The sequence below is a fragment of the Coccomyxa subellipsoidea genome (genome assembly GCF_000258705.1).
Source record: "Coccomyxa subellipsoidea C-169, whole genome shotgun sequence".
Classification (NCBI taxonomy): domain Eukaryota; kingdom Viridiplantae; phylum Chlorophyta; class Trebouxiophyceae; family Coccomyxaceae; genus Coccomyxa; species Coccomyxa subellipsoidea.
In genome coordinates, this window is record NW_005178042.1 from 1,522,027 (window position 1) to 1,792,544 (window position 270,518).

The 270,518-nt window shown below is 53.3% G+C and overlaps 48 protein-coding genes across 48 annotated transcripts in view; 19 read left to right on the plus strand and 29 right to left on the minus strand.

Moving 5' to 3' along the window:
* Window positions 1–2,096: 2,096 nt before the first annotated feature.
* COCSUDRAFT_34768 (hypothetical protein) lies at window positions 2,097–7,358 on the minus strand (the record flags this gene model as incomplete). Its single annotated transcript, XM_005651808.1, has 14 exons — window positions 2,097–2,350; window positions 2,575–2,728; window positions 2,956–3,159; window positions 3,441–3,671; window positions 3,939–4,103; window positions 4,295–4,545; window positions 4,726–4,868; window positions 5,012–5,229; window positions 5,611–5,793; window positions 5,934–6,089; window positions 6,275–6,490; window positions 6,649–6,747; window positions 6,881–7,030; window positions 7,227–7,358. The coding sequence occupies 14 exons, from the start codon at window positions 7,356–7,358 to the stop codon at window positions 2,097–2,099; spliced, it is 2,556 nt and encodes an 851-aa protein (XP_005651865.1).
* A 1,674-nt stretch (window positions 7,359–9,032) lies between these two features.
* On the plus strand, window positions 9,033–10,531 carry COCSUDRAFT_34769 (4-hydroxybenzoate polyprenyl transferase; the record flags this gene model as incomplete). Its single annotated transcript, XM_005651809.1, has 6 exons — window positions 9,033–9,075; window positions 9,187–9,414; window positions 9,545–9,675; window positions 9,816–9,965; window positions 10,123–10,240; window positions 10,347–10,531. The coding sequence occupies 6 exons, from the start codon at window positions 9,033–9,035 to the stop codon at window positions 10,529–10,531; spliced, it is 855 nt and encodes a 284-aa protein (XP_005651866.1).
* Window positions 10,532–10,726: 195 nt separating this feature from the next.
* Window positions 10,727–11,963, minus strand: COCSUDRAFT_11218 (hypothetical protein; the record flags this gene model as incomplete). The annotated part of the gene is made up of 7 exons (XM_005651810.1): window positions 10,727–10,797; window positions 10,915–11,015; window positions 11,115–11,235; window positions 11,392–11,452; window positions 11,531–11,644; window positions 11,738–11,809; window positions 11,919–11,963. Coding segments are annotated over 7 exons (585 nt in total), but the record flags the coding sequence as incomplete, so codon positions are not given.
* Window positions 11,964–14,490: 2,527 nt separating this feature from the next.
* On the minus strand, window positions 14,491–16,086 carry COCSUDRAFT_55339 (DNase I-like protein; the record flags this gene model as incomplete). Its single annotated transcript, XM_005651811.1, has 6 exons — window positions 14,491–14,507; window positions 14,680–14,854; window positions 15,010–15,160; window positions 15,439–15,524; window positions 15,755–15,902; window positions 16,028–16,086. 6 exons carry the CDS (start codon window positions 16,084–16,086, stop codon window positions 14,491–14,493), a joined length of 636 nt encoding a protein of 211 aa, XP_005651868.1.
* A 1,759-nt stretch (window positions 16,087–17,845) lies between these two features.
* COCSUDRAFT_55340 (hypothetical protein) lies at window positions 17,846–26,060 on the minus strand (the record flags this gene model as incomplete). The annotated part of the gene is made up of 14 exons (XM_005651812.1): window positions 17,846–18,058; window positions 18,474–18,677; window positions 18,968–19,057; window positions 19,209–19,448; window positions 19,600–19,678; window positions 19,810–19,901; window positions 20,018–20,140; window positions 20,340–20,697; window positions 20,852–20,999; window positions 21,216–22,716; window positions 22,874–23,113; window positions 23,316–24,748; window positions 24,912–25,886; window positions 26,042–26,060. 14 exons carry the CDS (start codon window positions 26,058–26,060, stop codon window positions 17,846–17,848), a joined length of 5,715 nt encoding a protein of 1,904 aa, XP_005651869.1.
* A 1,426-nt stretch (window positions 26,061–27,486) lies between these two features.
* On the plus strand, window positions 27,487–30,278 carry COCSUDRAFT_39032 (hypothetical protein; the record flags this gene model as incomplete). The annotated part of the gene is made up of 8 exons (XM_005651813.1): window positions 27,487–27,694; window positions 27,835–28,154; window positions 28,285–28,389; window positions 28,525–28,765; window positions 28,885–29,072; window positions 29,228–29,398; window positions 29,670–29,938; window positions 30,137–30,278. 8 exons carry the CDS (start codon window positions 27,487–27,489, stop codon window positions 30,276–30,278), a joined length of 1,644 nt encoding a protein of 547 aa, XP_005651870.1.
* Window positions 30,279–30,405: 127 nt separating this feature from the next.
* COCSUDRAFT_21325 (cation efflux protein) lies at window positions 30,406–33,289 on the minus strand. The gene is made up of 7 exons (XM_005651814.1): window positions 33,152–33,289; window positions 32,669–32,840; window positions 31,973–32,259; window positions 31,374–31,502; window positions 31,076–31,147; window positions 30,885–30,959; window positions 30,406–30,763 (listed from the first exon to the last, which is right to left on the minus strand). The coding sequence occupies exons 1-7, from the start codon at window positions 33,272–33,274 to the stop codon at window positions 30,629–30,631; spliced, it is 993 nt and encodes a 330-aa protein (XP_005651871.1). The 5' UTR covers window positions 33,275–33,289; the 3' UTR covers window positions 30,406–30,628.
* Window positions 33,290–34,418: 1,129 nt separating this feature from the next.
* COCSUDRAFT_31977 (hypothetical protein) lies at window positions 34,419–36,298 on the minus strand. Its single transcript, XM_005651815.1, has 5 exons — window positions 36,256–36,298; window positions 36,015–36,057; window positions 35,453–35,617; window positions 35,087–35,203; window positions 34,419–34,820 (listed from the first exon to the last, which is right to left on the minus strand). Exons 1-5 carry the CDS (start codon window positions 36,259–36,261, stop codon window positions 34,765–34,767), a joined length of 387 nt encoding a protein of 128 aa, XP_005651872.1. The 5' UTR covers window positions 36,262–36,298; the 3' UTR covers window positions 34,419–34,764.
* Window positions 36,299–36,550: 252 nt separating this feature from the next.
* COCSUDRAFT_64175 (ARM repeat-containing protein) lies at window positions 36,551–48,905 on the plus strand (the record flags this gene model as incomplete). The annotated part of the gene is made up of 21 exons (XM_005651816.1): window positions 36,551–36,835; window positions 36,960–37,066; window positions 37,194–37,317; window positions 41,009–41,227; window positions 41,358–41,429; window positions 41,551–41,644; window positions 42,014–42,273; window positions 42,517–42,749; window positions 43,046–43,220; window positions 43,528–43,768; window positions 43,961–44,115; window positions 44,396–44,539; window positions 44,790–45,026; window positions 45,348–45,530; window positions 45,724–45,905; window positions 46,265–46,490; window positions 46,786–46,908; window positions 47,131–47,308; window positions 47,741–47,949; window positions 48,289–48,408; window positions 48,630–48,905. The coding sequence occupies exons 1-21, from the start codon at window positions 36,749–36,751 to the stop codon at window positions 48,903–48,905; spliced, it is 3,645 nt and encodes a 1,214-aa protein (XP_005651873.1). The 5' UTR covers window positions 36,551–36,748.
* A 2,035-nt stretch (window positions 48,906–50,940) lies between these two features.
* Window positions 50,941–54,217, minus strand: COCSUDRAFT_39035 (hypothetical protein; the record flags this gene model as incomplete). The annotated part of the gene is made up of 7 exons (XM_005651817.1): window positions 50,941–51,234; window positions 51,567–51,809; window positions 52,089–52,331; window positions 52,563–52,783; window positions 52,945–53,179; window positions 53,509–53,640; window positions 54,137–54,217. The coding sequence occupies 7 exons, from the start codon at window positions 54,215–54,217 to the stop codon at window positions 50,941–50,943; spliced, it is 1,449 nt and encodes a 482-aa protein (XP_005651874.1).
* Window positions 54,218–55,383: 1,166 nt separating this feature from the next.
* On the plus strand, window positions 55,384–74,508 carry COCSUDRAFT_64176 (hypothetical protein; the record flags this gene model as incomplete). Its single annotated transcript, XM_005651818.1, has 48 exons — window positions 55,384–55,492; window positions 55,620–55,769; window positions 55,906–56,079; window positions 56,196–56,379; window positions 56,551–56,835; window positions 57,215–57,371; window positions 57,479–57,564; window positions 57,673–57,919; window positions 58,061–58,244; window positions 58,333–58,569; window positions 58,711–59,010; window positions 59,146–59,293; window positions 59,417–59,602; window positions 59,863–60,081; window positions 60,208–60,385; window positions 60,738–60,902; window positions 61,001–61,118; window positions 61,218–61,404; window positions 61,688–61,863; window positions 62,053–62,196; window positions 62,375–62,559; window positions 62,758–62,951; window positions 63,141–63,363; window positions 63,666–63,901; window positions 64,157–64,403; window positions 64,511–64,737; window positions 65,080–65,293; window positions 65,543–65,719; window positions 65,948–66,094; window positions 66,321–66,492; window positions 66,655–66,777; window positions 66,888–67,027; window positions 67,307–67,487; window positions 67,585–67,653; window positions 67,763–67,943; window positions 68,185–68,385; window positions 68,543–68,759; window positions 69,087–69,512; window positions 69,901–70,118; window positions 70,388–70,520; window positions 70,764–70,900; window positions 71,153–71,303; window positions 71,701–71,898; window positions 72,309–72,494; window positions 72,877–72,988; window positions 73,393–73,575; window positions 74,046–74,147; window positions 74,399–74,508. The coding sequence occupies 48 exons, from the start codon at window positions 55,384–55,386 to the stop codon at window positions 74,506–74,508; spliced, it is 8,724 nt and encodes a 2,907-aa protein (XP_005651875.1).
* Window positions 74,509–77,030: 2,522 nt separating this feature from the next.
* COCSUDRAFT_45818 (DUF1295-domain-containing protein) lies at window positions 77,031–79,179 on the plus strand (the record flags this gene model as incomplete). The annotated part of the gene is made up of 7 exons (XM_005651819.1): window positions 77,031–77,108; window positions 77,263–77,500; window positions 77,592–77,684; window positions 77,811–77,939; window positions 78,083–78,192; window positions 78,463–78,605; window positions 78,853–79,179. The coding sequence occupies 7 exons, from the start codon at window positions 77,031–77,033 to the stop codon at window positions 78,899–78,901; spliced, it is 840 nt and encodes a 279-aa protein (XP_005651876.1). The 3' UTR covers window positions 78,902–79,179.
* Window positions 79,180–79,471: 292 nt separating this feature from the next.
* Window positions 79,472–82,547, minus strand: COCSUDRAFT_55347 (hypothetical protein; the record flags this gene model as incomplete). The annotated part of the gene is made up of 9 exons (XM_005651820.1): window positions 79,472–79,572; window positions 79,841–79,948; window positions 80,184–80,443; window positions 80,666–80,888; window positions 81,093–81,273; window positions 81,386–81,622; window positions 81,805–81,984; window positions 82,150–82,364; window positions 82,463–82,547. The coding sequence occupies 9 exons, from the start codon at window positions 82,545–82,547 to the stop codon at window positions 79,472–79,474; spliced, it is 1,590 nt and encodes a 529-aa protein (XP_005651877.1).
* Window positions 82,548–84,266: 1,719 nt separating this feature from the next.
* Window positions 84,267–85,603, minus strand: COCSUDRAFT_52130 (putative transaldolase). Its single transcript, XM_005651821.1, has 5 exons — window positions 85,549–85,603; window positions 85,240–85,426; window positions 85,026–85,120; window positions 84,746–84,859; window positions 84,267–84,645 (listed from the first exon to the last, which is right to left on the minus strand). Exons 1-5 carry the CDS (start codon window positions 85,576–85,578, stop codon window positions 84,529–84,531), a joined length of 543 nt encoding a protein of 180 aa, XP_005651878.1. The 5' UTR covers window positions 85,579–85,603; the 3' UTR covers window positions 84,267–84,528.
* A 6,473-nt stretch (window positions 85,604–92,076) lies between these two features.
* Window positions 92,077–94,297, minus strand: COCSUDRAFT_5003 (hypothetical protein; the record flags this gene model as incomplete). The annotated part of the gene is made up of 6 exons (XM_005651822.1): window positions 92,077–92,194; window positions 92,525–92,726; window positions 92,957–93,154; window positions 93,285–93,383; window positions 93,717–93,796; window positions 94,140–94,297. Coding segments are annotated over 6 exons (855 nt in total), but the record flags the coding sequence as incomplete, so codon positions are not given.
* Window positions 94,298–97,061: 2,764 nt separating this feature from the next.
* COCSUDRAFT_45820 (hypothetical protein) lies at window positions 97,062–101,261 on the plus strand (the record flags this gene model as incomplete). The annotated part of the gene is made up of 8 exons (XM_005651823.1): window positions 97,062–97,093; window positions 97,579–97,705; window positions 98,108–98,304; window positions 98,631–98,820; window positions 99,054–99,355; window positions 99,620–99,833; window positions 100,495–100,617; window positions 100,924–101,261. Exons 2-8 carry the CDS (start codon window positions 97,687–97,689, stop codon window positions 101,259–101,261), a joined length of 1,383 nt encoding a protein of 460 aa, XP_005651880.1. The 5' UTR covers window positions 97,062–97,093; window positions 97,579–97,686.
* A 3,045-nt stretch (window positions 101,262–104,306) lies between these two features.
* On the minus strand, window positions 104,307–106,394 carry COCSUDRAFT_39040 (hypothetical protein; the record flags this gene model as incomplete). The annotated part of the gene is made up of 7 exons (XM_005651824.1): window positions 104,307–104,534; window positions 104,644–104,759; window positions 104,943–105,072; window positions 105,242–105,443; window positions 105,646–105,806; window positions 106,050–106,217; window positions 106,353–106,394. 7 exons carry the CDS (start codon window positions 106,392–106,394, stop codon window positions 104,307–104,309), a joined length of 1,047 nt encoding a protein of 348 aa, XP_005651881.1.
* A 1,467-nt stretch (window positions 106,395–107,861) lies between these two features.
* COCSUDRAFT_55351 (hypothetical protein) lies at window positions 107,862–114,434 on the plus strand (the record flags this gene model as incomplete). The annotated part of the gene is made up of 10 exons (XM_005651825.1): window positions 107,862–107,882; window positions 107,984–109,336; window positions 109,466–110,407; window positions 110,566–110,697; window positions 110,915–111,112; window positions 111,758–111,936; window positions 112,283–112,422; window positions 112,770–112,968; window positions 113,299–113,941; window positions 114,243–114,434. The coding sequence occupies 10 exons, from the start codon at window positions 107,862–107,864 to the stop codon at window positions 114,432–114,434; spliced, it is 3,999 nt and encodes a 1,332-aa protein (XP_005651882.1).
* A 1,721-nt stretch (window positions 114,435–116,155) lies between these two features.
* COCSUDRAFT_55352 (hypothetical protein) lies at window positions 116,156–119,267 on the minus strand (the record flags this gene model as incomplete). Its single annotated transcript, XM_005651826.1, has 9 exons — window positions 116,156–116,292; window positions 116,511–116,673; window positions 117,271–117,408; window positions 117,777–117,950; window positions 118,179–118,301; window positions 118,402–118,471; window positions 118,610–118,746; window positions 118,901–119,088; window positions 119,231–119,267. 9 exons carry the CDS (start codon window positions 119,265–119,267, stop codon window positions 116,156–116,158), a joined length of 1,167 nt encoding a protein of 388 aa, XP_005651883.1.
* A 732-nt stretch (window positions 119,268–119,999) lies between these two features.
* Window positions 120,000–123,573, minus strand: COCSUDRAFT_64181 (amidase signature enzyme; the record flags this gene model as incomplete). Its single annotated transcript, XM_005651827.1, has 10 exons — window positions 120,000–120,756; window positions 121,164–121,293; window positions 121,543–121,679; window positions 121,891–122,042; window positions 122,269–122,420; window positions 122,562–122,701; window positions 122,822–122,938; window positions 123,055–123,123; window positions 123,249–123,413; window positions 123,528–123,573. The coding sequence occupies 10 exons, from the start codon at window positions 123,571–123,573 to the stop codon at window positions 120,530–120,532; spliced, it is 1,335 nt and encodes a 444-aa protein (XP_005651884.1). The 3' UTR covers window positions 120,000–120,529.
* Window positions 123,574–124,785: 1,212 nt separating this feature from the next.
* Window positions 124,786–129,348, minus strand: COCSUDRAFT_11586 (hypothetical protein; the record flags this gene model as incomplete). The annotated part of the gene is made up of 12 exons (XM_005651828.1): window positions 124,786–125,001; window positions 125,339–125,461; window positions 125,874–126,041; window positions 126,304–126,451; window positions 126,816–127,043; window positions 127,240–127,280; window positions 127,417–127,671; window positions 128,046–128,314; window positions 128,587–128,693; window positions 128,825–128,904; window positions 129,014–129,146; window positions 129,296–129,348. Coding segments are annotated over 12 exons (1,821 nt in total), but the record flags the coding sequence as incomplete, so codon positions are not given.
* Window positions 129,349–142,315: 12,967 nt separating this feature from the next.
* On the minus strand, window positions 142,316–142,909 carry COCSUDRAFT_55357 (hypothetical protein; the record flags this gene model as incomplete). Its single annotated transcript, XM_005651829.1, has 1 exon — window positions 142,316–142,909. The coding sequence occupies one exon, from the start codon at window positions 142,907–142,909 to the stop codon at window positions 142,316–142,318; it is 594 nt and encodes a 197-aa protein (XP_005651886.1).
* A 2,263-nt stretch (window positions 142,910–145,172) lies between these two features.
* COCSUDRAFT_39044 (hypothetical protein) lies at window positions 145,173–150,087 on the minus strand (the record flags this gene model as incomplete). The annotated part of the gene is made up of 6 exons (XM_005651830.1): window positions 145,173–146,111; window positions 146,483–146,577; window positions 147,561–147,768; window positions 148,104–148,159; window positions 149,565–149,693; window positions 149,751–150,087. 6 exons carry the CDS (start codon window positions 150,085–150,087, stop codon window positions 145,173–145,175), a joined length of 1,764 nt encoding a protein of 587 aa, XP_005651887.1.
* A 5,122-nt stretch (window positions 150,088–155,209) lies between these two features.
* COCSUDRAFT_55360 (hypothetical protein) lies at window positions 155,210–156,604 on the minus strand (the record flags this gene model as incomplete). The annotated part of the gene is made up of 4 exons (XM_005651831.1): window positions 155,210–155,722; window positions 156,023–156,163; window positions 156,287–156,381; window positions 156,574–156,604. The coding sequence occupies 4 exons, from the start codon at window positions 156,602–156,604 to the stop codon at window positions 155,210–155,212; spliced, it is 780 nt and encodes a 259-aa protein (XP_005651888.1).
* A 2,743-nt stretch (window positions 156,605–159,347) lies between these two features.
* Window positions 159,348–162,530, minus strand: COCSUDRAFT_55361 (DNA polymerase delta small subunit like protein; the record flags this gene model as incomplete). The annotated part of the gene is made up of 8 exons (XM_005651832.1): window positions 159,348–159,475; window positions 159,850–160,118; window positions 160,449–160,610; window positions 161,017–161,126; window positions 161,425–161,610; window positions 161,921–162,100; window positions 162,263–162,366; window positions 162,479–162,530. 8 exons carry the CDS (start codon window positions 162,528–162,530, stop codon window positions 159,348–159,350), a joined length of 1,191 nt encoding a protein of 396 aa, XP_005651889.1.
* Window positions 162,531–163,326: 796 nt separating this feature from the next.
* Window positions 163,327–167,262, plus strand: COCSUDRAFT_45823 (hypothetical protein). The gene is made up of 11 exons (XM_005651833.1): window positions 163,327–163,570; window positions 163,732–163,868; window positions 164,002–164,120; window positions 164,232–164,347; window positions 164,459–164,694; window positions 164,798–164,886; window positions 164,992–165,241; window positions 165,398–165,680; window positions 165,883–165,946; window positions 166,149–166,317; window positions 166,509–167,262. Exons 1-11 carry the CDS (start codon window positions 163,447–163,449, stop codon window positions 166,743–166,745), a joined length of 1,824 nt encoding a protein of 607 aa, XP_005651890.1. The 5' UTR covers window positions 163,327–163,446; the 3' UTR covers window positions 166,746–167,262.
* A 312-nt stretch (window positions 167,263–167,574) lies between these two features.
* On the plus strand, window positions 167,575–170,445 carry COCSUDRAFT_64185 (chlorophyll a/b-binding protein). The gene is made up of 6 exons (XM_005651834.1): window positions 167,575–167,890; window positions 167,977–168,061; window positions 168,305–168,434; window positions 168,761–169,022; window positions 169,532–169,635; window positions 169,879–170,445. The coding sequence occupies exons 1-6, from the start codon at window positions 167,608–167,610 to the stop codon at window positions 170,005–170,007; spliced, it is 993 nt and encodes a 330-aa protein (XP_005651891.1). The 5' UTR covers window positions 167,575–167,607; the 3' UTR covers window positions 170,008–170,445.
* Window positions 170,446–170,993: 548 nt separating this feature from the next.
* Window positions 170,994–178,881, plus strand: COCSUDRAFT_55364 (hypothetical protein; the record flags this gene model as incomplete). The annotated part of the gene is made up of 16 exons (XM_005651835.1): window positions 170,994–171,052; window positions 171,339–171,402; window positions 171,608–171,850; window positions 171,990–172,196; window positions 172,398–172,576; window positions 172,705–172,915; window positions 173,190–173,752; window positions 173,860–173,975; window positions 174,210–174,327; window positions 174,477–174,665; window positions 175,045–175,243; window positions 175,633–176,058; window positions 176,189–176,278; window positions 176,393–176,668; window positions 176,834–177,049; window positions 177,262–178,881. The coding sequence occupies 16 exons, from the start codon at window positions 170,994–170,996 to the stop codon at window positions 178,879–178,881; spliced, it is 4,776 nt and encodes a 1,591-aa protein (XP_005651892.1).
* A 1,045-nt stretch (window positions 178,882–179,926) lies between these two features.
* COCSUDRAFT_55365 (hypothetical protein) lies at window positions 179,927–181,216 on the minus strand (the record flags this gene model as incomplete). The annotated part of the gene is made up of 6 exons (XM_005651836.1): window positions 179,927–180,004; window positions 180,188–180,223; window positions 180,521–180,569; window positions 180,655–180,776; window positions 180,924–180,980; window positions 181,172–181,216. 6 exons carry the CDS (start codon window positions 181,214–181,216, stop codon window positions 179,927–179,929), a joined length of 387 nt encoding a protein of 128 aa, XP_005651893.1.
* Window positions 181,217–181,862: 646 nt separating this feature from the next.
* Window positions 181,863–187,874, plus strand: COCSUDRAFT_55366 (ATP-dependent Clp protease ATPase subunit; the record flags this gene model as incomplete). The annotated part of the gene is made up of 16 exons (XM_005651837.1): window positions 181,863–181,877; window positions 182,251–182,466; window positions 182,611–182,708; window positions 182,817–182,907; window positions 183,013–183,102; window positions 183,236–183,374; window positions 183,652–183,817; window positions 184,108–184,354; window positions 184,588–184,848; window positions 185,174–185,383; window positions 185,691–185,837; window positions 186,053–186,204; window positions 186,327–186,402; window positions 186,663–186,863; window positions 187,182–187,373; window positions 187,641–187,874. The coding sequence occupies 16 exons, from the start codon at window positions 181,863–181,865 to the stop codon at window positions 187,872–187,874; spliced, it is 2,535 nt and encodes an 844-aa protein (XP_005651894.1).
* Window positions 187,875–189,151: 1,277 nt separating this feature from the next.
* COCSUDRAFT_26670 (DNA polymerase zeta) lies at window positions 189,152–194,069 on the minus strand (the record flags this gene model as incomplete). Its single annotated transcript, XM_005651838.1, has 11 exons — window positions 189,152–189,445; window positions 189,727–190,004; window positions 190,296–190,518; window positions 190,825–191,013; window positions 191,245–191,448; window positions 191,631–191,759; window positions 191,910–192,048; window positions 192,282–192,532; window positions 192,823–193,046; window positions 193,311–193,533; window positions 193,887–194,069. 11 exons carry the CDS (start codon window positions 194,067–194,069, stop codon window positions 189,152–189,154), a joined length of 2,337 nt encoding a protein of 778 aa, XP_005651895.1.
* Window positions 194,070–203,062: 8,993 nt separating this feature from the next.
* Window positions 203,063–204,547, plus strand: COCSUDRAFT_52134 (superoxide dismutase [Mn], mitochondrial). Its single transcript, XM_005651839.1, has 4 exons — window positions 203,063–203,301; window positions 203,544–203,793; window positions 203,903–203,970; window positions 204,114–204,547. The coding sequence occupies exons 1-4, from the start codon at window positions 203,075–203,077 to the stop codon at window positions 204,220–204,222; spliced, it is 654 nt and encodes a 217-aa protein (XP_005651896.1). The 5' UTR covers window positions 203,063–203,074; the 3' UTR covers window positions 204,223–204,547.
* A 304-nt stretch (window positions 204,548–204,851) lies between these two features.
* On the minus strand, window positions 204,852–206,354 carry COCSUDRAFT_11248 (NAD(P)-binding protein; the record flags this gene model as incomplete). The annotated part of the gene is made up of 8 exons (XM_005651840.1): window positions 204,852–204,940; window positions 205,076–205,190; window positions 205,304–205,377; window positions 205,486–205,597; window positions 205,674–205,780; window positions 205,882–205,972; window positions 206,054–206,131; window positions 206,229–206,354. The coding sequence occupies 8 exons, from the start codon at window positions 206,352–206,354 to the stop codon at window positions 204,852–204,854; spliced, it is 792 nt and encodes a 263-aa protein (XP_005651897.1).
* A 1,430-nt stretch (window positions 206,355–207,784) lies between these two features.
* COCSUDRAFT_11504 (kinase-like protein) lies at window positions 207,785–209,853 on the plus strand (the record flags this gene model as incomplete). The annotated part of the gene is made up of 5 exons (XM_005651841.1): window positions 207,785–207,989; window positions 208,158–208,253; window positions 208,599–208,788; window positions 209,091–209,259; window positions 209,662–209,853. The coding sequence occupies 5 exons, from the start codon at window positions 207,785–207,787 to the stop codon at window positions 209,851–209,853; spliced, it is 852 nt and encodes a 283-aa protein (XP_005651898.1).
* Window positions 209,854–213,942: 4,089 nt separating this feature from the next.
* COCSUDRAFT_52135 (hypothetical protein) lies at window positions 213,943–214,875 on the plus strand. The gene is made up of 2 exons (XM_005651842.1): window positions 213,943–214,192; window positions 214,453–214,875. Exons 1-2 carry the CDS (start codon window positions 213,987–213,989, stop codon window positions 214,688–214,690), a joined length of 444 nt encoding a protein of 147 aa, XP_005651899.1. The 5' UTR covers window positions 213,943–213,986; the 3' UTR covers window positions 214,691–214,875.
* Window positions 214,876–215,644: 769 nt separating this feature from the next.
* COCSUDRAFT_11577 (MGC81798 protein-like protein) lies at window positions 215,645–217,252 on the minus strand (the record flags this gene model as incomplete). The annotated part of the gene is made up of 6 exons (XM_005651843.1): window positions 215,645–215,792; window positions 215,975–216,113; window positions 216,293–216,499; window positions 216,596–216,716; window positions 216,792–216,905; window positions 217,022–217,252. The coding sequence occupies 6 exons, from the start codon at window positions 217,250–217,252 to the stop codon at window positions 215,645–215,647; spliced, it is 960 nt and encodes a 319-aa protein (XP_005651900.1).
* A 1,208-nt stretch (window positions 217,253–218,460) lies between these two features.
* COCSUDRAFT_64191 (Bin3-domain-containing protein) lies at window positions 218,461–220,428 on the plus strand (the record flags this gene model as incomplete). Its single annotated transcript, XM_005651844.1, has 5 exons — window positions 218,461–218,732; window positions 218,950–219,098; window positions 219,438–219,630; window positions 219,779–219,967; window positions 220,261–220,428. Exons 1-5 carry the CDS (start codon window positions 218,526–218,528, stop codon window positions 220,426–220,428), a joined length of 906 nt encoding a protein of 301 aa, XP_005651901.1. The 5' UTR covers window positions 218,461–218,525.
* A 317-nt stretch (window positions 220,429–220,745) lies between these two features.
* Window positions 220,746–222,929, minus strand: COCSUDRAFT_26680 (lipoic acid synthetase; the record flags this gene model as incomplete). Its single annotated transcript, XM_005651845.1, has 4 exons — window positions 220,746–221,379; window positions 221,666–221,840; window positions 222,135–222,362; window positions 222,621–222,929. 4 exons carry the CDS (start codon window positions 222,927–222,929, stop codon window positions 221,147–221,149), a joined length of 945 nt encoding a protein of 314 aa, XP_005651902.1. The 3' UTR covers window positions 220,746–221,146.
* A 1,079-nt stretch (window positions 222,930–224,008) lies between these two features.
* COCSUDRAFT_64193 (Cse1-domain-containing protein) lies at window positions 224,009–229,445 on the minus strand (the record flags this gene model as incomplete). The annotated part of the gene is made up of 19 exons (XM_005651846.1): window positions 229,261–229,445; window positions 229,106–229,180; window positions 228,882–228,959; window positions 228,755–228,799; window positions 228,339–228,635; window positions 228,112–228,231; window positions 227,788–228,030; window positions 227,596–227,688; window positions 227,277–227,450; window positions 226,988–227,179; window positions 226,661–226,867; window positions 226,370–226,525; window positions 226,047–226,253; window positions 225,730–225,936; window positions 225,470–225,592; window positions 224,903–225,139; window positions 224,411–224,572; window positions 224,144–224,260; window positions 224,009–224,032 (listed from the first exon to the last, which is right to left on the minus strand). The coding sequence occupies exons 1-19, from the start codon at window positions 229,321–229,323 to the stop codon at window positions 224,009–224,011; spliced, it is 2,820 nt and encodes a 939-aa protein (XP_005651903.1). The 5' UTR covers window positions 229,324–229,445.
* A 2,340-nt stretch (window positions 229,446–231,785) lies between these two features.
* Window positions 231,786–233,444, plus strand: COCSUDRAFT_31988 (hypothetical protein). The gene is made up of 5 exons (XM_005651847.1): window positions 231,786–231,983; window positions 232,089–232,241; window positions 232,408–232,687; window positions 232,825–232,941; window positions 233,130–233,444. The coding sequence occupies exons 1-5, from the start codon at window positions 231,817–231,819 to the stop codon at window positions 233,220–233,222; spliced, it is 810 nt and encodes a 269-aa protein (XP_005651904.1). The 5' UTR covers window positions 231,786–231,816; the 3' UTR covers window positions 233,223–233,444.
* Window positions 233,445–233,719: 275 nt separating this feature from the next.
* On the minus strand, window positions 233,720–245,050 carry COCSUDRAFT_39055 (hypothetical protein; the record flags this gene model as incomplete). The annotated part of the gene is made up of 13 exons (XM_005651848.1): window positions 233,720–234,108; window positions 234,227–234,392; window positions 234,987–235,011; window positions 236,846–236,933; window positions 237,088–237,112; window positions 237,894–238,018; window positions 238,058–238,246; window positions 240,265–240,457; window positions 240,664–241,102; window positions 241,308–241,504; window positions 243,311–244,165; window positions 244,441–244,553; window positions 244,942–245,050. 13 exons carry the CDS (start codon window positions 245,048–245,050, stop codon window positions 233,720–233,722), a joined length of 2,913 nt encoding a protein of 970 aa, XP_005651905.1.
* Window positions 245,051–247,222: 2,172 nt separating this feature from the next.
* COCSUDRAFT_55378 (hypothetical protein) lies at window positions 247,223–248,522 on the minus strand (the record flags this gene model as incomplete). The annotated part of the gene is made up of 3 exons (XM_005651849.1): window positions 247,223–247,480; window positions 247,774–247,914; window positions 248,196–248,522. 3 exons carry the CDS (start codon window positions 248,520–248,522, stop codon window positions 247,223–247,225), a joined length of 726 nt encoding a protein of 241 aa, XP_005651906.1.
* Window positions 248,523–250,464: 1,942 nt separating this feature from the next.
* COCSUDRAFT_83451 (hypothetical protein) lies at window positions 250,465–251,209 on the minus strand (the record flags this gene model as incomplete). Its single annotated transcript, XM_005652318.1, has 4 exons — window positions 250,465–250,569; window positions 250,759–250,810; window positions 250,899–250,971; window positions 251,158–251,209. 4 exons carry the CDS (start codon window positions 251,207–251,209, stop codon window positions 250,465–250,467), a joined length of 282 nt encoding a protein of 93 aa, XP_005652375.1.
* A 5,719-nt stretch (window positions 251,210–256,928) lies between these two features.
* Window positions 256,929–261,283, minus strand: COCSUDRAFT_26685 (ARM repeat-containing protein; the record flags this gene model as incomplete). Its single annotated transcript, XM_005651850.1, has 11 exons — window positions 256,929–257,181; window positions 257,564–257,823; window positions 258,138–258,314; window positions 258,707–258,844; window positions 259,205–259,416; window positions 259,696–259,882; window positions 259,986–260,048; window positions 260,161–260,268; window positions 260,416–260,633; window positions 260,761–260,866; window positions 260,993–261,283. 11 exons carry the CDS (start codon window positions 261,281–261,283, stop codon window positions 256,929–256,931), a joined length of 2,013 nt encoding a protein of 670 aa, XP_005651907.1.
* Window positions 261,284–261,928: 645 nt separating this feature from the next.
* Window positions 261,929–263,296, plus strand: COCSUDRAFT_11335 (ubiquinone/menaquinone biosynthesis methyltransferase; the record flags this gene model as incomplete). The annotated part of the gene is made up of 5 exons (XM_005651851.1): window positions 261,929–261,970; window positions 262,064–262,219; window positions 262,528–262,625; window positions 262,748–262,943; window positions 263,096–263,296. Coding segments are annotated over 5 exons (693 nt in total), but the record flags the coding sequence as incomplete, so codon positions are not given.
* Window positions 263,297–263,615: 319 nt separating this feature from the next.
* Window positions 263,616–265,672, minus strand: COCSUDRAFT_11011 (galactose oxidase; the record flags this gene model as incomplete). Its single annotated transcript, XM_005651852.1, has 8 exons — window positions 263,616–263,699; window positions 263,803–263,924; window positions 264,095–264,253; window positions 264,476–264,614; window positions 264,814–264,999; window positions 265,244–265,309; window positions 265,428–265,502; window positions 265,631–265,672. The coding sequence occupies 8 exons, from the start codon at window positions 265,670–265,672 to the stop codon at window positions 263,616–263,618; spliced, it is 873 nt and encodes a 290-aa protein (XP_005651909.1).
* A 1,133-nt stretch (window positions 265,673–266,805) lies between these two features.
* On the plus strand, window positions 266,806–268,091 carry COCSUDRAFT_11238 (ESCRT-1 complex, Vps28 subunit; the record flags this gene model as incomplete). Its single annotated transcript, XM_005651853.1, has 6 exons — window positions 266,806–266,884; window positions 266,992–267,131; window positions 267,278–267,407; window positions 267,501–267,580; window positions 267,747–267,788; window positions 267,912–268,091. The coding sequence occupies 6 exons, from the start codon at window positions 266,806–266,808 to the stop codon at window positions 268,089–268,091; spliced, it is 651 nt and encodes a 216-aa protein (XP_005651910.1).
* Window positions 268,092–269,226: 1,135 nt separating this feature from the next.
* Window positions 269,227–270,518, plus strand: part of COCSUDRAFT_64195 (hypothetical protein) — a gene marked incomplete at its 3' end in the record, with an annotated part of 2,853 nt that continues 1,561 nt past the window's right edge. Inside the window, exons 1-5 of the mRNA XM_005651854.1 lie at window positions 269,227–269,391; window positions 269,486–269,666; window positions 269,780–269,851; window positions 270,015–270,131; window positions 270,464–270,518. The exon at window positions 270,464–270,518 is cut by the window's right edge and continues 133 nt beyond it. Coding sequence (XP_005651911.1) covers window positions 269,342–269,391; window positions 269,486–269,666; window positions 269,780–269,851; window positions 270,015–270,131; window positions 270,464–270,518 — 475 coding nt within the window. The 5' untranslated portion in view covers window positions 269,227–269,341. The remainder of the gene's footprint in view (window positions 269,392–269,485; window positions 269,667–269,779; window positions 269,852–270,014; window positions 270,132–270,463) is intronic.

The window sequence follows — 270,518 nt, forward strand, 5'->3', positions numbered from 1 at the left end:
ACGGCCCACAGTCTGTGCGAAAATAAAGTGTGCAGTTGATATGCAGTCGATGCAGTAGGTCACAAAGCACCCACCGGCATCAAGTAGGCCCCTTGGCAGTGCTGTCTATTCGTTTGGAAAGTTCAGCCTCAGTGATTTTGCCATGCAGCCATAAGTTGAGGAGCTGGCCCTGCCGCTTACCTTCCTCCCGAAATTCCTTTTCTTGCTGCTTCCAGTTCTGGCAGAACACAGATGGTGTGAGTCAAGCAGACCAGAGACATGCAACTTAGGGATGCTTTTGTTCTGGATTCTGAACCTGGGGGGTCGATCAAGACATCCTGCGAATGGCCACTTGCCTTGTAATCCCTTGCGTCAAAGTTGAGTTCTGCTGTGGGGCCTCTCTTCTTGTACATGTGCAAATCGTAAGATCTTGCCGCCTCCTCCTCGTCCAGGTATGTTCCAATTTTCACTCGTTCACCTTCTGCATAACACATTGCATCACATCAGAGGCCAAAAAGGTACCAATAATAAAGCCAGATCCCAGATTCTTGTTCAGTGATGTTCTGCACGCCTTGAGATTATGGTTCTCACCATAACCGGGAAGGCTGTTATATTCAAAGGCACGCCACAGAATTCCTTCCTCCCTTTCATAAACTCCATAGACCCCGCGGTAGTCTGATTTGAAGTAACTTCTGCCTGTTACAAAACAGAATCTGGCTTCCTTGATCACTTAGAAATACTTGCTGTGATCGGGCGCGTGTCCCATTTTTTTTTGGCTAACATTAACAGCAGAAATTATTTTTCTAGCGAAATGTATGCATGATCTTACATATAACACATCTTATGCAATAACACCATGCAACCGATTAGATCAGTGAAGGCACTGAGTGTTTGCGGAAGGGTGTCGATATATACCACAGCCCGCCATATCTTTTTGACTTGCTATATATAAATATATATATACGTATATCTTTCAAGGAGTTCACGGACTGTCAACGGTGCTGGGGACAGCCTAAACGGAGTATTATGATGGATTCCGAAGCCACAACAGAAGACAGCTGCACTGTCACTGCCACAGCTGATCGGCACTGAGTCGCGGAACAGATAAAACTTGAGTGGGTAGCGTTGACTTGGCCCAGCGGATGGAAGAGCTGTCTGGCGCCATTTCAAACGGTTCCAGTTTAGGCCTGGGCCGAAAAGCAAGCTTTGCCAACTTTGCAAGTTGGAGCTCTTTCGCCATAGTGATTGCGGTTTACAGAAGAAACTCCGCTGAGGATAACGTAGACTTCTTTATATCTAGACTTGGGAAGGCCACCTGTCAAAAGCGACCATGCCATGTTCAGCTGGTTGAGCCAACCCGTAGCATATGCGAGCATATGGCAGGCAGGAAAGAGTTTTTTTTTCTAGCAATCAATGGGTTTCGACGTATGAATGCAAGCCTGATGGATGGTCATGAAACGGAAAGTGAAAATCAAGAGACACCGAACGACGCCAAATTGCTGAAGCATCTGAAATGAATATTTTCAGTACCACGGGTGTTCATTAAGCCGCCGTTCTAGGTATCACTCCAGGCACAGGCTCAGCTGGATTGTTGTTTCAAAGGGTCCGATCAGCAAGGCGTTGGCGTATGCTTACGACCGGAAGCAATCAAGACATGGAACAAAAAAAAAACATGCTTGCGTACGTGACGATTACGCCAGATAATCAATTACACATGAATACAACAGTTGAGATGATCTTTATGATTACTTAGAGGTGGCAGGACTTTGCAGCTGCAAATCATCTGAGAGAAGAGCAGTCTTACAAAACAAAACAGAGGGGTGCCAGATCAGGCTTTCGAAAGCCCATCGAGCAATGCAGTTGACGCACTTGTGTGCTTGGAACATATCCCTTCTAGAGTTGCAGGACAGTCCATGCCATCACTGTCTCATCATTAAAGCATATTTCAGTTTTGCCCAGCTCATCATTCAAATAGTGCTCATACTGAAACTCTCCCAGACCACTGTGTAGGCCCTATATCCGTCTGAGTGTCATCGTTTGGTGTCTTCCCTGTGCTCAAACGAGCACACTTGCCCCATGCCTCGGACATGCAGCTGGAAAGAATGAAGTACATGCGTTCACCGCTGGATGGGGCAGATGGCATCCAGCCAGTCGCGCAGCTTCCGCGCAGATGCCTGGCTGCCCATGACTTCCGCCAGCTTCTCCAGCGGCAGCTCTGCCAGGCCGGCCAGGCTCCCGGCAGCCGCCATGAGCGGCCGGAAGTTGGCCTCTGTCACTCCTGGCAGCCGCCGCAGCACATCGATTGCGGCTGTGTTCACCACCGACTCTGAGCCTCCCCCTGCTGGCAGCCCATCCGCGCCCACCGGCACCCCTGCAACGCGCCCAAGAACAACCCTCCCTCCATGATTTGTGCAGAGAGCACTGATTCATTCAAAGAGCACGAAATCCGACGGATTCACCGCGCTGCATCCATTGAACCAGTGAGCCTACAGCATCATGCTCAAGCAGGGCAGTGGATGCAAGGTGAGGGCTGCGGTGAAGAGGCATCTGGTTGCATAGAAAGTGGCTGTGAGAAAGCTAGGTGGGCAGGCTTACCCACAAGGGCGGCTACTGCAGCGTCGGGCTCGTCCTGGTTGGCCTTGAGGGAACGGAAGAGGTCGGCGGTGGCGTGCAGGGATCGGCTCCAGATTATGCGCAGGCGCGGGAAGTGCAGCGACAGCAGCACCAGCTTGCTGCCCAGAGTGTTGCTCTGCATGGCAGACGAGCATCTCAGCGACGGATTTGCCAAGTGATGGAGACACTTCATGCCTGCTGAAAGATCTCAGTCACACCAGATCTCAACAAATCCATAGTCTGTAAAGGACGCCCCAGAGGTTTCATTCCTGCACGGAAGCAATAATGCCGGGCGTGGGAGGCTCTGATTACTATAAGGTCAATAAGCACATTCCATTGCAGCAAGCAGGAACTAGAGCATACATTGATGTCACTGCCGATCTCAGAGGTGGCGTGCAGCGCAAAGGCCTTGTCGCGCTCGAACTCGATGAGCAGGATGGGCGTCTTGTAGTGCTTGGACATAGACTCCGCCTGATGGAATAGCCGCCCCGACAGGAATGACTGCCGCAGATCGGACAGCGACTTTCGCTCCACACACATCTCCGGCGACAGCACATAGTCCCCCACCTGCGCATGCATGACCTCAATCTTTGTCTTGTATTAGATACCAAGTTCAGGGTGCAAAAGTGCAGGAAAGTATCTTGTCCTGTAAATTGAGGCAAACCAGGCTCTGGCATGGATGCATGCAGCCTCCCTGAGTGCACGATCTGAGGCAAGTGGCCCCCTTGCTAACGCCTGCAATGCTTTATAGAGGACGCAACAATAATCAAGCAGAAATTTATAGGAGCCTCAGGGCTCTGCAAGGGACAAAGGAAGGAGCACCCAATGAATTAAATGGGCCGGCACACCTCGAGGGTAACTGGGATAACCTCCATGTGCTGCTGGTGCAGCACGGAGGGCAGCGAGCTCATGAACTCGCGCACATCCACAACCAGCTTGCGCGGCTGCCGGCTCTTGGGCTGCATCATGCCCCCGCGGCGCGTGATCGCGTTGGCAGCCGGCACCATGCCCGGGATGGCCTCCTCCACCCCCGGCTGCAGGACTCCCTCCCTCGGCTCCGCCCTCAACAGTGCCAGGTCCTGCACAGTGTGGACAAAGGCTCACACACAAGAAGTGACAAAAGTTTCCTGCTGCCTGCATGCAGTGCTCTGCAATAAAAGGTGCCCTTGTGCCTTTAGCCATTTGACTGCTAGTGCCCCACACTCTTAATGATGTGCCGATCTGCAAAGCAATCACAAAATAGTGCAGCCAGCCCGGAAATCTTATCCTCTATTCCAATGCTGGCTGATAAATGGATTGGCATAATCATGCCTAGAGCCAGCTGTGGCAGGGGCACATGGGCGCACCTGGCCGAGCTCTGGCAGGACCATGTGGCCCTTGGAGTGGATGAGGTCCTCGAAGACGCGCTGCTCCCGCTGCAGCGCCGCCATGTAGCGGTCCTGCTCAAAGCTGTCCTTGTAGCGCAGGTTGTACACCCGCAGCGGCGCCTTGCCCCTGCCTGCCGCATACACCTGCAGTCCCATACTCATTTGGTATACCGATCCCGAGCGCCTGTGCCTTGTGCAAGATGTTACTTCTATCTGAATGTCCATCTCTGCTTTGGATATGAGCTGCCTGTCTTTGGATATAGCTGTGCTGGTGTAACGCATGCAAGAGGGGTCAGGTGGGTGCGACAAGCGACAAAATGTGAAGGTTCTATCACCTCCAGCTGGCGTACAAAGGCCACATCAGAGTCCACCATGACCACGAAGGATGGCTGCACGTCCCAAAGCACGGCGTCATTCCTGCTCTCCAGCGCGTGGAACTTCACGCCCTGCAGCATCGGGCTGTCAGCTGCGCCCTGCCCAGGTGGCTGGCCTTGGTCGTCCTCTGAAGCTTGCTCTCTGTTGCCCTGGGCAGATTCGCCATCAGCAGCGCTGCCTGGGGCCGCCTGAGGTTGCGGAGATTCCCCACCTGTCACCCTGCAAGACGGAAGACAAGTTCAAACTGAAAACTTCTTGGCTGGGAGGTCGTAGGCGAGAGCAGACAGGCACGCAATGTTTTTGATTTCTGGTATGCCAGAAACACACCCTCTGCCACGGCTGCGAGCTGAGCCCTGCCCTCTGCCCCTCCCAGAGCCGCCTCCCAAGGGACGATAGCCATCCTTCCCTGCTGCTTCAGCATCGGCCGCCTTGTCCTTGGCGGCTGCCGTGGCCGCAAGCGCGCGCGCCTCGTCCAGCAGAGCCTGCTCCTCCTTCGGATTGTTTCTTGTGCGCGCCGCTCGCACCGCATCCAACCTGCATAACCATTACAGCGTTTACTCTACCGCAGATGATATTGCCCACGAAAGTGCATCATCCAGGATTATGCCATAAACACCCTATGTGTCACTTGTGGGAGTCTTACATGAAAGGAAGGTGTAAGAAAAATCAGCACTGACCTGTCGCTGCCTCTGCCACGCCCAAATCGGCCTTGACCCCTGCCGCCGCGGCCGCCGCCCCCGGCAGACGCAGATTCAGTGCCGCCGCCGCCGGACTTTCCTTTGCCGGCTGTCTTGCGTGCGTCCAGGCGCGTCAGCAGGTAGTCATTGAAGAGCTGCTGCATGACGGGCTGGACGTCTGACTGCAGCACGTCCCGCAGCTGCTGGCATGTCCGCGCCTGTGCACGCGACACACAGGCTCATTCCTGCTGCCACCAGGGCAAGGTGTGGCAGGCAATCTCTACTGCCTTAGAGTTGTTGAGAAATAAAATAGATCCAAAACTGCACCTCTTGCGCCACAATCAGGACTGGCGCCTGAGCAGTGCGTAGTGCAGCCTCTGCAGCAGCTATATCTTCCAATGCCTCCAACTTGCTAGCCAGATCAGCGGAAATGTCTAAAAGCCGCTGCCTTTCCTCCTGTATCTCCTGTACATCCACAAAAATGTCTGAAATACCTCGAGTCCAGAGGACTGAAGCTGTACCGGTATTACGGTATTGTCCCCGAGGTGAAAGCAGCTGCCAAAACTGATTGGTGTGCTGCTGAGACATGGCAGTCATACCTGCACGATCTCTTTGACAAGCTCCCATTTGGGCAAGGGCTCCAGCGTGGGCACCACTTCCACAGCTTCGCTGCTTGCGCCAGCATCAGCTATGTCTTTACTCACAGCCCTCTTGCGCTTGCCGTTCTTGGCCGCTGCTGCATTCCTGGATGCTTGCTGCAGCTCATATACTCGCTTCTTTGCCTGCACAGAAAGAAGCTCGTCAAAGGTATAAGCTTTTCCACGTATTCACAACCATAGAATTGACTGCTCGAATTCAGTGCCAGCATGCAAAGTCTTGCAGATGGTCCAGGATTTAGTGATACTTTTGACTCTTATCTTACTTGGTCAAAAATGGTGTGGGCTGCCTCTTGAAAGAGCCACACAGAGTTGACGCTCTCTCCCGCTCTCAGATTTTCAAGGTAAGACAGGAAGGTCACGGCGTCAAAGCACAGCAGGTACTCTGCCAGCGTCCGCAGTGTGCGAAGATTATTGACAACCTGCCCAAAGAGTCAAACCATTATCAGAGCAAATATGAAGCATTATGCTGTCAGGCTCTACCTTTGTGTTGGTTCTTCCTTCCATCAACTTCCTGAGGGCAAGCCAGTTGGCTGTCTCAAGTATGTGTGTAGTACATTTTTAGTCGTATAAGTATTTGTACGTGGAGGTCCAGCTTTGAACTGACCTGCTTTGTCTGAGGGGTGATGGTGTGCCAGACAGAGTCCAGCTGGCGGCGCACAATCTCGTCAAAGCTGCGGAAGAGACACTCCTCAAGGGAAAAGTCGCTTGTGTCAATCTTGTTGGACCGCTTCAGGTGCTTTATGCACACATCTAGCAGATCAGTGATGCTGTCATAAATAGCCACCATTGGAGGTGTCATCTCCTGTGCCAGCTCTATCACCTGTAAACAAATAAATGAAGCAACTAAGAATGCTGCGGCCATCCTGATTAGACACAAGCACTGAGGCATCCATTCCCATCCCATGCACTCTCAAAAGCCTGCGCAAAAGTTGCAACGCAATAGCTAAATTTGCGAGGCTGTTGCTGAGCCCTGCTTACCTCAATCGGCAGATCATTCAGAGTGTCCTTCACGTGGGCTTCAAAGCGTGGCCAGATGAAGAGTTTGCGCACATACAGAGCCTTCATAACCTTCTCCAGCTGCACGCACATGAACCATCCTATCAGAAAACCCCCAGAACAATTTTTGGGGTACGCTGTTCTGGAAGCCATGCTGGGTTCCACTAAAAATCATGCTGTGCATCCCAGTTTCAAAAGCCTTCAAGTGACACACCTTGCTGAAGCCTGCAGCAAAGGCATGCGGCTGGTCTGAAATGGCCCTGACAAAGCCACCCTGGTTGCCCTGCCGGAAGAGGCGCACGGCAAAGCCCTCCCCGGACATGTCAGTCACCGTGTGCGCATTCATTACCAGCAGGCCGGCCACCTGCAGAGATGTGAAACCTGGTCATGCTCTCTGAAGATATGCAGCCTTGGGACGCCTCAAACTTCAACACCACTGCACGTCGTCAGGTTGATCAGCATGCACATGTCATGCAGTGTCAAGAAAATACTTTTTCGTTTTGAGAACGCAACACCTCATGCAAGATCAGAAAAGGGAGGAAAGCAGTCAGTCACTGCACCTGATGAGCCTGCAGCCGGTTGGTGAGCAGGTCCACCACCAGGATGCGGGTTGTGATAAACAAGCAGCTCTGAGTCCTGTACAGCTCCGCCCTGGCTGCTGCCGGCATCTCATTGGTCACCTCCACTGGCATCTGCGCTGCAGAGCCATCGCTTCCACCTGGCGCCTCATCTTGTCCAGATCCTGTTGATTGCTGCTGGCCATCAGAGGTGCCATCCCTTGCCTCGCTGCACAGGAAGCACAAGACTCACTGGAAGCTCAGCGAGACATTTGCATTGTTTCTACCAGCCTATGCATGATCATCAGGTATGGTGGAACAGGATATGTTGTTGAGAGGATACAGTGAGGTTATACCAGCTCTGGAGTCCTGGATCCAAGCGCAGCAGCTCCTCTTTGAGCATGCTGCGCTGCCAGTCCCTGCAGCCCAGCACCAGCATGACACCGCGCTGGGCAGCATCCTTCCTGCGCTCCAACTGCAGGCGAACGAGAACTGCTGCAAGCCTCTGCCAGGTCAAGCCAGCAGCCATGACGCTGAGACCGTCGTCCTCCAGCAGCTCCTCCACCATCCGCCTCTGCACTCGAACCCACTCTTGAATATTTCTCTCGTTTTCTGTCAGAGACTTGCTGTTTTCAGTGATCTCAGTGCCTGCCTGCGACACCCTTGATCTGGTAAAAAATTGAGGCAGACCCAGCAAACACGGCGAATTTCGCCCGATGATACAGAAACGGAGAGAAAATGGATGCTTGAACATTACTGAGAAGTCGAAGGATGCGTTGACAAATCATCGCACACCTGAAAAGGAAGGAGATGCGCCATCAAGTCAGCCTGAACATCTTCAACGTCTGCCTCCATATGAGGCCCACTCATAGATATACAAGGACGGGCAGGTCGCACATTTTTACGACTTCTCGCTTTGATATAATTATTTGGCTCAAGCACAAGAATTGTCCCCCATGTATTGGAGAAGTCATGGGAAGTCAGCCTCTGATGACTCATCAGACAAGTCCAGGATTAAGATTTCCTCTTGCAGTTAATCTGCTGTGGCAACGTTGTGGGTACTGATTTAGAAGTTTAACGTGCAATATCGTTTCATATACTCTTGCCTGCTTAGCTTCGCACACAGATCTCTACCATCAGGTTGCGCAGATTTAGTGTTGTCTATTTTGCTTGCATGCTCGCGCCTGAACGTCATGTGGAGACGCGATAATTATTTAGAATTATTCTAGAAGCAAATGAGTCGCAGCTATTGCATAGGCTTCGAAGAAGTCTAGCTTTGATCCCTCCAAACTAAGAACTTCAGATAGCCTGGTCTCCATTGATCTCTCCCAATTGTGCTTTCTAGAGATATTTTAGCATGATTCATCTTCGATCCACAAGAAAGCTATGCAATAGCTTGAAGGAAGCCACTGGATTTTCACCCTTTGACCACCTGCACCGTGCTTGTACCAGTATACTCAGTTTGAACGATGCTTTGCCGGCATCATCTACCAACATTTCCGCAAGGTTCATGGCTTCTAGCGCGTACAAGCCTGAGTGGCCTCTGGAAGGAATCGAACACAGGAGGTTCGGACTGCCTCTAGCGGTGAGGCTTCCGGAGGTGCGCTTTTGTAGTAGTTGGTTTTGTAAAGACTCCTTTTCTAGAATGCATTCATCTCACAAGTTCCCATTGTGCAGGTGACATTCACCAGGCTGCTCAGCACTACTGCTGAGAAAGGGGCCGATGGCCTGCCAGTTCCCAAAGCAGTCATAGAAGAGAACACACAAAGCGAGAGGAGAAATCTACTTGAGAGGATACTGCCAAAATATATGCTTCCATATGCGCAGCTCATGCGTCTCCAAGCTCCCATCGGTGCATGCATCTGACCAACTGGTCCTGCTTGGCATGCACAGTGCTTCACCAATCGCGTTTTCTGGCAACTGAGGTCATTACAACCTGCTGACTAAATTCTGTTGCCAGCAGGGACTTGGCTTTTGGCCTGGCCATGTTTCTGGTCCATTGCTCTGGCAGCTCCTTCAGGAGCCCTTCCAGATGCCAAGCTTCTGGCACTATTTGGGGCAGGAGCGCTCCTGCTGCGAGGTGCTGGGTGCACCGTGAATGACCTGTGGGATAGGGACTTGGATGCCAAAGTGGAGCGCACCAAGAGTCGGCCATTGGCTGCTGGCACCATAACCCCTTTCCAAGCTGTGGGTGCGTGCACCGCCCTGCAGCCACATGCATGCCCATGAGGGCTTGTTGATGGACAATACCATGCGTTCTGTGCAGAGGCATCATGCATGTATGTTCAATTCACAAGTTGTGTGAAATGCAAGTGCTGCAGGCTTCCTTGGCGCGCAGCTACTGTTGGGCCTTGCAATATTGGTGCAGCTGAATCCGTACAGCATTCTCCTTGGGGCATCTTCTCTGGGCCTGGTTTTCACTTACCCCCTTTTCAAGCGCTTCACGCACTGGGTATGCACCTGGCTCACGAAGTGGCACCACCATCTCCCTGACTGAGTTGCAAGCTCATGGCATTGTCTCCAGCTTCTCCTGCAGTGAATATATGACGAATAAAAATATGGACGTATCATTTGTGTCCTTTGGTGTTGCAGCCGCAGGCATTCCTGGGGCTCACATTCAATTGGGGAGCGCTGCTGGGCTGGGCAGCGGTGCATGGTTCTTGTGACTGGGCCGTCGTCCTGCCCTTATATGCCAGTGGAGTTTGTTGGACCCTAGTCTATGACACCATCTACGCCCACCAGGTGAGTCATCGTAATACAACACCTTTTTAATTCTGGGGTTAGTTGATCTTTGCGAAGGCCATCCCACGCCACAACAGGAGTTGTTCTGCTTATAGGCAGCAGGACAGCACAATTTTGCAACTTGTTCGATTGATATTTGAAGTGCCTTGCGTTGCAGGACAAGACTGATGATGCCATAGCAGGGGTGAAGTCCACAGCGTTGCTGTTCGCTGACCGCACGAAACCGTGGCTTGCCATATTCGCTGCCAGCCAAATTGCGCTACTGTCGTTGACGGGTGAGAATCTTCTCACCTTATCATTTCCCCTCTGATGACTGCTTTTCGAGGTCGGACACACTCGACATGCAATCATCTGGTAATTTCTGCAATGACTGTTGCGCAGGTAGCATGACAGATGCAGGGCTGCCTTACTATGCAAGCCTGGCCGCCACTTCAGGACATCTAGCATGGCAAATCTCCAGTGTCAAGCTGGACGATAGAGGGGATTGCATGGCAAAATTTGTATCTAACAAATGGTTCGGTGCCATTCTTTTCAGTGGCATTGTTGTTGACAAGCTGTTACAATAGAACATACAGCCAGATTTTTGAAACATCAGGACACATTCTTTGTCCCTGATTTATGGGGATCTCATGTATGTAATAGCACAGTTTCACATAATATACTGCAGAGCATTCTGCAACTACCAAAAGGGCAAGAGCTATCAGGCAAGTAGAAATTCTTGTCAGGCGTAAATTCCAGCATTTGTGTGCAAGATGATAATGTTACAGCACTCCACAATCCGAAATGGTAACATCCTTCTTTGGCGTCCCATCATCCGAAGCAGCTTCTTCATCTGTACACCACCACATGCACAATGATGATCAGACAACGCCTCTGCCTGTTTGTGGTGCCGCGTGCTGATACCTTTCAAAACTCAGCAGAAGGGTGGTTCTTTCAGGAGATCAGTCACCAATTTTCTGCAAAATTTGGAGCCCTTCCACAATTCTTCCAAAGACAACATGCTTGCCATCGCACTGCGGTGCTGGGGCTAGGGTGAGGAAGAATTGACAGCTGCACACAGACACATCACTGCTGAGTCATAAATTGACAACAACAACGTAAAATATTGTTGAAAAGTAACCTTGCCTGATGCATCAAAGCTGGAGGCACCTGTTCGTGTTCTTCCCTGAATTGGCCATGCTCACAACGCCAGTCTCATGCTTCAGCTTCAGTCCAGGCTTCTCATCATTGAACTTGCCCCCATAGATGCTGTCACTTCCTGATCCATCTCCTGCAATCGGCACAAGGTAAACCAGGGGGGGTGTCAATCCGAAAATTGGGCCGCAAGCGAGCAAACCTTGGCAGTGGGTCAGAGACATTTTGACAATTTGAGCAACAAAAGTTCTGGTCCAGAACATCTCATGAGAGGCAGTCAAATATCCCCTACCTCGGACCACATCACCTCCTTGGCAGCAGAAGCCCTTCACAATTCTGTGGAATTTGCAACCCTGCCAGCATGCAGACAGTCTTTGATGGCTTCCCTGCTCATCAGGATATCCACTTCTCTGTCAATGCACCGGAGAGACAGAGCATATAGCTTGCTTTTTGCTTGCCTTATAGTGAAGCGGCTTCTTTGAGGCTTTCCCTAAGCCCTTGGAACCATCTATGAGACATTTAAAATTCTCAACAGTCTTGGGCACCTGCATGCATGAGAAGTCCAGATGATACGCAATGTTGGACAGCTTGCAATATCTACATGAATGATACACGAAACTCTCAGAGCGTATGTTCACCTCCTTGACAAACAACTCAATAATTAATCTTCCTGCTCGGATCTCTGCAGGAGCTTCAGCTCTAAAGTCGCCCTGCTCAGACAAATGACATATTTGAGATTCAGGTGTCATTCCACTACTGCCATCAGCCTGTGGGATCGGAATGTATATTTCAAAGCTTGAAAAAATAAGGAAAGCTAACCTTCTTGGACCAGGTGGGATCTGCAAGAAAGGCCTCCTTCAGCACTTCCGTGCTCTCTCTTTCGAGATCTACAAGAGATCCTGACAGCCCAAACTGCACCAGAAAAATCGTAAATCTTCCAATGCTGTCATCTTATATTCGACAGTAAGAAGGGGGGTTCTGCAAGCTACCTGAGGCCCAGCCTTTTCGTAGAAAGCAGATGTCAGTGTGAAAGCAGTCACTTGTTCAGCATAGACTGCTGCGTCTCCAATATCAATATCAAAAAATACTCTCATGATCATTTCCTGATCACCTCTTCCCCACGTTTCTCAACGACGGATCTCCTGATCTCACAGACGTCCAGGGATCTAGCTTCCTGAGCGAGGGAAGCTGCCCCACCCAGCATGCATGCCACTCAATCCCGCTCTTCGTTCCTGCATTGACAGAAATCCACTGGGTGTGCTCCATAATGTGTGAAAACGCAACCGAGTGAATGTTGCACGCGCCAATTTAGAGTCTTGTTTGTGTTGGGATGTGCATCGCTGTTTTCCGAAACTGAGAACAAGCTCAACTAAGTCGATAGTGAACATCTGTCCTCTACAAGAAGCTTTCTAAAAAAAGTAACATTCCATTCAATGTGCGTGGATGATTGCACTTCTTGTAATGCTCTTTGTGGACATGGGGGGCGAGTTGAGCCTTGATCAGAAAATTTAAGTAGAGAAATCGCTGAAGCCAACTATGGATCGCAACATCTCACCAAAGAGAGGTGAAAGTTTGGCAGTATAAAGAAATATCTAAGTCATTTTGTACTGCCCAGTGTTCCTGCCAGGACTGAGGCAGTGCTTGACCTGCAGGGCGAACTTGCAATGATGTCATCACAAGCAGATTATGCAGGCATGCTGGCGGCTGCACCAGCAGATCTTCCTTCAATTACGCTGAGCAGCCAGGCGGGCTATATTGCAGCAAGCACAAGCTCGAGGGGATGATTAATGTCCGAAACAAGCCTTGCGCTCATGCAGGCTGCAAAACACAGCCCTGCTTCAACACGTGAGGGTGCAACAGGCCTCTTAACACAGCAGTGTGGCTTGAAGGTTGTTGCTGCGGCGTCTATTGAGGCACAGAATGGCGTGAACTTTATGATTCTTGCAGACCAGGAGCAACTGTGGGCCTGTACTGTGGTGACCACCGGTTGCCAGGCTTTGTGAATGTGAAGCAGAAGCAGTGCCATCAGGCAGGCTGCAATGCGCGGCCATCCTTTGGTGTGCCGGGCTCTGGCCCAGGGCGTTACTGCAGCAAGCACAAGATGCCAGGTCTGACAGATGCCTCACTCACATTAATTCAATGTGCATCAGCAACCATATCATTGGAACATAACAATATGTGTCACGATCTTATGGTTCTCTGCTCAGCATCACGGGAGAAATGGCACTCTTTGGGACCCATTGCAGGCATGATGGATGTAAGGAACAGGCACTGTGCTCACAACGCCTGCAGCAAGTGCCCCAGTTTCAACACACCTGGCGAGGTTATACCTCTCTATTGCGGCACCCACAAGCAGGCGAACATGGTTGATGTGAAGCACAAAGCATCAGGTATGATGGTGTTTTACGATGGTGTTCTGTGGGACTGTCAAGTGCGCAGCCTCTGTCCCTATTCAGAAAGCATGGGTGTCAAAGCAAACTGCGCTCTCATTGGCTTAAGATTCACTGTGGGCACACTTGTATTGCAGGGAGCTTGGCAAAGCGATCTGGGGAGGCAGACACAGGGCTGGAGGAAGGGAAGAGAAAAAGGGGGCTGCCCAGTGATATGACCACTGGGGGCATGCAAGCAAGCTCAACTGGAGAGCCCTCTTGCATTATGCAGCAGCAGTCGTGTATGTTGGACTCACATGAGGCAACTGAAGAGGATCAGAGCGCTTATTCAATAGACAGGTGCACACATCTGGAATTCCAACTCTGCATGAACTCTCTGCAATGAATTTATTGTCACGTCCTGCAGCTCCATTTGTCCCAGACATTCAATGTAGTAATGTGGCTTTGGCAGGGTTGCTGAAAGGACATCCGCGCTCCCATGCTCTCAAACCCATGCACCGGATCAGGCAGGAATCAGCTCAGGAGTACAGCTGGTCGGTAGAGGTGCTTGCATGGGGTCAGAAGCCAACATGCCTGTGGGTGTTGGTGAAGCTGCTCAGGGACAGCCACAGGGAAGCTTCATGCAAATGCTGGTTGAAGGGGCTGCCCCGGGGTAGTGCCCGATCTAATAACTATTTCAATGCTTCTCCACACCGTACAGGAATGTCATCACTGTTCAGGCCGAAACAAGATGCGCAAAAGAATTTATTGCTTGTGCAGACATACTTTAAAAAGCTGGGGCTTGCTTGACACCACTAGTACTTCCAAGATGTAAACTTGTACTGAGGCATGTCAAAAATATACTGGTCTACTGGAATTGGCAATGCGGCATCCTGGACCTCAAGTCTTCAACTCAGCAGTCAGATGCAAAAGGCGTTCAAATATTGGTATGATATCAACTAAAGATGTCATCTAAAGACTCCCGTGGGGGAGTGTCAGACTGGCTGTTGACCTTTCGCCTCTTAGCTGGCGGCGCCCGCTGCATCCATGCAGTGATCTTCCCCTGCCGTTGACCTGCAGATGAAGGGCCCACATTACTATTCAGTCATTCTTCTCAGGGTGAGCCCTTGGTCTACAGCCTTTCACGCCCAGCTTACACACCAGGCTGCACAGCGAGCCCAACAAATTCAAGAAAGCTTCATAGTGCGCACCTGCGTTTGCACCTGTTCTCCTGTTGGCTAGGCTGAGGGGGGGAGGTCGCTCCCCCTTGCGGAAGCTGCCTGGCAGCTGCAGATCGGCCCACACCGGCGCATGGTCTGAGCCCTCAAAGGTGCTCCAGATGCGCACGTCTGTGAACAGGTCCTCAAAGGGCTCCCCTGCTAGTTCCTGTGTGTTTCCCAAGTTGCTCAAACTCTGAAAGAAACAACTGGGTTGTTGTGCCCCTCACAAGGATGTGGTTGGTGGGTTCAACTGCTCAAATGACTTGCGAGAGGCTGTTCTCCACATGAGTGTAAATTTGGGAAAGTAGCTGTGTGGATCACCTTCTCTTCTGGGGCTGCTGTATGGTCCTTCATGGCTGGATCAGGCCTGCCGGCCAGCAGGAAATCCACCCTGCTACCGTGATTACGCTTCCTGGCTAGCGTTGCCATGTTCCAGACAGTGTAGGCCTTCTGCTCACTCGGATGCATCTTCCTGCATAAGCAAGACGACGCTTGAATTTGCCCCAGCAGGTGTGTAGTCAGAGACTGGAAGGGCAATGCCCAAATCCTGCACATATCCAGGCAATGACAAATGCTTTAGTGCAGATGCTGTGCTGGATACACTCTCATCCCCACACTAACAGATCTTGCATGTTCTGGCACTACCAGTGGTAGGCTGATGATGGCTGTAGTGCAGACAACCAGCCAGCTTGTCACACTCAGCCTCCGCCAGACATTATTTTTGCTTTGGAGGTTATGCGAGCAGCGTACCTGAATAGATCCACCAGGGGGCCGCCCTCCTGGTGCAGCCATCGCCGAAACCATGCTCTGTCTGGCCGGTCTGTGAGCATGGTGGCCTGTATGTGGGCCGGCGCGCGCAAAAAGTCACAGTGGTCAATTGGATAAGGGGCAATGTTTAGATCCCCTGCAACAACTACTGGTCGACCAGCCTCTAACACCCCCTCTATCCTGTGCTGGAGCACCTGCAGCCAAGCTGAGTGTGATCAAGATTTGTAGCTATCTCTATGCTTGAAGCAAGCAGAAGATTGATCTCAAGAGTAGAACAGTACAGAGGAATGTCTATCACCTCATAGTACTGCATTTTGAATGCAAATCGGTCGCTCGTGATGTTTGTAACTGCTGGGCCGTAGCAGTTGAACAGCACGAATGCACCGTGGTCCGTGATGACACAGCGCCCCTGGTTGTCAACCATTTCCAAGTCCTCCCTCCTATACCTGCATGCATGCAAGGGAAGAGAGGTGACACATGTGCATGCAAGGTCATCGTACACCTGCATTTGAAGAATAACATTAAATGAAGGGACAATGTGCTGAGAGCGGTGCCCAAATGAAGGACAAACCTGTCCCAGAATTTGTCTGAAGGGTTGTAGTGTATCCTGGTCAGGCCTTCCTTGGCCATTTGATCATTTTGAGGGCCAACCGTCCCTGCAAGACCCTCTTCTGCAGCCACAGGAAGGGCACTGCCCGTCCTGCAAAAAGTTGCTACTCCAGAATAGCCCGAGCGGTAAGTGCAAAACGAGAAGAGTGAGGTCCTGCGTTTTACATGTGAGTAAAACATCTCATCAACCCACACGAACATGATATTGTTGTGCTGTGGTGGCTGTGGTGGGATTCAGGACAAGACAAGTAACTAGATCTACTTCCAAGGTTTTCAGTGCACTTTGACTCACCAGCCATCAGCAAGAGCAAAGCTGTGAAGCTCTTCCATGTCCTTCTTTGAGAGCTTGGTCTCTTGGATGCATATGATATCTGCATTTTCCAGACAGCAGAGCTCAGACTCGGGGTACCAATGCAGCAAAATTACAGGGCATTGCGAGTCGAGCCTCGAAGACCAGTCTTGCCCAGAATCAAATAGGCCGTGTACGCGCCGGCATCTAGAATTCCTAGCATCTTGGAGAGACTCTCGGATCTTCTTAGTAATACTGGCTTCAGGCCATCCACGTTCCAAGTCAGAATCCTCATTCGTCCTACCGTCAGCTACTTTCTCCCTCACAATCTTACTACAGCACCGGCAGATGACATCTATCGAAGAATACAGGATATCACGCTTTGAAACTTACATCTAGATCTCTAATTCAATCCTGTTCAAAGAGCATTTGCCAAGTTTAGAGGCAGCTTCCTCGAGCATGGAAGCTGGAGCCCCTAGCTTCTCCTCTCCATCCACAACCAGCCTTGCAGTCCTTTATGGCAATTGATACTTGTCTGCGTGCTACTGATGGTTTGAGATATGTGGGACGCTTAATCAGCCCTGTGTGGCTGGAGCCATATTACTGGAAAAGTTGTAATCTCTCTCTCTTTCTCTCTCTCTCTATAGGCCTGGCTCAGACAATTTGTGAGATGCAATGAGTTCAATTTGAAGATGCACCTGCTGAGGTCAGCAAGCATTTCCGTTGGTGTAGCATGCTAGTGATCATGTGACATCATGATCATCATGGGTGCATGCGTGCAGGATGCAAATGCACTCAAACTTTGCATTTTCATTTCATCGTCAAAAGTTTGACTGAAAAGCATCTTGCAAGAGCTGCCTTGCGATGCGCTGCTGATAACTGATGGTCCCTGATCCAGTGGAATAGCTTCCTAGCAGTACAAAAGATTTCTACAAACCCCCGTCCAGACTATCACGCAATCATGGCAGCAGATATCTTGCCTGCCAGACAGTGTCTTAACACACGTACTTATAAGTACTGAAGTGCCCCGGCTCTGCCCATCCTCACCCAAGATGACGGGTAGGTATGATAGTGTGACCAAATAAGACCTGAAAGGACCCTCTTGCAAAACTCTATCTAGGTCTTACTCGTCCTTACTCAAAAACTTTACTGCGCTCCAGAAGCATTTCTGTCACAGACCCCATGAGAATTGCTTCCCATGACGCAAGTCTCTTGAACAGAGGACGAATAATTCAGAGCGGACTTCCAAGAGGGTGAAATCCAAACCGCAGCACAAGGGACCACAACTTCCGATGAGTGTGCCATTCTGAATACCCGTCCTCTCGCAGCATGATCTGCATGCGCAATGGTTGCACGGGTACGCCCCAATACGCCGAGCACTAACTTGCTCTGAGTACGCCAATTTGCTACTACCACAACATCAGTACGTCCTCCCAGTACTGTAGTACTAAATCCTGAAAAGTGAAGTACCGGTGCAACCATGGCATCCGCTCACTTCTGGCGGGCCTGCTCGAGGTCGGTCATGAGGCCGTCGCAGAGCTTGCGCAGCTTGTGGCTCTCGCGTTTTTCCTCGGCCAGCTGCTCCTGCAGCGTCGCTTGCTCTGCGCGCAGCTGTGCCCTGACGCCGGCAAACTTGTCGTTCTCGGCCTTGAACGTGCGCAGCCGCCGCCGCAGCTCCTCCGCCTCCTCGTCCTTCGTGTACACCTGAGCAAAGGTATGCTGGTCAGACAATAATCCCATGCGCTGTGAGATCTCTTATATTAGATCTAGACAGTTGCATGCAATGTCTTGTGCACTCCAAGTGGCCACTGACAAGACAGCCTGCATTGGTGCATTTTGCAAATAAGCCCTGCAGCGCCTAGCAGCAGGGCGCACACAGCTGCACCCCGGCCTGGCGGTACCTGGGAATGCGGTACCTGGGAATAAAAAAGCAGGTGTCTCCCTCAAGGGTCATGCAGTGGTGCACAGCAGACTGGAAGGACGTGATACTACCATCCCTAACATAAAAAGGAAAAGAAAAGATGTCCCCTCACACCCTGCAATACAAGTTGCATGGCATGCCAGGGAACACACAGTAAATTGACAGCAATAAAACAAGGGCGTCCCGCAAGGGGCATACCTCTTTGGTGGCGCGATCGCGGGCGACCTGCGCGGCGGACACCTTGGTCTCGGCATCCTCCGCGGTCGCCTTGAGCGCCTCGCGCTCGGCCTGCAGCTCCTGCAGCTGCGCTTCAAGAGCGATGTTCTTGCGCGACGCCCTCAGCGCCTCTGCCTCTGCAGCCGCCAGCGCATCGGCCGCATGCTCGGCCTCCGCCCTGCAGCTCTGCATGGCAAAACGACCACTTATTAAAAAGCCAATGTCACAGAGCAATCCGCGCCTCCATGAGCCTCTTCAAGACGGCATTGGCCTGTGCAGAAATCTCAAATCAACAAGGCAGCAAGTTCCCTCATTGCAGCAATATCCCACGTCAGGGCCTGTTCAACAAATGCATTGAGGCGTGTACATGCAGTCCATTCATGGGTGCATCAGCCGATAGCACTCTCGTGCTCTGGTGATGTCAACAGATGCACCAACACAGAGAAGTACTGGGACAGCGTGGTGAGGCAGCTCACCTGCAGCTCGTCCAGGAGCTGCTCGATCTTGTGGGCGGCGTTGTCAGCGTCCAGGTCAGCCTTGCGCACCTGCAGCTGCGCCGTGGCCACCTGCAGCCACAAGAAACTCTCACTGCAAACACGATGCACCACATATGCGGTAGCTGTCTTTCCACACAACTACACGCCTGCTGTTCAGATGGAATGTGCTCAGCAGTGGTTGCCTCCTTTGAGTTACTCCTGCACGTGGCTAAATTCGCACTTCAACCAACTGCAAACTGGTCTGACTGCCAAAATAGGCCTTGCAAGACAAGGCCAGAAGGGGGCAGCAGAAACATGCCTGGGCGCGCCACTTCTCGTTGGCTTCCAGGGCGGCGGCGCGGCTGTCACGCAGGCGCGCCATCTCGCTGCTGCAGCGGTCGTGCTCCTCCTTCAGCGGCAGGTACTTGCTGCGGTAAAGGATCTTGAACTGCTGCTCCGTCAGCGCATGGTGCTCCTGCACCTGCAGCCACAAGCACACCAAGATTGCCACATTGACAATGAGATAAAAATAGATGTGCAGCGCAGTGCATGATAAACTGTCTTGCGCCGTGAAGGCATGTTTTTTTTATTGAAGGAGAATGTTCGGAAGTTTGCTGTTCTGCCTTGCTTACCTCCTTCTTGTCTGCCTCGGCCTTCTGCAGCATCAGTTGCAGCTCTTCCTGTTCCTTAGCCATGGCCTCAAACTCACCCCTGTGTGGAAGCCATAATGGTGGTGAAACCTTCCCTTCTGCACAGCTTAATGACACTCACCAAAATTACTTTGAGCGGGATGCAATGCAGTAAGAGATTGGCAAGCATGCAACTGAGGTCGGCTGGCACACCTCAGAAGCTGCTCAGACTTGTCCTGTTCCTCCAGGATGTGCTGCTGCTGCTCCAGATCCTCCAGCATGCCCTCCAGCACTGGCTTCAGCACCTGCACTTGGCAGCCCTACTACTATTACATACATACTCAGGACATTTAGATAGGCAGGATTAAAACAGATAATGTGAAGGAGTCAATCAGATTGGGGAGATGTGAAGCATGCGCACATTCACAAGGCGCTGGGTGTCAGTGCCCAGCAGGCCAGCCTCTGCAGCAGCTTCCTCCACCATTTCACACGCCCTCTGGCCGTTGGACATCGGCGCAAAGGCGGATACTGCTTGGTCCACCTCCTGTGAAAATTGACAAAATCTCTTAAGACAGTCAGTGGTGCCAACACTTGGGCTTCACAGTGTCTTGTGCCCATGAATCATGCCTCATGTCAGGGGAAAACCGCTACCGGTACACGGAAGAAACCCCAAAGTTGACAGGCGCCTAGCTTGTGAGTCATCTTTCAAGCTAAAGCAAGTGGAGGGGCAGCTTTGCCTCCACAGGAGGGTTGGCGATGTACGGAGCAGCATTGGGCCTAAGAGCAGTGGCAGGCGTGATGAGGCCGCCCAGAACGAGCTGCGCCTCCAGAGCGAACGAGTCATCAAATGCCGGGCTGTCTGGGTTGCCGGCATCCCCATCTGCCTCTGCACACTGTGGAGTGCTCATGTCAGCCAAGGGGCCGGCAGCCGCTGCCACAGGAGTGAGCTGGCTGCAGGGCTGGTGCTGCAGTGGTGGACTTGGCTGCGCCAGGGTGGCAGGGGAAGGCTTGGAGGGCCCGGAGCTGGGCTGAAGTTGCGGCGAGGATTCCAGGACTGACGCTGCCGACCTTGCAGACGAGGGATGCAGGGGAGGCGTGAACCTGTGAAAAGCAGAAAGATCTGGTAAAAGGAAATCCAGGCACTGCCATGGTCCTTTATTGTTCCCTGGCTCTATGGGGACAGTTGGGAAATCCCTGGAGGGCCCTGCATTGTTGTCATATTGCGTGCATGCATGAGCTTGTCATTAAAGCGCACCCTGTGCTGATGCGTCGAGTTGCCGGGGGTGAGAAGTCCTCGAGGTTGAATTTGGTCTCCAGGGGCGTGCGCTGCCCATCCTGGCCCTTGCTCTCACTGGTGCGGATGCGCAGGTTGGGCCTCTCGCTGGCCAGCGAAGCACTTGCCTCTGCATGAAGCAACATGCACACAGTCAGGTATTCAGGTATTCTGCATTCTGCTGAAGACTCTGACATGGCATTGAACTTATTCGGATGCAGCAAGCAGTTGCGAAGGTTACAGTCGAGCTTTCATGATGAAATGCACATGGAGGACTCCATGCTGCATTGCATGTGACAGCAGGATGCATGCATTAAGAGGCATTGTACCATTGCAGGGGGCGCACCAGAGAGGGCCTCAGCGGGTGTATCAGGGCTGAAGACCACGTTGTTGTTGCTGAGGAAGGGGGCGGGGTCGGCAACGCGCGGGGCGGTCGACGGCGTTGCCTCCTCCGCGCTCATCCCACCGGCGGTGTGGTCCCCAAAGCCCGGGAAGGGCACCACAGACGCCGGCGTCAACAGGTCGTCATCCGCATAATTGCGCGGCTCCATCTGCAGCGTGCGCAGGCCCCTGACCGGTGTTTCCATGTCCGGCCCACGCTGAGGCGCTGCGTTGACCGGCTCTGTTGCGGGCGGCTGCACCTCGGTTGCTGGTGGGGATAACTCTTCTGCTGGGACCGCGGCATGTGTAGCTGGAGTGTCTGGCAGCTGCTTGGCGGCTGCGAGGGCGGCTTCTGCCTCTGGTCCTGCTGCTGGGCTGGCCTGCCAATTGCCTTCGGTGGTCACCTCGGCTGCTACTTCTTGGGCCTCCTCCGGCGCATCCACGCTGGCGATTACCTCTGTTGCAGAGCCAGTCTGTGTCGGAGAGAGGGCTTCTGTGGCGGCAGCAGGCTCATAGACAAGCGGCTGGGCGTTGCCGTGGGGAGAGAGGGGGGTGCGCAGCACGCCGGCCGACTTGGGCGTGGCCGGCTTGGTGCCTGGAGAGCGCGCAGCAGGGCTCGGGGAGCGAGGCAGCGAGTGCACGCTGATCGCAGGCGACGCCGGTGCAGCGTTCTCATCGTTGGCGGCCAACGCTGTCTGCAGAGGTGATGGGCGCCGGCGCGGCGATGGAGACAGCGACTTGGACGTGGATCGCCACGGGACGGGCGTCTGCTGCGCGGGTGCACTACGCTCCAGAGCTGCCGGCTCCGGTGATGCCAAAACGTTGGCACCCACTGGTGCAGGGTCCTCAGCCTCCCCCTCGACGGCAGCAAAGTCTGCGCTGGTGTCGGGCGTCTCCTCTTGTGCAGCTTCCAGGGTATCCTCTGCGGCCGCCTCCACAACCACGGCTGCTTCCACAATGACGGCTGGGCTCGCAAGTTCTCCACTCACCGCTGCCGTGCTCGCCGGTGTTTCTGGCGGCGGTTCTGTCGCCGCGGCACTGCCCTCCCGCTGAGGGGCCTCCTGCGGCTTGTCATCAGCCTGCTGCACCGCCAGAGCCTCTGCCAGAGCGTCTGTGTGCGCGGCATCCGGTGCAGGATCCTGCCCGTCCATGTCCAGCCGGACAGGCGCGACGTCGGCTGCGCGCTGTTCCTTGGACGGTCCTGCAACCTTCTTGGCGGTGGACACTGGGACCTCCATTTGCTCAATGTCGCAGATGTGGGAGATGAGCTCGTCCACAGCTTCCTCCAGGGGGCTGTCCAGCTCCCCGGAAGCTGCCGAGCTGCCGGCGGACTTGGCCGAGCCGGGCCGCGGCGGCGTCGCCAGCGACCGGCGGCTCACTGGCGACAGGGAACGCCTCTGCACTGGCAGCGAAGGGCTCCTCACTCCTGGTGACTGCGCCGCCGGCCGGGGCGACTTGGGAGGGGTCTGCGCTTGCAAACATCAACCAAAATCAGAGGCCTACTTTCACAAATACATGATGGGCGAGTGGCCCCTGCACTGTGCATAGCATGAGAGCTTACACAAGAAACCTGCACGTTCTGTGCATTGCATGTTGGATGGCTTAGATGGCAGAGATGTGTACCTCTGTGAGGCGCCGAAGCTCTGGCGATGGCTGCAGCACCGGAACAGGAGGCCGGGCGGTCAGGACCGTGTCGTCCAGTGTCTCTTTGGCGGTGACACTGCTGACTTCGGAAGCGGTCTCTGACGAAGAATCCTTGATCAGAGAGAAGTGGGGCGAGTCGCCGCCCAACACCGCGGCTCCAGCCTCCTGCTTGTGCTGCATCTCCTGAAACAACTCATCGGCGATGGCCTGCACGCGTTCCTGCACACCACACAACACATGTCAAGATATTTGCAGTAGTCCTCTGCATGCAAGACTCCCAGAATCCATCAGACCTGTCTGACGATAGCTATGGAAATTCAGACATTGCATTCCAGTTGCCCAGGTCTAAATGGATGTACAGATAACCTCCTAGTGAGAAGAAGTGCACGAGCAGAGTACAGGCACGGATTAGATTGCATACCCAGAAGGCATGGATCTTCACCTGATCGGCGGGGTCGAGCGGCTTGGACATGACTTCCTGCAGCAGCACAAACTCGGCCTCGTCCAGGCTGCGCTCAGACACCAGCCGCTCCGCTCCGGGCGACGGCTCCGGATCCAATGCCCCAGCACTTGTGTCAGCGCTGATGTGGACGTCCACCGTCAGCACAGCCGGCGACGCGGCGGCTACTGGGGTCTGCTGACTGTCGCTGTCCTCACTGGCGTCCGCCGCTGCAAGGCTCAATTCATTTGCGCCGCCTGCCACGGCGTCGGGGGATTTGACGGCCTCCAGAGTCAGCGCTGGGAAGGATGCATGGGCCAGTGGGCTGCTGCTGACTGATGAGTCCAGCTTTGCAACCTGCGGCGTCTGTGCACCCTCTGCGGCGGCAAGAGATGGGAGATTCTTGGCTGCACTGGTGGGGGTGTCTGCGAAGGCCTCAGACTGGGCCTGCAGGCTGATGTGCGTGGGGCTGGGCTCCTCCAGGGTGGCCTGCAGCAGCGGGCTGTCGAGACTGTCCAGCTCCCTGGCTGGGCTTTCTGGCCCATAGAAGGGGCTGCTGCAGCGGACCCTTGCCTCTGGCACTGTGACTCTCAGCTGCTCCTGAGCGCCAGCTGAGATCTTACGCTCCTCTGGAAGAGCAAACTCAGCCTTCTGTTCTGCTGCGGGGTCTGCATCATCGTTCAGGCCCTCTCCCAGTGGTGCCACGGCCTCAGGGCTGAGAGAGACATGCTGATCCTCCTTGCCAGCGTTGCCTGCTGTCTCCTCTGCAGCCTTCTCTGGGACTGGCGTGCTTGAGTCTGCGGCAACTGCAAATTCCTGTGTGTCAGGGGAACCGCAGGTCTCTGCCACCTGCTGCGCCTGGGCTGCAGGTGCCTCTGGCCCAGAGGTGTCCTTTGCCTCATCCACAATTGCGCCATCCAGCTGGTCAGCTTCCACCAGATCCAACCTGCTGTCTAGCACATCTGCGCTTGAAGCTAAGGCACCAGACTCTGCTGCCGCCGAGTCACAGCCGCCGAGGGCACTCGTCTCTGATGTCTCTGAGGGCAGCTCGCTCTCATCTGCTCCTGCCAGCTCTCCTCCGGGCGACTCAACATCATCCTCACGTGCGTCTGGCTTGACTGATCCAGCGGCTGGCACATCCGGCGGGGAGCTCTCTGTGTTGGCTGCTTTTGGAGCGGCAAATGTCTCATCTGCGCTGCATGCATGCTGCGCCAGGATGTCCTCGAAGTCTGTCTTCTCGCGGATGGGACTGGTGACCTGCAGGGCGTCCTCTGAGGCCAGCTTGCGGCTGGCCCTGTGATGCGCGCCGGCTTGCGGGCTGTCAGGCAACTGCAGCGGCATCGGGACGTCATCCTGCGGCCCCTCCTCTGTGTCCTTGCTGGCCATTGTGTGGCTGCTGCCTCCAGCATCCTCACCTGGTCATTGGCAAACATGTCGGCGATCAGAAATGCTGCACTGTGCTGAGATGCATCCTCATGAGTACATGCAGACACTCAGAAAGAGCATCGAATAGAGCTGAGCACAGTGTGATATGCAGCGCCAGTGAACCACTGCTGGGTGGTCATCGGTGCCACGCACCTGATTGTTCGTAGGATCCAGCAGTGTAATCCAGGCTGTCGGCCACGGCCTGCGCCTTGCCGGTGTCATGCAGCGCGCCAACAGATGCCGCCTGCCTGGCGACCAGCTTCTGGATGGACACCAGCGTGGGGGACGGCTGCGCAGGTGACGCGACGGCCTCCGGGGTGGGCGGCTGCGGCTGCAACATTTCCCCCGAGCGCTGCGCGGCGGCCGCGCCGGCCGTGCTGCGCTTTGGGGAGCGCAGCAGCACCTTCTTGCGCTGGTGCGAGACGTCCTGCGCACCCAGAGTCATCGCGGTGGCGGCCGCTGAGCTGGCGAGGATGCCCTCTGTGGGCAGGCCGGGGGACTGTGGGCCCTTTGTGGGAGTCCGCGGCTGTGGGGAGGCTGGGGAGGGCGACTTGGATTTCCTTCGTGAGAGGGAGAATCGCCCCTTGCGCTGCGCCGTGCTGCCGGCAGCCTCAGTGGCCAGCTGAGATGCAAACAGCCTGCTGCCGGGGTTCACTGCTTTCTCCTCGTTGGCTCCAGCTGGCATGTCCGCAGTGGTTGGCTCTGCGCTGCCTGTTGTGGGCTTGTCTGTAGGCAGGCCGCCTCCCAGGGGAGAGAAGTTGTTGCAGCTGGCCTCTCCTGGCTCGGCTGCGGCTGTAGAGGGGCCGAGGTTGCTGCCGCCTGACCTCCGCAGGCCGCCGCTGAAGAGCTCCTGCACCTGCTTCAGGAAGGGGCTGCTGAGCGCTGCCTTGCCGCGCGGCGTCGATTCGCCCGAGCCACGCCGAGGAGTCAGTGCTTCCATCACACCTCTGCGGGGTGTGCCTGCTGACTCAGCATCCACTGCTGCAGGCTGTGGCACGCTCTGCTGGATCGCTGCCAGCGTTCGGTTCAGGGTGCCGCGTGTGGGTTCCGCCGGTGTCTGCTCATCCTGCTTCGGCTTCTTCCAAGGCTTGTTCCAGCTCCTCCTGAGGGGCTGCTGCTGAGCAGGACCTGCATACATGATATTTTTCTTGCACAGCCCATATTACATCGGACACAATCCTGTCAAGCTTCTTCAGAAAAATATCGCAATTTTCTGCTGTTAAGTGTACCTTGCTGCGGAGGGGAATACTTGTGGGGATTGCCCCCTTTGCAAAAAGGCTCACCTGTCTTGGGTTCCCACATCGCCAGCCTGTTCTTGACTTGTCCCATCTGGCTCAAAGCGGCCACAGACTCGCGCCGATGCTCGCTGGCCTGTTACACACCTCGAGCTCATGCCAGCCAAAGCAAATATTATGATTGCTCCACGTTTTTATATGGACCGTTGAAGGGCTTCGGACGGGCACTCTCCTATTCTCTGTGACATTTCTCCATTTCAAGGGCAAGTGGGAAGACTGTCTGGATTGCATCTGATCCCTTATTTGATATACTGAGCAGAAAGGAATGAGTGCTTACCTGGGATTGCGACTCTGAGTTTGAGGTGTCCAGCGGGATATGTAGTCCTCCTTCAGCAAAGGACGCGCCAGATTTCCATCCTGCGCTCAACGAAACCTGATATTCACATTCTCATTGACCTGGAGTGTCCATTCAAGCATAGGAAAAAAGTGAAGTACGTGCCTGCTTCTGCCTCCTCCGGCACGTCTTCCAAGCGCCGTTTCTGATGCATTGCCTTCATGTCAATCCTACTGTTCTCTTGGACACAAATTCTTCTTGCTCTCTCTTTCTTTTCTCTAAGTGTCTGTCGTTGAACATCTCAAAAGGGCTCAGGCCCGTATCGTGTTTACGGTAGGCCAACTGCAGAGCCCGTAGATCTCTGAAGGATCTCTCCTGCCCTTTCCGCCAATCCAGTTCTCAGTTTTGTTTGGGTGTCAATCCTAATACATTTGGTAGCGTAAGTGGCTGGATTCAGATGACCGATATTGTGCAAGGTCCAGGCTTCATCTGCTGTCATGTATAGTTTTTCACGTAAAAATTCTGTCAGAGACACGTTCTGCTGCCGTTGTCAATAAAGGTAATCAGAATTGATTTAGCACAACACTGCGGTGTCAGTCACACGTGTAAAGGACGCATTCAAGGCGTTTACGTCCCAAGAGTATATCGTGATGGGAAGGTGTGATGACATGGATTCAGAAGAATAGATATCTTCTCTCGGAGCTGTGATCAGGCCTTCGTCCAAATAAATCCACTTTGGTGAGTTTCTTGTCCGCCGAACGTCAAATTTTCCCTTCAGTAGCTCAAAGCATAAGCACCTACCGGGAGCTTCCTTGGCTGAAGTTTGTAAGGTTTTCGAATGAAGGTGGAAGCGCTAAGCACGAAAAGAAATGGAAGCCGTTTCTCAGAAGGAAACGGTTCCACACAATGGTGGAACCAGCGGCGATCGCTTGGTCATTCACCCCCACCTGCTGAAGCCAAGATTGAAGTCTTCGACAACCAGTGCTGACTTTCAATCGCAGCTGCGTCAGTATGCCAACGGCAAGCAAGGCAGGAATGCATCACAGGAGTATGCCGCTGCACTGGGTGAGGATGCAGAGCGAGCAGATCCTCGTCACTTCACTTCATGCACACGTCCAGACCTTTATGATACTTGTACGTCTGCAACAATGTTGTGATCATGACCACAGGGGCTGCCAGACAGGCGTTCTTAGCGAAGGCAGACACGCCTGGAACCTCAGATGTCGAGGCTGCGCTTGACCAGAAGGCCGAGGAGTACATTGCGCTGCTCCTCGGCCTGATAAATGCACTGCCAAAACCGGCTGCGAACACTGCCGCTGAGGGGAGCAAGGATCCCAGCAGTCTTGATGTACCCACTCATGCGGAGGGTGCGTTGCTTCCACACAGCAGCACAGGCCTGTCAGCATGTTGCACAGCGGCCCGTGAACTGCAAGAATCTGGCAGCACATTGCTTAAACTTGGGGGCGAGAACAATCACTGAAGAGAGTGTGTGACGCGGGCATGACAGGGGATGGGGCGGAGTCCGCCGAAGATGCAGCATCTGACTACAAAGACAAGCCTGCATCGGCGGGAGCAGAGAGCGGTAGGGGCCCCACCGCTGCAGCCTCAGGTCCCCCCATTGTGGGGGACTCAAAGCTGCGGCGGGGAGCGGTGGCGTTCTCTTGGAAGGACGTCATGCTGAGCAGCCCTGCTGGGGAGAGCACGGCACACGATGCCATCTTTGAGCTGGCTTCGGTGCTGGAGACGGTTGCGCTCTGGAAAATGGCCCGCGCCGCCAGCTTGTGCGCAGACACCCGCTATGGAGTCGGTGGTGACGCCGTTTCCAAGGTGAGTTTGCATTGCTACCCTGTACCGCTTCTCATGCACCAGTCAAATGTATGCACATGAGGCGAGTCAAGATGAGCTGGTAATGGGCTTTGTGACTTGCATCTCACTAGCATGCACTGGTGGCTTGCAGGCTTACAGACTCCTTCGTGCTGCGGCCGGTATCTTTGAGTTTGTCCGGGATCACTGCTCCACCTTCCTCATCAATGCCATAAGCTCGCCAGACTGCAATTTGCAGGTGCCCTCCTGGATCCTCTCTTGTGCTTCTGTATCTTACATAGACTCTCCTGTCAAAAGCAACATGCATTGGAGGTTCACGTTGCAGCACCCAGCTACTTCCTGTTCCTGTCGCTGAACCTGCCATGTGGCGCAGACTGCCCAGGCATTCGCTCTGTTGTGCATCGCCGAAGCCCAGTCCCTGACGGTGCTGCGAGCCATCCAAAAGGGCAATGCTCCCTCCCTCATAGCATCACTGGCGGTAGATGCTGCGGCCGCCTTTGACTCTGCAGCCGGCACGGCTCGGGGTGTGGCTGCTGCCAAGGCGGACAGCAAGTTCGCGCTGTATGCTGACTACCAGGCCGCTGTGCACCGGGCATATGGGCGGTGTTTTGCAGGTATTGAGCACCCACCTTCGTCAAGCCAATTACTACAGGTGCCATCATGTGTTGTCATTAGATAATTGGCAGCAAGAATGTTTTCAGATACTGACGTTGTCACTGTGCATTCTATGCAGGATTGGAGCAGCTGAAAGCGCAGCAGGCTGGCGCAGCACTGAGGCACCTGGGGGATGCAAAGGACCTTTTGGTGGCTGCACAAACTGCCAGCAGGGCATATGACCGTGCAGAGCCTGTCACCTCAGCGGTGGAGCATGAGTATGCTGACTTGGAGCTGAAGGATGCCATTGAAAAGCCCTTCGCAAGGGTGAGCAAACCTTGCATCGCTTACTTTTCCTGTCAAAACTCTGTACAGCAGACAGCTGCAAGGACATGTTTTTGGTCCCTGGGGCTTGAGTGTTTGATCGGTTGATGTTGCTGCACTTCTGGCCGCCTGAATGGATCCTGTGGTGCACGTTGCAGGCTAAGAAGGACAATGACTCAGTGTACTTTCAGCATATCCCTGCTGCAGACACGCTGCCGGCCATCGAGCCAAGGAGGCTGGTCACCTCGACGCCCTATGCCCTGCCAGCACCCGCTGCTCTGGTCACAGAGGCCCTGCTTGATGCCTTTGTTGAGGTGCCTGCTGAAAAGGTGTGTTTACATCGGGCAGTGTACCCTTGCAGTAGTTGAATTTGCAATCAGTATCATTCAAAAACTTACATTTATCCCAGTCCTAAGTATAAATCGTTCTTATTACGTGTTTTCCAGTCCTGAGTATTAAGCGTCGTCGTGCATGAGAAAATAGCAAATGTAATTGGATGACATGCTTTTGCCCAACGTCTGCTGTTTCATGCCTGCCTGACTCCAATGCAAGCAATGGCTGCTGAAGCATCCAAGACTGAAAATGCGTGTGCTGTTGCAGGCGGACAAGTTAGGTGGTGCTCTTGCTCCCACCACAGCAGCTGCAAGCAAGCCAGGCGCAGAGGAGAAGCCGGCTGATGGGAAAGCAGATGACAAGCCAGCGGCCAAGGGAGGCACTTGGTGGCAGTGGTTACTAGTCATCGTTGCCATGCCCCTGCTACTGATTGTATCCCTGGTGGGTGCTGTGGTGTGGGTGCTGCTGCTGCCACTCAAGTGCTTCTGCTGCCCCATCGGATGCGCCGCACAGCTGATATGGAACGTTGTGGAATGGTGAGAAAGCCCTACCCTTTCTGTGTACGGCAATGACATGTCTAGATCTCTTATGTCACAAGAGCAGCGGATGCATGTGAGGTTGTGTTTATGAGAAGAGTGTGCACTGCATTGGGAAGAAATGGGCAGATCTGACTTCTACTGGAGTGAGAAGAAGCTTTCTGGTGTGCTGAGATTGTGTGTTTGAATGATTGACAGGTGTCTGAAGGCGCCAATGCGTGGGATGCTGTGGGCCTCTGGGAAGCCCTGGCAGCCGCACAAAGAGGAGCCAGAGAAGGCAGATAAGGACAAGGAGAAGAACCAGCACAAAGCGGCAAAGGATAGAACGCCACCCGTATAAATTTTTCATGCAAGATCCCATGTCTGTGTTGGACTTGACATTGAATGAAAATGGATGGCTTATGATTGCTCGGAGAGCGATGCTCGCCGGAGAGGATGAATTGTGGTGTGAATTGCTGTGAATTTTTCATAAACAGTTGCTAAGTTACATGCGAAAATTGACAGGAACAAGCGATTGACTTGCTGTTCAAGTTAGCTCATCTGAGCATATACGCAAGAGAGCATTAATTAGTTTATACGTGTAAGCTTTCCTTCCAGTATCCTGGACCCAGAAAGGTGCACTTGAGGACTGAACAGGAATTGAACACAAATTGGGGCTGATATATTGATGCTGCCTTGGCGATGCGCCAGTCACTTTGACAATTTCTCCTCAAGAGCATTGTTCCTAGGAGACGGCAAGGCTCCCCCAGACCCCGACCCATGAAGAGTGCAGCTCTCATGTGGCTCAAAGAGGTTCATGGTGTTTCTTTGCAAGTTCCGATCCACCTGCATGCACACCGCGCAGAGACCCTCAATTGCTTGCCAGCAAGACTTATCCTTTCTCTCCGCAGGCATGTTTAAACTCATGGCAAGTACACACATTGGGCAATTTGTACGCAGCAATGACCTTGTGCTCTGGCTCGACTCTCCGCTCGTAGTCGACGTGCACAAAAGCCCTCTCCACCTCATCAAATCCCTCCACCTGGCGCATCCATTAAAAATGTTCAAGGGTGTAGCCAGCACAGCAACTTGAAGAAGTATGCTGCCTTTCAAACTTGCATGCTGCTCTTTAAAAGGAGGGTGCCACATCATCCGCACCCTGTGCTGCAGCTGCAAGGCGATGTCGTGTGACTCTCTCACACTCATGGTCGCTGGCATAATGACCTCAATCTGCAGCACAGTGTATCTGGCTCAGCTGAATAAATCATACATATTCCCATGCACACATGCCCAATAAAACACGCCACCACCAACCCACACATTTCCAGACTGTGACTCTCTGTCCCGCTCTCCAATGTTGCCGCTACAATGATAGAAGAAAAATAATATTCAAGTCTGCAGAAACGAGGAGATAGGATGGAGGAGATTGGATGGAGGAGGGATGGCTTGCCTCCACAATGAAGCGCGCGCCAAAGTGGTACGCACGAATGACGTCCACCTCCATGTTGGCGTCGTGTGCATTGGCCAACTCCTCCAGCGTTGTTACAAACTCCACCGGCGCCCCCAGCCCCACTATCTTGTTCACCTGCATGCGCAACATAATAACATCTCTACATGTCCACTTGCACAATTTTTGAGGCGCTTGATCCGCATGAACATCCACTAGGGATGCTCATAATCAGGATTCCTTTACATGTTCACTTGCCCATTTGTAGAGGCGCCTGGTGCGCATGGCATCTAAACAGCGGTGCTCACAATCTACTCCTCTGTTGTCTGCAGGAACCCCCTGCGGAATGGTGCCCAGGAGATACTGCCATTGCCCTTGATAACGTGCAAGCATCCTGGACCACATGGAAGCATATATACCACATCTGCCCATACGCCATTTGCAAGTAATTAGGAAAAAGGGGGAGGATGCCGCTTTTCTGGGGGCAGCGGCCCCGTGAGACATGGTAGGCCCAGCTGGCGAGAGGGAGAGGCCCACAGGCCTGGCAGCACCTGTTATTCTGCGACAGAATGTGTGATAGTTCCCCAGTTCGCATTCAAAGGTCGCACCTGCCCCTGCAGGATGCGCGCCCAGGACCAGATGATGTAGAGGGAGATGAGTATGGCGCCGACAGAGTCGACCCACCACACTTTTGGGCTGATGCTGGCAATGGCCCCGCATGCAATGGCGCCCAGGTTGCTGACAATGTCGTTGCTGTGGTCCTCGGCCAGCGCCAGCATGGAGTCCGACTGATTTTTGAGCGCGAAGCAGTAGATGAAAAGCACCACCTTGACCGCCGTGGCCGCCCCCAGAATGGCATACATCAGCCAGCCCATGTCCAGAGGCGGCAGCTGCCCTGCGCGCATGAGCCAGAGGTGATCAGAAAAGCGTTGGCTCATTGCAAGACAATTGCTCAGGGTGTCAGCACTGCGTCAAAAGGAGCGTGGTGCTAGGTGCTAGCATCAAGAGAGAGAGTTCCTGTGGCAGATAAGCAATGTTATTTTGCAAATGGGTACCAGTTCCAGAGTCGCCAGAACAGTGCAGGTGAGGTGTTTGCATCGAGAGCTGTAAGGTAGCAGGTGCCAGGTGAACAATGCTCTCTTCATCCAAAGCATCTGCTTTCATGCATTGGCTTCTTTGGTTTCACCAGCCCAGATCACGGGAAGATAGAGCAGTTGTCAGGCAGAGCAAGTCTTGAAGATCTGCACCGTGGGCAGCAAGGCCACATGCTGAGGAAGAGGTTGCAATATAGAGGGTGGGCGCACCGTGTAGGAAGCCGGCGAGGAGGTCTTGGGCGGCTGACTGGATGACCTCGATGGTGGCGATGGTCATGATGATGGCGCAGGCCACCACGCCCACGGTCTCCAGCCGCGTGCGTCCCACCGGAAACCGCGGATCCGCGCTGCGCATATACTTCTCGGCCACCGCTATTACCACCTGCACTTGACACTCCACCTTATTACACATGGACGATTGTGCGCTGATCAGTAGCTTGATCATCAGTATCGACATTAGCTATGTGACCGCCACCGCTTTTACCACCCTGCACCATTGTCTCATTCATGTCGACACCGTAAAGCTTTTTTGGCGCGCTGATTATCAGCATGATCATGTGCGGACATGGTCCAGGCTCCATTGCGAGAATTATAGTCACATGGGATGTCTTCCAGGTATCCTGAGATCTGCGCCCTGCTCAGCAGGAGCATGACTGGGTTGCAGGAAGGTCGAACAGTAGCGTGTGGAGTCACCTGGCTGGCGATGTCCACGAAGGAGTCTGCAGCGCTGGCCAGCACCGACTTGGACTGCGACAGGATGAATGCCACGATCTTCGCCACCAGCAGCATGACGTTCGCGATTAGGGAGGAGACCATCGCGAATTGGATCCTGCCCTGCACCTCTGCATAGTCCGCTACCTCGTACGACGGCGCGCCGTTGGGAACTAGCAGCGGCTCCTCCTGGGAAGCAAGGGGGAAACCATCTCCATGTCAGGCGCCATGCAAGCTCGTTGCACCAGGTTTGAACACAGCTAACTGTGCAGTCAGCTGTGCTACACTCCTGCTACTAAGCTGAGCCGATGCAGAGTTCACTACGCCGTGTGGCCATCTTAGGAGCCTCTGTCGGTGGCAATGCAAGCAGGGGTGCATCACCTCCGGGACCTGTGCAATCTCATGGCTGACACCCCTCTCAATGTCCTCCTCTGACAATCTCGGGGCTGCAGAGGTTCGCGAGATGGTGATGACAGCGCCCCGGCTGGCAATGTCATTGTTCTGCGCCCATGAGTACGTCCTCCTGTAAATCTGCGTGCAGCACACACAAGGATATGCAGCATTGGGTGTGACTAGTGCTGCTTGAGCTCTTGAAGATGACCCACACTGGCGAATTAAGAACAGGAGGGAGCATTATTGACCCTGCTCAAAGTTGGTCTTCCTTCAGAGAAGCTAGGTCAGGCAAGTCCTACAAAGTTCAGGAAGATGTGCATCCCCAAAGTTGATTGATGTCAAGGGCACTGCGAATGTGACTACGTACGGGTCGTAGATCTCCTGGAGATGATGCATGGAGCTCTGCGCTCGTGGTCAAGAATAGATCATCGGCCATCAGGAACGGTTTTAAAGACTGGAGCGCGCTCTCCTGATAGCCGCGGACTGCAACATCCTTTAAAATTTACCTCTATCGCAAGGTACTGTCTGATACTTTGCCAATATGTGGTATTTGACCGACTTAGTACTTTTTTTTGTTGGTCTATGTGCAGCTGATCAGGTGTATTCTTTATAGACAGTCATCTATTGGTACGCTACACAAATCGTCTGTCAACACGGATTGAACATCAGTCACTAAGGACAAGAACTTTGCAACTTGAGAGGCAAGCGGGAGAGTGACAGATGGTGAGTAATCAGGGCAGCACAGCTTCCAAATGATGGAAGTAGAGCCAAGGTGCTGCATTAAGAAGAGAGGATTCCATGGTTGACCAGAAATTGCCAAATCCACTGGTAGCCGAAGCACAAAGCTTTGCAAAGAGATCAAAACTGTGATTACAATCCACTGGTCAATCGCTTAGGAATGACTTGCATAGGAGTAGCTCGAAATGCGCATCTCAGGCATGTCTGTAACTCTTACCAAGTGCTGGTATCAAGGCTAGCAGGATTGCGAGCGCACAAAGACTGTCCTGGACAGCCGATCCACAGAGATGTCGTCTCAGGATTTTAATTGAACACCTCATGAATGTGGCAATATTGTCCAACGTGGCAATCATGGTGCTGTAACTTACTCATTTGAAATGGAGTCAGCATATGCTGCTGTAAAGAATGGTAAAACTTCAGGACTTCGTCAAAATACTTCAAGGCATCAGCGCTATTAATGGTTATCAAGCTGCTGGGGAGACAGTCCACTTCTGAATCTGGCCCTGGGCGCAATGTGTGCCTGAAATTTGCACACACAGAGATCCGGGTCAATTGCACCGTCACTGAGATATGGCACCACAGAACTCCCATTGTGCATGCTTCTACTGCTGCCTTGGACTCCACTGCAATACCAGGCATCACAGATATTCCATGAGAGCAATGTAGAGACTCTCTACTAGAGAGAACTGCATGCTTCCAGTAGTGCCTTCAAGGTATCGTTACATAGGAAGCATCAGAGACATTCCCTGGACCTCAAGGGTCTCTGAAAGGGATTTGAGGACGCACCCACGGGGCAGATCACGTAGAAAGTGCCTGGCGCAGTGAAGGTGACATTTGCAGCGCCGCTGGCTGAGTCAGCGCCACCAGGGATCTGCTGGAAGAGAGTCCTCGCAGTGCAGTCAGCTGCGACACCAATCACTATCTCATATCATTCAACATGGTCATGCCCGGCACTCAAGCCGTGCTACATAGGTTGCCTTTGCAAGTGGGGCCCTGAGTGCCCTGGGCTGCAAAAGAGCCAGGCATGCCTTTGCATTCCTCATTGACATTGCGATTTTCATAATTGCCTCCTAGAGGTCAGCTTTGTGCCTTCAAGTGCTGTGTTTCTCACAGATTGCAAGATGGTGATTAAGAGAAGCTGATAAGCCGCACGTGAACTTGACAGCACAACTCCATGGAACCTGGACCAGGTGTAGGTCACAGTGTCGCCAACAGCTGCGGTGCCAGCTTCATAGGGCGGGAGATTCGCCGCGAAGGGGATGACCCACGTGATCGGCCCAGCAGGCACCGCCGCTGGTGTAGCCAGAGGCAGGAAGCCTGCAAGAACGAGACGGGTGCATTCATTAGCAGGCGCTCAGCCGAAGTGTTGAGGCATCTGTGCTTGCAGTTGGTGGGCATGATGTGTTGATCAGCAGTGCTGTCCATGTATCAGCAGGAAATGAACTGCTCCTGAAAACCAATGTCGTGCACTGCACTGCTCTTGCTTTGTCGTAAGTGATAGCCAAAAAGAGAAAAGAATAGTAAACAAGAAAACGTAGAAAGAGAGAAACGGGAAAATGAGAAAACGAAAACTTAGAAAACGAAGTAAACAGTGCCCCTTCACAACCCTCTGCATCTAGCTGTAGAGCTGAATTTCTGCTTGGACAGGTGAGACTATACTGATCCTTGACACCATCAAAGGAATGCTGACCACTAGAAATGTAAATCGGCTCACCTGCGGCGCAAATCGCGAGAAGGATAGCGGCACAGATGGTGACCTGCGACAACGCGACGTCAGGGATCAGTCACGAATAATTCAGGTAAGGTCGCACTTGGCTTGATCGGGGATCACTAGAGCTCCTGATTTACAGAACGCAAATTTTGCACGCTTCCATCCTTTGAACATTCAAACAGTCTGTACCAGAAAGGGTTTTCCTTTTTTGTACCAGTCTTAACTGCGAGGAATTGTGAATTACCTTCATGTCAACGAACGTGTCCCTGGTTGCAACTTGCAAGAAACCCAAGAGTTTGGAGAATGTCTTGTTGAAAGTGCCCTCCTGGCGCGTTCAAAGAATCTCTTCGCTAGACACGATCGCAGCCGTTTCGGAACGTGAGTCGGAAGCTCCTGCGTGGCATTCCGTCCAGCGAAGGGTCAAACCTACAGGGCATTAAGGCAGGTTCCCCGTTTCCTGGATCCATGCAAGTGATGCATCTCCTTCCTCCTGCGTCTCATTTTCTAAAACAGTGGCTCTCTTCTCATAAAGATGTGTTCACACGTACATTTGTCAGCTGGTTCCCTTTCGCAGTCCTGCTCAAGCACTTTCCACACGTAAACTCTAGGGAGAGTGACACACCTGGTCCCTGGTTCATCGGCAGTAAACGGAATGCTTGCGCTCAGGAGCAATCGTGGCACACCCTTTGGCGTGCGAGCAGCGCCGTTCAAGCTGCCGGTTGGCTCTGTGGGGCTTCATGGCCTGCGCCCCTGCTTCCGCTACAAACTCCAACCTCCTGCTGCCGAGGGACGGCGTCCCGGTTACGGATGCCGATCAGGCGAAGGTGAGCCCGGCAGGGGTTGCAGCATCGATGACAATGCTGATCATGGGTCCAAAGGGTTCAGCGCAACAGGTGTGCAACCGCTGGAGGGTCCGTGACTCACTCAATTGTGGATGCGGCATGGCAGGAGAGACACCTTTCCGGCTCTACTTTCTGGGACGCCTGGCCGTTCCCGGCGATGTTCCTCTTCACTATGCTGGCAATTTACTCCTTGCGCTGGGACAAACAGGAGAGGTGAGCAGTCTCGAAGTAGCACTGTCAATAGCAACCAGCAGTTTTTCATGGACAGCACGCACCTTTGTGCTTGCTAACAAGTTGTGCTCACAGTAAGCCTGTAGCACACATCAACTTCTGGTTGCAGGCAGGGATCAAGCCATCACTGCCCACCGGAAGTTGCTGGAGGACTTACAGATGTGGCCTCCACTGTGGCAGTGCGCTTGACCGCTGTGTTGGCTGACACAGCTATGTTGGCTGTGTCGGACCGGGTAACTCTGATTGTAGGATTAGCTGCAATCTTTTTTGCACAAAACCCTGTGTTCCGCCGCAGCCAAGCCGCCGTTAACCGCAGCATGCTTGCGCAAGGCGGCATTGTTAAAGCAGTACGGTGCTCAGGCTGTCAAAGAGGCTGACAAGTAGTCAAGTGTGGTCATCATTTCAACGCTGTTGTACATTATGGTGTAAGAGCAACCATTGGTGCAACGCACTCGTTTGCGACGCACCTGCTGCGGTGGACTATGCCCAGACTGGCAGTGCATGCAATCTAGAGATCTCCAGCCTAGCTTAGGCTAGCAAGAAATGTCTGAGACATTGTAACACTGATGGCATCCCAAAAATTTGTTAAGAGAGGACAAGCCTGCGAAGGCCCACTGAGTGCATGAGCACAATGCCGCACCGCTGCGACACCGCTGCAGTATACTATAGTACCACAATCTCGTGATGTTATGATGCGTTATTACATGAGTCTCAATGTGTCTCTGGCCTCAATCTTGGACCAGCCGCAAGATTGGAGCGCATGCAATACCATCTAATATCAGCTCTGCGCATGGGCCGTGCCATATGGATGTGACATCAGCAAAGAATGAACAGATCCGTGCCGACCCTTGACACGTACCACTCTCGTCACAGCTCAGGAGCAATACATGAATATTCATTCGTGTACATTCGGCGATGCGGCCGCTCCTGAGACACCCGCATGTCGCTGTTGAAATCCGTCCCGAGGTTTTGAGCGGTTTGCTAGGGACGGCCCCTCAGCATTCGTGTAAGAAGGGGGTGTAGACCTGTCGGCTGCGAGGGTGCATTTGCGAGTTGACAAGGCTGCTAGCCTGTACAAATCGGCCCCGGGTTCCGGCTGCAGACGGACCTGTGTATGCCCTATGGCCCTCTGGGCTCTGGGTTCACCACTCATACAGAGTATTATCATTATTATTATTCACCTTGATGCAGATGCTGGCCAGCTCCTCTATCAGTCATCACACATTCACCCTGACATCAGCAGGGAATCTCAAGGCCTAGATTGCATCAGGGCAACACAAGTCAACTTGCGCAGCTGCATTAAGATTTCAGATCAAGCTGCCTGCATGTATTTACCAACATGTACGGAAGACGCGGTCTGATGATATCAAGTCTGCATATTGTCAAATCAGTGACATTCAAACTGAGGAACCCAGCTCATGGTCAGCAATACCACATTGGCAGCAACACACAATGAACTTTGGAAGTGGCCCCGCAATAGCCCTTCAGCACTTCCAAGAGAACCAAGAGAATCAGATGAACCCATGGGCCATAACAAACGGAAGCAAGGAGCTCAAAACTTTGCCTCACAAGGCATGGTATAGATAGCACAGCAGCTTGAATGGCTCAAGTTTATGTTTTCGGGTAGCAAACATAGCATAGTCTGATGTGCAGACAACAATACCAACATCAGTCGCGGTGAATTTCAAGCACATGACTCAAAGCACTCAGAGACTAGTCCCAGACCAGCCCAAATCCAAGATTCGAATAGCAATGCTGCAGGTGTGCTGCAAATGGAGCAACCAGTTGCATAGCCCAAATGGCACTCTGGGACACCCCTAGATTGTCAATGTCGTCTAACGTGGCATTCCCACCATGTTAGCAGATTCTGATCTCAAGAGCATTTGCTGTACTTACTGCTGGGACCCAATGGCATGTATTCTATCCACAATACTTCAGGACCATTGTCCAGCAGAGGGCAAATTGTGTAATGGAACTCCAACATTGTCGCCCAGTGGAAGGCAGTCAAGCTGCTAAGGACACGACCCACTTCTGGATCATGCCCTGTTCGCAATTGGTGCCTGAAATTGCAGAAACACGCTCAGGCTAACTTGGCTGCCTGAAATTGAACTTGCATGCACGCTGCTTCAGGACATAAGCCGCCAGCACGCTTTCATTGTTGCAAGCATGAAAACCGGGCTAAGAAGAGCGATAAACATTTCTGCTCTAGGAGTTGGATATCGAGGACGTACCCACGGTGTCCACAATATAATAGGTGGTTGCCTGTGAGAAGGTATGTTTTCGGAAGTTTTCATCGGCGCGACGTTTTCAGCCTGGAAGAGAGTGCTCAGGGCCGATATTAGTGTCGTTGCAATGAATTCTGCGGCGAAAGCCATTTCCCGGGCGTCTGTGCAGTTCGCTGCAAAGCCAAGGAGTGAAAAACTCAGCGTTGTACAGGTAGAAGGAAAAAAAGCAGTCATCCCTTGGAACTTCATGCAGGTAAGCCTTGGTAAGGTGCAAAAGATATTAGAGGGGATGGACCTTACATGTCGGGAATGGCATGGCAGTGTGGTTGCCTTTCCAGTTGTAAATCACACTGTCGCCGACCAACGCGGTGCCATCTTGATAGGGCAGTAGGTTGGCCAGAGTGGGGTTGTCCCAATTGATGGGCCCAGCAGGCGTTGCCATTGGTGCTGCCGCAGGCAGGAACCCTGCAGAAAAGTAGGTGCACCGGTTATCAGCAGGCCCAGGCTAGTTGACAGTCCTTGTAGTTGATGGGCATTACTGCTCCCCTCAGCAGTATGCTTATGCCCTTCAAAAGGCAAAGATAGTGGTCACGAAGCGCTGTTGCCTGCTGTAGACCACTTGTTCCATTCACGGAGATAGAACGCCACTTCAAACCCTTTGCACCCCCTGCACAGGCAAGTCGAGCTACACTGTGCTGAAGCGTCTTTCCCCTCTCAATCAAAACTAGATACGTGTATTCCAACGCGTAAGCTGCTCACCTGCAGCGCAGATGGCGAGAAAAACAGCTGAACGGACGGCGACCTGCGAGCATGAGTTGTATGTAAGTGACGAGGCAGACAGACTTATCAGGGTTAGTGGGGGATGATCCCCTGAAAAAGCTTATAATATTCATTGTACATTTTAAAACAGGCAAATAAGTGGTGCAGCGAAGGATGTTCTCTCTCTGAATTGGATCAGTTCGCCGAGGAAGTCAAACCCTTGCCTTCATGTCTACTTTCGACTCTGCGTGTTGGATGCAACACCAGAAGTCGAGTCTCTTGCCATAAGATCTCTTATGGCAAATTCTGTTGGGGTTAATCTTCAAAAGAGACGTCTTCCGAGGCATCCTGTTTCGAAATTGAAAACTTAAAGGGTCAAACCTATAGGTGTCTCAGGGTTTCCTCCTCAGTCCAGTTCATTGCTCGCGTATTTCCTGCATTATTATTTGATCAACGTGAAATTAAAGTGTCCAGTTCCTGGGAAAGCATTGTCTTCGTACATATCGTTTAAGTGAAGAACTGATGATGCAGTAAAGGCAAGACATTTGCCTTTTGTCGAAGACATGAAGTGCCATTTACAAGAAGTGCCTTTACTCCATCATGCTGGTCATTACGAAAAAATTCTTGTATTGATTTGACAACAACCTAGTGGCATGATCTCTGACTTCTAATATTGTAATTGAAGATCCTTAGATCAAATGGGATCGACTGAGGAAAGGTCGCCCTCTAGCACCTTGGATCTCGTAAAGGTACGAGAGGTTAATATGCAGACACATGCATGTCAAGATAATTTAGCCATGCTGTCAATATATTTCCAGATCATGTCTTTGACTACATTGCTCTTTCACGTCAACTGGACACTTCGCTAAAATCTGCTGTATATTCTTTCAAGACCTGGACACAATAGTGTTCGTTGTTCACAAAGCTGCAGCGCCTGCAGGCAGCCACGAGCTCATTCCATGAGGAGGTTCAGAGGCTCCAGGAGAGTCGCCAGATGCGTGACAGTAACCTGAATGCTCTACCGCTGACAGATGCAGACCTGCGCAAGCTGGACGCCAGTGTCAAGCGCAACACTGCCCTAATCAAGCGGTTGCGCAGTGTGAGCGAGGAGTCCAAAGCTGGCCTGCTCGAGGAAATCTCCCGGACCAACCAATCAAAGGTTGGCATGCCACCTGTGCAATCAGGCACTAGGATGTGCTTATACTGGTCGGCTGCTGAGAATTTGACAGCTGAATGGATACATATGTTTGCCAAAAAATGACCTGAGTGACCTGCATCTATGCGCGCAGTATGTCAGCGAGGCAGTCACTGCCATATCTGAGGCCAATGTGAAGACAAAGGACATTGCGGCTGCAGTCGAGGTAAGCAGCGTGACATTATTTCCAAGGGGGCGGCCTTCTTGTTGTGCATGCTGAGGGCAACACAACATCGGTGGTGCATGCCACGATGTCAAATTTTGTCCTTACAGTAATGCTTGCACAGGTCATCTCTCTGCTGCACCAGCGGTATGCTGAGTTCAGTGGGGAACTCATTGCCAAACTCTATGATGTCTTCATTCCTGCCACGCGGGATGCAGGTGCGATTGTGCAATATCACGATTTGGTGACTTCACTTAGCTGGTCTGGCACATGTTGGTAGAACTCAACAAAATAAGGAACGAGGAACACCATCAGCCGGCTTCCATAATCTATATATCAGTATGATCACTTAGTGTCAAATCCTCTGTGAATTGGAAGCAGATGACTAAAACATTTGTCTGCTGTTTCATTGCTTGTGCGCCGGAAGCAGTGGACGAAGTTTCGTTTTCACATGTGCTCTGCTATGGAAGTACATGATTAGAAGTCCCACTCATTTTGGTGGTCACTCATGTTCACTTGTATGTCTTCCGCTGCTTTTCTCACTTTCATAGGTTCTTAACACCTGTTCTTCTTGAACCACCATGCAGAGGACGAGAGGAGCAGCCTGGCACGGCGGCGCAGTGCGCTGCGGCTGCTGTGCGAGCTGCTGCTGGTGGGCGTGCACCACAACACGCTGCCGCTGGTGGCAGTCGCGCGGCGGCTGGCGGCCGCCGAGTTTGAGCGCGACCCGGCCGGCGCGCAGGCGGCGCTGTCGCTGCTGGCCGGCTTCGCCAAGTGGCACCGCGTGGAGTTCCTGGGGTTCCCCCGCCGGCCCCCCGCCGAGCTGCCGCCTGAAGCGTTACCCCAGGTAAAATTGCGCTCCTGCAGCTCATGAATTCACAGATGAAGTCATCAAGATGATCATACTGCCCTGTTCTGCTTCTATTTTTGTTTATATTTGGCTGTATTTGATATCTCTGCTGCTCCGGCACCCCCGGCTCGGACAGCACAGCACTGAAGCCATGGATTTTCTTAGACTCCGTTTGCACTTCAAGGAAATATAAAAAAGACTCCAACTGTCTGATATTGATCTGGCTTGAAATATGGTCAGGCGGACGGCGCGGAAGAGCCACAGGAGATGAGGGAGGCGCGGTCCCAGCAGGCAGTGGAGCAGGCAGCCTACGAGGAGCAGGCGGCGAGCGCTTTCATGCCTTCCAAGGACAGCCAGGAGCTCTTTATGGCTGCGATGACTCGCGCGTTCGACTGCGGCTGTGAGGCGCTGCTGCGAGACCACGCCGCGCTGGCCAGGACCGAGCACGACAACGAACGCGTGCTCAACAACAGGTGCGGCCCTGTGGTTCCTTCCTTTGCCGCCCAACTGCATGCATGCCCAGAAGGAAGACCCCGGGGCAGGCTTATAAATAGATTACATAGGTAGAGAGAGAGGGGGGGGATAGAGGGTTTATGATTTTCAGAGGCTGAAAGCTCTGTATTGGCGTGCTTGACGGTGCTGCATGCCAGGTGGACTTTTTTATTGCGAAGGGTTGTCACGGCTGGAGATGGCTAGTGTTGTCGGCCTTTTTAATGGTCTCCTGAATTTATGGTGTGATTCTTTGCTGTGAGGCCGGCTGTGACTGCAGGGGCGAGCTGCCAGAGGAAATGGCGGCGGCGTATGAGAAGCAGCACAAGAGCTTTGAGGCGCTCCAGCGGTCGCTGGCGTCCCTGGCAGAGTCCCTGGAACGGGACATGCCTGCGCTGCCAGAAACCACCACGCGCTTCACCGGCGAGGGCAGCGTCTCTGTCATCACCCGCCAGGTCAGCCTCTTTCCACCATCATAAATTTGACATGATCTCTCATTACTCACGTCAGCGTACTCACCTCTGCTGGGTGCATGCAAGGGATTGACAGTGGTTTTGCTGTCAGCAAGGGGCATTGCTACTGCAGCCCACTTGACGAAAGGGTGGCATGGTTTCCATGATCTCAACTCTTGTTGTGCAAGGTGTATTTGCGAGCATTTTGCCACCCCTGTGTCTATTGTCCAATGCCTCTTGGAATTCGGCTGATGAGGAATTTGGATTGAAGTGGTCTAGCATGCATTATGCTCTCACATGTTGAGTGCAGGAGGGTGAGGACTTCAGCACAGGGCCATTTGAGGACGAGGAGACGAGGGCGCTGTATGAGTCGCTGCCAGACATCCGCGCACTGGTGCCGGCACTTCTGCTCGGCACCGCAGAAGCGCAGCAGACAGCGGAGGAGGATGCTGCAGAACAACCAATGGAAGTTGAGGCTTCAGGGGCTGATCGAGCAGCTGATGCCGGCGCAGCTGACACCCAAAAAGAGGCCGCCCAGGAAACCACACCAGGTACCCAAATTCTACTTTGGCCGCTTCATTCTTGGAATGAAAGTCATTTCTCACTTGTCATGTGCACATCCTGCAATCGTGCTGTACGCCTGAATGAAGGCCTGTATCTTCTTGTTGGCACACATTTACCAGCTGGCATGGACCTGAACGCATCATCCTTCCCAGCAAAGTTGTGATGTGTGATGTGTGCAGCAGAGAGTAAGGGTGCGGAGGCGGCAGCACGGCCGGGGAGGGCAGAGGTGGAGGCAGTGGTGGCCTGCCTGCCCACGCTGTGCAGCCGAGAAGAGTGCGACGAGCTGGCCGTCAACTTCTGCTACGTCAACAGCAAGGGCGCCCGCAAACGCATGGTGCTCCCATGCACATCCTCTCTGCATGCAGAATCAAATATGTTGTCCCTGCCATGCATGCCTCGCATCCTTCGCACGATCAATCTCTGTCAAAATACTGTGAGGTATCCAGCCATACTCAAAGGAAGAGTGCACACGCTCAAAAAATCCGAAGCAATGGCACATCATGCCCAGGTATAGGATGGGGCACATATATGATTGGAGCATCGTTATTTTGGGGGGGGGGCTTTGGGCTTGGGGCTCTCTAGGGGGTTGTCAAACCATTGCGGTGCATGTGCAGGCGCGGGCGCTGTTTGATGCGCCGGAGGGGGCGCCGCATCTTCTGGGCTTCTACAGCCGCGTGGCCGCCTCCCTGGCGCAGGTCTTCCCTGATATGGCCGCCGCACTCCTGCGCTCCCTGGAGGAGGAGTTTGCCCTCCTGCAGGTGCCCGTGCCCACCAAACCAGGCAATGGCATGCTGCAACGCATCCCAAGAAGATAGCAATGCAATTTCTGATGGCATGGCGGAAGTTTCCCCAAAGATGGCACTTGGACTGCATGGTTATCGTGCCATAAATGCACGTAGAATTGTGTGCCATACATCCTGGTCGAGACGCGCCAGAGGAGCTGAGGCCAGACTAACAGCAGAGCCCGATTGCGCAACAAGGATGAAGCTCTATTTTTGCCCTTTGCAGGCGCGCAAGGACCCGACGCAGCGTTCGCTGGAGGCGCGGCTGCGAAATGCGCGCTACCTGGCAGAGCTGACCAAGTTCCGCCTGGCTCCCTTCGGCACCTTCTTCTCGCTGCTCAAGCAGCTGCTGGACGACTTTGCAGGCCACAACGTCGACGCGGCCGCCGCGCTCGTCGAGACGGCCGGCCGCTTCCTGTACCGCCTGCCCGAGACGCAGACGCGCATAGCCAACATGCTGGATGTGCGCGACCTATCCCTCAGAGAACTTAAAATGTGCACAGCTTGGAAGGGTCTGTGCATGCTTGCCTCGTCAGATTCTTCGTGCATGAGCATGGACCGTCACGGACTCAATCTGTGGCAGTCTTTCTGGTACAAATCAATCTTCCAGACTCTCGATGTTTTGGCTTCAGCTCAACGGAGGCAGCTCAAAAAGGTTGGGTCGTTTAGTGACATCCTTTTGCTGTGCAGGCACGACAAAAGCAGCTGTATCAGACGTATTTTGAGTGAACGTCAAGAAGGATCGCTTGAAGTGCGTTTTTAATCAGATGCAGCGGTGCGGCAGGTGATGATGAAGCTGAAGAACAGCCGCAACCTGGACGCGCGGCAGAGCATGCTGCTGGACAATGCGTACTATGCCGTGCGGCCACCTGAGCGCGTGGGCGCTCGCCGCAAGCGCCGGCCGCCCGTGCACGAATACGCACGCCACCTCATCCACGACCGCCTCGCCACCGAGCAAGTCAAGCCCGTGCGTCTCTGCTCACAGCTGTTCCTCTCGATTATGCTGATATCCTCATATTTGCTGTACTTCTCTCCAGCAAGCTGTGATGCATATCACACATGCGGTCCCTTGTCAGGCGGGTGTGGCCTTATAAAGTCTGTGCCGGATGTCTAAGAGTATGCATGTGCAAGTGATTGTCCAAGCGGAAGCTGCGCCGCAGGTGTTTCGGAAGCTGCGGCGGCTGGCATGGGCGGAGAATGAGGCGTATGTGGTGCGCTGCATGCTGGCGGCCGCCAAGGGGCGCTTTGATGACCTGCCGCTTGTTGCCAGCCTGGCTGCCGGCCTCTCGCGTTACCACCCCTCCCTTGCCATCGCCCTCCCAGACGCCCTGCTCGAGGAGGCGTGCCACTGCTTTACAGCTGCTTTGTGATCTTATACTGCTCACTCATAGCATGAGGCATGACACATGAGCTGCCACATGTCAAGCTTGTATGTATGCATCAGTCCGCCATGTCTGTAGGGCTGGGCGCAAGCCTTGTGTCTTGTGGCAATCCTGTTGATGTCCCAGCACCATGGCTCTGCCAGAGAGCCCAGGCAAATCAACCACACTGGACAGGGCCTTTTGCCAGGGGGATCCTGAAAGAATTGTGTTGGGGTCTTGCATGTACCGCTGGGTCGCGCAATGTTTTGCTGGCAAGGCAGCTGAATTACAGGATAGTGGACAAGTCAGGGAAGATCGTATCAGAAATGTCTGCATGCAGAAATACAAACCAATGGTGGCTGCAGGTGCGCGTGGGGCTGGAGGCGGGGGAGGAGGGAACGTCGTATCAGAAGCGCGTGGGCCACATGCGGCTGCTGGGCGAGCTGTACAACTACCGCATCATTGACAGTCGCACCGTGTTCGACACCCTCTACACCCTGCTCGCGTTCGGCCATGACTCTCCTGAGACCGCCGCTCTGCTCGACCCACCCACATCCTACTTCCGGGTGCGCTCCACTCTTCCACTGTAGGCCTCTGCACCAAATTCTTGTGCGTGTACACACAGAGCACCTAGGCTGCTTCCATCACAGGCCGGAGCAGGGAAACTGTGAACAGTTGGAGCGTGGAGTGTTGCGCTGTCATGACCTGCCTTATCTGATGCCTCGACCCGGTCTGAGTGCAAGTGGTCACTTTGGGACTAGCTTCATAAGCCCTTTGCTGACTTGTACATTGCATGGTGGTGACAGTTGTGTGATGGGTTCAAGCGCATCGCAGGTGCGGCTGGTTTGCATGCTGCTGCAGACGTGCGGCGGCTACTTCCACAAAGGCAGCGCTGCGCGCAAGCTGGACCGTTTCCTGGCCTACTTCCAGCGCTACATCCTCGCCAAGCCCCCACTGCCCCTCGACATTGACTTTGACGTCCAGGTATTGCTCTGCCTGCACCTGAGTTCCCTGCGTTCCTTTGGGCCTGCCCCCTTGCACCTGGATCTTTCTACCTGCCTCTAGGAATGGTGTACATAAATAACTGGCAAGCAAAGTAGGCAGCACACGTTTGGTGCTTCATCCCATGTAAGCTCAGTCCTCGACATTTACGGTGATAGAACATCTCAAGTGGATGGACGTGGTGAGAAATGTAGGCAAATGCAGGACCTGTTCGAGCATGTGCGGCCGAAGATGAAGCGCCACACAAGTTTCGAGGAGGCGTTTGAGGCGGTGGTGACCATCGAGGCCGAGGATGCGGCGGCGGCTGCGGCAGGAGTGCAGTCAGACAACTCAGACAGCGATGACGGCGGCTCCAGACCAGGCCTCGGCAGCGATGATGAAGGTGACGACCCTCTGCTGCTCAAACTACTTGTCTTGAGGATGCAAGATGGCGGTACCTTGATTTTAGCAGTAGGCATGGCCTTCATGGCTCCCAGTTATCATATTTATGCTCCCGAATGTAGCGCACATGGATTCCAGGGTCCAGAACTGGGCCTGGCCATGGTTTGCTTTGTAACCTGAAGGTGCCATTGACCTTCCATTAGACTTGATGCTTTTAATATGACCGCTGAACAAGGCCCTAATGTCTCCGTTTGTCATGTTCATGCTTCCTGATGGAGGGCACACAATTACCAGGGTCCAGTAATACGCCTGTCCATGGTTTGCTTTGTGGCCTCCAGGTGCCAGGGATCTTCCACATGATTGATATTCTTTTCCTGCAGAGTGTGCCTTCTTCTGCGCACAACAAACCGACATAAGCTTGGTTGGTGTGCAGGTGGGAAGGAGGCGGAGGCGGCGGCGACTGATCGCGATGACATGTCGGAGTCGGGGGTGTCCACAGCAGACGAGGACGAGGAGGTCCGGGTGCTCAATGCAGGGCAGCTGCGGGAGGAGGAATTGGACCCCGATTTTGAACGTGAGCTGGCTGCCCTTGTCAGCGAGCACCAGGGGCCCGGTGCAGCATTCAGTGCTGCCCAACCCCAGGTGATGCCAAGTCCACTCTCTTAGCACATGGCACTTATTCATCTTGCATCGACCTTGGCAACTTGCTGTGCAGAGGACACACAGCGTTGGGATGCACTTTGCCTGATGAAAGCTTGACGGCTACGGTCCCTTGCGCTGCTGATCATATGCAATTTTATCCTCACGTAAGCCTGTTCTGAATACTTGTCCTCTGGCAAGACACAGGGAGAGTCTGGCATGGCAGCAGAGCACATGACCTCACATCAGTCTTGTAAAGCAGGCTGGACCACGCACAGTGCAACTGATGTGATAACACTTTGTCATACCTTTATCGCTGACTATGGCGGCAAATTTGAACAGGCTGGGGAGACAGGGAGCAGCACAGCGACTGTCAGCAATAGAGTGGACCCTGGCGGCACGGTTGCCTTTAAGGTGATGCTGAGGAGAGGCGGCAAGGACGACAAGACGCGCTCCGTGCAGGTGTGCTTTCTGCGCCTAAACATCTCCCACACTCAATTCACGCCTCCAGAACCCTGTGGCTTTCAAGAGACAAGTTCTTCTCACATGCTTTACAGAACTGAGCACTGAGGGACGCACTGATCAAGCCTTGAAGACAGGCCATCAACTTGCCACTTCTTTCATGTCGTTCGATAGTCTTCAGATAATTCAATCTATCACTTTCGGGGACGCTTTGCATGCAGGTGCCTCTGAGCGCAGCCATGGCGGTGCAGCTGCGCAGCAAGGCGGCCAGCGAAGAAACCGAGCGCGCGGAGATCAAGCGCTTAGTACTGCGCGCGAATCAGAACCTCGATCTGGCTGGCCTCGCCAGCACGCCCCGGGGTGGCGCAGGCCGGCCGCCGGCTGTCGCCGCAAAAACCGGCGGTTATTACTCCCGTGGCGGCGGAGCGGCTGGCGGCGCCGGGCGCGGCCGAGGCCGGCGGTATAGCGCTCAGCACGGCAGGGATACACAGACCTGAGTATATTTGCAGCAGGCTTGTGGTACTCGTATGAATGTGATCAAATAATCAAGAATGGCAATACAAACTCAACTCGAGCAGGTGTTTTGGAACAAAAGCAACAGTGAAACAAAAGTTCTACAAGCCCTTGTAGAATGGATGTATGGAGATTCAGGTGCAAGAGGCTAAAGTTGTTCAATAAGAAGCATATGCATGTTGGCTATTCTTGCAGTTTGAAGGCTCCCTTGCGGCCCCATTGAGCCACCATCCTCATTGAATGATGAACTTGTTCTTCCTATAAGTCAAGGTCGTTGAGATCGCATTTGTCTTGTGTAACATGTCTTAGCCTGTGTCTCCAGGCAGAATTTCATGGCTTCCCTGCAAACTCCCTTGTCTTAGAGAAGGCAGGGTAACGTGCACAATGTCATGCGCACTGGCATTTACTCAAGCACTTTCACGGCCCCAAAGGTGGAACTTGGTCATGTTTTGATAAATCAGTCGTAGCATCCCTGGTTGAACAGGAGAGAATGTGAAGTTGTATTCTGTTGCAGTCATATGAAATGAAACAGACCCCAACATGGGTATGATACCGGTCTGAGGATCAACAGTCTCAGGCTGCCCCACATTGTCCTTCTCATGTGCTGCAGTAATTCCCTGGAAGAAAAATTTCTTCTTAATATCTGATGTCAGTATATCATGCCACGAGTGATCAGGTATCCATGCAATGCCATGTGATCATTACATTTCTTTGTAAAAGGTCAAGTCCCTTGAACTCCCAGCTTCCTTTTTCTCACGCACACGTGAAGAAGACACGCTGCCAAATAGATGATGCTACATGACTAGACTGAACAATTGTGGGCTCCCAAGGACCATACAAGGCAAAACACAGATCAGTCCAGACTGCATCACTCAATCTCTCTAGGAGAGAACTTCTGCCAGGCACAGTTGAGAGCAGCAAATCAGCAGTCAAGGTCAATTTAGCAGTCAAGATCAAATTAGCAGTCAAGATCAAATCAGCAGTCAAGATCATTATATGACGCAGATTTCTGAAGAAGGAGGCTGCAATCTCCAGTCTTCATCATCTTTGTGCAAGATGACAGGCACAAGATGCATCACGATCAACATGCCTAAAAAAGGTCTTCAGGGATCTTATTGACTTCACCATATGCTAGACTCGGATGCAAAGCTGCAACGGCAGCCCACTGCGTTGTTGCTTTGCATCACCCAACGTTTAATCTTTGCAGGCAATTGTTGACCTTATCAACGCTCATAAATTTTCACCTGTCACCCATTACCCCATGACATTGCCCCGAGTGAAGTATGCCCCGCAATCAATACCTGTGGAAGTCCGAAATGGGTAATTCATCCTCATACTTATTTTGCTCGAAAGCTTCCCCATGTGTGGGCTCTAATTCAGCGGCATCTGTGACTCATGGGCTTTTCGTCTGCGCACAACTGCGCACCGTTTCCTACAATGATGCCCAGTCACAGACTGTAGGCCTCAATCAAATGCACTGTGCGGCTTGCTGCTACACTATGGTGTCGCGCCAGCATAACTAAATAGTTAATGCGCCACCACAGACCGTTATTGCGCTGTTTGATCTTCATGAGCCTCTCGGCAGGCCAATATTTGCAGGCTGCCGTTCTCATACAGTGAGCTTGGCTTTGCCAGCCACAAAATGGGCATCTCTTCAACAAGGCACTTCGTGCCACAAAACTAGCATTGCTTATTTCTGCATGCGCCATTCCAGACCTTCCGCAAATGCAGCTTTGCTGGGCTGACAGAGCAGAGCCTAATTCTGGATCCTGTTTTATTCAGGGCCAATGAAAACAGAGCGGATCGAAAGTCACCTGCCTCAATAAAAAGGACACAATACTGTCTAATAAGCAAGATGAAGTGCCTTGCACGTGCCAGTCGACACATGCTGTTGCACTAATGAAATAGTCCGGCCTCTTCAAGGCAGCAGGGTAGCAACCTGCACACCTGCTCACCTGCTGGCCGTTATTTTTACCCGCGCTTTCTCCCCCTGCTGTTTCCTTCTGCCCCTTTATTCATTTATTTCTTGCCCTGCCAGGTCTTGGGCAGGTGCCGCATGTGCCACATGGCGTCCAGCACCGAGTTGGTGTGCTCCTTTAGCTCCGCATGCAGTGCATTTAGCTCGGCCGCCGCGCCGCTGCCGACATCGGCCAGAAGCGCGGGCGCGACCAGCCGCGCTGCGATTTTCAGCAGCGCCGACACGTCTATAAAGCCCCGTGATGTCTGAGCGTCCAAAACCTCCTCGGCCGCCGCCAGCAGCTTAGTTACTGGACTGCCGGTCCCGGCGTCGGCCGGCGGCGTAATGTTGTTTCCCTGCAGTGCAACCAGCAGTACACCACTCAGCTGCTGCTGTCACCTCAGGTGGATGTTAGCTATCCTTCAAGTGTTATGCTCGCTTCTTCTCAATTACCGTCAACTTTTATTGTACTCTTTGAAAGAAGCAGAGCTGCCACCAATCATCCCCAGAAGCTGGGCCAGCCGAGCCAGATCTGGATGTGAGTAAGAAAAGACACTAGACTGCCGGCACTCCCATGCTCTGATGCTTGCAAGGGGGAGACTCTTGTCTTCAAGCATTACTGTGAGAAAGGCACCGCTAGCATAGCAATGAGAATTCAAAAGGCGGGTGCCAAGGTCACAAGGCATACCTGTGCCTGGTCAATAGCGGGCGCCTGTCTGGCGGCGTTGTCTTTAGGAGGCTCGTCTGAATAGGACAGGTGTGCTCCAGCGTCCAGCTCAGCGGCGGAGGAGAGGAGAGCCATGCCACTGATGCAGCCCGAGTCGATCTCCCTGGCTCCTCCAGACCACTGATCCGCCTGAGCGGTGTGGCCCGCCAACCCATTCACCAGCGACGACCTCTGCCGCTTCGGGTGGTGCGGAGATACAACGCCCTGCAGCAAAGGCCAGGCAAGCCATCTGAAGTCAACATGCAATCCGAAGTCTGGCTGGAAGAAAATAACAGTCTCTGCTCCCCTAGAATGCTGCAAATAATGATGGAGCTTAGGACGAAGCTGAAAAGATGCCAGATTGGCAACCCTCAGTACACTCGGCATAACAATAACACCACAACCAGCATGCCTTCCAAGGGGCTGACTGATATGCTGAATATCTCTCCAGGCCAGGCCATACAACAGCAGCCAGGTGAGTATATGCAAGGCTGGGTGGCGCACCAGGCCCTTGGATTTGCGCGAGTAGGTGGGTGTGTAGGGCTGCATGTTGTCCTGCTCGTCCTCCGACCCTTCCTGCGCGCGCAGAGCGGTGCTGCGCTGCGGCCGACGGCTGCCGCTGTGATCGCCCTCCTTGGCCGCCTCCGCAAGCCGGTTTACCTCGGCAAATGCGCTGAACGCGCCAGCCACGAGGCCGGGACCCCTCGCCGCGGCGTCTACCGGCTGGCCGGCCCGCGCTGAAGTTGCCTGCAGCAACAATCCAATGATAATCTTGCCACTTGTACCTATCCGGTAAGCTCCTTGGGGAAATGTATGGAATAACAAATGCTTTCAGTGAAAAACGCCCAGATACTTGAATTTGTCGCTGACTAGGGCCTTGATTGAGACGTTGTTGCCCTATATATCTCTTATAGCCTAGCTGTGCACTCAGAAGCATTAGCGGTGTTTTCAGAAATTATGGCATGCTGTGCTCAAAACATTTGCCTGCAGCTGCTGCGCAAGTGCGCCGGACAGCGCCTGAAGCCCCTCGAACTTCACATGGTGCGCGATCGCGGCGCGTGGTGCGGCCGTGGCGTCCGGCCGCCGTTTGGCCGCCGGCGGCTGCGCGCGCGGCTCCGCACCAGAGCTCCAGGACGCGCCGCTGCCCGGCCGCTGCTCGCGCGGCTGCTCCGCGTCCGATGATGACGTGGCCGGCTCTCCTGCTGCAGCAAGCACATCGCTGTCAATGCGAGCACTTTGGGTAATGCGCCGCTTGTTGAAGTTCCATTTTGAAGGAGATGACATGAGGTCCCAGTGAAGAGGGAGGGGAGACTGACTATAGCAGATCTGACTTCTCGAACGAGTGTTGCGAAGGCTGCACCTGAGTTGTTCTGGCGCTTGGCGGTGCTGGCCATGTCCGGGAGGGCGGGGGACTCGGGGCCGGGGTCGGACGCGACGCGCTCTTTCAGCGCCGCGCGCTTGACAATGTCCGCGCGTATGCGGCGGCTATCCATCCCGGCAACAGCTCGATCTGCAGCCGGTCCCCGGTCTGCACGCTGTGCGACAGGGCAAAGGCTTTCCACCCCTGCAGCGTGTACTCGTACTTGTTCTTGTTCCTGCGCACGTACAGAAATGTAATTTTAAATGCTGCTCTCTGCTGTCACTGGCCACTCTGGGTTCAAGTTAATGAGCCACAAAAATTGTCTGTGCATGTCTGCTCGCTCTTGCATGCCAAGAAGAGCCAGCTTGCTCTGTGATCACGGTTGCTCCTTGACTTGGCAGCCTTTGAGCACAAGAAACGTGGTCCGGCCAGGAAAGCAAGAACAAAGCAAGCAAAGCTGCCGATTGGTCGCCGGTTGGACGGATGAAATGCCCCAATATGAGACAAAGGAACCATGCATTTATTGGGCAGGAATATTATCAACCTGCGGGGAAGCAGGGCGACCCTCCACACATCCTTGCCATCCTTGTCTGTCAGATCGAAGGACTGGTCGATGAGGTGCGCCAGGTTGGCGCTCACGAACTCGGACGGCAGTGTCAGCTTGTATGTGGGGGCCACGCTGGTCTGGGGCACTTTCTGCATTGCACACCAGTGAGAACCTTGTCACAGAGGAGGCTGAAAGTGGCACAGCTGGTGGACTTTCTGATGTGCCCCAATTGCAGATGGAATGGGAATAGGCAAAGTTTAGTGTTGCTTAAGCCAACAGGCAGGACATTGCGTCGACTTCAGACCAGCTGCCTTCCTGCTAGCCAGAATGTCCTTCTTCAAGTGGACGCCAGCTTTCTGCGCCAAAATTATGCGCCTCCTCTCAGCTGAAGAAAAAAGAGGGCATGCACCCACATGTGAGGGCGGCCAGCCCCGAAATCTGAGGGCGCTCAGCGCGTTCCTCTGGCGCAAGAACCATCATCCGATGCGAAATAAGCATTTGCGGGAAAGGCCTGTATCAAAGCCGGTGAGGGCGCTAGGCTCGATAGATCACAAAGGCTATCGATTTGCAGCTCCCGAGTTGCTATTTAGCATGGAAAGGTATGATCTGCGCCAGCTGTGGATGTACTGCGTTCACCGCGGTCACCTTGATGAATCTCCCATCGTCCACCTCCAAGATCCCCCGGTCGCTATGAGTGCGCTTCAGCACACGCCCCTCGCTGAGCATCAAGAGCTGTCGCGATTGCCCGCTGGGCGTTGCGGCCGCTTTCCGTCGGATGACGCACGCCGTCTGTCACTGCTGCTTCCCTCGGTGATCTGAACAGGCAGGGCCAGCTCCGCTGTGCCCAAAAAGTGTGCGCGACACTTCTGGTCACCCTGGAAGTGGCTGACCTGCTGCTCTGGAGCACAGGGAGGTCAACCTCGAGACGGAAGACCTACGAGGGATACCGGTATCGTGCCCTATCTAACCAGTGATGAGAATCGTGCAACGAGCATGTTCCAGCCTGCGTTCCTCAAGCGCAGCGGCATCTGCGTGAGCTAGTTGGAGCGCGTTCGCGGGGCGTGATCCCTCAGTCAGTGATAACCCGCAAAGCACTGGCATTGGAGCCCAGAAAAAGTGGGTTCATATCGCGCTCATCCGAGGAACCAACGAAGACCCCCCTACGCCGTGCCTTGCAATCACACGGCCTCTCTGATCTCCCCAATTCCCATCTCGGACGTTTTGATTGCTGATGTCATCCCAGTTACTACTCTACGTTGGCAGGACACTGTACTCATCACCTGATTGGACAGGGCTTTGGAAAAATGTTTCCCTTTGGCAAGGGGTTTGTCGGGGTTTGTTGAGCGTTTATGATGGCATGCCATTCATAGTCCAATTGATCTACAAGCGTAAAGTAGGTCACAACATAGACAAGTGCATGCGAAGCTAATCTTCACGCACATGAAAAGCACGTTCTACCGCGCATGCCGTATGTGCAGGAAAAAGGATGCATGGAAACTTATCAATGATCTGATTGACAGGCTGCGTCTTGGAGCGCTAAGTTCGGATCACTTTCGACTAATTTTTATTTTTTTTAATACTAAAGCAGTGCCATGCGATATTGTGAAGAAGGGATTGCCGCCTGTACTTCAATAAACAGTTTCCTTGGACTGGCAGGGACATCGGCGTTTGTAGAGGCAGAACCGTGTAGCTGCACAAGTTTCGGGACGTGATGCAAGGCTAATTTTTCCATCAATAATGACGGCGGGAATTGTGTGGCACAGCGAGCAACTTAAAGCACAGCTCCTCAGCGACAAGTTGACCCAACGCAAGGTGAGACAAGCTAGTTCGCTGTCAAGCTCTATCTGACAAGTCCCTGCGCCATCTGCAAATCTATTGCCTGAGCTGTGATAATGCAGGAGGGCTTCAAACATCTGAACCAGGTGTTGGACAGTGACGCTCTTCTGCGAGCACTGGATGAATCCACACTGCGGATACTGCCAACAGAGAAACACATCTCAGGTACTCGCCAAGTGTAATATCAAGCCATGAACGAGTTCAAGTTGCAGGGTGCTATTGGGTCAGGACTGCCATGCATGCAGCTGCTGGCCCTGGGGCCAGTGCTGAAGCCTCCTATGGACTGTTGCAGTGGACACATGGCCGGGCCTGTGCACCATCCTCATCCAGTGCGTTGGCAGAGAGCTTGGCACCACCTCTGGAAAGAAAAGGGGGCCAGAGGCGACGGTCTCGAAGACCTTCAGGCGTTTTGTGCAGACTGCCGATGACGAGCGCCGATCAGGTCACTGCACAATCCCATGATGTTCACAAGCAAGGACCTGCAGAGTGAATAACCGCACAAAAAGACAACATGCAAGTCATCTTTTGTCCATGTTCTTTGTGACTCTGCATTACACATCAATTTATTTGCTCTGCAGGCAGGACAGGCATGCTGGGGCGAAAGGCTGCCAAGCTTTTCACGCATGTCAAGGATGTGGTCAGCAGGGCTGGTCCGACATCGCCCTTTGGCGCAGACTACAGCAGCGTCCTGCGCTCCACCCTCCTTGTGAATGCGCAGTACTGCTCTTCAGTGCCTGCCAGCACATTCCAGGGTGGGTCATGATAGGAAGACCCCTGCAAAGGGTGCAATATGAACGTGTTTGATAATTTGGTTTCCAGTGCAAGACGCACACCTCTCCCAACACATATCGGATCTGTGCTGCTGCAGAGCTGCTTGACCTTTACATGAAGAGATTGGAGGAGTCCCCCCTGGACCGCAGCGAGGACACCTACAGGACAGTCTCCATGGTACACCTGCTCCTGCAGAGCTTCCAGGGGGACATGGACCAGCTTTTCAGGAGCGACATGGTTGTGTTCCTCTGCGACATGTTCCCCAAGCTACACGAGCTGAGGTAGAACAGTTTTCTCTTTGCCATGTCCACTGGAGCTTAACCCTGGTTGTTTGCATGCATGGTGCCCAGACATGCATTATATTTTTTCTCATGTGCAAAGCCATCGACAATGGACTTAAATGCTGCGCACACCACTCGATGCAAGAAATATGTAAGTGGAACTGTATGCAGGGAGGATTCGCGCATCAGCACAGCCTTTGTGGCGGCCACGAATACGTTCCTGCTGGGCAACGGCCTGGACGTGTGCAGCAAGGCAGCAGAGCTGCATGCAGCGGTGCACCCCTTTCTGACGCGCGCATGGCGAAACGCGCGAGACACGCGGCTGCGGGACAATCTCGTGCTCTACCTGCGCATTCAGCTGCTGCTGGGAGGCCTGGAGGGGCCGGGGGATGGCCACTTCCTGATCGAGGTGCAGGAGCTGCTGGCCCACAGCATGCAGCAGCCTGGGTTCAGCTGGTACGATAAAGTAGATGTGCACTTCCCATTGCATAAAATCATACAATGATTTACTCGCTTTTCTTGCCAACAGGCAAGGTGCTTCTGCAGACAAGCTGCAGTTGAAGGCTGCCAAAATCTTACTCCTTAATGGACACGCCAAATCCAAGCAAGACCCAATCAATTGTGGGCACGGTGCTCTGTACTTACACCGCCCCCCGCCAGCCGGGGCCAATGCAATACACACCAATGCGTATGGTATAATATATTAACAGAGCAGAGGGAGATTACAGTGATAGTCGGCTGTAGCTGCATTGTTGAACATGGCACAGGAAGCAACAAGATGTCTTGGTATGCAGATCATGGAATATGTTGGTGATTGTCTGATTGCATGGTACAGGAGTGATGATGCACGGGGCAGAGGCTGCCGCTCTTCGAGGCATCAGCTGTCTTTGCTGGAGCTTGCAAGCGCTGTCACGCTCAAGCTTACCCTCCAGCGCAAGACAGCAGCACCCCAGGCTTCTGATGTCAGAGAGAGCTCAGCCAAGCGCCGGAAGGTACGTTTACTCTGTTCCCACTACACATGTTATCAAATCAGCTGCATTGACCTGGCCTCATTTTCTAAATAATAATTTCTTGTCAGAACACTTGTGCATGCATGCAGGTCAGCGATCCTCAACAAGTGCTGCTTGAGCAGCTCATGGCATACCCTTCATTGTGGGCGCCAGTTCTGGCATTCCTCCTGCACCGGTGCGACACCCAGCATCTTTGCTGCACTCCTGCTGCCAATGTTCCAACATCGGTGTTGGTCCTTGCAGGTGCGATGGCTCTGTTGAAAACATGACTCTGCATGTTCAGGCATGGCAGCCAGGTGGATCAGCAGTGCCTTGAAACCTGGCTGCAGCTGCTCAGCGAGAACTTTGAGGTGACTTTCAAACGCCTCGTGGCTGGCAAAGCGCCTGAGCAGGCCGTCACATGGCTGCTGTGCTTCACAGCTGAGCTGGCGGCTGCTTGGCCAGACCACCGCCAGCAGACCTCCTCCACAGCTTCCCTGTCTGTCAGCAAAGCCACCAGCCTCACACCGGCTGTGCAAAGCCAATGGCAGGTGAGGAGACCCCTCTCTGCTCTTGACCTCCACACTATAGCTCTTGCACTCATGGCAGCCATTTGCAAGATCAGATATTGTTTCTGAGGACATGCTGGTGTCCAGGTGATTTGGGATGCGCTTGTGCGCTGGTTGTCACAGGGCGACGCCCCAAACTCCCCGGAGGCAGTCCCAGCGAAGGAGGCTGCTGTCATTGCCCTGGCTCTCATATCCAGGAAGGACCTGGCGCGCACCACTGCTTCAGGAACACCTCTCTTCAGGCTGCCTGTGATGCAGCAGATGCTGCCAGCTTCAATCCACCTCATCTGTTCCAGATTCTCTTCAGGTACGTTTGATGAACCTCATATCTTCGTCTTCAGATCCAAATTTAAACAACATCAACAGAGAATAGGAGCACAAATGTCATGATGCAGGCTACAGAGGAGGCGCAGAGGAAGCAGCAGTGAGGACAGGGCTCTTGGAAGTGATGTTGGGAGACAGAGCAGCTAGCATGCCGCCAAAGCTTCTCTGCTGCGGGGTGGCTGGGGCTTTGGGCGTGCAATCACATGCACCCTCGGCAGAGGCCCTCGATGCGGAGAGTCAGCACATGTGGTGGCAGCAGGAAGATCCTGACAAAGCAGTGGCTGAGCGGCTTCCTGTTCTCATGAGAGGTTTGGCCCCTTTTACTAATGGTTGCTATTTCATGACTTTCAATGAGATTTATGACTTTCATGACTTTCAATGACTTCAATGCTGTACAAATCTCAAATCTAGTATCGTGTGTACTAACCACTGAGGTGTACTTGTGATAGGTGAGGACTTTGTGCGGGAGAGGACACGGGCCATGCAGCCTGCGCCAGAGCCGTCTGGCAGTGGCAGCCATCACATGCCAGACAGCGTGGGGATGCGTCTGCAGAGTGTGGCAGGCACCCGCCTTGCAGCACAGCTGGGCAGGCTGACAGAGGAGGCAGATGCAGGGGGCGGATCACAGCTGCAGGCGCTCATGGGCATGTGCACAGTTGCCCTCAGTTGCAAAGCTGCGCTGCTTGACAGGGCTCAGGGGGATGAGGCGAAGCTGGAATGCTCCTGGAAGACCAATGGTGCTGTGTCAGGTAGGCCATGCATGACACAAAGCCAAGGGCATCCCAGGTGTGCTATGCATGGTAGCACGAGTATCGATGGTGTGCACCCTGTTCTGTCTGGACATTTATTTGTGGGGGCAATTTAGGGATAATCTGTGATTGCAGAGGCTGTGGGAGGGGCATTTGGGAAATGCAGTAGCCTCCTCGTTGCTATGGTGGACAGCAAGAGCTGTCTCACAAGCAGCACCTATAGTCTGCTGGAGGATTTGGTTGCTGTCCTTGTCGACACTCCAAAGAAGGAAGTCCTGGCAGGGTGAGTGTCCTGCACACTACCCTCCTCATGCATTCACCTGTACTGTTGCAACCACTGCCAGCATAGGCCTGCTGGACTGCAAACAGAAGACATGTTGATAGAAGGTGTCTGAATGCCATGCAGCCCTTGGCTGGGAGCAGTGCACGAGTTGGAGAGGCTCTTCAATGACGCCGATCAAGCATCCGCTGCCCAAGTTGCATCTCAGACGCAGCTGGCGTCGGGGAGCCCTGGCGCCGTCGACACCTCTGCATCAATGTTTGACGATGATCTGGACTTGCGGGCCACTGCTGTGGCTGCTGGAAATGACAGGTGCTCCACATCATGTATTCCTCCTTGGTCTGTATCTTGTCCGAATGGCTCAAGCATGCTCAAACTGGCGGGCCTGTGAAATCTCGTAATTATGGCGTTGAGGATGACCTGGAATCCATGGGATTGACATGCCATTGGTGGAGAAAGTGCCAAGACAGGGAAGGCTGGAGAGGAAGTATTGAGAGGATGCTGCAACGCACCTAGCCCTGTTTAGGCTGGAAGAAGCGTGCACCAGTATTAATGATTCTATCTGAATGTAGGCCTTCATCTGCCGGGCCATCTTCCTCAGCATCCCTTGTGGCGTCTTGCCGAGTCACCTGCGTGCGGCTGCTGGCAGTTCTCGGCAGCCTGCATGCAGAAGTCGTGGCCAACATTCTGGGAACCTACCTGCAACACTGTTTTGATGCGGAGATCTTACCTCCAGAAGGGCTGACTGAGCTCATTGCTGAGAAGCTCTGCACTGTCGCCGCCTCCAGCAGGTAACATTACACCTAAATAACCCATATTGAAGCCCGCCATGTTGGGACATTGCAAGCCAGGTGAGAACCCCTGTGCTGTCTGATGGAATGTCAGAGTGCCTCCTGATATGGTTCTGGTGTGACCAGGCTCCCAAAGCTCATGGTGATGGCTGCTGCTGGCTTGAATGCGCGCAGTGGCATTCTTGTGCCCAAGAAGTTCAACAATTCCACCATGTGCATGGTCTTGCAGCAGCTGGAATCCCTGATACACGCGTGTGGCAGCATGAGCTCAGACCTCAATCGAGAGGTCTCGTTCCCTTGGCCGGTGATGTCTTGCATGCACAACCTCAGGTGCTCAGGAGAAGTCTGTCCAGCATCAATGACTGAATTTTGGTTCTGCAATAATCAGGGAGAACAGTGCCTGGAAAGTTTTGTTTCAGTTTTGGACGCTGTGCTGGATCGAATGCCACAAGCAGACCAGCCCACTGCTGGCGCTCAGCCTAGCAGCGCCACACGCATTGCCCTGGCTGATGCGGTGCGCATGCTCTGCATATGTCCACTGTTCTGGAGTGAGGCTTGCAGACGAGTTGTATCCTGGCACATGTGATTCTTTATGTGGCAGGGCCAAGCATGTTCTAAGTGCATGCATGCGCATGTCTAGTGTATGTCTGGCGCAGGTTGTTGCTTTGCTGAGCACAGTGGAAGCATCAAAGCTGCAGCCTGAGTTGCTGGATGAGTGCTTGGAGCACTTGACAGATCTTCTGCAGGACCCTTGCTATGAAGCCAGGCGGCACGGCGCAAGACTCATCCCCTCTCTTTACGGGAACTGGTCTGACGTGCAGGTACTGTCAGATCTTATTCTCCTTTTGGCATGTCTGTTTTGATTGTGTTTACCCAGCAGCACATCTAACGTTTAGGTCCCAGCAAATGCTGTTTGCAGGCCAAGTTTGACGCTTTCAAGCCCAGGCTGTGCTTGCATAGCCTAACGACAGCTCATGGGCAGAAGTCAGAGGAGCGCAGATCAGAAGAGCGCATGGAGACCTCGGCTCTGTTCTTGGGTGGGTATCAGCAACAGCATGATGTGAAGGGGATTCTCTGCTGGACTTCGGTATCCTGGAAAGTTGCAAGTATGTCTGAGACTATAATGGTATGTGCAGCTGAGACGGCTGTGGCATGTGGAGCATTGGAGGCGGAGGTTTTGTTCCTGCTCTGTGCGCATGCAGCGCAATTTGCCCAGCACCAAGCTTTGGTGCAAGCCATACTGCAGAGTATCGCCTTCCGCCTCGGCTATACTTCCTTGCCAGCTTACATGATTAACCACATGGTCCAGCTTGCCTTCCTCTGGTGGGTGCCTCCCACAATCTCCTGCGCCATCAATTCATACTTACTCCAAGGCACTCGTGCTTTTGGGGATAAATTTGAAGCATGTCCCGTAACTGCACTGCTTTCTTTAGTAAAAATCTATTTGCGCGCTCTTCTCTGTGTCTTTAGCCTTTTGTTATTTTCTTGCAAACTTCTAATATACCTATTGGTGTCCCTACAGTTCCACTTTGGTTGCCTGGTGAGCCAACAGCTCAGAGTGTGTTGACCTTTACAATCGACTGATAATACATGTGTTTGCTTGCAGGTTTGGCAGCAAGTACAATCTGCAGCAGCTCTTGAATGTTCAAGAGCTAGTCAGGGTACAGGAGGGGGATGTGCTTGATCAGAAGGCGTTCCTTTTGTCATACGGGAGAGCAACTGTCCCTGCCATGCTGAAGGATAACAGAGAGGAAGAAATCAAGGAGATGGCTGCTCTGCTGGGTTTGTCCCCGGCCCTGCTCATATGCTGCTGCTGGAAACCTGATTCAGATTGATGTCATGCTTGCAGGGTGAGATGGTACATTCCTTATGTCAATCTTATTAGACAGCAAGCTCTTTGAAAGAATAGGACACTGATCTGGCGCATTCATCCATCACATTCAACATGTCTTACTTCCTGATGAAATGCAGACATGGAAGTGCGGAAACTGCTGGAGAGGAACTATGATGCGATCTTTGGAATCACTATTCCCCTCACAATAACGGGTGATGACAGCGGCAAGGCCTTGGCTAGGTCCATCCTTGAAGGCAATATCATGGCTGCCACTTTCACAGGTACTTCCTTCAAATTTCCCAATGGTGGAGCTTGCATGCTGCCAGAGTACCCTAAAAAGATTGCATGTGCATGACAGGGCTGCAAGCAGTAAATCCTGATGGGGAAATTTGTTTCACGGATTTGGTATCCAATGAAATGGCAGCTCTGGTGCTGACATAGTGAGTTCTTGTGCCATAGGAAAGGAGAGGGACAAGCTGTACAGCGACAAGATCAACCCCATCATGGGGCAGTGTCTGCTGCTGGTGAGGGAGTGTGCGCACCCACCAGCGCCATTTCTCACCGTTGCGCTCGGCATAGAGACCGTCTATGGACTGCCCATGCGCCCCTCCCGAGAGGAGTGCCTTCAGATTCTTTGGAGTCGGGTGCGCTCTGACTGAAGCGTCCAAAACAACCCACCTCTGTTTGGACAGCTGCTGTGTGCTGTGCCCCAGTCAGCTGTAGCAAGAAGCGCATTTCTCATTGTGCATGCTGACCAAATTGATGGAAAGCCACAATGAAAATGCATTCCGGGAAGAGTTTTGCAGAATAGCATAGCTTCACGTGTTGTTTGCACCATGCAGCTTATGTCACACGACGAGATAGCACGGCTGCTGGTGACGGTGCACGCAAACCTTCAAAAGGGTCGTTGCGCTCGCCACAAGCTGGAGGCTCTCGGCCCCTTGAAGGCGCTCCTGGTCATTCTGGATGGCCACGTGTGCACTCCACACACATTCCGCCATGTCATGCACATTCTGCTGCAGTGCCTCCGCGTCAGGTGATGTCCAGCATGCATCCTTCAAACAAAGATCTGACGTGTGGAATTTACAATATGTCGATGCGTGAACCTTCTGAGCCTCGCAGGAATCTCTTGCATTCAGTGGCCCCTTGCAGGACGCACCTTGCCTTTTGGCAGGAAAAGCGTCTAATAATAATATTGATAATGAGATTTGACTGATCGCCGCAGGGAGCTCCAGGACAAGTGCTGCAGGTTGCTGGAGGATGTGCTGGAACGCATCCAAGGGCGCACAGAGCTGCACCCCCTGCTGGGAGCCCTGCTTCCAACAATCATCTCAGGCTTAGTCACTGCGCTGGAGACCACCAAGGACCCGGCTGATGCGCACAGCAGCAAAAGGTCCTCTGCGCGTCCCAACAAGCTGGTGTCTCTCATCAACAGCTTGGTCTTGCAGGTACATGCCCAGCCTTGTGGCTGCACCCTTAGGAAGTATAAAGTTGAATGTATTGAGTACTGTATTTTACAGACTACCCGGCTGGCGGAGGCCGGTTTAAACACTGAGCACCGTGCCCAAGGCTGATTCGGTCTTTGCATCTGGCGAGTCCAAGAAGAGGTAGGATTGTGGCAGTCTTTAAGTGCAGCTTGTCTGCAGGCTGCACCTTTTTCCTTGGCAGAAAAGTGTGTGATAGTAATGTTATAAGTTATAATAATCCCTTCATTTTGACAGAGATGCTGTACATCTGGTGTTCTGTGCAGGCGCTACCAGGCCTGCACCCGTACCTGCAGCATGTGGAGCCTCTGCCAGACATGCCAGAGCTGGCCAGGGCCCAGCAGCTGCTGGACAAGCTCAGGGCAGGAGTGAGCCTGAGTGATGAGCTGACGCACTTTGTGGGGCGCGCTGCTTCGCTGCCCACTGTGCTCCTGCAGCGCGCCCTTGCCTCCCTGAACAGAGGCCTCAGCACTCGACAGAACGAGCTGGTGTCTGACAATGGGTGCGCTCTACAGTTCAATGGTCCTATCATTTCTTCGATTCAATGTGAACCTTGTTTCTTGCTATAATTGCATGGGTTGGAAAGGCATGATATTGATTGCAGGAGTTGCTTAAAGCTGTGCAATCTTGACTCCCTACAGTGTGTGAGAATTGAGCCTTGCCATGAAGATTGGTGTGGTATCCTTTTTTTTTTCCTGCTGCGCCTGCAGAACTTGTGGGGAAAAATGGCAAATGCAGGAAGCTTTCTGGTGTGCAGGGTGAGGCCATGCAAGCCTGAGGTGGAGGAAGCTGCATGGCGTCTGGTGTGGCTAGCCAGGGAGCTGGGGGACAATGACCTGGCAGCGTTCACCGGCAAGCTGCTGGCACTGGTTGGGCCGCTGGACCCCCATGTCATTGCCTTCAGCATCCCCACCTCGCTCTCCAGCTCCTCTGCAGCAGCTGAAAGGACGCCACCAGCGCAGCCTGCGCGCAGCAGCAAAGCAGGGTCTTATGCGGCAAACAAGGTAGCAGTCTGCGATCTCGCACTGCACGTGCCTTCCTTTCTTGTGCTTGATTAAACACACATGCAGTGCTGGGGGAGAGTGTGAGCCTTATTGTTCTCTCTATGCAGGAGGATAGCATGCGGGCACTCCTGGCACGGGCCCTGCAGCTGATGGTTGTCTACCTTGTGGATGAACACGTTCCTTTCATCAATCTGGTGCATGCCGCACTGCGGCAGCTGCTCCCTCAAAAAGAGGGCGAGGCCGCCATGCAGCAGTTGGACCCCCTGCAGCAGTCCTACCTGCAGGTCTTTGCCGGATCCAAGAGTGCGACCAGCGTAGCAGAGGCAGGAACAAGGTGCACTTGAACCTCCATGAATGCCCTCAACACCACCACTCATTTTAAGCTGAGGATCCTCCCTGAGCACTTGCAGTATAATACAATTCTCATATCCCCATTGGTATATTTTTGGCGGGTGCTTATTTCTACGGTCTTCTTGGTCATGTTGTCTACAAGATTTCGCACGGCGAAGGATGCGAGTAATTAAATGGTGGGAGGACATATACCTACTGTTGCTTTATGCCTTCCCAAGCCGCTTCCGCAACTCCTGCCACCGGGCATTAGAATACCTACAGCTACTCTCCCGGATGAAAACACACTAGAAGACGTTAAAGTACGGTATTGTTCGTTGCCCGACAGGACTGACCTGGAGGACGGGAAGCTATGGCAGCTGGAGGGTCAGACATATGACCAGTGGGTGTGCGGTCTGGCGGACGCTCTCTTGAGCCATGCCAGCAACCCTCTGCTGCGCATCCTGCAGCGCTGCGCGCGCAAGAAGCCGGCAATGGCCGAGCTGCTGCTGCCCCACATTTTCTCAGACCTGGCTGCCCATGATGCAGATGCCTCGCTTATGGTCACCATTTCAGAGCAGGCAAGCCAGCTCACTTGGGCTGCTAACATTCCAGATCACAGAATGTACAATCACCTCGTCCAACCACTTTTGTGAGCATTCTGTCACACGCAGTGAGACTGGCTCCAGTCACACTGCAACATTTGTGTGGAACCTATTAGCTTGTGAAGGTCCTGATTTATTATCAATCAGCGCGACATCACTGTTAAATGTTGATCGGTCAGCTCAACTACAGGTTGCTAAGTGCAATAGGTGTCAAAGCACATCATACGGGCCAAGGCAGCGGATGTGAAGGCGGTCCGCCTGATCCTGACGGTGCTGAATTCCTTGCGCGGAGAGCAGCAGGACTTCATTCTGTCTGGGAGGCTCCATCATGGCAAGTCCGGCCAGGCCGTCCCTGACACTGCAGATCCCACATCATGGAAGAAAGTGCGCCCTGCTTCATGATGATCATACAAGGAAATCTTCACATCCTCGGTGTGATTTGCGCTGGGACCAAACGTGGGTGCATGCACATTTCCGAGGGGCACAAAGGAATCTTGGCAACTGTGATTAGAGCGTTAGTGGCCTTTGGATTGGAGTATTGAGGGCACTGTTGTACCAAAAGCAAGAGCGTGTAATTTCCAGGGAAGGCTTGCAAGAAGTGTTGTGCTTCAGGTGTGCTGGCTGGATCTGGATTACTTGCAACTGGCACAGGCAGCGCTGCAGTGCTCTGCGGCCTTCACTGCGCTCCTGTATGTGGAGTACTGGTGCAAAGAGCACCATGGGCGGCTCACTCTGGGTGACCAAGATGTTCTCAGTGAGGTGAGCGCACCATAAACGCTGGATCTGCTTGTGTATGCTGCAGGAGGATACTCATGTGGTGTTGTCATTTGAATCATGTGTATATTGAAGCCCGAGATAGAGAAGGGTTGGAAGGCTGTCATAAAAACGCTGCTTCACCGGCTGATTCACCTAATACTCATGGATTGGACAGTCGGGTAATAAAAAAAGAAAATTGACAACTATTGATGCCGGTCTTCGTCTGCAGGGTGGGTTGTCAACAGTGGATCAGCTGCTCCTTGACATCTACTCACAGATTCAGGAGTCGGATGGCATCTATGCTGCTGCCAGGTCCCAAAAGGCAGCCTCTCAGCTGTGCCTCTTTGAGCACGAAGGCGCCTGGGACAAGGCCTTGGTTGGCTATGACCTGCTCCAGCGAGGTGGGACCAACTGATAACTCCTCTCTGTGAAACTAGGCGTCGATTGATTTGGTAGTGATCTGATAATCACAGGTTTGTCTCTCTAGATACTATGCATATAAATCTGCTCACAAACAGCTGAAGCATGCAAAATCAGTGTTCTTACATTGCCATTTGCACCAGGTGATCAATCTGCACAGCAGCCGTCAGACCACCACTTTGGGCTTCTCAACAGTCTCCAGCAACTGGGCTGCCAGCACACTATGGGCGCCTATTGGGCAAGCCTGCCTCAAAGCTTCCAGTCAGGTGAAACACCCTGCCTAGTATCCATTCCACCATCTGTCTATGTCTCCAAGCAGGACATTTCAAATTGTGTACAATTTCCTGCATGTGAATGAGCTCGTATTACCCTTCAGGGAGTGGAGCATTGTGGGAGAGGCGCTTTGAGATGGCGTGGAGGATGGGAGAATGGCAGGAAGCTGCAGAGCTGCAGCCTCCTTTTCCTGATGCTGGGGACAGCGCACCCTTTCACCAGGCCATCTGCTCAAGCCTCAAGGTGCGCAACCTGCAGTACTTTTATGCCAACCATGGACATCATGCGGTGCTACATCACCCCTTGCCTCTCTTTGTCCTAGCCTGCCTCTGAAAATCCTGGAGACCAAGCCAGATCATGAGCATGTCATTTGCCTCACAGTTTCCGGTGGGTTGGTGTTTTGAAGGATGTATTTTGCGTGTGACTTTGGCAGGCTATTACTCGTTTACACATCACTAGCATGAATATAAGAAAAAAATCCCATGCAGGTGCATCTATTAATGCACGTCTGCTTCAAAACAGGCGCTGAAAGACGGGGACCGTGACACACTGGCTTCGACGCTGCACATGGCGCGCGCGTCAGTGATCCAGGAACTGGCTACCATCTCCACCGAGAGTGCCGCCAGCATCAACCCTGCCCTGATGCGGCTGCAAATGCTGGAAAGGCTGGCAGAAGCCTCACATCTGCAGGGACAAATCCAAGGTGGCACGCTCTCACATCCCAGCTCTTTGCATTTGAGGAAGTTTTAAACGACAAGACGTTCTTATATCAAATATTACCTTGAAGTTGGTCTTTGCAGGAGCTCACAGCAGTGCCGCTGCGCTTGCCCTCCAACAGAGCTGGGCGCACAGAAACAACTCCCTCCTGAGTAAGTTGCACATGCCAAGCCACATGCATCACATTGGGATTAGATTAGACCTGTCTGCTGGTCAACTGCTGAAGCCCCAACATGCGTGAGAGTTGGGGACTGTGTGCAGGCACAAATAGCCGCTATGAGCTTCTGGAGCCGCTCCTGAGCCTGCAGAGGACGCTTGCCAGCGCGTTGGACATGCCAGACGCGGTCGCCAGTGTCTTGCTGCTGCGAGCATGCACCGCGCGCAAGAGCGGCCGCCTGACGCATGCCATGGGCTCCTTGCATGACCTGCAGACTGCATTGAGGTGTGATCGTCACCTCTACTTTGCATCTCAGTTCTTACCACTTCAAAATCCTCGAACACTTGCCTTTCTCGGGGCCCGGCTCAAACGCCTTCACCCCTTCGGTCAAGGGGTGCGCATGCGGCCATCTTCATGGTTTGCGATTAGTGTAAGCGATTGATAACTTTGTGCTAAGCCCATGCTTCCTAATCACTCACATATTAGCAGCAAAGGGAAGCATATGAAACTTTTGGGGCTGTTGCAGGGACTTGGGTGGCGGGCAAATTGGAGCAGCCATGAACTGGCGCATGGAGGAGGCGAAACTGCTGTGGGCGCAGGGGCAGCACAGCATGGCCATTCAGCTGGGCCAGGCTCTGCTCAACAAGATGAGGGCTGATGCACAGGGGGATGCTGAGCAGCTCACCCGCTTGCAGAGCCTCCTCGGCAAATGGCTCGCCTGGAACAGGTGCTTCTTCAGATCCTTGCTCAGCTTTACAAAAAAATAGCAAGCTTCATGGGCTCCAAACAGCTGTCATCTGTATGATGGGACCATAGCTAGAGTTCCGCCAAGTTTACAGGTTACCATAATGTGTATAACAAATATGTCAATTTTGTATGAACAGGTCTGAGAGCTCGGCGGCAGTGCTGGAGATGATGCAGCAGGCGCTGCAGAGGGTGAGCCAGAGCAGCTCGCAGCCGCTGCCGGAGGGCAAGGTGGCCTGCCGAGCAGCCTACCGCCTGGCGCACTACGCAGACACCATGTACTGCAGCGTGCAGAAGCAGCGCAACTCCCCCGAGTGGGCCACCGCCCAAGCCGTCATCCAGCAGAAGATGCAGCAGGTGCTTCCTCCACGCCAGTGCTTCCAAGCCAGATATTGTCATTATTATAGCACGCCTTATCTGCCAACAGGGAGGGTGCATCTGCAAATAAGGTGCAGTTAAGTCTGCCACAAACCTACTCCTTGCTGGACTCATTATATCCAAAAGCAAGACCCAATCAGCCGTGGGCACAGTGCTCACTTATTCAAACCGCCCCCGCCAGCCGGGGGAAAGCCAGATACATGCGACATGAATGGCTCCTTGCTAAAATTCAGGCTTATTTATGACTAATCACACATCAATATCAAGGCCAACGCAATCTGACAGTAAGCCTGTTGGTTGTGCCAGATGGCGCAGTGGCAGGCGCAATTTGACGACCGCCGGCGGAGGGGGGACATGAAGGTGGCAGCGGATGGGACTGTGCTGGACAAGGAGAGCCGGCAGCTGTGGCACCACATCAACAGCCTCAAGCGCCCCGTGGAGGCTGACAAGCAGGAGCAGGCCGTGCTCAGCGCCAGCGAGCTCCGATACAGAGAGATCGCGATGACCAACTACCGGAGGTGCCTGCTGGCCGGCAACGCGTACAACCTGCCCGTCGTGTTCAGGCTGTGCCAGCTGTGGTTCAGCCTGGGCGCGGAGAAGGCAGTGGCCCAGCAGATGGCGGCAGCTACCGCGCAGGTGCCCTCCTGGAAGTTCCTGCCGCTCGTGTACCAGCTCGCCTCGCGCCTCAGCTGCGGGGGCCGCAGCCGGCCCCTCGACGACAGCGGCTTCACGGTCAGCCCCCTCCTCCTGGCTTGGAATACTTCTGGTCCAGTCCCCCTCCTGATAGCATCTGTGATACTTGCGAGCATGTCATTACATCAGCTGACATACGAAAGCCTTCCTTAATTGCTGGAGGTGGAGCCGTCTCCATGATATAGGCTGCTGTTTTGTGGGTGTTTGTGTGTTGGCCGCTGCTGGGCTGGGGAGCGGCATGATTTCCGAGCATCGTGCCCATGATTGATTGGATCTTGCTTGGACCCTGGATCTAACAAGTGCATCAAGGGGTGGGGTGTGTAGTAAGTCTCCACCTGCAGCTTGTCTGCAGACGCACCTTGCCCATGACAGCAATAGCGGGTAGTAATGATTTTTGTTGTTTGCTGAGGGCAGTGCACTTGTGCAGGCGACTCTGACGGCGCTGATGCAGCGGCTGGCGGGCGAGCACCCGCACCACACACTGCACTGCCTCATGGCGCTCAAGAACGGCAACCGCGGCCGAGACGGCCGACGCGCCGACGCCGCCGGGCGCACCAGCCGCGACGCGCTCGTGCACTCCGTCGACTTTGACAAGGTCGCCGCTGCCGAAAGCGTGCTCAACGCCGTCGCCAACAAGCCCTCCCTGTGCGCACGTCCACCCTGACCGTTATTGCTCGACTTTATTGACAGGGAGGAATCTATGGAATTTCTGCTGGAATGCTTATAGCCTAGAATAGCTTGGAAAGCGTGCCGAAAGGCTAGGGGTATATCCACAGCATGGACGTTGTGGCTCTGGAGAAATACAGCAGTCATGATATGTCCATTTTTCAAGAAAAAAAGATTTGCTCTCTTCTCTAGTGAAGGACAGAGGCGGCAAGAGGTGTGATCATGAGAAGGAGAAGTGATGTGTGCAGGAGGGAGGTTGTGGCGCAGGTGGGGCAGATGGCTGAGGCCTACATTGAGCTGGCAGCTGTGCCTGCAGCGGACAAGGCCACTGAGATGCCCTTCCCTTCACCCATCAGGCGCTCCACCAAGGCACTCAACAAGGTGCCACATGCTCAGTGTTTATTTCCCGGTGTTCAGATGTCCTGCTGGGCGCTGTCCGAGCGTTCAGATGCCATGCTGCGTATTGACTGTGAGATTCAGAGTTGGGCATCGGATCAGCCCTAACTTGGCTGGGAGTGATGCAATTTGATGTAAAAAGTAATGCAGCAGTCGAATCGGCTCGCTCTTCCAGCTTCTGCTGCACCATGGAGACATCAGTGGTGATTTTTTTGATGCCATGCTCAGGTCCCTGTGGTGAGTGTCAGCATTCCAGTGGATCCCAGCTGCCGCTACAGCGGTCTGGCCTGCTTCTCGCACTTTGGGGAGGGCATCACCTTTGTTGGGGGCATCAACAAGCCAAAGCTTGTGCAGTGCTTTGACAGGTACTACTCCATTTTGTCACCACCCACATTCACCAGAATGCATGCCTTGCAATTTGCCCAGGGTCGTTTTGCTGCTTGGACCCATGCATGATGTGTTCCTGCATTTGAGAAAAACACAGAGATGCTGTGAGAGGAGGATTTTAATCTCAATAGTGGCACGCAAACTAAATGTCATGGTCTCTTGCGCTGCCGAATAGATGTAATTTGACCCTCGCCGGAGTCCTTCCTGAGCACCGGTCCTTGTGTGAGTAGTGTGGGAGTGCGGCACCGGCAGCTGGTGAAGTCCGGCAACGACGATCTGCGGCAGGATGCGGTCATGCAGCAATTCTTTTCGCTCATCAACGACCTGCTCGCGCAGAGCGTGGAGACGCGCAAGCGGTGCCTCAGCATCGTCACCTACAAGGTGATTGCTCCTTTGCTACCCAATCCCTGCAAATTCTTGATTCCCAGCCTCTGCATGAGTACTGCTACAACTGTATAGCTCAATGAAGAGCCTTGCTGGCTCAGCATTCAGAACATGCCATCATTGCTGCGATGCGGTCATGATACTTCGATCTACATTAGGTGCTTTCTCTAAAGAATATTCTTGCTGGCACAGCCATCAGAGCATATCAATATTGCTGCCGCTGTTACTGCAGTGCCAGTGCCACCATGAGAGACTGTGTTGTCAAGTGGTGTCTTATAAAACCGCGGCTGCGGCTGCTGCGATGCCAGCATGAGAGACTGTATGCTGAGGTGCTGCCTTTCTCTCCTGCGGCTGCTGCACTTGCAATGCAATGAAAAGAGACTTACATCTTCAGGTGGTGCCTTTCTCGCCCGCGGCTGGGCTGCTGGAGTGGGTGGAGGACACCGAGCCGCTGGGCACATACCTGACCGGCAAGGAGCGCACTTCCGGCGCGCATGCGCGATACGCGCGCCCCGGCGACTATTCCTTCTTCGACGCGTACAACGTCATCTCCAAGGCCAAGCCGCAGAACCTGCGCAGGGCCTACGACGACGTGAGCTTCTCTGATGACTCATTTCTGCCCTTGTCAAGCAGCATCCTCGCATTGTAGTAATTTCCGTCCTAAATTTGTTTCATTTCACATGCTTAGAAATGAGCAGCAGGAGCTTGCCTGACCACCTCATTGCCCTCATGAAGCAGCATTTGCGCATTTGTTTTTGAACGCTGACTCACCTTGTCTGGCTTGCTGAACCATGAGCAGCAGGACCTTGATGTGTCTGAAAGTTGCTGAACAGATACCTGCATTGGCGCTGTGGCCCTCTGCGCTCTGGGTGCGCCATCATGAAGGATTGTTATTGGGGATTGTGATTTTTTTATGAACGAAAGAGGAGGTCATTTGGACCATCAGCTGAGGACTCCAACGACGGGTTCTCCAACAATGGCCTGACCCAATTGTGCGTGCAGGTGTGTGCGCGCTTCACGCCGTGCCTGCACAATTTCTTCCTGGAGTCTTTCCGGCAGCCGGCGGCGTGGTTTGAGAAGCGGCTGGCGTACACGCGCGCGACAGCCGTCAACTCCATGGCCGGCTACCTCATCGGCCTGGGCGACCGCCACTTTCACAACATCCTCATTGACAAACGCTCCGCCGAGGTGCGCTGCCTTGTCTCCTCTCCCTGCAATCATTCAACGTCTTCAGTGTATCCACAAGGGGTGTCCCACACGGGAGTAGGATTGTGGCAGCCTTTGCATGCAGCTTCTCGGCATGCGCACCTTGCCTCTGGCAGGAAAAGTGTGTAATATGTAAATATTAGAAATATCCATGCAATGCCTTCTGAGGCGCACTGGGTAACTCTGGCAGAGGTCTGCAGCGGCTGCTGATTATGCAAAGAGTGCCTGTATCAGGAGATCGGGAGTTGTTGAATCAATTGCTGCGGCCAGACAGCTCTGCTCCAGGGATGCAGAGGGCTGCTGGTGCAACACCAATGTCCGAGTTTTTATCTAGAGCCTGAGATCTGCAAATTGGTGCGTGCAGGTGGTGCACATTGATCTGGGGGTGGCGTTTGAGCAGGGCCGGTTCCTGAACACGCCCGAGCTGGTGCCCTTCCGCCTCACCCGCGACGTCGTGGACGGAATGGGCGCCACAGGTCACCACTTTCACATCTTGCTTTTGGCTTTAGACCCTCATTGACCCTGTTGCAGGGAGTATAAAATCTACTGGGTGGTATTTGGTGCCCCCTGCCTGTTGCTGTCTCACTGTCTATGCACTTGCATTCGCCCTTGCAACCCCGTGATTTCCATGCCTCCTAGAGTGATGGATTTGCATGCATAAAGATGATTTGGCTGCATGGAAGTGCAGCGTGATTCTGCATATACTCCACCTAGGGTTTAGGGTTGATGAAGGGTGAACATACTGTCGTTGGAAGTTCAATCAAGCTGATGGACGCGCAAACGCAGGCGGTGGGATTCATTCAGGGTACAGGGTCGATGAAGGCTAAAATTGCTAATTTAGAAAGGGTTCATTAGGGCTGAAATGGGAGCACGGGTGCAGGGGTGGAGGGTGTGATGCGCGGGTGCTGCGAGGAGACGCTGCGGGTACTGCGCGTGCACAAGGAGTCGCTGCTGACCATCGTGGAGGTCTTCATCCACGACCCCCTCTACCGCTGGGCCCTCACCCCAGCCAATGCACACCAGCGCCAGGTCTCCTCCATGGCCGACCCCGCCGGCTTCCCAGGTGACCCCTCTCTTCCCAGCGCTGAGATCCCCATGGGAACAACCTTGATGTTGGTTGTCAAAAAAGATATTGTGAGGCGCGATGAGGATGCAGGATTGCGGGTGACCTCTTGCTGCATGCTGACATGGTGCCCCTTGCATTGTGGCGATGATCACTATCCGCACAGCTCTCTCTGAGTGCTCTTTTCGTCCCTTCACATGCCTCCCACACCCTCTCTTTCCCTCTTCTCTGAAGCTGACCAATAATTTCCTCTGACTGTGACGCCTTCTGTGAAGGGGCGACACATTCTTGCCATTCTATTTGTCTGGACATGGCAGGCATTGCTCTTGGCCAGCGATCAAGATAGGACCTTTTGAAATTTGCTTCAGCAAACAGGACAGCAACGTAGTGTGCAAAATGGGCCCTTGTGGATATGGGGGGTGCAGAGCTGCTAGATATAAAAAATAAAGCGTGATGGGTGGCCGCTGCAGAGCTGGAGCAGCCGCTGAACGGCGTGGGAGACGGCATTGCCAACGCGGACGCCAAGCGCACCCTGCTGCGCGTCAAGCAGAAGCTGGAAGGCCTGGACGGAGGTGAGTAATCATTCTGATCCTCATGCCTTTCAGTGTATTTGGGTATCTGCATGGTGGCACCCGAGCAAATCTGTCAAGGTTACTGATTGGATTGTCTGCAGGTCTGCCAAAAAGCCTTCATGGTGTGCTCCTGTCCCTTGTGCCATGTGTTGAATGAGTCCCTGGCAAAGCAGGTCATGAGTTGTTTGCTTGGAGCAAATGTGTTGAATGGACCCATAACACTCAGAGTTGTTTTTGTTGCCTGAGGACAGGTGAGGGGGAGGCCAAGAGTGTGGAGGGGCAGGTGCAGCAGCTGCTGCAGGAGGCTCAGGATCCGGACAGGCTCTGCCGCATGTTTGTCGGCTGGGCGCCCTGGCTCTGACGGCCCAAAATCCCCAACGACCCAGAATGCCCAGTAGCATCGATATCAAACATGCTGCTGCCGACTGTTGAGCCCGAACAACACTGTGTCGCTCCTATCTGTATGCGGAAACTCCTTGAGAACTCAACACCCATCATGCACAGATCTGATTTTAGAACACTAGGAATGCAATATCCTACGTTGAACCATTTGAATAATGGGGCCCTGAACCTTGAACTTTGAACAGAAGCATGCGTGTGCCGTGGGGTGGAATGCTGTGATATATATTCATGAATAATGATGTAGATCTAGATAATTGCAATCGAATATTCCTTTACACATATGGTAACGTTATAGCAAAGTTCATGACACTTCTTCGCTCGAGCTACTTCACACGGGCGTTCTTGTACAAGTACATGCACTCCAATCTTTTTGATCTACTGTCTCAAAGTTCATCCTACCATAAAGCACACGTGTCAATCTGACACTGTCAAGTACCTCTCTTTAGAAGATCCCAGTATCAGGCATTAAAGAAATTTCATTAAATTCAGAGGCTCAGCAGTAAGTGATTCAGGTGTTTGTATGTTCAAATGTCACATATTTGACTCAGTGAGTTCTGCAGCATTCCAAAAGTAGTAATCACCCAAATGCAATGACTTTGAGTTTAAGAGGTTTCATACAGCATAAACAAGTTTGATGCAGTTTCCTTTGTTTATAGATGGCTGCCGGCCAGTTTAGGGCACCTGTTGCCTCGCAAGGGCCTCCACCCGAAGCTCTTTTGTGGCCTCGGTGCAAGCTTGCACGCGCTGTTCCAGGACTGCAAGTTTTGATACAAGGTCCTCCACTGCATGGCAACACACTGTCAGCCCCAAATGGACCTGTCATGATTGCTCAGGACTCGATGGCATCAGCAAAGCGCTTCGTAACATAACACAATTACATGAAGAGACCACTCACCAATTCCAGCCTGCTTTGCAATGGCTGTTGTTGATGTGGCACACCTACAAGGAAGAGTGTAGTGAGCTGCATTACTGGCCTGCACAAAACACTGCAGTTGCACGAGAATCAAAATTCAGAAAGGACAGAGCTGCCACCTCGTCACATCTGTAAGAACTCTGCTGGAAGCACTCCGCGCCTCATCCATTCTATCTAGAACTTCTTCCTGCGAAGCAGAACGACTGGCTGGTCGAGGTAAGCAAAAGCTAAGCAACAGCTTAAGCAACAATTGCAGCACATTTGAGGCTTCACTATGTAGGCCTGCTTGTGAGGACAAGTAATGTGTTGGAGAGGTACCTGGCGCTGCACTGTTGCAACCGCATGCGCCTTGCACCAAGCCTAGACACACATGCCAATGCATCAGCCCATAGGAAGACAAGGATTTGGTGCAGGACACTGATGACCATGGTGTAAGTGCAACAACAGGGCGACCCTACCTGGTACCTTTCCAGCATTCGAAATATAGCTTGTGTGTCCAGGTCTACTGTCAGGGCACAGCAGCCCAAAGTACATTAGTACACCCAGACTGGCTGTAAGTTGGTCAGGTTGGTGCTGAAGAGAACAACTTGTTCAACACCTTGCTAGAGGGTAAAGTCTGGGATTTGATCCTGAAGGAGTTCAGCATGTCATTAATAGCGTACCAGCTTCTTTCAGATTCATGAGTCGCAGGTCTTGCTGCAGATCTTTCCATGCCGGATCTTTGCCCTCTTGCAAAATGGGAGGAACCTGGACAAAAAAAATTCAGTCTTCGCTGCTGAGCTACATGTATGATCATTGTTGAATTGCGTTGTGTACAGAGTGCAAGGATCCCACTGACCTGTTGCAATGACTTCAGTTGCATTAGAATCGGGTGTATTCGCTCGCTGCGTCTGTCGCCGCTGACGGTGACGATACCGTCATCTTCGCCCTGCACATGCAATTATAACTTTACAAATTACTAAACAACATCCTTCCCTATAAGTTGAATATGGCATCAGGATCGCACCTCTTTTCCGTAGCCTGCACCCATGGTGATGGGTGATCAGAACCAGCTCAGCATTCAAAATTAATTTATTGCAGCATCTTCATGATACTCATTGTTGCGAGCTCTGAAGCTTCTCTGTCTGGAAAGGCGAGAATTATTGTTGTGTAAAACCAAGTTGCAGGGTCCCGGCTTCCGATCTGGAAGAAGCTGTCCACGTGGACGTTACAAACGCTTACGTCTAAGATCATGAACCAACTGTTTCTTAAGAAATTGCAGTCCAATCGTGCGATCAGAGATCTTCTGAAATCTTTGCATCTGGCCACTAGCGCACCTCTTCCCACGGCTCGTGCCACAAGCGCAGCTATTTCATGGTTTTACCCTGCTTAGCGTTCTTCCGACACTAAAGAAACAAGTGGGGCGGACAAAAACTATATCTTGGACGACAAGTCAACTTGAGCAGGCTATTTTATACTTAAAAGGGAACCGGTGGAACAGTTTGTTACATCAGGAGCAGAAACACAGAGCTACACAACCTGTGCGACATTAACTGTGGCTAGTTTCGCAAGATCATCCTCGGCCCACAATGTGGACCATAGGCAGCCTCGATGTGCAGGAATCCGCTCTTGTGGGCGCGCTGATTGTGGACTTCGCTATTCAGTGGGTGAGTCACCTCCCAGCATGACCTCAACCACACATACACTATTCATGAGACATCCAAATCGATTGCAGAAACCCCACAGTACTGTTTTCTAACCATATAAAATTTATATAAAAGAGCCTCACTCATTCTCTTCTCACTCCTGGCTCTGTTGCAGGTGGGCTGGGCTGTGTCAGCAGCATTTAAGACAGAGAAGCTTTATGATGCACTCGGCAGTTCAGCCTTCGCAGCATGCGCGATCGGCACCTTGACATATGCAAAATACTATTATGCTCGCCAGATCGTGGCCACTGTCTTTGTGATGGTGTGGGCAGCCAGACTCGGCGGCTTCTTGTTCTTCAGGGTCCTCAAAACTGGCTCGGACAGCAGATTTGACGAAGTCAAAGAACAGCCATGTAAGCCTCCAGGTCCTTCTGTGGAAATTTGGAATTCTCGCAGTGCATGCTGCATGACTATGACTTAACACTTTGCGTTTGCTTGGCGCAGTAAAATTTTGGATTTACTGGACGCTGCAAGCGGTGTGGGTGTGGGTGACGCTCCTGCCTGTCATCATCTTGAATGGCAGCGATCACAATCCAGGTGCGAAGCCATCTGCAGTCACCTTCTAATCATATATTTGTGCACACATTGCGACTCTTTCATGTCAAAGGTGTGTTTTGTGCAGCCATCCATGTTTCAGATTCTGAGATTGCTGCCATTGAGCAGGCTTGTGGCCATCAGACATCATCGGTGGTCTGCTCTGGGTTGTGGGCTTTACTCTAGAGACAACGGCAGACTTTCAGAAGTATGCCTTCAAACAGAACCCGGCCAACAAGGGCCGGTTCATCAGCACAGGTATCCTCCCTGTCACAGCAAGCCTGCAGATTTCTGAATATCCTGCTTTTTTCTAACAAGCATATGCTCGGGAATATATCCGGAAGCTTTGATGCTGGGTACAGAGTTACTTTGTGAGTGCATATTCGCTGCGTGCTGTGCAGGCGTGTGGAAGTATGCTCGCTATCCAAACTACGGTGGGGAGATGCTGGTCTGGTGGGGCCTCTGGCTGCTGAGCATCCCAGTCCTGGACGGCGGTTACTGGGTCTGTGTGGTGCGTGGCCCAGCAGTGCACACCCCCTGGTCTTACCTTTGCACAAAACCCTCGCTCTATTCCAGATACTGCAATTCCTTCTTTGCGTGCCTCACAATCCCATAACGGGACCCGGTGACTTGCAAATTGATTGCATCATGTACTGTGATATTACTGAACTGCACTCCGACAGTCGAGGACTCCCGGACTGTACTTCCGGATTGTGATAGTTTGCAAGCGGATGAAATGGTACACGAGCATGTGCTTAACAGCTGCAATGTTGTGGTGCAGGTGTCGCCGCTGTTCCTGATGTTCCTGCTGCTCTTTGTGAGCGGCGTGCCGCTGCAGGAGAAGCAGGCCAAGGAGCGCTGGGGCAGTGAGAGCGCCTACCAGGCCTACCGCCGCTCCACCTTCCTGCTGTTTCCCATCCCAAAGTAAGCAAGTCCAGCCTATGCAATTACGGAGCAGTGAAGTGCGTGTGATTGTACTGTTGAGGTGTGTGACCTGCTGAGCAGTTGCCAATGTGATGTGTGTGCACTGCCAATGTCTTCATCTGGCCAAGGACATGCTGGGCAATAGGGATTGTCAACGATCATGATATTGTCTATACGCAACGTGTGTTGACCCTTCAGGCAGATCTTGAATCAGAGTTTCTCATGCAGACGCCCATGGTGCAAACAGGTTCTGGCGCAAGGAGAAGCCCGAGGTTGAGCAGGAGTTGCAGGCGTGACCTGATGCCTTGGATGAGGATGTGCTCATGCGGAATTCTGGATATCAGCCGGGAGCATCTCGCAATGCATGCACTTGGTAGCACCATTTTCCTAGCTTTGGAATTCTTTGCACCGCTTTTTAGAATTGTTTAAACATTCCGAAGAACTTGAGATAACAAGTCATTGTCAGGCCTTTGCCATCTGTCAATGCAGAACGGCTTGCTGATTGAAACAAATAAGCAGATAATTACACATTGCTTTGCAAGTATGAGTATGATTTGCAAGAACTGCTGCAAGCTCAAGATTGGTTTCCATTGAGCACATGTTCAGGCAATCCCACAAGTAGTACAAAACATGACATAGAAATGACGGCAATATCGCAATAAAATAATGCGTTTCCTGAAAGTCTTGGTCTCCACCTGGTCAGGCTGACATTTTACGGGTATACTGCAAATATCTTGAGGGTATCTTTCAGCATTGTCACAATACGGGAGACCCAATTCAACACATGCGCAACAATGTATTCCAGGTTGCTGAGGTGGGAAACTTCACAAGCAGATGTGCTGCAGCACATGGTGCCATGCCAGGCTTCACTTGGTCCTGGCCTTGGTCTTCTTCTCTTTGTAATCGCTGACAAATGTCCATGTGGGAGTGGTTGAGTACACCTCCAGATGGTCCACTGTGGGCAGACCTGCACCAGACAGCAGAGCTAACATGAAGATCCTTCCATTTTCTTTAGCATTTATTGTTGCATTGTTGCGAACATCTGGCATGCATTCTTTGCAAAGCAGCTTGTAGACCAGTAGCACCATCATGATCACTGCACGGTGTTCCTGCCAGAGGTGAGGTGCATGGGCTGACGAGGTGCAGGCAAAGCAGGACCAGTGACCCATGTAATGCCTTAATTAAGGCTTAGAAGTGCAAATGAGCCGAGTATTACAGGGAGATGAGGGGCGCACTGTGGAATTTGCGCTCGTAGACCTTGCGCTCGTTGCGCCACCACTCCAGCGGCTTGCAGCTCACCCGCGTGCTGCGCCGCCGCCCTGCGTCAGGCTGCAGCCCCACCCCTGCCCCCAAAAATTTACACCCTCTCACCTAACTCCACCCTCATTGCACGTACACCTCTCTCAGACCAGCAATCACACACACACCTGCACCCGCAAATGCTAAACACTGCCTCATGTGGGCATTGCCACAGTAATGCGGGCTCACTGACCGCAACCAGAGGAAGAGTCTGGACATTCGCATTCTACAGTTCACAGCTAAGATTGCTGAATGTGAATATGTGCGGTGGGACAGCACCTGCGAGGCTCTTGCGCGCGCGGAACTCGCGCTTGAGCCGCTTGTTGCAGCTGACGGGGATCCTGTCATGCACACGCGACGGGCCTGCAGCGGCGTCGCCTGCCTGCTCGCTGGCCTCGGCCTCCTCCTCCGGCGCAGGAGTGTGCTCATCACTGCCGGCCTCCTCCATCTCTGCATCCTCCTCTGGGCCCTCAGCGCCGCTCATGTGGTCCATTTCGGACGGCTCCCCTAGATCCCAGTCAGCACCTCCGCCGCCAAATCTGCGCATTTCAATTATCGCAGCTTCAATACCCTCTGCATAAGAATGCTTCCAAACTCTGGTGGCGCTCTTGAGCAAGGATACTGAGCTCAGGATCTCTTTGTGATGAGGAGTACTCATTCACATACACCGGCAACGATGTGAAAGGGCGAGAAGGCAGTTGAAGACAAGAGGGAAAGTATGCTGTGGGATGAAAAGCATGCAACAAGAAAGCACTGCGCACCCATCATCATCGTCGTCATCATAGTCCATGCCCAGATTCGGCTCGGCCGCAGGTGAGGGCTGCAGCGAACAGGCCACCACAGATTGGCCCAAAGACGAGCGCTTGGGCGCGCTGTGCAGAGAGGCCGGAGTTGCCGGTTGCGGAAATTGCACCTGTGGGGAGGGGTTGTAGTCGCGCAGATGCCAGGGGCTGGTCGGCGGCGCGCCGTCCAGAGAGTCAATGCCTGCACAGACCCGTTCAATTCTTATGACAACACAAAGAGCAATTTTCACTCACATTGAGACTCAGCCAGGCCATGGGGCTTGGCCGCTCGCCGCTCCCTTGTGTCAATGTTTCCATGGCAGCACAAGATGCTTCCCTTTTATTTCCTCCTTTGTTTAATGGCCACTCAATTGACAGGGCATAAGCAGCAGGGTTCTGAGCTCACCCTGTCTCCGGTGCAGCGCCTTGCCGCCGTCCGCGGCGAAGAAGCCCAGAGGGTCACCGCCGGCCTGCTCCATGCGCCCGCCGAGCTGCTGCGGCGCTGCCGGAATCCCCCCGGCCGCTCTCGAGAAGGCGAAGCTGCCGCTCGAGCTGCCTCCCCCGGGCGCTGCAGAAGCCTGCGCTGCCTGTGGGAGCACGCCGGCTTCAGTGCCACTCATATCTCGTGCAAATGTCAGCCTTACAGCCCAACTTGGCTTGTCCTCTTTGGGAGATCAAGGACTGGAAGCGGTGGATTACCTGTGCTCCGGCAGCAGTGTTTTGCTGCAGGAGGCCCTCCACAGGAGAGTCATGGTCGGGATCGCCCCCGGAGGCCAGCACGGCGGCGTCTCCCGGCGTGAACAGCCGACCGTCGGCAGCGGCGCTGCTGCGCGCTCGGCTTGGGCCGGGCGTCGTGGTGTGCAGCCGCCGCCGCGCGCACGTGGCCGGCAGCATCGGCCCCAGCCTCTCTAGCACGCCCTCCATCGGCGTGAATGCCTGCCGCAGCCCTTCCCAATTAAGCACGATGCCCGGCCAAGCGCTTGACATGACACGCAAGACAGAACGGCAGAGGGGTCTAGCTGTGGTTGGTTGAGCAGAGTGAATGCTCGTGACAGTAGCAGAGTGTCTTGTAAACGGCGTCTTCTTGGCAAAAAGGGTAACTGCGTGGGCAGGCACACCAGGGCGGGGGTCTTGGGCTGCAGCACAAAGCCGTGGCGCTCGAGGACGCCTTCCATTGGCGTGTCGAAGGAGGCACTCCTGCTGCGGCGGCTTAACGTGCTGCGCACATCCGACTGCGCTGCAGATGCACGCAGCGCTGTCCCCGGTGTGCGCGGCAGCGACGCAACCTCCATCGCAACCTGCGATTCCCAGCCACTCTCTCTGAGTCCCATATCCCACCCGCGCCAGGCCTACTTGTACATGCACCTTGTGTATGCCCTAAGAAGGGGAGTAATTGTTCAGAGGTGGAAGATTGAGAGGATAGAAATTGATCCAGAGAGCCCATGCAGTGTGGGAGGGGTCACCTCTGGGGTGGGGCAGTAGGGCGTGGGTGGTGGTGGCACCCTGTGGAATTCCACGTCGAGCGGCCTAGCTGTGGCCTGGCGCCCTGAGCCTCCCCTGTGCACGATTGCCGCCTGTCGCGCGCTCCTTGCCTCCTGGAGCAGCGCCAGCAGCACACTGCCTGCTAGGCGCTCCTGTCCTGGCTCCTGATGAGCTGCTTGCTGTTTCCTGACAACGCCTGGGCACAGCAGAGGACGACTTGTGTGATGCGGATATCAGTCAATGATCGCGTAGAGCATAACTTCGTAGGTACTGAAGACTTTTAGGCACTCGCACCTGGAGTGGATGTCTGCACATTCTCTGTGTCAGAGCAGTCCCTGGTAACTTGCTCTGGCAGCCTGTGGAACACACGCGAAGACATATGGTTGGTTTGTTGCTAATGCAAGAATTCCAGATGAAAGACTCCGTTCTCGGGCAATAACCAAAAACCCCCCTCACCTGAGTTGTAGCATGATACTTCTCTTGGATGTTGCCCTGCCACTGCCTCCTCGAGCTCGAAGGAGGGGTTTTCGCAAAGGAAACCACGACTCCAATGACCTTTTAGCTGCCGAATTAAGCTCTGGAGGTGGCAGAACTGCTGCAAGTTGGAGTGCTGCAGGGTCTGCCTTCTGAGCTTGCACATTTTTTGCAGTTGGCTCCCTGAACGGAGTGCGAAGCACACTATTCATGGTCTCCTGGAGTACTGCTGTCATCTTTATTATTCTGGGAGTTCCGGAGAACTTTTAAAGCTCCTCAAGAACTTTTGGATTGTTATGGGAAATTGCCACCGCCTAGCGAGTCATCAACAGACGCGTAGTTGAATTGAAAACTGGTCTGCTGCCTGTAGGATGTGATTACTACCTGAGCAGCAGTGGGGGTCCCATGATCGTGATGAAAAGCTGCTCGCATAGATTTCGTTTTTTTTGAAAATGACCGTTGAAAGAGAAGGTTCACCGTCGAACTGTTGATGTGACATATTAGTAATGTTCACGTGGCATGTGCACGTTCGACCGTTTTCGGAGAGAATGCTTCGCCTGTGGGCAAATTTCATCATAGAACACCATACATCAGTAGGGAAGAAGCAATCTCAGCTGGCAAGATTGAATGATCCAACGGAGCACGCCCATATCTGGGCTATGCTCAACGAGTGCACCCGTGCAAAATGGTTTCGGGTTCTGCAGACATACACATAGGGCTAGCAGATGTGCAACACTTGTAAATAGAGTACAACCCCACAACACCCCGACGCACATAAGGCAGATCTGCCTGGACAAAGCGATTCTTTGTAGGGCGGCATCTACAGGTCAGTTGTCTTCTTATAAGCAATCCTAGGCAAACGTATAGAGTGATGTTGTCAGCGATTTCTTTGAACACCAACTTGTAGATGTGGTGATTGAGATCTAGGCCCTTGTACGCAGAGGATGCAGAAACGGAGCTGGTGGGAGAGGATGCCCAGCGGTGGCAAAGCTCCCTGCAGCGAGTAAGTGCATTGGGATTCGACGATGAGGAAGCAGAGAAAATACTGCGAAAGGCCTTCGGATGGGCTTCGCAGGGGTACTGGCGAAAGAGTAAAGTGAAAGAGGTTCCTTCACAGGACCAGGTACTGCTGGTCACCCCTGGCAAGCTGTGATCCATGAACATGACAGCCAATAATTAATTGATTGTACCTCATGGGCAATGACCTGTTCTTTGGCCTGCCAGGTGGATGCAGCTGTGTCTTTTCTGACGGATAGCTTGCGCTTGAAGGAAGCTGATGTCAAGAAGGTGATGGCATCTCCTGCAACACGTGCTTAGAGAAAGACATGTCATCATGCAGAAAAGAGGGCAAAGGTTTCCGAGGCAGCGTTGCTGACTCCCAACTGTGTTTGCAGGCCGTGAAAAATTTCCCAGAGGTGCTTGGACTTGATGTTGAAAGCCAGATGCGGGCAAACGTGGAGAAATTGAAAAAGGACTGGAAGATGACGGACAAGGTCATCCCCAATGTTGTGAAACGTCAGCCCCAGGTCTTAGGCTACAATGTGGACTGCGAAGGGAATTGCTTGGGAGAGTGCAACAGATGCTGGATCAGGCTGTGATCTGTGTGTTTCTTCTTTGGTTTTTTCGTCTTAGTTACACGTGCTTAAGGATCCAGAACAAATAGACCGAATTACAGTGGCATCTCTGCTCCGTCCAGGATGACAGAACTTGCAAAGACCAACTGGAAGCATTCATACCTTGATCATGAGCAAGCAGCAATGATGCACAGCATCCAACTGATTGCTGGAAACTCACAGTTGTACACTACGTAGCCATGCCAGAAATTGGGGTGACCAGAATTGTTGACATCAGAGGTCCCTGCACTGCAGCCGACTCCTCTGACAGCCTCAAGAAGCTCCCAAGGAAGCAGCATCGCGCTCAAATTGCTGTGCGGCTTGCCATGTCATTGGTTCGCCGAAGAGTTGATCGGCGCATTGTGGGGAGATGGTGAAAGTGTCGCAGCCCTGCATGCTAGCTGTATTAATTGCTGCAAGCACTTGGAAACAATGGCGTCAAAGTCAAGTGTGCAAATTTGTAAGGAGCCAGAGGCTTTCTGGATGTCACCCGGGAGGCAAGTGCAACGATGTCTTCAGGCGATCTCACGCTGGCGACCAACAAGCGCATGCTGCTGCCCATTGCATCGATCATCTGCTGCATGCTCACAATCTCTCCACGGCCCTGCATGTGAGGGAAATTTACAGATAAGCACATGCCCACACATGACACATTCATCAGGAGGACCTCGTACTCTATTCGCCGCCATGGCCAACAGGATTCCAAGGGCACTGATCAGGATCATGATCTGCAATATTGGTAGCCTGATGAGTCATGAGTCATCACTCACGTTTTTGCCGGCATCATTCATCCTGCCAAGGTAAGGCGCCGCATAATCCGCCTTAGCGGCCATTGCCGTGAATGCTTGATGTGCTGTGTACACACCTGTAGCAGCGCAAGGCCTTTATCAGCATTGAGCATGCACGGTCACCACGTTGGCAGAGTGCATGTGTCCACACACTGGATCACACACAGTGACACAGCATGCAGAAATGAGCCTCCACCTGTCAGAGTGAGTCTGACGCCTTGAGATCTCAGGAGACCAGCTGCCTCCACCCCGGCATCTGTGATGGGCAGCTTGACCACAATGCGCGTGTCAAGGGCAGCCAAGTCCAGGCCCACAGAGTACAGCCTCCCGGCTGTGCCACCCCATGCTTGCAGCTGCAGCTCTTGCGCTCCCAAGCTGAAGGCCTGGAAGATGTAGATTACAGAAGTGATGATGCGGTCCAGCTTCTACCTGATGTGTCCTACATCCATGAGGGCCTGCAAGTATTCCCCTCAGTGCTCTACTGGACTGAGCAAGGTGAGCATACCTGCTGCGCCAGCACTTTTAACACTTTCATATTGCAGGCAGGGACCTGGTCTCTGAGTAGGATGGTTGGGTTGGTAGTGAAGCCTGCCCACACCCAGAGGAATTTGTCAACACTCTCCTTTCAGGCATGTCACAAAGCCAACGCAGACCGAACAATATGCTCATCGTTTTTCATTGCAAGATCAATTCCCACCGTAAAATAAGCGACTGTTAGACCACTGCTCCCACTTGAGCACTGATGCTGAATCCAGATACAGCTGTAATTTGCCGCTGTTTGACAGGGGTGTCGTGGTATTGCTGAATGTCTGCTTAGCTTCTGCTGTTCGCATAGAACACCTCACAGTCCGGAGTCTTCTCGTGGGAGCGATATTGCAAGCCAGATGGAGATCAGCACCATCTGATCTGTGCAGTGGGGAAGGTCTCATGGTGATGTGGGCTGCTCAAAATTGAGATTGCAAATATATTCTTAAAATTTTGGGGAACACCACATCGGTGATATAAGACGAATTTGATCAATTGTCTCTCATGCACAAGAGAGAAACCTTGGATTTGGGCATGTCACAATTTTCGACCATGAAGTCCCATACATGAAGAGAGAATGTCTTTCAAACAAATCCAGTCGACCATTTCTCACATCCAGAAACTAGATGACCTTCTTTTGAAGCAGTATCAACTTCTGTAACAAGACTCTCAATACACACTTTCAGACTGCTTCAAGCGCTGGCCTGTAAGACACAGGCAGCTGCTGCGACACCGTAGCAAGTGAGACAGGGATCTGCCCTAGTCGTCATCTCTACTTATTTCACTGCAATAAGCATCCTGGCACTCAAATTCAGCACCTGCTTGACAGATTAAAGTCCGCAGACAATTGATTTTCCAGTGTCTCGCATCCACACGCCTGTTCAACATCACGTTTCTGTTGGCATGTGCCGCCCTCCCGTCTGACCATTGGGGACTGGCATTGTCACCGGAGTTGTCAGTGGGGATGAAATGGGGTGTGACTCCACCCTCTCCCCTTCCGCTGCATCCTGCTCCTCCTCCTCCTCCTCCTCGATCTGGCCCTTAGTGGGAGTTAAAAAGATATCATCCCCATGTCCCCCCTCCGCGTCCTTGCTGGACCCTGCAGACACACAATTGAGCCCGTCTCAGCATCCAAACATTCATACTGACAGCTGCAGGCCCCTGCTCTGCTGTGCAACGGGCGGGATGCTGTCGCACCAGGCGCTGTCTTGGACGAGCCTGCAATGCCCGCCCGAGAGCTGTCAGCTCTTCCGTTGGTGTGAGCAGCATCACTGGTGCTCGCTGCATCGCGCTCGGCTGCCGGGCCGGCCTCATGCTGCAAGCCCCCATCTGCAGCCTGCTCACTCGCCGCACCCTTCCCATCCTGTAGCTCCCTCACATCTGCTGGTGCACCCTCCGCTGCAGCATCCTGCACGGAAGCAGCGGCGGTGGCCGGGTTGGCCGGCTGCGGCTGCGCGCTGAGGGCGTCAGGGTCGGCATCGGCTTGGGCAGCACTGGACTGGGTCTTCAGCGGGGACGGTGCTGGTGTGCGCTCAAAGTCCGTGCCGGAGCTGATGCGCCGGTGCCGCCTCCTGCTGCCAAGTGGACTTGCCTGCGCATGGTGCAGAAACATCACTATTGTGCCCTCATCTTTGACTTCAAAAGTCAGTGCAGGAGCCGTCACACCTATCGCTTGTTTCCTATGCGGGCCTCAGCACCAGGATGTCCAGCAGGATGCAGCAGCAGCAGCAGCGCCCTACAGGCTTGCAAATAGTGGTCTGAGCTGGGACATGAGCTCGTTGAAGTCCCTTCTAAGAACCTGCAATCAGCTGACTCACATGGAGCATGCCGCCTGGCACGCTGGGGTCGCTGGTGGCGGAGTTCTGGTGGCGCAGAGAGCTGGAAGTGCGGAAGGGGGAGCCAGCAGAACCCCTGTAGGGCGTCCCTGATGGAGTCTCTGTCGGCGTATTGTACTCTGAGTTGCCTGGTGTGCCTGCAAACCACCCATCGCACATCTTTCTATCAGTGCGCTGGCTACACACTACAGATATGCCACAAGAGGCTTTGATGCACTGATGTCAGGTATAAGGTGTAAATATCAGTGCTTCCACCTGCATGTCAAGGGGGTGCATTGTTGGAAGTTGTGTTGCTCTTACCAATAAGGCGCTGGAGGTACGCTGACGGGGACTTGGTCATGCGTGGGCCACTGCCGGCGTTGCCCTTTGCCACCTCAGACACCAGCGCCTCAGCCACCTATGCACACACCCTTCCCTGAAAGTCCAGCCTGCCAAAAATCCAGTCTATCTGCACGAGGAACAATGCAAGCACGCAGCACCCAAGAAAGACATCTGCCCTTTCACCGTTTGTGAAAATGCTTCGTGACAAGCTGTTCTCGGGTTGTCAGATCCTTGCTGGGCCCAACAAGACAGCGCAGTCCCCTGCTCCCGAGCAGCACGATAAGACTCAATGAAGACAGGACCGTAACAGGCCTTATAGATATTTCTAAGCAATTACCGCGGGGTCTTCGCAGAGGCGACGGAGGGCCTGGCGGGCCATCTGAGCGCCCTGCTTGCCCTCGGGTGCGGCCAGCCGCAGCAGCGCGCCCAGGCTGTCAGCCGACACCGCCGCCTCAGCCGCCGGCCCCTCCATCGACGCCAGGTGCCAGAACGCCCTCGCCGTGTGCCGCTGCACCACAACAGCACCCATCCATCAGTGAATGTCCTCTCTTTGTATCAGCTGCTGACACAGCACTGGCAATTAGAAACGCGCAAGAGAAATCCTGCATCTTCAATAATTGGGGCAATCATTGCCAGTCGCAATTGTTGCTCCATGAATGCATGCAATATGTTGTCAAAGCTCTGAAAAATACACCATGAAAATTTTGAAAATATGTCGGATAGGATCCTGCGCACAGCTGCTGCCACAAACTGCATGGGCCATCGTGGGGCGTGTTGGGTAGCAGAGAAGACGAACGTCAATGCAAGTGGACAGAGGGCAGTGGGCAGTCGGCGCAGCGGGGGCGTGCCTGGACATCTCGATCGGGCGAGTCGGCGAGTTGGATGAGCGCGGGCATGCCGCCGTTGGCAACCAGCTGCTCTGCCAGGGCCGCGTCGCTGCATAAGTTGGCCAGCGCAGCCGCCGCCGGCCGCTGCAGCTCCGCATCCGCTGTCGGCTCGCCGCTCGGATGCGCTGCAGCAGAGCAGAAAGGATATTTTTACATTTTTGTATGCTCAACAGGTATTCTCACAGTTGCGTTGCAGGGAAAATTTTATGTGCTGAGTGCAAAATCTGGGTGGCACTGTCTCGATACAGATGGCGGCTGCTCTTCAAGACCAAACACCAATCAAGCACCAATGCAACGTCAATCACGTCGCCTGCACAATGGTTCAAGACCTGGCAATTTGCCGGGCAAGGCAAGCTAGAACATCCGCTCTGGTGAAGGTAGGAAAGAATGGCACGCCACAACGTTCTGCTTCCCATATCCAGCATCTGTGTTCATGTGTCTATGTGTCTCGTGAGCAATGCTTGGCAGGGGACTTGGTCTAGAGTCCCCTATGCTTGGGGGGGACAAGGCAGTCACCGGCGGAGCAGAGCAGCGGGAGAGTGCCGGCTGCGGCAAGGCGGGGCTTGAGGGCGTCGGAGGTGGAGAGCAGCGCGAGGCAGCGCGTGGCGGCCGAGCGCAGGTCGCGCAGAACCACGTCCTCAGTCCGCGCCAGCTCCACCAGCACCGGCAGCCCTCCCCTCTCCGCCAGCTGTGCACCACAGTCACATCAATCGTCAAAAGCCTGAGTAATGTCTTAATTCGATTTGATGCCTTAGTAAGTCCTCTGCAGGCCCCGACTACGCTTCAGGACGTATGCCAAGAGCATGTATGCTTAGAAACCCTCGGTGGAGGTAACCCGCTCCGCCAGCTGCACACAACGGCCACCCCAGCCACCATCAAATAGCTGATGAATCTCTTGGAGTACTTCAAGATATTAGCGGGCCCCAACCGGGCTTCAGGATGTCTGCCAAGAGCCTTATTGGTTTTGGCCCCTTGAGGAAAGAATCCTGCTGTGATTTTTGCCCACAGCAGTTACCCCAGCCGAAGTTAAAAGTTATCATCACTTGTACTTCAAAGTGATAATCACAATTTTCCAAACCTTGAATATGTTCACCAAGTGCTTCAATATGTAATGATTCAAAGCATGCCCCAAGTGGGCCTCACAGGGCCGCCAAGAGCTTTTCACTCCAGCTACGACGGCTGCTGTGTCCCAGATATTGAGAGGCCAGAAGGGCGCGGGCAGTATAACAAGAGAGCGGCGCGCACCTCTTCCTTGCGCTTGTCGTCTTCCAGGAGGGTGACCAGGGCGGCGATGGCCTCGCGGCGCACGCTGGGTACCTCGTCATCCTGCTGCGCCACCGCCAGCAGCATCATGGGGCCCCCCAGGCCGCAGATGGTGTTCCTGCGCACGCACGATACAACCTCCGATATTTTTGCAGAGATGATGATAATGGTGCAGTAGAGACTGCATGTGGCAAGAGACCATATCGCTTGGCATCCTGCCCTACAATGTGTAGAAAGAGGAGGGATCTGGTGGTGATGCACAATAGAATACTGACTGCTGGTAGCCAAAATTCCAGCAAACGCCATGCAAGCAGTCCAATCTCCGCATGAGCTCACTCTGAGCGATATCAGGCTTGGCTTCAGCTCTGCATGTTCTTCAGCATGGCGCATGCTCGCAATCCAATGAACCAATTGCATTGATTTCTTAATGAAAGATGCATGGGATTGTATCGTGATTCAACAAGATGCAATTTGGCATAGGAAAGACGCCGTACCTGTTGGTCAGGGACTGGGACAGGTTGGCGATCGTGCTGGCAGCTGACATTCGCACGTCCGCGCCCGTGAGCTCAGACGCACTCCTGGCATCCGCCGGTGCCTGGTCACGGGGAGTGTTCCCTATGCTGGCGGGCAGCAGCGCCAGTATGTGCTCCACCGTGCGATCCGGCAACGACTTCAGCCGCTGATCGTCCTCCTGCAGTGAAAAGAGAAACATCAGCTGGTCAGGTAATTACATCCAGACAAGAGCAGAAATGTTTGCAGACAATCGCTGTTACATCTGCAATTGCTTTTATCTTAAGATTTTGCCCTGTAACTTGTGCACTTTTCAGTCTTCTGTCAAAAAATCGTGCCTTTGCTGCAGAGGTCACAGAGCAGGTGGCTTTTCCAGACAGTGGTCTCACCAAACACTTGCTCTGGAAGGGGATCAAACAACTGCTGTACTAGCAAGCAATAAGGAGCACAAGGAGCTATGGCACCCTCAAGCAGGACCGTGATGTCACAGAAAGCAGGTGGAATTAAGGGGCAAATCACCTTGGTGAGCAGGGCCATGACTGCGACGGCCTGGTGCGACAGTTCAGTATGATGGCCGGCCAGCATGTCGGCCAGCGGCTGCAGCCCGCCCGCGTCGAGGATGAGGGAGCAGTTGAGCGGGGCCACCGCCAGCGCCCGCAGCGTGCGTGCCAGCACCTCCTTCATCGCCATCCCCTGCCGCGCTTCACAAGTGAGCATCGGTTCACACAACAGTCGCCTTTGGACCTAATTTGGCAGTGTGCACGTACCTCACAGCAGTGCATTGCATGCTGCAGAACACACCATGCACCTGTGGAAAGAAAGTGCCACCTCCTCCATCACCGGGCCCTGCCGCTCCTGAACCCTGCTTCCAGAACCATCTCTTGCCACCCAGGAACATGACAAGCCTGCACCTAATAGACAAGCCTCTGCACTGCCATCGAGCGCGGTGACATTGTATTACATGCTAGCGTACGCTGCATTAAACTTCCAAAAGAAATTGGCCCTGCCGCGGATCACTGATGTTGATTGCCTGCAGAAGTTAGAAGTAGGTATATTGCGACCTGTGCATCGGGGCCCTGCGCGGCCTTGATGAGGGGCAGCAGCTCGGTGTGGGAGGAGAGCTGCATGTACTCGGGCTCGCGGTTGCGCGCGGCCGCCTCCAGCCACGCCAGCGTCGCCTCCCGCAGTGGCCGCTTGCGCGACACCAGCCGCTCCACCGCCTTGCTCACCGGGCTTGCCTTGCTGCTGGCACCCTGCTCAGCCAACACCCTAACCTTGAGAGTCGCCGCCACGAGACATTCACTGCCTTCAAGTTGATGCACAGCTTCTAGGATCCAGGCAAAGCTTCTAGTGTCCAGAGCGTGAGGCGCTACTGATCAAATAATAGCCCTCTTCGTGAGAGCCTGTCAACAAGCTCAGTCAGACTATTCGAGGAACAGCTGACTGCACCCTGCCCGAAGCTGGAACCATGCACTCGATCACGAATCCAGCTCACAATGTGCAGGGATCATATCCAAAATAAAAGCTGCCCGCTCTGATGTGGATCAATCAAAGGTGATGCGGCCCAGTCACCTGCACGAAGGTGGGGTGCAGGACGTTGGCGGGGCGGGCGGACGCTGATGCGGCGGCGGACCCCCCGAAGCAGCCGCCGCAGAAGGGGTTCAGCAGGGCCCCCCCGGTAGCGGCCACCCGACGCCGCGGGTGGGGCTTGGCGAAGAGCTGCTTGGGGGTGCGGCCAAACTCCATCATCTGCACTCGCAGCGCCTCGCGCATCACTGCGTCCATCTCCTCCTCCAGCTGCGCCAGCGCTCTGCCGTGCACACCACCTTATTACTACACTCTTTCCATGACCAAATGTTGTTAAAGAAATGCATTTGCACATCCTGGAAGCACTCATTACACTCTTCCATGAGTGATTGTTGGCAAAAGCATGCCTGGCCTTTGGATGAGGTGAACTCGCTTCTGGTGCGGGGTATGTGCAGGGATCTTGCTGGAAGTCGGACTGGGCAGGGGGCAAATTGACTGTAGACGGCACACCACAGGCACCTCTGTACAGGTGATGCGGATGTATGCATGTATTTCAAAACTGCTACAGAGTGTAACTTGAGAGCAAGAGGGAGAGAGAGGGGCAAAGGCGCACATGTCATCATATGTGAGGTGGTGGAAAACGTTGTCGGCCTTCTCGGCGGCGGCGCCGCGGCTCCTGCAGCCAAAGACGAGGTCGATCCACTGGTGCAGCCGCGCTGACACATGCGGCGACTCCAGCGCCTCCGCCAGCTTTGCCACAAAGTCTGCCGGGTCTGACGCCCACGGCGGCAGCGCCACATCATCCACAATGCTCCCTGCACATCCAATATATCCCCCTGACAATATCTGCTGAGTCCCTGTCGGTTGATTCAACAACTGAACAGGCCAGTACCCCACCATCAGACATGATGCACTCCATAGACAGGGCCCACGATCGTTTATAATAACTGTCCTCATGTCACGGGTTGTAGGCTGTGGGCAACCACCCAAACATGAGACTCAATTCAATGCTCCTGTGGTATATGACAAGCTGTGGGTATCCCACATGGCCAGATATGTGTGTGGCCAGCAGGGGGAGTGTTGAGGGATAGAGCAGTGCCTGCAGCTCGCTCGCCAAAGTTGAGCTTCTCGCTGTTGATGAGGAAGGAGGGGTCCGAGTAGAACTCCGGTATGAGCTCCTTCACGTCTGTGGGCAGTGTCATCACGCTGTTCCAGGTGTCCAGCACCGACCAGAACACACGATCTGCGCACCCCCAGAACCCCACAATTTAGCCCCCCTTTCATAACCCGTTAATATGGAAATTACTTGCCAAGGCCTGCAGCAGTTGCCAATTTTCTTGGGATGCTTCAGGAGCCACAGCAAGAAGTAATACCTGGTGCATCAAAGCGCCCGTTCTGAAGCCTGAGCATGAGCTGCGGCTGGCTGCGCATGAGGTAGAACACCACATAGCCCGGCGTTGAATAGTGGCAGCCTGTGACAGCACATCCACTGTCAGAATTAAAGCATCCCACACTGAACTTCACTTCAAACTTCCGATACCAAAGCTTCAGAAGAGCAGCAGTGCCGAAGTAGGGAAGGGCAAAGTGGAGTGACGAAGCCTGAGTCACACAGGAGCTCACCATACATGAAGGGTGGCGACTCCAGAGGCGGGAGCATGCCAGGTATCTTTGTGAATGTCCATTCGTTCATCGTCTGCAGCCATGCCGCACATGTCAGCCAACATTCTGTTGCTACACACCAGGCTGTGTGATTCCTTTCACCCCACGCACAACAGGCACAAAGTGCATGATTCAAATTTTCAGACTTGCCTTCTGCTCCCTGTAGCGCTCCATGAAGTCCCTGAAGCGCCTGGGGCTCAGCGCGCCAATGGGCTTGGACAGATCCCTGCACCACCACATACCCAATGCGTCATTCTAAGCAACATACACACCAGGAAAGGCAGCACACACAAAAGGGTGCCCAAGCCATCATGCGACAGTCCTCAACATGTCCACAGTTTCAACAATTCACATGTCCAACCAGGCATTGATTGACCTACAAACAATGCCTGGCAAAGCAGCAACCTAGCGCACTCCTCTAAACGCCGATTTTGACATGCACAGCCAACTGCTCGATGCATGCACAGCAGCCGGGAGGGATCCCTCGATCTCTGTCTGGACGGCACCGAGCCATTCTAGACATTCAAACCTCTAATCTAGCAATGAAAATGGTTCACAGTGCGCGGCACCTGAAGGTGTCGGGGTCGGAGAGGTCCAGGGTGGCGCTGGTGTAGTCGCGCACGACCCAGGGGAAGACGGGGTACTGGGTGAGGTCCATGAAGGAGCGGCCGGCCTCGCGGTTGAGGAACATGAGGTAATCAAAATTACTAACGCGGCCGCGCTGCCAGTCGCGCCGCCACGCCGCCCGGTCCTTCCGCCGCTGCAGCGTCAGGTCCGACTGCCGCTCCAGCAGATCTGGTGGATCCACCCAGCCACACATCAGGATGGATCGGGCATGAACTTCGGATCATGAGTTCCCAATGTCAACTCTGATTGGATCAACCTGTGTGTGGCAGTGAAGGCCTAACCCCATCTCCTAAGACCCTGCCATGCAAAACAAAACTTGTAGAATATTATCTAAGAGGTTACGGTGCGCCACTTCTACTGCCGGCATCGTCGGGCCTCCTTGTGGATCATATATTTGTGGCTGCCCTTCAAGATGCTGCAGGATAGGCACTGCCGACACCGGCCCAAGAATCACCTGCAAGCCTGTCGCGGGCCTCCGTGGACTTGAAGGTCAGGTAGAGGGAGTTGCGCCCAGAGAAGAATATCTCGAGTCCGATGTTCTGCAGGAGGTAGGTCCGTTTGATCAGTGACTGTGCCTGCAGCACCGCAGCCAACCGTCACGCACAATACTGTGGAGCCCAGCTGACACCAAATGTCCTGTAATTCTTGCCCGGTCTAGAAATAGAGCCATGCCTTGTTCAGGTGGTAGGTCTGGACTGGTGAGTTGGAGGCGACATTGAAGGGCTGGAAGTAGATGCGCGTAGCCGTCAGCGCCACACGGCCTGGCTGGCTGCAGAGCGGCGTTACACAGTTTCCCAGCAGCTCCAATAGTACCTTCTCATTTTCGTCCTCCAGCCAGCCAGGGTTGAATCGCTCGCTCCCCTCATGCGCCTGCAGAACAAGGGTTACCGAGTGTGATGCCCCTTTGCTGCCCTCTGTCCATATTTCTTGCATGCGAAAGGTGGCATGCAGGTTCTTTTATGAACAGTCTCTCCTTAAAGCAGACAAGGTGTAAAATGCTAAACTCTAGCAAAGCTACTCTGTATGACAGACCAGCTGAACCGCCACAGTTGAAGAAAGCTGTTGTCCTCTTTAAATGTCACAATACAGCAAAGCTGCTCTCCATAGCAGGCAAGCTGTGAACACCACAGTCGAATGAAGCTGTGCTCTCCAGCAGTGCAGCTGTGATTCGCCAAGTTCGAGCAAAGCTGCGCTTTCTAGCAGACAAGCTGGGCAACGCCACGGTTGAACAAAGGTACGGACAGCATGGAATCCCTCTGCACCTGAATGATGGCAGCTAGGCGCTGCTTCCCCAGCTGGTGGCTCTCTTTGCTGACGCTCTGCTGCGCCACGTCCCACAGCTCCTGAACTCTGGGCAGCACCTCATCCAGAGAAGTGTAGACCAGCTGAAAGCGGAACTCAAATAGACCCTGGGCCCCACAATGACTCAGCTGTCACTTGAGTGCATGCATTGCAGCTGTAAGTAGCTGTTATTACAATGACTGGTGCGACGTCAGCAACAATGAAGAGAGCAGAAGCCGAAGGGGAAAACAATGCCAGGGCACTTACTGTTGTGCGAGTGTAGGGCACGTTGTGATTGTTCTTCCTCATGTCAATACGCTCCGACGCAGTGATGTAAAAGATGTCGTCATTAATATAGTGGTCCTCGTTCCAGACTCTGCAGGGGCAAAGCAGCTCTGAGGCGTCTCTGCAGCACACCTGAGGAAACAACTGCGACAGATTAAAGAGCGCAAGCAGGCCTACCTCTCGATCAAGGTGGTTGATCTGTACGGTACTCTGAATATTGACTCTTGCACCGCTCTGGGCACGAAATACAGCGCAGCACTGCACACCTTCAGGTGCCCAGGGATCCTGCGTTGACACACTCTGTGAGAGCAGACAATTAGAAAAGGAAATGCAACATCACGCGCAAATCAATGCTAGCCATCAAAACGTATTCAATTGTCACTGATTGGTCGTACGACGTACCGGGTGTCTGCATCTTTAATATACAGGCAGCTATGGTCCCTGAAGTAATACTCATCTTCCTCCAGAAGAAGAAGAGAAAATCGTTCCTCACCATCCCAAGCACTCATTTGTGCTAGTTTTGTGCCAGACCAACGACAATGTTAAAAGGTAGCTAGCAACGCCCAGTGCCGGATGCAAGTCCGAGATCCAAACGCTCGAGCTTGTCGTCAAGAATTCTTATAATAGTTTGGTTGGACGATCATCCTCACTATTATTGATGTAAAGATCACTAATTAGATGCATGTCATTATGAAGCACATCGAGGCGTTGGCTGATTCTGGCGCCAGACATACCAGCATGCCTTCAATGAAGATTCAATGGTGTCATGATTGAGCCTTTGACGTTGCTCGTGGAAAAGTATCACAAAGTAGACTCCATCGGCAGTGTCGATGAATCCGATCACTGCATGCACGCATTTTAGCATGGGCTTCAATGAAAGTTTTTGTGCACCTCACATTGGCACCTTGACCCTTGTCCAGGGCTTGCACTTTCGGGGAATTCTCCTGCAGCTGGCTAGGGCTTTGGGAAGTGTCGGAACTCGACGACACGACTCCGCTTGTCCAGTTCTATTTCCCAGCAGTGCTCAACTACATCAAGACAGTGTTATTGAGCACATGATAAATACAGGATTGGAAAATTGGGGTCAGATCGAGAGGGACACGGGGACGATCCTGCATTGTGCTCGTAGAGGCTCCCAGCTGGCGCGCACCTGAACAGCGCTGCAAAACCTCGGACAAGAGTCATGCAGCAATGATGCATTCAAAGTAATTGCAGACCGCGTGGACAACGTCTTCGTACTTGATTTTGTTTCGAGGTTTATATTTCCGGCTGTTGCCAGCTTTCCACTGTACGGAGGGGCGCTCTACAGAGCGCAAGGCTGTCTATTTCGGTGAGTCCTCGATCTTGATTTCGGAATATAGTGTTATATTGATCTAATGGGGAATGTGATGTCCCCTGATTGCTCGGTGTATCAACGCCCCAAGCGTCCGTTTTCCATCCTTCATTGAACCAGCAAGTGCTGGATAATAAAAAAAGGTGATCAAGCAGTTGGCTTACATATAACATGATTGCAGACAACAATATTACTACCGTAGAGAAGGTTACATGTCTAGATCAGTGCATTTTCGAAGCAGTGCTAGAGACAATGTCCAGGACCAAAATCCCCCCTGAGCAGTACTGAAACGGCGAGCCAAACGCCTTTTGTGTAGCATCACTTAGCCCTCATGCATTTGTGACATTTCCATGACAAATTACCAAGCTCGCACGACGTTATACAACGCAAGCAGAGACTGTAGTACAGACTATCCCCTGGTGAGCTCACCTGGTTTCAACACACGCCCCAATGTCCTAACAGGCTTTCCTGCAGGTGTGCAGGCTCTTCAGAAGGCGTCTGCAATGAGGAAGGACCTGTAGTGGAGGCAGTTGGCACCCAGGCGCTGTCATGGGAGGCCGCCCTTAGAAGATATTGGCCTAGAGCCTTTGATGCAAGGGTCGGCATCAGGTGGCGCTCTGACTGCTTTGTTACACATTCTCATGCAGCCCTCGCCATTCATGCAGCAGTCCCACGTGCTCTTTCTGCGCATGTGTTCCCCACATAACAACCAACACATGCACTATCGCCACCAGCATGCGGCCCAATAGCAGTAGATGAGACCACATCACCATAGTGCAAAGCGGTGGCACATGTCCAGCCAGCTTGTGCATGAACGGGAGGGACTGCACATGCAGCACGAGACCACAGTGCCGCAGGCGTTAGGGGCAAAGCTGTGGCACATGTGAAGCTGAGTATGTGTGGACTTTTGGGATGGCATGGGCAGCAGACGAGACCATATTGCCACATGCGTTAAGGGCATATGTATGGCCCACTTGCAGCTGTCTAACACAGGGGCTGCTGGGATGGCAGGGTCACAGCATGCTGCAGCGGCTGGCGGCATCAGTGCGGCGGCGTACCCTCCGGCGCAGGCCAGCCACGATGCGGTGGTGGCGGACCGGCAGCTGTTCATGCGCACGCTGCGCGCTCTGCACGAGGCGTTGGGCACGCAGTTCCGCATCCCCATGGTCTCCGGCCGCGAGCTCGACCTGCACCTCCTCTACAAGCAGGTCCGCTGCCGCCCTCGGCTTGCGATTGAGCTCCTTGTGCTTACTGCCATTTGAAAGTCTGCTTTGGCGCCAGCATGTCTACTGTGCAGAGATGGCCAGATCACTAGGTCAGGGGAATATCCAGTTTAAATAATAAAGGCCCTTGACCGGCTCAGATTTCCTCGGGACCGTCCCAGAGGAACTCCCTGACCTCTTGTGTGGAAAGCTGAAGCTTGCATGGGAACACAAAACCTCCTGAAGGCACCATCGCATGCATAGGATCTCGAGCAGGACGTTGATTAAGGGGTGCCATGCATTGTGTGCAACTCATGAGCATGTGCCGGCAGGTGACGGCGCTGGGAGGCTTGGAGGCGGTAATAACGGCGAAGAAGTGGACGGAGGTGTCTCAGCCGTTCCAGTTCCCGCCCTCCTTCACCTCCAAGTCCTTCACGCTGCGCAAGATGTATTCGCGCCTCCTGCACGACTATGAGCAGGTCTACTACCACCACAACTCCGGGGCCCCAACCCTGCCTCCAGGTGCGGCTTCCTGAATCCCTCCATCTTGTGGCTCTCTCACAGCAAAGTCAAAGTCATTTGAAGAAGATCCCACTGTGCCCCCCCCCCCCCCATCCCCTATCGTGCCCTATTGTCCTGTTCTCATGATATGTTGGCAGGGCTGTAGTGAGATGCAAGCAAGCAAGAGTGTCAGGATGTTCATGATTGTGACCGGCATGGGTTCATGCTTAACGAGTCATGTGATGCCCGAGCAGGCGCTGACGGCACAAAGTTGGAGGGTGGTGCGGCGATGACGTCATCCAATCCGGTCTACAAGCGCCGCCGGCTCGACCTGGCAGCTGCGCAGCAGCTGCCGGCAGCCGCCGCCGCGCCGCGGACGCCGCCGGCTCTGACAGCTTTTCACGTCGGCGCAGCGGCCACGGCGGCTGGCGGGCAGGCGCAGCCGCCCGGGAGCCTGATGGACCTGCCCATCACGGGCAGCGTGGAGGGCCAGTTTGATGCCGGCTACTTTGTGAGCGTCGTTGCCGGCGGGCAGGAGTTCCGAGGCAAGCCCTATGTCACAATATTGCTCCCCTGCAACCAGTGTCCCTTACAACGCCCGCAGAATCATCTTGATAGAATGATTGTTCCAGGGAGAGCCGTTGGGGCGGAACCAGTGGCCACTATACCTGACCTTATGTTTGGTCGAGTTCTTACATAATGCCTGTAGGAAGCTTGTTCGAATTGCCTGAAAAATGTATTTTCATTAGGTGTGCTGTACACGCCGCCTATCCCCCTGTTTGGAGCAGCTGGGGGTGGGCCCGGTTTGGCGGCGGCAGAGGCGGCTGCGCTGCCGACGTCGCCCCGGGAGCCGGTGCATGCGGCGCTGCAGGCGGCCAGCGCGCAGCCGCGGCGTAGCCGGGCCGGGCGGCGCGACCCGCTGGAGCCGAAGCAGAACAAAACGCCATTCAACTTCTTCAGCATTGATGCGCGCTCCCGGGCCAAGGCAGAGCACCCGTCTGCCGACCAGAAGGCAAGCACAAGGAACTCGCTCGGTATCAAATTTTAAATGTAGCTTTCTTTGTAAATGTGAGGTACATGCTGCAGCATCTAGAACGGACTTTCTTGCAGGGCTGTCTGGTTCATAAGGTGGTCAATCAAAGCTACCTGTGGATGATGCAGGAGATCAGTAAGCTTGTCGGAGAGATGTGGCATCAAGCTACCCCGGAGGAGAAGGCACCTTATGTTGACCAGGTCAGAACCGGAGACCGGAGACAACTTTGATTTCTGGCTAATTCACTATGTGTTTTGCCTCTCTGCATCATCTGTGTGAAAATGTGAAACTAGCTGATGTTGTCGCCATGCCGGCCCACATAATCTCCCTGTGTGCCATCACAGGCGCGCATTGACAAGGCGAGGTACCAAGAGGCGCTAAATCGATATCAGCAGCGGCTGGCTGCAGAGGGTGCAGAGCAGGGGGCAGCGGAAGAGAGCACTGAGCAGAAACCTCATACTGGTGATACCACCCCTTCACAACACATGCACATATGAATTGTTGCAATCGCAGCATGCAAACCCTCATGACTGGGCTGACGGTGCATGCGCGGTTACCAAACACTGCAGGAGGGGTGCTAAACACTACATGCAATATACTTACCAAATCCTGATTAGCTACTTCCAAGGGGTAGTCACCTCAATAGCTGCTGGTGGGAGCAGGGATTGAGAGGGGCACTCCAGAGGCTGAGGGGCCCTCAACGCTCAGCCCAAGGCGATGGAGCCTGCCCACGCCAGCGCAGCAGCCTGCGCCCCTCAGATTACCTCCGCGCCCCATCGCCACCGGTGACAATCCCCCTGCCAGTCCCCCTAGCACCCAAACCCTTGCAGAGTCCAACCACACTGCAGACTGCACAGACTCCAGTATCATGCCAGCCGGCTCAAATTCTTCATTCTACTTCGATTAATTGCCCACAAACTGTTTTGTCTTGCTTGAACTTGTTGTATTCCAGCCGGAGCCAATAGCTTTGCAGCCTTTGCATGCATATGCTGCATGCACCTTGCCTCCTGGCAGGAAAGCATTAAACTCCAAGTTGTTATCTAATATGTACAATAGAAACCTTTATTGATACGTACAATGTGCGCTCACAGGGGGCCCGTCACTGGGCGACGTGATGTACGGAGTTCCCATGGATGCGGCCGTCAGCCCTAGAGAGCATGAGGCGGCGCAGCAGATGCAGCGGCTGCACCGCGGCGCCGGCAGCGGCGACCGGGACGTGTCAGCCACCCCTGAGCCCAGCAACCGCGCACCGTTCCCTCCCTCGGCCGGCCCCGGCCCCGGCCCCGGCCCCGGCCCCGGCCCCGGCCCCGGCGCCGCAGCCGCTGCCGGGCCGGCCGCCGGCTTCGCGGCGGCTGCCGAGCAGCTGGACACGGATGCAGAGAGGGAGGAATATGAAGATGAAGGTGTGGAAGGGGAAGGACTGCAATGATCTTCCTATCACTACCCTGCAGCACTGCAGGGCGGATATACAGCACACTGAAGCTGAGTGACACGCGCATGCTGATCTTTCACATGCGGATATGGAGCTGCTATTCTTAATGAGATGATCCAGTCACAAACAAACGATGCAGAGCCAAAGCTGTTGCACAATCTGGGAAGTGCCTGCGAAGGGCCTTCCAGTATGAGGTCTGGAGCAGTGGAGCGGTCTAGGTAGATCATTTGGGAATCTTGCTAGTTGCTGTACATTAAGGTTGCTAGTATCTGTGCACACTGATGTCCAGGTTGCTGGCTTCAGAAATTTTTTCTGAACCAAACCAGGTAAGGGCAGAATATGCACGAATTTGCAGTACTGCTAGGATCAAGATTTTCCAATCTCCAGGAGACGTTTTGACAGCTCTGGCCAGAAATTTTGAAGAAAGTTTTTGTTGCCTGTGAGAGGTTTGGTGATGTGGAACGCTCACAAAATTGTGCGATGCGTGATGCCCCTTCCATATTGGAAGGAGGATCAATGAACGAGATTCTCAAGGCTACTCGGAGAAGGCAGCAATCATATCGAAAGGCCAGGAATTTTCTGTGGTTTTGTAGGGACACTTCTAGTAGGCAAATTTGCTGGGGTAGAAATGCCTTCATGTTATACTGCTACAGTCACGGCTGAAGACGTCGCTTACTTATAATTCATTCATCACATTTACTCACATTGCAAAGTGTCATGTACATTCACCCGCCTCCTGTATTATGCCACCTTGCCTGCTGCCTGCTGTGCAGCCTTGAACTGTTAACAGTTAACATGTTGTGACTACTCTAGATGGGTGCCTTTTTCTTTCAGGTAGGGGCCACACATACTGTATCTATTTGCTACCTATTAAGTGGCATGCTTAGAGGTGGTGGTTATCAAGGTGATGCTCCAGGCACATCGCCAGGAACAAGATTTAGAATTGATTTTGAAACCTTTGTCATGTAACTCAACATCAACAATGACACTTGAGCTGCAGCTGACTGTTCTGGAGTTTCGCTTCAAGTCGTGCAGGCAAAACCTGCGCAACATCGATCTACATGCCATTGTGCCACCTAACAGATCAGCTGCTGGAGGTTTCAATCAGGCTGCCCCACGGGTCATTTTTGCTGTCAGAGAAGTCGCCATTGTACTCTGCATAAGCTGCCACCTTCTGCGCGACCTCTTGTCCGTTGTACTTGGCAACAAAAGCCAGTGCCATGTCAATCCCTGCATCAGGCTGCCACTCGTCAGTTTTGTCTGTCGACACAGCTCTCATAGATGCAGCGCCATTGTTACAAGCTGGCACAATCCTGTGCTGTCAATGCACTGCTCTTTCTAGACAGCAAGGCAATCCTTCCTCCCTGCTTATGCACTCTCGCTGACTTCCATGTTTGCAAGCTCTTCTTGCTGCATGTGGTAAGAAGATTGCAATTCACGTGTGGGAGCTGACCTGCAGAGACGCCTGCTGATGTCCACAGGCGGCCATCCTCCACCCACCGTGCAGTCTTCAGCCAAGTTGTGGTGTCATCTGATTGCGCTGTAGCCCATGCCCAGGCAGCCTGCTTGCAGGTTTTAGCGGGTTTGCTTCGGATTCCACTTGTTACAGTTTGCGAACACTTGCAGCAGCATGCGGAAGGAATCTGGTGGCCACCTTGTTTGTGGTGGCTTGCTTCCCTTTCAGAACGCCGGCCTTGGCCGCAAGGGCAGCGCCCGTGCACACTGTCAGAAGGAATGAGTGAATGAATGGCGAACGAGCGTGTCGTGTGATGAAGGCCAGCAGCTCTTCGTTGCCAACCTCCTTACGTGTGCCAAAGCCCCCTGCAATCAGATACTTGCCATCATTACGCGAAACCCTCCATCGCTCACTCTAGCCAGACTTTTCGCAATGTAATTTGGCTGAGGACAGTCGAAGGGGTAGGCATTGGCACGCTGATATGCATGCTAAAGGGCACCTCAAGAAATTAATCGTGCCATCTCAGGATCGCCAATCGCATAAATAGACTACACACGTGAATTTGAATCACCACATCACCTGGAACTACTAGGATGTCAAGAGGTTGACATGTCTGGAAGCTGGCGGAAGCCACAGTGGCGATCCCATTGGAACCCGCGACTGGTTCAGCAGTTGCAGCGACGGTGATGACCCTGTAAGCTGATTCAAGTTTAGGGGAAGAGAAAATGGACAAAGATCCATAGACATCAAGGACCTCGAATCCTGGAAACAACAAGAAGCCGATGGCTTTCACCATCTTGTTAATGACACACCGAATTCAGACAAGCACGTCGACTCGGACGCGACTGTGTCAACCTTCTCAAACCAAAGTTCTCGATACCATCCCGAGAGCAGCAGGCAATTTGCATGGCAGAAATCGTATCATCACTTCCACGTGCCAACACGCTCACCAATGCATGTGCACGAGGCATTCACCTCGAAAGGAAATCTGCATGCCCAAGAACTTTAATAGACTCAGAGCTGCCTTGAGCATCATGGAGTATATCAGCAAGTAGCTTGACCTCTTACATGATTGTGAACTACTGCTCCGCTTGGCAGCGCAGCAACCCGGCAGTTGCTGCTCACGAGGCAGGCACCCACCACTAGCAATTTTAACATGCTTGTATTTTTGCACTTGAGAACAAACAATGAGAAACGACGTCAACGAACTGCAAGTCCAACACATGCTGCATCAATGGCATCGACCCTGCCTCTTGATGTGTACTTTGAGAGCGCCTGGCATTGCAATTGGGAGGAATGGGCCGCGCCATCATCATTGTAACACATGTTCCTCAGTGCACTAGACCGCTTTGCTAGCCACATCATGACAAGTATGAGCCAGACAGGACCCCTCAATTGTTCTGCACACAAAACTGCAGCGCAGGCTTGACAATCAAAATCTCCGTGACGATGACCAAGTGCCTGGCCATGCCAACAACACATCTGCTCTTGAGCAATCATATGATATTGCCGCTGTCACCCTCTCCTACTCAATCACTGTCAAATTCTGCAGGGTGCCTCTCATATGTGTAAAATTATTGCTGCAATCAGCCAATCACTTGCTCAGCAGAGAAGAAGCGCTGCCTGAAGGCCTGCAGCGGCCTCCGCAGGTACAGGAGGCAGACTGCCAACACTCCAAGCAGAATGCGCCCCTGGATAAAGACTCCGAATGCCTGCCATCCTGCAGATGCGGGCACTGCCAGAAATGCAGCCGCAGCTGCCAGCCCACCTGCCGCCAACAGGGCAGCCAGTGCCTGATCCAGCCTCCTCACTGCCTGCGTGCACAAGCGCACATACATCAAAACAATGCAACGGGTCGTCATGATCTGAGGGTCATTGACAACTCTGTAAATGCAAAGCCACAGTGAGGCCGGTGGGAGGTACCTTCTGGCACGCTGGGCAGTATTTGGTGTGCCGCTCATAGTGATTCAACAACTCCTCATTGCTCTTCTGCGCGGGCAGGTCCGCGGAGACACCATCTGAGAAGCTGACATCACCCCCTGTATCCACCCATAGCACAGACTTAGCCCCAACATGTTTTCCTGCTCCACAGTCATTCAGCATGAGCATGAGCCAGTCTGCCTGGTATCGATGGGATACCATGGCGCTAGACAGTCAGCATCAAGCTGCTAAACAGGAAACCATGGCGCAAGCCAATTTGCCAGGATAGAAGACCGACTGACCTGCATGGGTGCTTAGCCAGCGCCAGAAGGCTGACACGCCAGTGTCTGACTGTGTGGCGAGGTAGTAATCGCGCCAGCCGCGCTGCTTCTGTGCAACCTTGCGCTCCTGACTGTGCAGGACATTCATGTCCTGCATTATGCATCAAAATTCAGTAATTCTGCAACATCCCAATCAACTTCCACCTTCAACGTCAGTGGACAAGACCATGGCCAGCTGTACCTTGTGAACAACAAATCACCCACACGGAAACATGTCGCCCACATCTAGCAGACGTTCAAGAAGTGTCAGAGAGACATACCTGGTCAATCAAGCCATGGCCAAAGGCATGGAAGAAGCCCGAAGACAACAGGTTCTTGGCCAGGAAGTTGAAGATCTTCTTGGAGGTGTTTGGGACCCCCTTGACCACCACCTTGTTGTAGGCCCTTGTCACACCGGGCGCCACAGGGACCAGGTACAAAGTTGTCATGTCCTCACGCCCAGATTCGTATGTATAGTGTGTTCTGCGCGGACAGGTGCACGTTTTTCAATCAGCATTCCCTCAGAAATCGTTGATCTATATTGAAAGCGACAAAGCTCATACAGGACTGCTGCTTTCTCAACACACGCCCCTTCTTTTTGTTGGAATGTAGAGCGGATATAATACCAGCCAGATTCACACACAAAGATTTTTGCGGTGGCAGCGCCTTAATATGGCGAACGTACCTGATTGTGCAGGGAGGAACGTAGTACCGCTTGGCCTTCATGTTGTTCTTTTGCTGGGATTTGCTGTAGCCGCCGTGCTCGAGCACAAACCCCTTCTGAGGATCTATATCGCTTGCCAGCTTCATCTGCATTGGTGCTGCATCTTCCCGCTTTGAGATGACCTGAATGCACAAAGATGTGAGACAATCTCAATCTTTGCAGGCACAAGTGGGAGAAACCTCCCATGTGTCAGCAAAATTGCTCACAAGATTTCCACACCAGAAGCGGGCTTTACCAAGTTGTGCACATACGATGCATGACTGGGATCCAAGGCGTTCTCCTGCACCACAACAAAGTGCTCATCAGCTTTTCTGAAGCCAGTACATAAGAGACCAAACTTTCTGGCAGATGGATGACTGTCGCACCAGCATAATGGCAAGTGAAGCGGGGTTCTCCATGAAGGCAAATCCGCCCTGTGATCCAGCATAGGATGGGTCCACCATCTCAGGCACAGTGTCTGGCGATGTTGCTGATGCCTCCAACCAGGCATCTGCACCGCTCTCCGGCCATATCCAAAGTAGCCCTTGCTGCACCTGCAGCAATAGATATGGAGTTTGCTGGACGGTGTGCATGCACAAATCAGGGCCGCCAACACACATACCTGATTCTCACTACAGTCATTGCTAAAATGGACCTTTCAAAAGGAAAGAGCACTTGCAGGAGCTCACCTGAGCAGGGTATGTCTGCAAGCATGAGCGGCTGCTCTGCATTGTGGTCAACTCTGCCTTGGGGCCATCAGCCTGGGGATTGGAGATGCACCGCCCCTCTTCGCCTCCCTCAAACCCCCAGCCATGATACCGGCAGAAAAGTTGGCCATCTTCCACTCGCCCAACGCTTAGGGGTGCAAATCTGTACAGCACAGATATTTGTATCACAGATACTCCTTGATGACCATATGCTCACGCTCAGAATTATCAGCTCCTTACTGTAACGATTGCAGTATGTGTGATTTGTAGCTTTGTAGCCTTCTCAAGTGCAGCTTGTCCCACCTGTGTGGACACTCGTCTTTGGCGACATTCCAGAGCCCTTTGTCTTGCCACACCACATAATCCCTTCCCAACAAAGTAACTTTGTTCGGCTTGTCCTTCAGCAAGCAGTCTTCCAACGAAACAGGATACCAGTGCTTCGACCACTGGAAAGATGGAGTGGCATCACGCTGTCTCTCTTCTTCCACCATGCCATGCACATGCTGCTCGGAGCCTAAGGCATCGTCGTTACAGTTCAATATCAAGTTGGACAACAGGCAAAACACAAAGAACTGCACGGCAGACGAAATTCCAGATAAATTTAGTGCTTACCGTGTGCACCATCTCTATCATCCGACTTGTAGGACACCGGCGATTTGGATTTTCTCGAATTAGAGAAGCGGTGAGAGTGCTTTGTCAACAGCCTGCCGCAGAATCGGGCGGGCAGGGACCTCGGCAACATTATTTGGCTTGTTGATGCCATGCTATGACTGTTCAATCTTCCTCCCATGACTTGCTGTATGTTTGCTGTCATATCCTCGTGATCTGACTTGATGGTCTTTTCAGAACAAGTTCTAAAAATTGTACTCGTCTCTACCAGGTGCGATTCTTTGAACAACTAAGGGAGTCTGAGATACAAATCTGTTTCGACAACTTGAGCGATTCGTGCTTTTCGGCACAATTCCCACGCAGAGACGTGTCTAGCAGTTTGCAACGTTGACGAGGATCCGCACGTGGGAAGATGCACGTGATATGTTCGCCTCGGAACGGTGGGTATCCTTTGGACGGACTGATGCTGGTAACATGCAGCTGTTACGCATGCGATCTATGCAGATGTCGGGGAAATATATGATGCTGAGCATTATGCGATGCGACAGTTGCTTCTCTAGTACCATTCAGTCGTCATGTCAGAGAAAAATGAACGCCTTGTAAGGCAACGATCGTTACACTGAAGCAGGCTCCTTGCCGTGTTGTTCCATGGCGAACGAGAGTTGGACCCCTACAAAGCGAAGCAGAAAGTCGGTGGAACGGTTTGTCGCGGAGCCGGCCTCTTACCGGACTGCGGGAGATTTTGTCAAACCTGACAAGGTCCAAACTCCTGCCAAAAGCACAGGCAAGAAGAGAGGAAGAAAGCCGCGGAACGAAGAGGCACCGATCCATTCCCAGCCACCAGACAATGATCTTGAGCGTTTGAAATGCCCGCCCGAAGATATGGTTGGCAAGAGGATCAAGGTGAGTTTTCTTTCCATCAGGCTCTGTTGACGTCTTCAGCTGCCACAGAATCCACAACCCTCTATTAAAAACTGCTTGCTGTAAATCCCTGCATTTTGCAGGTGTTTTGGGAGTGTGTGCAGCAGTACTACTATGGGAAAGTGGACTCCCATACGCCCAGCCTGCAACACCTTGCCTTCAACATCGTGTATGATGATGACGATATGGAGGATGGGATGCTCTACGAGGGAGTCTTCGTTAACGAAGAGGACATCAGGCGGCCATATCAGGTCCTCTCAGGACACACAACGCAGGAGAAGCCCACAGCAGCGCAGGAGACCCCAACTGCGCCAAAGCCCGCACTTGAGCTGCAGCCTGCTGTGCAGCAGAAACGAGCAGCTGTGCCAGAGTCTGCATTGGCGCGTGAGTCTGCAGCTGTGCAAAAGCCTGCAGAGCGTGCAGGGTCTCAGCCTAAGCCTGCACCAGCGCAGCAGCCCGCAGCCGGGCGCAGGCCTGCAGAGCATGCGGCTGTACCCGAAGCTAAGGATGCAGCAGCGCGACAGCAGCCTGCTATTGCGCACAGGCCTGCTGCGCTGCCCGCTCCTGTCAGCTTACCCAGCCGGAAGCCGGCACCGCAGGAGGTGCCTAAGCCACCGCCGATGACCGCCGAGGTGTTTGCCAAGTTCAACCAGAATCTGCAGAAGGCCATGAGTGCGACAGCGCAACCCAGCACGCCAGTCCACCTGGGGAGCGAGAGCAAGCAGCCTGGTGTGGTCATGGGCATTCCTGTGCCAGGACAGAGCAAGGCGGCCGGCGGCGCAATTCCTCAGGTGGGCCGGGGCCTGGGCCCCCCGCTGCGGCCCTCTCCGCCAGTCAGAAAATCACCGACCAGCCTCGAGACCTACATTCCAGACTGGGGTGCAAAGCCGGCGACGCTGCGAGCCAGCAAGACGCCTCAGCGTTCTGCGGTGCTGCCGCAGCCACGCTTTGCCAGCGCCGCCCCAGCCAGCAGGGAACCCTCGCAGCCCGTGGCCTCTGCCCCCCCACAGCCCGTCAGGAATGGCGAGTCTGCCAGCGGCGCGGCAATGCAGCGCGCGCAGCCTGCAGTGCCTCAATCGCCCAAGCAGCCGGCACCCCAGACAGGTCAGGCCCAGCAGTGTGGGGCTGATCAGCCTGTTGCTGCTCCTGCGGAGGCGCCGCCCAAGAGATTGCCAGATGACACAGCTGCCGCTTCGCCAGCAAATGCAGCCAAGAAGGAGGCGGTTGTTGGAGCAGCAGGGGATGCGGCCCCTGCTGTGGTATTGGCAGCCACGGAGGCTCCTGCAAAGCGCAAACGTGGCCGACCGCCAAAACCGAAGGATGTCACCGTGGAAGAGACCCCTCCGCCTGCAAAGAAGCCCCGGGGCAGGCCTCGTAAGACGGACGTAGAGAAAGCGCAGCATCAAAATGGCGCTGCCGTGGACACCAAATCACAGGTGCACATCCTCAGGCGTCCTCATCACACATGTGTTTGTCTCACATGACCGTGATCATGACGGGTCGTCCTCGTGTGCATAGAAGCGATGGAGAGCGTGCTGGAATTATATGCTTTTCTGATCATGTAGGCTCAGGATGTGGGCCAGCCTGCAGCAATGCATCCAGGTGATGTGCCGCCTGCTGCCAAGGCAGTCGCAGCGTCGGCGCCCGAAGACAACAGGGAGTCAAAAAACGGGCATGGGCTGCTGGGAGCAGACGCTGATGCGCACCCAGCACCAAGGCCCACCCATCAACAGCAGGACGGCGGCGCTGCCGAGGCGCCTCCTGCACCGGCCAACGCCGCCGCCGAGCCGGTGCGCCCAGCCGTGATGAACACATCCGGCACGTCCAACCCAGCAGAAATTCATCAGCGGCTGCTGACGGGCGGCCACGCCTCGACATCTTCCCCCGGGCCGTGCTTCGACGCGCGCGCAGCCGCGCAGCCGGTGCGCCGCGCAGGGAGCGCTTTCGTCAGCCGGGGAGCCAGCAGCGCGCCTAGCAAGCTGGGGCCAGTTGCCGCCCTTCCCAAGGGGCCATCCGCTGCCGCACAGGCAGAACCGTCCCCGGCGCGGCTGCCAAGCAGCCAGCCAGCGCAGGAAGACCTCGCGGCCACGCATGTGGGAGGGAAGCACGACCCGTGGCTGGGCTCCCCATCGGTTCCTGGGATCCAGGAGGGGCGGCTGCAGCAGGTCTCAGAAAACGGCGGCGCACTCGCGAGCCCGGTGCTGAGCTCGCCGGGGGTGTCCGGTCAGCAGTCGGCGAAGGCCGGCGCGCATCCGCAGGTGACCAAGCTCGTCACCATGCTGCCCAGCAGGCTGTCGCCGGCCTACACTCCCACGCTGAAGCCCCCCTCGCGCACGCCCCCTCAGAGGAGCTCCGCGCAGAGGAGCAGCTTTGGGGCCGCCGCCTCGCCCGCCCTGCAGCGCGCTGACAGCGATGGGAAGGTGCCTGAAGGCACACCCACGCAGGAGTCCAAGGAGGAGCAGGAGATTGCCAAGCGGCGCAAGGGGCAGGACTCCATCATGAAGAAGGTGCGCCTGCTGCTGTCTGTTTGCTGTCATCGGTGTTGCTTTTCCCTAGGCAGAAATGTTGCCTGCTGGTGAAGCAGGTGCAAAAGGAAGACGTGATGTGCGGAGATCACATATAAATGCAGCCGGAAGTCTTTTAATGTTTGATGTATTGGTTGCAGGTGGAGCATGCGGTGAAGGGGCTGACGCGCACCAAGGAAAGCATCAAGGCCGCCACTGTGCTGGCGGCTCAAGCCGCGCAGAGGGGCGCTGCCCCCCGCGTCATCCGCTACCTTATTGAACGCATTGACAAGGTGCAAACAGAGCTGTCATCCCTCAGTGCATCCGCAGTGGCAACCACTGTGTAGTTGTCCTGCCAACCATTACTGTGGAAGGGGCAACATTATCTGTCTGGGACCTGCTATTTCGTGCAGGATGATGGGAAATCGGATGCTCTTGCATGCATGCACACAGAGAGGGACAGCTAAGAAAAGCATGGGATTGTCATTGATGACTGTGAATTTCATACAGGAGTCGGCAGGCCCGAAGCGGGTGGACATCCTGTACCTGGCAGACAGCGTGCTGCAGAACTGCCGCAACCCCAAGTGCGCCGGGTGCGGCCCGGACAGCGCACCGGCTCAGGCGTACCCGCGCGTCATTGCGGCAGCGCTGCCGGCGCTCATCAAGGCCGTCTCCGAGGACTTCGAGGGCGCTCGCAAGGCCGACAAGGTGCGCCGTACATTGTGGACCTCTGGTCTCTCTTGGCATTACTGATACATGTCCTTCACGTGTGTGAGTGACAATATGGGAGACCAAGAAATCCATGTTCATGCTCAAGCAAGACCATACAGACATGGTGTCCCTGAAGAGAAATTTCCGCGAGACCGACAAGGTCAGATGATCCTTCTTTAGTAGCATGCTGCCGTAATGTTTGACTTCCCCTGCCCTAATGGAGAAGCATTTGCACTAGAATCCTAGTCTAGTCTTTTTTATCTTCCTCTTACAGGGTCGTTGGTGCTAGTGACGATCTGTATCAGGGTAGTAGGAATTGGACAAGGTTCCAGATGTGGAAGCTTCTTCATTGCAGCACTAACGATTGGGATGATGGACATCTAAAAGTGGCATCCGTGGGTTAAACTGCAGGGTTCAGACTGAATGTTTGAGACTCAATCCTTGAAATATTGAAGGGTTTGCTATCACCTAGCGCATGCCATGTTTCTTTGCAGAGGCGCAAGCCAATCATTAAGAGCGCAGGCATGGCATGAGGTGATGAGGGAAGTCATTAATGCTTCAGGGATTCGGAGGTGTGCCGTGAGGATGGTTCACGACGGCTAATAGGCTACCAATGCTGAGGGTGTGATTTCGTCATTGTAGGTGCTGAGCCTCTGGGCGAAGCGCGAAATGCTGCCCTTGGCTGCACTGCAGCCGGAGATCGATCGGCTCAAGGAGCGGTTGGCCCAGCATGACAGCGCGGCCTCCGCCAAGGCCGCCGCCCGCTCCCTGCAGAAGCAGGTCAGCGATGCGGCCAACAACAGCAGCGCAACGGCAGTCAGGTGTGTCCATGCGATAAGCTCTGTAATTACCTAAAAACTCCAAATTTCTTGCTCACGCCAGACAGCCTCATCATGCACGTCTTAACCAGATGCAATCTGTTCTGCCCATTCTTTGTCCACATTACCATGGGACAGAAGCACCCAGGGCATCATGTGTTGCGAGGTCAGCGGCAGGGACGGTTGTGGGTTTCATCTTCGTCTGCGGCAGAGCTTGCTCAGTGCAATGGTTGTTTATTGCAATTTGCTGATGTGGCAGTGCAATGGTATTTATTGCAATTTGCTGATGTGGCAGTGCAATGGTTGTTTATTGCAATTTGCTGATGTGGGCGCTGATGTGGCATGGCAGGATTGGATCGGAGACCGGGGGAGGTGCGCTGATGGAGCTGAAGCAGGAGGAGGACGATGACTGGGACGATGACGAGGCGGCCCCCCTGCCCACGCTGCCCCAGGCCCAGGAGGAGCAGCGGCCCCCCTGGCAGCGCACCGGTCAGCCTCCTACCCACTGTCATCACACCCACACCCCCTCTGTCATGACTTGCATCAAGTGCCCTTGAACCCCGCCAGTGGTGCGCGACTGCGCCTCCACAGTGTGAAGTTGAGTGCTTGTTGTTGTGGAGTTCTGTATCCCGCGTGGTTAGAGTACTGCAGTACTTTGTTTTGTCATTGTTAATTTTTGATGTGCTGCATGCACTCATGCAAGAGGCTCTAATGCAGGTATATGTCAACAGCCCAAGTTTGATGGAGCCACAACCTTACTCTGTGGCTGCATACTTGTAAAAGGAGCAAATTCCCCACAACCTTACCGGTGCTGAGATGGGGTTGTGGGGGAGCAGGTGGGACGGATGTGGGGATGGGCACAGAGCCGGGCAGCCCAGAGGGCAGCCCCTGGCATCAGGGCGTCTCACCTGCATCCTCCGGCTACGCACCCTGGTCCCCATCCCTGTCCTCTGGGGGGCAGCAGACCACGCCGCAGCATGTCCCTGCTGCCCTTGCAGCACCCTGGCACCAGCCTGCCGCAGCTCCCTCCCATGGGTGAGCAGCTTTTGCTTGACAGGCACTTATTCAGCTTATAAGTGGGGTTTGGTACTTAGACATAGACTGTGTCTCTCTGCCCGTCCTATTCTTGTGATTTGCCAGATCTCTTTTGGGGCTCGCTCAGACCCTTTTCCTCCCACTCCTTGGACATGTCCTCACAGCGGAGTGTTGGCTTTGCTGGTGGGATGTCTCTGAAGATTGGCAGGACCTTGGCCAGCATTGACTGCTCCTGAAGCCTGGCACTGACCATATTGTTGCAGAGCAGATGACATTACAGTCAGACATCTAAGGTTGATTCCTAATCGACATAACAACGTTTTTCAGCAGGCATGTGGGGAGTGCGCCCGGTCAGACTCTGCAGCATAGCGGCTACACTGCTGCGGGCGTACCGGCCCCGCGGCCGCCCCCGCACTCCTGGCCGGCGGCCAATACACCGCAGCACGCGCAGCCCCCGCCGCCCGCGCAGCCGCGGGTCCCGCTGCAGCAGCCGGCTCCGGCTGCGGCTCCCAGCAATGGCCACGCGGCCCCGCAGCAGATCGCGTGGGAACCCGAGGAGGCCTGGGACAGCGACGCAGATGTGGTGGTGCCCCCCGGCCTGGCCGACGTGCCGCCGCCGCAATCCGGGGGCGCGAAGGGAAACACGTGGCGGCCGCGCAGCCTCGAGCGGGTCAGCTCACCCGGGCTGTACCAGCAGAACAAGGGGAATGCTGCAGGGCCCTCGCGCCTGGCCGCCACCGAGCCTGCGCATCTGCTGGACGAGTTTGATGACCTGTACAGCGGCTTGGTCCAGCAGCAGCCGCAGCAGGCGGCCGGCTTCGCCGCGCCGGTGCTGCCGCCGCCACCGCCGCCGCTGAAGAACCAGTTCCCGGCGCTGCTGCCGCTCGCGCCCACGCCGCCTGCGCAGGCCTTCGCCCCTCCGCCCTACGGAGTGGCTGCGCAGCAGGACGAAGCACCGCCTCCTTTGCCAGCGGTGGGCACCCTTGCTAATTCAACTTTGCCATGGACACTTTATCTGGTTAGAGACAGAGATATGCAGACATCAAGGCAGTGCGAGTGCCAGAGATGAGAGGAAGGGCTGCTTTGCAAGTGACATTATGCAGCTACATATGACCTGTATGTAAAGTCCTTCTCCAACTGATGGCTTTGCGCTGCTGTGTGCTCTGGAGCTCCTATTCGTTCCTTGTCGAGGAAGCAGAGAATGAACCAGGCTGGATATTCTTGTGTGCGTGACTTACATACTGTCTGCGCTGAAATAATGTGCGGCGGTGCAGGATGAGCCGCCGCCGCTGCCTCCACCTGAGGATGAAGACGATGACAACTTCCAGCCCCCGCTGCCTGCTGGCCCGCCACCGCCAACGCCGCCGCCTCCCGAGGCCGCAGCCGGGCGGCACGGCGCGATCATGGATGTGGAGATGCAGGACGCTCTTCCCCCGGCCCCATCGCTGCCCAAGACCCGGCCGTAGCATTGACGGTGCGACACCGCTCCATGCAAGCGTTGCCAAATAAGCGACGTGAATCCTGTCGTATACCATTGCTGAAGTGATCTCTCTGAAGTGATCTCTGGATTTCAATGATGGCGTGTGCAGTGTCTTGTCATTGTTGTCCAAATCTGTGGAGTGCAGGGTGATGTCCTTGTTGACTGCGCTGCTGTGGTGAGGCGCATGTGATGCTCGTGCAGGTCGTCTATGGGGCAGACAGACGGTGTGCAAATAGCGCACGGATTGGTGGGTGGGTGCTTAGAAACAGATGTTCAGGAACACTGTTGATATCTGTATATACACAGATATGTTGGCTTGGGGTGAGAATATTGGTATCTCCAAGAAAAGAATGGTTAATCACTGTGGCAGACGCGGGGTTTGGGGTGAGATGAAATACGTGTTCAAGAGTTAAAAGCAAAAGGGTCTCATGATCCAGCAGAGGTGGTTGGGCAAGCAAAAATTGGATGCTTGTTCCTTAATGGTCTAGAATCTGACTCCACCGGGTTGACTTCATCCTGCATCAAGAGGAATCTTGAGCCAGCGCCTGGCAAAGATCTCTGACGTGAGAGGAGATTAGAGGAGAGGATTCGTGACATCGCTTGCTGAGGTACACCCTGCTCATTACACCCAAATCGCAATGCATGCTTCCAAGTCATTGACAAGGTCTTTGAGAATGCACAAGGCACGTGCACGGCCATCTGATTTGTTCCCAGCTCGGTCAGTCACAGATCTTGCATCCTTGGCAAGATGCAGAACATTGACATGCTAGCCATGCATCCTCAGATCCTGAGCCTCAGACCTTTGTAGGCTTAGACTGTTCAGTCGACTAAAGTTAGTCAGCTAGTCATGCATGTCCTGTCCTGTCTGGAGCCCACCATTCCGCTCCCAGTGGGAGCCTCTCATCCTTTGATTTCCACGTCCAGTCCACATAGAATCCTAGCAGTGTACCGCCAGAGCTCTAACTTCTTATCATATGACACTGTGAAGCATGCCCTTGTGCACCTGGAGTGTAGTACGATTGTCAAAGAGCTTCTAGAAAGAGCTTTGAGCCAACAAACCTTGGATCTTGTGAAGATGTCTTCTTTTTACGCATCTGTTCTGCCTGCAATGAACTCGTGAACAAAAAAAAATCTTAACTCCACTATACCCGCCTGCTTTCAGGCGGACTGTTCCGTTTGACTTTAAACGTCTCCATTTGATCCATGGCCACTACCATGGAAGGATGGGCAGGTGATCCAGAATGGCTCACAGATTCAAATTTATCTTTAAAACAAGTTATACATCTTCCGCTGAACTTCTATTGCTTTACAGGGTTGTATCCGTCAAAATGCCTCCGGCATGTGGGACTCAGACTGGTGCCAGCAACCTGGCGCTGCATTAGACAGTGGACGACTCGGAAGGGACAGCGTTCTGGATAGAAATTTGCAGATTCGTGAGTGGACGCGACGGTGCTCGCATTGGTCAATTACACGCAACCTTCTGCTACGACCCGAGGAGCTTGGGGCATGGATCACTCATCGGTGTTATTTGAACACCAGCAATTTCCGGAAAGTGAACGTTCCAGAATATCCCTGCAGGAAGATGCTCAAACACGGCCCTTGCAAGCTTGTAGCTTGTCATCACCAGAAGATATGCGCGTCTACAACCAAAGCAACCTTGTGAACAGCAGGGCTCCACTCCGGAGATCGATCCACAAATCAGGTCTGTCATGAAGTGCCTGCAGCAGGCTTCTCTACCACGATCTCCTTCACATCTGCTGCGTTCTTCGCGGGTAGCTCCTTCACTGGAGTGCTGCGCAGAGCAGCGCCGCGCTCCCTGGCCCATGCAACCCATCGCCGCACAGCTGCACCATTTGCCACATGATGTCAGGACGAGCCAATGCACACACCAGAATGCAATCTCTTGATGACGTCAACAGAGCGTGACGGTCTCACATGACATGCATCTGCTCTATATCTTGCAGCTACCGTCCAGAGAGATGCATGTTAGGCGAGCAAAAGCACCAGGCCACATCACACGGTGACAAAATTGCAGGCTTCAGGTTGTCATGGCGGGTCGCACCCCAGTAGGTGCGTTCGTGGAAGTACATGCCCTGGTCGTCTGCCAGGATCTCTCCGCTGGCGACCTGGGCCGCGCGGCTGCGCTGGGCCTGCGCCTCCGCCGCCTCCTCCGCCGCCTCGTCCACCTCATCCTCAGCCTCATACGTCTCCCGCATCGACAGCGCCTGCAGCCACAAGTATTGTATTATCTTCCTGCACTTGCACACACTTCGCCTCTTTCTGACTAACGGGTTGCAAGATTGTTTTGTGTCCTACAGCATTACTACAAAAGGCTCCTCACTATCAAGGTGCGCCTGCCTCGCCATCATGCGCCCTTCTGCGAGCTTGCCTGCTCATGGTCATAAATGCCATTCCTGTTACAGGGCTCAGACCAAATTGCCTTTCCAGAGTGGCGTGTTCAGAGCTGTCCTGAAGACTTCTGTCAGCCATAGCGATCTAAGGTGACAAATGCCACAACTAGCCGACCCAACATAATAAGTATTGTAATTATTACACGCGTCTCCTGCCAAAAGGCAAGGTACGTCCTGCAGACAAGCTGCAGTTAAAGGCTGCCACAATCCTACCATAACAATGAAAGCTTGCAAATGCACTCATGTGAGATTTCTTGGAGCTCAGGCCCCTGACACTGCTACTTAAAATTTTCCAACGCTGCAAGTGCCTTGGACACTTGCGTGGAGTCGGCATGCGCGCCGTCACCATACTAGCATGGGTTTCAAAGTTCATGGAGGCAACTCTGTAAGTGTAAAAGAGCAGGGGCGCACGTTGAGGAAGGGGTCTCGAAGCTCGCGCATGACGGAGCCGCGGTTGTAGATGCGCTCGTCACCCTCCAGATAGATGCGCTGCTCCGGCCCCGCCGCGCTCGGCACATCCACCGCTAGCAGCTTGAACACATACCGCCCCTGACGCACACCATATCATCTTCACATGCGCTCTGCTGTGTATTGACATCATCCAAGTGCGCAGTACGGGAGCCAGGGAGATACTTCCCAACCTAGCATGCACTGAACACGTTTTTCCAGGGTAAGCCCCCAGCTTAGCGGGAGAACCATGCTGACAAAGGTGTCTCTCTGACTGTCAAGTTCAGCCGTGCTGCATCTCGGACAGAGCTGCTTTGGCTATATCTAAGAGGTGGAGCCTGAAGCACGTTCAACCAAGATGCAACAGGGCGCAGTACTCAGGAAACAGCACCGCCAGCACATCAGAAGCCACACATGTCCATCCAAGGTGAGAAGTCCACTGGTGACATTCTGATGCATGCACACAGCACCTTGACTTTCTTGGCCTCCAGGGAGACGAGGCCGCGGCGCTCGGTGCCGGAGAGCGGGAAGATCATCTGCAGCCGCCTCGAGCGCAGCCGTGGCTTCAGGTGCTTTATGCGCAGGCCGCCCCCCGTCATCACATATGCACGCAGGTCCGACCCGGCCACCGGCGCTCCCATCACCTGGCCAAATTTAAAGCCACATCATGCTTTTACTATATGGTTACATCACTAGACATCACAAAGTTAGCTTGTGACCTCTCCGCACCCGTGAGAAGGTCCTTCGGGGTCATAGAAAATGTTGTCAATGGTATCAATGGCCTTCTGGCCGATGTGGTAGAGGCTACAGGGAGAGTTCACAGCCAGTGAAACCATGTGGGAATTAATAGCACGAGAGAGACTGCCGGTTACCTCGAGGATGCCGGGGTTGGTGTTGAGCTGCACGAGCGCTTTGCGGTAGACAGCGTCCGGCCGAATGGTGTAGAGGTAGCGGAAATACAGGAACACCCAGGCCACAACCGCCGCAGCGAGCGCCTGATCACCACATCGCACGTCAGAAACAGAACTGCCCTCCCGTTTCCTTAATGTGATTGAGTGAAGATTGGACGTTCAGAGGACCGGTGGTAGCGCTCACCAGGAAGCCAAACTCGGCCATAGCACCGGACAGGTTCACAAACACGGATGTGAGGTTGAATATGCTCCTCCTGCAAGGCAGTCATGGTGCCTCAGGAGCAACTTTCACTGCATGCAGCATTACACATGTGACACCCAGGGTCTCCCGTGGGTACGACCAAAGAACATGCAAGGGTGATCTGCATGCACCGGCGGTAGCTGGGACCCACCAGAGCATGTATAAGGCAAAGACGGCACCAGCGCCGATGACTTTGTTGCCGTGCCGCTGCCAGAAGGCTTCAAGCTGCAAGGACAGCACTCTCTGCATCGCCCCTGGCTTGGAAGCTGACTGCACCAGCTGCTTCGCCTGGAGCCAACAGGCTCACCCTTATACTTTCAACAACCAGCAATACATGCTATTTTGTGCTCGCCTTTGAGGAGAACCATGAGTAGTATGCATTCAGGGAGGAGCCACCACGATGCCATGTGATGTGCTGCTTGAAGGGACATGCTCTACTCACCGAGCCAGGCAGCAGCTTGTAGGCTGCGGCGCCAGCACCCTTCACAGACTGCTGGACTGTGCCCATCACGGTCTTTGTACTACCGGCATTCACCAAAGTACTCCCAGGGCCTCTTGCTGGCGGGCTGGACTGGCTGCCGCTGCTGAATGTGCGCCTGGCTGCGCCCCTCAGCTGCGCTAATTGCGGCCCTGCAACATGCTGTGTCCGTGGCACCAGATGAGGGCCATGTGCCCCTAGCTGGTGTGGCCGGCATGCGCTGTGCCATAGCCTGACTGGCGCCTGAATGAGCGGTTGGAGACTATGTCGCTGACCAGATCTCAGTAGACAGACCTGCATCAATCATGGTCCAGGTCAGGTGCAGGTACATGTACTGCTGCAGTGAAGCAGACCTATTCAGGTTGGAAATCGGCTGTGGACATACCAGGCCAGCTGATTGCCGCTGCGAGATACCACTGTGATTCAAAGACGTGTAATGGTGGTAATCGGCAGTGAACTTCTGAGAATAAGGCTGGCCCTTCCCGATCTGCTGTGTGCAGGATCTGATCGTTGAAAATGCCCTGTCAAGTGCTGCTCGTGATAGACTCAAATGACCACCAACCTGCGGTACATCAGAGCAATCTATGGCATTGGTCGAAATCAAGTAATATAATAATCCTTAGGCGATCCGATGGAGAGTTGCAGCACAGCAGATCAATAAGACTTGATACCCTAATTCTTGCTTGGGAAAATATTTATGCAATCAACATGTGTAATTAGGCAGCAAATAATACCTGAGAGGGTGTATTGTGAGGAAAGGCACTTCTGATCAAAGCTTGTGTAGGTGTCTGGTCAATGAGTAGGATCTGTTTGCACTTCGATAAAAATGTGAAAGCAGCAGCAGATCTCGTCATGTTAGCAGCTTCATAGCAAAGCAAAATATCACTTTACTTTGAGTAAAGCATGCTTGGCAATTTAGGACCCAACTGCGTGAATTCTCCGAAGGTTGCACGCATGTTGCCATAATAGGCTTCATGCATGTCTAGGCATGCCCAAGGACATGCAGGAAAGGTGAACCCCATGACTTTGCCCTTTGAGTGACATATCATTTGATCTTGCTACTGATTTGAACAGAGATTGCTTACAAGCATATGTCAGCGCGCAAGTAGGGCTGGCTTCAATTGATTGTCCTGCAGAGCAAGTTTGGTACCGATCTAAAGTCACTGATGTCTATAGCTTTTAAAGTTGTCACCTCGAAGACATGAGCATGCAATCCGATTCAAGTCAATCCCATTTCCAATTGCATTAAAACCAATGTGATCACCCGTCAAGATTGTCAAGTGGTACATGTACAAAGCTCAATCTGCATGCGCACACGTGCTGTACAGCATGGAACAGTTGAGGCGGAGTAGTAATCTATAGGCTAGAGAGTTCCGGGTACACTGGTGGTACAGAACCTTTCAGAAAATGTCATGCAGTGCATTGCCCTGCAGTGTACAAGCACCCTGACTCTGTGCAGTCCAGCCTCGCGTACACATCATGAAACTGTGAATTTCAATATTGAATTAATCAACTGCAGTACTTTCGCGTTGGGCACGCGCCGCTGGCACCCTGATTGCAGGCAGACGCTGTACTACACTACTGTAGTACACCCTAGGCAGCAGAGATGGCGCTCTTCAAGGCGCAGTCTCCTGCCAGCTCCAGAGTGTAAGCGCTGGTGGTGTCTGTCTCCAGAGGCGTCCCAACACCATTCCATGTCACGTTTACCACCTTCACAGATGGAGTGCACCCGCTGCATTGCTGCTCCTCTGCAGGGGGCGGCGTCACAGCAAACAGTGGCTCTATTGCCTCCCCAATTGACAACACATCCGCGTCAGCACCTGTGGACAGGCTCTGCTTCAGTGACCACCCACCTTTCAAGTGGAATGACAGTTGGTGGGCGTTTAATTAGAGCGAAGACGGTGGCATACATGTCCAGCACCTCCTTGCTGCATCCTGCTGCAGGGCAATGTGACAGTAGCAATGGTGCAATAATTCAGGTGTTGCTTGACGTACCTAGTCCTTCAGGACTGAAAAACGTGTAACAATAGTAATAATAATAATAATAATAATAATAATAATAATAATAATAATAATAATAATAATAATAATAAGAATAAGAATAACAATAACAATAATAATAATAATAATAATAATAATAATAATAATAATAATAATAATAATAATAATAATAATAATAATAATAATAATAATAATAATAATAATAATAATGGTGCAGAGGGGTCACCTGGGCGACCGTATAGCATGATGCCAATGGGCATGCCGTCTGCTGCAAGGCCCACGGGGATGCTCAGCCCTGGGATTCCCAGCGGGCAGTCTATCATGTTCATTCGCCCATAGATCTCCAGATTGTCCTCCTGTGCAGTATTTTAGTATCAAACCTCCGATCCTAAGAGGTTCTGAGCTTTATCACCAGGACTTGTCACTGCTTGGACATCCATTATGAGTTGCAGAGACCAGCTCACTCCGGCACTGTCAATTACCATTAGTGGGCTGACCACTTTGCAAGATATGCATGCAAGAACAGGTCCCATCCTCAGATTGTGAGGTAGCCAGTGAAAGGGACATTTTCTAGTGAAACGGTTAAATTGAAGCAGGCAATGCACCTTGCGGCCATTGATGCTGACATAAGGCTCCACGTCATCGATAGGCCGTGCAGTGATTGGCGTGGTGGGCACCAGAAGCACATCCACATCATAGATGTCATGGTAGGACTTCCACAGCGCCTTCAGCTGCGGCAGATCTGCCATCCATACGATCCAACTTCAAATCTTTGACCTTTCATCATCTGTAATGTAACAGGAATACCTCAGCACCAGGCTGCTGTGCCACTCTAAAATTCAGCAGATAACCCTCTTTATCACTGCCGTGCAGGCTCGCATGTACCGTACTTGGCTTCAGGCAATGTAGTGTGTTGCGTTACAGCATGTGCAAGCTTGGTAGCAGGTGCGCACATGTGTCGAGCGCCAGAGTGTAGTCAGCAGGGGTTGGGTAGCTGTCCAGCTTCTTGTAGGTGCGTTGAATCATTGCATCCTTCACCATGGGTGAGGCAATCTTATCCACTAATTCCACCAAAGAGATGTTGTAGCCATGCTGAAACAAGTACCTGCATAGATGCAGATTTCCTTCCTCAAGCCTACTGATGTCAAGCTCTGCAGTGCTTGTGATTTGGCTAGATAATTGCATCGATTGCAAATTGTACTGCCTGTGTTGAATGGCCCCATGTTTCGGTGGGCTAAAAATTGGGCTACCAATGACAGTGTTGACATTGGCTAGATAATCAACTGGAACAGCATGCATGCAATGGTGACAAAAGGGGTGCCTGATGGCACCTTGAGAGTTCCCTGGGCATCTCATAGGTGTAGAAGAGGACGTCAGGCAGCAGCTTGTTTCCAGCATCAACGAGAAGGCTCATGTCCATTTCCACCAGCTTCACGCCTGCTGCCTTCAGAGCCTCTATGGCTGCATCAAACGCTCCTGTGGTCTGAAATGCAAAGAGGAATCAAATGAATCCAAAGAAACCCAATGACCTTTTCTATTAACAAGCAGAGGTACGAAGCAGAGTCTCCGAAGCAGAGTCTCTTGGATGTCTGTCTAAGTACAAAAAGGATGTCAAAAGGCTCACCTCTTCGCCAATGTCTTCCCAGAAGTTCTTGGGGTAGCCAATCCGCAGGCCTTCAACTTTGACCGCCTTGTAGGATTTGTCACAGTCGCTGAAAATATCGTTGAACAATTTGACGTCAGAGACTGAGCGGGAATTCACACCTGCAGCACAAGCCATACCATTGGAAGTCCTCCTAACAGACATGAGAGTTTCAATATGCCAGAAGCTGTAGAATACGGCCTATTCTGACTGCAATGATCTCTTCACATATGAAGGCGTACCAACAGTGTCTCGGGTGACAGTCATGGGAACAATGCCATCTGCAGCAGGCCAGCAGCCGGTGCTGGGCCTGAAGCCTACAACCCCAGTCACACTGGCTGGGATCCGGCAGGAACCCCCTGTGCAAACATCCCAGCTTCATCCATAGGCATGATGTGTCACTTTCGCTTGCAAGACACGATATGGATTATGTCGGCATACAGTATCGGCGAGTTGCATATCCTGTAGGAGGTACCTGTGTCAGAGCAGAAGCCTCCTGCAGCCATGCGCATTGCTACCACTGCCGTGGTGCCCCCACTGCTCCCTGTGCAAGTCAGAGGCATTGACCAGCCACTGACAATCCTGAACATGAATCCTGCAGAAAGTCCAGTGTCCGATGGCAAGGAAAACAAACCAGCCGGCTAGCATTCTAGCATGACAGCAGCCCACCTCCGACATGCATTGTGTTGTTGTAGGGGTTCAGCACGGGGCCTCCATACACATTGATGGAGGTGACGCCCTCTGCCAGCTCATGCATGCGCGTTTTGCCGAGCACCACTCCGTGCGCCTCCACCAGACGAGTCACCAGCGTTGAGCTGTTGCATGGCATCCTCCCTGCGTTTGGGAGAGGCGCGCGTCATCAATCACAAGGGTACAGAAAGTCATCAAATAAGGAATTGTTCAATTGATCACACGTAGAGAGTTAGACAAATGTGTAGACCTTCCTACCTTCCAGGGCGGGCGTTCCACCTGCTGTGGGGTAGCTGCGTGGCATCAGAGGTAATGCATCAGTACTGGCACAATTGCACGCGATATTAGAGCATTGAAAGTTTCTAGCAAGATGAAGCGATGTGGTGGATGCACAGAACGCACCCAAGGACGTCAATATTGTCTTTGACAGCAAATGCCAACCCACACAGTGGCCTGACATCTTGTCCAGCTGCAAAGGCGTCATCCACCGCCTGTGCATCTTGAATAACCTGAGCACAAACAGCAAGCATAAAAGAGTAGTTAGTTGTGCAACTCCAATTCCCTAGACTTCTCCAAGCTTTTCAGATCACCCAGATCACCTAGGTTTTCAACGTGTTCCCGAGATTCACCTTCTCCGCATCCATGAAGGCAAATCCGTTAACACACTGGTACTGTTCAGCTCTAGACAGCAGCGCTTTGGCGTATTGCACGGCAGTAATCTTCCTCGAACAGAGGAGCTCGACGGCTTCCGATGCTGTCGCTTCTGCGATACCTCGTGCATCTACCTGAGTCTCCCCTGTAAGAAAAGTGGTAGATCACGATATGGTCATCATTTGAAAGTTTTGTTGCCCACAATATTGCCCTCATGGTTTACCCGAATACGACGCATGGCTGCAATCATCTGCAGCGATCCATAAACTAGTTTCGAGCTTAGCAACCTGAATTTGACCAGGAAAGCAGTTTTCGTACCTTTAAAAAGATTCCCAAAACCTGCAACAGGTGCGATCAGCACAATAAGAAAAACCGCAAGGGCATCCATCGCCGTGCCTTCCCTCACTGAAGCGCACGGGAGGTTCTGCCTCTGAGAAAGACAATAACAAATATGTTACATGTCCGGAGACTGCTTCGGTTGATCCTCCTTACTGCTGGAAATTTTTCGCGATGGAGGGCAGCGATGACGTACTTGCCCTTGCATCAGCAACTCCAAAGAATTGGAAGCTAAACCAATAGATGCTCTCAACCTTGACATGCATGCAGTCCTCAACACTCGACAAATTTCTACCAACATGTCCACTTATAATATAGTTAACCTCCTAATTCAGGCACCGGTTTTTGGGACTCATCTATCCCTGTTCGAAGTCCAAACGTTATTGGTACACAATATCTACAACAACAGGTCTGCTTAAAAAAACCTCGCCGCCACTGTGGGACGCCGAGCCATACCAATTGGCAATTTGCAAAAGCTAGTGGCGCACGGCAGGTAGCTCTTGGCCTGAGCGGTGGTTGCAGGCACGCTTCACGCAAATACGCTGGTCTCTGTGGTCGACACTGCATCTGTCTGCAGATTAGGTGGCAGCTCTTCTATGCGCCACCCTTTGCCGGTTTGCGTGCCGTCAAAGTGCACGATCATCTGATGGTACTTGCGCAGGGCGGGCCTGTGGCCGATGGAGAGCATGGTGATCCCCGCTTCCATGCATGCCTTGTAAAGCACCTCCTCCCCATCCGCTGACACCTGCGCAGAATGAAACCTAGCACGTCACCACTTGCTTGATCATATCTTATTCGCTAATCTTCATTCATCTGTGAGTCTCCCACTGTTTTTAGTTCCCCGGCCCTTTTGCTGCAGCTCAACTTGGATTATGGCATGCCATATCCTGAAGCCCTGACATTGGCGAGCGTCTCCCCAGTATTCGGCAGATTTGAAAGATTAACGTTGTGGGCATTCTGAAGCAATGCAGCATACTTGCGAGGCCTTACATGCACACATAGAAGCTTGCTTTGCTCTTCTTTCTTTTTGTCCTGCAGAGTAAAGACAAAGGAGCATGTCTGCAAGTGGATGGGAGACTCACCGCAGAGGTGCACTCGTCCAGGATGGCATAGACAGGGTTGTGGAAGAGCAGGCGAGCCATGGCCAGGCGCTGCTTCTCCCCACCGCTCAGCGTGTCATTCCAGTTCTGCACCTGATCCCACCCCTTCCCCCTGCATTGCATCACAGCACAACATTTAATGATCCATTCTCATGCCATCGTGGCTCCCACGGCACGCATCAGACGGCCATGCAAACACCCAACGGAACAACAACTGCCCTTTGCCACCACTGAACGGCGCAATTTCCTTTCCAATCGGCGAGGAACAAACCAGTAAGCTCCAATGGGCACAGAGCAAAACAACCTATTTCTGCAGCGTCTAGAGGTGCTAAGTATTCCTCTGGCCTTGAGCAACCAGCCGACCTCTAGGCAGGGCACCCTAGTAGCAGGGGGAGTAAGTAGAACAACTTCCATTCTGATATAAGACTATGTACCTGCCCAGCAGGTAGTCCAGCTCCACAGCCTCGATGGCGGCCTCAAGGCGCGCATCCCGGTCATCCTCGCTCATAATCGCAACCGGCATGCGCTCGAAATCGGCGCGCGCCGATGGCCGGGCGGCGGCCCACACGGCGGCGGGCGGGTGCGGGTAGAGGATCTGGTCGCGCAGGCTGCCCGACACAAGGTACGGCCGCTGCGACAGGTAGAATGTGGAAAACAGCGCGCTCGGCACTGTAATTTCTCCGCCCTGCGCCACAGCTCTGAGTACATCAGCTCGATAGTGACATGTAGCATCGTACATCTTTCGGGGTGCAAAACTCAGCAAACCATGCAAGTGAGCAGCATCTGCCGCCTGTGAACCTTCTGCGTTGCATGAGCACTGCAAATTAAGCAAGCGAGCCGTGTTGCTGCCTTAAGTCTCTAGAGGTGCTTGATGCCTCTTGATATAGGGATGAGGAGTAATTTAGCACATGTGCAAGTGTAGGGTGGTGTGAGGGTGGTGGGGTCACCTGGAGGGGCCACAAGCCAGAGAGGACTCTGAACAGGGACGACTTGCCGCTGCCGTTGGGGCCCATGACCAGCACCGAGCGGCCCGGCGGCACCTCAAACGTGAGCTCCCGCACCAGCGCCGTGCCGTCCGGTGCATTCAGCGCTAGGCTGTGCACCAACCACGTACACATCACTCATATTCCTCGTGATAAATGAATACCAAGGAGCTTGGGAGCTGAAGAATATGCAGAGCACCCTTGTGGGCTAGGCAAGAAGTTTGGAAGCCAAATGCCTGGTCCGCACTGCATTCCATACCTCTTGCTGCGTTCCACACGTCATGGTGCGAGACTCACTCTGTCACACATTTCACTTCCTCATGATAATGCCATGCACTGTATGCCAGCGCAGCCGGTGAAAGCCTGAGCAAGGTGCAAGGTGAGCCACATACATATCTCAATCTGATTTGTATCAATGCGAAGCAGACTAGATCTGCACTGGACCAGGAGTCATGAAGAGTGCAATATGCTCTCACCGGTGGAACTTGATGATGTCACCCTCATGGCGGCGGGGCTCAGGCAGAACCTCAGGCTCGGCCAACAAGGAGGAGGACGACACGTTGCGGTTGTACAGCGTGCGCGTGGTCTGCTCGGGGTTCCCTCCGCTCAGTCGCTGCACCTGCTCCAGCAGCTCTGCCACGCGCGACGTGTGCCCCGCCAGCCCAGTCACCCGCCGGTACACCAGCACCAAATCGCCCACCCCCCTGTGAACAACATTCATTGAATGGACCATGGTATATGGAGACCCTGCTGCTCGTGATGGGTAGGAAGGGTCTTGTCACCAAAAAGAATCCAATATAGCGGCAAGAGAGCAAGAAGTGTGTGGCTCTTAAAGTAATAAGGACAGGCAGCCTGGGGCACTGTCATTGGGTGCTTCTGCATATAGGAAGCCGGCATCACCTTGATGTGTTCTGCAGCAGGCGCATGGCGCGGATGTAGTCCTGCACAGCAACACATACATCTCATACAGACTCTACTGTAACATGCCAGTACATGCAGATCTGCATCAATTAATGTTGAGGGCATGCCCACAAATTATGACGGAGTGCACAACAATGCACTGTTATTGAGGCCCACCTGGGTGATTTCATCCTGGCTGCCGCGCATGGAGGGATCTCTGAAGTACAGCGGGGCAGCATAGAGCAGCAGGGCCACCGCGCTGGCCATGTACTTGACAGCAAAGCCGTCAAAGACCTGCTGCACGAACCGCTGGAGCGCCGACAGATGCGTGTGCTTGACCATGCGCTCCAGATGGTAGTTGAGCACCAGCTGCTCTGCCTTGCCCGAGGGCGGGTCGTTGAACGCTATCTCCTCTGCATTGCCCACCACTCGCTGCAAACACAGCCACCAGCACACCTCTGTCAGCTGCGCTGTGGACCAGTTTGTTTCCATTTCTGAGTGGGGTTTGCTTTTGGGCGCACGTGCACCTACAAACTGGGTAGAATTCTGGCTGGCTGGCGCTTGCCTCAAGGCACCCCAGAAGCATGAGATCCAGCTGGGATGCCCTGATTGAAGGAATGGCGCTATCTTCCCAATACCAAGCGCTCGCCTCTGAAATGTTGGTGCCAAGTCTCTCTACTGCCAAGCGCAAGCGACCTTCAGATATCATGTCTTGCAGGATGAAAGGCACTTCCACCCGTCCTTTTAGACCTAAATTGGGAGTGCCTTTTCTATCCAGTCACATGGCCAGCACAAATGTGCTGCACCTGGTGCGCGGATCTGAAGGCGCCTGCGAGGCCGGTCTCCTGGGCGGTCATGAGGGCGAGCGGGGGCGAGATCGAGCGCAGAACCGTGGCCGATAGCAGGTAGTAGGCGTACAGCGCCAGCTGCGTGCGGTAGCCCATGCTCTTGGCCAGCGAGCGCGTGAACAGCAGCACGTCCAGCAGCGGCTTGAAGGTGTACGAGTATAGGTCCGCCACCGCGAAACAGAACTTCTCCACGTCCTCCGTTATGCGCTGGTCCGCGTTTGTCAGGCCTGCCCGCACATGACGGATGACTAAGTTCATAATAATAAATTCAGGAGGAACAGTCATAGACTTTTAAAAACAACCCAGGAGGGAAGTCGCCCCAGAACTTTGAATCCGCTGGAAACCTGTTATTATTATTATTATAACACGCCTATCCAAGCCACAGTTGGCTTAGGTGCGTGGAAACCTGTACTGTGCAGAAAGAGCGCAGAAGAGGCACGATGCGATCACCGGGCGATGGAGGAGATGAGAACAGAGTAGGGGTCAGTGTTGGGCGCACCTCCGAGGACAGAGGCTGCGTAGTAGCTTCTGTTGGAGCAGTAGAGCTGGTGCAGGTGCTTGCTGAGCCGCATCATGAACGCCAACTGGATCTCCTTCTGGAAAAACCTGCATGCACCCAGTTTCCTCTTCCGCCCTGACCATGAGAAAACCGGTCCTTACAGTAAGCCCTGGTGCACTTTAAAAACCGAGTGAGCAATGCTCTCTAGACACAGGCAGGATTGATGTGATGTACACACCTCAGACCGGAGTTGACCACAGCTGCAGGTACAGACACCCCAAGGAACGCAGCCAAGCCCCTGACGAACCCAGGGAAGTTCTGCGAGAAGCAGTATATTCTCGTCAGCGCAAATCATGTGAAGTAAGTGCAGCACAGGCACTGTTGCATTTGCCACAGGCAGCGAGAGCTTGCACATGAAGAGCTTCACCTGGGCTATGAGGTGCCGTCCCGCTCGAGCCTCAATCCGAGATATGCGATCTGTGAGGAATGTCCTTGAAACAAGCAGCCCGCCTTGTAGAAGGATCAGCAAAGACTCCTTGGACAGCACCCTTGGCACACATCTGCATGCAAAACCCACATTCTTGAATTGATGGTCAAACAGCAGCGCAGGGTGCAGCATCCTCAGGCAGAGTGTGGCTGCACATGATACAAACGTTGAGGGCTTGAACACCAAAACGTTGGGAGCATCAAACATGCGAGAGCCACTTACATCTTCAGGATGCGCAGAAGCCTCTCATAGAAGACGCGGTCAACAGCCACTTTCTCTTTCTTCTTGCCTCTCCTGCGGGGATCCTCTACGTCTGCACATAAATTTGCCTGCTGTTTTTGGGCGTGGTGAACCTGCTTCTGTATCTGCCTGCCTCCAGCCACTCCACCAGCTATGAGGACGACCTAACAGCCCCAAACACATCTGAAAACTTCGCACCAAGGTCAAATCACGAAACTGTTGAACTGCCATCCAACAACTATTGAAATGAATTTGAAGCAGACTTCGATATTTAAAGACCATCCCAGATCACGCTCGCATGGGAACGCAGTGTTAGGAAACCATTCAGACTAGCTGACCAGTGAGTGCCAAGTGACTTGCGCGCAAAAGAAAACTCAGCATTCCGGAAAGTAGGGCAATTAGATAATGCAATAAGGAAGCGTACCGCGATAACGCGCTTCTCCATCACTCCAAGGCTGGCCATGACGCTTGGAGACGGATGTGTTATTGACTAGTAGACTTGGAAACAGAAAGCTTACAAGTCACATGACAGAGTCCAGATGCAGCAAACCACATTGTCTTTTGACCGTATCTGACGTATTCGTTGGCCTCTTTCCAGCACTTGTCCAAGGAATTACATTTTGGGTCTTGTCTTGTCCGACTTGGCAACTAACGCGATAGTTATGGTGAGTCACTAGTCAGTCATCCTGGTTTCTCGCTCGTCTTTAAGAGCACAGGCTGACAAAGCCTGCAGCGAAGATTTACATTTGATTCCCAATTTCGAGTGTGGCGCATTGTGTTTTGTACGGAGTTTGCGATGATCATAGCTGTGGCGAAGCAGTGGGTGGAGGGCTGCTGAGCTCCCCCAACAAGCGCCACCGCCCTGAGTCGGTGACTGCTCTAGTGAGCAAGGGTCAGCCCAGCGGCAGGGTGCAGAGGCCGGCGCAGCTGAGCGCTGGTGGCGGCACTTCGGCAGCCACCGCAGCAGACAGGACCCCACCCTCCCCCTCTCTTTCTGGTGAAAAGACTGCAGCCGCTTCCAGGGCAGTGGGGAGGGGCATCAGCGCCGTGCGTGCTGGTGGCCACAAGGAGCAGAATGCAGCGCCGGAGACACAGGAGCGCAGACGCGAGGAGCTCGAGCAGGGGTGGGAGCAGCTGATCGCCCAGAATGCGCAGCTGAAGAAGTCCAGGAGTGGCTCGGGGCAGCAGCACCAGGATGGAACCCTGCCCAGCTACGGAGCCCACTTCAGCGCTATTGGGGCTGTTGTTGAGGCTTGCGAGCATAACAGCAGCGCGAAGGCTCCCCTGCTGGGGCTGGTCTCTGTCCTCGTGCAGCATGGCAGTCACAGAATGTTATCTGCGGTCGCGGACGCCTGAAATTCTGCGCACATGACCAGGACTTCAGAGAAGTGCTGCTGTAGATGCTGCAGAGCGGGGTAGATAGGCTCTTTTGAGTGCTCCAACATGAGCGGTTTCCACGCTGGATTCTGCATGTGGGATCGCCTGTTAGATGAGCCCTGCTGGAGATCCGTAGACAGACAAGAAATGAAATCTCTTCCTACATTCCAGCGTTAGCAAGTGGACAGTGGGAGGAGTGCATGAGCAGACTCTTGACTCAAGTGGGGAAAGATGCGGCATCTGCCCAAGACAGGCGTCCAGGCTGCAGGCCTGTAGATGCATAGTGTGGGGTGACCATGAGAGGTGAGACCAGCAGTGGATGCGTTCGGCAGTCAAACCTTTGCGTCATGATTGGCGGCTAGCAGCTTGGCGGTCAATGCTGGTCTTTCAGGCAGAGACTGCTTGGCCTGAACCTTCACATTGTTTGCTATGTATGTACAGTTTTGAGTGTCACCCTGAGATTGCTCAGCCGTTGGTGGCGTGCAGACCGTTTCTGCTCACGGTGTAAGAGGTTCACTCTCCATTGATAGCAGATCCCAATAAGAAAAGGAGCTTTGCGCATGAGTTCCAGCCGCTCAAGGCTACTGCGGTGACAGCATTCAAGGACTTAAGCAGTCAATGGCCATGCATGCTATCCAATGACATAGGGTGCCACACTCCACATGTGCTTGGCACCTGCATGATCTCATTGTCTCCATCGATATCAGCGGTAGTGCAAATACAGCAGGAGGATCAACATGCATGTTTCTCTTTCCTTGAAGGACCGCGCAATTACAGATTCAATCAAAAGACAAGATGGTCCCAACAGTGCCAGCAATGCTCATATGATACACCACAGATCATCGACCACTGCAAGCGGTGCAAGAGCGCAGTGATCGCACAACGAAGCAGTAATTACCCTCTTATAAGGCACATGGGGTTCTGGCCTTGTGTCATTAGTACTCATCTTGGTTTCAGATGTCGAATTTTCAAATTGAATAGGCCAAGGGATATGAACCAGTGCCCTAGGCGAGGGCTTCGAAACGGTGTTCTGACGTGCACGTGGGAATCACGAAAGAGTGAGTCACTGCAAACATTCGGCTGCTTTGGCAACTCGCCGGGAAAGTCTTGGCCGATTTTTAAGCTTGACAGCGTCAATGGTAAACATATACCTAGAGTAAGTACAAAGAAAGTTTTGCACGGAATAAGTGATCTTTCTGTCCCAGGTTAGTTGCCTTACTCGGTTTCATCCACTATTCCTGAGCTGGACGTACGGCTGTCTATGCATTAGGAGGAAATTCATATATCAGAATGACGTCTTTAAAGCTTTGAAACAAGCTACACAGGCCGTCTGGGAACATATACGTGTCCAAGGAGGAACAGCAAGAGGCCAGATGGGTGTCCCAGCCTTCTACAGATGGCTAAGCCAGAAGTGAGGATACAAAATATAATCAAAATATCAATGTCTTCATTCAGCACTTATGACTAAATGTTTACATGTCGTCCTGCTTTATGGATGGCCCTCAGATCACTTTTCCTGCATGTGAAAATTGGGAGGATGTCATTGTATTATGTTCATTCTCTCCTGTGCAGGTACCCTCTGATCATTCAGGATTGTATCGAGGAATGGGCTCAAGAAGTTGGGGGTGTGGAAATTCCAGTCGACTTCTCACAGCCAAACCCCAATGGCTTGGAGTTTGACAACCTGTATCTGGTGCGTCCTTTGGTGCATGGCCAATAATCATTGCTTTCAGTCAGTTTCAGCTGCTCTCTGGGTCTTCAAAGTCGTCGCCTGGTCCTGACTACATGTCCTTGCTGCTCCTGCAGGATATGAATGGCATCATCCATCCTTGCTTCCATCCGGAGGACAGGGTGAGTGAAATTTAAGCCAACACTGAACACAGAAATGATGGCTTACTGCATGCGGTTGATCCTTCCGAAGCAAGGATCTTACTGACACCATTCATGCAACGCAGGCTCCACCAACCACCGAGACAGAGGTGTTCCTGGTGATGTTTGATTACATCGATCGCCTGTTTGGCATTGTGCGGCCGCGGAAGCTGCTCTACATGGCAATTGGTGACCACCTGCAACACTCTGTTTTAGATTTAGATTCATTTTGCAGCTGGTGTGCGTTAGTTCTAATGCCGCTTCTCCGCCAGAGCCAAATACCTAGAATGATGTTGCAGCTGCTGATGTTTTGTTCTGATCGTGAGGATTTGAGTGTGGTGTAGATGGTGTGGCGCCACGTGCAAAAATGAACCAGCAGCGGTCTCGGAGGTTCAGGGCTGCGCAGGATGCTGAGCTGAAGGAGAAGGAAGAGCAGGCCCTGCGGGAGGAGTTTGCAAAGCAGGTGCTATTCATTGGAAAAAAATTCAAGAATGCAGAAGGCTTGTTCTGTGGCGTGATGAGCGGATGTCATCATTCTGCGGTCACTTGAGCTGTGAGAGAGGACTGTCAGGGACAACAAGCTGCTCTGCTGGAACAAGACGAGAATGTTGCTGTGGCATTAGTGTGACATCACCTGACGTCCTTTCCATATCTATGCGCGCAGGGCATAAAGGTGCCCAAGCCGGACAAGAGTGAGACATGGGACAGCAACACGATCACCCCCGGCACGCCCTTCATGCACCGCCTGTCGCTTGCCCTACAGTACTACGTCCACCTGCGCCTCAACAGCGATCCTGGCTGGCGCGACATCACTGTGCGCCCTGCGTGTGTTTGATTTCAACTTGACCTGCAGGTCTCGTGCACATGTGCTCTCAGAGCACTTCATTGTACTGGGGGACATGAAATGCGCCAGGATCTGATCATGCTTTTGATTTGCTAATGCTTGATTATTATCATGGAAGGGGCGGGGGCTGGCATCTGAATTGTTAGCAGCAAGCATTCTTATGTTTCTGCATGCATGAGATGGGGAGGTGATCCTGTCTTGCAGATCATTGGTAATCACATGGACAACCGTGACTGTGCAGGTGATCCTGTCGGATGCGAATGTGCCGGGGGAGGGCGAGCACAAGATCATGGCATACATCCGGGAGCAGCGCGGCCGCCCCGGCTGGAACCCCGACACGCGCCACTGCCTCTACGGCCTCGACGCTGACCTCATCATGCTCGGTCTCGCCACGCACGAGCCCCGCTTTGTCATCCTGCGGGAGGCACGCCGTCCTCCCAAGCCTGGCACCCACCATCCCCTTCAATGTCATTTTCAAACCTTTAATTGAGAGCTTAGCGTGCCTCCAAGCATACTAGTACCGGCCTTGCTGCGCGCAGTATGTGGGCCTGGCTTGCCCATGCATTTGAATCCAAAGTTTAATGCATTTCCTGTCGTGAAAGAAATCTTGAATTCAATTTTGAGCGGTATGGGTCGGGGCGCAGGTGGTGTTCCAGCCGAAAAAGGAGGAGAACAAGCCCCTGCTGGAGCAGGTGCAGCGAGCGCAGATGCTCACGCGCAACGACCCGGCCGCCCCAACGCAGGATGATGCACCAGAGGAGCGCAAGGAGCAGATCGCGCGCAAGCCTTACCAGTTCCTTCTGGTGAATCGGCTGCGCGAGTACCTGGCGCTGGAGTTCAGAATGGACGCCCCTTTCCCCGTCGACACTGAGCGCATCTACGATGACTTTGGTGAGCCCCGCTAGGCCCGTTAGAATTCTTTTTTTATTGCTATATTCCTTTTGGCGGCGGAGCCACCCTTTCACGGCGGAGTGTGTTGTAATTGCTTTTTGCCTTTACGCAGTTCTTTTCTCAGCTGGTTGGAAATGCAAGTCGTGGATGTTATACGGGAGCGGTGCTGCATGCTGTGTGCCGTTGGTTGGTTGAAGATATTCTGGTTGATTGAAGACGAGAGATTGAGCGGTGGGGTGGCGTGCGCAGTGTTCATGTGCTTCTTTGTTGGCAACGATTTTCTGCCGCACATGCCGACGCTGGACATCCGCGAGGGCGCCATCGAGCTGCTCATGGCCACCTACAAGCAGGAGCTCCCGCGCATCGGCTACCTCACCAACAGCGCTGAGGTCTGCTGCCACCCTCTCCCGCAGTCTCCAACCACAGCAAATACTTGTCATATTTGCAGTGGTGGCTGTGCATGCTGCCTGTTGGCAAATAACATCACAATCAAACATATCTTACAGGACTTCTCAGCCTCTGCCGCAACATGCCAGTGGTCTTCTGATTGCAAGAACAGCTGCGGTGGCTGTACATGCCACCTCTTGGCAAGTGATGACCATGAACCCACAAATTTAGAGGACAATAGGCAGCCCATCACCTTGAGGGGACTGTGGTAGGATGACCAATGAAGGGTGGTGCATTTGCTGGTTAGTGGCTGGTAGGTTGGAGACCGGTGCAGGTGAACAGAGCGCCTCAATGTCATCAAGTTTACCTGAAGCGATGGTAGGATATAAGGGTGTGGCCGCTGCAGATTATAATTTAGTGGCTGAGAGGCTGGCGGCTGGTGCAGGTGAACCTGGCGGCGGTGGAGCAGTTCATCCGGGTGGTGGGCGAGAAGGAGGACGCCATCTTCCAGCGCCGCATGCGCATGCTGCAGCGCGACAAGCACCGCCGCGAGCGCGACAAGGTGCGCTCGACATTACCCTTTGCTCAAGCACAAACCCACATCTGCTATCAGACATCTCACCCTGTATCTTGATGTCAAAAGCTGCATGAGATCAGTGTACATTCTCACTTTTTCTCATGGTATATCCTTTAGAGAGAATTATTGAGTGAAAGAATTAGTGTACCGGGCACTTCGTCAGAGTCTATTTCCAGATCCATCGTGTGGGGCTTGACTAGGCAGTCCTGCTCCAGAGAATATGCTGTGAGGAGTTGACTGAAGGTGTCTGCACTGCGCGCAGTCGATGCCTGGCGGCGGCCGGGGCCGAGGCCGGGGCCGGGGCCCGGGCAAGTGGACGGCGGCCGCGCCGAGCGCCGACTTCCTGGCATCGCTGCAGCCGGTCAGCAGGGCGGACACTGCAGCCAACGGCAGGGCTCCGCCTCCCATCCTGGGCCCTGTTGCACCGCCACCAGTGCCCTTCCACCTTGCACCTGTTCCGCCGCCGCGGACTCCGCTGCCCCCGCAGCAGGCAGCGTTCCAGGACATCAAGCAGGAGCAGGCCAAGCCGGACGTACCCAGCAGCAACAAGAGCGCCGCCCAGATCCTTAAAGAGCGCATGCTTGCAGGTGAGCCGTTTTCCCCTGCCGGCAACTTGTCGTCTGGCAAGGGCTTGCTCCCGGTTGCTGCTTGCTTAATGCACATGTGCTTTCAAGAAAGGCTCTGTTTATTTGGATCCAAGGGGAGGCAGGGAATTGACAGGGATGACATGCTGCAGGCGGTAAGCGCTCAAGCCAAGACGATGAAGACAGGGAGAGCCCCAGCAAGAAGCAGCGGCTAGAGGCCTCAGCTGACAGCGCGGCTATGGCAGCGGAGGTGGTCAAAACGGAGGAGGCTGTCAGCGAGGTCAAGGTGGAGAGCAGCGGGACCGTCGTTGAGACTGTGGTTGAGACGAGCATGGAAGAGGTGAAAGTAGACCCTGTGGTTTTGATGGAGGCGGAGGCAGCAGGAGAGGGAGAGGGAGCGGCGCCCGACCCGGCCAAGTTCTGGGCCGAGCTACAGGGCCTGGCACCAGAGGCACAGGTGCGCAAATTTGTCAATCCCCCATTTTCTCAATACCACTTGCTGAGTGCAGCACGCTGATCTGTTGGGTGGAAGTTTGCAGAATCTTCATTCCATGGGACTGGCATGTTGCACATACTGTACTGTTCAGAGGTTAACTTGCTCGCTTGTTTTGTATCAATCCCCGGGATGCCAGGAAAAGGTTGGCAGGTTGTCTTCACAGAGTCAGGAGTAGTGTAAATCTCAGTCTCATCTGAGTAGTGCCTTGCTGCCAGTGCACCCTGAGCGCATATGTTGTTCCTCTGCAGGTGAAGGCAGAGGGTGCAGAGGATTTAGCAAAGCAGAACGGTGAGGCAGAGGCCACTGAGGCGGTAGCTGACGAGGCAGAGTTAGAAGATGACGAGGATGATGATGTTGCGGACGAGCCAGACATAGAAGAGGAAGAGGGTGCAGAGGCGCTGCTGGCGCCGGCGGCGGAGCAGACGGAGCAGTTCAACGAGCAGCTAAAGGACCGGCTGAAGGGGAACGTGGACCGGTTCGAGGAGATGGTGCAGCACGAGGAGGAGATCCGGCTTGGGGACGAGGGCTGGAAGGGACGCTACTACAAGGTGCCGCACTATTCTCTGGCAACCATTGCGATCATGTCTCATGTACATGATTTTCGTTCAGCAAAGTTTGGGGAAAAGGAGGCTTGCTGTAAAGCTACTCAAGCACAGTGCTCTGAGACTGGCGATTGCCTTCTGTGTTCTTTTGGCAGAAAATAGTTGATGATCCTGAATTTAATCCTGATCATGAGTCTGTAATGGAAATCCAACAGCGCTCTCAAGCTGGCTGCTGTCTTTTGCATTGTTTGCACAGTGAAATGCCTGCTGATCATGATCTCTTTGGGAATGCACCTGTTGTGCCGGCCTCAACCTGTCGTGAGATTGTACATGCAAGGTGCTTGAGCTTAAGCTTTTCCAATGCTTTCCATATATTTTCGCCCAGTTGTGAGACCACACATGCAAGATGCTTCAGCTGATGCGTTTCCAAGGATTTCATTTGTTTGGGGTGAGAACTTTCTAATAGATAAAAAAAATTCCGTGATGGGTTCTGCGCAGGCGAAGACGGGCGTGGAGGGGCCGGAGCAGGCGGAGATGGTGAGGGGGATGGTGCGTGAATATGTGCGCGGCCTCTGCTGGGTCATGCGCTACTACTACGACGGTGCGCCAGCACGCTGACTCATCCACTCACCTAACCCTTGCCACCACCTGGGAAATGCTGGAACATAGAGAGTTGGTGAACATGAAAAGACCCTGCCCAGCCATGTCAATCCCAATTCCAAGATGCCTGGGATTTTTCCAAGCTAGATGATGTATCTCCTGGCGGGCTGCATTGTTACTTGTCTCTGATGGCTCCTGGCCAAGAGATGCCCCATGCCAGATATGACTGCATCATTGCCCAGAAATCCTGGAACACTTATCACCCAGAACAACTTCTGTGATAAGAAGGAGGTGCTAACATCATCCAGGACATTTCCTAGGTAGGAGGAAGCTGCTGACGCAACAATGATGTGGCTGCCATGACAGGCGTGGCCTCGTGGACGTGGTTCTATCCGTACCACTACGCGCCGTTTGCGTCAGACCTGACAGACCTGTCCAGCATGGATGTGTCTTTCAGCGTTGGGACGCCGTTCAAGCCCTTCAATCAGCTGATGGGCGTGCTGCCCGCCGCCTCCCGCCACTGCCTCCCTGAGCGATACCAGGCACGCCCTCCAATGTATTCACCACGGCTCCCAGGAATGAGAAGTTGTGTTTCTGGCATGCCCCAGGCCAGTTGCATTGCCTCTTTCTCCCTGGTGCCCTCACCACCTGCCTTTCAAACCAAGTATGGTTAAGATTCAGGAGTGGGCTCTTTGGCTTCCTGCATTGTGGACAGTGACCTCCACATCTGTGCTATCATGGTGCCTATGCCCCTGCAGCTGCTGCCAAAGTGCAGCATGCCAGGGTCAGGATGATGCAAGCATGGTGTGAGCGAGTTGAGCTGATGTGTTGGCTCTGGCAGGAGCTGTTTGTAGATCCGGCGTCGCCCATCCTGGACTTCTACCCGAACGATTTCGCGGTGGACATGAACGGCAAGCGCTTTGCCTGGCAGGGTGTCGCCCTGCTGCCCTTCATCGACGAGGAGCGCCTGCTCGCCGCCGTGGTGCGCGCCTCACTCTCCACGCGCCTGCATCTTTTGCATGTGACGTGTGCCTGGCTTTTCCTGCCGTGTGGTACGTCTTAATTGTACCATCAGAGAACGGTCAGCTTAAGCCTGGATTTGTGCAGTGGGGTCTACACCTTATCTCAATCCTGCCTTTCTCTTGATGGTCCTCTCATGAGCCCTGGCAAGAAAGCACAGGGCTCATGAGAGCCAAGCTGGCTGTCATGTATACAAATGCGCTTTCTCCTTTGCTATACAAGCCACGAAGCCAGCTGGTCCTCCCTACCTGGCGCTCGCACTGCCCTGCACATTCCCTCTGAGACTTATAGTCAGCTTCGTTGGTTTTCATCCAGGCTGCGGTGGAGGGGAGCCTGACAGAGGAGGAGCAACGGCGCAACGGCCGGCGCATCGATTTGTTGTATGTGTCATCAGCGCACCCGATAGCGCCGGACATCTTTGAGCTGGCCGACCTGGCCGCCGCCGTGGCGAGCGCGCAGGAGCGCCGCAACATCCAGCGCATCATCGACCCCAAGCTAACCGGTCAGCCACCCATATCCTGCCTTTCTCATGGATTACTAATATTCCATTTGGGGTTTCGTTTAGGGGTTGCATTCCCTCAGGGGTTCCTGAAGACTACTATGCTACTACCCCCTGCTTTTCTTGGATGTGGTTGGCTCAGCGTTTTAGCGCTCGTCCATCTATGCATGGGTGTCTCAAGTCAGGGATTTAACTATTAATACCAGCACTACCAGGTTGTGCTATGTGCAAAGAAGTCTGCCCCACCAACATCTTCCAGCAGCCATTGCCAGATGAATTGTTGGGTCCGCCCTTGCCCAGTTGTATATGCGCTCGACCATATCTGACCATTACATAATACCGTGGGAAGAGCGTGAATTGTTTTCAATTTGTGTTGCGCGGCAGGAGGCATGAGCGGCGCGCTGGTGCCACCGGAGGGGGAGGTGTGTGCGGCGGTGGTGGCGTCCCCCTTCCGGACCCTGGGCGATGACATCACCTCCAACGCAACCTGCACCGCACTGTACGTCAACCCGCCCCACCAGCAGCATGTGGCGCGGCCCCTGGCAGACCAGGGCTTTGAGGTGCGCCTATCAGCCTCTCTCTGCTTCTCAGTGCATGCAGACGACACAGGTATTGCTTAGGCTGCGCATGAGGGTGGCCCCTGGGGATCAGCAGAGGAGGATGCTTTGGTGGCGGAGTGAGATAGAAGTGGGGAAGATACTGATGGTCTCGCTGAAAGACTGAGTGAGACGAGGCAAGATCTGTACAGTGAGCCAAGACGACTGCTGAGAATGTGCCTTGAGGCTTGCGCAAAGGTCAACAGGTAGTGGGCGAGGGCATGTTACTGGTAGCAACGTCTGGCTGATGCCTCTGATGTGTGTGCGCCAGGAGCCAGCGGTGACGGAGGCAGACTTACAACCACCAAAGCCGCTGTGGCACGAGGATACACGCGGGCGCGGCGGCGGGCGCGGCGGCGGCGGCGGCGGCCGCGGCCCGGGAGGCTACAATCCCCCGGCAGGGCCCATCTCCGATGCAGGCTACCGCATGCTCCATCACACCATGCAGGTGGCCAGCAGCTGTCCTCTCCTTGCCCTTGGTCAAGACTACCAATGGCAGGAGAATGTGGCTGGAGTGCTGTCTGCGTTGTGGACAGCATCCCGACAAGCCTGCGATTTGCATCATCAAAGGGTCATTAACAACGCAGCATCCTTAAGTATTTGATGGGAGCAATCAATGGCAGCCATTATATGTGCATGCTGACTTGTCAGCAGGTGCCTGTCAGAGCCCTTTTTAACGTTGTTACCATTGACAAAATCGTTGTTTTTGCTGACGTGCTCTGCTTGCTTGCAGGCTGGAGGGATGGGGATGCCCCCGCCTCAGCCCGGCCACTACCCAGCACCTGCAGGCCCCCCCAGCGGACCATACGGGCAGGCCTATGCGCCGGCCCCCGGCTATGCACCCACGCCCCATGCAAACGGCGCTTACGGGCAGCCCTACCAGCCTCCACCTTCCCATGGGTGCGTTCCTCCCTCCAAACTCAATTCTTCATTCCTTGAACTCGAGAAAGACTTCCCATTGCTGCTTCTAAGCAGCTGCTTGGAGCAAAGTCGTTGTTGTGACTTCAGCTGAAAAAAATTCAGTGCCTGCAGCGCTTGAGAGCACAAGAGTCCATCTTTGTCAGCGCAAAGCTGCTTAAAAGAAACTCTGGGGAAAGACAAACGCTCACTGAAGAGCATTGGTGTGTGCAGGCAAGGCAGAGGGCTGAACCCCTATGCGTCTAGCTACGCGCCGCCGCAGCAGCAGCCGCCGCCCCAGCAATACGCGCCGAGCCGGCCGCAGTACGGAGCGCCGCCCCCAATGCAGCCCTATGCAGCGCCCCCGCAGCAGTACGCAGCGCCCCCGCAGCAGTACAGGGGGCCACCACCGCAGCAGCAGCGCTACGGGGCCCCGAGGGTTCTACGGCCGCAGTACGCGGCCCCGTACGGGCAGCCGCCGGGGGCCGCCTCCTACCAGCCGATTGGCGGCGGTGGCGGCTATGCTGCGCCGGCCGGGCAGTACCAGCAGCAGCCGCCGCGGCCCTACGCCGCTGCTGCCCCACAAGGCGGCGCATACGCAGGTGCGAGCATGTGTTTTTGTTGTTGCATAACTTATGAGAAAGATACACAAGCTTGTGTTGAGAATTGATATTATTAATGCTTTATCTAAAATACTGCATAAATTCTACCGCGTGTCTGCGTTGCAAACTGCGCTGCAAACTTCTCCAGAAATTGTGGGGAGCAGCGGTTGTAATATGACTTTGTGTTGAGCATGATGGGGTTGCTGATGAGTTTGTGTGTTGGTGATCAGGTGCTCAGCAGTATCAGGCACCCGCACAGTACCCCGCGCAACAGCCGCAGCAGAATGCCTATGGCAATGTGCAGAGCGCCAACCCATTCGCCGTGCTGCAGCCGAGGCCGCGCAGAGACCCGCGCCAGAGATAGCTCGGCGTGAGACCAGGCTTGCGCAGTGGTAGTGACAAAGCATGACAGATGACTTTATTCTGCGCTGATCTTTGTCTTGTGAAACACAAACATATTGTCTTGGAGAGGTGCCCGAACTCCTTGGTGTTGCCTTCGGCAATGCACGAGAGTCTTGCGCTCTGGCAATGGAAAGATCAAATGCTTGATCGGGTGCACACCGCCACGAGGAGCTTGAGGCTTAGGGCTTCACACAATCAGGCCTCTGAATCACTTGTACTGCTTGTAAACTATCGAGCTCTCACCAATAATATCGCCTGAGTAACAACGCAGAAAACGAGGTCGTCATGAGCGTGCAAAATTAACACTGCTCTTCTGGGCTGAGCCCTAGGGAAGCGAGGTTTGTTAGCATCCACCAGATGACGAGGCACTCCTGCATGTACTTGGACGAATCGAAATCGTCCTCAGCGTCCCATTGTCAATTTGGTCACTAGCACTTAAATGTGCACATTACCGCAGGATCTAGATCTACATCTATGATGCATGCTTGGGATGAAGGGGTCAACAATTTTATTATTATTACATGCATGAAGGGTTCAAAACAGAACTTTGGCTTCCTAAGTCTGATGCACACTTCATGTGTGCACCCCGCACTGCGTGGCACGAGCTCATGCAGCTAGAAAACTTACTACTTGACTGACAGACATCTTCACAAATACAGACACAGCGTCGCCTGTCCGTGCTGCGCATACCATGCAATCACCAAATAAACAATTCTGGGTGCCGTCTGACACTTTCAATGTCCATTCATGGGTCCTCTTGCGCAGCGGCTTGCGACGGCCTGATCACCCACCCTCATTTGAGGCACACATGCATGCCAGTTAGTCCTTGCAAAGCAGCTGACCGATATCTAGCAGACGCTGCCTGTGGGCTGGGGACTTCTTCATGAGATCCAAAGCATGCACCAGAAGGGTGTCGTCTGACAGGGCTCCCACTGCAGCTGAGGATGCTTGAGCTTCCACCAGCGCCAATTCTAGCGCATCTGCCCTTGCTGCCTGCTCTTCCAGCCGTTTCTGCAGCTTCTCCGAGCCTCTTTGCCCCTCCTTTTGTGCCTTCTGTATCGCCTTGGCCACCAGCGCTTGCTGCTTCTCCTGAACGTCGCGCAGCTTTGCTTCCAGCTCGTCCTTTGCTGCCGAGTGCTCAAGTGCTGCGTCCTCCAAAGCAGCTACCTTGTCACGGTACTCGCTGAGCAATGTTCGCAGATCCTGCATCTCCCTGGACGGCTGCTGCGCATCACTCACACACTGCCCAGCTGTCTGCTGCGCCAGATGCACATTGTTTGCAATCACAATTGGTCCGCCTCCCTGAGCATGTTTGCGGATGCGCTCTGCCGCTGTTTGTTTTGCGGCTCTCTGCAGTTTTGCCCTGCCGATAGGTGCAGCACTTGCAGGCACCGTCTGCTGCTCTGATCTCATTTTGCTGGTTGCCCCTTCATTCTGAACTGCTTCCAAGGACTCCTGTATCTTGTCTCCTGTGCTGCTGCTCTGTGCTGCCATCCGGATCCTCTTACGCTCCTTGTAAGTAGGCACAAGCTGCAGGAGCTCCTTGATCTGAATCCTGGTCAGTGGCTTTTTGTCTGGGGGCAGATTATGCTCAATGGCCCAATCCTGCAAGTGCAACCATGCAGATCAGACAAGAATATAAAGCACATGTCTGCTTCGTCACTGCTCTGACATGTGCTGTCCATGCATGCCAAAGCACATGCAACTGCTGACAGGTCCCCATGCATACACTGCATTGCGCATTACCTTGGGGGGAGTGTACATATAATTGTACACCTCTCTCTGAAGACTCTTCCTCCGGGTTGCAACTGCTTTCCATCCCTTCACTGAGAAGTCAGGGGCGCCTGGCACAAGCAGCTTATTTCAGATGAATGGAGAGCATAGACAATATCTTTGAGTAAAGTTTTGATCATCTGCACGAACTCACAAGATCCTGAACATGCATGCTCTCCCGCTCACCTGATGCAATGAGATCTTTCTGCAAGTTCTTAAGGGCAGAATCAACATCTGGTGGAGCGTGCTCACAGCCAAGATCAGCCCCTGTGCGCCTTTGGACAGTGACAGTTTGACCCGTTTCAGATTTCCCTCTAGGCAACTGGCTTACAGTTTCTTCCTCCTCCTCCCCAGTTTCCTCCAGAGAGTCCTCTTCTGTATGCTGCTCTGTACAGTCCTTTCTGTACCGCCGTCTCTCTGCTGATCTGTTTCTGCAACCCAATTTCGAAGGAGGGTCCACCCAATCTACAATATTGGAAAGTCCAGACATTGTTGTGTGCCGCAATCTCATCGTATCCCTATTTATATTCTCCCTTGGCAGGTTGCACCTCACTCCCTGCTCAAGGAGCGCACACTTGGTTTTTGAGAGGCGCCTCGCAACAATGGAAAACATTGACTAAAGGAGACGTCTACATAACCCAATGGAAGGTCGCAGAACAGCATACCTGCGCCTCGGGACCTTCCTACTGTCCCGCAGCAGTCCAGCGTCCGTTCGTCAACTTCAGAATATGTAGTTGTAAGCTGTCTGCGTACAAACATTCGCGAATTATTGCAATTGAATCTGACTTCACCAGCGAAAGGCAGCAGTAACAAAGCCCATGCATTGACTGAGATGGCCCAGAACGGTGTCATAAGGCCATCTCCGCGAAACTGCAAAAGCCGAGCCTCAAACAAGGGTACCGAGATGAGTGTCCACAGACCTGAATTCTCTTCTGGGTCCTTTCCCTGCAGGCGCAATGTTTGATGGCTTTGAATCGACGCAACAAGGTTCGTACCACCAGATCCGTTGTTCCCATGATTATGGCATTGCATTGACCTACGTAGTATACTCATTACCACCAGCAATGATTGATGCTTACCCAATCGTAGTCAATATTGCATAACATGCATGCATGTGCGCATGCTCATGCGCATGTGATTTGAATGGGGGTATGGGGTCCGGCCCGGGCCGGTCCGTGAACAACTCATGAATTTAGATTCGGGCCGCTTCAACAATATCAGTATACCAAATTACACATAGTCTTCAAGTAAAGTTGGGAGTACTTTGACATTTGCACAGCGACCAACGTTGGCAACAAACTGCTAAAGCAATGCAGCAGTGCCTCAATTTGTAGGTCGTTCCCCGCACACTAGTATGCCAAGTGTCCATCAAGGAGTAGGATTTTGGCAGCCTGTCTGCAGGCGCACCTTGCTTCTGGCAGGAAAATTGTGTTATAATATGCCACGCCATAGATTCAAAAGATTCTCTGTGCAGCTTGGCGACAGAAATATATGGGAATCTGCAGATGTCTCAACCTACCAAATTGTTTGTACAGACTGAAAGTCATAGTGACTGCAGTCTAAACCTCTTTGTATTGAAGCAGGCTCCACCCTCCATTTGGACCTTTTCACCAGACGTTGAGCGGGCTTCCCTAGATAGCTGTAACGATAAAAGGGAAGATTCCTGTGCACACGTTACAATAGCTACATAGTTCTCAACGTGCACATTCACTGGCCACTTGCAGACAGCAGATCCTCCTTGAGGGATGAAGACTCGTTGAAGATGCCGCCAACCCTCAGCATGATGCGCACATCAGAACGGCCTTCATGGCCTGCAGGCGCCGCCTGCTGCAAGAACTAAAGAGCAATTACGCCAAACCCAAGATACTCATGTCCGCACACCTCTGTCGTTGCAGTTGGCACCTTACAGGTTCAGAGCGGACAGGAAATCCCCCTTGAGGGATGGGGACTCGTTGATGATCTTGATGGCCCTCAGCATGATGTGCAGGTCACACATCTCCCCATTGCCTGCAGCTGCCTGAGCCTCCTGCAGCGCTGACTGCAGTGCATCACCCCTCTCTGTTGCCTCCCTCAGCTGCTTCTGAAGAACTTCCCTGTCCCGATTCCACTGCCCCTCTGCCGCTTCATGCACCTCGCCAGCTCTTTCTGCCAGCACAGTCAGCCTGCTGCACTCTGCCTGAGCCCCCTGCAGCTGAGACTGCAGGTCCTGTTTCTCCAAATCCCACTGTCCCTCTGCCGCGCGCGCATCCTGCAGTGCCGACTGCAGCCCGTCTGCACTCTCTGCCTGCTCCTTGAGCTGCTCCTGCAGGCCCTTCAGCCTGCGTGTCCAGTCCCTCTCAGCCGCTGCACGCTGCTGGCTGAGCTCTTTGCTCACAGTGACAAACATGGTACACACGTCATCTGCATCCTCTTGCTGTGGCTGCTCCTCCTGCTGTGGCTGCAGCGCCCCTGGCAAGGATTCTGTTGGCATCTCTGGAGTGCCCGCTGCTTCAACTCCCTCTTCCAACTCAGTGCTGGGTGATGCGCATGCAGCTGCACTGTCCATGACCGGCGGCTCTGCTTCACATGCTAGTGCAGGCTCCATGGCGGGCTCCTCTGGGGGTTTTTCGCTGCTGTCAGGCTGCCTGGGCCTCTTGGATGGCTGCTCAGAAGCATGGCCATCAGCATCTGCATCTGCATCACTGGCAGTGGCATAGCTCTGTGCTGCTGTGCTGGCCTCATTGAAGTTGATGCGCTTCTTGGCAGGGTGTCTCCACGCGGGCTTGAAGGTGCACTTGAGACCTAGCAGGCGCTCGATCTCCACCATTCTCAGGGGACGGTCCACCTTGGCCACGTGCCAATCCTGCGCAACGCAGCCCACCAATAGTATGAATGAGATTCTTCCTTTCTTTTTTTTTTAAATGAACTTTTTTTCAGTCGAGTTTTTTCAGTACAGTAAGTCCAGAGTGAATGCAAGACACACAAGGCAGTGCGAGCACCAATGTAAGCAGAAAGGTCTGCATTGCAGTTTTCATGCAATGCGTTCAACACACAAGACACCTCCGGCCCAAGAGCGCGATAGACCACATTGCATACACGCAGTCCGTTGTGGCTGATCAATTAAGTAATGCATTGCCTCGGTTCTGCGAAGCAAAGGTGCTGATGAGGGCCTCAATTTGAAATGGCACATAGCTGGACCATGGGAGACGTCAGTTTAATGGGATGAAAAATCACCTGAGGGGGTTTGTACAGGTAGTTGAGCTTCTCAGGTTGCCCAGGCCGAGGTGTACCCACTGCCTTCCAACCATCCACAGGAAAACCCCCGCCTCCTGCAGCAACATGCCATTTCAAAAATCAGCACCCACATCAGCTGATCATACTGCAAACCCATGTTTCCTCATCCTGCCCGATTGTTGCATTCAGTCAGGACAGTGCGCACTCATCAACTGACCATCCTGCAATGCCATGTTACTTCATCCTGCCAGACAAGTGCCTCAGTCGGTCAGGGCAGTGAGCTCTTGCCTGAATTATAAATCCTTCTCTGCAGGCGCGCAAGGGCCCGGTCGTGTTCTACTGTGGATGCCTGACGGCCGAGGCAAAATTCTCCCTCACCTGCCAAAGAAATAGGCCTATTTAACACAACAGCTCAAGCAAGTGGGAATAGAAAAATACCAACCCAGCTCTGCTCTCACAGATACTACCCACCATGCCTCACACCCACGCTATAAAACCACCAGCACTCGAGAATACCTGCTTCGGGACAAACCCATGAAAGAGGAGCATAATAAGCAACGGTCAATCACTCTTCTTATTGCAGCGGCAACCCTCATGCAGGACTTGCATGCCTGATTCGATGCCCGGTCAGAAATGCAAAGCCCGCCATGCCCCTATCTTGAAGACATCTGCACTACTTCCTGGCAACGCATGCCCCTTTTCTCAGGCCAAGCAGCTCAGCAGAGCTTCATGACCGCATATCTGTGTGTTGTAAAACAAAGGACTACGACAAAATCCACTTGCATGCTGTTGTCATTGAACCACCGGTGCCAACACTGCTGTCATGCAGGTTTGCAGCAAAGCACCATTGGCATGCATGCATGCAGTTCTGTCCAAAAGCACAAACCTTCTTCTGTGGCGGGCTGTTGAAGCCATGGGAACCCTTCCTCCGGCACAGCGATCTGAGATTGCTGGCGGGACCTTGCAATTGGTGACGGCGGTCCAAGCTGGGCTGTCCCGCTGGGAAGCTGGTCATAGCCCTCTAGCTGCTGCTCCTTTCCATTACATAGCTCTTGTGGCGGCTCTGTGCTTTGCTCACCATCAGCGCCATTGCTGGTCCTGTCAACATCCTCACAGGAATTTGCAGCACTGATTGAGCTAGCTTTTGCGCTGCCCCTGGGTCTGCCAATGGGCCGCTTGAGCTTCTGGCTCTTCTTTGACTTTGCAGCCACCAGACCCAGCCGCTTGAAGATATCTTTTCGCAGCAGTTTCTTGCCAGCTTTCACGCCATGTTTGGCAGCCCAGTCCTGAGTTGCCAGAAATTGCAGAGGCTTCAGGGCAATAGGAGGGCCAGATTCAATTTGACACAGCTAGAAAGCATGCTCAAGATATGTGCTTTAGGTGTTATGCATTGCATTTTGCAACCATTCCAGGCAAGAATAGAGGCTCACATCTGGAGGCAGATATCTGTAGAGCCGCTGAGACCCATAGATTACCGTGTCTGCTTGCCAGCCGTGGGAACTGAAGCCCTCTCCACCTACAAGCAATGCTGCACATGTTGCTGTCTCCTTGGTGCTGCAGTTGGACCTAGATTGGAAGACAGAATTGGCCTAAATGAGGCTCTAGAAATGCAGAGCCTTACCTGCCGCTTGTACTCCCTTCTGTAGGCGTTCCAGTGCATGGTCAAGGTCCCCAACCCTGGCAGTGCGCAAGTCAGGCCTGCCGTCCTTTCTAAGCTTAAGCATGTCTTCAGCTAGATGAAGGCCTGATGTCCAGGAAAACATCACGAGTCAGCATGCAGCTGAAAGGGATTATCAAATCGTTCGATGGAACAAGGAAGTGCATATAGATTCGAAGACGTCACGAGCTCTGGTGAACTGGAAAAATATTTACCACATATAATACACAGATCTGCCATGATGTTACTGCGCTGAGTTTGAGGTATAAGTTAAGCATACGTTGTAAGCCCTAGGAAGATCTGAATCTTGAGCACCTGGGCAGGAGGACGAACAGTGCATCTATTGGCTGTCTGACTTAAAATTCTTAAATTATTTCGAATGGCAGAATAGACAATCTCCGTACTAAACACGCGCTTTGACAGTCGTACAGACGGAATGCAGAGTCTGAAGTCCCAAAGTCCTGATCAGATATATAGAGCCCCTTCGAGCCCTTGGACGGCCACAGTCCACAAGCTAATATTGTTGTTTGCTCACCAGTGTTCTCTTAATTGGATGCAAAAGCGGTCGCACCGACCTGATCATTGGTTAAGATTCGAAATACGTCATTACCTCATGTTGTGGAGTCCATCATGAATTCAATTTTGTAATCCACGAGATTTGTAAGACTCACCGAAAAAATGTATCAAAAAGAACAGACATGACCAGCTCAACTCACCATTATATACTGGCATTGTTGCAGCGTACCTTTTAAAGAACAGGCTCGTTGCAATTTGTTCTCTTTTGTCACCACGAGGTGAAGATGACTTGCTGCCGCAGCGGCAATCAGGCATGGCCGCACACTGTGGGCAGCAACGTGCATGAACTACTCTCACTATGTTTTCATGCTCACCAACAGCTGGAAGTCATATCTTGCGGATCAGTACGCCATGCATGTGCGCAAAGACACAAAAACCCTTATTGTATATCAGTGCTGTGACTACACGCCACGAAAACTCCTGCAAAAGATGTCAGACATCTTTCTGCCTTGTGGATCTCCACAATCTCAGAAATTTCAAGCCAGTGCTTCTTCTCATCATTGCACCATGCTGCTCTAGGGGTATTAAGAGAACAAACTTTGTTCTTTAACTACCCCTAGCTGCTCGCAGCCTCACATGTTCGCATAGTAATGTCTCTCTCTCTCAAAGCAGACCGCAGCAACTGCTTGAACCACGGAGACCTTTGGCGGATGCTGAAAGCACTCAGCACCGTGTGCAGATCTGAAAGCACTGCATGGGCTGCAACTGCTGGCTGATGCAATGCCGATGCCTGCACTGCAGCTGCTTGAGCCCTCTCCAGTGCAGCCTGGAGATTGTCGGCCCGCGCTCTCTGCTGCGCTAGCTCTTTGCCGGTTTCCTGCACATCTTGCAGCGCTGATTGCAGCTCACGGGTCTTCTCTGTTTGCTCATTCAGCAGCTTCTGCAGGTCCTGTTTCTCCTGTGCCCACTCTCGCTCTGCCGCTGCATGCTGAGCGCTCAGCTCATCCCTCATAGCTGCGGTCTTTCTGGCAGTTGCGTCTCTAGCACATGCAATCCTGTCCCGATATGCAGAACGCAGTTACTGCAGCTCCACACCTGCATCAGCGCCCTTCTGCTCCTCCTGCTGCTGCTCCTGCCCTGACAAGGAGGGCAGCCGCGCCTCTGTGATGGACGGCAGAAGGTCTCCTGATGGGATGTCTGTGATGTGAGGTGCGGCTAAAGCCTTGAGTGCCTCTTGCTGCACTCTCTGCCTTTGCCACGCTGTGGCTGCCTCGGCAAATTGCAGTGCCTTCTTGATGGCCTTCTTCTCTGTGTCAGTGCTGCCTGTCTTATTTTGAGCTGCTTCTGTAGTGCTGATGTGGCTCCGCTTGGCATGCCAGGTGTTGCCTCCAGCTGCAAATTTTTGCTGACACGTGTCCAATTGCGGCGCCATGGCCCAACGTTCCAGCCTGTGCATGCAGGCTGTGCAGGTCAGGAATACAGTGCCCTCATGAGAAGCATGATCTATGAAGAAGGAATTCAGTCACAATCTGCAACTCCATCATAAACACTGTCATGGAGGACTTGATACCTGACAGGGGGAGCCAGTCAGGGCGACGCTTGACCCCTCTGCAAGACCTGCACAGCAAAGCCTGGGTTGAGCATCACGCTGCAGAGTAATCAATCTTGATGTGCGGTTGTCGACAACTTGGCATCTAGGTACATGTCTCACCTTGCAGATTTGTCAGATCAGTTGCGCTTGCGCTTTGCTCAAGTGCCAATGACTGCTCTCTCGTTCCCATTCATATTTGATGCGAGCCAGGAAGTTTGCCTTGGTTGTAAAGGGCCTCTTGAAGGGCATTGAACTGTCTGCAATGGCCCTGAGTTTGGCCTCGTTTTGTGTCTCGCGCATGACTGTCCATGCAAAGGCCGGCGTCAATTTAAGGACCTCCCTTGGCATTGCCCTGTGTTCACCCTTTTGCGGGGGTCAAGCAGCCGATGCTGCTTTGCGCAGCTTGTCTAGGCCCTCAAAAATTTCCTTGGATGGTCCAAAGGCATCCTGTCGGCTACCTGCACTTCGGAGAGAGAAGCAATGGCTGAGACAAATGAATTGGGTGCAATTTCCATGACATCCAGTAAAACAAAAATAAACATAAACTCAAAGCAGCACGAGTAGAAAAAACTGCGTCCGTGCCTTCTAGCGCCCTGTCACAACTCAAGACCACAGGCAATTACATATAGCATGCAGAAGCTGAAAGCCTAGCACTTGCATCGGAGGCAATAGCTTTTCTGAGCAGATATAAGACTTGTGAGATGGTGCGCACCTTTTGTCCTGAGCTGATGCTTATAAGGTGCCTGCTGGTGTGCGGCCATGGGGGACGATTCAATCCCAAGACCCGGCTCCAAGCTCTTCTGCTGGGGCATGCTTTTGATGGCCATTCCATGGACCGCTTGATCATTTTTGGAAAGCACAGCTCTCTTGGGCTGTGGGCCAGTACCCCTTGGTTATCTGTGCCGGCTTCTGTTGTGATCCACCTTTCTGCGGCGCCTAGGCCTGTGGGTGCTTTACCGACTGTAATTGGTGCCATGCAGAGTCCATATAGTGCTGCGGCAGGAGTGACACGGGCGGTGCTGTTTCTGCATGCCTGTGCGCCCGCATCAAAATCTCTCACCATGGCTGCATGTTAATTTCAAGGCAGAATGCCGAGACAAAGGTCAGAAGGCACACCTGGACTTGATGAGCAGCGGAAGGAAAGCGTCTAGTCTGTGCTCCTGACTGGCGTTGCCCAAAGGTGAATTCCATTAGATGGCCCCTGTTCAATACAGCGTTGCTTGGAATCAATTCATTGTCTATCCTGGCCGGCATTCTGATGGATTATGCAAAGCAAGGAGATGCAATCTGTGCTTACCTATTGGAGAGGAAATTTGTCAGAGGTGCAAGACAACAGAACTTTTGTCATTGAGTGTGCACACATGACAAGCAGGTCGGGCCTTAGCTAATCATGAGTGCCCGGATGAGAAGGACAGAACCTACGTGTTGACATCAGGTATTATCGATCCGGACGACTTCTCTGCTTCTCAGCTTTCTCTTCCAAACATGACGATAGTGTAGCATATGGTTGCCACTGACCTGCTTAAGCGATATGTACTCTGTGACTCACCCTGCGCTGCTGCTCGTCTGGCTGTCGGCGAGACTTCCTCTTGGAGTCAAGATTTCCTTGAAGCTCTCTTGTCCCTTTCTATCGATCGGTAGTCATATCAAGGCAATTTACGCTGATAAAAGCACTCAAGGTTTCTCGACAAGCACAAATTCTCTTTTCCAGCTCCGTGAAAGCACTCTGATGTAATGGCGTTCAGGGCAGCGTCCAAGGAAGAGAGAAGTCATCAAAGAGCTCACAAGCATGCAAGCACTAGATGGGTCACAAGGTCAGCATCATTACATTAATACCAACAATAGTGCAATCATGCATGCACACTTTTCATGTATTTACACAAATGGTAAGATCAATTGAACACGCCGCCAGTCACAAGTCCATCATCAGCGTTGAGATCAGCATTCAACATGCGATACCATATGAAAGCAACTTAGCATGTTAATACCGGGCCCTGGCAGTCGGTGATGTAAGCACATGCATACTTGCAAGTCCAAAATATGACCACCATCGCATATGCTGCACTCGCTGGAGTTTTGCACTGCAGGCCACCAGGGGGCTGCAGCCCCAAGCTTCATAAGGAGCTGTTATTATCATTTTCCGACAGCACTTGGATATCTGCCAAACTTACTTGATTTGCTGCCCGTTATTGCAGCCACATGTGGTCTCGTGTGGCCTTATCAGTCCTCACTTGGAGAATGCACCGCCAATCTTCAGCAGCCGCTGCCTGTGGGCCGGTGACTTGTGCATCAGCTCGATGGCTGCCAGCACGATCTTGTCCTCTGACAGGGGCTGGGACTTAGATGAAGCTGCCTGAGCATCATTTTGCGCCACTTGCAGCGCAGCAGCCCTTGCCCTCTGCTCCTTCAGCTGCCGTTCCGCTTTCTGCAGCCTCCCCTCGGCTACCTGCACCTTCGCCTTCAGCTTCTCCGTCGCTGCAGCATGCTTCATGCCTGCATTCTCAAGGCCAGCAAGCCCGTCTCGGTATCTTCCGGGCAGCTGCTGCAGATCCTGCATCTCCTCTGTAGATGCCTGCTTCCTTGCAGCACATTCTTTGGGAATCTCTGCTTGCTCATCGCCCGCCTGCGCATCTGCATGGTCCACTGCTGCTGCTGCTGCTGCACTCTTCTTGGCGGCCCTTTCTGGAAGTTTCCTCTTGCGCTTCACCTGACCACACAGCATGCAAGACAGCTCAGAAGGGAATGCACCCTACAGTTTCTTTGTAGAGACACCTTCATAATACAGGACTCAATATTAAGTGCTCCGGCTGGCGGGGGCCGGTATAAATACTGAGCACCGTGCCCACGGTTGATCGGGTCTTGCTTGGATCTGGCGAGAGGGATTTGTTTGTGGCAGCCTTAAACTGCAGCTTCAAGCTGTCTGCAGGACGTGCCTTGCCTTTTGGCAGGAAAATGGTGTGATAACATTAATGATATGAAATGCGCAGCCACAGGCCAACTGACCTTGCTGAGAAGGCCTGGGTCTTCCAGAGGACTTCGGAGGAAACTTTGGCGTCTTTGCTGGCTTTTCCGCTGGTGGGGAGGCGGCACCAGCTTCAGGCACTCCTTGATCTGGATTCTGGTCAGGTCTGCGCCTGCGCGCACACTGTGCTCCGTGGCCCACTCCTGCACAGACAAAATTATGCACTTGAGAGATTCTTCTAACACCCAGAGTGTTCTACATAGCTCCGTTCTTTCAGCCCATCATAAGCTACTGTGCTGATCAGAACCAGGAGAGGATGCAAGGCAGACAAGCAAAGCCAAGCACAGACTCCGGCAATTGAAATGCATGCAAAGGTAAGAAGATATTGGGGTACTTGCATCCAATGAGAAGGCTCACCTGGGGTGGAAGGTATGTGAAAGCATAGTCTTTATTGCGGCTCACTACTGGTGTTGCGATGGCTTGCCAGCCGTCCATGGAGAAGTTGGGGGCACCTGCCAAAGTGCTGCAGATTTTCCTGAAGTGAATTTGCTTGTACAGACCACATGCAGAGCACATGGGCAGGCATGTAATGCTCAGAAGAAGGGCAGGATAAGACCCACCGTTTGCGTGCAGGTGGTTCCCGAGTCTGGCAAGGGCTGAGTCAAGGCCGCTTGTGACGTTTTGAGCATTTGCCGCTTGCATTGGAATGTCTTGAGGCATTGCGTCAAGGCCTGCGTATGCCTCCGCTCCAATCGCATCTGCACACAAACATGCATGTCTCTGCTCTGATGCACTGGTGGTACCAACACTGTAGTGTTACAGGATGAGCCCATGACAGTCAAGTAGTTCTGTGGTACATATGCTGCAGAAGCAAAAAATTTAATACACTGTCCAGCGCACCAGTCAGGGCCTTGGCCTTCCTAGCGAGAGGCACAGTGAAGGGTCCCTTTTTAACCTGCGCATCAGGCCCACATATTTTTCAGTAGGTATATTTTGGGAGAAACAATTGGTGAAAGGGTGACGCTGAAGCACTGTCGATCAAGACTGCTGGTAGTAAATTTAAATTGATTGCTGCGCCCAGCACCTGTCTTGGTGGGTCTGTCATTGCTGCGCTCCGAAGTTTGTCGCCGATGGTTCCTGCAATTGCAACTGTGTACAGGCTCCTTTAGATGAGGAAGCCCCGAAGAGGACTTGAGCTTGGCTTCGGCAGAAAGAAGACGGACACTAATGTTCTGTGTGCAGGCTCTAGCTCGCATTCAGCCTCAGCTCTGATACATTGCAGGTGCTTCTGTATTCCCATGAACCTGTCTGGAGTTGTCCTGTCGAACAGGACTGCTGGATATCCACAATGAGCCTCTGCTGGGGTGATGAGGTTCGAGATGCATGAGAAGCTTGAGGGGTAAAAATCGATGTGTCCAAGAAAATCCCCATGGGGAAGAGGCATGACAGAGCTCTCACCAATGCCATGATCAATTCCATTTGGAAACGAATACTGTACCACTAATGCTCCACATACCGTATTTCTATGCTTACATCCTGCAACGTTTAAGGGTCACTGGCGCTCTCAGCGCTTCCGTTTCAGCAATACTCACAAATAGATGCCGCAGCAGCAGCACACGCCATTCTAGGCACTGATCAAAACAATATCACCTTATCAGGTAACCCACCAAATATTGAGGATAAGCCAAAATAGCAGCACTAGCGTCAGTCAAGATTCCATCATCACCGTTCATGAACCTAGAATCCAGACATGATGCTGTATAATGAAGTCAAGGCAAATTAGCATTGGGCCATGGCATTCATTGACATAAATTCTCACACGCTTGCAAGTCCAATTCTGGGCAGCATAAATAGGCTGCAATCGTTTGATTGCGCCTCGCATTTCGTGGCCAGGCCAACAGAGGGGTGCAGCGTCAAGCCCCATAAACTACAGTAAGTATGTCTTTCCAAGGCAATCAATTGCCCGTCATTGCAGCAGCATCATGTTTTTCTTGTGAGCCCTCAATTGGAGAATGCACCGCCGATCTCCATCAGACGCTGCCTCTGGGCCGGGGACTTGTGCATCAGCTCGATGGCTGCCAGCATTATCTTATCGTCTGACAGGGGTTGGAAGCTGGCTGAAGCTGCCTCAGCCTCATCCAACTTCATTTGCAGCACAGCAGCCTTTGCCCTCTCCTCTTCCAGCTGCCTCTCACCTTCCTGCAGCTGCCCCTCGCCGTCCTGCAGCTTCCTCTCAATTTCCTGCAGCTTCGTCTCGGTTTCCTGCAGCTTTGCTTTGAGCTCGCGCTTTGCTTTTGCATCCTTCAGCCCTGCGTCCTCAAAGCCAGCAAACTTTTCTCGGTAGCTGCCGAGCAGCTGCTGCACATCCTGCATCTCCTCTGAAGATTTCTGCTGGGCACTTGTGTCATCCTTCAGTTTGGTAACTGCTGCTTCGGCGGCCTCCACATCTGCATGTCTGTGTCCTGCTACCCTCTTCATGGCAGCCCTTTCTGGAAGCTCCTTCCGGCGCTTCACCTGCAAAATAGCATGTGTTGCTGCCTTGTGGATCCTTGCTGCGCACTTTGTCATGTTATACGCTGTTTTTGCCAGCAGCCAAGGTGCATCTGTAGATAAGCTGCAAGTAAAAGAAGCCATAAACCTATCCTTTGATGGGCTGGACGGATCCAAGCAAGACCCAGTCAATCGTGGGCACGGTGCTCAGCATTTACACCGCCCGTCAGCTGGGCTCTGCACTGCCGATTCAAAATGGAGTGTGCACTGATCTCTCTGTTGTGCAGGACCCAGCTGCAGAACTCAAGTTCCAAGCACACTGACCTCGCCAAGTTGGTCTGCTGCAACCAAGTCTGAAGGCAGTCGGGCTCTGCTCTGACGAGGAGGTATCAGCCCCAGGATATCCTTGATCTGGACTCTGGTCAGGTCTGCGCCTTCGCGTACACCGTGCTCGGCGGCCCACTCCTGCACAGGAATGAAGTGGAAACGCTTCTGACCAATTCTAAGATCTCAAGCCGCCGATTTAGCACGTAACCCGCCTGCTCAGCACAGTTGGTTCACGAGTATGCATGCAGCATTCATGTTCACCTGGGGTGGAATGTACGAGAAGTTTCTGCCTGATTCACGGCCAGGTTTTGGTGTTGCAATCATTTGCCAGCCATCCACTGAAAAGTTGGCAGCACCTGTCACATCAACATTGCTTGAACGCGATCATGAACCTGGAAAATTTTGCAAGGGTGTCAGTTTGGCTGCACTGCACCCACCATTTTCGTGGAGGTCTTTCTGGAGTCTGGCAAGGACTGGTTCAGACTCAGCTGCTCCACAGTAAACACTGCCAGGCTTGTGAATGCCTTTTGGCATTCCCTCAAGCTCACCACTGCCTGCACCGGCCTCCTCTCCGATCATGTCTGCGCTTTGTAATAACGCGAGTTCTCATCTTAAATGCAAACAACTCTGGAGCAGGACGAGACTTTTACATCAAGAGTGTGTTGGGGTAATATACTGCTGCATGACTGCAATGATCAAAGTTCCGCACCATTCAAGGCCTTGAAATGGCTTGTAAGTGGCAACGTGAAGGGTCCTTCAAGAAGTTCTTGACCCTGCCCATCAGGCCCACATATTATTAAGATTTGTTTTTGCTGTGAAATGGTGATATCTTTGTGGTTATCAAAGCTTGCAGTGCCACTTTCAAGGATTAACGACGCATTGTCGAACACTAGCTCGGTGAAGTTGGGACTACACTGCTGCGCAGCGTAAGCAAGCACCTGTCTTGTGGGATCTGTTGACATTGCGCATCGTGCTCTATTGGCGATTGTTCTCAGCAAATCTGGGTCCTTCAGGCATCTAGGCCCGGGACTTCGAGAGGCATCTCGTAGCTGCTGGACGACAGAGGAGACTAAGGTTGCATATGCAATCGGATCCATCGCTCCATTGAGGCTACAGCTGGCGACCAATCTCGACTCTAGTACTGGTGCAAGATCTCTATAGCTTCCAATATTTTCACAATTCTCTCTGCAAAGACTGCACGACGTGATGAGCTACGGCTTCTACGTGTTCCTCGCAAGCTGAGGTGATGAGGTTCAAGATGCATGAGCAGGGTGAGGGGGATGACATCAATGATCAGTGATGTCGACTTGTCCAAGAAAAGAGTATGATCATGCAGGGCTGCATTATAGCACAGGGGAGTAACCGCATCTTAGGGCGATTGTAGGAGTGTGCCATGTTCTGCCTATTACTGTTTAATGGATTGCTCATCATCCCAGAATCTCTGGCATTGTTCCCATCTTAAAGCCTTTTTAAAAAGTTGCACTTCCCGTTCAACTTGAAGGCACAGATCTGTCTAGACAACGAGTGAAAAGCACCGCAAATTTTCCCCGCGAGCCCTCTCACACGTACATGCCAGTAGCACAGTACACAAGTGCCTCCTATTATGTTCTAATAGGCATCCTTATGCAAGCATTGCAGCCCATGCCTGCTGCAGAGAACTTTAGCGGAACTCAGCGCCTGTTTGGTGTTCAGCTGAACACTGCAGTAGAGATCATTTATAGAATGAAGCGGAGCCTCCAGCGCTGTCCTGCACATCCATGCAGCTGCAGCTCTCAGAGTTCAGCGCTTCTGCCAGTGGCATGTTTTACACAAATATGTCTGCATCACTCTAAGCAGGCAGATCCTCAATACGACGGAATCTAATCAAGCTACTAGAGAACGCCGACATCAAGATAGAGTGAGCGCCAAGGAAGGGAGGAAGGGCTGCCTCGCAGGTGTAACAGAATGTCATTCGCAGGGCATGGGGGTAAGAGGTCAAACCTACATCCTGTGAGTTATCCTCCAGCACTTCTTCGCAAGCCTCCAGTTTCCTGAAAGCCCTCTTCTGGAGAGCGTGGCGGAATGCGCGCACGAGGAACTCCTTCACATCTGCTGGGAGAGCTGTTTCTTACAGGCTACCACTTGAATCACCCAGCAACTCTGCAGGTGGCCAACTCCCAGATTAGCAGCTGGCAGTGGTTACAACAGTGGATATTTCTTGGAAAATTCGGGGCATTTCGATGAGAAGTGGGCAACGGTTGTGAGCAGGCGGTGCATCCTTTTGACGACAGAACTTTCTCATGATCATCCTGATGACTTGACTGCATCGTTCTTTGAGCCAAGCTGCTTCGTTGGCACATTCCTCCCTCATTTGCCCAATCTGGATCTCTTCTGCACCACATCCAATCGTCCAGGTAATTTGATTTCTCGAATCCTCTGGGGATGCATCAGACAAAAATGCGGGGTTGGCCATGGGAGCAGGAAAGATACCAGAATTCTTATGGCTGGGAAAATAAGAAGCGAACGAGTGTCCACCTTTATCAAGGCCATACTGAGCGTCGGGTGACCAGGGAAGCGACGCTGAAAGCATGTTGCAAAATCAAATAAATGATCGATTTTGCTCAATCTGACCCTGCCAGGAAATCCTTTGCGCTCGCCACACTCCAAAAGATACAGGATCTTGCACACTGGATGGTTGCACCCGCATGGTTTTGCTCCCGTGTTGCCGTCGAATCACCGGCTGGCCACGATGCTTTTGCTTTCAACTGTCCGATGGCTGTATCGAAGTAGGCGATCTGCTAGCACTCTCCCAAAACAGAGGCATCAGGTGCCTGTGATGCTCAGATTCCATTTTGAAAGATTCCACCAGGAAATTCGGATCCTGGGCAGCTGCGTGGTCTCAACCAGAGAAGCTCATCTGAAGATAAACATTGGTAGTACTTTCAATTCCTCAAGGTTTCCTGACGAAGGTCTTTCGTGAGTTTTATTGCAGAAATTCCATTGATTCACTAAAGAATGGCGCATGCGTGTCGCCATGGTGCATAAGGAAGCTAGGACTGATCATGCATGCATCATGCATCATATGAATTCGATCTGCAGAGCTGGGAGAACTCTAGTTCACGAACGTCATAATAACGATCTGGAAGTTACAAGTATTCGGCAAACTTACAATTGAAGATGTGTGTCTGAGCCTCACATCCACAGGTGCAGCAGATTTGTTTGCAATAGGTCACATATCCTTTCAATTTCATCTCCCTGCCTTTCTTTTCTGCCTTCTGCCTTCTGCATTGCATTTCATTCTGCCCTTCCATGTCTATTCCTTATTGGCAGCTCCGCTGACCCATCAGACGTCCATGCGGGTGTCAAAGGTGATCGGCTGCACCTTGAGAGTCCTCAGATTGACTAGCACCAGCGTGCCACTGCTGGAGAACTTGGGAATGCACACCACGCGTGTCTTCTGTCCCTCCAACCCTGAATCCATCACACAATGCCTCTTTCATGCTGACCCACCCCAAATTACCCTGCTACTCAGAATACCACAGATGTACCTCCCCAACATTAAAGCCATCGCATGCAGGTCTGACCTCCTGCCAATAAGGCCCTGACGTAAAGCAACGGGTGAGACGGTAATTCAGAACGGCATGTTATTTGGACAATGATGGTCCCCTGCGCTGCCGTTTAGATACACTTTCACCCTCACGGAAGCCCGATCTGATGTCGACATCAGCAAAACAGGTCGTGAAAAGCTTTGCCCGCTGCAACAGTGCAGTGCTTGCTGGACAAGGGTAGGGGTTGACTAACAACTGGGTAAAGCTGTGTTTTCAAGCACCGAAAAATGCACGCACCTTCAACGAGGCGGGTGGCGAAGGCGGGCTGGTTGCCGGCGAAGAGCACGTGGGGCGCGGCGTCAATAACAAAGGGGTCGCGGTCGGGGAAGGAATAGGCTGTTAGGGTGTCAGGGGCTGTGGGCACCAGATGGCCCCACTCCAGCAGGCGCTCCAATACAGGCAGCCGCTCAGTCTCTGTGGAGTAGCGGTCTATATCCTCCAGGTTCTGCCCGCTCGTGCCCAGGAATGTCACTCCGTCCACCTCAAACTCGTGCGGGTTCGTCACCCTGCACCCCAGCAGCACCTTGAGCTGCGCAGCCCCACAGATCAGAGCGGACCAGATTGGCTGTAAAACTTCCATCGAAGGAGAGGCCTGCACAAGCCCACTGCTCAGCTCTGCGGCTACCCAGACCAGATCCACCCAAACTGGCGGTGCAGGTGTATGCACAAGATTGAAGTATGAGAGGCAGGCGAGTGGTACTGCAACATCTGCGGGATCTTTCATCCGCAAGTCAGCTATGCACTACTGTTTCTACAGGACTTGATGGGAGCTGTTTGTCCAGACGTCTGAAGATGGCCGCTTAATTAAGAGATGGGTGATTCAGTTTGAGAAGCACAGCAGAGCTTGCCTGTGCAGGGTGGGGAAGGTGACGGCGCCCGGCAGCAGGCAGGGATGGAGCGCCTGTTGAGGCAGGGCATGGTTGGCAGGGTCCGTAGCCCCAGCCATCACATCCACATCCATGGCGCCTACCAGCTGTGTCAAGCACATGTCCATGTCCCTGCACAGTCACCATTCTCTCACCCCCCGCTTTTGCACACCCACACGTCTGCAGACACGCCAAGGAAGAACTCTTCTATTAGGCTTGGTAATTGTTAAGCTGGACAACTGAGCAGACACACCTCAGGGGTGCGACCGTAGAGCAGCAAGCATGCCTGCTGACAGTCACTACCAGCCTGTTGTGCATGGCTTATGCAGACTTGTAAATAGGTATAACCAGCTGTGTTCTCTCAGCTGGGATTAGGCAAGCACAATGCCTGCTAATGCCTAAGCAAGATATTTCTCGTTCTTGTTGAAATTGATACTCTTGCCGCTCACTGCACACCCACGCATCTGCAGAGCTGCCAAGGAAGGGCTCACTGGACGAGCTAATGTAGCGTTGACATGTTGCTGGGATGTGGGCTTACTTGATGGGGACAAGGGCGGCTGTCTGCTGGCGCTGCTTGGCCTGGGGAGCAGCCTGCACCAGGGCCTCCATGCTCTGCAGCAGGCCGCCTGCTATCACAGTCCGCACCACCTGCAACCACACGACTGGACCAGTTTGAAAGAAAACTTCCTCTGGAAAAATGTGAAAAGGACACATTCCTTTGGCCAGCAAGCAACGTAGATGGGTGTCACTCATCCCATGCCTCTTGGTTGGCAACGCAGCAACGAGAAGCAAACGCCTCAATAGACGCCATGTTGGAAGGCAAGCAAAGCCACACCAGAATGAAGTCACTCGTCCAGGGCCCATCAAGCGCGTACAACATGCGTGAAGTACAAGGACTCTCGAAAGCAATCGTGTTCAAGCACTTCAGTAATAAAGATGAGCACACCTTCGCGACCTGCTCCTGCTCTGGAAGGCCACCCAGGAGGCCGGCGAGGTAGTCCACAAGGAGCGCCACGCGCGCAGGCTCCCCGGCCTCGCCCCCCACGCTCAGGCCGCTGACAAGCGCCACATACTTGTCGCCGGTCGCCTCGGGCAGCGGCTGCTGCGGCTGCGGCCCTATGAACAGCATGTCCTGCGCCGCACACTACGCCTTGCGATCGCAGCTCTTCCTCCATTGCGCATGTATTCACATCGCGTACGTCGGCCATGCAGGGGTGCCGTTGGTGCAATCAGTGAACACAGTTCTCCCACCGCAGCAACTTCAAGAGTCGCCAAGAAGGAGAAAGTTGTTCTACTGGCAAAGACGCAAACCTTGACTATACAAGCTGTAACGCGGTTGCAGCAGTGTCGTCAACTAGTGCTTGGACTATAGTTTGGACCACAATGTCTCCTACGCTCATGCATCAAATTCAGGGCCCCTGCAGGAGGGACAAGCTGCGCACCTTGACATGGAACTCGCCGTTGGCCGCTGAGACACCGCGCACGGCGGCAATCACGCCGGTGACGAGCGGGCCGGCATCGATGCCACGCAGCGCCATGCGTGCGCTCTCATCCTCCAACACCAAGCTGTCATCATCGCTGACAAAGCCTGTATGCCCTGTCAGCGTCTCTATCCCCCGCTCCTGCACCACATTCAGTTGATGAAAGGTGATTTGAGCTGTGAGGATTTCAGATTTACCACTCTAAACTTTAAACATTTCACAGGAGACCTGCAGAGCATAACGGTGGCTGCACAGGTAGGGACCAAATTCCACATGATTGAGGAGGTATAGAACAAGAGGCACCTTGTTGTATTCGTTTAGGATTGAAGGCTTCAGCTTCATTTCCTTGTAGAGCGTCCCAAGGACAGCAACCTCTTGGTTCTCAGGCAAGTCCAGGATTTTGGTGACTGCGAGGCACATAAACAAGTTCATGATAAGATTGGATAGAGGATTGTTCGCATGACTGTTCCACCTTTCAGGAAAGACACTATGAAGACTACTCTCCGGACAGGTGCCCACCTGGAACTCCTGGCCACTGCTGTTCCACTCGTTGCTTCAGCCTGGGTGCCATTTTCAGCAAGCGGCAGTAGTACAGCTGGGCGTATTGATTGTCGTAAGTTCGCTTCTCGATCCTGAATCTCTCATCCTGTGAACATTTGTCAAATCACTGGTGTAAGTGGACTGACGTAGTTCTATAAACATTGGCAGTTGGCAGTGTGACCAGCAGCGTCTTCCATCACTGAGGATCCACCTTGTTGATGTAAGTTGCAGTTGCTCGTTGCAATCGAACGCTTCCATCATCATCGCTTGTTCCCAACATCATGTCATCAAGGGCTACAGCTTGCCTGCACATGAGAAAGGCTTTTCACTGCTTGCTCCTTTCAGTGCTTACTACCATTCGCGATGACGCAGTGAACCAATTGATTGTCCAAGAAGGTTAGTGATAATTGTAAGTGGCCGTGAATTGCATACCTTAAGGGCCCTTCCAAGTCCATCGCTGTCGTCATATGATAAGTTACCTACCTTTCTTAGCGAGACAGGATGCGAGTACTCCCTAAGATGCAGTTTCTATCTTGCTGAAGGACCTCTTCTTTCAGAATGGTACAGTTACCCTCATCTCATTGACATCAAGGTGGTGATCCTGATTCAAGGCTTTAGGCTATAACCCTTCCTAGAACTTCCCCACAGAAGAAGAGACAGTTACGATCCTTCTCATCAAGACAAAGCAAATGTGCTTACGTATCGATACAGGCCAGGACTTGTCCATCATTCGCGAGTTTGTACCTGCAGCAGGGTGTTTGGTGTATTGGAGGCGAAGCACAGCACGGCATGCGTTCCAAATTGCAATGCAAACGGAGCCGTTCTTTCACGTAGACACATTGAGGAAGCATGACTTAAATGCATGCTGTAACGGACAAGACGCGCTGGACACAGCGGTATTTTCGGAACCTTTACAACTGTTTGAGTGATTGACATTCTTTCGGAAGATGTTTTACTCGACACAGATTCTGGCCAAGAAGGGGCCTTTGGGAACCATTTGGATTGCTTCCCATCTTGACCGGAGATTGAAGCGCAATCAAGTCTTCGATACAAACATCGCGGTGACAGTAGGTATGTAACAACAACTCATTTGAGGATGTTACGACTGTTGGAGTCATTTCTGATACTTTGAGATTCAACAGAAGACTCGCTGAATGTGTCTTAATAATGTTGGGGAACACTTTTCTTGAATATTGGAATGCCCTTGTGCCTTATATTGTGGTTAACCGCAGACTCCATCATCAATCCTGAGGCCCCTTTAGCACTGCGCCTGTCGGGACAGCTACTTCTTGGTGTGGTCAAAGTGCACCAGAAGAAGGTTGGCTACCTTTTCCAGGACTGCAATGATGCTCTCGTCAAGATCAAACTGGTAAGCTCTCACAGCTGCTGCTACCTTGCAACTGACAAAGTGAAGTCTGTTCACTTCCTTACCATGTACTGGAAGCATCCAGTGGTTGCTGCCCATATTGTCACAATCTAACCCTTTCTTTGGTATTGTGCAGGCATTCAAGCCTGGTGATGTAGACTTGCCGAATGATGGCATTGTGGCGCCTCACAACGCCATCACGCTGCCAGACAACTACAATGACATTGAGTTTCTGGGAGATTCCTTCAACGATGAGTAAGCACTGGCACTACACATGGCACTTGCAGCAAAGCATGCATGCTGTTACTGCTCCATATCTTTTCAATATGCTGCCAGAAGTGGTTGATGCCCCCTGTCTGCTTGCAGGTCATACTCTATCGATTCGGATCGTTCCTCATCATTTACGCTGGGCAAGCGTGAATCTTTTCTCCTTGCGGACGATATCTCCATGCTGTTGGGTTCACAGACATCCCTAGATGGAGGTATTGGTCTGGCCTCTTGCACTCCATCTTGATAAAGCTGCTCAACTCCTACTTATTACTGTAATGGAAATATGGTTCCAATTGTGACTTCACTTATTTTGTCTGGTGCAGAGGAACGCTTCGAGGTGTCTGGAGATGAGATGGAGCGCCACATGTCCCTCTCCCTGGACGAGCCAGAGTTGTTGCGGAGAGAGATGCCTGCCGCGGATGCAGCGGGCTTTGCCGGGGACGAGACCCCTGGCAGCTATGATGCGAATGCTGACGAGCGCATGGAGCCACCCCCTGACGGCATGTTTGACAACATGGCAACCATGCCGGACTTTGATGCAGCCCCGCCTTCCAGAGAGGTATGCTGAAACCTAGTCCTCCGGTTTATCATGCTATGATCACGCAGCGCACTCCTCTGGCGGCCCACAATGATTAATTGCACTAGTGTTGTCTGCCATGCAGGACTTCAACGACCAGCCTCCTACTCCTGAACACATGAACGATGGTCTGGCAGAGCTGGACATGCTACCAGTGCCCGAGGATGACTTCATGTGAGCCCTCTCACCCTTGCGCTTGGCTCCTCTTTCATGTTCTTCTTAAATTATCCCGCCTGGTCAACAAATTTCTCCCTAAGTAAAGCCGCTGCTGTGCTGCAGCCCTGACCTGGGAGGTGCTGCGGAGACCCCGGTCCCTGCGCCACAGCGGGCGGCTGGCGGCGGCCAGAGGGAGAAGAAGCGTAGGGCGCAGCTGGACATCAACGCCTCTGCACAGCCGGCTACCCAGCTGGACGGGCCGGCCATTCGCGCGCTGCTGGTCAACCGCGCTCCGCTGCTGCGGCCGCGGCGCGCCCTGGCGGAGCAGCCTCTTCCCGTCGCTCACGACACCTTCCATGTGGTAGGCTCCACAGTGCGCTCTATATGGACTGCGAGGCTTAGGCCAATAGCATGCACTCTATAAGCGCAACTAATGCGAACAAGGAGGTGTGATGCTTTACTGGTGTGAAGCGCTGATGGTAGACATTATAAGGCTGTCTGGCTGATCCAAGAGTGATTGTTCTTGCAGGCTCAGTACAATGAGGAGGGTGCGGAGAATGCCCTGCTGCGGCCAGCGCTGTCCATGGCCATGGCTCGCCCGCTGTACGAGGTATACTCGCGCCGTTTTGCCACCGGCGCGACCGAGGCCGGCGTTGGCCGTGCGCGGCGGCGGAGGCGCGCTGGCGTGCAGAAAGATGTAGAGGAAGCTGCCCCGGCCCAGGAAGCTGCCGCGGCGGAAGAAGCTGCCGACGCGCCGCCTCAGAGCCCAATGGGAGATGCAGCGCCTGCTGACTTTCATCAACCGCCAATGGGTATGCTGCAGCTGCCAGTTGCATTCCACGAATCGTGCATTTGTAAAGGGAATCACCTGAATTTTTCTGCAACATGATCGCCATGTGGGCGGGTAAAAGGCTGCAGGCATGGTAACGCACAACTGAACTCTCTTGTGCCTATCAGATGAGGAGCCAATGCACTTTGAGGAGGAAAGGGGATACGATGCAGCAATGGGCGCAGATGTCATGCCGGAGCATGATGACGCTCTGCAGCAGGCCACCTCTCCATCCCGCGCTTCTCGCAGGTGCGCTTCAACTCTTCTCACGCCCACTTATTGACGCTTTTTTTAATTTCCTACACACAGTAATGGAGCGGTTCTCTTACGAATTTGTTGGCTGCCTTCATTCCCAGCGGAGATGTGAGTCGCTACATGGACATGAAACAAACGTTCTCAAAGACTTGAAAAAGACGAGACTTAAGAAAATGGGGGTTCTATTTTTTGCCAGGTTGACCATGGATGGGGACCAGGGCTTCGGCAACTCTCCCAGCACAATTGGGAAGGCCAGCTTGGACAGCCTGGACACCCTTGGCGACTTGGAAGGGGGCGAGGATGAGCCCGATATCGACAAGACGTCCTTCACCGCCCGCACCCAGCATGTAGCTGCTCGCCTCAAGGTGCGCACCCTCTTCAAGCTGCAGCCCTGAACACTCCATTTTTCGCAGCTTCAACGTCTTGCTACAAGGCTCTCTGACAGTATGTCAGGCATCAATGATCACCTGCTATGGCATTGCTGGCAACAGAGCCGAGTCTGGGTGCAGATCAGGACCACATGAACCTGTGGTGAGTGTATCTTCACTGTGCCCAGGCGGAGCTGTCGGGAGCGGCAGGGAAGAAGAAGAGGCGGCTGGCGAGCGGCGCGGCGGCGGCCACCGGTGGGCAGGTCATGCTGGATGATCTGGTGGACGGGCACAGCCGCCTGGACGCCTGCCGCTGGTTCTTTGAGCTGCTCGTGCTCAAAACTCGCAACTATGTTGACATGGAGCAGCCCGCGCCCTACGGCAACATCAGCATTACGGCCCGCCCCAAACTGCTCGCCTCCTGATGAGGCTCCTTTCAAGGCTGCCCTGTTGGCTGGTACATGCCTGTAGGCGCCAAGTCTGTGCAACCCTGGGGGCTTCGCGAGTAAGGTCAGCTGCAAGTGGCGCTGCCAATGCACAGCTTGGTGCCTGACTCAAGAGCTGCCCTGCTGCAGAAGCATCTGGATGTGTATATAAATGGGCGATGTCCTGCTACTCCACGACTGTCAGCACAGCGTGCATGGCCTGCTCATTACCATTCAAAGCAACTCGATGATCCAATTAAGCTTGTGGCTTCTGTTGCTGAGTTGCAAGGCAATAAATGAATTTCGCTTGTGACCTAATATTTAAAACAGACGCCCTTCATTGGCTGCCTGAGTTGCCGTTGCATAATTGTACAGAACTCTGCAAGCTGCCCTGTTGTGAGGTTGACTTGGAGCTCTCAGAGGCTTCAAATTGCTGACATTGTGAAATTTGTTGTTGACTAAGTCACTCGGTGTCCGTGTACTGCTCATGAGCTTAATCGGATACTAATAGTATTCCATGCAGGACTTACAAGCAATTGCTTGATGCTGTACCCCTCGTATTTAAGCATTTCATCTTGGCATTGCACTGCAATACTTGGGACCTGTGTATGCCCTATGGCCCTCTGGGCTCTGGGTTCGCCACTCGTGATGATTATTATTATTGCAGCATCTGCAGCATGCACACAGCTTCCACAGCTTCCACCAGCATGAACGTTTGTTGGAGGGTCGACCCCTATTCTTGCGAACCTCAGGGTCGATAACCCTAGAATCGTATCATCATCTTATCCCAGCTGAGGTGCTGCTCCTTGTTGTCTTTCAATCGGTCTCTGCACCACATTAGTGTTCTGCACCTCCTGTCAAGATGGCGAACGCCCTGCGCAGCGAGTTTCTGGGTGCTACCCTGAAGCGCACGGAGATCAGCCAGACCAAGGGCGCAGAGAGGGTGCAGGTTCAGGCCTTTTTCAACAAGAAGACCGCGAAGAAGGTCGAGAAGAAGGTCGAGAAGAAGGTCGCCAAGGTTCAAAAGACTGCCAGCAAGACCGCGAGCAAGGCTACCAAGCAGGTGAAGAAGGCAGCCAGTGGCAAGCGCACCAAGGGATGGTTCGGCGAGGCAGGAGGTGCCCAGGGCCTCGACAAGTGGTACGGTGAGTTGTCTCACGATCCGTCAAGCACCTCTTTGCAATAATTTTATTAATAAAATGGTGAATTACATCACTCGTCCGGCGTGCAGGCCCTTCACGCGCCCTGTTCCTCCCGGGCGGCCTTCTCGACCCATCTGATGTGCCCACCTACCTGAACGGTACCCTGGCTGGAGAGTGAGTCCCCTCCGCCTGATCCCTAATCATGCATAGTACTGGTTCATGATTTTTATGTCTTAGAGCTTAGCTTCTGAGATCAGTGTATTCTCCAGATCGATGTGGTGGCATGGGATGCTTTTCTGCAGCGACTTTATTGGTTTTGGATAATCTTGCATTATAACTTGGCTTTCGACCCCTGCATTCCTGCATCCATTTGGCTGTAGGATGTAATTCACCCACTGACAGCTCATGCTGGTGCAGCTACGGCTATGACCCTCTGGGTCTGGGCAAGGACACCGCCACCGTGGAGAAGTACCGCGCATACGAGCTCATCCACGCCAGGTGGGCTATGCTGGCCGCTGCCGGCATCATCATCCCCGAGGGCCTCCAGGTGCGCTAGCCTGCCATCCCCCACAGATCCTCCTTTGTCTGCACCTCCTGCGCCTCCAACTGCGCTCCACTGCATGTCCCTGAGATGTAAACAGTGCATTTGGTACTCCCTGCAGCATGCAACATCACACACTGCACGCGGAGATCCGCATGAGGTCAACCATGCAGTGCATGCACCCCCAAACGGTGTTTGACACTTGGCGCTCGAATGGTCATCTGGTGTTTCGCTCGAAGTGTGTGAGGCATGCGCTTGTGTGCCATCTGTGCTGGTGATGATCAAAATGGTGTGAGGCATGCGCCTGACTGCTCCATTCCCTACTGCTGCAGGCCAACGGCGCAGCGATCAAGGGCGGGACCTGGTTCGAGACGGGCGCGGAGATGCTGAACGGCGGCACGCTGAACTACTTTGCGGTCCCCTGGGGCATCATCAACAACCCCCTGCCCCTTTTCCTGGTGGTGGTCATTGAGGTGGCACTGCTGGGAGCTGTGGAGCGCTACAGGCAGTCCGGCGAGGGCCCCCCGGGCTACTCCCCCGGCGTCGGCAAGTTCGACTCCTCCATATTCAGCGGCCTCGACAACCTCTACCCCGGTGCGTGCACCATCCGTCCTCCCTCTTGCAGAGCACATTCTTAATGGGGCTGCGACAATTCTATAGCAGCCCGATATCGTATCGCTTCTATCAACAGCTTCTCAGCTTGATCATTGAAGACATTGTTGGCTCAAGTGTCTCAGCAAAAAGTGGCCTTAGCGTTGAATCGGGCACAATGTATGCCAACACATCTCAGAAGGTTTCTTCATAGAGATCAGCAGCTATTTAGATAAACCAGCGAATACTTGCACGGGCGAAGCTCATGAATTTGACCATTCGGCTCCATGGCCCGGGCATGCTGTCCTTATATTCAGCCTTGCAGTAGCGTTCAATCAATTGCGTAAAGTTCAACCTGAAAAGTGCATATGAAATATCCTTGATGTTCACCTGAAGGCTCATGCTTGGAGGCACTGAGGTCTTCTCTGCTGTATGCTGGCAGTCACCTGCATGTGCTCAGTCCTTTATATCCTGTGCTGGGGGGCTTTCTGATTTGTGTTACTGGAGTGCAGGCGGTCCCTTCGACCCCCTGGGTCTGGCTGACGACCCAGAGACCTTCGCTGAGCTCAAGGTCAAGGAGATCAAGAACGGCCGCCTCGCCCTCATCTCAGTCCTGGTACCACTCTCCTCTCCCTTCCAGGAATCCAGGAAGCACTTCACTTGTTCCACCCTTTGAATAATCACATCCAATCATGCGGTGGAAGCCTGCACCCTGGCTTTCCTGCAGCCCTGTAGCCTGTTGCTAGAAAGAAAAGGCCAAAGTTTCACTCCATGTCATGCTAAAGGGAAGCCGAGTGAAAGAATACGGGGCATGTTGGATCTGTGCAAGGCGCTAATGAAGGGAACACTGTTTGCGCAGGGCTTTGCCGTGCAGAGCTACGTGACGGGCGAGGGCCCGTACGCCAACTGGAGCAAGCACGTGGCCGACCCATTCGGCTACAACCTGCTCACCATCATCGGCGCAGAGGACCGCGTGCCCACCCTCTAGATCTACCCACTGTGATGTCTCCAGGACAAGCCAGCCGCTTCTGCGCACATCTATGTGTGGCGCAGTGCTGCTGATCACGCCTGAGACTGCATCGCTGGTCAGGAGCTGCCCTCTCCCTCTTCGGAAGTGCAAGCGGGCCAGCGGCAACAGGTCCTTGCCGAGATTTATATTCTGGGAGGGCTGTTTTGGTTGCTGCAACAATGAGTGATCGAAGGTTGAAAATTTGGACCGCCATTGATTGATGCAATCTGGTGTTGAACAGCACTGAACAGGGTCAATGTTGAGAAGACTAAAGTGAACGTCTGGCTCTGGGGCATTCTGCCTGTCTGGATCTGAGTGGGGTGCACATGTTGGTGCCGCTTTCTAGGAAGCTCGGCTTGTTGTGCAATTGGCCTATTGACAGGCACTTCGAGCCACGAGTTGTAATAGGCTGCATGCGAAGAAGTAGTGTGGCGCTGAACCTGTCCTACATGTCTGCAACCTCTGGCCACATGCCGAGTGGTTGACTTTGCACTCGAAAAAGAAATAATTGTACGCATGCAGTCTGGCATTTCTACTGCGCAGTGACTGCCGTGACCACAAATCCACAGCAGAGTGCTGAAAGACTGCATTGTGCCAATCTGTTCAGCATGAACATCGTCAATTGTTTCCTGAATCCCAAAAGCAGAATGCTCTTGAAGTGTCATCATTGATGTCACCGTTGAGGTTTTGTTGTGAGGCGTTGCCTCCCGCTGCTTTGCTTTGAAACCTGCATGAAGTTGTTGAAGACAACCTGTCGTGCCCGTCAGCTGCGCTGAAGACTCTGCTGAGAGTGTTCTACTGTCTTGCTGGCATCGAAGTACGGTGACGGATCCGCCATCGCGACCGTTGCTTATTACCTGAAGCATCTTAAAAGCTGTCCAGGGCTGTCCTTGCGTGGTGAAGAAAGACAATCAAATCGGTACACTTATGGTGCCTGCAAAGCATCTCTCCGTCAAGGTGGTTTGATGGGTGCTGAAGAAGGGGATCCTGTAGCTTCAGGGGCGGAAGGAACTGATGCTGTCAGGTACATCACTATCTGCCAACCTGACATGCATGTGCTTTCCTGCTCTACCTCTGATTCCTCACTCAGGATGTTCTCTTTTCATTCTTCAAGAAAGAGCACCAAGGCAGCAGGAAAAGGGGCTCCTTTGCAGAACCGTCGAGCTGACGTCAAGACGAGAACAAGACCATCCATTTTAGCCTCACACGTCCAGAATGCGTAGACTGCATTTTTTTATGCACCTGACTGCATGTGTGCGCTGCACAAACGCAAGCTCTACCAATTTTTACAAAGACCTTGTTTCCTGTAGGCCTGTCTCCAACACGGATGCAGCAGAGTTGGCTACGCCTGCAGAACCAGACGATGAGCAGATGGTGACGGCCACAGACAACCCTGCTACAGGACAAGTTTCGATTTTAGAAGTTGAAAAGGTGGACATCTCTCCCCTGTTTGCTTCTTGTCAATCCTCTGTATCAAGGATGTCACCCAACGTACAGGACGATAAGATAATCTTGGAAGCACCGGTAAAGTCACATGAGGCTGTCAATTCTCCTCTTATCACATTATGCTGTTGAACAGGCGGACGCAGCAGCAGAGGCAGCTCAACAGTCAAAGAAGGAAGGTGCTGAGCAGCACACCAGTGACCATGAGAAAGCAGCTCAGGTCGATCAAGAGGGTGACACGGCAGATGCACCAGAGCAGGCTGGAGCTGGACCTGCAGACCAGCCTCTGGAAGTGGCCATTGGTGGTGCAGACTTCATCAAAGCTGCGGACTCTCAGCGGGTTGTATGGGCGCGAGTGAAAGGCTTCCCTCACTGGCCGGTGAGAAACTTGTCCAGACTGTATGCGACAGACACTTCACATCCTACTTAGCAGCAATGGAAACGCACAGTAACTCTGTGTTCAGTTGAAAGGGACAGTGATATTGGTCAATATCTGAGGGAAGCCCGCCCTGCCACAGGCCCAGATCATGACAGAAAAGGAGGCGGCTGTGAGGATGGAGCATGTCTTTCGGCCGAGCCCCCTTTCCCTGCCGGTCATGTTCTTTGGCACCCTCGAGATAGCTTGGATGGCACCCGCTGAGGTGGTGTCTTGGGCAGAGGGTGTCGAGGCCAACTTTCTGAAGAAGAACAAGGCTCGCAGGAAGTTCCTCAAATCTGTGGAAGAGGTTTGTTCCGTCCTGAACACATCCTCTCCTGTTGGTCCATTGAGTGCATTCCGATTTGTTGCTTTGCAAGCCAAAGTGCTTCTCTGTGTGTTTTTCTGTCGCCTTGTCAGCTGGGGGTTTTGTAATTACTGCTTGAAGATGACTTTGTCATTGACAGCACTGCGTCGGCAGAGAAGTGATCCTCCTTATTTGCTCTTGCAGGTGCACTTGTTCCTGGCTCCTGGACCGCAGCGGCGCAAGGCACCAGAAGGCTGGTGGAAGAAAGCCATTAATCCCCCCAAGCCCAAATCAAAAGAGACGGTCCTCGAGATAGGTGCAGCTGCCAACCACACACAGGCGGCAAAGGCAGGCGCCACCAAGGGCGCAAAGGGGGCCAGCAAGTGCGTGCCAGCAATGCCTCCATGAAGACTTCCACCTCCTTCTTTCCGTAACCTGTGCCGGGAACCTGCAGTGTTCCAATGTTAATATCCAGCAAACCACTCTGTCATGAAACTTCTGTCCATTGCAGGGCTGGGAATGGCCTGGGAGTGCACACCAACAGCAAAGTGGTCAAGCGCGTCCAGCGGCCGGTGAAGAGGATTGATGGAGCTGACGAGGATGATCTCAAGGAGCTGCTGGGAGATGAGGGCGAGGCAGACCTGGCAGCTGCCCCCAAGCGGAAGCCCTCGGCAGGCAGGCGGCCGGACTTCTCAGCGCCCAAGCCACCGCACTATGAAGCGGTTGGACACCTTTCTTTATTGCCCTCACCCATTCCTCAATAACGTAATATGAAAACACGGACACCTTTCTTTATTGCCCTCACCCATTCCTCAATAACGTAATATGAAAACACAAGCTCAGAATAGCCCTGCAATATGACCCTGGCTTATCTGTGTTTCTGTATGTTTCATGCCATGTAATAGCACTTGAGCGCATCTGGATTCCAGGCTCCAGAGAAAGGAGTTTTGGTTCGGCCAGGCAGGGCTGTATCTGAGTTGATAAGTCTTGTCGCAGGTACGGCGCAATCTGTGGACGTCCCGTTCGCGGCCGAAGCGGCTGCCAAAGGACGACATCCCGGTGTGCGGTTGCACGCCGCCGCCGCGGCCACCGGCAGCAGCCGCCCCGCAGCTTCCGCCCAGCTCCTCAGCCGCTCCACCCGCTGTATTGCCTCTCCAGCATCAGCCCGGCGACGCAGCCCCCGCGCCTGCTGATGCCGGCGTGCCCGGCAGCACACCGCCAGCAGAGCTCGCAACGGCGCCGCATGGAGACGCAGATGAGCATGCGGATGCGCCCGCCTCTGGGGACGCGGATGCACCCATGACTTTCCGAGCGCTGCAGCCGTTGGCCAACGGCGTTGCAGCGCTGGCCGGGGCCGAGGAGGCGCTTGCCGCAGAGGCGCATGCGCCGATAGCGGTGCCGAGGCCGTCAGCCATGCTCGTGCCGCCGGCAGCCGTGGCGAACGCAGCCAAGGCGGCCATGCCCGAGCGCACTGGGTGTGGGGAGAACTGCCTGAACAGGCTCTCGTACATCCACTGCGATCCCAAGCAGTGCCCCTGCGGCGACTACTGCAGCAACAGGTCTGTCATACTTTCCCTGTCACAATCATACTCTGCTGGGGGTTCTGTTGACCGGATTGACAGTGAGATGCTTGGCAGCCAAGGCTGAGCGCATCTGTCTTGTGCAGGCCGTTCCATCTGCTGCCCCAGCCCAAGACGGAGCTGTTCTTGACAGAGGACCGGGGCTGGGGTGTCAAGGCGACAGAGCACATACCCAGGGGTACCTTCATCGTAGAGTATGCAGGTGACCACTGCCTGACCAGCTAGCTTTCACACTGAAGACGTGCATGCATGCAAGGGTGTCATGGGGCATACTGTACTTTCCAATGAGTATGTGCAACTGCAGCTTGTCTGCAGGACGCACCTTGCCTCTTGGCAATGAAAGCGTAATGTACTACTACTACTACTACTACCACTACTACTACTACTACTAACTACTGATGATTGTGCAAATGTTGATACGATCGGTGTGCTGCAGGCGAGGTCATAGAGGAGCATGAGTGCCGGCGGAGGATGGCACAGGCCAAGGTGACTGGCCTGCAGCACTTCTACATGATGGAGTTGGCTCCTGGCCTCATCATCGATGCGCGTGTCAAGTGCGTGCATCTGCCTACCTCCTGTCTTGCATGCAGCAAGTAGGCAGAGGCCAGTGTGATATCCATGCTTGCATGTTGGCAAGGTAAGCTTCTTTGGCAGTTGGTGATCTGCGCATTGTGGGACGCCGAAATGCATCTGCTGGGTGCAGGGGCAACATGGCGAGATTCATCAATTCATCCTGCGCGCCCAACTGCGAGTCGCAGAAATGGCATGACGCCGCGACGGGCGAGATCCGCATCGGGATCTTCGCTGCTGACGACATTGAGCCCGGCACTGAGCTGGCTTATGACTACCAATTCCAGCATGCTGGCCTGGCCCAGGATGCTGGTGCCTACAGGTGAGCCCCATGCCACATTCCGGTTCCTGCCCTGTGCTCTTGAAGCAACTCTCTCTTCTTCTCCTGGAGCACCTTTTCTGTGCTATTCAAGGTTCCTGTGGTTTTTGTCATGCCCTCTGCTGTCATTTAAGGTGTCATGACGGCTGCTGCTGGCTTGCTCATTCAGGCCAGTGCTTTACCATTTGTCATGGGACGGGCTGGCCAACTTGTTGTTGCGTGGATGCAGGAGCAGCAGTTTCTACTGGTGCTTTGAGGGATGCCCCACTGCTGTCAGTTTTAAGCAGGATAAAAGCAAGGGCCAGCCCTGGCATCTAGGAGAAGAGGTATTGTTCCTCTAGGAGAGATAAGAGGACTAAAGACACGGGGCGTCGCGGCGCAGGTGCATGTGCGGGGCGCCAAACTGCCGGGGCACGATGGACACGCAGCCGGAGCGCTTCAAGGACTTTGGCAAGCGCGTGGAGGTGTTCTGGGACGGGGACAGCGTCTTCTACCGCGGCACCGTCACCGCCTACTCCACAACCAGCGGCAAGCACACCATCCTCTACGACGACAACGACGTCGAGCGCGTCTGCCTCAAGGTGCGCGCCAAACCTGTGTTCATGCCATCGCCGCTCGCCTTATGCCTGGCAACGTCAGTGCACCATCCTCGATTATCCCACACATGCGTATGTGTGTGTCATTCCTGCTTTGATGATTCCGCATGCACATGCACATGCATGTGCCATTCCTGCTTTGCATGACAAATAAGAGGATGCCTCACCTGGAGGTCATCTGAAGCCTGGGGGTCCACAGGAATGCATGTCCAGCTTAGCAAATGCTCGAGACCCCCATTTTGCCCCGGTTGCAAAAGCACTTTACGACCTCTTCATGCATTCATTTGACTCGCCGGAGGGTCAGACTTCCTTCTTCTTCAAAAAGGCTTTGAGAGAATAAAGGAGACTGACATCGCTGGTTGCTGCGCCTGCAGACGGTGAAGCACAGGTGGCTGGACGAGAGCGCGCCAATGAAGATGTCGCCGCTGCATGCCGCGCTGGTCGCGCAGAGCGGCCTGCTGGGCCCCGAGCCCCTGGACCTCAACGCCGGCCCCGAACCAGAGATTCCCCAGGCCGCGATGGAAGAGCCACAGCCCAAGGCGGCGGCACAGGTGCAGCCTGAGATCCCCCAGGCCGCGGCGGAAGAGGCACAGCCCATGGAGGTAGCACAAGTGCAGCCTGAGGTGGAGGCACAGATTCCTGCAGAACCACCAGCAGTGGAGGAGGCTGCACTGGCTGTTGCGTTTGTGGTGCCACCGCCTGCAGCTAATGGGGAGTTGAGTACGGCAGCTGCCGCGCCTGCAAGGCCGGTTAGGAAGAGCAGGGCTGCGTCCGCCGGGCGCGGCCTCAAGAGGAAACAGGTGCGCACTGAAGCTTTCGTGGCTGCTGTCTATTTTTTGACAAATGCAGTGATCTCCACCACGTCTAAGCCTCAAGTGGTTTGGAAATGGTCAGTCGTGCTGAGCCCTTTGTCTGGTTGCCATGATGCAGGCCGAAGGGGCCACGGAGGAAGAGATTGCAGAGGCTCTCAAAGACGACGAGGATGCCTTGGCCGCTCAGGCACGCCCACAGACTGCTTTGGTATTGGTTTGCTGATTGAGCTCTGCTGTGTGGTTCTTGAGAATTTTGTCAGTTAATTTTTGAAGACTGACATTTGCTTGCTGCAGCACTGATATTTTCGCTATCTTTTTGCAGGGTGCGCATGTGCCGAAGCACAAGATGTGGCTCAAGCGCTGCCAGCGCGACTCTCAGGAGCAGGAGGCACCTCCAGCCGGGCCTGCATTACAGCCACAGCTGGCGCCTGCTGCCCTGAGCTGGGCCGTGCCAGACCCGGCAGCTGCCGCGCAGCTGACAGCGAACGCTGGGGCCCCTCCGCAGCTGCCAGCGCCCTTCAACGCCCCTCCCTTCGCCATGCCTCCCTTCCCCCTGCCGTCCATGCCCCCCGGCCTGCCAGGCCAAAACGCCCTCCAGGTGCGGATTTCCTTCCCCAAATTTTGTTCCTTCTGTCCAATGTGAAAGGGTTGCTCACAGAGCTCTGGGAGGGAAGTAGAGCTTCTGGCATTGCCTCATTTGGCATGGCTTCAGCTGACCCTGTGAAGTTGGGCTTACACCTGAGTTGTAGCGGTTGTGCTGCAGGTGGCCATGTACCAGATGCTGCTGATGAGCAACCCGCAGCTGGCGCAGGCCCACAAGACTCTCGGGGGCAGCCTGCCTTCGCCCCACATGCCCATGGCATCCCTGCACCAGATGTTCGCCACCTTTGCCAATGCCGCCGCGGCAGCCTCTGCACCGGCCCTGGTGCCTCCTCTGGCTCCCTGGCTCCCAGGTCAGAGCGGCACCCTCCTCTCTGCGGTACACATTGTCATCTGCAAGTCGTGCATGAATATATCTCACTAAAGTTGCATCAATTTGAACCTCACATCTGCTACAATACCTCATCATGTCGCAGCTGCACTGTAAAGTGACGTAGTGAAGATAAGTGTTTTATGTAGGGGATATTGCTGTCCTTTTCAGGTACAAGATCCGAACAGGTGATTTTTCTTTGTTCAGGTGTTGCTGGACAGGTCCCGCCAGGATCCCAGATGCTGCCACAGGTGGCTCCGCTGCAGCTGGGGCCGCTGACGCCGGCCGGCGCTGCCAGCGGGCCGGCGCAGCCGCCATCGGTCCCCATGACCCCCAACCTCTGGGGCGCCATGCCCCCCGGCTATGCACCGCAGATGCCCCCCGCGTGGCCGCCCGTGAGCGACTCAGCTGGCCCGAGTGCTGCGCCGCTGCCGCAGTCCGCTGCAGTCGCTCCTGCATCAGTCGGCGCGCGCGCGCAGCTGCCGAACGGCGATGCAAAAGAGGTCACAGCACCCGCTACGGCGTTAGAACATGCTGGCGGCTCCACAGTGGCAGCGTCGGAGCCAGCAGAGCAGAGCAGTCTGGACGGTGCAGCGTCGGCTGCTGCACTGGAGGCAGAGCAAGACGCCCTCTTTGCCGCAGCGGTGGCCGCGGCGGCAGCCAAGCATCAGTTTTCTAGCGAAGGCGCAGCGCCAGAAGCGGCTGGGCCCGCAAAGGAACCAGATGTAGCAGATGCGCCAGCAGCAGCCCCAGTGGATCCATCGCCGCAGGCTGATAGCGCTCCGTCACCTGCCGCAGAGCAGCCAGCTGTACAGGAGCCAGCCAGCGCTACCGAGGCGGAAGGCCTACATGACTCATCAGAGGCGTCGGCAGCAGAGGCAGCCATGGCGGAGCAAGCCTCTGCTGTGGAGGAGGAGCAGCCAAAGCATGCAGAGTCTCAGGAGGACACCAGCGCAGACGGCCATGCTGTGCTTATGGCTGTCGATGACTGCGCTGCGGCCCCCTCGCAGGCTGACACAGGCTCAGCCGTGCCAACTGCCGAGCCAGCCACAGACGCTGCAACCGCTGCAGACAGCGAGGCGCCGGCACAGGCGGCTGCAGATGCGGATGCACCGCATGACATACCGCCTGCGCTACCAGGTGAGGAAGAAGTGCAGAAGAGTCCTGACAACCAGTCCCAGCTTGCAGCGGAGGCCGGCGCGGCCCTGATAGGCAGCGTGAGGGAGGAGGCAACTGGCACTCCCGGCAACGCCGCCTTGGAGGAGAGCAAGGAGCAGTCGCAGCTCGCCGCAGATGCCGGCGCCGCGCTTGTCGGCAACGTCCAGCAGGCCACCACAGGCGGCGAGGAGCCTCCACAAGCACCTACCGTGGATGCAGATACATATGTTCTGCCCTCCAAGGCAGCAGACGCCGGTGCTGCCGAGGCAGACGCAGGCGGGCAGCCTTCCAGCAGCGCAGCAACTGAGGCTGAGCGGAGCAGCGAGCCGCCTGCCGTCCGGCCGCTCGCGGATGCATCGCCACCGCTGCTGCAGAGGCCCAAGGCGCAGCAGCGCCTCTTCGACCCCACAACAGCCCTCAGCAACGGCCATATTTCCCCGGCCAATGGCACTCCCAAGGCGGCGCCGCAGGGCCTGATCGACCCTGTGTCCGTCGGCCCCGCCGCGGCCGCTGTCGCGCCGGCTGCCGCGCCTGAAGCGGAGGCGGATGAGGCAGAGCTGTGGGGCAGCCTGCTGGTGGACTCGCCGTCCCCCTGCAAAGCCCCCAAGGCTGCATGGGCTCAGGACCCCAGCCTGTGGCGTGCGAATGGCCCTGGGCCGGCGCGGCCGCCTCTCGGCCAGTGAGCGTCCGTGTGCATATCAATGCGTCTCTGGACTTTGACCGGGAGTCCTCATGTGAACAGTATAAGAGGGATGCTCAGCTGTGAATGTGCGCTGGGCAGGAGGCTGTTTCTTCACAACCGACTGTGTGTGAACTCTGAAGTGAACTTGAACTAAGCACAGAGGGTGTATCTGGCTGAATCTTTTTTGCCTGGACGTCTGCTGCGTTACTGCTGTTGTGTGACTGGCGGCGTGTCATTTGCTTCAAAGCGACAAATTGTGCTTACCTCAGATTTACTCTAGTGTGTTATGCCGCGCTGAGACCATGATTGCTTGGTATTCAAAGATTTCCTAGCTTGAAAATGCATGCCATAGCTTCTTTTGGAAGTGCTCAAACTGAAATGAGATGAGCACTGAGGAGTCAGGAAATCTTTTATAAGGCGCGAGGCGCTTCTTGTGTGTATGCTTTTCAATTGCGCGATTGCATGCCAAATCAGTGCCTGTTTACTGAATCCAGGTATTGGCCAAAGTTAGGCCCATCTATATGGCCTCAGGGAATGGGAGCCAGAACTTTGTGTAAATTACCACCACTGCCTCTGCCATCACACTTTTAGAGAATGTTTTGACAGAGCATTCATATTCAAACTCCGCCACATACACATACTGCCCACCTCATATTAGACTGCATGAATACAACAGATGCCTAAAGAGCTAAAACTCAATCAAATGATAGCATACACACATAAAATACGCACCATCATTCCATGTAACATTCGGAGCCATCATTCTTCCTATGCAGATCTGGCGACCTGCACTTCCAAGTCACAGCTATGCTACTTTCGGACAGATCCCTCACAACGTCATCAAGGCACGATACTGGTCACCAGTAACGTGTATATTTGGTGTGGCCTAGCAATATCCTGACCTTGTGCTCACAGAGTAACCGCCGATGCCGCCATAGTCACCAAAATTGCATTCGACTTGTACCTTTGAGGAAATATAGTAAAGTATAGTAAAGATGACCTTTCCACAAGCACACTCGTGACTGATGCTGGGAGCGCCAGGAGTGCTAGTCAGAATCGTCATGAGCATCATGGTATTTGATCTCACACACGTGCTCCTTCTTCACTGCCACGCGCTGACCCTCCTGCAACAAAACACAAGGGTCATCATGAGTGCAATCAGGCAGCTGCAGATTCCATGGTGTAGTCAAGAAGAGCAAGGAATGCATACAACACAGAATGCATGGTAAATTAGACCACCAGATACTGGACCCAAAGTATCAGTGCTTCCTCGTAGAGATGCAAAGAGAGACCTCAGCAATCATCACCTGCAGTTCATGTGCCCTCTTTACTCGCTGCGCTACCTGCAGGCCAGACAGTCAACTGAGACCAACTTCTGCACTCTGCACCTCGGCTGAATCTCTTGATTCGATCACAGCTCCAACCTATGGCTGCACAATCTCTGGCTAATTCACTCTCCTGCCTCTTCCTGATTCAGGCAAGTTCCTTGTACAGTGCCCCTCGAATAGTGCCCTTGTATTCAGATATAATGAGGTCGCATGGGTTTTACCCACTTGATTATATAGGCTAGCAGACTGAGACAGTAAGAATGGCATCATTGATCATCCTGTTACAGAAGAGGAGTTGGAAGCGCATGTCACCTTGGCATAGATGATGTCAGTGTCCTCTTCCACCCTTTCCACAAACAGCCTGTGCAAGGAAGATGTGTCAGTCTGCTGCTCTGTGCATCGACATCAAGGGATGACAGGCAGAGGCAGCGTGTTATCATGCCCACCAGATGTCCTCTCTGTTGATGAGTGCAATTTTGATCAGATCGTCCTCGCCCAGCAGATCCAGCTCGGAGTGATCAGGAATTGCGCTATAGAGATACGGGTTGTGTTTGCTCAGGTCCTCAGCCTGATCGCACACAAGATATTTTATTTTCTGAAGAATCAATCCAGGAGCTTTTCACCCTTGACGAGAAGCTCTGCAGGGTTCAAGAGGCAATCAGTGCTGCGCTTGAATGGGTGTGCTATGAGAGGTGCAAGATCGAGAAAAGCTGACCAGTGTCGGCTCGATGGTCTTGTACTTCGTCGGTTTTCCTTGCCGCGTGTTCAGAGTCTGCAGCAGCCATTCAGCGATATCAGCTGAGGCTTCTGAATTTTGCCATGATACATGTGTACGCAGGGAAAGGTTTGATCCACAATGCCCAAGTCCAGCGGCCACTTAAAAAACACTGCAAGAACATAAAACAGTGGTATTTCGTCCAAATTTCATGCAAATGTGTATTCCCAGGGACAAAAGCACTTCACCTGGATGGCCAAATTTTCCTTGCCTTGGTTGTCTTGGACTTCCATACTGGTGGCGGCAGGAATTCAGGCCAGCAAAAGAGAGGTGATGTCAGTAAAGATGATATTGCTGTGATTGAATTTCTCTGTGAATTGCTGCATTTGCTGGGCCAAGCCAGCGGCAAATAAGACCAAATTAGGCGTGTTCTGTCTAAGGCGGCGAAACATTCCGAGCGCGCCTTCTTTGTGTCGAAAAAACTGACGAGAGGGAAGAGGAGTTGCGCTGCAAGAGTGGAAACCGTAGAGATGCACATCTAGAATAGTCCTTCAATTAAATATCACAACTTTCTAGGAAGTCTCAAAGGACAGTGGAAGACGTGCCCTCCACAATCACTCTTTTGCTGACGTGAGCCTGATGGTATTAAATACAAAGCTGCGCAGCACGGGCCTGTCGGCCCACGCTGCAGTGCTACCTTCACACGCTTTTAGCAGAAGTTTGGCACGAATCGAAGCACGCAGCCAATTGCCTAGCTCATTGTGGGCACGCGTCCGAGTAAGCGAGAGTTTCACAACGCCTGCACAGTCACTCAGGATATCCCGCCTTGGACGAAGGAGGAAGAGCAGGACTTCTGTTGGAATTGTGGCTGGCATCTTTGAAAAATTCACAGAGAAGGCAATCAAGGCCGTGATGCGAGCGCAGAACTTTGCAACACGTATGCATGCTAGTGAGGTGAGCTAATTGCACCGTACTTTCATCTCCCGAGGCATGTCAAGTGGTGCGCTGCGCCAATGTTGCGTTACATGCAGAGTTTTTCAAGCAAAATGTCGCTCTTGGGGCCAAGTGGTCCTTGGAATTCTGAACGGAAGCTGATTTGCCCTAGTGAGTTGGTGTGCGTCAGCCCTTGCATGTCACTGTCTTTGCAGAAAATTGTTCGATTTGACATTCTTGATAAGTTCCTACAGCTTTTAGCGTCTGTTGCTGTTGCCATCCACTTCCATCAAACAGTCTGGGATGGTTCCAGCAACCCCAAGGGCAATTTTTGTTAACACCCACACGTGCAATTTGATTGAAAGCATCCCCACCAAGTTCGTAATGTGTGCAGGTTTCCACCGAGTTCTTGCTCATGGGACTCATTTCTGAGGAGCCAGCCTCCAAGACGGGCTTCTACAACTCTGGCATTACCATCGACAGGGCCCGCACTGCTGTAGAAGCTCTGCAGGAGCGCAGCCGGCAGGCAGATGGCTCTAGCCTGTCATCGCCTGCCCCAGAGCTGCCCTTCAGCCGGGACGCCAAGCGCGTCTTTGAAACCGCTGCAGAGGTGCCGTGCCCTGGCATTCTTTGTGCCTTGAAGAATAGATGTTGGTACATGTTGCATCCCAGAGTCAAATGCAATAGCTTATTGGCAAGCAAAGGTAGACAATACACGGGAAGCATGCCGAGGAATCTTGCATGTGATGTTCAGGAAGCACGGAAGCTGGGCCATAACTACATCAGCCCAGAGCATGTGGTGCTGGCGCTCTTCTCAGTTGGCAATGTGGGCGCCAAGCAGGTCATTGAGAAGTGAGAGCACTGCCACATCCATAAATATTCTAACTGGTCATACTTCTGCTTGAATATCAGCCACATGAAGTGTGAGAGACCATATCCATGACGGCCTTCCTGATGCAGGCTGGGGCTGACGGACGGGGGCAAGGCCATCAAAGACAATGCGCGTGAGCGGCTCAAGGGTGAGGGAGAGGTAAAGGAGCAGCGCAAGAAGGTCACAGTGAGTCACTGGCCCCCCTCTCATGCTATAACTGCATGCGCAATCGCTTACCCTCCATTGCTGTTCTGTTCATGCTGAAGTACATCTTTTGTTGCGCAGACGGTGTCTGGAAAGGAGGTGACCACCAAGGCGCTGGACGAGTTCTGCAGGGACCTCTGCGAGCAGGCTCGCAAGAAGGGCATGGATCCGGTGCGATTCCTTTCAACCTGACTCCTGCCTTTCTTCCTTTGACATGTAAACAAGTGGTGTTTGGCTAGGGCTGCAGCTGCTGCATGCATCACTTGCAGAATGGCGTCATTTCAAGTTTGTGTGGGCCGAGCAGGTGATTGGGAGGGACAAGGAGGTTGCGCGCGTGGTGCAAGTGCTGGCCAGGAAGAGGAAGAACAACCCCGTCCTGCTGGGGGAGCCCGGCGTCGGCAAGACCGCCATCGCCGAGGGCCTCGCCCGCGCCATCGTCTCTGGTGAAAATCCTCCCTCACCATGCACTCTCTGCTGCAATGGCATCCTGTGACAATGCTTGCATCCACTTAGACATCAGTCCATTCGATCTCTAGAAGGTGGTGAATGGGGCTCTGTGTGGTGGGGGTGGACGATCCCATCTGCTGCCATTGCTGCCATGCGCAGTAAGGTCCCAACATGTGGCCTAAGGGAGATGCGGAGTTTGCTGCAGGGACAGAGCAGGGTGTCCTGTAAGTCAGAATAAGGCTGAACCCTAAAAAGATTGATACCTGTGTGCAGGCTCTCTGCCGGACGGTAGCGCGCTGCCGGCGTTTCTGGAGGGCAAGCGTGTGATGGCGCTGGACCTGGGCCTGCTCATTGCCGGCGCCAAGGAGCGCGGCGAGCTTGAGTCGCGCGTCACCAACATCATCGCAGAGATCCGCGCCGCCGGCAACATTGTCCTCATGTCAGTCCCCATCTTCCTCTGATTCTCGCTCTTATGGGCCTTAGAACCTGATGTTCTACAGTGACAAGCTGATGGTGATCCTGGGTGACACTGCCCTCAAGCGTGCAGTCCAGCGCACATTTTGTGTCGCCAGATGGGCCCAGGGAGTGCAACAGTTGGGTGCAATATGATTCAGCGATCGACACAGACGTTGCCAGTCTGTAGTGCTCTGTGGAATCTCGCTAACGCTTTGCGTTCTGCGGTGGCAATGCATGCAGAGGTGTGAGTGATGTTCATTGGGTTCTGTGCAGGATCGACGAGGTGCACATGCTGGTGGGCGCGGGGTCAGTCAGCCGCTCAGGCGGCAGCGGCCTGGATATCAGCAACCTGCTCAAGCCGCCCCTGGCGCGTGGGGAGCTGCAGTGCATCGGCGCGACCACCCTCGACGACCACCGCAAGTACATTGAGCGCGACGCCGCCCTTGAGCGCCGATTCCAGCCCGTCCATGTGGCCGAGCCCACCGTCACCGAAGCCCTCCAGATCCTGCACGGCCTCCAGGTCAGCATTCCCTCGATTTGCCCCTTCCACATGACCAGCTTGCTTATGTTAACTTCTGTAGAGAAAAGCCTATTGCATTTGTGCATCTGGAAGTTGGTGGTTGAGCATCACGGTGTCGCAAGGTACCTTACGTTGCTGTCGTGGTGTGACAAGCAAAGTTTGTCAAGGCAAGTGCAGTTCAACGGGATTAGTTTTGTCTCGCTATCTTACAACTATTTATGTTTGCTGAGCAGGATTCGTACGAGAAGCACCACCACTGCCTGTACACGCCGGACGCAGTGGAGGCGGCAGTGACGCTGTCGGCGCGCTACATAGCGGACAGGCAGCTGCCGGACAAGGCCATCGATCTGCTGGACGAGGCCGGCAGCCGTGCGCGCATCGCCGCCCATGTGGCGCGCCGCGACGCCCTCTCCGGCGGCCGCCCAGTTGCCGACATCGTCGCTCCCTGGCTGGAGCTGCAGCAGGTCCTTGAGGCCAAGGACGAGGCCATCAAGGTGTGTGCCCAAAAGCAGAGGACCTCTTCCTCAAATTGAGCTGCAGAAATTCCCTCCTTTGCTTTCTCTGTCTTCCTTTTGTCTTCCGGATCATCCTCTTGTGCCTCAGCCTACGAGCGGCACAAGATGGAAACTGCAAATCTTGCACCAATAACAGTGCCTGCAGAGCCTTGCTGATGGTCTCCTCTGGGCAAATGACAGAACAGTTGTATACTGGGATAAAGCAGAATGCGATAACGTCTCCAAATTCTTCTAGGCAGATGGGAGAAAAGTTGTACAGTAGGATGAAGCAGAAAGTATAAAAGAAAATGCTGCTGGTGCGCAGGAGGGCCTGTTTGAGGAGGCGGGGCTGCTGCGGGAGCGCGAGGTGGACATGAAGGTGCGGCTGTCGGGCCTGCCGGAGGAGGCGCCCACCGTCGTAACCGTCACCACCGCTGACGTGGAGGCGGTGGTGTCTGCGTGGACCGGCATTCCCGTGCAGCGCATGACCCAGGACGACCGCGAGCGTTTGTCCCGCATGGAGCCCGCCCTCAAGGTGCCCTGCCTCGCCTGAATCTGTCCATGAGCCCAGTCCCTCAGTGTGAGCATCGTTGCATTTCGAGCAGAAGTAGGCCAGACTGTTCTCTCAAGCTGGGGCTCACAATTTCTGCTGGTCGTGTGATGTCTGGACCTCATCAGGGCATTACTTGGTCGCTTGTGCTCACAGGTGTGGCGCCGATTACTCTGAATGACTGAATACGCTTGCTACATATGGAAGTTCAGGTCAAATCTATCTTGAAGAAACGAAGCCCAGATGCTCTCGCTGCTAGAATATTGAATGTTTGGGAACGTGTGTCGCGCAGGAGAAGGTGATTGGGCAGGCGGATGCAGTGGGCGCAGTGGCGCGCGCGATGCGGCGGGCACGCTCCGGCCTCAAGGACCCTGCGCGCCCCATTGCGGCCATGCTCTTCGCGGGCCCCACCGGTGTCGGCAAGACCGAGCTCACCAAAGTGCGCCCACACCACCCTTTTCACCTTCATTCCTTCCTATTGCTCTGCCTTTTTTGTCATGGCCTTCAACCTCCTGTCCGTCAACCGCTCTGAAAAAGCAACTGCTGCTCTCGGAGGGTGTGTGAGGCTGGGTTCATGGGTTGAGGGGTCGATGGCTGGTGGCTGCTGTCAAATTACACATGCAAGGCTGAGCAGACATCAATGGGTGCGCGCAGGTGTTGGCGGACCAGTACTTTGGGGACGAGGCGGCGATGATCCGGCTGGACATGAGCGAGTACATGGAGCGCCACACGGTGGCCAAGCTCATCGGCGCGCCCCCCGGCTACGTCGGGTACAGCGAGGGCGGCAAGCTCACCGAAGCCGTCAGGTGGGGCTGCTACCTCCGTTTGGACAGGGTTACCTTGATAGCCACTACTCTTGTGCTCCCACAGATAAATAGGCATTGCGAGGAAGCGTCTAAATTGTAAATGCAGATGTGTTGTTCTGCAGGCGGCGGCCGTTCTCAGTGGTGCTGATGGATGAGATTGAGAAGGCGCACCCAGATGTCTTCAACATCCTCCTGCAGGTGCCCTTCTTTTACCTGCGCTGTCATGCTCATCCCTAGCAGTCACCGCAGACCATAGGCGATCCGCTGCATGTGGCACCCAGCACATGCATTTGAACAGTGCTAGGATTGCCGAATCTTTCATGAAATGCAGGCACATCAGATACTGGTGATACGAAGATGGGCAGTGAGAGACTGCTTACAGAATCAAAGTGGCTCCCGACAGGTCTTTTAATGTAGTAACGAGTATAAAATTAATGAAGCGTTTAGCATGGGTGCAGATATTGGAGGACGGGCGGCTAAGCGACAGCAGCGGGCGGGTGGTTTCGTTTAAGAACACGCTGATCGTGATGACCTCCAACGTGGGCAGCAGCGTCATCGCCAAGGGCGGCGGCCAGCTCGGCTTTGCGCTGCCCAGCGAGGACGGCGCCGAGGCCGACCGCTACGCCCGTATCCGCACCCTCGTCCTCGAAGAGCTCAAGGTGCGCCGCTCTTACTACATTCACACTGCCAGAAAAGGCAGATGGCGCTTTCCCTGGAAACATAGAACCAAAATAAAGCATTGCTTAGGCCTGCCCGCCCAGCACAGATGACACTGCATGAGCATGCAATGAGAGTGGTGCAATGGATCAAACGGGCAGTCTCATCTGTGGTCCAGGCTGGCATCGCAGTCATACTTGCTTGGTGCCTCCTTCACTGTGCATGTCTGGATGTCTTCATGTGTCAAGGCATGGGGCGATCAGAGATTGTTCAGAAGGTTGGGAGGATTGTGTGTCATTTTCTGGTTGGGTTGCGCGCAGGCGTACTTCCGGCCGGAGCTGCTGAACAGGCTGGACGAGATTGTGGTGTTCAAACAGCTGAGCACGCGCGACGCGCGCACCATCGCGGAGCTGCTGCTCAACGAGACGCGCCAGCGCATGGCGACCCGCGGCATCGGGCTGCAGGTCACCGCGCCCCTCATGCGCCTCATCTGCCAGGAGGGCTATAATCAGGTCTGCCTCCCCCTCCCATGCCCTCTCCAACTGTCCGGAGGTCTTTGACAAATCATGCCTCTTGTGGCAGACACTGACTTCAGATGAAGAGCTTGCCGTCCCTTCTGCCAAGCAGAGCAAAGCATGACTGCCGCCTGAGAACCAAGGCATGATTGGCTTTCAGCACGGGGCAACCTCACAACCACAGCGGTGACTGTCACAGCTTTGTGCATGCATTTTTCAGAGCGTCTGCTCAAGTTTTGCTGATAGCGGGCCGCTGTGGTGCAGGAGTATGGTGCGCGGCCGCTGCGGCGCGCGATAACGCGGCTGGTGGACGATGCGTTGTCGGACGCCATCCTGGGCGGCCAGCTGGCGGAGGGTGACGTGGCATGCATGGACGTGGACGCGGCCGGCGCCGTCACCGTGTCGGCCGCGCAGCCGGGCGACGTGCGCATCCTCAAGAGCGAGATCGTCGACTCCAGCCTGCTCAAGAAGAGGGCCGACATCATCATCAATGCCTGACGGCCAGGCAGCGCGAATATCAAATGGTGAAACAGGGAAGGGGAGTTGGGCATTTAGACTTTTTCAGGGGGAAGCAAGCTTCCTGGGAGCGGCTAAATGTAGATTGTACCAAGAGCAATACGAGGAGCCTGTTGTTGATTGACAAAGTCTGGGAGAGAGAACTGCTGTAAATCACTGTGACATGTTCCTGGTCCTCAATGTACACCTTGTTGTAGGAATGTAGAGCAGACAAAGATTTGCACATCTGGGCTGTGACTCACGACGATGTACCATCGCTGTTGGTGTTGTAGTACAGCTGTTGGGCCAGAATGGTGTCTGGTTGGTAACTTCGGGGGGGTCTTTAAGATCCAGAGTTGAGGTAGATTGTGTGTGTGGCAGCCCGTACACTAGTTTGGCGCCCGTTTTCTGATTTATCACATGCTTTCTGAGCTCTTTTAGTAGTTCTGCAGCGTACTTTGGCACTTGGAACAACGTCGATTGTTTGAGGAGACGATGGGAGGGTAAATGCACGCTTTTGTACACATAAGAAGGTTGCCACCTGTGTATGTACAACATGATGGCCCGGTGGCAAAGGCCTGTAAGATAGGTGTGTATGCTGATGTGAAATTGTTTTGTATTGCACGCTTCATTGGGTGGTAGGCAGCTGCAGGGGTTTTAGGCAGAAGGTCAGGATCAGGTTGGGAACAACAAACGCATGCAAGGTATACTTGTGTAGGATTTCTGATTTCTTTTCACCCTGGGCTCATTGCAGATTATCCTTGGAGGTCCCTATGACGAGTAGGTACCTAGATTGAAGCAAGAAGGACGAGAAGGATTCGAAGGATATCACGTTTACTTCTTTGTACATACTCATTTAATGGTGACTTGCTTGTAACAGCAAGATATTCCCCAATTCTGTCAGCATGCTGCGAGTCAGCTACGCACAAGTACACGTTTCAGCTCAATGCCCCCATGTTTCCAATACACCAAGATGCATATACATCTCTGCAGTCATCTAACACACAAATGTCAGGGAATACAGTACCAAGCAGGGTGCTGTGCACACGGTGGATTCAGCAGCATTGGCTAGCTGGTCAAATTCTTACAGTCAATCCTATCGTGTCTAGTGTACAACAGTGCTTCAAAACAACAAATAATCAGGACTGTATCCCTACACGTACAACGCAGAACGTCAATCGGCGATTCTAATGCAGGGCGCCTATGTATTCTCTAGAAGGCTGTACTGCACTTATAAAGTGCCGACTGTGCAAAAGCTGTCAAGATTCAACGCTTTCCCATCACTCAAAGTCCTGCAGCGCCAGGTCGCACAGGACGCGCGCAGCGGCGGCCTCTCCGGTGGCTTTTTTGCGCTCGAAGAAGACGCCGCAGTCGAGCGAGTCACACACGATGCCGGCCTCCAAGGTGCCCCTGCGGCCGCCGCCGCCGCCGCACTGCAGGCACACGCGCACCAGCAGCGCCTGCGCCTCGGTCAGCCGCGCCGCACGCGCCGAAAGAACCACCGCCGCCCCCTGCGGCTCCCCCCGGCACTCCTCGCAGATCGGCCTCTGCGCATGCGTCAGCCCATCGCACACCTGCACGCCCATTTTGACCTTTGTATGGCACTCTGAGCTCTCAACACCCCAGAAGGTTCTCACTTTGCAAATACAGAGCGAGTGCTGAGGGTGGGCAGCTCTCAGATTGCTGTCAGTGTGACCAGGAAGCAGCTCCCTAAAGCTGCACAATGCAAGGCAGAATTTGCTGACAGTGTGGAGGTGAGTAACGAACAGCGTTGGGGAAAGGGAAAGAAACATTGCTGGCAATACAAAGGGGACTGAGATACTGCGTAGGGACAGGGGGAGAAAGGGGCGCATACCGCGCAGTGGCGGGAGAGGTAGTAGGCGTCGATGGTGCCGGCGGCGGATCCGCGGCCGCCCAGGCCGAGCGCGGCGGCGGGGCGCTTCTGCGGCAGCAGGCGCTGCGGGCGCGGCAGGGCGGCGTACCAGCCTCGCACGTCGACTCCCAGCAGGCTGAAAACGCGCTCCAGCGCCGGCACGATCTGCTTGATGATGTAGTAGTGCGCGTGCAGCCGCAGCCTGCCGCCCGACTCTATAAGCGCGTGCGGCGCCACCGCCATGTCCACCAGCCGCGCCCCTGCAAACCAGTAAATCATGCACAAAAATCAACAATCATTGCAATGCATTTGACGTCATACATTCTGAAGCCCAGGATCTCTCTGCACCCAACTGACAGCTGCCTTCACCTCTGCATACCTGGAATCCTTGGCATCTCCTGACAGGGCAGATAATCCTCTATCTGGATTGCCGACATGCCAGTTCCGTGCGCCGCAGAAAAAGCGTAGAATCAGCCAAGCAATGTCTGTGACCAAGACCGACATGATTGAGTAAGGTGGGTGCGGTAGCAGAGGAGCTGGAGACTGCGCACCGGGCTCGCCGTGGACGACAACATAGGGGACCCGTTCCCCGTAGCGGGGCTCTGCGCGGGGGTCAGTGGCCATCGCCCGGCTGGCGACCTGCGCGGCCGGGGGAACCAGGCCATGGGCCGCTCGGTACGTGCCCAGGCGCACCTCCTTGGCAAACACGAAATCCGCCAGCGACACCCGCCCCGACAGAATTTTCGTCCACTGCCGCTCCACATACTCCTTCACCTGAACACCCCATTGCGCTCTCTAAGCGGCGGCCCATGCTGAACACACTGTGAAATTAGATTTGATCGTGCAGGAAAGCCCTGCGGGAACCTTTTAAAGGCCTCACATGTTGTTGAAGTGCGGGGTTTACCTAACCACTACGGTACAGCAGAGTCACTGGCTTCTGGGCCAGTTTTTAACCACACAAGGGGCAAAGCCCCAGCAGAGAGCCCTGCTACTTCTTCACCAGATGCTCCTTCAGGTGGGGCAGCACCTCCTAAGTATTTTTAGGCACGGTGCAAAAGGGGAGGTCGAGGGTAGAGATACCTGGGAGACGTCCTTGGAGGAAAAGAGGATGCGCAGGCTGCGCTCAAGCATCTTGGCGACGGCGCTGCAGGTGTCGCGTCGCACCGTCTCAATGCCCTTGGCGTCAAACACCGGGGCCGCCTGCTTGGGAGTCTCATACATGTACCCCACGTAGCGCTTCTTTGTCAGCAGCACGCACGGGTGGTACACCTGGGCCAGACACACACATGCATCTCTCTCCTGTAACTCTACATGCATGCCACTACTTGATGCAATTTTGGAACAGCGTCGAGTATCTCTAATTAGGCATTTGCCGCACTAGAGCTCACTGTCACAGCACATGTCTTCTGATGAGGGTCAGGGTCTTGCAATCTAGACATGCCAAGAAGACGCCGTGCTGTTTATGCTAGAGATGTGCTTAAGGAGGAGGAGGCGCTGCACCTTCTCCATTTTTAGGGTGACGGGGGGCGGGTTGGCGGCGGTGGCTGCAGCGGCAATCTCCGCGCCGATCCGGAAGGCCTCGTTGCGCGAGCGGCCCTCCAGCAGCACGAAGAGGGAATCCGTGTCCCCATAGACCACCCGCGCCCGCCACTCCGGGTGCGCCTCCACCATTCGAATCGTGTTCTCCAGTGTCTCGCGCCCAGACTGCGTTCACAGTCACAGCAGCACTCACCAATTGATTCACTGTAACATCCTGATGCAGCTCTTCAAAATGCCTTAAGTATTACAGAGTCCCCTGCATCCCCCGAATCAAAACATGCACAGTTGCTAGTGTAGGATAGTGGCTTTCTGGACGCCAGAGTATAGGCAAAGTAATTAGAGCTTACCTGGACGATGGAGTCTGCTAGCTCAGCGCAGGGCATGCGGCCAGAGAAGCCCGCCGCCGTGTATCCGTAGGTCACGTTGGCTATCAGCTTCAGACTGAACTGCCTTGCGTTCAGGATGCGCTGCAGCACCTGCACCAACAAGAAACCTCTTTCTCCAATTTGTTCCCTGCAGGGAGTACGGCATGCGCGGTACGTGGCACGGCGTCAAGGGATACCAGCAGATGCTGCAGTGCGAGGTGTTTTGAGTGGCAAATGATGCTAGTTGCAAGCAAGGGTCACCTTGGCAGTCTTGGGTGCGCGCTTCATGGCGGCCTTGACCATGATGCGCGTGGCCAAGATCTCGTTCAGCAGCCGCGGCAGCACGCCCTGCCTCGCCTCGGGCGGCGCGTACGCCACCCCATTCGGTGCCACTATCAGCCTGCACATAACCAAATTATAAAAACTGTTGTACTGCAGACAACTTCCCATAAAGACTTGCCGTTAGCCATTGTAGAACACTTAGCCATAAACCATTGCAGGAGCACTCAGCATCTAGATGATGCATTACTGCATTCATATCTAGATTGAATCTGCTGCTCACACAGCATAATGAATCTCCTAGTTTTGCGGTGGTAGACCACAGACAGAGAGAGGAGACGAGAGAATGCACACTTGTCGGGGGCGACGGCGCCGGAGAGGGAGCCCTTGGGGAGGCCGAAGACTTGCGCGCCGAGGCGGAGGGGAGTGGCGGCGGCGGCAGCGTGGGCGGGGCGGCCGAGGCAGGTGGAGAAGCAGAGGTTGTAGGCGATGATCTGGCTGGGGTAGAGCGACTGGAAGTCCAGCACGACGACCGGATCCACGTACAGGCGCGACTCGGGCTCCATCACCAGTGGAATCGCCTCCATCGCCGGCTGGTTCTTCGTCTGCGCATCGCACCACATCACATCACTTAAAAGGTACAGATGCCATCCATGCAAGGAGGAAAACGTTTCATCCATGATGTAGTATTCAAATCAATGACAATTGACAAATCCATGGACCACCCAGCAGACATCACCAGACCTCCAGCGTGCCACATGCAGAATTCTGATTTGTATAGATCCAGGCAATGCCGGCTTGTCAATATTGGCAAGCTTGCTTCTTATCAGATTGCAAGAAACAGAACTTCTCAAAGACTTTCTAGAAACAGTAAACGGCATGTTAGGGCGGCGACCTGCTCGGTGGAGGGCGCGGGGAGGAGGTAGTTTTGGGTGTGGGCGAGGCGGGCCATCATGGCCTCGACGCGATACTGCGACCCGCGCGTGAGCACGGAGAAGAAGTCGATGCCGAACGTGCGCGCCATCTCCCCCGTGCGCCCCGTGATGTCCAGCTGCTCCATCATTGCCAGGCTCAGCCGCGCGCGCCGCACAATATACTGTACGCACCGCCACCGGCCACCTGCAGCATACAAGGGGGGATCTGAGAATGTTGACTAATCAGGATATAATCTCAGTAATCTTATTTACTATCCAAGTGCGGCAACTGGCAGCACATCTTGCCCTGGCATGGGGCAATCGCCCATAATCTTTCGATAGTCTTGATCTCTTGCAAAAGACATGGAGTGCGTTTTCTTGGGAGGATTGTTATTCTAAAAGTGATGGCTAAGCAGTGTGCACATGAGCACGAGAACTGCAGCAGGTGAACTAGGCTAGGCTGCCTCACCCCCAGGGCCGCCCTGGAACCATTGGGAGAGGACCCATGCGGGGATGTGGGGCGTGCGCAGCTGCAGAACGGCGGCCACGCACGCCTCAAAGGTGTAGATGCGCAGCTTCAGCTCCGAGCGCAGCAGCCGCCACAGGTTGAGCACGATGCGGCCGGCCACGTGGATGCCCGACGCGTGCAGCACTCCGTACTCGTCATTCCTCCGCTCCACCATGCTCGACACCTGCGCCCATCTCACAAGTACAGCTTCAGCTGACACTGCTGGACCATTGCTGATTACTAATAGTACCCTGCAATACTGCAAAAGCAGCAGGCAGCTTCCGCTTAGGTGCGAAGTTGCTCATGGAGCAGGAGAGACCCACTCTTGTCTTGCCCAGCAAAGCCGTGATCCGATGCCTAAAAGTGCATCCAGATCAGCAGGCATGAAATCCTAGCAACATCGCTTCCTTGGTTCAAAACGCCATCAAATATCAGTGACAGTGCTTTGAGAGGACCCAAAAGCCATGCATCAGCCAAGAGCACTGCATGCACGCAAATTGCCATCATGAAGTAGCAGATATTTGGGGGCGCAGTCACCGTGGGCGTGCGCGACAGCTGGCGCAGGAGGGGCTCGGGGCGTGCGAGGGTGGTGGCGCGGTCGTTGAGGTAGCCCAGCGACCCCTGCTGCACCTCGTAGCCCACCAGGATGTCCGGGTCCAGCGCCCGCACCGCGCCCACCAGCGCATCCAGCAGGGCCTCCTCGCTCCCATGCACCTCCATCTGCGCATACGCAGAACCCCTCTCACAGTGCGCGCATGATTTGGACTGTGAGAGTATCGGAAGATTGCGGTCCGGATAGGCTCTCAACATTAGACTTAGACTGTATAAGAAATTTGCATGATCGCGGTTGGAGTAGGCTCTCCCCACTAACACTAGCTTAAGAAGGGCTCAGGAGGCCACAATTTGAGTGAAAATCAAGGTAGCTTTGACTGTGCTCTGGAGGAAAGGCCTGCCATTCCAAAGGTACTCTATAGTGATGGATGCTTACATGATTGACAGGGCAGCTGCCTGCTGAGAAAGCGAGAGTCTACCAGAGGGATGGGAATGAAGAGAAGGGGTTTCACATTAGGATTGCCACATGGTAGGGATGGAGAGGAGGGGCTGCAGCGCTTGCCTGCACGTTTGAGAGGCCATCCATGGCCCCACGGCCCTTGTCGTCCAGGAGCAGCACGCGCGTGGCGCATGTGCCGCTCGACATGTCCTCCGCGTCATCGGCCGCCGCCAGCACGATGCACCGCACCGCGTCGTAGCGGGGATCCGGCAGCAACGTTCCCCTGTCCCACACATTGCCAGGTGACTCCACAAATTGCCACTTTGTCCGCCATTCAACTGTTCTCACCCTCTCTCAGCCTCTGCATGCCAGTATAATGCGAGACAGCCACAGCTCAGTCGCGGCAGCCTGTACTACTGTATGACAAGCAAGCCGAATCTTCACACCCATGACAGTGTGTGAAGTGTGATACACATGCAAACCTGGTGTCTGCATGAACCTCGATGCTGAGCAGCGTCAGGTTCTGCCCCTTCCCGGCCACGAGGCGCCGGAAGCCGGCCTGGCTCAGTGGCGTGGCGCCCGCCGAACCGGCTGCGGGTGACGGTGCAGTGATCTGGGACGTCCACGGGTTCACAGCACGCCCCTTCTGCCCTTGGAACGGTTCCTTGACACCCGCCGCCTGAGACAGCATGCACGCTTGTGTCAGGATTGGCAGCAATAAGCTGCGCAATGACATGGCAAGACAGTGCATGTGAGAGAGACACACGAGTGCTGCAAACACAAAAATTATTAGAATTGGTGGCTGCAGGACCTCGGCAGGGTTGGCGACAGCAGGCGCCATCGGAGGTTGTGCATCTGGGATCAGTGGCCGGATGTCAGTGGCTGGTAAGGCGGCTGCACGGTGAGATGCGCTGTCTGCGCTGCCTGGCGCCGGCCCAGGGATAGGCGCTCTCGTCCCGCTGAAGTCAGGCGGCGGCATCAGGGTGCGCCTGATGTTGGCTGCCGGGGTTGCCGGTGTGTCGGGAACCTGCTGCCTGCATTGCAGCAACAGAGACTTCGTTATTTTACACCGCTTTCTGGACAATACAAAGAACCACCATTGTTGTCAAAGGATGCTTCACAATATTTGTAGGAATACTGCGAGTGGTGCGGGGACATGCCTGGGATGGATGGCAGGGCTAGCAGCAGAAGCAGCGCCTGAGGGGCTGGCGGCTAGCTGGGGATGGGGCAGCAGGAGAGGGGTCGCCCATGGTGTTGTGGACTGCGGGAAGGCCGGCCTCGCAGGGTTGAGCTTGGGAGTGGTGTAGAAGAACGAGCGCTCGTCATATTTGGGCGACGCTGGCCGTATCTCCTCCTGGCATTGCCCCACACAACTGCATCAGGCTGTGAATGGAGTCATTAGTTTCCACTACTCTTCTAGGTCTTGGCTAGGTGCATTGGACATCCCTCTATGAATGCCAAAAGCCTAATTTTCTCACACACTGCACTGCTTGAAATACTAGCAAGAAATAGAGACAAGCACTGAGACGTCATGGTATCTGAGTACCTCCTGTTCTTCGCCAGCAGCATCCGTGGATTGCTGTGTGGCGATGCGCAGGCGGGACGGCCCATGGGCGCGCCGGTTCTGGCTGGGCATGCTGCACAGAGCAGGCGTCTCCAGCAAGTCGCTGCCGCCGCTCTCCTGGCTGCCGCTGCCGCCCGGGCCCCCAGGCAGCAGCCGGCCGGTGTTGGCATCCATTCCAAACGCCCTGCCTGCCTGCTCCTTGTTAGAACCCGCCGAACCTGTCCAGTCCTTGTCTGGTCAGCCTTATCAAATCCCTGTCCAACATTGATACAAATAAAGAGTAGTGTGGGCATGTTGCCGTTTGCAACAATGAAGCCCTCGATTTTTAAAATTTTCCTTTCCTGAGCAAAAGGCACAGATGCACAACGATACTCTTGCAATGCCTCGACAAGACTGGAATATTGTAGGACGTGGTATGCATGCGTGCCTGATTTGCCCTTTGAAGCTGACCCATGGCTGTGCTGGGATGCCAGCAGAGCCTCCCTCTCCTCGGCTAGCCATTCATCCGTCTCCGCGCGAGTGGGCGGCAGCTGCACGGGTGTCATGCCATACATGCGCGAGGGCTGCTGCCTCTTGTGGAGCTTGGCAATCGCCGCCGATTGGCCTGTTTGACGGCTGCCCGCTCTGAATGGCGGCAGCGCACTGGTTGCGCCTGACGGCACTCTGAACTCCAGCCCGGCCCAGACTGCAGCAAGAGACACTAACATCCTTAAAACACTGTTCTACTTTATTATTCTGTGACATGGGCGAACGCTGGTTGCTGATTGCTCCCAAAGGTTGTTCACTGCTCTCAACGAGACAGATCCAACTGCAATGGAACAAAAGGAATGCACTTCTAAGGCAAACAGCGGCATGCCTGTCGGGCGGTGGGGGACGTCTTCAGGCTTGCCATAGAAAGCAGGCTGATGCACGACGGCCGGCACACCCAGAGGCAGCATGCTCTCCTCCAACTCTTGCTGAGAGGGCGGCCGCACTCGAGGCCGCATGGCCATCACATCCAATGGCGTGCTCTGAGACTGCTGCCAAAGGCCGCCCCGGTCCTGTCTGACATTCACCTGACTCCCGGCATGGTCATCTGGAGATTGGTGTGCAGACGGCGGTCGTTCGGGGCTCTGCGGCGCATTGGCTGACGCGAAGAGGTCTTGGGGCTGCAGGCTGGCGCTGGCATCAGTGTGCTTGGATCCAAGAGACAGGTCCAGACATAGCTGCAGCTCTGGCGTGCCGCCAGAGTCATGGGTGCTCCTGCCTTCTGCTTGGCTGTTGGAGACGCCCGGCTGTGCAATTTGGCCTTGCTCCTCTGCGCCCTCAGCAGAGGCTGTCTGCGACGGCTTGGTGACCGTGTCAGGATCGCCTCTGGCTTCTCGCCCCTCACCTTCCCTTTGCAAGGACTGGCTCCCAAAGTCAATCTCAATGTCTTCTTGGCCGCTCTGCGACTGACTGACTTCCTCTGCAGCCGCTGCATCCTTTGCTGACACATGCAGATCCAAGCCGGTAGGATGGGACGACTCAGTGTCAGCAGGCGGAGCTGCTAGAAGTGCCAACCTGTGCTGGCTAGTCATCTCCTGGCTGCCAATTCCCACAACGTCGATGCTCTTGTCGGTGGTAGAGGACGGCGGGTCTGCGTCAAAGCACCAGTGTGCCTCTTGCAGCGCATACCATGCTGCCAGAGGGCCGTCTGACTGCTCCTGTTCGGCGTCTGCATTCTTGTCATCCCTCGCCACTTCCACTCTGTCAGTGGCTGCATCCTCCCCCATCGCAAGACCTGCTCCCCCTTCCCCACTCATTGCCAGGCCACCGCCCCCAACAATGCTCCCAAAAGGCTGCAAAGAAGATATTCCTGCAGCAGCATCCAGCGCTGGGGCTGCCTCCAAAGATCCAAGAGCCTGAGCAGTGCTGGCTTGAGCACGACCAGGGGTGACCTGAGGTGTCGGTTCGGGGCAGACATCCTCTTCAGACGAGCTGGACTGCGCCAGAGCCTCCCGCAAGCTAGCGGACTGCTGCGCCACCTGCATCAGCCACTCGCGCGACTCTCGCCGCTTTGTGGCTGGACTGATGACTCCCTCAGACTCATGGCTCCCTACGCCCCCTCTCCCCGGCATTGCGGCTGCTCCAACTGCTGATGCAGGCTGAAGCGCTCCCAAAGGCTGCCTGCTGCCGACCAGGTCTGCTGGGGACAAGGCATGGGGCTCTGCCGGCTCAGTGTGAGGGGACTGCGGCGTCTGGTCGCTGGAAGAAGTGCTGCCCAGGATGGCGCGCTGAATCCCGGCTGACTCATGGGCCACCCGCATCAACCACTCCCTGGAATCTCGCCGCCTGCTCTCGCGTTCCGCCGCGGTGCCATCTGCGCTGCTGACTGCTGCGCCCAGGTGATTGCCGCCTGCACTTGGCTGTGGCTCACTTGCTGCTGCTGGGGCGCTGGACGCCACTGCAGGAAGTGAGGGGTGTGTGGCTGCTGGGTGCGACAGCGGCTGAGAGACGTTGTCAGCCGGTTGTGTGCTGCTTGAACCCGCATGATGCAGTGGTGCGGCGGCCATACTTGCTATCGGCCTGCGCCTGGCACGCATCGCCACCGCTTTCCTCTGCGGCAGCACCGCGGCACGGCCTCTGCCAGCGCTGGCACCAGCTACAGAATTCTCGGCTGACGCTGCTTCCTCCCCTGGCTCGTCCAACACGTCAAGGCTGGCTTGAGAGCCCGCCAGCATGTGATCGGAATCCTTCCTCCTATGAGAAGCATGGAGCAGCGCCTCATGTGGCTCAGGAACCTGCGGCTGGACGCCGGCTGCTGCAGGGTGGGCTGCCCCAGGAGCTGCCTGTCCAAGGCCGCGCGGCACGACGGCCAGCCGGCCCGAGGCGGTGGCTGCAGCTGCGTTGGGAAAGCCCGGCATGGGCGCGGGCTCGTCCAAGCGGCGAGGCGGTCGAAAGGGCGCACGGGAGGTGCCTGCATCGGCTCCAAGCGGCTGCCGGTAAGCCCCCGGCCTGAAAGCCGCGCTGCCGCCGCGCCGGGCGCTGTGCTTGGAGGCGTCCAGCTGCAGCGACCTGGCCGCCCGCGGTGCGGTGCTGCGCTCCTGTGCTGACCCGGTAGCCACGCTGCGGCTGCGGCTGGTGAGCCGCCTCCCTGCACATGGCGGCATTATGCATGCACATCAGATGCCTTTGCTATTGCATACCAATCAAGAGGTGGGTGAGGCACAGATAAGAAGCGGTCTCAAGAGCACTGGGACGAGGTTAAGAGGGATACAATATATGATATGTAAAGAGATATTACATGAAGCGGCACCTCTGCTGTTATTGGCGTGTGAAGAAGTGGGCACCGCGGCAGGAGCGCTGGCAGTGGACGGCGAGGCTCTGAGCAGGGGAATGAAGCCGTAGCGCTGGGAGCTGCCCTGGGAACCAGAGGCTCCTGCTCTCTGCCTCGGCTGCATGTGCTCCTGGGAGGTGGCTGCGAGCTCGCTGGCATGCTGCCCCAGGGAGACTGTAGGCTGCATCTCCTGCTCCTCATCTGACGACACATCATCTGCTCCATCCACCTGAGGCAGGTATGGCGGCCCTTCCTGCAGATCTGGCTCAGACCCCGAGTCCATCACCACATCCTCTGTGGCTGCACCGCCGGGCAGCACATCTGGTGTTCGGTAAATGTCTCCACCATGCTGTGTAAGGCTGTTAGCACCTCCCCTAGGCACGCTGCTGATAGCTCCCCAGTCAAAATTGCTCTCCTGGCTGATGCCCGCAAACACCCCCAGCTGGCCGCCGGGCGTGCCAATGTCCGCATAGCGCTCCGGGGACGCACGATACAATCCCCTGGCTGCCACCGCAGTCCCCCCAGCCGCCACTAAAGGCCCCCCGCCATCCCACACTGCACTTCGGCCGTGGTAGGGGCCCATGGGGCCGTGGGGATTGCCCCCCAGGTCCTCCATGTCAGCCATCCTCCAGCCGTGGCCTGTCTCCCTGTCCTCATCACCCAACCGCTGCCGCTTGCCTGGCAGCAGGCCCTCATTGGCGGCCCCAGGGGAGTCGCTGCGAGTGGTAAGAGGTCTTGGGGGAGTGTCAGCGCACTCCAATATGCCCTCCACCTCCTCCTGTGCCTGGGAGGCTGCGCGCTCTGCCCTGGGAGTACCCTCCTGATTGCAAGCAACAATAAAGTCACATCATAGTTCAAAGACGTCAGCAGCGGACACTTGACATTCCATTCCTGTCAATCATTGTTGTGTTTGATTTGCAAGAGGTACGAAAGTCCGGGGTGAAAGGCGCACCATCTGGCTGAGAGCTTCAGACAGGCGCGCATGTGCATTAGGTTGTGATGCCACTGCAGCTGCCAGCTCCATCAGCCTTGAATGGCCGTCCCCCTCCTCATCGCTGCAGCTCTCCTCTCCTTGCAGCATGTGCAACAGCTCTCGCAAGTCTGCATCGCCATCCTGCACATATAAATAATTACGTCTTCTTTTGCATCCTAGGCAGCTCAAACAGAAATTAGTAATTGCAATGCTATAAAGGTAGATTGTTATGACCTGATATCAAAGATGAATTTACTAGGGGGAGACTGGGCATCACAGTGGTGTTGGCTTCTCCGCCCAGAGCCTCTGGGAGCCCGGGAAATGAAGCTGCCGCGTTGCCAAAACTCTGCGGAGCAGGCCCTGGACCGAAGTCTGAGCCTGGGCTATTTGACCCCTCCACAGGAAGGATGCGGTTAGCTGCCTGCGTCTGGCGCAGCAGGCTGTCCTGCGAAGAAGGGCCAGCGCTGCAAACTCTGGCATCTGCTGAAGGCTGCTTCTCAGGAGAAGGCTGTGATGGAAGAGGAGGCTGTGCGCTGCTTCTGGGGGCTGCCTGCGAGTCTTGAGAGTGCGCGTCTGCAATGGCCTGTTGCATACACAATGCTCGACTGAGACCCTGCCGTCCTTCAACATGTAGCACCACAACTCCTTTGCAGCATTTTGCATTGGTGAGCATGAAAGCAGTGGCCGAGAGAAATGTGGTAGAGTGGCATGCCTGAAACTCTGCCCTGATGGCAGCCACGGTGGGGCATAGCTCCTGAGGGTCTCGAGGGGGGTCTGGTGGGGGAGGTGGTGGCCCAGTTCCCCCACAGCGCTGCCGCTCCTCCTCCCACATGGGCGCCAGAGACTCTACCATCCGTTTGTCCGGCCCTACGCTCTCCAGGTTCTCCCTCACCAGCTGCAGCACGCAAGAAGTCTTGTTTTCACATCAAATCTCACTGGTGGCCTCAATGATGTGATCTGCATGCATGCCACCAGCCTCATACTCACCCAGCTTGATACTTGGTGCATGCAATCATGAACACTTCCCATGAACGTCTCACACTTCACACAGGTCCGAGACCCATTTCTAGTTTGAGCAGTAGTGCCACTTCTCTGAATTGATGTACCTCGTTCCGATTGAGGACATGCTCCACACAGGCATCCACCTCCAGCTCGCAGCAGCTCCTCTTCTCAAGAGTTCTCGACACCACGCCATGCGTGACTGGCGGCACCATCCACTGCGTGGGCATGCTCGCCGATGTCCACACCTTATCCTGGGACCCATGCGTATCGCCGGACGCTGCTGATGTGTCACCTGCAGTGACGGCTCAGACCTTTGAACCTTCCAAAGGCCCTCTTGGCGCAGCGCTTTGCATGCCGAAAAGCAGAATGAGCGTATGGGGATCAATTACCTGGGACCTCTTGCTCGTATTGGACTAGTGTGGGGGTGTCACGCCAGCCAGAGCGCCGGCCTGTGTGTCGATCTGGCAGGGGGACTCGGCAGTGCACTTGAGACAAGCGCAGCCACCCCATGCCGGCCAGATTCATATCAATCTTTATCTGCAGCAGGAACGGCAGGTGTGCCTCATAGGGCTGCATCCGCCTCCCTGACACCACACCACCCTGCAACAGAGCACAATCATCACCCTGTGGATCTCTACTGCGACGATTATGCAAACATGTTGCCATTTGCACACCTGCATGAGCTGCGCTGCCTTCTTCACATCTATTGGATTGTACCTGCATGTCACCCAAAAATTTGAGAAAAAATAGGCCTCATTTATAAAATGGCAAGCAACATGACAATCATTTCAATGTGCGCAAAGAATCAGCACGATGACGCCACACGTTGAAGCAATGCTGGGCAGATGTACACCCACATTATGACCTTCATGAACAGGCGCTCCCCGGGGTGGTATCCATAGAATGGACAGCCGCGCACAAGCTGTACAGAGAACACACGCTGGTGGCGCTGTGCCCCTGACTCCTGGCCAGCATGCATTGCTGCCTCCAGCGTGCGCGCAATGTGCCGCAGAAAGGCTTGGGCTGTGGGCAGCACCGGCAGGATCATTCTTAGGCAAATAGTTCACAGTCTCAATGGACACCAGTCCACAGAAGCATGTTACTGTATCATTGTTCAGCAGGACAGTGAGGTATTCTGGACGTAAGGGAATGTTTTTGCACAAGTGGCTTGCGCACCTTCTGCAGGTTCACAGGGGAATGCGTCTTCATAGGGCACATAGAAGTACGGAAAAGCCTGTATCACACTTAGTCATGAGCAATGCTTGGTTGAATTGCGCATGTGAGTTAGATCGAGAAGCTCACAACCAGAAAGCCTTGGCACTCTCGTCCCACCTTGTGCAGGTGCAAGCACGTCTTCTGCCCGCCTGGCGTGGCCCCGTGTATTTGCACAACAGGGACACGTTCTATCGCCGTGCCTTCGAGCTGAGAGTGACACATGTCCAAGCCAGGGATCGGCTTGGCCATGTAATAATCCAAGCTCACAATTCTTACAACGAAGGTCTCTTCTTGATCTCCGCTGGACATTTGTGGCTGATTTTCCAGGTGAATTCTGTTCCATGCTGATTCCATGACGAACTGTTTTTAGCATCATACTGATCAGAGTATATCTAGACACAGTATTGGATCTCAAAAACCATACTTCATTCCCAGAATGCGAAGTTGCAACAAAATTTCCGATGTTAATATACGTCCAAACACCTATAATCCATAATCTGGTGTCGAGCTTGCCGATTTCCGACACAAAGTGTCGAAAGTGGGACAAAGCAGGGCGCAGCAGGGGCAGACCCCCTCGGTAGCCCCAATCTGCCGAGGATCATCACGTAAAAATCATCGAGGTCTCCAAAATTCTCCTGAAACTTGCCAGATCTGAAACGCTCATACATTCCCAACTTCCACCATGTCTCTCACCGAGCTGCCCCCGCTGCCCTATGACTACAGTGCGTTGGAGCCGTACATAGATGCGGAGACGATGACCATTCATCACACCAAGCACCATGCGACCTACGTGAACAACGTCAAGGGTGCATTGGAGAAGTTCCCTGAGCTCAAGGACCTGGGACTGGTGGATCTGAACAAGGCTGTGGGCACCGAGAAGATCCCCAAGGAAGTTGCCACCGTGATCCGGTAATTCCACTGGCGAGTGGCACTGTGATCTCTTAGGCGCCCAATGTAAAAATGACCGTCTTGCTAGACACTTTACTATCACGAATTCCAAATTCGTTCTTTAAAGATGAGATCTTGCATGTATGAGAAGTTTCTGAAAGTGGGAGTGGAAAGGCTAGATACTTCGATCTGCTTTTTCCAGTACGTGTATTCTCAAAGTCAAGATGGCTTTCTGAACATTGTTGTGTCTTTGACGTCTGTAGCAACAATGGTGGCGGTCACTACAACCACAGCTTCTTTTGGAAGGTCATGGGCAAGCCGGGCGACAACAACGGCCCTTCTGCTGACCTCAAGGCTGCCATCGACAGCTCCTTTGGGTCCCTGGACGAGATGAAGAGCAAGTTCAATGCAGCGGCTGCCGGGCGCTTTGGCAGCGGATGGGCCTGGCTCATCTCCAAGAATGGCGGTGGCCTGGAGATCACATCCACTGCCAACCAGGACAACCCTTTGCAGGTCAGCACTGGCCTATACTCAAGAAGAGATTTTGTGTGATGTGATATTATTGTGCCACAGAGAACGTGACAGCAGCAGCGGCTAACGATTGCAGTGCGAGCTTGTGCAGGCAATTGTGGAGGACAAGGGCATCCCAATCCTGGGCCTTGATGTCTGGGAGCATGCATACTACCTCAAGTGAGAACTTCTGCACATCTAAGGCTTTTGATGTGATGACTGCGGCTCTGAATCCCTTATAGCATGTTGTGGACAAAGGCAATCAGCAGCATGTCCTGCGCATTGTCTCGTGCCAGTAATGATTCCCATGTGCATGTGGACAGGTACCGCAATCTGAGGCCTGCTTACATCTCTGCATGGTGGAACGTTGTCAACTGGGAGCAGGTCAATGCCAACTTTGAGGCGGCAAAAAAGGGGGCAGTGCCAATCTAAGCAGACTGTAGCTTCATGGGGTCATGCTTCATGGGTGGTGGTTAATCGATGGGCCTTGCATTTGGCATTGATCGTCATTTTAAGTGCACTCACATGAGGAGAAAATTGCAATGTGGAGATTTTGACTTAGCATACACGTCCTGGTGCTAGTGTTCAAACCCCAGCAACAAAATATCCTGATGTCAACAGAATGCTTTGAAGCATTGCTTCGAATTTGTTGTAACAGAGGCAGTGCTTAATTTCTCTGGTTCTGTTACGTGACCATGTAATACTCATCAGTGTGTCTGATGCTCAGACAAGAAGTCAAATGTAACCTGTCCTTTTCAAAACTTGAAATTCAGCTTTGGCAGATGATCTGTTCCATCTCTTATAAAATTATCAGGTGTCTTAACGAGTCATTATATGTAGTACAGTGCACTGCTCTCACGGTCTAGGAGAGTCTCCTCGCCAAACCAATTGTCGCTTCAATACCACCTGCAGAGACGATCAGCCGAACTCTTCAGCATTATTTTCCCATGTTCTTGGTGTGTGAGCACCACTTGCACACCCCAATGCATAGTGCTCACATGTGCACATGCAGAGCTGAGGATATGTGCGCAGTCGATGAAGTTTTAGCTATAAAGTGGACCTCACCCCATGACGCTGAAGCCGCCGTCTACAGCAATGCACTGTCCTGTAATGTAGCTAGCAGCAGGGCTGCAGAGGAACGCAACAAGACCTGCACATCATGGCAGACGTGAGCATTTAGCTCAGTACCCCCCTGTTCACCACACTAGGCTGTGCTTTAATCTAGCATTTGTTGAACAGACTAACTTCACCGTCTCTTATTTGTTGAAGACAAGGGGATTATCACCTGAAACTTCCTCTGGTTGCCCGACGCGCTTCATGGGAGTTCTCGATTCAACTTCGGCGAGTTTGACTGGGTCATTGATTACAGGCGCTGCCAATGGAGTGTCTATATACCAGGGCTGCAGGGCAACAAATTCTGAACCGCTGAAATGCAGTGTGAACCTTACGCAGAGTGAACCACAGTGACCCATCTTTCAAACTATGGCTCAAGGCTTGGACACTGCACACTTACCTTGACACTATTGATACGGATGCCATCTGATGCCCATTCGCATGACAAGTTCCTGCTCAGCTGATCCATAGCAGCTGCAAGGCATGAAGGGATCATCCCCATGTATTTCCGCCCTAGTAGATACTTAGTGCACAAATTCGCCATGATAACCCACACAGTTCGTCCGGACACAGCTTGCACACCTTTGGTCATAGCGTAGATGGTGCCACTCTGAACCGTGGTCGGCCCTCCTGCTACTGAAGACATCATGATCACAGAGGACCGGCCTGCTGCTTTCAAGAGCGGATGGGCGAGCTGCACTTGCAAACCACTTTCAAAAAGGCCTGCTGCAATGCAAACCATATTGACAAAAATGTGAAAGGGCCATCACCTGTGTAAGATTGTAGGCCGACTCCAGATTTGTCTTTGTGATATAAGAGAAATCATCAGATGAGTATTCTACCGTGGGTTTGCGGACATTGCAGCCTACATTGTTCACTGCATGACCACAGAACCGGTCATGCACAGCATGCTTACTGCAAGAATTCCCAAGAGAACCACATGTATAAGGGGCCAGCAAGGTGGACAGAATTGTCGACCTAGTATGTGGAGAGAGCCTCCAAACAAATTGTTGACATCCTCTATTAGCTTCTGTCTGCCATCAGCAGATGATAGGTCAGCTTGAACGCCCTGCACAGATGCTTGTGATCTTTATATCTGTGACAAACAAATTCTGACTATATTTTCTATCCACAGCACGAATGACAGTACCTGAGCTTTCCAGCCTTTATCCTGCCATGCCCTCGTTGCTTGCTCAATGTCACTCGCATTTCTCGCGCATGTGAGTACCTGAGAAGCAGCATCCCACTTCGACGCCATCCAGGTTTGCATGCATCACTCACTAAGCAATAATCACGACTGATCAGGTCGGAGTTGGTGTCAACACCTCAGCACCGAGACTTGCTAATTCTTCCACTATCGCCTTGCCAATACCCTTCGTTCCTCCTGTTACAAGAGCTTTCTGACCTTGCAGTCCAAATCTCCTATCAATGGCTGCGTTGCTCAATGACATCCCCAGATCCTCGATAATTCTGGAGACAAAGAAAGGGTGGTCCTGTCTGGGAAATCACAGAAAACTGAATATATGTATTGCGACGACAAGATTTGCTCCTTCCAGGCACAAGGCTCTCTGACTGGCTTCCATGACATGCTGGAATATACACCCTTGCACAGTCATCACCATCTACTTTGGAACTGGAGTCGATGCAGATCTCTGTGAGGCATTTATACTGCATTGCAAAATTGCACGATCAGCACATCTTGGTTAATTTTCCGGCCAATGCTGCCAGATCCTGCTTTAATTATGTGCATCAACGAGGATCAGAAGAAAATCTACACTGCTACTTTACTTGCCATTTCAAATTTACACGAGTACAAGCTATAGAGATATCAATTTCCGACGTTCTGGCTTTGCATCGAATAGTGATCCATTGTGCCTTGACTAGCGTTCCCGCCCAACGCTAGTTTGGGGCGATGCCCAGTCGCAACTAGCGCCACTCGATCAGTGGGGGCATTAAGATAGCTCGTTTCATTGGTTTTCAGAGATATTCATACCTTGCGATAGAGTAGGGATCGCCTTGCTATGGAGGCGTTTACCAAAAGACTGCAGAGACAGTCTGCCAGGTTTGTGAGACAGCCAGATCCACCTCCAGCTGCCCCGCCCCCTCCTCCCCTCACCCTGGACCAGAAGAAGTTACTGACCAAGTACGCCCTCAGCTCCTGCAAATGACCAATTGTTGATAACATCCTAGCATGCCTAAATTCTTCAGGCACAGCACAAACGAGCCTTCTGTCTGTCGGTGACACGCAGTAGCCCTGACATCTGAATCTTGAGCAGGATCGAAGAGTTGACAATACAGCTCCAGACCTCCCACGAAGTAAATCGCCACTTGAATGGGGAGGTTGAGTCCCTCGTCCTGCAAGTGGATGAGCTCCAGAAGGAAAATGAAGCCCACAAAAGGCACACTGATGAACTCACTGAGAGACTAACAAATGAAAAGCGTAAAGGGGCCAGTGCAGCATCTGAGGTGAGCATCTCTTTCCACTCTCTTGATGCCTGCGTATTTATGCATCACCAGTGTTTTGATCGGCCCTTGTGAGCAGGTGAACCTTGAAAACGGGCATGAACAGCTTCCTCTGAACAGCTTGGACAATGGCTGCACACCAGAAGATATAGGTGCGCGCCACCTGACTGGCTGAAGCGTCTTGGCCATGAGCACCAGCCTGTGCCTGCTGCTGATAATGTTCTCTGGGTCTTTCCACAGAAGACGGAGTCTCCAATGGGAACTACTTGGCGGATGAGAGATGGGCATCACTATGCAGAATAGGACAGTCGGCTGGCTGGCTCGTCGACCCCAGAGAGGTGTGTCTCTGAAGCTTCCAATCCCGCCAATACTTGCAGTGGCCACTGTCTCAGTGCAACACATGAGGATTCAACGTGAGATGAGGTCCGACCTGCATTACCAGGTGTCTCTGGGGCAGCTTCTGGGGGAGGGAATGTTTGGGAGGACCTTTCTGGGGATGTGGAGAGGGGGCGATGTTGCGGTGAAGACTGTGCGCGTGGGCAAGGAGAGCGAGGCCTCCTCCTTCCTGCGCGAAGTCGCCAGCCTGGCTGCCATCCGGCATCCTAATGTCATGCAATTCTTTGGTGAGGCTTTCTTTCTCTGCACCATGAATGTGAGCGCTGCAGAGCTGTCAAATAATTCTTTGTCAGGTAGATTGGCTGACAAGAGTCGGTGGATTGAAATGTTTGAAGAGTGTTGCCGAAATCAATATATGAGGAGGCATGGCTGAGGTGGTGGGGGTGTGCCTGCAGGGGCGTGCCTGCAGCCGCCGGAGCAGTGCTGGCTTCTGTGCGAGTACCTGCCCGGCGGCAACCTCACCCAGTGGCTGCACGGTGACCGCAAGCAGGGTGGCAGGTGCGGATTGTTCTCCCTCTCCTTGTCAGCAAACTAATCCAATGCACCGCGGGTTTTCTGCAATTAATATCCCAATACTTCACATTGAAATATCCTTGTGAAAGAGCACTGCATGGGTGGACAATTTCGAAGGGAAATGGTATCAACAGGCAAAAGCAAATGCAGAGTTGCCGGGGCTGCTGTACTGACTGAAACCTCCTGTGCACAAAGTTGTGTTAGTATGCCCAACCACTGTCTTCGCTGCATCCACCGTCCGTAGGTCGTTGGCCCATCATGCCACGCGAAAGAGAGGCATACTAAGTGACACTGAAAGGGGTGCGTTTGTGGTCCAAGCAGAGGCCAGGTGCGGCGCAGCCTGGAGGAGAGGGTGCGAATGGCGCTGGGAGTGGCTCAGGGGATGCAGGCGCTGGAGGCAGCGGAGCCGCCAATCCTGCACCGCGACCTCAAGCCCTCCAACGTGTTCCTGGACGTCTCCGGCCGCCCCTGCGTCGCCGACATGGGCCTCGCGCGCCGCCTCACGCCCGCCAGGTGACACCCCAGATCCACCCCATCCCCAATAGGGAGAGCATGCAAGTGGTGTCCCAACACAGGTAGCCATGCTGAAATTCAGAGATATATGTGCTCCTCATTGCCAAGATTTATGTTGTCCCAAAAAATTGTGAAGGTTGGATTGTGCTCTTATGGTGCCCATTTTTTTTGGTGGCAGTCTTCCTCAAGACGCCAATCTTTTCCAGACTTCCTTTGCGCAGGAAATGGCAGGCACGGTATTGCCACGTCTTTAAGAGCCATGGTTGACACTTTGCTGAAGTGGGTGTTGTCTTTTGCTGCAGCGCGGCGTGCCTGACAGGGGAGACAGGCACATATGTGTACATGGCGCCCGAGATGATCCGGCACGAGCTGTACACCAGCAAGGCGGATGTGTTCAGCTGGGGCGTGCTGCTGGCAGAGGTCCTCTCTCAGCGGCCGCCCTATGAGGGCCTCTACATGACCCCTGTGCAGGTGTGCCATTGCTCCTCTTATTCAGGCACCCCTCAATTTATTGTAAGATTTGCATCTGCAGCGAATTAAGGGGTCTGCAGGTCCTCCCGTGCTCCTCCAGCATATGCGCACTTCGTAATTTTTCCAGAATTCGCTTTTGCAAGCAGCCAAGGGCGTACAAGCGGGCATGCCTATTTACATGCTGAGGAACTGCTTAACAGCAAGCGTCTGACGTGCTTCCTCTGCCAGCGGCCTTGATTGGTCTTCTGGTCTGAAGAAGTGAGGCCCCAGTGCTGTTGGCGTGATTCTGGATATGCACAGTAGCGAGGAGCAGCGTGAGATTGTGCTTCCGAGCCATTCCATTGCATGTTCTAGGAGCCTGCTCTGCCTAAATCCCTGCGCTATGGCTTGCAATGGGTGCAGGTGGCTTTGGCGGTCGGGGACAATGAGCTGCGGCCGACGCTGCCCTCAGACACGCCAGAGCCGCTTCTGAATGTTGCCCTGGCCTGCTACAACCCCGAGCCTGAGAACCGGCCCTCCTTTGCCCTCATCGTGCACCACATGCGAAAGGTGAGCAGCGCAGGCCTTCCATATGTTACCATATCTTCCTTCTGAGCATTGCAGATGTGCAGTGTTTGGCAATATTGATGGAAGGAAGAGGGCATTGTTGACCCACTTCCAAGCACGGTTAAAGGTAGCGGATTTCTGCAATTTTCAAAATCTTCCCAATCTGACCATCCCCAGTCGTGCGAGTGTAAGGGCTTGTTTACAGGATTCTTCTCGACCTGCAAAGGTGTGCCCATGCAGATTCTTGCAGAGGTGGTGGCGGCGCAGCAAGCTCAGGCGCAGCAGGAGAGCACGCTCAGCCGCTTCTTCAAGCAGGCCCGGCCGCAGGCCACTCTTCAGAATGCCACGACAGCCCCTGCTGTACACTGAGTCGCGAAGTCGGAGTATAGATGAGCAGCATTCAGTGCTTGCATGTTGCCACCTGAGAGGACACCGGAGTGTGAGAACTGGGGAATAAACAGCGTTTTTACTTGTCCAGAACAATGGCATGCAAGACTGCCGGTAATGTATGAAACAAACATGCAGCTGGCATTGCACATCAAAGAGAGGCTGTGAGTTTCATTGGCGTCTTTAAGTACATAATATACCGTATATATGGTGATGAAACTGGCAATGATCACGAGAGATATACATGCGCGGCGCCACGTGGCGCTGGGCACCCGCGGGCTGGCCGGCATCAGCGACTGCAGTGAATTACAAGTATATATGGACGCGCTTGGTCATCACTAGAATTGTGACCACTGTAAACCGCTGCAGCGCACACATGCATAATGATTTGGTCATTCCTTCTGTCAAGAAGTTTGTACTTTCCATAGCTTTCTTAACTCCCCTCGTTACAAGGGATACGCCTAACCTATGAAGTACGCTCGCTCCTGGTGGCGCATCTTGTGCTCATGTTCTGAAACTGCGACGCATTTGATCCAGCGATCTTGCATAAGAGGTGGACTTCCTTGATTTGAATGAATTGCACACAATGTGTGTGCATTTATTTGCATGCTCGGTTGAAGCTTTCAGCGGGTCGATTGCAATCGACGTTAGCCCGCCCTTCAGAAGGGCACGGTGGATAGCATCGTGACGTATATTATTGCCTGGAAGGAAATTATGGGTGCAAGCTCTTACATTAGGTCTGTGAGCGCGAAGGGTCGTGCGGTGTCAGACGTAAAGACTTATCTGTAGTACAGAGTGCACCTCATGCAAGAGGGTGGCAGTGGGAAACTACAAGAAAGCGCCAAAGGGGCCATACCTGCGCTTTTAACGCAAATGCCGGGTAATGAAGGCGTTTTGGAGACACCCACGCCCTCAAACAGCCGAGAAAAGTGGGTTTGAGTAAATTTGCCACCATGATCTATCTTGAAATTTGCAATACTAAGAACTCGGGGGCTTCACCCTCAATGTTCTGGACGTATCCCTGGTGTTATTGACACAGAAATAGCTTCTCAGTATTGGTTTTATTGTCCTTGCGGTGAGCGACTGCATTTCATATCAGAGCTTGGAAGTACCCCTCTGTGCAGCCAGACAAGGTCACCTGGGACTCACAGCATTCAGTGCTGTTTGTACTGCAGGCCGAGACCCCCTCTTAGCGAGTCAGCTGACAGCCGAGCCACCTCACTAGGAATGCAGGACACCTCAAACGTCCGTCTTGAAAATGACGCGCTGGACAAGCTGCTGTTTGGCGCTATTTACTCCTTGACAAGGGGCTCGCGGCAAGGTGACTACCAGCCTTAATCTCCATCCATTATCCTCTGTTTGAGGCAATCTGAAACATGCATGTTGCCGTCTTCTATACGGTACTGGCATGAGTGCAGTGATGGAGGGAATTGTGCCCACAGGTGCCAGCGGAGATGCCATGCACGAGGTGTCACAGCTTGTGTCGATGGCCTCGCAGCTCAGAGTTGTCAACCCGCACCTGGCGCATGAGTGCGCGCCCTTCACAGCCCATGATCGCTCTCTGTGCTGCACATGCTCGCTCTATTGACGGCCACCAACTCGCTGCCAATGCCCAGAAGTGGTCGTCAGCATATTTTGCACCTTGTCGGTGCAGGGCACAAAAGGAGCTGCAGGAACGCTGTCAGAGGCTGGTGGCAAGGCTGCCGACAGTGCCCTCGGATCCACTTTCCTCCGGCTCGGAGGAGACCCACAGCCAGGGCACAGGCCCCAGCGAGCTCTCCCCCGCACACTCGCGCCCCGGCAGCGGACCGGCCGCGATCTCCCGCCTCAGCCTGGACTCGCGGCTCAGCACGCGAGTGGTGGTGCCCAGGCATGCGCAGGCACAGCAGCAGCCGCTGCCGCAGCAGCGGACCGGCTCCGGCGGCCGGCAGAGCAGCCGGCGGCCGCCAAGCCTCAATCCCTTCGACCTGGCGCGCAGCGAGGACGGAATGAGCGTTGAGGCCATTGAGGAGGACGAGATGGAGTTCATGGTTGAGGAGGTGACCACTCCGGGGGGCACCGTCAGGGAGGTCGTGGTGCACGAAAGCAGCAGCGAGGCGCCATTTGCCGCCGCCATGCCGCCGGCGCTGAAAGCTCGCGCGCGCTCCGAGGAGATCGCCGATCAGGCAATGCTGGCGGGAGCGGCCGCTGATGACGAGGCTCCCGGCGCGGAACTGGAGTTCAGGGTGGCCTCGGTGAACGACGGCGGCGAGGCCGGAGCCGCGCCAAACCCGTTTGCGGCCGCACGCGCCACCGACGCGGTGGCTGCCACATCGATCGCGCGGCCGCTGCCGGCCAAACGGCGGCAGGGCAGCCTGGGCATGGCGCGGGAGGACCTGCTCTCGCACGTCGGCGACGCGGCGGATCTGGCGTCGGCCGCGCAGGGCACCGTGTTCCTGGACGCGATGGGGTCCGGTGACGGCAGCAGCCTGGCGGGCTCGGAGCCCAGCAGCAGCGGCAGAGCGGTGGAGGGCGGGAGGCGCTCGCAGGAGGTGCAGGAGCGGTTTTCAGGGACGCCTGCACGGGCGCCGGCGGCGCCTGCGGAGAGCGGCGGGCCGGCATATCTGCAGGAGGAGGGGAGGAGGGCCAGCAGGGACTCGAGGCGGAGCTCTGGGGAGTCTGCAACGGTGAGCAACGCTGCGCCACTGCAACCGAGGCTGAGGAAGTGTTTGTTGAGCGCTTGTCATGGCAAAAAAAAATTATATGCAAGACATCCACCTGAAAGGCTGCACACGTCTGAGCTGCTTGACTTCCCATGGATACCACAAGCTTGTTATCCACAATGTCTGGCAGAGGTTAAATTTCCTGGCAAGGCGCATAACCGTACCAGGCATGTCCAACAGATCGAGAGGTTCATCACCGGAGCATGTCAGTCCTTTGCGGCAGGTCTGGGGTCTTTCTTGAGAGTTTGTGGCAGCCAAAACGGATCAGTCTTTTTGGGATCAGTTTGAGCATGGAAGCTGATGAAGGGAATTCTCCGGGTTTGCAGGCGTCAAGGGAAAAGAGGCATAAAGGAACAAGTGATCCGACCCGAAAATCATCGAGGACTGGGTCATCGTCAGAGAAGGCGTCCTCAGCGACATCTGATGTGGCAGATAAGATCAGAAAGAGGAGTTCAGAACGCAACCAGCAGAATGAAGGCGGGAAAGACAACAGGTAACCTTTCTAATCAATCTCACTGCTGCAAGACCAACCTCTTGACTATTCCATCCTTTCCTTTTGCAGCCTCCTGTACACAAAACAACTCCCTGTGGTTCACACATGTCTAAACTGTTTTCAAAGGCCTCTCTTCGGAAATGGAACACAGTACATTGAGTTGTGATGCTCTTACCAGCAGGAAGCAGTCAGAAACAGCCCCGAAACTCAAGTCACGGACGTCATCATCATCCGGCAAACGGCTCCTGAAGGGCGCCGCCGCGCCAGCACAGATCACAAGCCTGCAGATCAGCCATGATTATGGCAAGTTCAACCCATTCAGCAACCAAAAGGTGAGCAGTGTGGTAGCGCGCAGTTCACCCTGGCATTTTAGTTGTTGACTAAATGCTCTTGGACTCTTTTGGGTTGTGTCTGCAGACTTGCATGTGTACATGGCGTGGCATGTTGACTAATGGCAACCCTTGCCGCACAGAAGCGTACAACGAGTGCACCTTTCAGGCTGAACGATTTGACACTTAGAGGTTCAATGGAGATTGACGAGATGCTCTACTGGCCAGGGATGGAAGATAGACTTTTGCTGCTGCCCAACCAGCGCACCCATGCCGCTGGGGGGGATTGACAGCATGACCTACCCCACCTTCCATGAAGCTGCGGAGGAGCTGAGCCGGCAGGCCACGATCCGGGCGGCTGGCGCGCAAGGACAGGGGCAGCAGGCCGGCAATGAAGGCATGAGGAACGCGCCCATGCTGCCGGCCGACTCCGGCGCTTCAGCAATCGACAAAGAATTCCTGTCGCTGGCCTCAGGGTGAGTCGTTGCCCTCGACCCCTTGCTATTGACGATGCCTAGTATACAGCGGCGTGCCCTGACCCAAAATGATCTCCTCGTACAGGCTGTATATGCGCTGCATTGCCGCAGCATTGTTAACCTACTATCTTCCAATCCTCAAATTGAACTGCAATCTCAAGGCATTACATGTGGCTCCGGGACAAGCTCTTGTGGGTGTTGGGAATGCTGGGCTGGGCCCATCAATGATGCAACTGTTGATTCCTCAGAGTGGTGCGCAGGGCAGCTGGCGGCACAATGTACAGCGAGTTTGTGCCGCGCCGGGCGCAAGAGAAGGTGTTCTCTCCCTCAGCGACCGCGCTGCCAACGGTCCGCTCATCAGCCATAGGGTCCAGTGCCTCAACAGGCACAGCCACCACCAGCCATGCCGTGCCCATGGAGCAGAGCAGTTCTGTGGTGTCTCCAAAGGATCACGAAGACAAAGCACAGGGCTGTGGATGCTGGCCCTTTGGCCGCTAGCTAATGAAAATGCGTGATAGCTGCGTGAACAGATTTTTGGGCCGGGATCTTGGCCCCTACCAATTTGAGAGTCGGTACTGCCATAATTCTTCCGTTTGGTCTTTGATGGCGCCCAAATTACAGAATACACCTTGAGCATGCACTGAATTGAAGCGTGAAGTGCTTGTTGGCTGATGGGGCCACACCTCAGGATTACTACAATTGGCATTTGCAATTAGTTGACCCCATGAATGTATAGGCAGGGGGCCCATAAATAAACATCCTACAGCATTTTGCAGAGCAGTTTGCATCTTCACATGAAGTGAGGCTTCACTCAGCCAAAGTATGGTTGGTGCACCGTCATCGATGCAACATGAAACTGGCATTCCTCGTCTTTCTGTCTTTTCCTTTCCATGGCCTATGGCTGAGCTTGCACTTTGTGCAAGTAGCCTAGGCGCCTTTCGGGTAGACTTGGCGTGATACCAAAGGGACCACGAACCTTAAGACCTGCATGGCTATCGGCTGTGTCAGCTTCCCACATGTTTTATGTCTAGTTGTCTGCACTTGAAGTGCATGCGCCCTGGATAGTGTAGGTCTGTCAAAGGACAGTTTGGGCAGGTTTATAGGCAGTCAAGGAGAGTCGAGAGGACTCTGCAGACTGGGTAAGATCTGGATTCTTAAGCATCTGGTCAACAATGGGTGCTCCCAGTTTCTCTGGCTAGGTTTATAGAACGCCAATGATGAAGTGGAAACTTGAAGCATGCATTCCTTGATTACAGATTGTGTGCTCAATCATGATTGTTTGGCTACTGTTGCGCCCCTTGTACAAGAATGTCCATGTGTGTGCCAAGCGCCTCGACATTTTGCCATAACATTGGCAGTAGCAACGTGCTGGGTGTATTAGAGCCAGCCCATATGCAGGTGCTCATGTAATGCTTGGAATTTGATGGCCTATGAATACATCTTGCTGTTTGATCAGTCCATGCTCTTCAATTCATTGGCAATGTACCGCTCCCATTTCTTGTGTTTCAGTGACGCCAAGCTCTCCAGGCTGGCAATTTTCAGAAGATAGATCTTTAGATACACCAGCTCCCGATCAGTGCTGCGATTCAAGTGCGCCCTCCTGCAGCAGAGGCAAGGAATCACTAATCCGTGGTTCGTGCTGCCATGCTAGATGAACAAGACCCTCAGATTTGGCAGCATGCAAGCCAACATACCCCTTAGACTGTACAGTGCACACGGAGAATCCGGCATGGCAAAGCTGGATAGTCAATTTTCCCACAATCAGGATCAGGAGGGCCTCACTTGTACGGCCTGATGACCAGACCATTCTGTGGGTTGAAGGCATAATTTCTGCGGAGGTCGTCGAACATAATGGTGTTCTCAGGCGTGTACTCTGGCATCTTTGCCCACAGCACAGGCAGAGGTTTGCAGTCAAAGACTCCTGCAAACGACACATTGAAGATGAAGTTTGCCTGCAGCTGGCAGGCACAGCTCAGCCAAGACTTCCCTAGGTACATAATAAGCAACTGTGCCAGCAAAGAGCAACCGAGTCATGCACGAAAGAAGACGATGCCAAGGATCGTCTGAGAAGGGGAGCTCAAACTGTCCTGTGCAACTCACCGTATTTGGCTGTCTGGATGGTGACCATGCTCTTGTGGTCCATGAAGGCTGTGAGCTTGTAGGCAGGGTTGGTAGACACCCCAAGCTCCCGCATCTTCACCTCAATCCACTTCATGCCCGTCGCACTCCAGATGATCAGGTCATAGTGCTCGTACACTGCTGTCATGAACTCATGCAGATGCGGCCTCGCGAGCTCCTCTGGCCTCTCTGTCAAAGCACAGCCGTGCTGATGCTTGGGACATGTTCTTTTCTGATCATGAGAACAAATGAAGCATTGCGGCAGTGGGAAGTGGTGAATGTTACCTGCCGTGGAATTCAGGTCAAAGATCGTGTAGTCAATGTCCAATACTAAGCATTTCTTGCCAGGCCGCGGTGGGTTTAGCACCTTGATTGGTGCATTTGCTATCCGCCTATGCAGCTTTTCCTGCAGGGCAGATGTTGCGTTGAAGCCTGCACGCTCGTCATGGTTCCTCCAGAGGCTTGCGTGGATTTGGATTACCTGGAAATCAGGATTGTCCTTCACATCGAGCTCTTGCAGCACCCCTTCCTCCAAATCAAAGTCATCCTGGACATGTGGGGCGACATCGGCTTGAGCGTCCAGCTCGTTTGTCACCTCCTCAGGTGTCCTGCACGTTCCTATAATTTATTACACAGATCCATCCCGAAGAAGTGACCCATATAGAGTTCTTTCGTTGTCACCCACCAAAGCAAGTGATGTGGAATGGGAACGTGCCCGATCAACATGATCTTCTGTCCCGGCTTCAAAGCCAGGTCTGTGAGCATCATGTCATCGGTTGCAAGTTTTCCCCCCTTTGCTTTGAGACCTAATAGTTTTTGTCTTTTTGGTTGCACCCTTGTCTCCTCCTCGATCTTCCTTTTCAAGCATCCCACCGTTTCGCTGTCATTTATTTTGAACATCATCTCTTTTGAGCTCCACTTTATTATCACTTCCCCAGACATTGTGGTCTGCTCTAGGATTCCACAGCGCAACTACCAGATTTACTATCCAGCAAGTAATAAGGTAGTGATAAGCTGTCCTGATGATTGTTGCTCATGAGACGTGACAAAGTGACATCTTGTAGGTCATAGAAGAACAGGTCAAATTGGCTTTCTTTCGGCTCAGCTGTCAGTTGCAGCTCTCTGCAGCTTCCAAGTCCACGAAGTCCTGAATAGGCTGGGCCCCAAACAAGCCATGCAAGAGCCTCGATGGTCGCTGTGAATTGGAATTGCAAAATATGGATGCAGTTAAGGTCAAATTAGAAAGAGATTGCATGGTGAGAGGCACGCACCAGCGACTATGAGCGGCGCTGCAAAGGAGGAGTGCTCTGTGACTGCGCCCAACATCGATAGCAAAGAAGGCTTGATTGCAAACAAATCATTAACCGAAAACCAGAAAAAGAAGCTCAGACAAAAGCGTGCAAAGAAGAAAAGACTGCTGCAGGTAAATTTCGTATGAACGTGAACAAGCACAAAACGTGCTGTTGCTGCTAGTTCCTCCATTTTCTGGAAAGATGTTAATATTGCGTCTGAAGCGCAGATTTGTCTTACTAAGACGCAAAGAAGTGCTTTCTCACCTGAACCGAGGGGAACAAGGGCAGATAATTCGGGGTCTTCTGCTCTTGAACAGGTAGCAAGAGGGCGAGACAGGGCAGGCCTACAAGCCCATGGGGCGGAGGAGTCCTCATTAATGACAGCAGAATCTGACAGATCGTCCATCTCGAACATGCAAGTCTGCACAGCACCGCAGTCACAGCAGCCTCTGCAGCACTTCTCAGCATCACTTGGACATCAGGGTGCTCGACCTCCAAAGCGCCAGCGCATCGATCCCTATCCAACAGCCATCCTGCAGACTGATGCATTGTCAGCTGAACACTCGGAGCTGCAGCCTCTGCCACAGAGATCTACAGTCCAGGCTGGTGCTGTTGACTTGCCAGCAGCATCGTCCGATTCTCAGTGCCAAGACACGGCAGTGGAGCCTTGCCACATGTCTGGGCGCAGCAGTGTCCCAAGTGCTGCTGCACCAAAATCGTGCGCTGCAGCATTTGCAGACAAGCTGGCACCATCAGGTGTCACACATTCCAAAGGCAGCGATCTGGCAGCGCACCCGTCCCACACTCGGCGGAAAGGCACTGCCAATAGCAGTCATAGAGCAGAGGAGCCTGGCAGTGCACCTGTGACAGGTACTGAGGAAAGCAGCTTGCACGATGCAGCCAATATTTCACTGCGCACAGACATGTCCCAGGCAGCCGCAGTCATCAGCTCAGTGCTGCCGGGGGGATTCAAGGGCAGCCCAGCGGGGCAGCAGGGGCCAGGAGAGGCAGCAAATTCGGTGAGCAAGCGCGAGATAAAGCGCCAGCAATTTGTGCCGGTGCACGGCAACTACCGCCGCTACTATGGGTACCGCATTGGTCAAGCCTTCGAAGAGGACCCTCGCCTCAAGGTGAGCTGCAATCCACCTGCACTCAATAGCCCCTCTGTCTGCCCACATCTACCTCTGCCACATATCTGTCATGACAAGCAAGGGATACACCATTGCCCTTAATATATCTGCTGGTCACTTTTCAGATCCCAGTATCGGTGTCTTTTAAGCCTCTGAGTGTGAGATGGTGCCGTTCTGAGGTTTGCAGCGGTCTTGTGAAGTGATGGCTGGTGCGCAGGTGATGGAGAAGCCCTGGTTCCAGAATAGGAAGTGTTTGGACGTGGGGTGCAACGAGGGCATGGTCACGCTGGGCTTAGTCACGCGCTTTGGCACCGGCAGCATGCTGGGCGTGGACATCGACCACGTCCTTATCAGCAAAGCCTGCAGGTCAGCCCTGCATCCTCTGCTGCCCTCTACAAAGACGCACTTTTTACCTGAGCCAGACCTGCCTTTCCCGCAGCCCTGCTATGCATGCTGTGATAGGGTGGAGGTCATCTGGGTAGGAATGACCAGAGCAATACATGTGTGCCCCCCGCTGCCTTGTCCTTTGTCCATTACACACACAGGTTTGGACCCCTCTGCCTCTTCCCACGCAAGAGAGTCCAAGGAATGAGCTGTGAGTAATCCTGCATAATCCGTGCATGGCACAAATGAGTCACCCCTCCAGAGACAATTCACAATTTTTTAATGCTCACACATGCTCATTACTGGACCGGCTTGCTGCAGGAGCTTGAGGGAGGAGCACACAAGGGCCACAGCGGAGTTGGCGCGGCTGTCCCACACGCGCAGGCACGTCCTGAGCGCCGCGCCGGATGCCGAGAGCGCGCAGACGTCCCACAACGCCGAGCGCAAAGCCGCCAGCGCCGCGCTCCAGGGCCTCATCGGCACCCGCTTCCAACAGGGAAACTTCCTAGAGCTGGTGAGCCTGGCAGCACCCCCCCCCCCTTCACCGCATTGCTCCTCTATCTTTGCTCACCTTGATGCAAGCTGACAGTCACAGCGAGGCAATAAAGAGAATTGGTATTGAGCTTGCAGAAGAAGAATGAGCATGCTTGCACATGGCGCAGGAGGAGTTGCAGCGAGGCACGTACGACACAATACTGTGCCTCAGCGTGACCAAGTGGGTGCACTTGAACGGCGGCGATGCTGCGCTGCATGCGTTGCTGAAGCGCATCTGTGAGCTGCTCGTGCCCGGCGGCCGCCTTATCCTGGAGCCTCAGGCCTGGAGCTCCTACCAGGCGGCCGTCCACAAGCCGGTGCGCACCCGTAAGTCCGCACAAGTACCTTGCTGCGTGAGGGCATGCTGTGTGCCTGTTCTGTTTAGCCACGGAGTGATTGCTGTGGCAAGTGTGGGAACTCTTGCGATGCTTGTTTTGCTGAGTGGTGCATGGGACCAGAATGGTGCTGTCAGTCACAAGGGAGTCGTGTCAGAATGACTCCATGCCAGGCTGCTTCCACTGTCCTGTTCCCATAAATTTCTATGACTCTGTCCCAAGATGCACACTCTTCTTCTGCAAAACAAATGATCGGTGGAGTGGTGTTGGTGCAGGGGATGCGGGAGCGGCTGCACCCCCTGAGCAGCCTCTATCTGCGGCCGGAAGACTTGCCCCACTACGCCACGCAGCAGTTCAAGTTCTCGTTTGTTCGGCAGCTGCGAGCGCCAGAGAACGCCAAGGGCTTTGACCGGCCCATATACCTGTTCCAAAAGATTGGTTGAAATCCTTGGAAATCCTTCGAGGAGTCTGTGTAAGAGCTTGCATGCAAGAGTGCAATGTTGCAGCCTGTCAGGGGTGCAATTGCAAGCCAAAAGGCTTTCTTGGCCTACCAGCACACCATCGTTACTGCCATTGATTGTTTGAGAAGAAGATGAATAGAGAGAATACATGTTTGTAATGGATCCTTCAAACGCATGCTGATTATAGAGAGAGGTTTCTTCAGTGACCTGATTGGCAGCCCTGCTAGAATGTTAGATCAAATGCCCATTTGCACGCCAGGGCAACATGTAAGCATTTGTCGATCGAGCAACTGTAGCTTGAGCTCAGGATGGTGCTGGCACCATCCTCTGAATTACAGACTCTGTACGCATGCATGCAAAAGGGCCATGGTCGCTCATTTGAGAATAACTTCTGCAGGAAAAATCTAAAAAGAAATTTGCAATTGCAATGGTTAGGATCCTCACTGAATGATCTAAAACAGCATCCATGCACTGTGACACCAGCAGTTTGCAGCCAAAGTCTCCAATCATCGTGATCTTCCCTACGGTACAGTACCCAACCCAGTATGGCCGATTGAAAACTCAACAGCCAAATGTCGCTATTTCAAATTCAATGATTGTGCACATCTTGCAACGCACATCTGCCAGGTGCATCTTTGCCCAGCCCACAGTTCCTAAAGTGCGTGGCACCAGAAAGTAAGCGACTGATAGTTCACAAAGATCACACAGAAGCGGCCTCCTTCGCATCAGCTTGTTCTCGCAGCACATTTGTCAGGTAGAACTCGCCGGCGCGGTACGACGACCGCACCATGGGCCCTGCAGCAACGTACATGAAGCCCATGTTCTTGGCGGCCGTCTCAAAACCCGCGAATGCCTCTGGCGTCACATACTCGGCCACAGCCATGTGGCGCTTGGTTGGACGCATGTACTGCCCCAAAGTCACCACATCCACCCCTGCAGCAGCACCCACTGACGTATGAGTCCCTTGTTACAGAATCAGATAATTGGAAAGATTGGGTCCCAGATGTCCGTTTTTCCGCCGGATTCCAATCCTCTGCACCGGTCCTTTGACAATCGGGACTGCACAGATGCTGGAGCTGGACTATGCTGCAAAGAAAGACTTTGTCACTGCCAAATCAACAGCTAGGAGGGGGACCATGCAATGATGCTGTTCATGAGGAGCTTGAATGCCAGACTGGCGGGGTGAGTCACCCCTGACAAAGCAAAAGGGGCAACGCACCGTTGTCGCGCAGCTCCTGGAGGGCGTCCACGACTTCGGCGGGCTGCTCGCCGCAGCCGAGCATGATGGAGGTCTTCGTGATGCGCGCGCCGGCCGCCTTGGCCGCTCGCAGCGTCGCCAGACTCTGCGCCCAGTTCGCGCGCCGGTCGCGCACCACTCCCTGCAGCCGCTCTACCTGCACCGCCATATAAAGTATGTCGACCTTGATCAATTGTGTCTCTAGCCCCGTCTGAGCGCCAATCCTCTCTTCCACCCAACTTGTCCTTCTTGAAGGATTCCAAGCAAGACAATCAAGATACTGAGCCAGCCAGGGCCAGTCTCCTCGCACGTCCTCTCTTCCACAAGAAATATTGCACCTTAGGTAACGACACGTGCAGCCAATTTCTGGCATTTCACAGCTGCTAAAATTAGACTCCGGTGTTATATTTGTTGCAGGGGAAGCTGAAGTGGCAGGAGGGGGAGGACTCACCGTCTCGACGTTGTGGGCGTAGACATCAAGGCCGGATTGCGCCACCATGCTGACGCTGTCGAGGTCGCCCTGGAAGTCGGGCACAAGGGCCTCTACCAGCAGCCGCCCTTGCGTCTTCTCCTTGAGGCCTCGGATGGTCGCCGTGATGTGCGCTGCGCCCCCGTCCGGCAGATCATCTCTGTCCACGCTCGTCAGGACGACGTAGTCGATGCCCCACGCCGCCACAGCCTGAGACACACGATGCGGCAGCCCTGTCAACGCCGCCACTTGCGAAAGACCACATAAAACACATTAAACAAACATTGCACCAGCGCTGGTAGCAGCAGCTTGTGCATGCTTCGCTTTATCTCCTGTGTTCTTCCGGTAGCACTGAAAGAGCTGAGATGCTGTGCTGCAGGACAGTCTGCACCTAGTATGATGTACCGTAGTACAAAATGTGATATTGAGCAACCCCTGTGCAGAGGTGTAGGCCCAGAAATGCCCCACCTTGGCGGTATTCTCTGGCTCGTCTGGGTCGAGGGGCGGAGGCGCCTTGGAGGTTTTCACGGCGCAGAAGCGGCAGCCGCGGGTGCAGGTGTCCCCCATCAGCATGATGGTGGCCGTCGCTGTGTGGCCGTCGCCGCCGCCCCAGCACTCGCCGATGTTGGGGCAGCGCGCCTCCTCGCACACCGTGTGCAGCTTGAGCTCACGCAGCTTTGCCTTGATCTCTGTGTACTTGTCCCCGCCCGGCACGGTCCGCTTCAGCCAGTCTGGCTTGCGTGCCTTCTCCTGTGCACCATCCAAGAACTCTTGCATCAAGCGAATTTACGATTTGCAGCTCTATTGCGCAACAGGATGTCTAGGGTAAAGGGGTGCATATGCCCTTCTGAACGAATTCGGAGCACACCTTCCAGTGGGGTGCATTGACGGAGTAGTCAATGGTGGAAAGATCGCCGTTGCTGCTGATGAACTCTCCAAGATCGGGACCTGGGGCACACATATGAAGATGTTGTTGCTTGTACAGCAGGAGCACGGCCAACAAGCACCACTACGGACTTGCCCATTTTGGCAGTCTCGTCACGAAAGGTAGTTTTGATCGTTTCTACTTCACAGAGACAGATCCGTGAAGTTGAAAAATTACGAGGAGTCAGAGGTGACCATCATAAGGGTGTCTGTACCTGCCGCAAGCTTCTGGCGCAAAGCTTCGACGGCCTTTCCAGAGAAATTTCTTCCATTTTCACTCACATTTGAAGGATGGGCTGTGCTTGCGGAGCTGTTAGAAAGGAGTCTTGCGAGTTGCAAAGCCTGCTGCAATGAGCGACGACCGGTGCCCTGCATTGTTATGCGTCCCACCGCCTGGAACAGTAACACCAAAGAACCCCTGATATTTGCACAATTGTTCCTTTGCACTGGATGAATATTGTTTTGGGGATAGTCAGAGACGATGAGAGCCATGGAAAGGACACGGGATCATGGATTAGTAACCTTGGCATCATGCATGCACTACTTTCCAAGATTGATGCAATCATTCCCCAGCGTTGCATATAGCAATTTTCTACCAACATGACAATTAATGTACTTTTTGCATCGTGTAACTTCCCTAAAAGTCATGTGTGCAACGTGCACGGTGCGTGAACTGCTCAAGATCGTAGACTAGTACTACATTTGAGGGTTTGTGCAAGCCACACAATTACTCTGAGAGTGTGCAGCACAAACCACACAATATTGAGACTTCCAGTCATGCAGTCTCTAAAAGCATCGGCCACGCTTGCAAGGACACTCAAAGTCCGCAAAGTACAAACTTGAAGTCTAAAAGGCACCACAGGTATCATGTAATAACTACTCCAGCGCTTTGGCAATAGTGCTGCAATCTCTGCTGCAATTCTGCCGATAGGCTAGTCTGCAGTAATGGCGCTATCCTGCCAGGTTGCACCTGCGTACAGAGGACCAGATCATCAGGTTGATCTTGCTGCTGTCTCTCAGAAGTGCAACCAACTTCCATGGAGATGCAGACAGAGAACCAGGTTCACCTGGGAGAGCCGTGACAGTGAGGCTGCTAAGTTTGTTTTGGCGTCTGCCACATCCGACACTGGATCGCGCTCAACTGGGGCAGCGTTGTGGAGCTGTGCAAAAGATGCCGCATAGCCCTGAGCGCAATAACATGTCCATCAGAAAGAGCGAAAACAGGAAAGCAGCATACTTCTGTGAGCAGAATTTTTGCAATCCGTCAAGCAAAAATTGGCGATTGCCGCAGTAGGTCCAGGCATGCATGAGCACAACAGAAAAATGCAAATGACCTGGTTCTCCTCGGCTACGTCCTCGTGGTTTTCAGGTGCCTCGCCCACCCCATTCTCCTGCTCCAGTCTCCGCTGCTCCAGAGCCTTCAGCAGGCCGCCTAGCAGCTGGCCCCACAGCGCAGCACCCTCCGCCGTCTGTAGGGCTGGCAACTCGCACACGAGCTGCATTTCCAGATACACATGAAGTGAACACCCATCCTTACTTGTTTAACATTACTTCACGATCGCAAGCATTCCCGTCATGCCCTCAGCTATCTAGCATTGAAATTGGGTCGCCCAGTGCAGTCCAAGGACACAGTCACACATGACAAAGCACACTGCAGCCTGCGCATCTGGGTGGGCCCCTGTATGCGGTAATCAGTGGAACAACATGGTTTAATATTATTCCATCATTCTATCACGTAACACCAATACCCTGCAGGGCGCCAGTTACTGAGCAGGGGTAAGTAAAGAAGCTGGCAAGGGCAGAGGTGTCATCATCAAGAGTCACACCTTGGTGGTGGCGACGGCCATGAGCTTCTCCTCGGTCTCGCCGCGCACGGAGGCCATGTTGGGCAGCCACACCTGCTGCAGCAGCACCAGCAGGATGCCCGGCTGCACCGCGTCCACGCTGGCGGCCAGCGCGCCCGGGCCCCGCTGCACGATGTAGTGCGACAGGAAAACCAAAAAGCCCCGCACAAAGCGCGACGTCTTGGCCGCCTGCAGCCGCTGGAACAGCAACGACCACACCTGCCCACACAGCACGCCACACTTCCTTTACGGCTTCCTCAAAATAAGTAAGGGGGGTAAAATCAAAATCTTAAACAGCCTGATTTGGACTTAATTGGTAAATCTCTGTTCCATAAGAAAACGATTTTTTCCCTACCCCCTTTGATCCCCACGCTTTTGCACCTCAGCGTCAGTGCGGTCAGAGAGTTCTCTAACGATTCCAAGTTAGAGAGCTGGGCAGGGGTTTAGACAGGATTAGGGCTCACAATGGAGGCAGAGAGGGTGGTGTGCAAAAGGACAATAAGGTGTTCAGGGGAATCTTGGGGTATGTCTGTAGTGAGAGGAGTGCACCGTGGGCATGTACTGCTGCAGGCTCTCCGGGGGCATGTGCGTGATGAGCCCCTCCAGGATCCTGAACCCTTCCTGGTCATGCGCCTTGCTGGCCACCAGCTTCTGGAAGATCCCCAGCACCCCCTGCATGACATCCAGTGCTCACGTGCAGTGTAAATAGACGCCAACAAAATACTCAAAAATAGCAACAGCACATGTCTTTTGTTGAGTGTTTTATGTGCGTCTATGTTCTGGGAGCATTCAACAAGGTATGGGCATACCTGCAGCAAGCCCTGTTGCGCGATCTGGGCCCCAGCCTTGACCAGGTAGGCCTGCAGCAGCCGCGTGAGCGCAGGCACGTTGCCTGGCCGCTCCCAGAACAGAGGGGCCAGCAGCGGCTTGAAGATGGTCATGTAGAGCTCCGGCAGAGGCGCTGTGCGCAGCTCTATCAGCTGCGCAAAGATCTGGAAGACATAGGGGTGGAACTCCTGCAATGCATGCGCAGAATCTCTAAATTCTGGATGTATAATCGCAGAATTTCCAACTGTAAGAAAAAATGTGTGGTTGGGATGAAAGGAGGAAGAGAGCTTGCCTGCACATCTTGCTGGAGGACAACATTGAAAGCTGGGAACAGGTTGCTTTCCAGGTCAGCCACTTTGCTGATGTCTGCAGCAGCTGAGTACCGGATAAGCGCTGCCACGGACTCAAAGAGGTAATGATTAAAGCCTGGCTGCGTTGGATTCTGGCACACTTGCAGCAGCATTGCGGCTATCCGCTCTAAGCACAGCGCAGCCACTGGAGCAATCTGCACAGCTCCCACAAAACCCAATCAATTCTAAATATCAATACTAAAATCACATTGTTGTGGTATAAAGCTGTGTTGCACATTTTTGAATCTGGGAGAGTTGAGAGATCAAGCACCTCTGGACCCACAAACGTGATGACACGCATGACGGTCTTCATGAGATACTCGTTCTCGCCAGATTCGGGCTTTTGGAAGGCCCCAAAGAGGTTGTTCAGCAAGGGCATCAGCTGCGCTTGCAGGTCGCTGACCGAGAAACGCTGGCGGCCATTCTCCTGAGGTGCAGCCACACAAAATCAGAAACTGATTTTGCATTGCATGTGCAGTGCCTCAGCTGTTGCATTGAAATGGTGATGGCATCTCTCTATTTGAATGACGGGAAGTGAATGCAAGATCACAAAAGGACCTACCTTCGATGCCAAGAGCCTCTCAATAGCGATGGCTGCGTATGAGTGCACGACATTAGAGTCCGACCCCAGCAGCGCAACCAGATTGCCAAAGGCTGCCATGATCACTGGAGTTGGCAGCTGGCCTCGCAGGATGGTCAAGAACTTCAGGGCATCTGCCTTCAGGATCGTCAGATCATCCACAGCCGAGGATGTCAGCTCGGGTGCAATCTGGCAGGCCAAGACAAAGGCTGAGTCAGACTTGTAATATTTGGCGCTCTCACAAATAAATTGAATACTGGGTTGTCCCCTATCTTAATCAGTTTTAGGAATGAGTCCAAAGCTGCACACCTGCTGGCTATAGAAGTCTCCGATGTTCACAAGCTGGTTAGTGGTGGTGGCACCCTGGGCAGCAGTGCGGCCGCGCACTGTCAGGGCCACTACCAAGTAGATGGCGCAGTCTTTGGCCTTCCAATTGGCGGTGGGATTCTGCGCATGCTCTGCCAGAAGAGCCCCCACGTATCCAGTAAACAGCTCCGTCACCTGCATGTCATCAGCCTCACATGCATGCATTTGAAATTTCGTACCGCTTTGCTGCATATTGACTTTTCTTTTCTAAGGAGGTGAGAGAACTATTTGCCTTGGCTTCAAACTTGGATGTCAGAGCCTTGACGAGGTCAGTGGCTGCGCGCCGCCTGGTGTCCATGTCACTGCCTTCGGTGTCCCTCCTCACATACTCCACCCAGTTCATGTCAAACATCTCCTCCAGGTCATCCCGCAGCCGGATGTTGGGAATCACTATCTGCTCGCACACCTGCACGCACCCACATGGCCCTCAGTGATTGCTCACTGTTTGGATTCATACAATAACATTTATGTCCCGCAATCAAGCTGGACACCCTGCAGAAACTTTCAGGAAGTTGGGGCGTTCTTTGAATGGGATTGGGTGGAAGCCACGCCTGCTGGAGGACCTTCTCATCCTGGAAGAGGCCATGATGGACTCCCTTGACCAGCGTGGTCAGGAACCTGATAGCGCTCATGGCCAAATTGTCCTGCATGGGTGCAAAATTCGCAATCAAATAAGATTAGATGAGTACGAATACCAGAATAACATCAGCAAGAGCGTCCAGCAGAGAAATTGAACAGCAGACCTGTCCAGGGTTGAGAGTCATTCGGGTGAGCTGCGTCCAGACATCCTGGGCGAATGTGCCGAGGTACTTTGCAAACTCCTCCTCATTCATCTCCATGAACAGGTTGATGTTCTGGCAGACAGCCGCCTTGACAGCGTCCACAATGCTCTCCTTGTCGGGGTCTTTCTCGGCAAGAGCTGGGTTATCATAGGTGAGAAAGAAGTGAAACTCCTCCATCCAAGTGTCCAAGACGTTCTCAAAGTCCTGCAGGGCCACCGCATTGTCATTGTACGAGCTGAGGAAAAAGGTGTATAATAATAGATGCGTACTCAGGTTCTTCCTTACCTCCGTCAAGCCAGGTGAGTTCAGAGAGAAGAAGATTCGCAGCACAAGACGTGCACTAGACAGCGCCAGCCGAAGCTGCTCCAGGTCACCTGATGACGCCTTGATCTGAGCTGAGATGCCCTGCAATGCACAAAAACCTCCTAGAGCGCAGCTTCGGCTGCTGAAAGTTGCAGTGCATGCACAACAAAAAGCTGGTATTTTGTAATATCCAGGCATGCAGGCGTCACCTGGAAGCTTTTCAAAAGGGGCTGCACAAACTGCTGCGAGTAACTGAGCTCATCCGACAGGGCAGTGCTCATGAACTGGTTGCGGTATCGTTTGTAGATGGAGTTGGCTGTCTCAAGGACTCCATGGACAGTGCTGGCATTCCCAGAGTCCAGCCTGCTTATGAGCTCCGGTAGCAGCGTTGGCCACTTGGCCGGGAACTCAAAGCTTGAGATGACTGACAGCGCCTCGCTCAGCTGTGCTCGCACCAACGGCGGGGTGGACACCATCAAGCCTGTCAGCAGGCTCTTGATCTGCTCCTGTTGCATTGAAAGATTACAACAATATCTGTTAGTGTTCATCAATACATTGCATGTTTTAAAGCAAGAGCTGAGGCCTCACAACAGGATTGGCACAGCATGAAGAGAAGCCCGCTTACCTTTTCTGCGTCTTTCATGAGTTGTTGTACCGATTCTGTTGGTGCCTGTGCGTGGCAAGAATTCTGGTCAGCGTGAGTCGATCGGATGATGCTATATATTCGATGGGAAGGGAAAACTCGTCCTCACCCATCTGTACTTGACAAAGTTCTTGAAGTTGACAGCCGCCGCCTGACGTATCTCTATCGGCGCATCGGTGGAAACGACCTGCATGCATTTTTAACAAGCATGTTTCTCTCAAATGCTGTCGTCAATTGCTGCGATTTGCACGCTGTCTGATGATGCGTCCACAAAAAAGCTGCAATACATGACAAAAGAGAACACAAATGTATATGTTCATGCGTTAGACACACCTGTAAGACTGCAAGAGCAAATCCATCTTGTGTCGAGGCTGTCTTGATGTTTTCTTCCGCTTTCTTCCTGACGTCCTGGAATTGTCATCAGGGCCATTTAGATACACATCGATGCCGAAAGCTGCAAAATTTGAATGTGATGAGTCTACAAATACCTGTTGGCTGCTCAAGGTTTGAAGGAACGCCTCGCTGAGGCCTCGGACAGCAGAATTGTCCATTGATCTCTTGAGGGGATCGTAATATTTCAGGCAATCAGAGTGAGGGTCCTAACATGCATCTTCAGCGCATTATGGAGTCTCAGTATATCCGGCATGTTCAGGAAAGACGCAAGCAGTTTCTTTCAAACACTCTCACAAGAAATTCCACATTTTGACAGTGTGGCATGTTTGCCCTAGATTTGGGCAGGCGGGCAGGCCAAACGGATTCGCGAAGCGAAGCTAAAATTATACTCAGGGTCAGATGGTCCCATGTCGTCATATCTCAAACAATTAAAAAAATTTCTGAGACGTTTGATGTGCTATTTGTTGCTATTGAGATGCTTTCGTTCGCCTACGACTTTTCCGTTTTGAGATGCCGTTGAAACCTTCTCTGATCACAAGGACTTGTTCGTGGCGTTATACCTCCACAATAAGCGCACAAGATGCATGAGAAATCTTTAAATCATCATGGATTCAGTGATCAACATGAATGCACTCATTAAGGCCTTCTCGAGCATCTCGAGTCTGGACCTCTTTGCAAACCAACTGTGTCTGAAAATGAATGGGGGATTTGGTATTAAATTATAAGACTAGACATAGGTAGCCCATTAAGATTAACACTGGTCCTAAAGTCCCATATAGAGCAGCAGCATAGATCACCATGACGAGCCCTGTCAGGTGTGAGAGCGCCCATCACTTGAACAATCAGCTCTCACCAGCTTCAGATCTCTGCTCTCAACAAGGGCAGAGTCAGTCACCGATAAGAGCTGGCGCAGATGCGATCGCTTTCTTCAGGCAGTGCGGAGGCACCAGTTCCACACACTTCTTTCAGTGCAATAGGTAGGCCTTCGACGCTTCGTAAAGCTTTCCAGGATATTCCCCATAAGCACAGACCTGTCTTGTGTCATGTCTGACATGGTGAGGGGAAATTTGGTGTCCTGGCTGGACAGGGCCCATGCCTCTAAGAGCTATAGGCCATATGACCTCATTGTGGCTGATGATGGGGATCTGGACCGTCACGAGCACTTCCATATATCAGAATTAGGTGTCACCCACATCCTTGCCGGACGCTGGTCAGACCACGTGCCGCTTGATGTCTGGGACAGAGAAAGCAAGCAGTTTGACAGGCTCTGCCAGCTTGGCTTCTTCCGCAACTTCGTTCTTGGCAGATCCTTGCAGAAATGGCGCAAAGTGAGCCTTCCATTAGCTCTTTGGGTATCTGAGGACGCTGATATTCAGCAACTGTTTGTTCACGCATGGCGTGCTCCCCATGCATTTGGCAGTTGTTTGACCTGTCTCTGTGGAGGCGAAGCGCAGGCAATTCGAAGACTGAAGTTTGAGCAATTGAGGCGCCGCATTGCAGAGCGGGCGTTCGTCAGCAAGCCAGAGTATTTGAGGGGACTCCAAAACATTGCAGAAGCTTCAATGAAACTCCAGGTGTAGCTCCCTGCCAAGCTGTTGCCTTGGAGCACTCCTGACCCCGTCCGTATAATTGGTCTGTCCCTTTGCTTCTGAAAAGATTGTGTGCTCGGACAGGCAGTACCATTGATAACATTGCCAAGTCTAGGCAAGCAGTACGAGGTGGATCGTTGGGCAGACCTTCAGATCTCCAGCCGTGAGCAGCATGTGAAACCGGCTCTGGATGCTGTCATTGATACCGCACAACAGGTACATGCACGGCACCCTTTTTCAACAATCCAATGACAGCCCTTCGTCACAGCAATGGCGCTGACTTTGCTTTGCTCTCTCTACTTTGGAAGGGAATTTGGAAGTGATGGCTTGTGCAACTGTTGGCGCCACACCATCACATGCGCGTCTGCTGCAGTCAGCCTGAGCAATTTCAAGGAGTGGCATCAAATTGAAAATGATTTCCAGGAGGTGGAGGGTATCTGCAGAGTGATTGGGAAGAGGGCGAAGGAGTGGGCTCAAAGTGTGCGCAGCATGGCTGAGCTGGCGGATGACACTGGGGTGGATGTTCTCAGGGGCAGTCTTCGGGCCATGGTCACAATCAAAGCAGAAAAACAGGAAAGAGCAAGGTAGCATCCTTTCCTATGTACATGCATGCAGGTTGAAACCTGCTGCATCTTGTGCCAATCCAGCGGTGCAGGATATTGATGGCCCTTGGTGCGCATGCAACAGGATAGGGTGCATGCTAAAAGTATGGCGTGATGCCTTTGCAGGTCGTTCAAGCGTGTCATGGATGAGGCGGGACTGATGGGGAACTTTGTGCGGCTGGCAGACATGATGCTTGCCGAGGCATTGCTTTTGCATGTTGTAGACACAGTCAAAGAGCTCCTGGAAGTGCTGCAGGCATCTGACAATGTGCCAGTAGATGCTGCCAAGGTAGCTGCTTGCATCGGCCATGAGCATGATGGCATGCATCTATCGTTCTCAAAGGCAGTGCTGCAGTTCTCCTTGATGAGCAGAAATGTCAAGTTATCTCACTCTAATTGAGGCATGCGCTGTTTGCAGGGGATGTTTATCACGACTGTATCTTTTGCACCTGACAAGGGCATGCGATGCAGCCCTGACGGCTTCAGCGTCTCTGACACAATCATGACAAATGCTGTGGAGGGCGCCATTGCGCTGATTGCCAGCTGTCCTCGCTTACTAATGACACGTAGCTTCGTCCCCTTTTATGACATGCAACCAAGCCTACTCAGTGTCTCCCATGTCATCAGGTGACATTTCTTTTTGGCCGCGCAAAATATACCTCTTACCTCTTCCATTTGTCGAATGTTTCAGTGTCTGCATGGCTGACATGATCTTTTCGGCGCGCTTCCTAGGGACATGCCAGAGTATAAAGGAGCTTGTCTCAGCATTGAGGGAGTCATATCAAGGGACTTTGCAGCAGCGCTTGAATGCGCAGCATCACTTGAGGACAAAAGAACGATCTTTGATACCTGCTGTGCTATTGATGAGGAACTGAGAACGATCAGGTATCCTGCTGCAATCTTTAGGATTGAAATTGGGTCTGGCACGGTGATCAACAGAAATTAAGGTGATCATGTTATGAGACGATCTTGCAGTCACAGAGGAGCCAGGACTTCTTGAGTGTCGACCTTTCATTCATGGCAACCATGCCAAAGCATGATTGTGCTGCAGGACAAGAGATGATGTACACAACCAACTGCAGCGACTCGTTGGCTGGCATAGAGGCTTTTCAGGGCTCAGCGAGGGTTTTGGAGCAGGTTGCCTGTTTGTTGACATAGCGCCCATGAAGGCATTAGTCATGCCTGCTGTAACAAGGGCAATAGAGGCAGTGAAAGCACATGCAGTTGTGCTGGCTCACTCAGCATGTGTTGAGAGCCTCTCAGAGATCCGTACCAGGACTACCCGCCTTTTGGCCAGGCCTGAGGATACAGATTCGTTTGGTTCTTTCCAGGTATAGCGACCGTGCACCTCAGACTCTACATCACCCTGGCAGCAGCATCATAACAGCATCCTATGACAAGGCAATGCTCTCTTATCATGCATGCAGAACCTGCTGCTCGCTAAATTTATGTGTGTTGCTACCAACAGGAGGTGTGCAGATTGCAGCAAGAGGAGTATGCTGCTGTTCTGATCCAGGCTGTACATGTTGATGAGCTCTACAGCTTGTTGGCAGAGCATGAGCAGAGAGCGCCAATGGCAGACCAGGTGACACTTCCTGACCATGTGCTGGCACCGATATGCAAGCGTAGAACTTTGAAACTTAAATGCCTCTGATCAGAAATGCCTGCATGCCTGCAATAGTAGTAGCACGGCAGTGAGAGGATTGCGGGGGTAATTGCAGCAAAATGGCTGACAACATGCTCACTTGTGCCACTTTGCCTGTCATGACGCAGGTCCGACATGATGACTTGAAGGAGGCGAGAATAACGTTTGCCAAGGCCCTTGAAGATGCTGAGGCATATCTTCTTAAGAAAATGCCGTCGTGACAAATGTGCATCAAGATGCCCTTGACTGACTGGCGGAACATCACATGCCAGAATGGGTAGCACTCGTGAGCCCGAGCCCTTGTAAGACGGAGATAAAAATAGGCTTCCTGCGGGTGGTTGTGGGCGCCATTCCTCTGGTTTACTTATAAGCAATCACCAGCACCTGATAAGGCTACAGTACCTTTTTGTTGCTGTTTACATGTATGAAAGCCAATTCGAGCCTTGTGTGCAAAAAGAGCAGCCATGATTTCCCACATTTGAAGATCAGACATTTGACATTGCCCAGTGGAACCCACCGCAAATTGTCAAAGCTCCATCATCTTCATCGTATGGTACTGTCCATCGTGCATGTCTGTGGTCATCATGTAATCAGACACAATCAAGACATGCTGCCGCCTCTTGAAAAAAATCTTCTCTGAAAGAGCACCATCACTAGAATCTTAGTTTTTCTTATTTACGCTGACTGCACCTGTCTTCGCATCCCGCTCAGTTCTGCATCAGGGTGCTGCTGCACGCCCAGACACCCTCTCCCTGACCAGCATGCTCATGGCTGTCAGCTGTGTCTCCTTGTCAGCCACCTGAGCCTTGGCTGCAGCCAGCTCGGCCTTTGCTGCGGCGAGCTCTGCTTCCAGGCCTTCAATCCTCGCCTGTGCAAACTCAAGAACTGCTGCTGTGTCTGCTACAGCCCCTCCAACATCACCCTGGCTGGTCTCTGCTTCAAAGCTGCTGGGCAGTGGAATCAGCTGAGGCTGGCCGGTGCCCCACTCCGGTGATGCATGCACAGGTGAGATGTGCTGGAATGCTGCAGGTTCAAACTGTTGCTGCGCTCGTTTGCGCCTGCGCTTGCGCTGTCCACGTCCAAGCTGCGGAGGAGCCAGGCCATCTCCTGCAACATGTCAAACGAAATGATCATCACCTACGGTGCACAGAAACAGCGTGGACAATTGGAAATTGGATAGCATCGGCATGCGGGCTGTATTGGAGTGTGGGAGACAGCAGGTCACCTGTGTCTAGGTTGTCCTGCTGTCCTTCTCCTGTGTTTGGGATGGCAGCATCTCGAGCCCGCCCCCAGCTGCCACGCCCACCCATCACTGTCAAGCCCAGCGCTCGTGCAACATTAACCAGACCGGTGATCACTGTGTGCTGGATCCCATCAGCTGACTGGAAGCCCTGCAGAGCACAGCTTGGTGCTGACCTTGGTGCTGCTGATTCATGTGTCTGCATGTTTGTACATGTGCTCAACAGCACCGGGCTCCACATAGGAATATACACCTCTGGAGGAATGGCCTTGTAGATTGTCCCATTGTCATATTTCACGAGTATGCAGCTCCAGCCAGGCCCCAGGTCACCCCCTGCTGGCGCACTAAAGATCTCAACTTTTTTCATTCAGATTCAAATACATACTTAATACTCAAGATATTTGGAAACCAGGTCCAAAATGCAGAGAACGCTCGGGCACATACCTACAGATTGGATGTATTCTTGCAGCCTAGGCAACCCATCGCCAGTATACCGGACAAACCGTCCGGATCCTGCAGCAGCTCTTGACATCGATATTGTGGGCTCTGCACTGCCCGTGTCTGCTGACGTCTCCGTCTCTGTGGTTCTCTGCACGCATGCAAGCAGTGCAATCATCGTCCTCCTTCAAGGTACATCTTACTCATCGCATATACCAATATGCAAGCTCGCTGGTGATCACTTCGGCTCGTCATAACAAGCAGAACCAGACCAAGAAACGACTCGCTGCCAGAACTGGCGGCGCACCTCCCAGGACCCCAATATCATGCGCCTGTCCCCCACAGACATCAGCAAGGTCTTTCTCAAACGATTAATCGGCAGGGCAATGATCATATTGTGTATGCACGACGTTTTGGGAGATCTGGTGTCAATGCACGTGGCTTCTATAATCTCATAGTCAATGATTCCATTTTGGATCAATTTTCATCCTTCAACATAGAATTTCTCAGCTTCCTGGCATCCTGATGGTCCTCATTCGAATTGCAATTGACTTGTAGACTTGTTGATGTGCACAGCCAATCGGTGTTCTGGTTGAAAGGGAGGCATGCTACCATGCGCATGCTAGCCTCTATATCACCGTTGCTCCGCAGCATTCCTCCAACCATGAGAAACTGTTTCCATGGCGCATGATATTAGGTATTTGCACACACAGGCATTCATCATGCCGCACACAGGCACAAACTCAAAGCATCTGGACATCCCTAGAGAGCCCTGCCTCCTCTTACCCAATATCTTTCTACATGCAAATTGTACAGTGATGATGTATGTGGCCCATTTGACATTGGCCAGTGCAACCCACTCCAAACAGTTCACAGCCCCCTAGTCTTCTTGGATGGTAACATTCATGTTGTATGCCAATGGCAGACACCTGTATTGCATCAGAGACGATAAAAACATCTTTGTGTTGGCAGAAGATCTCTCCGGCAATGCCGCGTCATGAGCTCCTCAGTCACCCTTATCCAAGGTGACTGCACGTGTCTTTGCATCCCGTTCAAATTTGCATCAATGTGCTGCCAATTGTTCAAGGAGTCTCTTTCTGCAAAAGCATAGCACCATCACTAAAATCTCAGCCTCTCTTATCCACGCTGACTGCACCTGTCTCCGCATCCCGCTCAGTTCTGCATCAGGGTGCTGCTGCACGCCCAGACACCCTCTCCCTGACCAGCATGCTAATGGCTGTCAGCTGTGTCTCCTTGTCAGCCACCTGAGCCTTGGCTGCAGCCAGCTCGGCCTTTGCTGCGGCGAGCTCTGCTTCCAGGCCCTGAATCCTTTCCACTGCGAGCTGAAGTGCTGCTGTGTCTTGGTCCTGGCTGGTATCTGCTTCAAAGCTGCTTGGCAGTGCAGCTGCCTGAGGCTGATTGATCCCCCAATCCAATGCTGCATGCGCCTGTGAGGCTGAGTGCAATGCCACAGGTTCGTGCTGCCGCTTTGTGTACTTGCGTTTGCGCTGTGCAGGTGCATGCTGCACAGTGGGCAGGCCAGCTTCTGCATAGAGTCAAATGAAAACACTATCATCTGGGGTGCACAGAAACAGCAGACCAAAGTTTGGGAATTGGATAGCATCGGCATGCGAGCTGCGTGGGAGAGTGGGAGACAGCAGGTCCCCTGTGTCCAAGTTGTCCTGCTGTCCTTCTCCTGTGCTTGGGATGGTGGCATTACGAGATCGATTCCAAGCGCCACGCCCATCCACCACTTTCAGGCCCAATGCCCGTCCAACATTGATCAGACCCATTATTTTTGTGGGCTGCTTCCCATCAGCTGACACGAAGCCCTGCAGGGCACAGCTTGGCGCTGCTGATTCGTGCGTGTGAGTATGTACACAGCTGTTGACATCAACAAGCTACAGGCCGATGAGCACTTACCTCTGGAGGAATGGACCTGTAGGTCGTCCCATGAGCAGATTTCACAGCCGTGCAGCTCCAGCCAGGCCCCAAGTCACCACCTGCTGGTGCTCTAGAGATCTTGAAAATCCCCTTTCGATATCATAGCTCTCAAAAATAAAATTAGATACGTGTAGGCCTAGGAGGTGACCCCAAAAATGCAGAGGACGACCAGGTTTTTACCAATGGATTGGATGTATTCCTGCAGTCTCGGCAATCCCTCACGAGTAGTGCTTCCGGATCCTGCAGCAACTGTCAAATGCATAGGCTCTGAACCGCTCGTGTCTGCTGACGTATCCGTCTCCGTGGTTCTCTGCACGCATGCACGCATATGACTTCATCCTTGTCCACTACGCAACATGCTCGGTGTAAATACATCATGACTGATCGCCGATGATCAGCTTGCCTTGCTTTGACAAGCAGACTCAGCTGCTAGAAACGACCCGCTGTCAAAACTGACGGCTCACCTCCCAGGACGCCAATTTCATGCGCCTGTCATCCAAAGACATCAGAAAGATCGTTCTCAAACACTTTTTGACAGGACAATTATCAAATTGCGTATGCACGATGTTTTTGGGAGATCTGATGTCAAGGCACGTGCCCTCTACAATCTCATAGTCACAGGGTCCTTTGGAAGGCCCAAGCTGATGCAAACCTTCGAAATTTCTCTTTTAAGCCACAAAATACTGTCATGCTGATGGTCCATGCTTCTGGGTTGGCTTGAAGGCTTCTCGATGTGCTCAGCCAATCGGTATTCTGGTTGAAAAAACTTCCATGCTAGCATATGCATGCATGCGCAAGCTAGCCCCAGTATCGCCGTTTTTGATCGACTTTGATTCCATCATGGCCATCATGATGATGGCCAGAGACATGCAGCTTGACTAGTACCACGCAATGCAGATGATGAGGTTTCGACAGCTTGCTTTTTGTTGCCCTGGCCACTGGTCAAACAGGCCACATTGCTGAGCTCTGAACGTGGTACACCATGGTTGTACTATTTGAATATAGAGGGAGGTTGGGTAATATGGGGCAGGGCTCTCTAGGGGTGTCCAGACGCTTTGTATTGTAGCCGGGGCCTACGTGCGCCATGACGAATGCCTGTGCGTGTGTGTGTAATTAATATTCATATGCGACATTCTTGCCGGCTGTTCAAGGAGTCCCTCTTTGCAAAAGCATCATCACTGAAACCTCCGTCTCTCTTATTTAAGCTGACTGCACCTGTCTCCGCATCCCGCTCAATTCTGCATCAGGGTGCTGCTGCACGCCCAGACACCCTCTCCCTGACCAGCATGCTCATGGCTGTCAGCTGCGTCTCCTTGTCAGCCAGCTGAGCCTTGGCTGCAGCCAGCTCGGCCTTTGCTGCGGCAAGCTCTGCTTCCAGGCCCTGGATCCTTTCCACTGCAAGTTGAAGTGCTGCTGTGTCTAGCGCAGACCCACCCACATGGTCCTGGCTGGTCTCTTCTTCAACGCTGCTTGGCAGCGCAGCCGCCTGCGGCTGACTGATCCCCCAGTCTGGTGATGCATGCACCGGTGTCGTTTGCTGGTATGCCACAGTTTCGTGCTGCCGCTTTGTGTATTTGCGTTTGCGCCGTGCAGGTGCATGCTGCACAGTGGGCACGCCAGCTCCTGAAAAGGTCAAAAACAATTCTTAAGCATGTAACAACAGATGTCAAATTGAATACCGGACAGCATCAGCTAGCTCACTGGTGTGGGAGGCAATTATTGTCACCTGTGTCCAAATTCTCCTGCCTACCTTCTCCTGTGCTTGGCATTGGTTTGGTTCGAGATTGCCAACCGCCACGACCACCCTCTACTTCCAAGCCCAGTGCTCGTGCAACATTGATCAGACCCATAATGACTGAAGGCTGCTTTCCATCAGCTGATATGAAGCCCTGCAGGCACAACATGTGGTACTGTTGATTCTGCGCAGCACGCATGCTGTGCCTCCTTTATTTCAAAGCAATGGGCTCCACAATCTCTGTGAAAGAAGACATACCTCTGGAGGAATGGCCCTGTAGATCGTTCCTCTTGAAGATCTTGTGACTGTGCAGCTCCAACCAGGCCCCAAGTCACCCCCTGCAGATGCTCCAGAGCTCACGAAAGCATTCAAGCTCTTCCGAATGCACCTGATGATTCTGTGGGAGGTGACCTGACAGGTCAGAATATGACCAGGCTTACCCACAGATTGGATGTATTCCTGCAGCCTAGGCAACGCATCGCCAGTAGTGCTCTTGGAATCTGCAGCCGCTGTCAAGAATGACATTGTATACGTAGGCTTTGCACTGCTCGTGTCTGCTGACGTCTCCGTATCCGTGGTTCTCTGCACGCGTGCAAGCGATTATATTATCTAATTTCTTTGGCACGCACCCTACTCCTCGCAAAAACCCATTACGCAAACTCGCTGAACAGTGTCTTGGCTTGTCATGACAAGCACGAGCAGCAGCAACAAACAGGTGGCTGTCGGAACCGCAGACGCACCTCACAGGATCCCAAGAATATGCGCCTGTCATCCAGAGACATCAGGAACCACTTCCTCGATCGTATCCACAGAATGGCCAATGTTTCGTGTGTGCAAGACGGATCTTATGGATGCGATCTGGTGTCGACACACATGGTCTTTTTGTTTCATGACCCCTCCGGGAGTAGACACTGAAGCTGCTGGTACAAATTTTATTTAGGGAGTGCCTTCTGATGTGCTTGGAAGATCCTGCTAGAAACTTCCATTAATTTAGTACACACGTCTGGCTTGAATGATAAAATTGTTGCAAAGTGGAGCAGGCATTCAAGCCTAGGCTAGCCGATAGGTCAGCTCCATATACAGGCTAGCTGCGCTGCTTCAATTGCATGCATGAGAAGTCCTCCTGAAGTGTTGGAACAGTAAATTACACACAAAGGCACTCGTCATGCAGTATATCGTCTTCGGGCACAAGTCAATGCCTCTGGGCATCTCTAGAGCCCAGGCCCCTTCTTTACCTCCTTTTCCCTAGGCCTATGCAATTCAGTCCAAGATTAAGCAGCACAGGCAACGCTTGTTTATCACCAGTCACGTCTAAGCATTGTTGGTGATTACAAATCTTATACATTTCTATGTTCTGGTGCTTGGGGAAAGACGAACCGGCTGTGCGCCAGCAATACATGCAGCACTCAAACAAAATCCACACCAAATACAGCCACAGTGGCACTGTGACACTCACAGCTGAGAATTAGACACAAAATCGTAATTCTTCAAGTTGGTATGACACTTGTAGGTAGGCCGGCACATGATTAATCATGCCGAGCATTATGAATTAGGAAGATAGCAGACATCTGCAAGTTTGTCGCATATTTGTGGCGTCAGGCCTGCGCTTTGCTTATGTGCTGCTAGTCAAAGCCTTTCCTGCTGGAACCCCAAAGACTGCCCAAATTCATTGCGCAGTACTCTTCCTGAGAGATGATGGTGACAGAAAGAGAAAGGACGCATGCAGGTCCGACTACGCTAGCGGCAGATGCGTCTGTTCACTGCCAGTAGCGTCCCATTGGAAAAATTGCTAGGTGGCGTGAAGGAGCCTGGGCCCGTGGCTGCTTCCCACTTTGCTCGTCGTCCAGGCTTCATGATCACACAACGACCCCTTACAGATCACTCCACTGCCTGGCAGAAACGGGACCAGACGCCGGCTGAGGAGATATCATTTCAGGCTCGGACACAGCGGGCTGCGCAGGATGATCAGGCGCCAGGCAGCCGCTGGCCAGCAGAGACTCCGCCTGTGTGCTCATGCTGCCGGCCAGTCCGTAGCCTTCAAGGTCGCCGCAGATATCCAAGTCATCATCGCTGCTGGACTCCTCCTCTGCCGCATACCCCTGCATGCCAAGCGCTTCTAGTAAATTGCTGAATGAATGCGGGAAGTAATTAACGAATCATCCATGAGCAGCCGAGTGGCTAGATGCGGAGTTTCAACGGCTGGCGACAGCCGTGCTTTTTACAAGCCTAATGTAAGGGGCTCAAGCTTGATTGGTTGACCCTAGTGCAAATTATGCGCGGCAGAGTCTGTACAGATCGGGCCTACCGCACAGTGCGCCACAACGCTGGGCTGCACTTCCTGCTGCTGCAGGGGGCTTTGGCTCTTCTGCTTGCGACGGTCCCGCCGCTTCGGCCGTGGCTCAGGCGGCTCCCCATCGCTCTCTGAGGACTCCTCCCCGTCGTCGTGCCCCTTGGAGTCTGCTGCCTGCTGGCCTGCCTCGCTGAGATGCATGGTCAGCTGGCGCCATGTGCTGATGCTCTTGGGCTTGGGTGCGACGTCAGGCACCTGAGAGTATTGCGTTGCTTTTGTTCGAGCATTCTTCCGCCGCTTTGGCTCCTGTCCATTGGCGGGCTGGCCGCCCCTTTTGACGCCAGACACCGAGTCTGCTTCTGCCTTGTGCGGCCGTCTGCGCTGCTTCTTTGCAGGATTCCCGGCATCCTCTTGCACTGAGTCCTCGCTGAGAATGTCAGCAAGCCGTTTGTGCCTGCATACCATACCAACATTAGCTGTTCTAAGGGCCGTGCTGTGATGATTAGAAGCCCCGCTGCATGTCATGCTGGCCAAGCATCTGGAAGCCTGCCTGGTGGACCTTGACAGTGACAAACTCATGTATCCAGCGTTGCTCACATGCATGGAAGGAAGATTTTTCCTGGCGGCAAACGGGGTAGATGAAATGTGCCGGGCCACACCTGGGCGCTCGGCCGCGCTTCTGCCTGGGGACATTCAGGAAGGGCATCTGGTCTGGAGATGACCATTCGGCCGCTTCTTTTGCTTTTTCTGGCGGTGATGGTGTTTCGCAGGTCTTGACATCCAGGCCATGCGCTCGCAGCACTCCTGCGATCGACCGGTAGGAGCTCTGTGGCTGTCCGGAAGCAGGCACAAACCCCTGCAACGCAACATGTCATCACATGCATGTGAAGGTTGTTCCCAGAAGACAAGGGGCCCTCACGGGCAGCTTGAAATCCTACTGCCGTGTTTATTGTGTAGCCAGTAAAATCTGTAGTGCGATGTCCTGCTGTGGGGCTGTTTGTCAGGTGGATGGGGGAAGCAAGCTCACATTTGGAGGGTAGTACTTCTTATCCCAGGCTTTGCCATTGCTGCGCTGTCTGCCAACACACTTCCATCCAGCTGCCAGGTGAAGCCCTGCAAGATTGCAGACTTGCCTGCACTTATGCAAAGTTGGACACAAGGGTGGCTTCTTGGAGCCGATCAATCAGAAGCACTGTAGTCAAATTTCCTGGGATCCTACTCAATGCGATCGCACCAGCTTTCTTGAGCTCTTCGTGAATACTCAGCAGCTTTGCGTTGGGGTTGAATATTGTTCCCCGTTGTCCGCCTGGTATTGCAGGCGAGTGCTGCAGCTCGCTTGCCATCGCCCAACCTTTCCTCTTGCGATGTCACATCATTCCTGACGAAGCCGTCTTGGATCCTAATGATAGTATCGAAACTCTCAACAGGCTATTGGGGACCTTGATTTCTATTAGAAAATAGCTGCGATGCCAGCAGACGGATTCTAATCAATGGCTTTTGTGTGAGATCCTGCCCTGGGATGCACTAGGTTGCTTATCGCTGTAAAGAACCCAACAAGTGCAGCGCACCTTTGGAGATTCCTTCAGAGCATGCAGAGGTGTTGAAGTGCTCAGTGAATAAGCCGATATAATGCTAATTGGCTTTGCGCTTTCCCGACCGTGCGCTCCAGCCCAAATGAGTCTGTCCGAGCTTCAAGCCGTTTGAGAAGAGGAAGGGAGACGGTGTGCCAAATTTGGAGTCGCCTGCCACATTTCAGATTCAAACTCTCAGGATGCATGCATGCCATGCTGTACACCTTTGACATATTTAATATCTTTTTATAACGACACACTGGCTCGAGCTCAACGTTTAGTGCACGAAGCTCACCGCTCACAAGAGCTTTATGTGCGGCAAGCATTCCATGGATGGTTGCCATTGATGGCCACCACACGGCCACCATGCATGCAAACAGTTGCAAGCTGTCTCCTACCTCATGCTGGTACATTGACAAGGTTACCTGTCTGGTAAACTCTGCCAGAAGGCAGGCGTGACTGCATTAACATTACAGTCCAGCAAATGCAGGGTCGTATTTAGAATCAAGGCAATCATGCAACCAGCTGCACATCTTTCAAGAATTGGGCACATGCCACTGCAAGAACAAAGCATCAATTTCCTGCAAAAGTCATGCCTTTTACCACTTCTAAGGGATGGTAAGGGTTGGTGGGCACGCTTGTTGCTTCATCCCAGTACACAGAAGGCAATAAACTTGAAAGCAAAGTGGCAATGCCACCAACACAAACATTGCATGTAGAATAACGAGGTTTGCAGCACGCTTAAAAAAGCTGGCAAGTGGGAAGATGATCTTGCTGTTCGGTGCTTCTCATACCAAGGAGTTCATATCCTGTAACGCAAGCTCACAGGATATGATCATGATCCCAAGGTGCACACATGTTGGGGTTCGCCTGATATTTTTATTTGCGAGTTCAATGTTCACCAGAGGGCAAACAGGTCTCACATGTGACGAGGAACAGATGTCTGGCATATCTGAAACAATGTGTGTCTCCTGGTGCAGACAGAGCAGCTAAGAGCACTCTGGTAGCTTTGAACTCACATCCCTGAGCTGGCTCCTGTACTCCTCTAGATCTCTCGCCATTCCCTCAGTCACCCTTGTGAGGAACCCTACCTGCTCCCTCAGAGCCTCCTGGTTGTGCTTCTCACTGTCATCCAGGGCTGCTGGCATGCCAAAGAACCTGCGGCGGGGATCTCTGGGGCTCAGCACTGCATGCTTCCCGCTGCTCTGCATGTGCTTGCTGTCTGTTGCAAGGTCGCTGTGCACTCCATTCTGCTGCAGAGCGGAGCTGGACAGACTGGATGGTTTAGTTTCTGGACTGCCAAGCTGGCACTCGTTGGCTGGCATGTCTTTGTCAAGAATGTGCGCCTGCTCAATCTCTTGCTCTGAGTCAGACAGCAGACTGACGATCTCCGCTGCTGGCACTGCATCTGGATCAACTGGCTGTGCATACTGTTTCTCTGGTGCAGCAGAAGTGACGAGATCTATGACCGCTAGTTCTGCGCTAGCTTCTGCATCCTTGGAATCCTGCTGCCCAGTCTGAGCCTCTGCAGCAGCTTCTTGCTTCAGGGCACCTGCATCTGCATTCTCTGAGGGCTCCAGCTTGACTCCAGCAGCCTGATCAGGCTGCTCAGCCACCCCGCTTCCCTGGCCCAGGGCCTGATCAGGCTGCTCAGCGGCCCTGCCCTCCTCTCCAAAGGTGCCACGTCCGCAGCTCATGTCATCGTTAGTCACGAGGACATGAGATGTCCAGGGAGTGCTCCGCTCGCAGCGGCCGGCTGAGCGGCGTTTGGAGCGGTCCCAATTGGGCAGGGGAGGCGCTGCATAGACTGAGCTGCAGCGGCGCTTTGCCTGGACGGTTCTGGCCGGCAGCTCGGGCGCATCATCATGTTTTTCCAGGCCGTACGCGCGCGCGACCTCTTTCAGTGACCTGTACCTGCCCTGGTACTTGCCCACGGCCACAAATTCCTGCAAAGGGAATGTCATGACTCAGCGACCATTGGACACATATTGCCGGCATCAAGCTCAATTTGATAGCGGGGCAGGGAAAGTACTGAGCGCCTTGCCCCTGGTTGATTGATTCTTGCTTGGATCTGGCAGGTCCATCAAGGATAGGTGGCAGCCTGTACCTGCTGTTTGCCTGCAGACGCATCTTGCCTCTGGCAGGAAAACCGTGCACTACTTATGATTAGAACAGATGATGTCTGTGCAAGCAAGTTGGAAGGAGATGGTGGGAAGCACACCTCCGGGGGATTGTAGTAGTAGTCGTACTGCACAGCGGTCTTGCCTGAAGTGCGCTGGGTGCGGCTCACTTTCCAGCCGGGCTCTAGCACCACAGCCTCACCAGCTTCTTCTCCTGCTCATTCCAGTAATGAGTTTATTGTAGTTTCATTTCAGAGACATGTGAGAGCCACCTGAGGCTCACTTGTCTTGTAGGCAGTCTGTCACTGCCCATCTTCATGTCACAAATTTCTCATGTGTCTGCATTCCATCAAAGAATTGGCAATCAGTATACTGTTCTGGCCCAGAAATGCATAGAAACAAGGTGGTGCAGAACCAAAATAGCTCTGAGCACTTTCTGGTAATCGTCATAATTTGGGGGCAGACAAACACGAAGTGGTCTTCATCTTCAACTTATCTGCTTAATGTATTAGGCTTGATGGTCAGCATCCATCAACACACTCAAGCACCCAAGACAGAAAGGAAGGATGTTGGATCTCTGCTTGGGAAGGTCGGTGCAGCACCCTTCTTCTGAATGTACTGCTGCAGCTTGACAAGCTGCGCCTCTTCGGACAGTGCAGTGGGCTTTCCCTTCTTGTCCCCTGGAGGAACTTTGCCAGGACTGCCAAGCATTGGATCATCCTCAAGCATGCCTGCATCTGTCAAAACACCGTTTGGTTGGACCTCTTTATAAGTAAGGCCATGATGTGTAACCCTCCGTACATGGGCCACAGCCTGCAATGCAGGATCTTCAAAGTCATGTCGAATAACAGAGATGAAGGAGAAGACCATATGTTCACCTGCCGACTTGTCCTTGACAATATCTGAAATCCTGCGCTGCAGAGTGGGCGCTGTGGCAGTGATCTGCTGAAGGTCAAGTCCCAGTGCCTTGGCAATATCAGCCTTTGCAAATCCCATTGCACGCGCAACGTCACCCCTGGTCAGGTAATACGACGCAGAGGGCTGTCCACTTGGTGAAATGAATTCCTGAAAAAGCGAGACAACGACTCAGCACAAAGTAGCCAGCAGTTTAGGAAGCGTATCTCGTTCCATGCCTTAAAAAATGTAGGCGCATTTTCTCATAATGCATGCATGCATGCATATGCATAGTAGTGTTACCTTGGGAGGGACAAAGCAATGTCCGTTTGGCAGTCTCTGCTTATCCCTAACCCAACCATCCGCGAGCTGACCACCTGCGCCGGAGTAGGGATGTCTGTAAACTTCCTGACTAATTTTCCAGAGGACACGGCTCTTCAGATGCAGATGAAGGTGCCTGGGTAGCCATAAGGGCTACAATCGAAAAGTAAGCTCAATATTTGTGTGTTGATGCATGCAGCACATTTCTAAGGGAAGTAGGTGACACACCAAGCCCTTTGATAAAGTCATTCAGTTTCTCCAGGCTGCTGCGACGCTTTCTGCCTGAAGACAGCTGCCCTGCTGCTGGCACAGATTGCCGAAGGAGGTCCGGAGGAGACATTATCCAAAGCTTATTTGTGGGTGAGCTTTGAATAACTGCTAAAATCTTGCCTGCAATGGCATTGACGAAGCAGCACCTGAGACATTTGCTGAAAATTGGAGGCCAACGCGTTGGGTAAATTGTGAAATCGCTAACCTTTTGTTCAGTCGAGGCAACGAAACCCACGAATCCACGAATCATAGATTTTGTGTTTTTTCTAGACGATGTTTGATGGCAAGATAGGTGCTATTAGAAGGTCGGGAGAACGTACAAGCTCAAGCGGGTTGCCTTTCCGAATTTAGAACGTGATCTCGGATTGAGTTTTTATTGTCAAACAGGACAGGATCCCTTGCATCGTGTAGGAGCAGAATAGATATCTCGATGCATTGATGCAAGTACCCTTTTTCTTGGACCACTCCAGGGCCTTATCAGGCCCTCACATAATTTCCATCAAAGCGTCAGTCATGCCAGATATTCGGGTGTCTGGAAGGAACTAGAGAGCATGCACTCACATACTGGCTTGCCTTACCTAGCCTTAAGGCAGTGCAAGCGTCAAAAAAAAAGGGATTGCCTTGCAGACCCCACATTGCATGCACTGACGTCAACGTGGTTCAAGCGTCCTCAATTCAGCACTATCATATGCATGTTGAGTTGCTAAAAGTGCCGTTCATGCCATTACAGAAGTGCACAAACAATGATCATGGTCCTCATTTCAATGAAGCATACATCAATCTTACCAGCGGCATACTGGGCCAGATGTGCAGGTCCATCTCTAAGAATCTTCCAAGCAGTCCTTGGAGGTACGCTCAAGGACCTTGTTCCAATCTCAGACTAGGCCTTGAAAATGCTTCAGCGCAAATCCTAGGCTAGTTCCAAACAGGCTGCAATTGAAACAACTAGGCAGGAAAATCTAGGGCTTGCTCAATCCCAACTGCCCTCAATTTAGTATGGAGGGATAAAGTACAAGGAAACGAGGTTTCCTCGCGCACAAGTATTTGCTACCTGATGAGCTGATCAAACAGGAAATTCCAGAAGGTAATGTAGAAGCACAGCCGTATTGGCAATGCAGCTACAAGTCGACCATCTCATCTGCTGGAGCTCTCGCAATGAATCAAATTACACGTACTGGAACCATCAAAGGTGTGCAGCAGCAGAAGCACTTGGAGGAAATTGTTCTTGCTCTGCACTCTCACAACTCCCCTGCCTCCTTGATGCCTGTCCGCGGCTGCAGAACATTACTTGCCCTTTTTTCTTGCAGATGCTCACCGTACAAATCCTATCCTGCATGCTGGACAGAGGCTTCCCTGCGCTCCCCTTTTCTGGTACCAGTAAACTACCGATAGTAGTGATTACAAGGCCAGGGCGCTCATCAGCGTGTCCTTCAGCTGGGGCGCCTTCTTGACTGATGCACTGATGACCCTAAACACTGCTGCCAGCATTTCACTCTCCTCATCTTGCGCATTGCACTTGGCTGCTGCCTGCTCCTCCATGTCATTCAGCTTGGCTCGCAGTTGCTCATTTTCGGCTTGCAGCTTGCCATTCTCTGATTTCAAGTCCATATCCTCTGCCTGCAGCTGCACTTTCTCTGCCGTGCGCGCCTCACCCTCCTGTACCATTTGTTGCATTTCCTGCCATAAAAACAGCACAGATGTGAACATCTCGGCAATAACTGATCCTTATGCAGCACACAAACACAAGGCGTCATGTCTGGAGCGGTCGCTGCCCTGTAACTTGCACAAGCTCACAAGACATGCTTGGCAGCTGACCAGAAAAAGTGCAGTTAAAGTTTCCTTCAGCAAGTTCAGAAGACAATGTTAGGGGTAACATAATTGCACATGTATACCCATGTTTGAAGTAGCATGCAGTGCCAACTATCGGTTCTGGAGCTTCAGAATGATACCTCGTCCATTCTGTCCACATCTCTTTGCAGGTCTGCCAGCTGGCTGTGCAGATCTTCCAGGTCCGGTGCCTGCATGTGCAGCACCTGCAGCTCTGCCAGCTCCTCCTCCTTCTGCGCCAGGGCCTCCTTAAGCTTGCCCACCTGCCAAACCCACACACATGCTGATGCCTGCTGTATATGCGATAGACATGCATGCCTTGAGAAACTCCGATGGCGACCCAAAGCGCCCATTGTGTCATTGTGAATGGTAGAGATCAAAACTGTGGAATCCGAAGAAGATACAAACCCAGTTTACGTGAATGGGACTGGCGATCAGCCTTCTGAGCAGACACAGAGACAGAATCGCATGGCAGCACCTGACTTTATCGTCGCAAGCCATCAGCATGAAAATGTGACTGCGATACTGGGAAAGTGATGAGCACCTGTGTTGTGAGCTGGCCATTTGTGGCTTCTTGGGCCTCTGATTTTGCAGTAACCACCCTGACGTGCTCATGCATGGACTGGATCTGGGACTGCGCTGCTTCAAGGTCCCTGTCCTTCTGCAGCAGCTCCTCAATGATTGCCCTCGTGCTGTCCTTGCAGCCAAAGCAATTTCCCAGCAGTGCCGGTGCTGCAGTCAGCGCAGCGGGTGAAGCATGCATGACTTCTGTCTGGCAAGCAGCTGCCGGCAGCTGCGGTGGGTCTGCTGCTAGGGGATTGCCTGCACTGTCAGGCCCTGCAGGGGCCCTCTGGCGGCTCACATTGCACATCGCCAGAGACGCAGCATCTGCAGTCAAGCATCTGTGCTTTGAGAGACTGAATAGATGTATAGTCAGTCCATGACACGCTCTCTTGAACACCTCTTTGGAATAGCGTCAAACAATTTCTTTTCTCCCTTATACAGCAGTGTGCAGTGGCAATTCTGATGCTGTAAGAGCATGGATAGGGACACACGCATTAGCTATGGATGGGCAAGGAGTAATGCCTATTTAGCTGCGACCGCGAGTTGCATGAAAGCTTTGCAGCATGCATTTCTTGTAAGGTAGATGGGATGCACCAGGATTTTTGCGTGTTCTGTTGGCACGGGGTTTGCGCAGCCGCTTCTTTTTTACCCCTCCATTTGGTAGCTGGCTGCCTTCGATCAATAGCCCCATTGCGCGGGCCACGTCTGTCTTAGACGCATAAGCGGACTTTCGGTGCCCTCCATTTAGGGGCGAAAAGTCCTGGACGACGTCACACAGCAGCTGTCATGGATCAGGAAGCATGGGGTGGTTCATTTCACAACATGCATGTGCTCGGAGCAGCACTTGACTGGAGACTTACATCTGGTGGTATCCAATAACGCGAGCGCCTGTTCTTATTCCCCACACAGACTTTCTCTGACCAGCCTCTTGTCAGGTAGCCACCTGCCAGAAATGCCACTCCGGTACATCTTAAATTCAGCTTCTGTTCGCACCAACATCTGGCACTCTATTGACAGGGACATTGGCATTTACAAGACGGTGCACCATGAAAGCAAGGGGGGAGTAATGAGCATGTACATGCGAGTTTCAAGGAAGCAGTGGGCATCACCTTTAGATGATATGTAGGATCTCAGCACTTCAATACGTGCATCCTCTTGCTGGGTCACAGGCTCTTCAAGGTCAATGGCGTCTGCTGCAGGGGGCTGTTCTTGTATGTATTCTTGACCCAGAGGGAGGCACCAGTCCTGTCCCTGGAGAACTGTGTTCAAATCCTGTACGACAGGTAGCCTGGTCATGCTGATTATGCAGGGATGCACAAGTCTGGTGCACCCATGGTCCTGTCATGAAGAAATGCAATCCTTGCATGCAACGCGTTTGCCAAAAGCAAGGACTGAGAAATTTCAAATTTTTTAGCAAACCACCAAGTGACGCCTGTACCTGCCCCAAGAGCTCCTGCGGAAGGTCATCCCACGGATTGTTCGGAAGCAAAGCGGAATCCTCGTCGGTCATTTGCAGGCTGTCGAGCAATCTGTGCTGTCCGAAGGATGGAAAGGAAGTTTGAGCCAAGTGCTATTGCGACCGTGGCGTGAATGTTTGGCTTGTATTTTCGACCTTTTTTGACAGAGCTCCCACAAGTCCTCTGCAAAACAGTTTCAAGCCGTGTATAAGCTTTCCAATATTTTGAGAGGCACAAGGCACTCAAACGAAGAAATGCAAGACGAGCGTGAGCGCACCGAAGTTCCCTTCAGGCATTCGCTGGATCGCATGCATGCATGCATCGCACATGTGAGGGGTGAGTAAGAGCCAAATGCAGTCATCCCCCCAATCCTCAAAGGAGTGGGCCAGGTCATTGATTGATTGAGAATGTCAGTTGATCTGGAATATGCAGGACCTCAAGACAGAACCTTTCTACATGCTCTACGTAGCTCATAGTATACCCACAGTATCTCACGCTTCGCAAACATCCAGATATCTCAATACAGAATCTTTGGATATGCGCGCTTTCCATAGCTGAGAGCTTGGAGGTGCAAAGACTACCATGTCTAACCAGGCTGCAATTCCGCCATGGTCTTGCTCAGTCCAATCTGAACGGCGGCCATGGCACCACTGAAAATGTAGGCCAGGCTTGTGTGCTGATTGAGGTCACTTGCACAGACTCACTGCAATGAATCAGTGCAATTTGCTGCCGCAGCTCTGTTTGTTTCATCATTTCAGCGCTCGCAGGACCAGCGAACATGGCTGCGCATGATCAGGACTGCTCAGACGGCACAGATGGAGTCGCGATCGGGTAGATGAAGGAGCAGAAGCAGATGGAGGAAAGGACCGTGCCATAGCTGTTCTCCACCTCATGCACCTGCAGAAGGCATGGCTCCCACATGAGCACATGGGAGTCACTTGTACGTTCCTGTTCAGTCTGCCTAGAGCCAGTGCTGGACAGCAAATCTCTCCAGCTTAAGCAGTGATAATGCCAGTATTGGGCCACAAGTATAGTAATACTGTGAGGTTGTGGAAACTTCAGCATTGCACCGGGAAGAGGGCTTACCCTCACAATGTACTTCAATTCAAACATCTCGTGATCGTCCTTTGGGAATCGTCTGCCAGGAAGGCAAACAAATGTCAGCAATTTCCTGCCAGCGAGTCAGGTCCATGCATTGACTTCTGCTGCATGCTGTAAACGCGCACCTCTTGAACATTCCATCAAGGTCGCTCTTGAGAACTTTCTTCACGCCCTCCTCATCGGCATGGCCTTTGTACTCTGCAGAACACCATCATCTTCCTCTCACTTTGAACAAGAACATACCGTAAACTTGTGCAACAGGACACGCCAGGTTGAACAGAACAGAGAGACAAGGTTACTTGCAGCCCAACCTCCAACCATTACAAACCGTAAACATGTGCAGCAGGACAAGCCAGGTTGAACAGAACAGAGAAACAAGTTTACCTGCAGCCCAGCCTCCAATCACATAGCCATCAGACAGCCTGCGAACCTTCATCAGAGCAACACCTGCAGGCACAGACACAACAGTGCTTGACTTGGAGTTCAGAGATGGTGAAACTGAATGCCATCCAACATCAATCAGAGATATAGCAATCTTGAGGACATGAGAACAGGTGATCTACAGGGGTATCGCCTGCAGAGATTCTGTCCCCTTGCACGCCATCCATCTTGGCCATGATTGTCTCGAGCACTGCGCCTGCACCACAGCAGAGGGACTCATCAGGCAAGGAGGACCAGCGGAAGCCTGACCTCTTCATTCGCACAAAATGATGATGTCAAGTGTCGGTTCAGATATCTTTTGGAGGAGATTCCTACCATGGTGAAACGTCTTCTTTACATCCTGGTACTTCACTTCTGTGGCCTCTGTAAACGGCAAGATTTCTCATTGTCACATTTGGTATCACATACCCATTGAAGTTGCATGCTACTTCAATCAGACCAAACCACCAGAAGACATTGCAGACAGAAGCATGCAACATTGGCTGCTTGAACGTGCCTGCGGGTATGACAGAGGTGTATGCCACCACATTGAAGTTCTCAATGCCTGCCTCCTCAAGGGCCAAATCATAAGAGCCAGTCTCCCAGGGATCAGTACCCCCACCCTGGTTTGCACAGAGTATGTTAATTTTTTAATGAAGCAAGGGGCTACATGCTGCGCTAGGGCATAGTAAGAAAAATTTAATTCATATGAGCTACAGCTCACCTCGTTGGTATCACCCGCGCCAGTAGCTAGAAAGTAATCCTGCACAAGAATCTTGATCAGGTCCATGAGAAATAATGCAAAACGCTGCTGCCGGCAATTTGTTCATCAACTATGGTTCACATAGTACCTTGGGCACTCGAAATCCAAGAAGTATGCCCTGGCCTCCTCCCTGAAGAGTGATACGGTGAGCTTGGAGAGCTTGATCTACAGGAATAAGAGCCTCCTCCGTTGCTTTGTGGACTTCTTTTCTCTGCCTTTTCGGTGCCATTGCTTAATATATTATACTGTATTAAATCAATTGAATCCTCTCCAAACCTGCAATTGAGATCACTGTGATTTTGAAGAATTTTGTATTATCATCACATATCTGACGAGGCATCGTGGCAAAGTTTATGTTTCTTCCTACATGCTGAGCTTCCAGATCTCAACATATGAGATTTCTTACATCCAAGCAATAATTGTCTATGTAGAAGGCTGATGAAAAGGGCTATTCCGAAAGCAGGGGCGATGTACCCGAACAAGAAGGCGTCCAGGAGTGTCTTTGTTGCGGAATCAGATATTTCCAACACCGGCTCTCCTTTTAAACGGACCCGAAGAGCTGAAATTTAGATGCAAAGCCAGATCGCGGCAACCTTCATCCCTTTCGACAGCTGTGCTTTCACAGTCGTAACTTCCGGAACCTGTTTAGGCTTAAGCTGGCTCAAAATGTCCAAGCCAATTGCACAACAGCTCTCTTGATGGTCCTACTTACATCGTGGAAATCATGCTCACAAGGTCGATAAGAGAATGCAGAAGCAACTGATCAGCACATTCTCTTCTCTATGGAGTCCTCCCTACAATGCGATCTGGCCACCTCCGATCCAACAAAAGTGTCACCATCACAGGCGCAGTCGGCACGTTGGCAAACTTTCTGCAGCCTTGAAAAGGTAAAAAATGAAATGCAGAGTTTCCTGGACCAAAGTAGGATTTCACCACCTCTGGACGCTAAAGACAAGGTGTGATGCAGGAATGAAATGCTTTCGAAATCTATTCAGGTGAGCCTGCTACTTCCAAGGTATTGCTTGATAGTACGTTATATATCAATATTTTCACACTAATACTGCTCAAGCTGACGGATTTCATCTGTAGTTTTACGAGGTGGCATGGGGAGGGGACGTCGCGCTCTTGGAGAGCCTTGTGGCCGAGGAGCACATCCAGCGTGATATAGTCTGGCAGGTAACTACTATGTATTTTTATTCCACAATATCTTGAGGCCCAGAGATAATGTATTCTCTTCAAATGACAGCAAACGGTTCCAGGAAAACCCTGGAGTGGGACGTGAGAAGCTTGTTGGAGGCATCCAGCGTTTCAAGGAAATATATCCTGACATTAAATTTCAGGTGACAGAGGCGTGCGCATGTCCAGACAGCAGCAAGGTGGGCACATGCTCAGGGACACACATGACTGCTGCAGACTTCTCAGAACTCATATCTGCGGTGAATGATTTTTTGTTCCAGAAGTTGTCAGACACATCAGGGAGCCTTCGAGTGCATACGTGCAGGTGTTTGTGCACTGGAAAATGAGCGGCACTTTCGGAAGCAGGGCTCACACTTCGAGCGGCATTAGCCTGCTCACATTTGACGATGGCCGCATTGCAGAGACATGCGTATACCGCCAGGCCACACCTGCAGAGATGTCAAAGGCAATAAAGAATGCAGCAGAAAAGCAGAAACTGGCTGAAGTAAGGGAAATTATAGAAGACGCTGCGCAATATGCCGAAGATCGCTATGGTTCAATAAAGCCCGAGTGATGCTATCAGGCCAAGAGAGAATGCAGACATGAAGACAGAGCGAGCGCCAATGAAGGAGGAAGGGCTGCCTCGCTATTGTAGCCGCCTTGTTAGCCATGGCATGGCTGCAACTCAATTGAGGAGCTGCTCTAGCTAGTCTATAGACAGAGGGTCCAGGGATAAAGATGTTGAGGGTTGAATCTTGTTGTGGTAAGGTGGCTCGGAGCAGTTCTGAAGCATTTGCAGGGCATTTGTATATGTAAGACTGATCCGTCATATTTTGACAATGTCCCAGGCTGGGCTGTCACAGAGATAGTGCTGGGCAGCTGCGGATGCTATCACGTCCAAGTATATGTGTAATAGCAGACTTATGTGTCGATGGAAAGCGGAATGCAAGGACAGACCATTACAGTACCAAATAATTCTCTTCATGGTGCCACACCTGCATGTCTAGTGACTAGATTGGCTTGCATGACAATTCTCAATCCGACATACCCACACCCCTGATACACAAATCTTCTCACAATAGAAAGTCCTAGAGGGTTTGCGCTACTCAACCTAGCAAGTCTGCGAAAGGATCACTCTTTGCGCTCTTCTTTTCTACAGCAGCATTGCCCCTGGCCGCCATTGGTGCAGGAACAGAACCTGATGCCACAGGAGCTGGGCGGCCACCTCCCAGCAAGCTTGCTGGCGCAGGGGCCGCAGAACTGCCACCAAGTGCCAAATTCCCTGCAGTCAACAGCAGAACGAGTGACTTTTAGGCATGAAAGAGAAGGCAGACATCAAGACAGACAGTTTCTTATGTTGCTATCATTACAATCAAGGTGCGCCGGAAGACAGACAAACTGCAGATGAAGATTACTACTTATCCTACCCCTTTGTCTCTGTACATATGCTTCTCAACCCGCAGTGAAATGCAGCCGCCGATATGTACAAAAAGCCCTCTAAGCAACAAAGCCACACCAAGAAGTGGTACAGTACTTCGATTTGGTGCGCACCCATCAGGTTGGTGGTTGTCTGGTACGGCGGAGGCGCAAAGGGGTCAGCAAAAGGGTCGGCCTGTGGCTGCAGGCCCTGCATGGCGCCAAAGCTGTCTCCGGGCGTGGGGGCGGGTTTGGCTTGCGGGTCTGTGACTCCGCCGTACAGAGCGTCCAGATCAATGCCGCCCGCTGAGGGTGCAGGTGCTGTATCCGTGGGGTGCGAGAGGCCCTCAAGTGCTGCAAAAGGGTCTGCGCAGAGCAGCCCACTCCCATGAACACATGGGCAGGCATGCAGGTGATGAAAACACAAGGGCTTCAGCGATAGCGAGGTGCAGGAGTGCAGGTATGAACAATCTTAGTATTTATATTTTTAAACGCTTTTCCTGCCAAGAGGCAAGGAGCGTCCTGCAGACAAGCTGCACTTGAAAGCTGCCACAATCCTACCCCTTGTTAGACTTGCCAGCCCCAAGCAAGACCCAATCAACCGTGGGCATGGTGTTCAGTATTTATACCGCCCCCCGCCAGCCGGGGCCAATACTTATATGCTTGTATAATAATTCAATAATACGTTCCCATGGCAAACATTGGAGGGATTCTCGCCTTGAGATGATGGGGCTGCGGATGGAGCAGGCTGTGCAGGGCCTGAGGGTGTGTCCAAGTCAAACTCCAGTAGGCTGGGCACCGCTGCAGCGGTCCTGCTACTTGCTGCTGCCTGCGTTCGGCAGAAGCACCCTTCAGACTGCTGTATAAATCAGCGATGTTGCCACACGAGAGTGATAACGAATAGTGGCATACGTAGTTTGTCAAGCATAAATCTATGATTAAAGGCATCCAAATTGCCTGGACGCAGGAACATGCGGCACAGAACTGAGGCCAGATAATGACTGGCGCCCGTGAGACCTGCGCATGCGAGAAAGCTCCTGGGACAGGATCATGAGTGTGGACGAGTGGAACACCTGTTTCTGGGGCGTTCTGCGATTGGCGGGCCGGGAGGGGGCGCTGTCGTCGCCAAACAGCGAGGCCGCCAGCCGCGCCTTGTCCTTGGAAATCTCCACCGGCTCGGGGTCCTGCGCCCGCGCCGCCCTCACCGACGCCGCTCCTGCAACACCTTTTATCCCTTGTCAGCATCTCGGCAATAGCACATCAGTGGCCTCTCGAGACGAACACTCCTCGCCCAGTCAAAGCAAATACACAGCTGAAATCGTCTGAATCAGGAGGCAAATCAGAAGGCACTCCCTCCAGAGGCATGATGAGAAGACGTCATCCCAGCATAACATAATAATAGCCAGGAACAACGGCCAAACATCTTTGTTGATGATTCTTGAGACCTTGTGAAAGGTCTCTGAATAACTCACCAGTAGTGGAGGTGGGGGCGGCAGTGGCGGCGACTGAGGCCGGCTGCGGCTGGGGCGCGAATTGGGCTGGGCCCCACTTGCGTGCGCCGGAGCTGCGGAGCGCCAGCTGCGGCTCCGAGGACACAGCCGCGGCGGCTGACGAGGCCGGTGCAGCGCTGCCGCTGTCCAGCAGCAGGCCGCCATCTTGTGGCCCTGGAATGATATATTTGTATTTCAGGACGGATCATGGGACATCACTCCTGTCTATGCATATACTTTGCAGTGGACACGCATGATGATATAATAGAGTATGAAAAGGGATTTCCAGAAGATGGATCTCTTTAAAGAAGCTCGCAGCCAATGGCGATCATGACTTTGGCAGAAGAACATAAGCAGGCCAGATCAGCATGATGAAGAGCTCGATTGCTGGAGATGGTCGCTAGGGCGAGTAAAAAGGTGTTGGCGCACCTCGGAGAGGGCTGTGCTCTCTGCTCTGCGTGGCTGCCTGGCTGGGAGGGGCCGCCTTCTCATAGGCCGTGAAGCGCAGAGCATGGGTGTGTTCCGCCACCTGCACCCACAGAAATCACCTTGACAAATTTTTCCCCTACTGCATAACGTCCAGAAGTTGATGTGAAAGCAATTTTTATGCACGAATAGGCTGAACCGCAGGCACATGGAGGCATATCCACACTTATTTGGCAGCAATTTCAATGCAGGAACGGGCTCTGCACGCGCATGCAGCCACAGGAAAGTAGAAAAAAGAAAAACGAAACAGGCGTCATCCTAAAAAAGGATCTCACGAGAATTCTGAATTGAACGTCCAGTACACGCCGGCCGTAACCTCAACGGTCCTAAGGTAGCTTCCTTGTCAGGCAGATTCTGACCTGCATGAATGGCGTCACGACTGCCCAGCTGTCCCCAACATGGGCTCAGTGAATTTGAAATCTCCATGCAGATGCGGAGTTCCCAACAAGAGGGTAAGATGCAGGGCTCACCTCATCGTGGTGGGAGGGCCGCACGACGCCCATGGCAAAGCGTTCCTGCTCGGAGATGTAGGGAGCAGCGCCGTTGGCCAGCGCAGCCGCCACGAAGCCGTCCAGGAAGGGCAGCGACGGGTCCACGTCCACGTCCTCGCACGATGCATCTGCTGGCAGCGCGCCCTGCCTGGTCGACGCCGGGCCCCTGTTGTTGTTGCAAACATAGTATGTCACCCAGTGCAACTTCTCCATAATTTCTGCAATGGCTTGACCCATTGTCCTGACCCAAGTCATTCAATTTCTACATGCAGTGAGTTGTGCAGTGCACATCACAACAGAAGTGCTGGCCAAAGAAACATTCTCTTGTGCATAGCTCAGTATGATTTCTGAATCATAATGCCATGCTCTTGCATTTAGTTGCCTCCACCAGACACATAGACAGCTATATTGCCCCCTTCACAACGAGAAAATGGTAGGTGCGGGAATGCCCAGCAGGCCGATTACCAGTGCTTGTTATATTTTCCAGATTTCAGGCACATTTCAATTCCATGGAGATGCGGACATTGTGCAAAGAAGAGAGGCCGCACTCGAGGAGCGCCTGGGTCTGCAAAGCGCGCAGCTGCAGGTCAACGTTGTGGGAGGAGGCGGCGTCGTGCAGCAGCTGCGTGGCCGGGGGCGCCAGCGGGAGGCCGCCCTGCGCGTGGAGCTTGGCAAGCGCGGCCAGCAGGTAGCCGCGCACCTCCTCCGGAAGAGCTGTTCCCTCCGCCAGGTCCACCAGCCGCTCCACCACCGCTGCCGGTCCACCCGGCGCCAGTCCCCCGTACTCCCCCAGCACCCAGCAGATCACCTGCGCGGCGCCATGCGCACGATGTCATCAGCCACCTAATATTAGTAATTTATTTGAAGCCATCTCTGCCCCTCACGAAAAATGGAGCCTGCTGGGGGCCCCATGCCTGCCTGTTTGGATGGGCTGCAGTACAGGAAGGCATGCTGATCCTGAGATAGCGGATAAAGCTGATGAGCAATTTGCACTTGCGAAGACTCAGGCAGTTTTGGTGCACCCGAGAGCCTGGCTGAATCAGAAGCACTCTGGACGCGGGAGTGCTAGTCAAAGAAGCTCTGGTACGGTCCCATGACACCCAAGATGGGGATTCATCATACCTTGAGCAGGATGTTCGGCAGCTTTGGCTTGCTGAGCAGCTGCATGTAGGCGGCGGCCGCCTGCGCCCGCAGCTCGGCATCTGCCGCCTCGTCACCCTCGCCGGCGCCCTCCGCTATCAGCCGCATCAGCCCATGCGCCAACGACGGCGCCACCACATCGCCGCCCAACTCAAACACCTGCAATGTACCCATCAATCATTTTCCAGAGGTATCAACATTTTGTCGTGATTTTTCAAATCCATGAGGGTACGGTGCCCACGGTTGGTTGGGTCTATTAGCTTGGATCTGGAGAGTCCAACCAGGGGTAGGATTGTGGCAGCCTTTAATTGCAGCTTGTCTGCAGGACACACCTTGCCTCTTGGCAGGAAAGGCGTGTAGTAATAATAATAACGTAGGGTACACAGTGCGTTTGCCAGGTCTCAGGTGGTTTGCAGGAACGTGTCTGTCACAGCCTTCTAAAGACTCCATTCCAACATGACACATGATGCTGCCACATGGGTGGTATGATGCATGCACCTGTTGCATCAAGTCAAGTCACTGCAACACGTGGTGGGATGAAAAGAGCAGACCTTGTTCATGGTGTCGATGAACCACTGGGTGTCTGGAGCAAAACGCTCGGCCAGCTCCCCGATGCGCTTTGCCACCTCAGCCTTCTGCCCCTCGTCGGTTGTCGTGCGCAAGTAATCCAGAAGCTTCTCGGCAATCACCTGCGCGCAGTCCCATAAATGATTATAAAAGGCTGCCAGGTGTTCTCAGATCATGGATGACATGCATGTGCACAGGGTGCACAAGATATTACCTAAGTACCCCCTGTTGTGCACATTGGACAGGTGATTTCCTTATGCCGGTGTTGTACTATGATGCAGTTCTTCTGGCAGGATGATCTCGTTGGGGTTGCCAACAACATTTTGAAGTTTTAAGTGTCATGCTGGGCGCTGGCTTTTATAATGACAGTCAGGCATCGGATCAGCCCTGCCTTGGCGTGGAAGTGAGTAGTCACTGACTGACTGCTGATACAGTTTTCAGGCTGGCAAATGTCAGCAGAAAGCATGCAGGGGTGCAGTCACCTCCACGTTGCCGGGCTTGGTCATCTTGTAGAGCAGCTCGAGGGTCTTCTTCTTGAGGGTGTCATCGGGGTCTTCTAGGCAGTCGATAACAGCCAGTTGGTGTTCCACAGCGTACTTGGCATTTATGCGCACTATGCGCGCCAGGGAGTCAATGCCCACATATCTCAGGTTGTGGCTGGTGGATTTGAGGAAGCCGGACACCATCTCCGCAGCTGCACGCCGGTCATTTACTTATGGCATGCAAGTCATGTGTTGAGAGAACATGAATAGCAACTGTTTTTCAAACACGCAGACGGCAGATGAAGCATCCTATGAGATTTTGTGGCAGCAAGGTGATGTCTAATGTGAGATGAGTAGATGGCATGCGACAGATTGCATGCATCCAGAATAGGGGATTGTGAAGTGTCTCGCCTGCCAAGAAACCTGTCATGTCAGGTCCCAGTAGCTATTGAACTCACGGTTTCCATACAATGTCGGGTGGGAAATCGCACCAGCTTGCAGCAGGGCTGGATTGGGGTAGATGGCTGTGATGGTGCGCACGCACTCGGCCACTATGGCGTTGCCGATTGTGTGGCCGGTGTTTGCTCTGCGCAGAATGTCGCCGAGAATGGCGTACATGTTGTCACTGGCAGTCTTGTCTCCCGCTCCCAGATAGGACAGGATTTTGAGCAGCTTTATCTGCAGCATGCAAGCATTGGCTACTAAATAACTTCATATTTTTCAGTTAGAAATTGCACGCTTTCCTTTCTGCATTTGAAATGCAAGTTCAGAGCTGTGGCACCTGAAGAAATGGAGCTGGCGTCCTGTGGTAGTCATAGGACTTTGGAAGCCTGTGCTCTGCCACCTGCAGACAATTCTTTTCAGTGGGAGGAGTTGCAACATCTTTGCGGTATGCACGAGCACCGCTGTACCGAAGAAATGCAAAACAAGTGGCAGACACTGTCAGGGATCATCACCTGTTTCAGTATGCTGATGAAGCTGGGGATGAGATTCTTGTAAGGCTTGGGATCCAGTGCAACAACTTCAAGCAGGGCGCAAAGAGCAGCGCTCATGACAGAAGGGTCCTGAAGCATTGAGACACATTGACTTGATATAACACCAGGCAGGCGGGTGACATTTAAGCTCATCACATAAGCGGGCTCTCCATCACTCGGGTCTGGCTCACATCAATGGCCTGCTTATGAAAAGCAGCACAACAGCGTATGACGCACCTTGTCGCAGAGGGCCTGTCTGTAGTACTTGTCAAGGTCAGCACCAGCCAGCGGCCCTTCATGGTGCGGATCCAACTGCTGAAAGCGATGCAATGCCATCACAGCTTTCTTCCTCACAAGGTCTTTGGGGTGGTTCGTCAGCCCAGTCACAGCTGGCAGCACTGCATTGATGAGGTCTGGGCCGATAAGCTTCCCAGCTGCAGCCAGCGCTGTGCAGACTGCCAACACCCACAGCACACCACTGTCATGCAAAGGAGATTAAATTGAGGTTTATAGAAGGGGAGAAAATTCCCCTGAACAGCTTGACCGCTGGGATTGATTGGGAGATGAAAAGCCTTTGCTCACCTACAAGGTAGTTGTCAGACTTGAGGTCCTGAGTCAGTGTGTTGACCACCAGAATGATCAGGTCACTCCTGAAATCGAGGAAAAGTCCGGAAGCAAGATAGGCAACCTGCACATCAAATTGCACGCATGAGAAGTATTATGAAAGGAGTGGACACATGCCCAATCAGACCTTTCAAGAACAATACATGGGTGCCCGACAGGGTGCTTTGGACAGATGTTATTAGAAATTTACCTTCTTTGTGAGAAGATTGGTATCGCTGCACGCTTGAAGAGCCTTGACATGACCCCAGGAAGCATCGTGTCCCAGCATTTCAACATAGGTGAGTCTGACCAGGACTTCCTTGAGAGAACGCTTATCGATCTTTGCATCTTTCAGCCTAGGCTTCAGCAAATCTACTTCACGAGCTATTATGGCATCCTCCTCTGCCTTTGACTTGCACTCTCCAATTGATCGAATAAGCAGATCGAACTCTCTACTCCACGTTGGGCCAGTCTTTTTGGCCAAGTTACCGAGATTGTTCATGTCCGTTTGATCAACCTGTCTCAGCACTATACGTATCCTAAGAGCGCATCAGCTAATGCAGCTCTGACCGATTCAACCGTATGAACGGTACCTTGTCAGATGACTCACGTACTCAGCATCGCTGTATCCTTTATGAAGGACAAAACACTGTGTCCCTCTGCACAATGTTGTGTAATATTGCTCTAAATGAAGGCCCCAAAAGCTTGCATGGCAAATTGCCTTCAGGGGCAAGAAACGCCTGCAGACAGATGCCATTGGCATGCCTTCCTCTTCCGCAATCCTCATCTCCAATGTAATTCATTCAAACTTTCCATAAAACTTGAGACTATCGTGCACCTACAATTAGTACTGTTGCAATGGAAGCACTTCATCAGCAAAGGCCATTCACTGGCCGCTTATGTCACGCAGATCATAGGCTGAAACGTCTGCAGATCAACGCCACTAGGCCTCGCATCTCTGCTGTAGACACCCTTACAGACGAGAGTTTATCTTCAGGTGAGGGAGGTGACTGATTACCGGAATCTGACTGTATCTTTCTCATCCATAAATTTGCAAGAAGTCATTTTCAAGTTCGTTTCTGCAGGTTCGTTTGCAGAGATTCGTGGGCCAGCTGGAGCGTTCGTGGAAGGCCAAGAGTCAGAAGCTCGGCAGCAACTGTTTGGGAAGATAGCACCGGTGTATGACCAGGTGATAAGTGCTTCCACCTGTGCCTCGGTGACTGCTTTTTTCCCACTCAAGCGCTGGCAGCAAGTGATCACTGATCTGATCTGTGTCCTGCAGCTGAACAACATGCTGAGTTTGGGACAGCACAGAGTCTGGAAACGAATGGCCATTAAATGGAGTGGGGCCCAGCCCGGGCATGCCGCTGTGGACTTGTGCTGCGGCAGCGGGGATCTGGCATTCAACCTTGCCGAAGCAGTTGGCTCTTCAGGACAGGTGCTTACTACTCTTAGGCTGTCAAAATATCGAGCCCTGCTCTAGTGCCATGCATGTCCATGTCTCTCAGCTTTCAATTCATAAGTGAGCCATTTCTTGGTGCACAGAGGTTTTCAAAAGAGCTCACGAAGTCCTCAGCCAATTTGTTACTCTGGATGCATCCTGACTACACCATTACAAGGGCCTCCCACCAGCTGTATTCATGAAAGCCTTCTTCGCATGTGTGGCGCATCACAGGCATCTGTGCTCGAAGTCATGCAAAGCGCTTCTTCTCACCATGAGCAAACAGCGATGTGCACCATGTGAAGGTGACAGGACTCGACTTTGCAAAGGAGATGCTCCAGGACGCGGAGCAGCGACAAATGTCACTCCCAGTCACATCAAGGAGTCGGCAACCGCGTGTTAGGTAGGCCGGCGTCCCTATCTTACCTAGCCTCGATTGCACTTTATCCCTGCAGTGTCTTTGCTGCTTCCATACAAAAGATGGTTCAGTGTTCTGATGTGAGCCAACTAGGTCTTGAAATGCAGGTGGATACAAGGAGACGCGCAGAAGCTTCCATTCCCTGACAACTCCTTTGATGCAGCGACCATGGGCTACGGTCTGCGCAATGTGGCAAGCATACCTAAAGCTCTGGGAGAGCTGCAGCGCGTATTGAAATCTGGAGCAAAAGTTGCTGTGCTGGATTTCAACAACTCGACAAACCCTGCGGTTGATGCCTTCCAGGTCAGCATGCTTTCCCCTTTGCAGCAATCCTTTTCGTGCACATGGTGAGGCAGCTGCGCCTGAAAGGAACGCGCCATTGCTTTGCGGACTATATCTTGCAATATGATTTCTTGAACCTATCACAGCTTTGCTTAATCATTGCTGTCATGCAGGGGTGGGCATTGGAAAATGTTGTGGTGCCCATGGCGCGGTCGTATGGCTTGGGGGAAGAGTACGAGTATTTGCGGCCTTCCATCAAACGTTTTCCAACTGGCAGGGAACAAGTGAGGCTTGCAAAGGAGGCAGGATTTGGCAAAGCAGTGCATTACGAGATTGGTTTCAGTCTCATGGGTGTGTTGGTGGCAACAAAATGACAGGCATGCACCCATTGCCGAATGTTCACCTTTACCATTGTTTAAGGTTCCTTTGACTACTGTACATATGAAAGAGGCCGTTGAATGATTTTGGGCAAGTTATAATCATCATCCCAGAATACAGTACAATATGATGATCTGTTCTAATCTGGCCGTCATGGCAAAACTTTTGCACAACGGTTCAGCCTCAGGCATGACAGCAATCTTTTAACCGGAATGGGATTTCTCTCAACACAGGCATTCACTGAATGATGAGATTGGCCGAAATGCCATCAGTCAACGCTCATACAGCCCTCTACAAATCATGAATCATCTGCACTCAGCTGCCCAAGACATGTGGCCGCCAAATGGCAAGATCATTCAAGTCCATTTCAGGATGAACCCCTGCAACAACGACCATTTCCTGCGCAATCAACAAAGTTCTCAATACCTGACGAGGATTCATCAAAAATAAACATGACTTGAACACATTCAAACTTGCAAGCACAATTGCAGTGTAGGCTCACCAAGGAAGAGCTGCAGGGTGCACTGGCAGGCACAGTCACTGCGCTCTGAGCAAAGCGGGTCACAGGTTTTTTCAGCCCATTTGACCCTGGCCCATAATCCACTATCTCTGCTCGCAGTGTCACTGCAGCCCAGCACACAACAATACGTTAGACTAAAGTCTGCGGCATTGCAAGACAAATGCACCGTCAGCACAGCAATGAAGCACACATGGTCGCATGCAGCCTTCTTTGGCAGCTTGGTAAAGCATCCAGATCACTTGGACTTCATGCTTCGAGCACAGCGAGTCAGTACCTGGATCCAGCGATAGAACTAAGCCAGTGATGCCCTCGCCGCTGAAGCCGCCATAGAGAATCACTCGGGAGCTCTGCGGCGAGGCCATAGCAGCACTGTCAGCAGGCGGCGTCTGTGAGGATGTGGCTTCATTGGGGGATCCACCGGCGCTGCCATTGGCTGCATCTCTGTTCAGGGCGGTGTCCAGCGTCGAGCTGGCTGTGGCCTCTGCAGGGCAAGCAAGCCTCTGTCATACACCCAATCAAGCCATGCAAGACACGAGCCATGAAGAGTTCACAAGCATGATGTTTAGAGCATGCCTTTGTTTTGGCTGGACAAGTAAAATTTGGGACGCAGGGGTCAATGAATGGCATAGCACTCCACACATTGAAGTGAAGCTACACAACGCACCCAAATGAGGCAGGGAGGGCATTGTGAGTGGCATGATGACGGCTGAATGCGCGCAGAAGAAGTACTGGGTCGCAATGGAACTGGTCCACTTCATCTCATTCCCATCAAAGATGGAAACATCGCACAGCACCTGCACGCACATGCAGACAATAACACCACCCCTAATCCCAGGACGTCCTTAATGTCCAGAAGAGACCCAGTTTACTGATGTCATTCATCTTGCTAATCACATGGTGCGGATGAAAGCAAACATGTGCAGATCGGCACATGCACATCAGGAATGTAGAGTACAGAAAAGTCCCTGCAAGCACAGCCATGATGAGGCACACCTGCCCTGCAGCGCTGCGGCCGCCGCAGATGAGCATGCGGCTGTCAGTGAGCATGACACCAGAGTGCATCTCCCTCTGACAGGGCGCCTGCCCCTCTGCCATGGGCGTGACCCAAGTTCCGGTCTTTGTGTTGAAAAGCCACAGATCGCCCAGCGTGCCATGCATGCCCGCTCCCCCAAAGACCAACTGCATGCAGCAGATCAACACATTTCACCTCCCAGCTAATTTTAGTACCTCAGGTGCACTTGAGGCCTGGCACCTTTTCGGCAGAAAGAGACGCCGAGCTTCAGCCCCGGCAGATCCCCTGTAAAAAGTGGGCTTTCTGGCGTTTGTGAGAGTCCATTTCCGGGCATTCTCCTCCTAGGCAGATATGGCAAGCCTACTCGAGGCACTGCAGAATTGATTGCAGGCAGACATGTGTGGGGCGCACCAAGCAATGGTCTTGGAAAAGGCCTGTGCAGTGAGAATGCCTCGCAGGAGGCCGCCCACTTTCCACCTGCCTCCCAACACAGGTCGTGTCAAGCCACAGTAGAACACCAGCTCGTCGAAGATCACCTTGCATGCAGGTGGCATGCAATTGTTCAAGATACAACAAGACAATGAGAAGGCATCACCTCTACAAAGCTCCAGTCCCACGTCAACGTGTCAAGCATGAGGATATCATCGTAGCAGATCCCCGTCACTGGGTCCTGCAGAGGACAGGAATTTGAGCGTTAGAGTGTTACAGACCTGCGCTGCTCCAGGACCCGCACAAAAGACATGTTTTAACGGATGTCAAAACTACAAAGGGGACGCCGCTTTTATTGTACAATTTCACCTGTCCCCCGTACAGGTATACTTTTGTCCCAATGGCCGTCATTGTGGCTCCTGACCGCGGTTGAAGCTGGACCCTACAATCCAACAAAGTGAACACGGCCTTGGCGTGCGCGTGAAGGAGAAGACCGACACGGTAGACCTCTTTAGGATTACCAGGGATGTTACTGCGGCAAAGAAGGAATGGTTCCTCACCCGGAAGTTGAAGTGGAGTTGATAGGGGTCCACAAATAGTGGCCTCCAGCTGCATCAAGGAAATTAGCCTTAAGGATTTATGTTGCAGAAGAAAGTTGCGTCAGGATACACTTATTTGTCTTCCAAATCATGTCAGGTGCAAGAGTAGAGGAGGCTCACCAGTTTCCAGCATCCACAAGTCTGTGTAGGGTGTTGCCTGGCGATCCGTGCCACCGTATAGAAGGACCCTGGTTCCAACAGAAACGGCTGCATGGCCGCCACGAGGGGCTGGGGTGGGCCCTGCAGCGTGTACCTGCACAGACTTCGCCAAGTTTATACAAGGCATGCCAACAGAAGTATTGTACCTCGGACTGTAAACTTGGCTCACACACCCAACGGCGACTTGCAAAGGCATAATGATATTTAACTTGGAGACTATAGGTGGCTGTGATCGTGGATTTCACGTCTATTACATATGGCTATGCATCCCAGGGAAGAGAAATAGAAAAGTGCACCTGGGGCATGAACCAGGACCCGTCCATCAGATCCTTGCTACAGAATCAATGACTCAGTGAACGTTCGAAAGACTGGAAAGCATGAGTTTCCATTTACTTCTCCTGTTGCAAGCAAGGACGGCTCCACAGTCCAAGGATGCCTATTTCAGTGTGACCCTGCTTAGGTTTAGAAGCTGCGGGGGTTTAACCCGTTAGGCACCTGCTCCCATTCATTCAGACAATAAGAATCCATATGTTGATCCAAGTAGCGTTCTAATCTCATAGTATATATAGGCGCGCTTTACGGGTGCATTTCGGAAAGGGACGCATCAGCTGTAGGTTGCAAGTGCCTACCTTCGACCTTGCAGAGCTCATTTGCAAGTTTCCCTCATCAAGTAGAGGCCAGGTATTGCGTGAAATTAGCATGTCTATATAGTTTCCGGCAGTCTCGAACTATTATGCGACGCGCCCTGAACATGTGAATTCGAGTCTTAACATCTGCACCAATAGGATGGCCGGTGCTGATGATGCACCAGCGATCAAGCTGTACAGTAGTAAGAAGGAACAGGAAATGTACGAGAACTTTGCTGGTGGGTGACATGCTGTGCGCTGCGAGATAAGCAATTTGTTGGCTCAACAGTGTTGCCTGTAGCTGCATACTCTGAGTCAGGTTGGTACTAAACGCATGTTTGTCCAGACCTCTTCGCAATTGTGAAGACCACTGAGAAGCTGGAGAGGGCATATGTGCGGGATGCAATCAGCGCAAAGGACTATGAACCCCTCTGTGCAAAACTCATAGCCCAGTTCAGGACGCTGTGGGAAACACTGAAGGATACAGTAAGTTGCTTCCTGCATCTCAAGTAGCCTTATAGAACTATTCTTGCATCTTTCTCGTGCTACTGCTGCATTAACACCATATTTAATATGCCCTTAAATCATAGCACTAACTTTTGCACACTGACTTTGTGGACTCCCTCTTGCAGGTACCTGATGTTGAGAAATTCATGGCAGACTATAACATGCAGTGTCCAATGGCTGCCAAGAGGCTCATATACTCTGGCATGCCAGCTACTGTTGAGCATGGGAAGCCCAGGTGCCCCTCTCACCCTTCATGTCATGCTGACTTCTGGTTCTGTGCCTTTTTGTTTCGCTGCAGGGTGGGGGCTTTATTCCTGTGTGCTTGCTGCAGTGTACAATCAAACTCAGCAGTGGCGGTGGCTGAGACAGTGCAGCATTTCATCACAGCCATGGATTCCCTGAAACTCAACATGGTTGCTGTTGATCAGGTATGCGCCTGATCTCCGTTTTACAAGAGCATGTGCCATTGTCACACCAACGCCCACGATTGATTGTTTTTCTGTGCAAGATTTTTATCGTTACCAGTATGTGCAAGTGCAACTCGTTCCAATTTATAATGAGCTGAACTGATTTACTTTGTGCTGCGTGATGCAGCTGTACCCTGTGCTCAATGATCTGATGCAGAGCATGAACAAGGTGCGCCCCTTGTCACCCTTCATACTCACCTTCATGAGCAAATGTCTTGTCAGGTCAGAAATGGATTGTTTCTGCCCAGCAGAAAGTTCCAGATAGCGCTGAACGCAATGCATTGGTGTGCAGGTGGTGCAGTTGCCAGGAGACTTTGCTGGGAAGGTGAAGGTGAAGGCCTGGATCACAAAACTGCACAACATGCCAGCCAGCAAGGAACTGGAGGAGGCTGATGTGCGGCAGCTGCTGTTTGAGCTCGAGTCTTCATACAACGACTTCATGGCTTTCCTGAATATTGGGGGCCGATCCTGATCAGTCTGAAGCCCTGCTGTACAATAGTGTACTCATGTCAGGAGCTGATCACCTTTGCATTGTGCTCAGTGAGGTTGCTAGTGCTTTCAGCATTCCATGTCTTCCATTGAGGCAGAATTGTTACAATTCTAATAGGAATACAGTTTTTAGCTTAGCCTAACGCTCTGCTGAGCCCAGCCTAAATGACCTTGGAGGCTAATAATGATGTCACGGTTCATTGGTTCAAAATCATGCGGACTCTTTTGCCAAATTTGACATGTTGTGCATGCTCTACCATATGGCATGCCCATGAATGACTGGTGGCGTCCTGGGCAGGCGCTTTTGGATTACATCTAGGTTTGATTGCCTAGTGGAAGTGTGGCAGGATTGCTGTGACCCTGCAGAATAACGTCATGGACATGCAGTGACTCGCTCGGAGTGACTTTTTGCATATGCATTTGGCCAAAGAAAGTCGCCAAGGATGTAACACGAAAGCGTTGCACTTTGAACAGGGGAGGAAAGTACAGCTGTAGCTAAGAAAGAATATATGACAAATGATATCTTCATTGAGGAGAAGGAAATTTCTCTGAGTTCCACTGTGGTGTGCAATCCTACGGTTAAGGGTTTTTAGGGAAGCTTCCTAGAGATGTTCAAACCCTGGAGAAAGCAGCCGGGTCCCATCTCTGCATGGCGTTTTTTCCTCTCTCTTGCAAACTCGAACTTGTCAATATAGTGCACTCTTTAAATCTGGCTCTCAATACACCGGTAATCTACTACGGGCCAGACCAGACGAACAGAGGACGATGGCTATCCCGAGAAGGATCGAGAGGAACGGGTGAGTGTTGTAATACAGAACGAATTCGAATCTCCGAAGGGACATCTTTCTGATGAAAGACACGTACTCACTGTGTCGATGTGCACACAGATTCGCATTCTTCAAGGCGCGAACGGTTCCAATACTGATACAAGTCAAGCTGCACACACATAGCTGAGGTACAATCCATGCATGGGCAGTCACTCAGGGGATCCATTTGTTCATCTGATTTTCTTGTTCGGCAGTAAAGCCCTGAATGCTCCATCTGCTCATTACCCTCGAGGGCTGCGGCTTTGAGGTCAATCTAACTTCAGTCAAATTCAATACACTAAGGAAGTCATCATCCATCTTGTCAACGTGACTTGAGTATATGTTGCTTACTCAGGTCGTCTTGTGCCGTTGCTCACTGTTGGCCGAGAATAAAGCTTAGCATCGTGGAAAAGTGCAGCCTTAAAGAATGACGAGTTTTCGTGGAGTCGCTGCTGCATCAGACATTCGATTCTCAGAGTACGCTTCTGAGAACAAGGTTTTTGAGCCCCATTGTGTGGTGTGCCCACCGTCTAACCAGTGGACGTTTAACTGATCTGGTGGGTGATTGCAGCAAGGAGAAGAAGCTCCTGAGGACCCTGAAATTCCCAAAGGAATTCGAGTTGAAGGTTGAATTCAAGAAAATCAATTGGGAAGTGATGAAGGCCTGGATCGCCAAGAGGGTGACCGAGTTGCTGGGGCTTGAGGATGAGGTCGTTATAGGCTACATCTATGAACAATTCGAGAGTGGAGAGGTGAGAGATTAACCCATGGTCAAATGTGATCATGTGCAAGTTCACCTTTTGTGATACACTGCCATTGTTTAATTTCACATTGCTGTTCTAAGTCTTCGGGGTGATGAGTGCAGGCGGTAGACCCCAGGATCCTGCAGATCAACTTGACTGGATTCCTGGAAAAGAACACAAGCCTGTTTGTGAAGGTGAGCCAGACTTGCAGCGACAATGCTTGAAGATCTGTCTTCCCGGTCCTTTGAGTTGCACTGCCATAATTCGTGCCACAGATGATTGCCTTACTTGCTAAGCACGTTGCATATTTCTAACGAGCTGCGTGGTGGCTGAGATAGGTTTCAAACTGCTTGCCAGGAGCTGTGGGTGCTTCTGAACAGCGCAAACCAGAACCAAAGCGGCATCCCCCAGCAGATTCTGGATGAGAAGGCGGAGGAGCTCAGGAAGAAGAAGGAAGTGCAGGACGCCATAAATGTGCGCTTCCAATCTCATCAGCATCTCCCTTTGATGCCTGCATGATGCATTGATTTCTAGGGCTCTGCAGAAATACTACAAATACAGTAGGAAACTCTCTATTGCTATCACTGTGTTCCCTCTGGCTCTGTTTCTTGGCATGTGGTAATCCGTCACAGAAGGCAACCATAGGCCCGGGCTCATGAAGTGCAGAAGCTTGATCAGGCTGCCACAGCTATGTTTTCTGTAATGGCATGCGCGGTGGTGGAATGCATGTGCAAGGGCGCCCTGAGTAAAGAGTCAGGGATGCAGGCGCAAGGGCATGTGTAGACATGGCATTTTGCGCGCTGTAGGAGAAGCTGGAGAAGGATAAGGAGAAGCGACGAGCGGAGGCGCGCGATGCGGAGA

Excerpts from the sequence above, each read along its gene's own strand:
- COCSUDRAFT_21325 (XM_005651814.1), bottom strand. The coding sequence starts at position 33,274 with ATGGTCTCCTCCCTAATCGCGAACGTCATGCTGCTGGTGGCGAAGATC. Across the intron at positions 32,260-32,668 it reads CCTCGCCGGCTTCCTACACG|GGCAGCTGCCGCCTCTGGAC; the intron begins GTGCGCCCACCC and ends TCATGCGCGCAG. Across the intron at positions 31,148-31,373 it reads ACTTTGGCGCGCGCTTCATT|ATTGAGGTCATTATGCCAGC; the intron begins GTGGAGGCAAGC and ends ACTGTGCTGCAG.
- COCSUDRAFT_31977 (XM_005651815.1), bottom strand. Across the intron at positions 35,618-36,014 it reads TCTCGCGATTTGCGCCGCAG|GCTTCCTGCCTCTGGCTACA; the intron begins GTGAGCCGATTT and ends TCGTTCTTGCAG. Across the intron at positions 35,204-35,452 it reads AGTTGTGCTGTCAAGTTCAC|CTGACTGCACTGCGAGGACT; the intron begins GTGCGGCTTATC and ends TTGGTGTCGCAG.
- COCSUDRAFT_52130 (XM_005651821.1), bottom strand. The coding sequence starts at position 85,578 with ATGAAAGTGTTAAAAGTGCTGGCGCAGCAG. Across the intron at positions 85,121-85,239 it reads CGTCAGACTCACTCTGACAG|GTGTGTACACAGCACATCAA; the intron begins GTGGAGGCTCAT and ends GCGCTGCTACAG. Across the intron at positions 84,646-84,745 it reads TCGTTGCACTTGCCTCCCGG|GGCTGCGACACTTTCACCAT; the intron begins GTGACATCCAGA and ends GCTAGCATGCAG.
- COCSUDRAFT_45823 (XM_005651833.1), top strand. The coding sequence starts at position 163,447 with ATGTTTTACTCGACACAGATTCTGGCCAAGAAGGGGCCTTTGGGAACC. Across the intron at positions 164,121-164,231 it reads GGAGATTCCTTCAACGATGA|GTCATACTCTATCGATTCGG; the intron begins GTAAGCACTGGC and ends GTCTGCTTGCAG. Across the intron at positions 165,681-165,882 it reads CTTTCATCAACCGCCAATGG|ATGTCATGCCGGAGCATGAT; the intron begins GTATGCTGCAGC and ends CAATGGGCGCAG.
- COCSUDRAFT_64185 (XM_005651834.1), top strand. The coding sequence starts at position 167,608 with ATGGCGAACGCCCTGCGCAGCGAGTTTCTGGGTGCTACCCTGAAGCGC. Across the intron at positions 168,062-168,304 it reads AACGGTACCCTGGCTGGAGA|CTACGGCTATGACCCTCTGG; the intron begins GTGAGTCCCCTC and ends ATGCTGGTGCAG. Across the intron at positions 169,636-169,878 it reads TCGCCCTCATCTCAGTCCTG|GGCTTTGCCGTGCAGAGCTA; the intron begins GTACCACTCTCC and ends CTGTTTGCGCAG.
- COCSUDRAFT_52134 (XM_005651839.1), top strand. The coding sequence starts at position 203,075 with ATGTCTCTCACCGAGCTGCCCCCGCTGCCCTATGACTACAGTGCGTTG. Across the intron at positions 203,794-203,902 it reads ACCAGGACAACCCTTTGCAG|GCAATTGTGGAGGACAAGGG; the intron begins GTCAGCACTGGC and ends GAGCTTGTGCAG. Across the intron at positions 203,971-204,113 it reads GAGCATGCATACTACCTCAA|GTACCGCAATCTGAGGCCTG; the intron begins GTGAGAACTTCT and ends GCATGTGGACAG.
- COCSUDRAFT_52135 (XM_005651842.1), top strand. The coding sequence starts at position 213,987 with ATGCCGCTGGGGGGGATTGACAGCATGACCTACCCCACCTTCCATGAA. Across the intron at positions 214,193-214,452 it reads TTCCTGTCGCTGGCCTCAGG|GGCAGCTGGCGGCACAATGT; the intron begins GTGAGTCGTTGC and ends AGTGGTGCGCAG.
- COCSUDRAFT_31988 (XM_005651847.1), top strand. The coding sequence starts at position 231,817 with ATGCGATGCAGCCCTGACGGCTTCAGCGTCTCTGACACAATCATGACA. Across the intron at positions 231,984-232,088 it reads AGTGTCTCCCATGTCATCAG|GGACATGCCAGAGTATAAAG; the intron begins GTGACATTTCTT and ends CGCGCTTCCTAG. Across the intron at positions 232,942-233,129 it reads GAGCGCCAATGGCAGACCAG|GTCCGACATGATGACTTGAA; the intron begins GTGACACTTCCT and ends GTCATGACGCAG.